General features: G+C 48.1%; 1 protein-coding gene and 3 long non-coding RNA genes across 10 annotated transcripts; 3 read left to right on the top strand and 1 right to left on the bottom strand.

Annotated features, from left to right (window-relative positions):
- Window positions 1–46,002: 46,002 nt before the first annotated feature.
- Window positions 46,003–233,271, bottom strand: ZBTB16 (zinc finger and BTB domain containing 16). 2 transcript variants are annotated; one of them, XM_066245062.1, is made up of 7 exons: window positions 233,155–233,271; window positions 228,161–229,518; window positions 138,311–138,408; window positions 102,946–103,032; window positions 53,645–53,815; window positions 48,730–48,897; window positions 46,003–46,455 (listed from the first exon to the last, which is right to left on the bottom strand). In XM_066245062.1, the coding sequence occupies exons 2-7, from the start codon at window positions 229,426–229,428 to the stop codon at window positions 46,226–46,228; spliced, it is 2,022 nt and encodes a 673-aa protein (XP_066101159.1). In that variant the 5' UTR covers window positions 229,429–229,518; window positions 233,155–233,271; the 3' UTR covers window positions 46,003–46,225. The 2 variants fall into 2 exon arrangements, with proteins under 2 accessions (XP_066101159.1, XP_066101149.1); XM_066245052.1 differs by lacking the exon at window positions 233,155–233,271 and adding an exon at window positions 232,523–232,843.
- LOC136320453 (uncharacterized) lies at window positions 113,302–115,752 on the top strand. The gene is made up of 3 exons (XR_010728342.1): window positions 113,302–113,511; window positions 114,829–115,044; window positions 115,125–115,752. It is a non-coding gene; the product is annotated as an uncharacterized lncRNA (long non-coding RNA).
- On the top strand, window positions 130,716–134,448 carry LOC136314338 (uncharacterized). Of its 2 annotated transcripts, none has more exons than XR_010727304.1 (2): window positions 130,716–131,952; window positions 132,411–134,448. It is a non-coding gene; the product is annotated as an uncharacterized lncRNA (long non-coding RNA). The 2 variants fall into 2 exon arrangements; XR_010727305.1 differs by having other exon boundaries at window positions 130,716–132,107.
- Window positions 232,938–251,047, top strand: LOC136314326 (uncharacterized). Of its 5 annotated transcripts, none has more exons than XR_010727303.1 (6): window positions 232,938–233,105; window positions 233,689–233,821; window positions 235,640–235,709; window positions 239,416–239,902; window positions 243,131–243,273; window positions 250,281–251,047. It is a non-coding gene; the product is annotated as an uncharacterized lncRNA (long non-coding RNA). The 5 variants fall into 5 exon arrangements; XR_010727299.1 differs by lacking the exon at window positions 232,938–233,105 and adding an exon at window positions 242,807–242,951 and having other exon boundaries at window positions 233,704–233,821; XR_010727300.1 differs by lacking the exon at window positions 232,938–233,105 and adding an exon at window positions 242,429–242,536 and having other exon boundaries at window positions 233,704–233,821.
- Window positions 251,048–279,165: the final 28,118 nt, after the last annotated feature.

Raw genomic sequence — 279,165 nt, 5'->3', positions numbered from 1 at the left:
TTGTGTTAACATGGATTCAAGTGTCCCACTCAATATAACACCTTCCTCCTCCACCCCCTTATTCCTCATTACACCCCCTTTGCCCCCCTCCCCCTAACTCCCTTCCTCTCTTACCTTTGGGATTTGCTGTCTTGTTATCTGTATTTATGTGTTATGTGTATATAATTTTACCGCTGTCCCGGTCCCTGTGACCCCGCCATTGCCTCTACTCTCTGTTCCTCAGTTCACTTTGTTCATTAGATTCCACATATAAGTGAGATTATATGATATTTGTCTTTCTCTGCCTGGTTTATTTCACTTAGCATAATAATCTCCAGGTCCATCCATGCCATCACAAAATGTAAGCTTTCCTTCTTTTTCAAGGCCACATAGTATTTCATTGTGTATATGTACTACTGCTTTCTAATCCACTTGTCCACTGATGGACACTCGGGCTGTTTCCAGGTCTTGGCTACTATAAGCAATGCTGCAATAAACATGGGGGTGCATATCTTCTTTTGAATTAGTGATTTGGTGTTCTTAGGATATACTGTATTCCTAAAAGTGGGATAGTTGGGTCAAAAGGCAGTTCCAATTGTGGTGCCGTTTGGTTGCTCCACTACGCCCACCATGAAAGCTGGAACGCCCACTAGTGGGCGGGAGGGACCAGGTTGACCAACACTGCAAAAGTGGGCAGTTTTTATAAAAAGGTTCGCCATTATGGTCCTAGAGGAAGAACCATGAGCACTTGAAAAGAATGTATATTTTGCTGCTTTGGGGTGAAATGTTCTGAAGATATCTATTAAATCCAGTTGATCTAGTGTGTCATTTAAGGCCACTGTTTCTTTGTTAATTTTCTGTCTGGAAGATCTATTCATTGATATTAGTGGGGTATTAAAATCCCTTACTATTAGGGGATTGCTGTTGATCTCACCCTATATGTCCATCAAAATCTGCTTCATATATTTAGGTGCTCCTATATTAGGAGCATAAATATTTATAATAGTTATATCTTCCTGTTGGATTGCTCCCTTTATTATTATGTGGTGACCTTCTTTATCCCTTACTATAGCCTTTGTTTTAAAGGTTATTTTGTCAGACATAAGTATTGCTATCCCACTTTTTTTTCCTTTTCCATTTGCATGAAATACATTTTTCTATCCCTTCATTTTCAGTCTATGTGTATCTTTTGTTCTGAGGTGGGTCTCTTGTAGACAGCATATGTACGAGTCCTGTTTTCTTATTCATGTCACTATCTTTTGATTGGAGCATTTAATTCATTTACATTTAAGGTTATTATTGATATGTACTTATTTATTGCCATTTTATTCTTAAATCTATAATCATCTTTTTCTAGATTTTTTTTTCCTTTGCTCTTTTTTACAGCAGGACCCTTAAAATTTCTTGCAGTACTGGTTTGGTTGTAGTGAATTCCTTAAGTTTTTCTTTTTTGTCTGGGAAGTTTTTATTTCTCCTTCAATTTTAAACAATAGCCTTGCTGGATAAAGTAGTCTTGGTTGTAGGTTCTTGTTTTGCATCACTTTGAATATTTCTTGCTAATCTATTCTAGCCTCAAGTGTTCCTGTTGAGAAGTTGGATGCCATCTTTATGGGGGCTCCTCTGTAAGTAATTAACTGTTTTTCTCTTGCAGCTTTTAGTATTCTTTCTTTGTCTCTTAACTTTGGCATTTTAATTAAGATATGTCTCGGTGTAGGCTTCCTTGGGTTTCTCTTTAACAGGATTCTCTGTGCTTCCTGAACTTGTGTGACTCCTTCATCCATTTAGGGAAGTTTTCAGCTATAATTTCTTCAAACAGGTTCTTTATCCCTTGTCCATTCTCTTCTCCTTCAGGAACGCTTATGATGCAAATGTTGTTTCTTTTAATGTTGTCACAGAGCTCTGTTAGAGCTGCCTAAGTCTTTTTGAGCCTCTTGTTTTTTGCTGCTTTGCTTTTGTGCTTTCATTTATCTTGTCATCTAAATTGCTGATTCCATCCTCTGCTTCATCCAGCCTGCTGTCGATTCCCTCTAGTGCAGTCTTCATTTCTGATATTTGTCATTTCTGACTGATTCTTTTTTATGATTTCAATGTATTTTTTGATGCTTGACATCTCTTTGTTTAAGTTCTCATTGTGACCATTCATTGTTGCTCTAAGATCCTTGAGCATCCTAAACATCATTATTTTAAACTCTGCATCTGGTAATTTGGTTACTTCCATTTCATTTAGTTCTTTTTCTGGAGATTTCTCTTGTTGATTCATTTGGGTTGCATTTCTCTGTCTGCCCATTTTGTCTGTGTATTAGATAGCACTGCCTAACTTTGAAATTTTTGTGGTATCTTTATGAGGAAGATGGACTTGGTGGTACTGACCTCCAGGCCACCTGTTTTCCTTTTTCTAGGAATACTTCTTGATGGTACTATTTTCCCTCTTGTTGTATCTAATTATTAAATGCAGTTGGTCCTTTTGTTGGTAAGGTATTCCTTCAGGCTGGCTGGCTCTAAGGGTCAATGTTGATCATGTATATTATGCACTGTGCAATGTCTGTCTTGTTGGGCATATTTATTCTCCACAGTGTCTGGTGCCTGCGAGATTCCGCCTTAGGTCGTGCTGGTTATGTAGCTAACTGAGTCTAGGGTTGGTGCTGTCTGCCACCCACTGCCAGCTGTGTTGGCTCTAGATCTTCTTGCACTGGCATCAGCTGTTGTTTGTAACCCACTGTGGGCTGTCTTCAGCTACTGCATTTTTCACTGTATGTGCCTGCATTTTCTGTCCTGGGTCCTGTGGGAGGGGCCAACCTGTGTATAAGGATCAGCTTTCTCCTGTTTAGAGATGACAGCAGCTCTGTAAAAGCCTCAAGCTCCATAAGATTTGTCTCCACTTTTCAGCTGCTCCTCCTCTTGTAGCTGCCTGGTCTTCCCATAGAGTCTGCTGTAGAAAGACTATAGTGTGGGCTCAGACTGGCCTCACCCAACCAACCCTTCTACAGGTTACATGCTTGGTGGGTTAGGGCAGCTAAGGTTGTGAATACAACATTAATGGGACACCCTACTTCAGGGTTCTCTTGGTCAGTAACTAAGTACGGGGAATCTGGCCCCTACTCCAGAGCTTAATCTCTCAGCCACTGCTGGATAGTCAAATTTTATTTCTCCCCAACAAGGTGAGAAGCAGGTTCAGACCAAGTATGGCTCATAGTTCCCTCTGCAGAAGTTATTTCATCTGGTGAGACCCTGTTCTCAGGGAGGAAGACTGAGGGAGTCCTCTCCTGGGGCTGACTGTGCCCCCACAATGTGACTTAGCCCCTCAACCAGATCCAACAATAGGCTCATAGGAACTCACATGTTAAATGTCCACACTCCAAGCCTCTCTCCCTTTCCCCCATGTAATCTAGCCCAGTGGGGCAGGATATCCAGCACCTGGGCTGGCTGACTATGGAGCTCCACCCTATCCAATGCATATAAGCCACTGTGCCAGTGCTGATCACAGACAGTGGAACTCACCTCAGCTAGGCCAGGTGTGAGGAACCTTTCCTTAGGAGTCCACTGTAGTAAGGGTTGATAGGTCCTGAACTGATACTTTCCACAGCTGGCTCCTGGATGTGCTAGCCCTGGGCCTCCCTGGCAGGAACCTGGCGCAGACCATTGGGAGACACTGTCCATGACTGACCCTCAGCAACCTTCTTGGAGCTAAAGCAATCCAGAGTTTGTGACTGCTTCTGCTGGGTCCAGGTGCACATGGAAATACCAGCTGCACACATAGGCTGGCTTTTACTCACTCTGGGCCTGGGGGAAGGTCCACTTAAAAGGGCAACGTTCCCTGAGTCCTGCCTCCTACCGTCTCTGTCTGCTGGCTGCTTATTGGGCTCAGCTGCTGAAAAAACCTCTGGTAGAGACTAGAGCCTCTGGCACTTCAAGAATTTAGAATGGTGGTGGGTGTGGCTCCATCCCTGGTCCCAAATGTCAGTCTGTCCAGACTTTTTTCACAGACCTCAATAGGATGTGGCTCCAGGAGTCTGGTGGGTGTGGCCTCTGAGACCCAGAGGTGTGCTTTGCCCATTCTCTGGACAGTTTCTACTGAGTCTCCCGTGATGTGGAAGCACCAATCTTAGAGTGGGGAGTATGTGGTGGAAGCTTGGGCCTCAACACCAGGAAACTGAGTCACTGACATGCCCCCTGTTTCCTGTCCTCTCAGAACAGACCCGTCACCATGACTGGGGTAGGAGAGACTCCCGAGGGTGGAGCAGCTGCTGTTCTCCAGGCTGATGCTGCTCAGAGGGGACACTCCACCCAAGAAAGATGGTGACTGCACTATTGGAGAATGACTCAGCACAGGGGTTCTGGTGGCTGTCCCTCACAGTGTCTCCCCCTGGGCCTCCAACTTTACACTCTCCTCATGCAACTCTAGTCCTCTCAGTTCCCCCTCCACCACAGCCCCAGGTAAATGGCTGTGAGTGAGATTTTTGGCTCAGGCCCTGTAATATGAAGTCTGTGTCTCCAAGAGCTCCGTCTCTTTCTCACAGAGAGAAACCTGGCTCTTTTTTCACCACCAAATGCTGTGCAGGTCCTCTTTTAGGCTCTAGGGCTCTAGGCTGGGGCTCTGGGCCTGGGGCTTATGACCCACATCTCCCAGGGCGACCCTCCTCACAGTGAGAGTCCCTCCGGAGAGCGTCCTCTGCCACTTGCTCTTGGGAGCGGGCAGCCCTTTCCGCATCTCTGCCCTTCCTACTAGTCTTGGTGTGGCTTCTTCTGTGATCCTTGGTTATAGACTCCTCTTTGTTTAGTCCAAGGTTGGTTTTTCAAGATGATTATTCTTAAATTAATTTGTAATCCAATTTGGTCCTGGGTGGTGGCAGTTGGAATGTCCATCAACTCTGTCAACATTTTCACACAAAGAATGATTTAAATTTAAACATGTTAAAGAGAGTAAAGGGGAAAAAGACAAGAATAAAAAATGTGTTTGGGGCTAAAGAACGTTGGCTAAAGAAGGAATCTCATCCCAGGCCAAGTTGCTCAGTAGAGAAAGTGTCGACTTGGAACACCAGAGGTCACAGGTTCCACCCTTTGTCAGGGCACGTAGGAGAAGCAATTAATGCATGCACAACTAAATAGAATACTTAAGTGAAACATCAATGAATGCACAACCAAAAAGAACAGCTAAGTGAAACACTTGATGCTTCTCTCTCTCTCTCTCTCTCTTTTAAATCAATAAAAAAAATAGGAAATAATAAAAGAAGAAGAAGAAGGAAGCAATTTAAAAGGTGATGGAGCAATTTAAAAATCCTGAGCAAGGCTTTCTCTGATGTCTAGGCCCACCACAATCTGTAACCCTCTCCTCAGGTGCCACCTTCTCACCCCTCCCTATGAGCCCGCAGTTTCTCACCCACCACTGCTCTCTCTGTGTCTCTCAAGCTCATCCCCACTTAGCCTCCCCACTCCTTCCAGTCAACCTAAATATTGACAGTTCTTTCTTTCCTTTTGTTTTTCTTAAGTAAGAAGCGGGGAGGCAGAGAGACAGACTCCTGCATGTGCCCTGACAGGGGTCCACCTGACAAGGTTGCTATGGGCTTTGGCCATCTGGGGCCATTGCTCTGTAGCTAGGCAACCAAACTATTTTAGCACCTGTAGAGAGGCCATGGAGCCAACTTCAGCCAACTTGCTTCAACTGAGCCATGGCTGTGGGAGGGGAATAGGGAGGGGGGAGGGGGAGGAAGGGTGGAGAAGCCGATGGGTGCTTCTCCTGTGTGCCCTGACTGGGAATCAAACTTGGGACATCTATATGCTGGGCTGACACTCTACCACTAAGCCAACTGGCCAGGGCCCTGGCAGTTCTTTCAAAGTGAACTTGAAACCTTTTACTTCCTATAAGAACGCCTTAAATTCTTTTTTTTTTTAACTCCTTGCCCTTAGAATTAGTTCCACCCAGCCAAGTACTTGATTTTGTGGTATCTTATATTTGTTTCCACTTTTGTCTGTGTTTATTTCAGTTTCCAAACAAAATTTTACAAGTATGATATACTAAACCAGCAGCTCTTTTAGCTCCTAGACCGTGGCTCAGTTCTCTTTGTATTCCCTACTGAACATTACACGTTGGTCTTGCCTACTAGGTGGTCAAAACACTGGTTGATTAGCCAGCTGTTGTCATATTGCACCAAATGTAGTTGCAGCGAGTGCCTGGTGTTCCGTGGGTGATGGCTTAGTAAGGGCTCATTTGGTTACAAGGCACAGAAATTCACTCAGAAGATCTCAAGTGAAAAAGGAATTACTAATAGGAGAATGTAATGGAAACAAATTGCAGGTGTCTAACTGGGTCTCACGAACCAAAACTTTATTCGACAGCTAATTTCTCTCTCTCTCTCTCTCTCTCTCTCTCTCTCTCTCTCTCTCTCTCTCCTCTTGCCTCTCTTTGACAGGCTAGAGGTCTATATTCTCTGTAAATTGGACTTTTTTTCCACTCTTCTAGTATATGAGGCTCCATTCTGGGCATTCCAAGTGGTGGCCTCTGCACCGGAACTTACAGAGCCTCTGACCCATCTCCTTGCAGCTGGCTGACCAGGTCCAAGTCCAGATTCCCTAGAGAGATAATCTGTCTGGTCCAGACTAGGCCCGTCACTTACCCTTCCCACTAAGTGGTGGAGGGGAGAACAAAGGACATTTGTGTGGCATTCAGGGCATTCATGGTAAGAACATAGATGAGACAGGAAAATGGCCTCAGGTTACCGCCACTGTTGGATCTTTAAAAGCCAATGGTAGACGTGAAGGATGTAAAATCAAAACAAGTGACAGTGTGAACTGAGCCAAAGGGCTGCTGTGGCCATTCCTGCCCCCCTGACTGTTCCTTCAGCAGGAAGTTCCAGAACTCAAGTCTAAAGACACAAATTGCCATCCTGAATGACCGCCGATGATTTGTATGAAAATAGCAGTTAGGAAAATTAACTTTTGAGAGTTCGAAGCCTCAGTTTCAGTGTATAAAATGGAAATAATAGTACAAGAAAAGGGAAATTCTCTACCCTGTTAGGGACTTAATGGACACCTATATAAAATATCGCATCTAACACACATTCATTTCAAGAATGCAAAGGCCACTGAAAATGACCATACTAGCCCATAAAGCAGGCCAAAGGAATTAAATTATATAGAGTATATTCTTTGACCAGTGCATTTAATTTAAAAGTAAATATAAAATGATCACTAGCATACCCTTATTTGTTTGGAAATTTATTGGAATGTACCAATAAATAACCCATGGGTCAAAAAAGAAATCATATTGGAAATTATAAGACTTTTTGAACTGAGTGACAATAAAAAATACTACATATCAAAATTTCTGGGTTGAAGCTAAAATAGTAGAGGGAACTCTATTCTCCAAATATGTGTACCAGTAAAGAAGAAAGACTGAAACTTAATCAGCTTATGAAGTTAAAAAAAGAATAGCAAATAGACATAAGTAGAATGGAAAAATATATAGACAGCAGAAACTAATGAAATAAAAAGCTAAGTTACAATAGGTAGGATCAGTAAGGCCCAAAAGTTGGCTCTCTGGAAAGACTAATAAAATTCACAAATTTTGTTTAGAATGGTATAGGGAAAAAAGAGAGTAAAGGCACATATACCCAGTGTCAGGAATGAAAAAGGGAACCTCGTGGCAGACACTGCAGGCATTTAAAAAACAAGATATTATGAATAACTTTATACCAATACATTGAAATTTTAGATTTACAAGGACCTAAGTAAATATACAACACATAAAACCTGAAGAGACCTATAAGCATCAAAGAATTCAAATTGAAATTTGTTTCTACATAAAACCTTCAGGGCAGATGGATATAACCATATATCTATATACAGTATATAAGCTTGCAGGTAGCCTAGCCTCGAATAACTTTTATTTAGAATTTATAACTTTGTTTAGATGAAACTATAAACCCCTTTAGGTCACCCTAACTTTTATAAGGTTTGTGCAACCACATCCTGCAATTTGCTAAGAGTTTAAACAGAAGGGCTGAGTCTTGGTTAAACTTTCTCCCATCCCTTTGCCCTCACTGACACTGACCAATGCCAGACCTATCTTTCCAGGAAGGTCAGGATGATTTGCAGAATAAGGGGGCTAACCAGGCTCTAACAGCCAGAGGCTGGCCAAAGTGTCCTGAAGGACCTTTTGCTGACCTCTCTGTGAACTTTTCTCGTTACACCTAAAATCCATCCCTAGGGATTTTCTGCCATTTCTGAACATGCAATGTATGCCTAGGCATGTTTTCGAACTGTGCATACGCAGGAATGTCCCCATCTATATGTGCGATGATGAAGCTCACCTTGATGTTTGTACATAATTTACTTGCTTGGCAACTATATAGTTGGACCCAGTTTAGTCTGGTAACAATGGCTTCACAAATGAGTTCCACCATATAGTCAAGGAATCAGTAATTCTAATTTGACACAAATTCTTTCAGAGAACAGAAAAAGAGAAAACACTCCTCAACTAATTTTATAAGTTTAACAAAACCCTAATACCAAGGTCATTTGTGAGAAAAAAAAATTACAAGTTAAAGTCACTCATGAAACACAAGTATAAAATTCCTAAATAAATTACTGTGTAGTCAATAAACTAGCAAACACTTACATGGCGTCTATGATGTTCAAGGCATTGGTTTAAGCATTTTGGACATATTATTAAAGCTTACAGTACTTTGGTGAGTTAGGTACTATTATTATCCTTATTTCAACAGATGAGGAGATCGAGGCACAAAAGTTAAATAACTTACCCAGGTCACACTGCTAGATAGTGGTATAGCCAAGTTTCATAGGTTTGACTCAAATGCTTATTCTTTTAGTAATTACACTATGACCAAAGTGGGTTTATCCCAGAAATATGAGAAGATTTAACATTTAATCATCAATTAATCTAAATCATCATATAGACATATTAAAGGGGAAATACCTTCTGATCTATCGAATAGACATACATAGAAAAAAAAACCCCTCAAATTTAACATCCATTCACAATAAAAAACAACTTTTGGCACACTTAGAATAAAATGGAACTTCCTTAATGTGATAAGGATTATCTACAAAAACTTCAAAAATTACAATGACTCAGTTTACAGCTTTCCCTTAGACTTGACGACAGAGATGAGAATGCTAATGATTACCAATTTTATTCAACATTCTACTATATATCTTGGACTGCATAGTAGATAAAGAGAATAAATAAAGGGCATAAGGATTGGGAAGAAAAAAGATTAAATTATTATGATAAGCAGATAACATAATGATGATATATATAGAAAATAAAAATAATCTATAAATAAATTACTAAAATTAATTCAAGACTCTAGCACAGTTTCTGGGCATAAAATCAGTATAAAAATTAAGTTTATTTTTAACAGGCAAGAGTTAAAAAGTGAAATTTAAAAACAGACTTCACTCAGCCCTGGTCGGGTAGCTCAGTTGGTCAGAGCATCGTCCCAAGATGCCAAGGTTGTTGCGGTTTCGATTCTGGTCAAGGCACATACAAAATCAACCAATGAATGTATAAGTAAGTAGAAAAACAAATCTATGTTTCTCTCTCTCTCTCTCTCTCCAATAAATCAATAAATAAAATTTAAAAATAAAAAAATATATAACAGACTTCACTCAGAATGGCATTAAAAAATGTGAAATACCCAGGAATAAATTCAACAAAATATGTACGAGACATTAACAGAGAAAATTATGAAATTTTATTGAAAGACCTTAAAGAAGAACTAGATAAATGGAGAAATATACCACTTCATGGATTAGAGGACTCAACACTGTAAAGATGTCATATCTCTCCAAATTGATTTATAGACTCAGTAAAATCCCAATTAAAATCCCGATAGGTTTTTGTTGGAACTTGACAACCCAGCTCTAAAATTTATATGACGGTGCTATGGGCCAAGAGGAGCTACTCCTGAAGAAGAAAAATAAGGTAGGAGGATTTGTTCTACCAGAAATAATACTTATTATAAAGCTAAAGTAATTAAGACTGTGTGGTACTGGACCAAGGACTGACAAATATGCAGGAGGCAGCTAGACAGGCCTGAGCAGAGCAAGAATGATGGGGCCAAGTACAGCAGGACACTAAGGTAGAAGGCCCTGGGAACCTAGCAACGGCAAAACCGGGAAAACAAGGACCTTACCCGCAGGGTGACCTTTCCGCCCCTAGCAATCACTGGTAATGGAGTTCAAACCCCCTGACCTTTCATATCGCTGATCCTGCAGTTTGGACACTCCTCTGACCTTTCCTCCCTGGGCATGTGAGTAGCCATGTGGTTTTTAGATCCCATTAGAGGAGGAACAACAGGCAGGAGAATAGCCTCAAATGACCCCCATACAAGCCCTTGCACGACCAGTCCCTTAAGCATTAAGCCCTAGAGAGAACACCTAGGCCTCAGCTGTGCTTTGGCTCCTGGCCCAGAAAAATAGCAAACCAAATGGAGCCATGCAATGGTTGACCTCAGGACCAGCTGGGATGACTAATGACTCCCTGCCCTGGCACTGACCAATCACTGGAGACCACAACCCTGAAAGAGCACACCTGGAAAGCTGATGAATATTCTATTGAGATCCCCCTAGGACCGCCCCTAAAATCCCCACCCTTAAAAGCCCTTGGAGGAGCTAGGGCTCTCTCTCTTTCTAACACGCCAGAGCCTTTCTCCACCCCTCCCCTCAAGTGCATTTTCTTTGCCCCCACCCCTCTCTCCTAAGCTCCAAGGGTCCTTCTTTAGCCTCTTGTTTCCTGAGCCCATTTCTTCTATGGCTCACTTCTCCTACCTCTATGCCTTTCTATTACAGTTTGAGTCTTGGTTCTAAATTATTTCGTAGCCAGAACTACGTACTGAGTTTGCTGAACCAAGGTCCGGTCTAACTCCACCAATCTAAAACCTGGTGCCTTTCACCACCAACAAATAGACTAATGGGACAAAGTAGAGCCCATAAACAGACCCAAACCTTTATGAACATTTGATATAGTGTAAGGGGACAGACAATAGACATATTCCCACTCTATATTGTAAAATTGTTTATTTGTTTGTTTTTTCAGGCATAAGGATGCCAGCTGAACTGCTTTCCTAGCCCAGATATCAAGCCTTGAAAACCAGATCAGGCCCTGGCCAGTAGGCTCAGCAGTAGAGCATCGGCCTGGTGTATGGATGTCTTGGGTTTGATTCCTGGTCAGGGCACACAGAAGAAGACATACCTCTTCTGTGCTCCCCGGTTCCCTGCACATCTCTCTCTTGCTGAACTTGCTATACTGGATTGCAATGGCCATTTGCCCAACTGATTATGAACTTTTGGGAAGAGCTGAAGCCTAACACATGCATTGGACATAATAGCTGCTGAGTGGAATTGATGGGCTCACAATGCCCTAGCCATCACACTTGGCCTTCTCACCCAGCTTCCTGGGCTTTGGGGAGGTGTTCACTGCAGCAGACAGGGCCCAGCCTGGGTACCTCTCACTGGGTCTGTCTGCCGTCGGGGTCACTGGTGCACTAGTTTCTAGCTTGGCCCTGGAGCTGCTCGTGCAGAAGGAGGAACAATGTGTTATGTACGGTTGCATGAAGGTCAGTGAAAATCAGCGTGCTCTGTGCTGGCAGGACCTCCTCTTCTTGACCCCCACCCCACCCCCATTCAGATTTCAGGTTGAACAGCAGAGCAGGCCTCCAGCACGGGAGCAAGGGTGGACAAGCAAGGTTGAGGGAAGAGTCTTGTGGTGGTTGGCCCTGTAGACTGCCAAGCTCAAGGCTCTGCTGCCACCTTGTGTCTAGAGAGTAAAAGGCAAGGGAAATGTAACCCAAACAGGTCTAGGATTAGTCTGGAGGGAGCCATTCTTATCCAGAAGTGTGCATTTGCACAGACACACACATACACCAAGATGTCCTGGCTTGTCCTCTAACAATGTGCCCCCCCTCATCCTATTCACTGCGTGTTATTTTCCCTGGAGGTCTGAGTGCCTAGAGCCTCCTTAGGAAAACAGAAGGGGAGGGCTTCTCCACAGAAGAATACAAAGGCAGGAGCAGCTCCTCTCCCTGGGCCTGTAAACTCCGCTTCCGGGAGTGGTCTCCAGGCCACGTTTGGAGAGTGCCTTTGATAGAGGGAGGGTGGCTGCTGGCCTTGGCACCTGTCCCCAGATAACCCTGCTCTCACACCCCTGCCTAGCTGTGCAGGTTCCAGTCTGGGTCTCTCTGTCTCAGGCACCTGTGCAGAGCCCTTCTCCTGTGCCCTCTGCCCCAATTACTCTCCACAGTATCACTCTGCTTATGTCTTTGTTCTTCTTCTTCCTTTTCTTTTCTTTTCTTTTTTTAGAGAGAGAGACAGGGACAGACAGACAGGAAGGGAGAGAGGTGAAAAACATCAACTCATAGTTTCAGCACTTTAGTTGTTCATTGACTGCTTCTCTTCAGTCGAGCCTATGACCCTTTGCTCAAGCCAGTGACCTTGGGCTTCAAGCCAAGGACCTTTGGCTCAAGCCAGCGATCATGGGGTCATGTCTATGATCCCACGCTCAAGCCAGTGACCCTGCACTCAAGCTGGTGAGCCCTCACTCAAGCCAGATGAGCTTGTGCTCAAGCCAGTGACCCCAGGGGTTTCGAACCTGGGTCCTCAGGGTCTCAGGTCAACCCTCTATACACTGTTCCACTGCCTAGTCAGGCAAAACAAAGTTTAAAAATCTATAGAAAAATAATCCCATAGGTAAGACTCCATAAAACACAAATAAAGCAGAGGATGTTCATAATCTTAAGTACATATATTAGTAAACAGAAAAAAAACGTGTTAAGCATCCAAATCAAGAAGTTAAAATGGAATAACAGATACATTTAAAGATAGCATAAGGGGATAAAAAGAAGCCCACATTGCTCAGTGGCTGAGGTAACGTGTGCCGAAGCAGGACTAGAGTGACACAGCGAGCAGGAGGTTAGAGGGCGGAGAGAAAGGGCAGCCGCAGCATGTGAACAACACTCCCGGAGCCCGGCTGTGCCGGAAAAGAAAGACATTGGGCACAGCTAAAAGTGGACAAGCCTCCGACAGAGAGAGAAACACTAAATATTTTTACAGTAGAGGAAAAGGCTGGGTGCCAATACTAGTCAACTTTATAGGAATGAGTAGGAAACAAAGTCCACACCTGGAAACCGTGTTTCTTTTTTTTCCCCTGAAAAGAATGAGTAGGCAGGTACAGGTGTTCAAGATTGCAGGTGAGAATGACAGCAAATGGAAGGCAAAGACTAGGGAAACACACGATTATTAGGTATTTCCCAGGCCCAGGTATCCCAGTGGGAGTTCTGCCCAAAGTGTGGCTTTCTCCAGCTTGCTGCACAGTCTGGGTGCAGAAGGGAAGAGGTTCAGTCGGGGCAATGTTGGGGTTTCCTGGGTGTGTGGGACAGAAGGTAGAAGAGACAGCCACCTAGTCAATTATTCAAGATGCATTCATTGAACACCTACTGTATAAGATAACAGGTTACTGTTTAAGAGCACAGACTCTTCAGCCAAATGGCCTAAATTCAAAATCTAGCTCCACCATTCATAGACATAGCTTTGGACAAGTTATTTAATTATTTTTTTTGCCTCAGTTTTTTTGTTTTGTTTTGTTTTTAATCTGGAACTCATGAGTATAATAACCAGCCTCACAGAGTCGTTGAGAGGATTAAACGAGTTAATTCAAAGAAAGAATGTAGAACAGATGTAATGCCGGTGGCCAAGGCCAGGCAGGTTCACACTGAATTTGGGCAGATGATAGAGAAACTGTGGAGCCAGAAAGCGTTGGGCCATTCTGTTTAATAAAGTCTCACAATGGCAGACAAGCACACAGCCAGAGGAAAATCTTTTTTCTGGCACCCAGACAGCAAGAACTGCCTTTCACGTTGATGGGCAGGCAACCGCCATCCACAATCTCCCTGAGCGCCAGCACCCACAGCCTGACATAGGCCAGACACATGTGGTGCTGCCATGTGCTCACACGCTGATCAGGCAAAGAGCTTGCAGCTGGTAAACCAGCAAGGAAGCCTAACACAGCTGCCCCACATTCCACCCCTTTAGTGTTGCTCACCTCACAATCTACATGACAGGAAACAGAGACTACAGCAACAACCAGAGTTACACAATAATTACAAAGGTGCCTTTCACAATGTCTCCCTGAGCACTTAGCCCAGGGTATCACCTGAAGGCCCACCTCTAACTCCCTACCCCATGATAGGTAAGAGGGCCTGTGTAGTACACGGCTGTGTCCATGGAAACCGTCAAGTGTCCTTGGTGCACCTCTGCAACTGGATGAGAACCAGTGCAGGAGGGCCTCCACCGGTGCTGCACCCCCCCATCAGGGTCCTTCATACTGTCCACGAGCGAGGTGTCCATCCATCAAGAAAGCCAGTGTCCCCCTCTGGTTGCAGTCCAAGAGTCAGTCCGTGATAGACAGCGCAGCTGTCTGTGCAAATCACCAAGTCAAAGGTCCATTACAGGCATTAGCCCATATAGCTCTTTATTAACGGACCTTAGCACCTTTCCATAGTGTGCTGTCTGTTGCCACAAGCCTCATTCAAACCCCTCAGGGGTTACGCGAACATCAAGCTCACAAGGCCTGGCGGGGTCAAACACATTCAAGGCTTGTGTCACCTTAACAGTTCTCTTAGCTGCTGCTGCTGTAAAAAAAAAAGAAAAGAAAAGAAAAGAAAGAAAGAAAATGACCTATTACCTTCTAATGCCAACACCTGCTACCCATTAAAAGGGGACCAGTGGATTGCCAATTTCACATGGGGCCTCTGGCCCCTGCCCATCCCTGTTGGATGGGTCTCTTGCCCTCCCCCCATTCAAACTGGGACAATGGGTCTTGGGGATCCTGTAACCTGAACGCCAGCCATTTTCCTGGCAGATGCCGGGGCCACCATTTCACCCACCTTTTCAATGGCTGGAACCTCTGTTCTGACTGAAGCTGCCATCAAAGCTCCACAAGACTTTATTAGGCTTGCCATCTAATTTCTATCTGTGCGGGCTGCAATCAAATCTGCCCACATCTGTGTTCGGGTAACTTTCACAGACCAGTTTCTCTTGTTAGTCGGGGGTGGGGGCAGCATGGGCAGCAGCCCTCGTGGCCTTAAGGTCCATCTCTGTTTCGGAGCGCATGATGCTATTCACCCCTATGTCCACAGCTGCACCAAACAGGCTGCCAGGGGCTCAGTGAGTTTCTGCCTGAATTTCACCCCCAACTTCATCAGCTCTGTCCAGGCACAGGGCCAGACCACAGTGCTCCATACCTGGAGAAGAGGCCGTGGCTGCCTATGGGGCGGCTGTGTTAAGCTTGCTCACTGCTTTACTAGCTGTAATTCCTTTGCCTGATTAGTGTGCATGGCCTATGTAAGGCTATAGGTGCTTGCACTCAGGGGGATTGAAGATGTGTGGATGCCTGCCTGCCCGCCACTGTGAGGGGCTATTTTGCTGTTTGTTTGCCTGAGAGGCAGTTTTTCCTGACTGTGTGCTTGTCCGCTGTTGAGACTTCATTAAACGGAATGGTCCAACCCTTTCCAGCTTCACTGTTTTTCTACCATCTGCCCAAATCCAATGTGAACCCCCCTGACCTCGGCCACCAGCATTACACTGCTCCTGAGAAACTTTAGGCTGCTGGGTCTTTACCTTCTTGGCAACCACCACCTGGGCTCCGAGTCTGTAGACGGCAGTTGCAGCCTGAGCCCCCCCCCCTCAGATGAGTTGGAAACACCTGCTCCCATCGACTCAGAGCTGCTCCGCTGGCAGGACTGCAGTTCCGTCTTTCTCACCCACTGTGGCTCGTATGGCTGTCAGCCCTCGGCCTGAAGCTGACTCTCAAGCTCCTGAACCCGCAGTTGTTTCTCCAACAGCTATCATTGACAATGTCAGCTTCTAGGGAAAACTGCAACTCGTGAACCTGTAACTCCTTGTCCAGAGACCATTCCAGTTCCAGGTGCCATTGACACTCAGCCTGCACCTCACACTGCAACTCTCGAACCCGGTCATCCTCCTCTCCAGCACTTGCTCCAGTTCACACTGTCTTTGGCACTCATTATGCAGATCATCCTGGAGCTTTCCACTTCACTCAGCTTCTCACACAGAGCTCTTGGTTTCTTCTCGCAGGATTGTAAAAAACACCCAGCCCAAGGTACCCACCAGGAGAGCCACCAGGAACAGCCACTCTTCTATTTCACCCTTCAAGGGTGTCGGCAGCTCCATACCAACCTGCTCCGAATCTGGCCCACTACACGAGATGTAATGCCAGTGGCCGAGGCCAGGCAGGTCCACAATGGATTCAGGCAGATGATAGAGAAACTGCAGAGCCAGAAAGTGTTAGGGCCATTCCTTTTAGTGAAGGTTCACAAGGACAGGCAAACAAACAAACAATAAAGGAGAAAGACTTAATAAACAAAGGAAAATCTGCTACTTTCAGTAAGGGCAAGGGAGCGAGGAAAAACCACACCTCATGGTGGCAGGGGAGCAATCTGGGAAAATTGCCGCCCAGGGAAAGCACCTATAGCCTTACATAGGTCATAAACACACTGTGCTACTATGTGCTCATGCACTAATCAGGCAAAAGGCTTGTAGCCAGTAAACCAGTGAGCAAGCCTAACACAGCTGCCCCACAACAGATATTTCACATAAAGCCATATAGAATTGCAAACACTGGAACTCTCTTCCACCATAAAAAACTACAAAACTGAACAAAGTATAGGACACCACTGTTTCCAGGTGTGGAATGACAGTCGGGGTGTGCCCTGCAGTCTCTGAGAGAAGGGAAATAGGCATGTGTAAAGGGAGCCCCATGTGCACTGGCTCTAACGACAACCTCCTGACCACAGCATAGGTGGTTGGAAGCCGGGAAAAGTCCAGCAGTTCCACTGAGCAGAGGCAGCAAAATTGGAGTTTGGAGAGGCTAAAGCAAATAAAACTCATGGGGTTGTCTGCCAGGGAGGAGGGAGTAATGTAGAGAGGATCCCAAAAGTCTGTGTGGGTGTGTGTTCATTTGCTAGGACTACTGTAACAAAGTGCCACAAACCAGGTGGCTTACACAACAGAAATGCATTCTGTCACAGTTCTGGAGACTGAAAGTCTGAAATCAGGGTGTTCGCAGGGTTGGTTTCTCCTGAAGAATGGGAGGGAGACTCTGTTCGATGTCTCTCCCCAAGCATCTGGTGGTTTGCTATAATCTTTAACATTCCTTTGCTGGTAGATGTATCACCTTTATCTCTCTCTCCCTTTATCTTCATATGGCTTTCTTTCTGTATGCGTATCATTGTGTACAACTTCCTCTCTTTGTAAGGACACCAGTTATATTGGTTTAGTCCAGCCTAATGACCTCATCTTATTTTAATAACATCCTTTACATTTGTAAAGACACCATTTCCAAATAAAGGTCACATTCTGACATATTAAAGGTTAGGACTTCAATGTATATTTAAAAGGGAACACAATTTAACCCAGAACAGGGGTTCCCTATTGGCTTTTGGTCAGGAACTGGGCAGCATGTGCACAAGTTGAGACTCTAAGAAACTGGCTGCTATGGAGTTGGGAGCAGAATGGATCACTAGAGGCCACCCACAGCCAGGGGTCATCTTTCCAACCAAAGTAGATGGATTTTATTGGCACAACACACATTATCTCAGCATTCATCTGAGGCACCAGGAAAGTTAGGCTTTGGTAAGAAGGATCATGTCCTAGAAAAAAGCTACTATAGACTCATCCTAAAGAAGCCTAACACCAAGCCTTTGCTGGGGCAAGAAAAGCCTCTGATGAATTAATGAATAAATTCATTAAGACACAATGGTCTTTAAAGGAACACAACATAATTCAGACTCCTTCCTATAGATCACTTACAATATCTAGCATACAATAAAATAATTACTAGACATGCTAAGAAGCAGAAAATGTTACTCATAAAATAAAGGTATCAATAGACACAAACCCTGAAATAATCTAGATGATGAAATTAGTAGACTAGAACTTTAAAGCAGTTATAATAACTGTGCTTATGTTAAAGAAAAATATATTCTTAATGAACAGCAAATAGAAAACCTTAGCAAGGAAATGAAAACTATATTTTAAGAAAATTCTAGACTGAAAGTACAATATCTGAAGCAAAGAATTCACTGGATGGTTTTAACAACCAATTGGAGATGGCAGAAGTAAGAGTTCATGAACTTGAAGATAAATCCATAAAAATTATTCAATCTGAAGAAGAAAGAGAAAATTTATTCAGACAAAAACAACAGAGCCTCAGAAATCTGTGAGAAAATATAAAGCTGTCTAACATATTAATTAGAATCCCTGAAGGAATGGACAGAGAGAATGGGGTAGAAGGAGTTAAATGAAAATGAAATGGTCCAATTTTCCCCAAATTTGGTGAAATTCATCAACCTATAGATCTAAGAAGCTTGGCAAATCCCCAAGCAAAGAAAGTCACACCTCATTACATTGTAGGCAAACTTCTGAAAATTGTGAGACCATCCAGAGAAAAGTCACATATTACAGACATGAAGACAGTGACACAAATAATGTCTCATTAGGAAGAGGGGAAGCTAGAAGATAAAGGATGACATCCACAAAGTTCTAAACAAACACACAGAATCTCAACCCAGAATTCCATACCCAGCAAAAATATCCTTTAAAAAATATGAAGATAAAATAAAGATATTTTTAGATAAATGAAAGCTGGGAGAATTTGTTACCAACAAACCTGCAAAATAACAAAGGAAGACCACCACCTACAGGGCAGGGTCCTTGCAACTCAAATGTAGGAGAAGCGGCGGCCAGGCAGCTGGGTTCACATAGGCTCCTGGCACACCTGTTGCCACACCCACCGAGGGGGCAGCGAAGGAGGGACCCAGGAAGAGATGGCAAGGTTGTCAGCTACACCTGCAAAAGTGGACACAATGCCAAAAGAGGCAGCAGGAAAGGACAAATCTGGAGACGAAAGAAGTCAAACCAAAGGGAAAAGGGAAGCAAAGAGAAATCAGGCTGAAGTGGACAACCAAGAACCTCAGGAATATCTACCTGCAGAAAATGGAGAAATTAAAAATGAGGAGAGTCCAGCCTGGGTTGAAGCAATAGAGAAAGAAGGCAATTGTGACTAATACCACATAACCTGCCCAGGCGGTACAGGGGTGCACAAGGCTTTGCCCAGTGACAGCAGCCCCTTCCTCAGTGCAGGTGAGAGAGCCAGGCCTGGAGTCTGCACCCGCACACCTTTGTGGCTTCTCAGTCCTGTGGACAATAACTGAGGGGACAAACCCTGCAAGAAATATCTAGGAGAAAAAAACGAAAAAAAGAGAAAAAAGCAAAATAAAAAATATACAGCCTGATTTCTCAGTGGTCCCTGTCTCCCTTCTTGTACAACCCAGAGGGATTTTATCAACTCTTTTATAAATGCAAGTTTTTTAGTAGTTCTAGAAACATTTTTAAGGAGGGACGTTCACTTCATCCCATTCTTTAAAGTGTAAATGCTTCTTCTTAACAGGTGAAACCATTTTCTGGCTGTTTATCTTTTGGTGCAACCAGAAAAATAGTGCAATATTAAATATAGGAGGCTTTGATTGTCTTGGGTATCAGTTTAACATTGGGGGTAGTTTTTAATGTCCCATAATACAAAGCATACTAAATGGCAACCTGGAGTCCGTCGTGCATTTAATGTGTCTGAACATTTTAAGTTCTATTCCTATGTTTTTGGTAGAATTATTTCCTAAGGAAAACCACTCTCTAAATTGTACTAATAAACATTATGTAGTGCAGTTTTAAGAAAAAAAGAGAGAAAGAAAGAGAGAAAGAGAGAAAAAAAGAAAGAGAAAGAAAGGAGGGAGGGAGGGAGAAATGAAGAAAGGAAGAAAAAGGAAAGAAAGAAAGGAAACTTCTCCTTGATCTTGGCTCCCCCCAGCAAAGTTTTGTGCATTTTGTGACATTGGTGTGGCAGTGCAGTGTTCTTAAGTAACTTTGTTAATGTTCTATGAAAGATTGGAAATTTGATTATGTAGTATATATGATACTAAATTGTGAATTAGTAGGACTTTGATGTAACTTGAAGATACCAGTACCTGCTATTCTGTTAAGAAAAATTAGCCTCCAAATTTTAAGCTGGAAGGTCAATGGAGTAACTGTTTAGAAAAGAATCACAGCTACATGAATTATTAGATTTCCGTACATATGCTAAGCATTGTGTACAAATTGAAATGTCTGTGTACTCATCCTCAAAACAACCAATAAAATCTCAATTATGAAATAATTTTTTGAAGCACACACACACACAAATAAAAGCTAAAGGAAGCATTTCATTCTAAAGAAAAATGATTCCTGTAGAAGTTCAGATCCGCAAGAAGGAACAAACAGCCCAGAAAAGGCAAGATCTGGGCTTCTTTATACCAATCTGCCTTTACTCCCTCCATGTTCCAAATACATCTGTTAAAAAATGTTTGTGTCCTGAGTGTCCCAGCGATCTAAGAGGACCACAGGAAGAAGGGGGACTTGGGCCCAAGCAACCCCGACTGCTGACGTAACTTGTTTGCCTGCTCAGCAACTGACTCGGGACAGTTTTCCTGGTCACGTGACAGAGGAAAACTGAGCCCCGCACTCTGGACAAATCTCTCTCCAAGCTGGACTTGAGGTTTTCATAGAGAATAATATAAGAGGAGAGAGCTTTTCCTGATAACCTGGAAGTTCTTCAAACTGGACACCCCAGAGCAGCGCTGGGCAAAGGAAAGCTGGCTGAGGCTACCCCAGAGCAGTGCGCCATGACGGGAGGCCAAGGAAAACTTCCGGCTGCACAGAGTGAATATTAGAACTTTTATATTATTTCTTGTTAAATCTTGTTGTTTTTTAAATGTTTATTTTAGTGTGTTTTATACTTAACATGGTAGTACAGTAGTATCTGAATATCATATATAAACAAACCTCGGGGTACATGTTCAAAATTTTGATTAAAAATGTACACAAACAGAAATGATGGGAGATGACTGGCCCCAGAAAAATTGCAACTCTGCTGGCAGACAGCGCTTTCCGGGTTTTTTTCTCAGGACTCACACTGTTGGTGTGCTCTACACGGTTTCTGTGTAGTTTGTGAATTAGCAACACCACGGTCGCCTAGAAAGTGGTTTGTAAATACAGATTTCCAGGTACCGTGCCCATAGGTTCTGAAAGTCTTGGGTAGAAAACCAGATACTCGAGTGTATTTTTAAAGAAGCAGAATAAAACTCCATGAGTTTTGGTGCATAGCTGGTGTTGGGAGCCATGGTAAGTGCAGTATGTGGAAACTGGCCCTCTCCTAGCAAGCTTCAGCAGTAGCAAGATAAAGAGAAAACTCTGTGAAGAAGTGGAAGGATTGGGTTCTGGTCAGGTGGCTCGGTGGATAGAGCATTGTTCCAGTGCGCCGAGGTCATGAGTTCTATCCTTGGTCAGGGCGCCTACCAGAAGCAACCAATAAATGCACAACTAAATGGAAAAACTAATTGCAACAGCAAGTTGATGCTTCTCTCTCTCCCTCTCTCAAATCAATGGGGAAACAAAGTGAGAAGATTGTACAGATGTTCTGCCCAGCTGGGGGAGAGTGGGTCAGTGACTGATACTAAAGACTCTATAAGAGGGAGCAAGGTCCCTCTCTATTGCTCTGTTGCTCCTTTGACTCAGAGAAGTCAGTGATGTCATCACCCTACTGACCTATAAAGCAGAGTTGACCAAATCTTCTACTCCACAAGGTGTCTTCAGACTGTTTCCTCCTTTCACCCCCGCTGCCAGTCCCATGTTTGGCTCTCATCATCTCACAACTGAATAGTTCATAGTCATCACCTCTTTTTCCAACAAGTCAATAGTATCCGGGAGGGAGAGTCAAGGGTAATAATGGGCACAGCCTGTGGACTTGGTTTGGCTCCCAACTCAAACAGATCAACTTCTTCAAAAGTTATTTTTGAGGCAATCAAGAAAATCTGAATATGGAGTGAGTGACAATATTAAGAGATCACTGCTTATTTTTGAAGGTGTATGAATGCCATTGACATCATGTAAAGATTTCATTTAAAAAATGATATTGAAGTATGGATGACATGATACCTGGGATGTCTTTAAAATGCATCAACAGAATCAGTGAAAAGGAAAAAGAAAAGAAAGCAAAAGAAAAAAAAAGGATAGATGAGGCGAACGTGGCGTCATCCTTTTAATGTTGGACCTGGGTAACAGGTTTCATGAGTAGTTCTTTATATTATTTTACTTTTGAGAATCTTAGAAATTTTTCATTTCAAAAGGTTTCCATCAAATAACTAAAACTGTGGCACATGGTATTGCACAAGTATCAGCATGTGTCATAACGGCCATGAAGCATGCACAGTTCTGAAGGATTCTGCTCACAGAACTGCGTTCAGGAGGAAGGGGACAAAGTCTGTGACAAGTAAATAACGATAATATTGGATGGTGGTAAATACTTGAAGACAAACTATATATTTTTAATTTATTTAGTGAATTCTTCTTCTTTTTCCAAGTAAGAGGAGAGAGATACAGAGACAGATTCCTGCATGTATCCTGACTGGGATCTACCCGGCAACCTCCATTTGGGGCCGATGCTCTGCCCATCTGGGGCCATACTCACAAACGAGCTATTTTTAGCACCTGAGGCAGAGGCTTCATGGAGCCATCCTCAGCGCCTGGGGCCAATGTGCTCAAACCAATCAAGCCATGGCTGCAGGAGGGGAAGAGAAAGACAGGGAGAGAAGGGAAGGAGGAGGGGTGGAGAAGCAGATGGTCACTTCTCTTGTGTGCCCTGACCGGGAATCAAACCCAGACATCCACACACTGGGCTGATACTCTACCACTAAGCCAACCTGCCAGGACGAAAACAAACTTTAGATGGGATGGCCAGGGAAGGCCCCTAAGGTAACGTTTGAGTGGAGCCCTGAGTTACGTGTGAAGAGGGCATTTGGACGAGTCCTCAGGGTAGCAGCGTGTGCACCGGCACATCTGCTCTAGGAGCAGGTGGCCGACAGTGAGGTGGGGACAGTGGTAGAAGGACAGTGGAGGAAGGAGATGGCTCAGAGAAGGAGATGGTGGCCACATTATTTAAGACATTTGCTGGCAGCAAGGAGAGCTCAGCTAGAAGAATGGAGTCCCATGGGAGACAGGAATGATACATTTAGGGAAACTCTTGCTTGCAATAACTTGAAAGGCAGATCCAGTGTGTCCTGAACCATAACTCTGTGAGAAACTGGTAAATAACCAGAACATTAGTGTATGTTGGTGGTTCCAGCATCTATAGCAAGATATTATTACTAAGAGATGAGTTTGGGGCAGGGAAAAATGACAAGTTTCCAAGAAGAAATGAAAGAAAATAGGGGAATCTAGAAATTTGTATTTTCTAAATTGTAGGTAGTAAACTGCTTCTATGCAATAATGGCTTGCCACTTAAAATTCTCTCACTCATTTTTTAATATAATTTTTTCTTTCTTTATGAATTTTTATTTTTTAAATTAATTTTAATGTATTGTGTTAGCAAGGATTCGTGTCCCACTCAATATAACACCCTCACCCCACCCCTGGTCCCCCATTACCCCACTTTGCCCCCCTCCCCTAACTCCCTCCCCTTTCCCTCTGGGATTTGCTGTCCTGTTATCTGTATCTATGTGTTATATATTATATATATAATTTCACTAACCCCTTCACCTTCTCTGATCCCATTCCCTCATCCCCCTTCCATCTGACTGCTGTCCCTCTGCTCCCTGTGACCCCGCCTCTGCCTCTATTCCATTCCTCACTTCACCTTGGTCATTAGATTCCACATATAAGTGAGATCATATGATATTTGTCTTTCTCTGCCTGGCTTATTTCACTTAACACAATGATCTCCAGGTCTATCCATGCCATTGCAGAAGGTAAAATTTCCTCCTTTTTTATGGCTGCATAGTATTTCATTGTGTATATGTACCCCTGCTTTTTAATCCACTCGTCCACTGATGGACATTTGGGCTGTTTCCAGATCTTGGCTATTGTAAACAATGTTGCAGTAAACATGGAGGTACATTCCTTCTTTTGAATCAGTGATTTGATATTCTTAGGATATATTCCTAAAAGTGGGATAGGTGGGTCAAAAGGCAGTTCCAGTTTTAATTTTTTGAGGAATCTCCATACTGTTTTCCACAGTGGCTGCACAAGTCTGTATTCCCACCAGCAGTGCAGGAGGGTTCCCTTTTTTCTACAGCCTCGCCAGCGCTTGTTGTGTGAGCGCCATTCTGACAGGTGTGAGGTGGTATCTCATTGTGGTTTTAATGTGCATTTCTCTGATAATTTGTGACATTTAGCATTTTTTTCATATGCTTTCTGGCCATCTGCATTCGACATCCTCTTTGGACAAGTGTCTATTCAGTTCCTTTGCCCATTTTTTAATTGAATTGTTTACCTTCCTGGTGTTGAGTTTTAGAAGTTCTTTATGAATTTTGGTTAATAAACTCTTTCAGACATATTGGAAAGTAGGTTCTCCCATTGTATGGGTTGTCTTTTTACTTTGTTAATGGTGTGTTTTAATGTGGAAAAGCTTTTTAGTTTGATATAGTCCCATTTGTTTATTTTGTCCTTTATTTCACTTGCCCGTGGAAATATATTGGCAAAAATACTGCTATGAGAAATATTGGAGAGTTTACTGCCTATGTTTTCTTCAAAGATGTTTATAGTTTTGCAACTTATATTTAAGTCTTTTATCCATTTTAAATTTTATCCATTTTTATGAATGGTGTAAGTTGGTGGTCCAGTTTCATTTTTTTTTTTTTGCATGTACCTGTTCAATTTTCCCAACACCATTTATTAAAGAGACTGTCATTACTCCATTGTATACTTTTTATCTCCTTTGTCAAATATCAATTGAACATAAAGGTGTGGGTTTATTTCTGGGTTCTCTGTTCTGTTCCATTGATCTGTATGCCTGTTCTTATGCCAGTACCAAGCTGTTTTGATTCCAATGGTACTTGATATCAGGAAGCATGATATCTCCCACTTTATTCTTCATTTTCAAGATTGCTGAGACTATTTGGGTTCTTTTTTGGTTCCATATAAACTTTTAGAATATGTTTTCTATATCTTTGAAGTATGCCATTAGTATTTTAATAGGAATTGCATCAAATCTATAGATGGCTTTGGGTAGTATAAACATTTTATTTTATTTTTATTTTATTTATTTATTTATTTATTTATTTTGTATTTTTCTGAAGCTGGAAATGGGGAGAGACAGTCAGACAGACTCCCGCATGCGTCCGACCGGGATCCACCCGGTACGCCCACCAGGGGCGACGCTCTGCCCACCAGGGGGCGATGCTCTGCCCCTCCGGGGTGTCGCTCTGCCGCAACCAGAGCCACTCTAGTGCCTGGGGCAGAGGCCAAGGAGCCATCCCCAGCGCCCGGGCCATCTTTGCTCCAATGGAGCCTTGGCTGCGGGAGGGGAAGAGAGAGACAGAGAGGAAGGGGGGGTGGAGAAGCAAATGGGCACTTCTCCTGTGTGCCCTGGCCGGAAATCGAACCCGGGTCCCCCGCACGCCAGGCCGACGCTCTACCGCTGAGCCAACTGGCCAGGGCCAGTATAAACATTTTAATGATGTTTATTTTTCTTATCTGTAAACACAGTAAATGCTTCCACTTGATTCTTTTTTTTCAATGTCTTATAATTTTCCGAGTACAAATCTTTTACCTCCTTGGTAAAATTTATTCCTAAGTACTTTTTTTTGTTGTTGCAATAGTGAAGGGGATTGATTTTTTAATTTCTCTTTCTGACAGTTTATTGTTGGTGTGTAAAAATGCCACTGATTTCTGAATATTAATTTTATGTTCTGCCACCTTGCCGAATCATTTATCAGTTCTAGTAATTTTTTGGCTGAGACTTTAGGGTTTTCTATATACAGAATCAGGTCATGAGCAAATATTGATAGCTTTACTTCTTCTTTTCCAGTTTGGGTGCTATTTATTTCTTCTTCTTGTCTGATTGCTGTATCTAGGACTTCCAGTATTATGTTGAATAACAGTGGTAAAAGTGGGCACCCCTGCCTTTTTCCTGGTCATAAAGGGATTGCTTTTAATTTTTTCCCATTGAGTATGATATTGGCTGTAATTTCGTCACATATTGCCTTTGTTATGCTGATGTTGTTTCCTGTATTCCCACTTTGCTGAGATTTTTTTATCATAAATGGGTGCTGTATTTTATCAAATGCTCTTTCTGCATCTATTGATATAATCATGTGATTTTTATTCTTAATTTTGTTTATGTGATGAATCACATTTATTGACTTGCAAATATTGTACCAGCCTTGCCTCCCCGGAATAAATCTCACTTGATCACGACGTATGATCTTCTTGATATATTGCTGGATCCAGTTTGCTAATATTTTGTTGAGAATTTTAGCATTTATGTTTATCAGGGATATTGGCCTATAATTTCTTTTCTTTGTAGTGTCTTTAACTGGTTTTGGAATGAGGATAATGCTTGCCTCATAAAAGGAGTTTGGAAGTCTTCCCTCCTCTTGAATTTTTTGAAATAGCTTGATAAGGATAGGTGTTAGTTCTTCTTTGAATGTTTGGTAAAATTCGCCTGTGAAGCCATCTGGTCCAGGACTTTTATTTGCTGGGAGTTTTTTTGATAACTCTTTCAATTTCATTTGTTGTAATTGGTCTGTTTAGGTTTTCTGATTCTTTCAGATTGAGTTTGGAAGGTTCTATGTTTCTAGGAACTTATCCATTTTACCTAGGTTGTCCAATTTTTTTTTGCATATAGATTTTCATAGTATTTTCTTACAATCCTTTGTATTTCTGCAGTGTTAGTGGTTACTTCTACACTTTCATTTCTAATTTTATTTATTTGGGTCCTCTCTCTTTTTTTATTGTTGAATCTGGTTAAAGGTTCATCAATCTTGTTTACCTTTTCAAAGAACCAGGTCTTGGTCTCTTTGATCTTTTGTATTTTTTTAAGGCTCTATGTCATTTATTTGCACTCTGATCATTATTATTTACTTCTACTTCCTCTGGGATTTATTTGTTGTTCTTTTCCTAGTTCTTTTAAGTGCAAGTATAGATTGTTTATTTGAGCTTTTTCTTGCTTATTAACATGTGCCTATAATGCTATGAACCTCCATCTCAGGACTACTTTTGCTATGTCTCATAGATTTTTGGTTCTTGCATGTTAATTTTCATTTATTTCAAGGAAATCTTTTATTTCTTTCTTGATCATATTGTTAACCCATTTGTTATTTAATAAGATGCTATTTAGCTGCTGAGTGTTTGAATGTTTTTCAGCTTTTCTATTGTAGTTGATTTCTAGTTTTGTGTCATTGTGATCAGTTTTGTGCCATTCTAATCCTTCAGCCACTGCTGGATACTCAAATTTTATTTCTCCCCAGCAAGGTTAGCAACAGGTTCAAATTGAGTGGAGCCAACAGCCCCCTCTCCAGAAGTTCTTCCAGCTGACAAGACACTGGTCTAAGGAAACTAAGAGTCCTCTCCTGGGGCTGACTGTACCCCCCCAACAGAAATTAGCTAAGCCCCTTGACCAGACCCAACAATAGGTTTGTGAGGACCCACACTTTAAATGTCCATGCTCCAAGCCTCTCTTTACCTTCCCTCTGTGGAATCCAGCTCAGCAGAGGAGGATACCCAGCACCTGAGACGGCTGACTGAAGTTCCACCCTGTCCAATACATATGAGCTACTTGTGCCAGTGCTGATCACAGAGAGCAGAACTCTGCTCAGTGGGCCAGGTGTGAGGAGCCCTTCCTTTGGATATCACTCTAGCAAGGGTTGTTAGGTTCTGAACCGATGCTCTCCACAGCTGGATCCTGGATGTGCCAGCCCTGGGCCTTCCTGGCAGGAACTCAGCACAGACCAGTGGAAGACACTGCCCATGACTGGCCCTCAGCAACCTTCTTGGAGCTAAAAGCAATCCAGAGTTTGTGGTTGCCTCTGCTGGGCCCAGACAGACATAGAAATACCAAGTGACACACCTAGGCTGACTTTTACCCACACTGGGGCATGGGGGAAGGTCCACTTAAAAGGTCAAGGTTCCCTGATTTCTGCCTCCTGCAGCCTCTGTCTGCTGGCTGCTTGTTGGGCTCAGCCACTGAAAAAACTTCCAATAAATTCTAGAACTTGGGGCAACTCAGAAATTAGGAAGGGTGGTGAGTGTGCCTCAGCCCCAAGTTTCAGTTTGTCCAGACTTTTTTCACAGACTTCAGTAGTGTGTAGCCCCAAGAGTCCGGTGGGTATTGCCTCTGAGACCAAATTGTGATCCTCCACAGTCTGGACAGTTTCTACAGTATCTCCCTTGAGGCAGAAGCACCAGTCTTAGACTTGAGAAAATATGGGGGGGGGGGAGAGAACTCCAGCCTCAATGCAAGAAAACTGAGTCACTGAGGTGCCCCCTGCTTCCCGGGTTCTCAGAATGGCCCAGTCGCCATGGGGTGGGGCAGGAGAGATTCCCGAGGGCAGGGCAGTTACTTTTCCCCAAGCTGATGCCACTCAGAGGTGACTGCTCCACCCAAGAAAGACAACAGCTGCAGTACTGGAGAATGACTCAGAACAAGAGTTCCAGTGTCTGGCCGTCCCTCAGTGTCTTTCCCTGGGCCTCCAACTTCATACCCTCCTTATACAACTCTAGTTCTCTCAACTTTCCTCTGCTGGAACCCTAGTCCTCTCAGCCCTCCTTCCACCAGAGCCCCAGATAAGTGGCTGTGAATGAGACTTTCTGTGCTGGTCCTTTAAGACTGAGCCTGATTCTCTGAGAGCTTCATCTCTTTCTCGTAGACTGTTTTCACTGGCAAATGCTGGTAAGGAAGAGAGGTAGGCACCTCTTCCAGGCTCTGGGGCTTTAGGCTGGGGCGCCCAGCCTGGGGTTGAGGATCCTCCCTTCTCAGAGTGACCCTCCATGTAGGGAGAGTCCCTCCGGACCCTCAGTTGCTGTTAGCTCCTGGGAGTGGGAAACCCTTTGTGTGACTCTGCCCTTCCTACCAGTCTGGGTGTGGCTCCTCTGTGATCCTTGATTGTGACTCCTCCTTGTTTAGTCCAAAGTTGGTTTTTCAAGATGATTGTTCTTAAATTAAGTTGTAATCTAATTTGGTCCTGGGAGGGGGCAGTTGGAATGTCCACCTACTCCATTGCCATCTTGGAGTCCTAAAATTCTCTTACAAAGTGATTCAGTCCTGCGATCAACACCATGTGAAGAGTGTTGCTTTTCACACCCGAGCTCTTTTGATGAACCAAGGTCACCAATGGGAAGTTGACAAGGAGGCTTAGATTTGAGGAAGAAAAAAATGAACAATAATAACAACAATAAGGTAGGCATGACAGTGATATTTAGGAAGAAACTTTAGCTTCGGTTACTGGCATGGGGAATGGATTGGAAGCAAACAGATCCAAAGGCTATTCTAGAAGAAACTGAATTGCCAAAACCCTCTGCACCTGGCCTAGTTAAGCCTTGGACTGCTGGAACTTAAAACCACACTCAGTCCCCCAAACTTGCATGAGTGGGAGCCAGGCTGATGGTGAAAGCCATGCTGTCCCGATGGAGGTCCAACTCCCAGGATCCACTTCAGATGTGGCTAGGACAGATAATGATCAAGAATTATTTCCTAGAGACTGGAACCAGGGACCTGAGAAGACCAAAGACAAGGAAGTTCCTCCGAGACAGAAAAAGGGTCTAATTAAAGAACTTTGTCCACTACCGGAGCGCAGTCTTCATAGACACCTGAGTATCATCACTGTAGACTAGGGACTTATGTGTGCTCAGCTGCTCCTACTGCCAAAAGGGGGTTTTATTATGAAGGGGGCTGTAATGGGTTGGATAGTGTCTCCCCAAAATTCATGTCCACTGTTACCTCAGAATATGACTTGGAAATGGGATTTTTGCAGCTATAGTTAAGGTAAAAATTGAGATGAGACCACTCTGGATTATAGAAAGCCCTTTATCAATGAGTGTCCTTAAAGAGACAGCAACAGTACACACAGGAAAGAAGGGCGTGTACCAACAGACACAGAGATGCCGCCCCAGCCTAGGGATGCCAGGGGCTGCCAGGAAGCAACAAGGAAAAATTCTTACCTAGTGTCTCCAGGTTTCTGATCTCTGGTATCCACAACTGTGAAGGAATAACTTTCTGTCTTAAGCCACCAAGTAAGTAGTCATTTGTTACGGCAGCCTTAAGAAAAAAATGCAGGGTAATACACACAGTCTCCTAAAAGCCTCCGCCCAACAGTGACATAGATGATTACTGCTCACACATTATTGTTAGGCAACAGTCACTGGCCATACTTCACTGCAAGAAAAAGAGACTCTTCCTTAACTTATACCAAGGGAGGAGAGAAAACATTACTGCCGAAAGAGGTTTTACAAAATGTTTTGACATTGCATAACATGAGCTATTGTCTCCATTTTAGCCATATATGGAGGTGAGGTACAGGTAACTTGCTTTTAGCTCAAAGCTGATGGGGAGCACGGCACATCAGCCAGAAATCCTAAATTCTGAAATAGATGCAATGACAGGGTGGAATTTTGGGTTAGTTCTCTTTGGGAGTGAGTGTGTTCTGTGTGTAGGAAGAAGAGTGTAAACAGATATTTGGTGACTAGAAGGACAGACTGTGGCAAAAACTGCTAGCTCTTTACCAAAAATCCATCTCTCCTTTCTCTGCACAGAGCTGGGATACACGTCCAGCCTCCCTTGCAGGTAGATGTGGCCATGTGACTGAGTGCCATCTGATGGAACAAGAGCAGGAAAGACGCATGCCATTGCTGGGCCAAGGTTTTTAAAAAGCAGGCAAGCTGCCTTCAAACTCTTGCTCTCCTTCTTCTGGATCAATGAAGATGATGACAAGGCCTCCAGGGATGGCAGAGCCACAGGATGTGGAGAAGAGCCACCTGCCAACCACAGACATCCACCTTGGACAGTTAAAGGAGTAAGAGAAATACCCGTCTATTCTACTTGAGCCATTGTGTATTTTGGATCTATTGATTATAGCAGCTACCATTATCCCATGTGCCCAGTGAAAGAGTTAGGCATGGATATGTGTGGACAAGTCTCCGGAGAAGGGCATGTTACGTTGGAAATGCCTGTTAGATGTTAAAACAGATATGTTTACTCAGCAGTTTTGTCTGGAACTCAGTGGAAAATTTGTCTTTGTAGAAAAAATAATTGTGAGTCATCAGCACATAGTTAAAGCCACAGAAGTAGGTGAGAGACAGGGTAAGAAGACCACGGAAACATTCAGTCTAAATAACATCCAAAGCTCCAGCAGAGGAAACTGGAGGAGGGAAGGAGCGAGCCCCTGAGGCGGAGCAGCAGCACATGGTGTAGGAAATACCAGGAGACTAAGTATTTCCAAAAGGAGCCAGTTATGTAGGAAGATGCTAAGAGATCAGGTAAGATGAAGGCAGCAAAGTAGCCACTGTGTTTGGAAGATAGACCCACTGGTGACTTGACAAAACAACTTTAGTGGGGTAAAGGGGGAAAGACTCCGGTCAGAAACAGCACTGAGAAAAATGAGGAGGAGTGTCTAGACACAGCTCTTTCTGGAATTTTGCTGTTCAAAGCAGGAGTATCTGTGAGCTCTGGCCGGTTGGCTCAGTGGTAGAGCACTGGCCATGCATGTGGATGTCCCAGGTTCAATTCCTGCTCAGGGTTACACAGAAGAAGTGAACATCTGCTTCTCTACCCCTCTGCCTCCCCCTTCTCTCTCTCTCTCTCTCTCTTTTAAAATAATTTTATTTTTTTAATGGGGCGACATCAATAAATCAGGATACATATATTCAAAGATAACAAGTCCAGGTTATCCTGTCGTTCAATTATGTTGCATACCCATCACCCAAAGTCAGATTGTCCTCTGTCACCTTCTATCTAGTTTTCTTTGTGCCCCTCCCCCTCCCCCTTTCCCTCTCCCTCTCCCCCCTCCCCCTGTAACTACCACACTCTTATCAATGTCTCTTAGTCTCACTTTTATGTCCCACCTACGTATGGAATAATGCAGTTTCTGTTTTTTTCTGATTTACTTATTTCACTTCGTATAATGTTATCAAGATCCCACCATTTTGCTGTAAATGATCCGATGTCATCATTTCTTATGGCTGAGTAGTATTCCATAGTGTATATGTGCCACATCTTCTTTATCCAGTCATCTATTGACGGGCTTTTTGGTTGTTTCCATGTCCTGGCCACTGTGAACAATGCTGCAATGAACATGAGGCTGTATGTGTCTTTACGTATCAATGTTTCTGAGTTTTGGGGGTATATACCCAGTAGAGGGATTGCTGGGTCATAAGGTAGTTCTATTTTCAGTTTTTTGAGGAACCACCATACTTTCTTCCATAATGGTTGTACTACTTTACATTCCCAGCAACAGTGTATGAGGGTTCCTTTTTCTCCACAGCCTCTCCAACATTTGCTATTACCTGTCTTGTTAATAATAGCTAATCTAACAGGTGTGAGGTGGTATCTCATTGCAGTTTTGATTTGCATTTCTGTAATAACTAATCTCTCTCTTTATTCACCTCCCACAGCCATGGGTTGGTTGGTGCAAGCTCATTGGTCCCAGGTGCTGAGGATGGCTTGCTGAAGCCTCTGCCTCAGGCACTAAAAATAGTTCGGTTGCAAGCATAGCCTTAGATGGACAGAGCATTGGCCCCAGATGGGGGTTGCTGGGTGGATCTTAGTCCTGGTTGGGGCACATGCAGGAGTCTATCTATCTTCCCTCCTCCCACCTGGAAAAGAAGAAAAAAGTATAAAAGTAAAAACAAAGGAGGAGGATCTGGGTGGTAACTAAAGAGGACGACGGGCCCAGGAATGGTTTGTGAAAGTAGATGTTTGCATGCTGACAGGATTGATCAGGCTGAGGGGCAGCAGCGGGTGCCGCAGAGAGGAGAGACAGCGCAGGAGCGGAGGGCGTGGAAGATACCAGAGGCTCTGATACCAAGGAAAGTGGTTTTCAATGTCCCAACCTGGTCTCGGGCTATGCTCTAGACTCAGAATTAAGGGAAAAGTCAAGTACTGGTCCTTGGGATAGGATGTTAAGGAGAAATGCTAATTGGCAGGGGATTTCTGAGAATACAGCAAATATCAGTTAATTAAAATTTGTGAGGTCCAGCCCTCCTCCAACCCCACTCTGCTCCTTTCTCAAATGGATTTTTTTTGTTGTTGTTTTGCTTTGTTTTGTTTTTTAATCAGAGAAAAAGCCCTTTTCTGATTATGCCCATCTATCCATCATGCATGTACTTCTCCTTGCTCACCACCTGGTGTCACTAGAAGCTCATCCTAAGCAGAAGACCACACACCTGGGTGGAGGGAAGGATGTGAAATGCTGTGGGGTTTTTTGTTTGTTTTGTTTCTTTCTAATGCTGAAGCTCCCTGAAGAGAAATCCTGCTTTTTAAAGACTTGCTAACCAGTGACAGCGTGACTGAAACATCCATTGCACAGAGGATTTTTACAATTGACAGGAGTCATATAATCCTAGAAGTTCGGTGTTGAGAAGGGTCTTCCAAATTGTTTAGTTGTGTCCATCTGAGGATAGCTGGAGGTGGCCAGAGGCAAGGGGAGAGATAAATGGCTCATCCAGAAATGACTTTCCATCAAACAGTCCTTAGATCCAAATGCCCAAGGAATTGGACTGTTCACTGTCTCCCAGAGAATTCAGGGGTTAACCTGAGCATTTAGGTGTTAGCCAGCCAGAGTAGGGCTGTGGAAGGCTCTGGGGACAAGTACAGGTTTCCTCACTGCATTAGAAGGGCAGTTCTTGGCCCTGACTGATTGTCTCAGTGGCTAGAGTGTCAGCCCGGTGTGTAGAATTCCCAGGTTCAATCCCCACCACCATCTGTTTCTTTCCCCCTCCCTCTCCCCCTTCTCTTTCTCTCCTCTGCTGGCAGCCAGTGGCTCCATTGGTTTGAGCGTCAGACCCTGCTGTTGAGGATAGCTCAGTTGGCCGAGTGTTGGCCTTAGGCACTGAGGATAGCTCAGCTGATTCGAGCATTGGCCTCAGAAGGGGGTTGTTGGGTGGATCCTGGTCAGGGCACATGCAGGAGTCTGTCATCTGTCTCTCTGTCTCCCCTCCTCTCAAAAAAAAAAAAAAAAAAAAAAAAGAGGAAAAAAAAGAAGGGCAGTTCTACTTAGAGGCAGGAGCTGATTTTAACAACCTTCCATTATGGCTTTTCAGGCTCTTGGGAGGTTCTCAGGAGGTAAGAGTCTTTCCATTACCTCAGGCCTTCTGGGGTCCCCTCTCCCCCTCTCAAGGTGCCCCTTCCCTGGCTGGCTAGCTTCTCTCCCAGCAGCCAAGTTTCTGAGGAGCTGGATTCCATCCGAGGCTGACATTCCCTCAGTAAGATGATGCCTCATGGGTCCCTGGGGGTGGACTTGGCTGACGGCAGCTTCTAGCTCAGCCATTTGCGGGTAGGAGAAGCTGGGTTTGACGCAGCCAGTCAGTCAGTGGGGGGAAAATAAAAGAAGAAGGAAAGTCTGGATAGAAATATTAAGTAAGGAAAACTACTGGTATGTCCAACTAAACTTCCTAACGCACAGTTTAAGGGCTCTTCTCTGGCATGAATCTGGACCACGTCTCCCCTTACCCAGCCCGACCTGGTAGCGCAGGGACTGGGAAGGGATGGTGCGCTGTCCCCATCACTTTCCAGACCCTGCTGAACAGCCGAAGCACCTGCAGCTAGTGCCCACTAGGTGGAGACAGATTTCCAGCAATGCCCGCAGAAGACAGGGCCACCCCAGACCGCAGTTCCTATGTCCTGGCTATAGGGACTGTTGTCCTGAACATGAATGTCTAGGCCACTGGCTCTCCTCCCAGGGCATCCCTGACCCTGTTCCCCATTTATGACTTCCATTTTTATAGCACCGTGGCGTTTCAAAAGCTGATTTAGTGTCTAATAGTTCAGTCAATGATCGCCCCGAGAGTGGCAGGGGCAGACTGTTATGCCCATTTTGCAGTTGAGGAAGTGGAACCTTGGAGGGATTTTGGTTCCCTCCACAGGAGCCAGTAAATGGCAGAGCTGATTTCAGACCACGCTCACCTTGACTCTGAGGGCCAGGTTCTTCCTGCCAAACCCCAACCTTCGCTTAGGGGTCACCGTGCTATTTCAAATAGTAGTAGATCCTGGGTGCTTGCTTCCATGAACCCACCTGCCACACTCCTGATGGGGCTGACCTGGCATTCAGAATGCTGCCATGACCCTCAGTCTAGGGCCCAGCCCTGCCATGGGCCACAAGGGCACTCAGAGCAGTAGGTGGTGCCCGGCTGTGCGCAGGAACGCACCTGAGTGAGAGAACAGGCAGGACAGTGCTGCCAGAAAGCCCGCAGCTGGCCTCGCTCCCCAGACTGGCCAGGTATGAGTGGGGCGGGGAGGGACGGTGTAGCTAAGGTTTGACTTAGGTCTGCCCTGGGAAAGCCTACTGAGAATAAAGAAAAGGCTCTAGCCCTCACAATTCCCAGCAAATTCTGGACAAGCATGTGAACAAGGCAGAGAAAGCCGGAGATAGGGGTTTTGATTCAACACACGACTTCTGTCCTCATAGCCAAGAGTGGAAGTTACGAGAGCACATGACTAAAAGGAAGTTGGCAGCCTTGGGTGGGTGGGGCTGGGAAGGTGAGGCTTCCAGACAGGCCTCATGTGGAGAGAGGAAAGAACTGAGCTACTGGAATTCAAAGTCTCGGCTGTAGGTCTCGTAGTCATCGAGACAGCTCCAGCGCCACCGTCTCAGTTTACCTACCTGTAACAAGTGGCCCGTGCTCAGCACCTCACAGGAGCTGTGCACACTGAGGGGAGCTCCTGAGAGTGCATAATTAGACCCTCTGGTGGGTGAGCTGAGGTGTGTGCAGTGTGTTCCCTTCTCCATTCCAGTCAGAGGCAGAGAAGGAGCTCCCTCCCTAGCATCCAGAGTGTTTACGGACAGAGGCGGTGGTTTTCTCATTGTTGTCGGGCCCCCAGGAGCTTGGTGGGGGTGGCGGATTTGGGGGCTCTGTTCCAGGCTGCGTTTCTGCACCCCAACTCTCCAGGGAGATGCTGGGGACAGGGTGCAGCCAGTCAGTGTACAGTTGGGAGCAGCTGAGAGCAGCGGCTTTGCTATTAATGTAGTCAGTAAATAAATAAAGGAGGGCTTAAGCTTAGTGTACAGCAATCAGTTTAGAACTACAGGGTAATTAGCACTGCAGGGGGCCTCAAGGCTGCAGTCAGGTTTAAATGACTGAGTTCACTTTCACTGAGGCACCCCCTGGAGAGCAGAAAACATAGCCCAGAGAGGAGCCCACCTCCCACCAGCCCATGAGGACCAAAGCCTGGGAGTGGGGATGGTGGGCCCAGAACAACAGGGACAGCTGGGAGACCACCACCCATCTTGGCCCGGGACCAGGTGCCTACATGCACACAGGCACAGAGCAGGGCCTAGGCAGTACCCTGCCTGTGATGTGCATGGTCCTGTGCCGGCTGCCCCTCCCTCTGCACATGGCGAACACAGTGCAGGTGTCTCTATGAACTGATGGGACGAACACAGGTGAGGGAGGCAGGAGCACTTCTCTGCAGCTGGTGACGTGCATGCACTTGGAGGTGAGTGCCCGGGCGGGCACGGGACGGGCACGGGTTTCTGCTTTCACCCATCCTTGGCAACTGCAACCTCAGCCCCAGATGCTAACTGCTTTCTCCCTCCCTCCTTCTCCACTTTTCTTCCATTCATCTATTCAACAAAAATTTACTGGGTGCAGTAGGCTCTGGGAATAGAAAGGTATTCAGGACACAATCCCTGCCCGCAAGAAGCTGAAAGTTGGAGGAATAATAACAGTTCAGAAAGCTGGGGATGATGCGCACCCCAGCATATGGTACCAGCAAGCCTCTGTAGGAGGCTCCCGTCCTGCTCACTGCCCACGGGAGGCTTCCTGAGAGAGGCTGGGTTTGAGCTGAGACCCAAACAATGAGAAGCTGAGGCAGAAGTGAGGTGTGTGTGTGTTGGTCCCACAAGAGGACACAGCATGTGCAAAGACCCACGGTGCGGGGGCAGATCTACGTGTCTTCCAGAAACCATCTGTGGTCCAGTTGTCCGATGCGTAGAGCAGGGGGCGGCCAAGAGACCTGCGGGTGATTCTGAGACAAGGCTTGGTGTGAGCATGGGCTTCTATCACCAAGGGTCTTTGTACACCTTGTTAAAGAGTTCAAATTTCATGCTAAAAGTAACAAGGAGCCACCCAGGCCTTTAGTCAAAGGGATGAGACAATGCTATCTGTAATTTTGGAAAATCGCTCCGGCTGCCCAGAGGAAAGAGGCTGGCACAGAGAGGCAGAGCAGCTGGGGTCGACGCTCCTCCAGTAGGGGTAGTGGGGCTCCCTGCCCCTGGGCTGGGGGGAGCCTGGCAGTGTTGGGCTGGATGGAGAAGTCTATGCCCTTGGACTCAGTACCACCCGTCCCTCTTCTCAAATCTCGCTGGAGCCTTTAGCAAGTCTCTAAAGCCTTCAGCAAGTCCCACCTTTGGGCCGAGGGGAACCCGTTAAGAGCGGCAGGAGGGAGAGCTGTCATGGCTGATATGATATAACCCACCTGAACCCAAGCAGCCTGGGCCAGAAGGAACACTGTGCGCGGGGGTGGGGGGGCAGGGAGGCTCCCACTAATATCCTTGGAGACACATTCAGGAGGAATGTAGCCCCTCCCCCGGCTGCCTGACCCCTCTCCTGACCCCAGCAGAGTGCCCTCCTGGCAAGCCCCACCCTGGAGGAGGCTGCCCATGGCTGCAGGGCTGCGGCGGAGGGAGGGAGGATGGAGTCAGACCACGGGGCGTTCTCAGGCTGGCCGGCCAGGGCCCCTTTCTCTCCATGAGATCATATCTGGGTCAAAGAGCATGTAAAGCAGGCAGACCCTGGCGGCCACACAAAGCCCATTCAGCCCGGCCCTATTCACTCACCTCCTCTCCCCCAGAGGCCGCACCACAGCGACCCAAGCGCAGCGCCTAAGCTCCAGCTTTGATGTCCCAGAACAGAAAACGGCGATTAAATGTTGTTTTAAAGAGGGAGTGCTCAGTGCCCTCCCATCTGTCAAGAGAAAGCTGAGGCCTGAAGGGGAGGAGTGTGGGGGAGGGGTGGGAGGCCTGTGGGGGAAGGGAGACCCGCCAAGGAGGGGCGAGGCCTGGGGAGTGACCTACCCAGAGAAGAAAGGGATGGAGGGATGGATGGTTTGGAGGAATGGAGGTGGAGGCTCAAAATCAAACCAAATGCATTTTTGGCAAAGGATTGTTTTCCAAGATGAGAAATATGGAAAGAGAAAGAAGAATGTGGGGCAGAGACACAAAAGCAAAAAAAAAAAAAAAAAAAAAAAAAAAAACAAGAGAAATGATGAGAGAGAAAGAAAAGAGTGAAGAAAGAGAAGATTAGATGAAAGGGGAAACAAGAGATGAAGGGAAGGAAAAAATGAAAGAAGAAAGAAAAGGAGAGAAGGTAAGGACACACAGAGAAGCCACGTGGGTCAGAGGGGCCGGCAGGGTGCCCTGCTCTGTGGTTTGGGAAAGGGTTCCCAGGAGGACCAGTGCAGCTCCATGTGGTTCTGAACCCACGAACCCCAGATTCCCACGGACCTCAGCCCCTTAGGGGAAGGGAGCTGGAGGGACTCCTCCAGTCCACTCCGGAGCAGGCAGGTGAAGCAGAGACCCGGCCTTCCTCCTTTGCACAGGGGCCAGGAGGGCGTGGCTCCCAGGGACTCCCAGTAACGCAGGAGGTCAGGTCGGCCCCTGAGCCGTGCCCCCTGCAGCCATCACTGCTGCATCCCCAAGTTTTAGTGAGGAAATGAATTATTTTGGTCAGAGCAGGACAAGCAGGATGGCTTTGGGGACATCTTGATTGATTGGAACTAGTTCTCTAGCTCCAGACAACCAGGGCGAAGCCCCCATCCCAGGGAGAGGGGAGAAGAGAAGCTCAGGCCTTGGCCTCAAATCTCAGAGAGGAGGCAGGAGGCAGTGGCTCCCACCATGTTTTGTGGGAGTGCTTTATCCTGCTTGTGGTGATGTTGGACTCACACCCCACCCTCCCACTGGTTCCGTCCAACCAGTTCTAATCTCCTTTCTCCACGGGGCTTGGCTACCACAGTCCCAGGAACCTGAAATTGGGTGGCAGCGTCTTACTGAGAAATTTCTGAAGCTTGCTTAAGCTAAGAAGTTAAAAATGTCTGTATTAATGAAAACCAGGTAGAAGAGAACCTTGCCCCTTGAGTCCTGGGAAGACGAACAATTTGTTATCAGGACATCTGGATGCGAGTTCTGACTCCTCTGCTCACCCACTGTATGATCCCAAGCAGGGAGTAACATCGGCACATGGATTCTGACTCCTCTGCTCACCCACTGTATGATCCCAAGCAGGTAGTAGCATCAGCACACGGGTTCTGACTCCTCTGCTCACCCACTGTATGATCCCAAGCAGGTAGTAGCATCGGCACACGAGTGCTGACTCCTCTGCTCACCCACTGTATGACCCTAAGCAGGTAGTAACATCGGCACACGGATTCTGACTCCTCTGCTCACCCACTGTATTACCCCAAGCAGGTAGTAACATCGGCACACGGATTCTGACTCCTCTGCTCACCCACTGTATGACCCCAAGCAGGTAGTAACATCGGCACACGGATTCTGACTCCTCTGCTCACCCACTGTATGATCCCAAGCAGGTAGTAGCATCGGCACACGGATTCTGACTCCTCTGCTCACCCACTGTATGATCCCAAGCAGGTAGTAACGGCACACGGATTCTGACTCCTCTGCTCACCCACTGTATGATCCCAAGCAGGTAGTAACATCGGCACACGGATTCTGACTCCTCTGCTCACCCACTGTATGATCCCAAGCAGGTAGTAGCATCGGCACACGGATTCTGACTCCTCTGCTCACCCACTGTATGATCCCAAGCAGGTAGTAACGGCACACGGATTCTGACTCCTCTGCTCACCCACTGTATGATCCCAAGCAGGTAGTAACATTGGCACACGGATTCTGACTCCTCTGCTCACCCAGTGTATGATCCCAAGCAGGTAGTAACATCGGCACACGGATTCTGCCTCCGAGGCTAACTAGAATGTCGGCCTCCTGTGGGCAGGGGTTCACCTGCTGTGTCCCAGCTGTGTCCCCAGGTCTTCAACAGTCACTCGTCCACGGTCCTGGGTGACGGCCAGTGTGGAAGGGACAAAGAAACACATGCCATCCAGTCACTGTGCCAAAGACCAAATGATGACACTCTAGTTAACATTATTATTATTATTTTAAGTGTGAGAAAATATGTTATGGGGCAAGCACGTGCCTGGTAAATAGGGCGCAAAATTGACACCTAAACAAGGCTGAGTGTGTGTGAGCCCAGGGCTCCCCCTTGCCCCTGGACAGAAACCTCGGTCCCTCAGCAGTGTTCCCCACCCCGGAAGAGGCAAAAAAGACACACCGGACTTTTAAAACAAGGACACTCTGAGCCAGAGACAACTGAGTTAACTTTATTCTCTTCTAACTGCAGATTCAAGGTATACAACTGAACATTGCTATTTTTCTTATGAGACTTATAAATAAAAATACAAAAAATGTTCACTACAAAAAAATCTACTGTTAGTAGGATGTAAAAAATATTCTCTTTGCTATAGAAGGCACAAACTTCACTTAGTGACACATGGAGAGAGAAAAAAACCTGCAGCAGTAAATTCATTTTTTTTGTTGTTTTTTTTCTTTTTCCTTTTTAAATCTCATCAGAACACCGAAATTACAAAGAAACGCATCAATCTACACAAAACAAAGGCAGATTGCGGAAAGCTGCAACCAGGACTGCGCGACATCGAGGGAGCTGCTTCGGGACCGGACGGGACTGGCAAGCACAATGGGGGGTCACCGGGCTGGGGCAGGGGCAGGGGCTGGGCAGGAGGGGCGAGGGAGAGAGAGAGAGAGAGAGGGAGACAGGGAGACAGGGGGAGAGAGGGGGGGGAGAGGGGGAGAGAGAGAGGGAGAGGGAGAGGGAGAGGGAGAGGGAGAGGGAGAGAGGGGGAGAGAGAGAGAGAGAGAGAGGGAGAGGGAGAGAGAGAGAGGGAGAGAGAGGGAAAGAGAGAGAGGGAGAGGGAGAGAGAAAGAGAGGGAGGGAGAGAGAGAGAGGGAGGGAGGGAGAGAGAGAGAGAAGGAGAGAGAAGAGGGAGAGAGGGGGAGAGAGAGAGGGGGGAGAGAGAGAGGGAGAGAGGGAGAGAGGGGGAGAGAGAGAGGGGGGAGAGAGAGAGGGAGAGAGAGGGAGAGAGAGGGAGAGGGAGAGAGGGAAAGAGGGGGGAGAGAGAGAGAGAGGGAGAGAGAGGTGGAGAGGGAGAGGGAGAGAGAGAGAGAGAGAGAGCAAACAGAAATGAGAAAGGAGGGAGGGGAAGAGAGACAGATTGGCAGAAGAGAGAGAGGAGAGAGAGAGCTAGAGAGAAAGAGAGAGAGATTTGTACAAAAAAAGTAACCAGTAAAATTGAAGAAACAAAATTGGCAACCTCCTAAAAGTAGGCTAAGAGGAGGTGCTGAGGTAGACATGAACTAGAACATCAATTAAAAACACTATTTGTAATACAGAGCAATCGACTGGCACTTGTGCTGTCACAACATTAGACGAGCCACAAAAACAAACAACAAAACGGAACATAATACCCAAACCAAAAGGCTTAGTTTTGCTTGGTCCAGCAGGGCAGCAGGGCCCTCAGTGCTATAATTTACATATATATATATATAGTTATATATATAGTTATCTTTATATATATGGGTCGGATGTCATGGTGCACCACCACGGCGTCTTAACCTTACAAAGATCATGCATAACACTATGTGAACAAATTCTAGGACACACTCCAGGAGGCAGGTACCCTGTCTGCAAAGTGGGACGCCAAGTTCTCAGGGAGGCAGAGCGGCCGGCTCACAGGCTTGGGGGGCCTGCTCCCTCTCCCCCCACCCCACCCCCACCCCCAGCTGTCCTGGTCTATTTCCCACCCTTCTCCTGGCCAACCTTGCCTTACCCTCCGCCCATCAGTGTCACCTCCTACTGAAACGCCCAGGTAAGTGCCGTTGTGAAGCTTCAGGAAGGACAAAACATGACCAGAGGGGAGAAAGAAACCTGACTGTGATGTAGGCCTAGGAAACATGAACAGTCTGATCGTTTTCTGCTTTTCTGTCTTACATCTGGTGCCACCACCTCCCCCCCGCATTCATTCTTGAGCTTGGGAAGAATTGGCCACAGATCTGCCCCTGCCATCCCTCATGGATGGAGGCCAAAGGCCACCTGCACAGCCGTTCACTCCCCTAGAAGGAGGCAACCCACCAGCCCTGTCCCTCCAAAGCCCCCACTCCCAGCTGTACCAATAGCATCCTGAAAGGTACCCTATACTTGTGAAAAATTGCAGCAGTTTCTTTTCTCCCCCTAAACATGGACAACTGTTCAGGCACAAAGATTAAACAAGCCCGCATTGCATCCCTGGATTGTACTGAATCACCGGAGCCCCCAGCCCCCTGGCCACCCCTGTGCCCAGATCTGCCTTCCTCATATCCGTGGCCCCCTCCAAAGCGGCTCAAGCAGCAATGATGCTATTTTATATCTCTTTTGCTATATATCTCTCTTTATATATATATTTTCTATCCTATACACACATAGGATTTCAATGCTTTGAATGAGAAAGGAGTGAAAGGAAAAGAGCGCGAGTGAGGGGTCAATGTCACCAAAAGCATCAGGAACGGGAGACACTTTGCAAGGCTGGGTAAGGCAGTAGTGAGTCAGGGTGTCAGCAGTACCACAGCTAAAGGCAGGGGGGCCACGGGGCCGGCGGGCGGGAAGAGGGGGTAAAACCACTCAGATCTTACCTGGAGCGTAGGGCAGCCTCTCCCCTCCTGGGCTCCCAGCCCCCTTGACCCAGACACGTCTCAAGTTTCCAGGTAATTTCTGACTCTCACCTTGGCCGTTAGGCCTGGCCAAGAAGGCCAAGAAGGTCAGAGTTTTCTTGTCTTTGTGAACAGGACGCTGAAAAGGGGCAGGTTGGCCTCCTTCAGGGTGCCTGGGGGTTCGTAGGGGTACAGGGGAGAACAAGCAGGTATAGATAGAGAAGTCTCTTCTTCAGTACTCACAGCAACTGCTTGCTCGTCCTGACCCTCCCCTGCCTCCCTCCTGAGATTCCCTCCGGGACTGGGGGGCAACAGGTGCTGATTCAGTACCATCCAATGCTGCAACAGCAGAGCACAACACTGCATGAATTAACACAGCCGCACACCAACAGCACGCGCGTACACACATACAAAGGGATACTTCGTTGGGGGTGGCAATAGGTAATTTTTTTTTTTTGTCTTTTTTTTTTTCTTTTCTTCCTATTCACATTACAAAAGGAAAGAGCAAGGTCTGGTAGAACTGACGCAGGAACTAACCAACATTATAAAAATATTACAATCTGTAGAGATTAGCTCAACCCTCTCGGCTTCAATGAATGGTGCAAGGGGGAGACCCAGGCCGCAGGGCAAGGATCAGGGGGTGGGGAGCGAGAGGTGTTAGCTAGGTCAATGGAACAGTTTGATTTTTCTTCTTCCCCACCAAAGCTGAAAGACATCTTGCTGTTAAAATACTGTTTTCTGGGATTTTACAGATCCCCAAGAGCCAGCCAGTACCCCCTTCTTCCCAGGTCAGGGAGGGAACAATAGTGCATAATGATTTCTTACAGACTGCTCCTCCCCCAAAAGATTTCACTTTTCACATTATCAACACAACTGCTCTAGTCACATAATTCAAGTTTAACTTTTTTTTTCCCTTTCCAAAGCACTGTCATTATTATAACTGCAAACTAGCATCCTCCCTACTTTACCATCCCCGATCAACAGTCTAGTGACACAGTCCCCCCAACAATATACCCCCCAACACACAATTTTTAAGGCCTTCAGATCTGGTGGGCAAGATTGCAGGGGAGGCAGGAGAGATGGGGCCAAGGGACAGGGGGGTGGTCACAGCAGCACCCGTCCCTCCGACTTCCCTATACTCTTCGCAACCCTTCTCCCCAAAACCGCTTCCCTAAACCACTTTTTAAAAAACCTAAGATTAAAAATGCAGCCACAACTTTCTCAGAGAGAGAAAGGAAAAGGAAAAGGAAAAGGAAAAGGAAAAGGAAAAGGAAAGGAAAGGAAAGGAAAGAAGGAAGGAAGGAAGGAAGGAAGGAAGAAAAAATAACCTTTTACAAACAAAGCATGAGCTGACACGGAGGGCCCACCCCACATGAACACAAATATTGCAAGTGTGCTTTTGGAGCATCAGGGTGGGGGCTGGGAGGGGGCAGAGCAGCAGAGCACAGGACAGGAGGCGGGACGGGACAGAGGAACTGGACGAACAGAAGAGGTAGCTTTCAGAAAACAACGCCCAACCCAGCGCGACTAAACCAGGACTGGGGCATCCCTAGCCAGCCGGGAACACAGACCAATTTTGGCTATGACAACGCAGACAGAGGTGGGGACCACGCAGTTGCAAGAGGATCTGAGTAAGACAGGCCCCAGACCCGAATGACCCAGCAAACTGTAAGAAGGGGAGGGGGGGCTTGTCCAGAGTGTTTTAGGCTGAACCCATGCTGGGCACAGTGAGCCCATGCCCTGGGCAGAGCTAACAGTGACTCCAGAGGCCCCCAGTACCATCCCCTCCACCTGCCTTCAGCCGACCCAGCCCCCACATTCAGATCCTGAAAACTCCATCCTCTGTACAGCTCCTCCCAGCAGGGGGGCTAGTGGCTGGGAGGTGGGGGTAGGGTGGGGGCTTGGCCAGCTCACGGGTATTAAACCAACTATAATTTACACAAGAAACAGAAAAGAACACCCTTCCCATTCCTCCAACCCCCAATCAAAAAAAAGAGATTCAGGGGTTACAAAAGCTCATGAGGTCACAAAAAACTGAGGTAATTCAAGTACAATGTGCTAACAGGAAAACTGGGGACAAAGAAAAAAAGTAACACAAGGCCAAAGCGCTTTCAAGGACCCCTCCTCTTCCCCCTCCCTGTGGACTGGATGTGGCGATGGTTCTGTGAGCCAAGAATTCTGTGCCACTCCTGGGCCTGGATTTTCCACTGAGCTCACCAGGTCTGGGGTCTTCAAAGCGTCCCCAGAATGACTCAACAGCGCCCTCCCTTGGCCAGTAACCTGACTCCTGGGCAGGTGTCCACTTCTCCAGGCCAGGGGCACATCTGGAGGCATTCTCTCCTTGGACGACGAGGCCCTTCACAGATTCCTTCCCCCAGGGACTGAACTAGGGGTGGCGGGGATTCGTGTCCATGTGTTCAGTGGGACTGTCCGTGTTTAATTATGTTTTTCCGTCTGGGAAGCAAAAGCAGTTCAGCAGGGGATCTTGCTCAGGACAGGGCTTTCAGGGGGCAGGGGTTCCATTTGATCTGCGTCTCAGAAGCTAAGAGTGGGAGTGGGAGCTCTGGGGTCAGACAGGCTCCCCACTAGGGAGCTGGAGGAAGAGAGAGACCCTCCTGATCCATGAGGGGCCGGGCACTCCTAGATGTGGAGGACGGGAGTCCAGTGGTGGCAGGGACAAGGAGCTGGGGGAGGGGCAAGAGCTGGAGGCTCCTGAAGACCAGGTGGGGACACCCCGGTGTGGCAGAGCAGAGGACCACAGCAGATGGCCTGAGTGGTGGGCAGGGAAGAGGAGCCCTTCCCCACCCCAATCTGCCCCAGCAAACTCTGTGTCAACTGGTGACCTGGCAGCCAAGCCCGCCCCCTCCAGGCTCCCTCCTGCCCCCCCTTTCCCACCTCCACCTTCTCAGGAGCTGGTGAGGGGATGGCAGGCAGAGATCATTTGGCTTTGACCAGAAAACCCCTCACTTTCCCGCTAGCCTCCATTTCTGGACATAAAATAAGGGTCTGGGTGGAGGGAAGAGAACAAATCCACCTCTGCCTTCACCCAAGAAAATCAGGCCAACCTCCAGCCAGGGGAGGGGGAGGGAGGCCCCAGGAAAGGGCATGGCCAGGCACCCAGGCCGCCTGGAGCCCCAGAGAGAACCAAGGCCAGACAGCCACCAGATTTTGCTTTTCTTCTTTTTTTCATGTATATATGTATATGTATATATATATATATATATATATGTATGTGTATATATACATATATGCGTGTATATGTATATATATAAGTATGTGTCTATACATACATATATATACACACATACATATATATACACACACATATATATATCTTATTTTTTTGCACAATCCTTCCTCGACTTCATCCTGCTCTAACTCTTCTCTCCTTGCTCCCTTCTCTGCCCCCGCCTGGCCGGGCCTCACACGTAGCACAAGTAGAGATACGTCTTCTCTATTCTCCAGTCGGGTGGGATCTCCTCGGGCTTGTGGCCCTTCATGTGCTTCTGCATGGAGGAGAGGCTGGGGCAGTACTCCGTGCAGATGGTGCATTGGTAGGGGGAGGCGCCATTGTGCGTCCTCAGGTGTTTGATCATGGCCGAGTAGTCCCGGGAGCGCTGGTGGCACAGCTTACACTCAAAGGGCTTCTCACCTGTGGAAGGAAGGCAGAAGGAGAAGCTGTTAGGGCTGCTGAAGGGCCACTTGGGGCCCTCAGTCCACCCTTGGGCTTGTTGGGGAGAATGTTCCTCTAGTTCAGCACTTTCTACAATGGTTGATACATAAGCCAATATGGCATAATCCACAAGTCACAGATGGCAGGACAGTGCCTGAAATATGGCTAGTGCGGCTGGAAACTACACTTTCCATTTTATTTCACTGCAACTAATTTTTTTTTTTTTCTTTTCCATTTTTCTGAAGCTGGAAACAGGGAGAGACAGTCAGACAGACTCCCGCATGCGCCCGACCGGGATCCACCCGGCACGCCCACCAGGGGCGATGCTCTGCCCACCAGGGGGGCGTTGCTCTGCCCATCCTGGGCGTCTCCATCTTGCGACCAGAGCCACTGTAGCGCCTGAGGCAGAGGCCACAGAGCCATCCCCAGCGCCCGGGCCATCTTTGCTCCAATGGAGCCTTGGCTGCGGGAGGGGAAGAGAGAGACAGAGAGGAAAGCGCGGCGGAGGGGTGGAGAAGCAAATGGACGCTTCTCCTGTGTGCCCTGGCCGGGAATCGAACCCAGGTCCTCCACACGCTAGGCCAACGCTCTACCGCTGAGCCAACCGGCCAGGGCCTCACTGCAACTAATTTAAATAGCTAGTGGCTACAGTATTGCAACATAGCTCTGCCCCTTGCCTTATACGCTTCCCTCCCTAGGGCAGGAAACGTAGGTCTAGAAAAGGGGCAGGGAGGCCCGAAACTTCCTTGGGGATGGCTCTCCAGTGGTTCCTTTGGGGGGGGGGCAGAGCTACAGATGGTGGGGAGCCAGGATGGGGTGAATCTAAGGAAACGCCATCCTTTAATCCTGCTGCATCTGGAGCTTGCTAGTTATCACAGGCGAGCTTGCACCGGACCCTGCCTTCCTTCTCGTTGGGGTCTCAAGTGGGGGAGGGGCAGAAAGCCTGGGAGCGCACGGCCACATTCTAGCTGCTACCCAGCCTCCCCTTTGCTGATTCCCCTGGAGCTGAGCAGAAGGTGTGAGGAAACCTCGTTTCGATGCAGTAATTAACTGGCCAGCCATCCCGCTATCATCGATACTCCTCCACGCCGAGGCCCCAGCAAATAATGAAGTAATGAACAGCCAAAGTGATCTAACTATCGACCTGCTATTTACAATAGTCACTGCCAATGCATTTAATGATCCACCTGCCAGGTCACATCCCCGACAAGGGGCTAGGGAAGCCCCCGGGCTCTGGGGAAGCCTCTGGGTTACTCTTGTGGTCAGCAACAAGCATCCCGTCCTCTCCTTGTGGCTGATGCCAGAAAGCAGAGCTCTGACAGGTAGCCTCTGCCTACTGCTCCTCTCCCACAGGGTCCCCTCCCCCACTCCCCTGCAAAGGAGAGCTACCTCCCCTCCTAGCTTGCCAGACTCCACTATCTTCCACTACCTCTTATCCTCAGAGCAAGTCCTTCTGAATATCTACCTGTCCCCAAGCACTGTTGTACTGGTGATAAAATGTGTTACTGGCTCCCCCAAAAGTCTGGATTTGTAGCATTTGCCCATGGCCATGTTGTGACTGCTCTCACCATTGTCAATGTTAAGCAACCAAGGCAATGCTATTGAACATGCAGGTGGGAAGAGGGCAGAGCTGGCTCCCACAAGCAGGGCGGTCCTGCTGCGCATCCCGCTGCCCCTAGCTCTGGCAGTCTGGACCCCAGGACCACTTCCAGTTGTTCTGTCCTTGGACCTTAGGGCAAACAGTAGCTCACATCTCTTTTATGTAAAAAATAAATGTGAGATCCCTTTGAAATGGCAAAACATTATACACATGGAGGGTTTATTAAATACATCTGCTTCTCTGATTTCAGAACCCAGCTTTCACTTAGGACTTCTCAGCCCTCTTCATAACCTTACTCAGTACCCTCTAATTCTTACTCTGTCAAGTAAAATACTATCCTAATCTTCACTTTCAGCTAGCTAGGCAAACTTAAGTCAGGATTCACAGATAAGATGTCTTCTTGCATGATCTAGAAACGATTGGTATGGCTGCCTGGAGAGCTTATCTGGGCTCATGGGAAGTGTGCTATGATTGATTAGCAATGTCTGCCTTGGCCTCGCAAGGTCAGCAGTGGCACTCAGGTCAACAGACTAAGCCTTAACAGAACCTGTTCTACTCTTTGGTTCAGAGCTAGGCTTCTCTGGGAGCCATCTTTCCCCCATCCGCAGCCAAGTTCCAGAGCCTGCTCAGGAGCCCTCTCCGGCCCTCGGTACCTGTATGCACCCTATAGTGCGTCTCCAGCTGGTGCTTGAGGCTGAACTTCTTGCCACACCCATTGCACTCGTAGGGTTTCTCGCCCGTGTGGATGCGTTTGTGGCTCTTTAGTGTGCTCTCATCCCGGAAGCAGCTGCCACAGAACTCACACTCGTACGGGTGGTCGCCTGTGGGGACAAGGGGCTGGTTCAGGCCCTCACCCACCCCTGCCCCCACTTCAGGGGGTGGCAAGGCTCAGTCAGTGTACCAGGAGGACAAGGGTGCCTGCCTCTGCCAGCCCCCACAGCCTAGGCAGAGAGCACGTGTCCACACACATCCACACTTCACTGTTGCCCAGTGTACACTATGGGTCAAGGGCCAGTCTCAGGAAGACAGAGTCCCATTTGGTTCAGGGATGAACAGCCATCCCCAGAAGGTGGGCCCCGTGACAGTGAGGAGACCTGGAGGCTTGCAGAGCTTGCCCGTCAGGAGGTGGTGGCTTCGCATGCCACCTCCTCTTCCCTTCCTCCAGGGCAGGGGTAGAAGCCCCTCCGACATAACAGCCTCACTCATTAAAAATCCCTCCAATTTGGGGAGCAATGAGAACATTATTTCCAAAACTCCAACTGCTGTTTCCCTCCTCCACAGTTTTATACAGCTGTTCTCTCCACTTGACCTCTTCATCTGTCCCTAGTGAACTCCTACTCATCCTTCAAGACCCAGCTCACAAATCAGCCGTGTTTTGAAAGTTTCTCTTTAGTCTCTCAGGCAAAATGAGTTACAGTTTCTTCTCTGTCCCCAAAGAGGAAAAAATAGTCCAGCATTTCATTATTTTAGCAACAGGAGTCTATTGTCTAATTAAAATGGCTCCCTTTTTTTGTTGAGTGCTTACTACCATGCTATGAACTTCACAAAGATCATTATCATGTGATTACTGCAACATGACAAGAAAGATGTTACCATTATTGCCATTTTACAGATGAGAAAAATGAGGTGCTTAAAAATGCTTAAGCATGGCCCCCAAGGTCAAACAGTAGGCAGCAGAGTCAGACTCTGGCCTGGACCTCGAGTCTGGACACTGGCAACGTCTCAGGTTGCTAACTGACGTGCTGTGCTACATCTACCGTTACACCCACTGCGCTTTTAAATGGAAGCACATCAAGTGTGCAAAGGGAGCTTCGTTCATCCCGGTACCATCAGTGTGTAATGTAAGGACAGCATTGAGCCTACGCTCCAGAAATGTTAGGCACAGGAAACCTGGGGAGAACCACATGTCCTCAGCCCGGAGTCCCTGCCCATCAGCGTCTGTGTGTGCCAATGTCCCCCAGAAGGTGAGAGGTTGGCTGTGGTGTGGGGGTTAACTTATTTCTCATTTTGTACCCAAAGTGGGGGCTGGTTTTGGGGGATGAAAGGTGAAGACTTCAGCTACTTATTTATTACAGGAGTGAAGGCACAGACAATAAAGATAGATTGATCACCCCAGACTTTGTTCATGAATATTTAAATATCGCTGATTCGTCTTGTCACTGTAATTACAATTTCTCTGGGCTGCATCTCCAACAACCACAGTTTATGGTAAAGAATGGCCCACTGTATTTCACTTGTCCCTCTGCAGATGTGCAGGGCTGCCAACCGTGTAATGTCCTCTGCATTTCATACATTTTCTTCAGCTGCTGAAGGTTTAAGTCATCCACAATGACCTACGTTTTTTCATTATCCCCATGTCAAACCGTGCTCGTGCCTGGGCATAAATTGTCCTTCTCGTTATAGACTCGCGTGCCTGTGCCTTCACTTCTTCTTTAAAATGTTTTGCTCTCTTCTCTCTCTCTCTCTCTCTTTCTCTCTCACTCCCTCCCTCCTCCGGCCACTGCCCCAAGCTCCCTGCTCTTGAATGCAGACCCCTGCATACCATATAAATTCTCATCTGTTCTCAAGATTCTGAAGGGTTTTCAAGGCTCTCTGGGGAGTGGATGCTGGGGTCTGCCCACTGGTGGGCTCTCTCGGGGGTGACAGATTGGCAAGAAGCCCCGAGGGCGCAGAGGGGTGGGTGAGAGCAACTCAATCGAGGAGAAGCTGAGAAAAGAGCCAGCTCTCAAGATCAGTCCTTGTGCATCTCTGGGCACTGCCCTGGCTGAGCCCTGGCAGTGACCCCGGCCAGTGAGTCCCTCACAGGCAGATCGGGAGATGAACCGAGCCCCGCGTTCTCAGCACTGGCCTCTCTTCTCGCTGCCACTGGGGCTGTGCAGACTGTCTGTCCCCAGCCGCTGGCTCCCTCTAACCCAAGGGGAGGAGAGGCTCGTGTGGATCCTGGTCCTAATTAGCTGCGGGAGGTCAGCCTGCATCCACCTGTGCTTGTGTGCCACTCTCTGTGTGGATGGCTGCACACAGCCTGTCTGACATCCAATCACCCTCCTTACGGAATCATCAGCGATTACAACTTTAATCAAGGATTCGGTATCCTCATTAAGATACAAATAAATAAATAAAGCAAGGGCCACGTGAGATTTCAGTCGGAGCAGGTAATTAAAATGTATGTCGGCAGCCACCCGGCTGGGGGAACCAGCACCTGTGCCCCTCTCCTCCAGAGGGGGGCCTAAGAGTTTAAAAAACAACAAAGGGTTAAGATAGAGGAGTTTGTTTAATTAGGATTTTATGAATTTAATTATGAACTGGATCATATGTTAAATGAGTTTAAATAGGAAATCTGAAGAGTCAACTAGGGAAAAGAGTAAGGAAAACTTAGAACTCACACACATGCACACACGCAACTTTTGGAACATGGCGAGCACCTGGTCCAAAATCCTCACCCTGAGAGTGAATTGTGTCAGTGTTCCCATAATGTACACAAAACTGGCCGCAGAACTCAAAATCCAATTTGTGGCGTGTTGATTAACTCTGTAGCCTCTTTAATGAGCTTGATATCAAGTGCAGGACAAACGAGACTAATTAGAGCCCCCTCTGGCATGCCCAGTGCACCTGTGACCCCAGCGGTCTGTCCTTATACTGGTGGTCTTCCTGACACTGGCCAGGCCCAATGTCGCCCTGCCCACCCCAGCCCCATCCTGTCCGTTACTCGGGCCCCTCCGTGTAGCACAGCTGAGAGTTTATTATATGATGAGCCGTGTGGATCAGGGATCCATCAATGCCAAGAGCACGGCTGGACTAACTTACCAAACACAGCTGCTGATGCTAAACACCAAGCCCCAGCAGCAAATGGGCCAAGAACAACGGCATATTAATGAGGCATTGTGTGGGGTGTGCTCAGCCTGTGTATGGCTTGTGTGTATAGGGCCTGGCTGGTGTGGAGATTGATGGGTGGTTGCATGTGTGTGTGCACAGGCAGTGCCCGTGTCCCGTGTATCCCAGATTAAGTCTCCCTCCCCACAGATCTGAGCCACGACCAACATGGAAGCCTGTGACATTTTGATAGCCGAGTTCTTTAAAGGTGGCCTGGGCAGAGCAGGGCCTATTCTGCGTAGACTTAGCAAGGCTGGGATCATGCCAATCACATGAAGGCAAGAGATGTGACCCAGAGTGTCCTCAGAAGTGGCTGAAGGTTACTGGCCATCTCTGATAGGCTAAATTTGGGGACAAGGTGGGGGAGGTATGGACGGGAAGGTGCCTGTACCTGTAAGGATGCTGGTGACAAACTAGTGAGAACATCCTTGTCAGCACCCCTTCCTCCATAGCCCTTCTTGTACAGCTGACTCCAAGGGACCGCCCCCCTGTCCTAGGCCAGCAATTCTAAATAATTTTCAGCAAATGTGGTGATGTTAAGGCAATATGCTCCCCGGAATAGAGCAGCATCTAGAAGGGAGAGCCAGGCAGGCTCCTTGGTGACGGTGCCCACTGCTGGCAGGACAGGACCACTCAGACCAGGAGAAAGAATGCTCCTCCCATGTCCAGCAGAGCCTCCACCCACAAGAAGCTTGGCATGCACACTTGATTCCAGAGCTGTGACCAGACTCAAGAATGAGATGAGGAAGTGCCCAACCATCCCTGTTGGCACACACAAGTTTCTGTGCCCTCTCCAACAGACATGAACATATGCCTTGTCACAGCCCAGGTATAAAGTCTGCCTGCCTGTCTCCCTGGCCCTGCCCCATCACCACTTCTCACCCCAAACCCAGGAGAGAACACACCAGCGGAGAAACACGCAGACTCAGAAATGGACAGTGTAGTATCCATGTACAGTCAGCAAGGACCCGGTTTTGAGAGAAAGGAAACAGTATAAGTCATCCGTTCCCTTACTAGGGGACCGGGGAAGTTGCAAGGAAGCAAATGCCTCTTGGTCCTCGGAGACCAAGGGTCCTGTCCCCAAAACCTAGAGAGTGGTGGTATCTCCCTGAGTCACAACCCCTGTTGTCCCCCCCCATCTGGACCTGGCTAAGCGGGGATAGTTCATGGCTCCTTGTTTATTCCCCTAAACAAGGTTAATGCCTCGGAGTAGAAAACGTGATTCTGTTATTGGGGAGCAATTAGGACCACTTCTGCAAGGTTCTCCTAAGAAAGAGCCCGAGGCTGACTTAGAGAATGTGTTTCCATGGGGCGGGGGCCAGGGAGAGTAAAGGGATGTATGGCAGAGAGAAATAAAAGACCAAGCAGGTAGGTTTTTCTCAAAATGAGTTTTGGGTCCACCTGCCTCCGAAACCCTTGGGGACATTTACCAACAATGCTAAGTCTTTCATCCCACTTCATATGCAATGAACCCAAGTTTCTGAGGGGGGGGGCAGACCGCATTTCTAATGAAGACCCTCACTGCTGATGGGAACTCAGGTTCCACAAGGTGGGACGGGGAGAACTATCACATCTACCAACACAACTGCACTCTTCCCCCACAGCCCAACCCTTCAACAAAGAAGGGCTTTTGGAGGTAAATTCAGCCCTTGCTTCCCAGAGACCCTGATTGACATATCACCCGGCTGGCCGGCCTACCTGTGTGTGAGCGCAGGTGGCGCTTGAGGGCGGTGTGGCTGGGGAAGGTCCGGTTGCACTCGCTGCAGATGTAGCTGCGCACGCCCGCGTGAACCTCCATGTGCTGCTGGAGCGCGCTCTGTGCCTGGAAGCGTTTCCCACACAGCAGACAGAAGACAGCCATATCTGCGCCTGTGGGAGACAGGAGGGCAGGGCCTCAGGGGCTAGGGCACAGGCCTCTCTGTACCCAGTGGGCAGGCTTGAGCAAGAGCCATCACGACTAGTGCCCCAAGCCCTCATGCTCAGGGGCAAACCCAGAGGCGGCCGGGGCACCTAGTGTGTGATCCAGTAGTGAACAAAACCAGCTTGCTTCCTGTCCTCGGGAACCTAAAGTCCAGTGGGAGAAAGATATGCATTAGCCAACCACACCACAGCAGCAAATGTGAGTGGGCAACTGTGGTGTGCTGGGTCGAAGGCACTGTAGCACAATGGCATGTGTCAGAGGGACTTTGCGGTGTCTGGGGCAGGAGCTGAAGAGTAACAACAATGAAGGCAACATCTGCCAGCCATTGTCCAAATGTAACCAAAATCACATCTCCAAAACAAAGGTTCTACATCCTCACCATTCAGATAAGGAAAATGAGGTTCAGAGGTTGAGTGACTTGTCCAGAGTCCTGTGGAGTCTCCTGACGCTGGTTATCAGACCCTGTTCTTTTAACCACTTTCTCCTTCATCAAAGCACGCATCTTAAGGGTGCACTCATTCAACAAATATTATTTTAGCACCTTCTACAAGTAGGACCGTCTTCTCAGTACTGGAGACTTAACCATGGAAATCTATACACAGTCCCTGCTCTCAGCACCCTGGGTGAGCAGGGACGGCACTCCCGGAAGCTGAGTCGCTGTGAGCACTGCGTGCGGGAGAGAGACGCGGTGGGCTGGAGGGTCAGACGGAACGTGCAGCTGGGGAAGCAGGAGGGAACAGAGGGGAAAACTCAAGAAGCTGGCAGGGGTCTTGAAAACCATATTAAGAGCTTTAGGCTTCATCCCAAGACCAAAGGGCAATTGTCAAAGAATTTTAATCCAGTGAGTGATACAAGATTTTTACTTAGTCCAGTCTGGTCATTCTTGGGCTGGTGTGAAGCAGAGGCAGGCAGCCACCCCCCTGGACTTTCCAAAGACAGGCGGCCACTGTTGGCTTGCAGCTATGAACCCCTGTCCAGTGTCCTGGCCTTCCGGGCACTGTACCACAGACAGAAGCATCTAAACCCTCTGTCTGGGTCCTGCCTGGTGGCCTGCTGCCCACCGTTTTGAATTCCGTTTCCCTAGGAAGCCCACTTGTTCACCTCTCCTTGCTGGCATCTGAGCAGCATCACCTGTGCTCAGCCCTGTGTGTGGGACAAGCAGAAAAGGTGGACAGGCCTGGCATCTGTCAACCCACCCCAGAGTGGGGGAATGGGCAGAGTATGGGCTGCCAGGAGCTGTGGCGTGCTTTGTGTGGAATTGAGGGGCTCCTGGTGGCAAGTGGGGTGAAGGAAAGGGCAGCATGGAGAGCCGGGGCTGCCTCCCTGGCCCACCGACAGAGACGGCAAGCGGGAGGCCTGCTGTCTCCACCTCAGTCCCATTCGTGGCTGGTTTGGGGGAGGATTAGTGGGAAGGCAAGAGCTCATTCCCTCCTACTCCTCCACCCCTCACAGCCACTTGTGTAGACACTCAGAAGACTGGGCACCTGCAGCCATGTTCAATTCATGCTTTCCTGGGCATCCAGGCCCAGGGAAGGCTGAGCAGGGAGATGGTGCAAGCAAGGGCGTGGGCTTGCTCTTGGCCTCAAAGAGCAGAAGGGAAGGGACTGGTATGGGCACTGTGCTAGGTGCTTTATCTATGTTGACGTCTCATTGAAAATGTGCACCTGTCAACCAGGCATTCTTATCCTCCTCTTTATACATGGGAAAACAGAGATTAAGTAACTTGCCCAAGGTCGGATAGTGTGAAAAAGACAGAGCTGAAGTTTGAAAATGCCTAGGTCTGGCCGGTGTCAAGAATCACAGGGCTGGACTGGTGTCTACCTCTGGGTCTGCCCCCTGTTTGCCTGGCCTCTGGGAAATGCAGAGCACCAGCACCAGCCAGCCAGCTGGCTCAGGAGCTGCAAAGCGTCCAGGGTTTCCCCCACATTGTGCAGAGAAACTGGGCCAGCAGCAGAGCCACGGTGCGGGTCTCTGAAGACTCCCAACCCCCCTGGAAGTCAGTAAGGTCTCTGGCAGGTAGGCGCACTCAGCTCCACTTGATCAAGGGGTACACCAAAAGGAGTGGTCTGTCCAGGCAGTAGCAGAACAATGGCTGACAGTGAGTCCCCGAAGTCCAGCCATTCTGGCCAATCTGCCCAGGACTGGTGTCCATCTGCCACATGTTCTGTGGCACAGCAGCCCTGGCTGCTTCACCCCCAGGGCCCCCTCTCTGCCCCTAACATCACCCCACAGAGAAACCCGAGTAAACAGACGTCAAACAGCTGCTTTCTGTGGGTAAGATACAGCAGGCTCCCTGGGTAAGCCAGGCCCAGGTTTTTCCTCCTGCATTCCCTGAAGCCTCCAGGGTGGAGGAGCCTAGATCAGATGAATGACATTCCCGGTAGGACACCCCAAGCCTAAAACGCCAGGCCCAGAGGAGCCCTGACGGCCAGCACCCCCGAGCAGGACAGACCGAAACTCCAGCATCGCTCCACACCCTTGGTCATCCCAAGGTCCCAGGAAGCTGCCCCACTAGGCCATCCCTCCTTCTCGGAAGGGCCTGAACCCAGCTCGAGCTCATCCAGCTGGCACAGTGACTACTACCAAGTGCAAACACTGTGCTAGGTGACAAGGGAGGTGCTGAGATCAACCTGAGAAACAGGTTCCCAGACTACTGGGGACACCAAGTCACCAAACAACCAGCGAGGCTGCAAGGCAGGGCATCTTCACGAGGCTTTGGAGAAGATTCCGAGAGATGTTTTCTCAATGGCTTTGCAACATGGAGAGTATTAAGAAGCAGGGGTGAGGCGGTGGGCTCGGAGGCCAGGCTAAGGAAACACCACTAGCAAACCTCAGGGCAGGCAGGGACGGAGGACAGGCCCCGAGGACAGACATAAGCAGGGAGGTTACTGGGAGTCAGATCCCAGAGGGCTGTACTGCCCAGGGGAGCAGATCATACTCCATCCTGCAGGCCATGCTGTGCCAGGGAAGGAGGGGGTGCTGGCACGATCCTACCAGTACTGAGGGCAATCGGCCTGGGGACAGCATGGGGACTGATGGCAGAGGCAAGCAGCTGGAAGCAGGGAGAGAGCTGATGGCGTTGTGCTACCACAGAGGAGGCTGGAACCAGAGGATGGTCAGGGCCGGGAGCACAGGAGGAGGAGAGAATGGAGGGAGGGCGCGGCAGGACCTGGGCCTGGGGACCTGGGTCTGGGCTCAGGCAGGACGCACGGTGCACTCAGAGGCCCAGACAGCCAGCTCTGCGCCTTGGTGACAAGTTTAACATTATAGAGCTGCAACCTAGAAAGAAAACACAACAGAGTCCTTCCCATGGTCTCCCCCCCCCCCCCCCCCCCCCGCTTCCTGGGTCATCGACAAGGCACGGGGCTCTTTCTGGCCGCTGATACGCTGACAGAGACGAGACAGGGGGGCTGAGGGGCCCTTCTCTGCTCTCCCCATCCCCGTGTTTGGGCACCGACAGCTGAGAGAATGGGAAAAACATTTTAAAAGAGAAAAGGAAAGGGCAGAGGAGAAGTGGAGGAACAGATAAAGAAAAGCTATCGGTGTGTGCAAGTCAAAAACCCTGAGACTTCATAAAAGCTATTAAAACAATTTGCTATAGTGTCTGCTTAGCTGATTGTCCGCGTGTATGATGAGTCAGGGCAGAGTCTATTACGCCGGGAGATTAAGCAAATAAATGCTAGCTTTCGGAAACACATTAAAACGTGGGGCTCTAAAAATAAAATCATCTAGAAAATTGTATTAGCAATTCATTAGCTGCGGAGAGACGTGTGGCTCAGCAAGGGGACGCGGCCGGATCAGAAAGAACAGCGCCCCCTCCCACACCTGATCAGCACAACATACAGGAGCCCAGAGCAGCACAGCATCCTGGCTCTGTCACTCACTTGCCTGTGATGCTCAGTGAGTCACTGAACCTCGCTGGGCCAGAGTGTGCCCATCCCTTGCCACACTGCCTCTGGTTGCTGAGAGCATCGAATGAGATACCCACATGAAAAAAGCTTTCAAGCTATAAATTGACAACAGGGCCAGTGCCTGCCCTGACGATGCCTTCTCTGAATTAGAAAATCATGCCTCTTCCTCTGGGCAGACACAGACCCTCGCCTGGATGCACACAGCTCAAGGAAGCAGAGCAAGCTGGGTGCCAGCCTCTAGCCCCTTAGCCAAATGTCCTCATGCCATGAACAACCTGGCTATGGCTCATGGCAGCCTGGCACAATATACAAGCCTATGTTGTTTTTATCGACTCTGGGCTGCTTCTTCCAGGAAGCTGACCCTAGAGAAGGAGGCATCTTGGCTGAATTACACCGTTTAGTACCCAGGGCCAACAACGTCCTCTTCCGAGCCCTCCTGATGGCAGCACGTAAAACCCTGGGCTGCATTTATTTTTTGACATTCAGCTCTGCCTGCTAGACTGTAAACCCTGTAAAGCAGAAGCCGTGTTCTTTATCTTTGTGGAGCACAACAAACGTCTGGCAGGGAGTAGGCTCTTGATGGCTGCCTGGAGCTATTGGGCAGTCACAAAGAGCAGAGGCAGGGCGGGGTGGGAAGTCACTGCACAGAGACAGACAGCTAGAGCCAGGAAAGCTCCCAACTGTGCTCCTTGGCAAAGAGTGACGCGAAGCAACCCACAGGTGGATGGTCTTTTTGGGCCTCTTGGGTCTGTGTGGTGGGCTGGATAGCACTCCCCAGTTCTGGCTCCAAGCGAAAACCCAGAAATGGAGAAGAACCAGTTTTATCAATGTCACACCGTGGACTAGTCACAAAAGACTCCAGGTCCAGCCAGAGGGTGGCCCTTCCTGGCTCTGGAACACTGGGCCACACAGCTGCTGTTTGTGGCCTCCTTCCTTCATCCAGCAAACAGTGTTCACGACTAACCTGCCCTGTACAACGTCAACCACACAGTGCAGCTTTGAGGCAACTGACAAAAGTTTTTGAGTCTGTAAATCCTATGAATGTATTGTTTTCTATCAATCTGTAACTTTCAATGCAAACCAGAAACATAATTTAGCCTTGGCCCAAGAAAATAATTTGCCAGGTCAAAGAAGAGCACTTCCTCTACTCTTCTGAACAATGAATGGACTCAGTCTTGGGCTGGACTCCTAGCAAACTAGGACTAGGAAGAGGGTGTGGAGGTGGCAGGTTGAATGAGGAGTGGTTCCAGGTAATGTGGGCGGGTCCTTGCAGACATCCGGGCCCCCTTTGCATCAGTTCCATCTCTGGAGATGGTGAAAACACCACACCCACCCTCCACCCTCACGGGCAGCACAGCAGCCAGTGTTGGCCGCCAAGGCATGCACAACTCACAGACTCTCCATTTAAAACGAGTTTAATTTTAGCAAAAAGACAAGAAAAAAGAGAAAGCAAGAAAGCCAAGGCCGGAGTGGAACAAAAGGAGGCAGAGGGATGACATTGATCCAGGGTATTTATTTCATCCAGCAGAGGACTGGGTCTGAAATTATGAGACACAAAAACCCTCATGTTTACACCTGTACCATTTCCATACCAATTAGCTCTTTAATAGAAAAGAAAGAACAGCATCAGAGGGGTACACAGCTGGAGAAGATGTTCAGGTGCTACACCTTCTTGGAGCAAGGCTCTTATTATCTCTGGCTATAAGCAGTTTCTTAATCAAAAGAGCAGAGGGATCTAAATATAATCTGGCTTTCCTTGGTAAGCCGGCAGTGACTGCTACGTGTGTGTGCGCCAGAGCACGTGTGGTCCTTGCGTGTGGACCACGGATGAGCTTCTCACGGCCGACAGCCCCCAACCTCACCCAGCAAAGGAGGAGCTGTTTCCCCAGATACCCCAGCAGCTTCTTCCCAGAGGAAGAAAATATCAAATTTAGAGGTGTGTGAAAACCTTGATTTCTAATGGAACCATCCCCACCCCCCGGTATCATTGTTAAAGATGAGGTTGAGCTATATCATCCACTGTGCGGGAAGAAGAGACAGAGAAGCAGCTGGGCTGACTCACCTAAAAGGCAGAAAGGCTCTGTCTGCCCCTAAGGAGGACAGGAAAGGCTAGAGGTGTGCTTGGGGGGGGGTGGGGGTGGTGACGGGGACAGGACAGGGAGCAGACAGAAAGGAACCAAACCAAACCCAGCCCATGGTGGCATTGGCAGAGTGCCTGCCCCTTTTGACTTTTCTTTTTCTAATTTTTTTTTAATTTAGAAATTAAATTTAATGTGGTGACACTGATCAATAAGTCCTTTTGACTTTTCAAGGGACCTCTGGAGAAAGGGCCAAGAGCTCCTCCCTCCAGTTTTCCTCTTGGGCATAAGCTGCAGGACCATTTGGGACAAGCTCGTGAACTTCGTCAGAGAAACAGCTATATGCACCGTGAGGGCCCAGCCTGCCCAGCCAAGAAAGTGCCAGCCCACTGACCTTGAGAGTGGCAGCTGCTAGGGAGAGATGAGTCCCACTGTCTCCTTCGCTGCCCGCTGCCTCTTCCAGGAGGGCGAGAGAAGGAAGAGAACGCATCTTGGGAAGCTTGCCTCAGACCAGGTTAGTACACACAGTCACCTGCTGCTGGGCACTTGAGTCTGGTGCTCAGTTGCCCTTTTCCAAACCAAGCCAGGAGCTAAAAACCTAAACATTTAGCCTTCTTGTCAACTCCAGCCTTGCCAATTCCAGTCTCCTTACCCAACCCTTTCTACCCCCTTTCCCTTTCTTTCTTATCTGCTTAGAATCTTGGAAGGCACCTATCCATGTATATATAACCTTCCATTTTCATGAGGGAGAGGAGGAATGTTATGGTTTCACATGGATAGTCCAGGAAGCAGAGAATTCTTAATGAAATAACCAAAAAGGGGAGGAGTTGGAGTAGCTAGCTAATTCAAAATTGTTTTAAAACTAAGCCATGGATGGGTGTGTGATTACAAGTCTCAAAGCACACATAGACACACACAGACACACACAGACACACACACACACAGACACACACACACACACACATACCAGTCTCTCTGGGATGTGGGTGCATCCTCAGCAGCGCAATGCTGGCTCCCAGAAAACCATGTATTTGTTTAGCAGTGAGCTGCAGACACAAGTGCATTTCATTCCTCCACAACTCCAGCTACAGTAAACAAATTTGTCAGCTCACTAGCTTATTAAGGTGCAGCCTGGACATAGGGGGATTTATTGAGACCTGTACAATAAAGGTAACATGGATGGGTTTGCTAATTTTGTCAATCACTTGAACGAATGAGCCCAGAGGGGAAGGAACTGGGGGAGAGGCTCCAAAAGGGTGGAAATAAAGGAAGGAGGTAAGAAGGAGGGAAAGCTGAGTTTGGTTTGTGAGAGAGAGTGAACAGTTAGGATGGAACCAGGTCTGTGCTTCACAGCCAGTTACAAGACCAGCTCTCTAGTTCCATCTACTTCTGGTGGGACATTCCCTTACATCCAGCCAGGGCACCCTTTCTAGAGTGCCCGAGACCCTAGCGGGAAAGGTGTCAAAGGCAGACTCATCCGCAAGATGACAAGCCAAGGCCTGGACCCCTGGCACAGGGTCACACCGATGGCAACATTCCTCCTGCTCTGCGTGCGGACCGAACTAAGGGCTCACGGATGGAAAGCACACTAGGGAAGCGGCAGGCCCCCCACATCAGGCGAGACCAGGGGCCCTCCTGCTCCCCCTTCCCACCCACAGCCCCTTCCCAGTCCAGCTCCTGGACCCTTCCAGGCGTTCCAGAATGGATCCGAACTTCTACCACAAGAGCAAGGAGGGGAAAAAGGAAAGGGAGCGTGTGTGTGTGTGTGTGTGTGTGTGTGTGTGTGTGTGTGTGTGTTGGAGGGGCTGGGGGGGGGGGATTAAATCCGGAGAGGTATGCAGCCCTCTGGTCTGTAACTTTCAAAATGACAGCAGGACTGGGGCAAAGGTCGTGAGGTCCAAGGCCTTAAGCACCTCAGCCAGCTGTGGCTGCGCAGCAGAACCCGTGCAGACTGCGGGACGCCGGCCTGTATACATCGGTGGTGAGCAGCCCCCGCTGGGGGTGAGGACAATGGGCCCACGCGGGGTTGGGAGGCAGGACAATGGGCCCCAGCCAGTGCGCAGGCCCGGAACAAATGTGCCCTGGCACCACGGGGCCCCCATTTGTGAAACTAATTGGCCCTCGATTGAAAAAAAATGGACCAACTTCAACAGCCCTGAGAAGAGAGGGGCGCTCAGTCACCTGCCCCAGCCCGGTCCCAGGGAATCTGAAACAGAAGCTTCTCTCAGGTGATGCCCATTTGGCAGAGGGGTAGGTGCCTTTGAGATGAGATCGGTCTGGAAGGAGGTGGCTGGGGGATGGGGCAGGTGGGCATCAAGCTGTCTTGGGGGACCCACTTCTTCTCCCAATATGGAGACAATTACCTTCCTCACTTTCTCTACACTGCTTGTTCTAAAGGAATACAGTTCAAAGGAGAGAGACAAGCACCTGTCTATCCTCTGGGTTCCGGAAGCCAAAGGGTTCTCTGCTTCCCTGGGGCAGATGGGCGGGTGGCAAAGCCACAGAGCTGCAGGGGGCTCCGCTGTCAGTCCCTCCTCCCTGGCAGGTCTACAGTGCTGCCTGTGGGGCTGGTGGGAGCACTGCAGCTCTCCGTGAGGCTGCAGGACAGCGGGACTGGAAGAAATGAGGGCCCCTCAGTCTCTACTCATCTGGTCCTGGGGACCTCTGCGCAAAACCCCCTGAAGCACGTGGTGGGAAGTCAGGATGTCCTGTGAAAGGAGAGAGCAGGGTAACCTCCTGCTGCTGTCCTCTTGCCCCATCCTGTCCTGTGACGTTTTCATGACAGGCTCCCAGGTGAAGAGGGGTGCAAGAGTGGAAAGCACCTGTCTCCAAGTCCTGGCTCAGTGATTAACTTGATGTGCACTCTTAGGTAGGTTACTAAACCTCTCTGAGCCTAAGTTTTCTCACTGGAAAAATAAAGAAAGAAGTAAATGATTCTTAAAGGATACCCTGCCCCCGACTCTCGCAGTCAACGGTTCTCAGTCTGTGGACGAGGGGGATGGAAGACTAGAAGGTCTTCCAGGCAGTTCTCCTTCAAGTCTGCCTCAATAGCTTTCCTTTAGTTAAAAAGAATAGCGAGACTTCAGTGGGAACTACTATCTTAGGCTCACAGAGGGAAGTCACAGGCAAGGCAAAGAGAACTGACCTTGACTGAGCGTTTACTGGGAGCTAATCGGGTCTACCCCGCTGAACCCTTCTCAGGCAGCCCTGTGAGACAGGGAGTTTTAGGAAGATGAGGAAAGCAAGGCTTGAGAGAACCTGCTGTGCCCTTTCTCTCAAGGGACCACCAGTTATCTGCTAGGACCTCCAAGAACTGGCCATACACCCAGGAAGGCAATTTTTGAGTCTCTGGGTCTGAGGGTAGCTGTAAACCTTTCTGTGCTGGGGGAGGGCCTGGCTGATGGGGTGGTGATGGGGACCAGGGGTTTTCTCTCCCATGCCCCCAACATTGGGGTGACAGGAAAGACAACCGATGACCCGGCACAGAGGGGGAGCAGAGAAGCCGAGTCCCTGAATCCAGTGGCCTCAGTGCCTTAGCACTGACATTCTGAGAGTGTGGCCAGAGCGTCACAGGAGGGCACGGGGCCCCCCTGAAGAGGAGTCCCATTCCCTTACTTGTATCCTAAGTGGTCAGCGGGTCTCCCTCACCTCTTTCATTGTGCACACGGCCTTTTCTGTAGAGACGCACTGTCCCCAGCTCCAGGCACCCCAAGGTCATCCCAACGCCTCTGGGGAGGAACTGGGGTCCAGAAGAGGGGTCTTTTGGGAAAAAAACAATGAAGTTGGGGTCTTATTTAAAATTTCCTGTAAACCTCAATGTATTACAGAGACCGTGAGGTGAAGCAGGAGGAGGTCACATAGAAGAGAAGGGACAGACAGGAGAGAGACACACAGGGAAGACAAAGAGCCCGAGAGACAGGATGGAGTAGGACTGGGGAGGGGCGGGGTTGAAGGAGACACAAATTCAAAACAAAATGAAATAATGATTGTTTCAGAGCCATCTGAATATCTGAAAAACATTGGCAATGAAAAGAAAAACCTACTTTGTATAAATATAACAAAGCCAAATAGAAAAAAAGAGAGGACGTATACATTTTACTGACATTTTAATGGTCCCCCTCCCCCCAAGAAGATGATTACAAATTAAGCAGCATTTAAACGCTTTTTACTGTCAGCAATTAAAAGCAGGGCCGCGAGCCTGAGAGCGTGGTGGTCATTCATTCCCACGGTAACCAGGCCATCAGAGGCACCACCGGCCTTCCCGTACTGTACCGCACACAATGGCCAAACAGGGAAGAGTGTGCGCACCATTAATTTTGCCAGATATTCAGAAGCAAATTAAAATATAAAAAGCTCCGCACACAGGTCGATACCAAGAGTGAGGGGAGGGCAGGTTGAGCTCATGGATTTCAGCTTTTAGCAACAGCAGGGTTTAAGCACAACCTGACCATACCTGTTTTTGGAAGGGGAGAGAGAGAGAGAGACAGACAGAGAGACAGAGAGAGTATGTAGGGTGCAGGAAGGAGGAGGTGGCTTTCCTAGAGACAGACGAAAGAAAACTAGAGAGCCCAAGAACTCTAGGCCAGACCCCAGACCTCAGAACTGGCCAGGGAGTGGGGAAGAGGACACACACCAGCTACCCCATCCTGGGCTTCAACTGTGGGCACAATTCTACCCACATCCACCCTCATCCATCTTGCAGTGCTGTCCCACAGCCTTCCCTGCTAGACCACAGGTAAGGAACCAGGTGATCTCAATGTCCCTCTGCTCAGAGGAAAGGATTTCACTATAGGACGGAATAAAGGAACAATTTAAATTTTTCAGAAATCAATGCTCTTCATGCCCTGTCCACGCTGTTGCTACCAATCTGGGCCCAACCCCTGCACACCTCGCCCCATGCCACCAAGACTCTTTCTGAAAAGCTAAAACCCAGTCTGTGTCTCATCTGAGTAAATATTACCGCTAGAACTTTCTTTTTGCCAACTCACTCTGGACTCTAAGAACCCAAATCATCACAGGTGACTTTTAGAATAATGGAATAATGAAATCTCAGCCCCAGGATAGAGAGGAGAAAAGAAAAGGATTGAAAGGGGAAAGGAGTGGAGGGCGGGTGTGTACGGGACACAGCTACTGGTTTCATTTGCAGCTACCGGTTTCCTTCAGAGGGGAGGGTGGACGGCAGCAGAAGTGAGCTGGCTACCAGGCGCGGAGAGGGAGAGGCTGGATTTAGAGGTGGCCAGGTACGTTTCTGCACCATGGAAATTTAATATGCAGGAAGGACGACTGAGAAATAAAAGAGACACGTCCCCTTTAAAGGGAAATATAATTTACAGTGTGCAGCCAGGCGGCCCATAGTTTCAATCTCGTTTACTATAGAGAAAACTCTGCTAGCTGTTCTCTATCCCACAAATCCGATTTAATCAGACAAGCCAGCCAGCGTGGCTTGGAGTAAAAACGGATAATTAGTAAACAGAGAGCTACTCCAGTGCTTCATTGGCATTCGAGTTGGGCTACTGTGTCGCATTTAAAATGCAGCCTGATGAAGTTTACAAAATCAAACCATTTGTTACTCCTATTGAAGAGGCTTCAGGCCACTTGCAATTAAATTGGAATTAGTGCTCAGAATGAGACACAGCAAATTCATACTAAAAAGGGATCTGACTTTGAGACATTCGACTTCACTTCAACAGTTTTCCGTGTGAGCTTGTGGGTGGGTGTTACTAAAAGACTCCTCACTCACTATGACTCTGTGCGCCCCCCCCCTCACTTGGTGAGCTTGGTCCCAGCAACCTTGGACTCTCTTGGACATCTATGAGGGATGGGGGGTGGGGGGTGGGGAGGAACAGCTGACTCTGGGGAGCCAGATCCTGCATTCAACTGGGAAGATACTGTACTAGGGAGGCTGTGTCCACAAAGGGCCATATGGCTCCCTTATGCATTGAGTCTTTGGACAAGAGGGTGGGAGGGGGGCAGGGAAGCTGCCAGAAGGCACACTTCTGGAGGACACTGGCTCCGCCCCCCTCACACTGCAGGCTGGCAGCTTGGGGAGAACTGGGGCACCTTCCCCCCACCCAGCAGCTGGGTTCCTGTGATGCCCTTTGCCTTCCCTCCCTCAAAAGTCTGTGCACAGGGAGGTTGTCTGTCACTGCGTCCTACTCATCAGCACAGTCCTGGCCCTGGGCACCTCCCTGCTGGGCAGAAAAGGTTGGCAAGCTGTGCCTCGGCAAGACTTCTTAACCTAGCACCCACAACACCTCCATCCTGTCCAGGGTTAGAATTCGGAATGTTGGTGAACTTGAAGGGGGGAAAAATAACACCTTCATTCTCACCAGCCTCTGAGCTTTAGCAGTTTCTTCAATGGGGGCGGGGGAGAAGGAAGCAACAAACCAGTCACGTCACCTGCCTGTGCTTTCCGACTGGTCATCGGTGTTTTCATACTGTATTGGAAATGTTAAAATGATCTCAAAATATTTACGCAACCCATAGATATTCAAGGCGCTTCTTAACAGGATAATAGAGAGAATCACACTATAATTACAAATGGGTTTGTTTTTTTTTAAGAATAGTATTTTGGTGTCTGCATTTAAACTTTCCATTTATATTCATATATCTCCAGAGAAATTATTCGGAGGAAGGGTCCACAGGTTTCACCAGACTTCGCAAGGGGCCCCATGACACAACACATTAAATTCCTGGTCTAGGGGACTAGGGAGAGAGAAGAGGGGAATTATTGTCTAGTAGGTGCACAGTTAGGGAAGATAAAAGTTCTGTGGGTGGATGGCGGTGTCAATGGTGTGACTGTACTTAATGCCACTGAACTGTACTATTAAAAATGGTTCAATGGTAAATTCTATGTTATATATATTGCACTAAATTTAAAAAAAAATCCTTAGTTTGAACTGGTCAAAGATTTTTTTTTTTAAAGATTTAATTTATTGATTTTAGAGAGAGGAGAGAGAGAGAGAGAGAGAGAGAGAGAGAGGGGGGCAAGGCAAGGAGTAGGAAGCACCAACTAGTAGTAGCTTCTTATAGGTGCCTTGACTGGGCCAAGCCCAGGGTTTCAGACGGGCAACCTCAGCATTCCAAGTAGACGCTTTATCCACTGGGCCACTTCAAGTCAGGCTGGTCACAAGTACCTCGCCAACCCCTCTGCTGCCCAGGACTATGTAAACTAAAATCCAATGTCATTCCTTCTCAACTTCTCCATCCGCAATGAAGAACAGGACTGAAGGCTCACGGTCCCAGGGAGCGGGAGCTCTCCTGCGCGGATCCCTGGGAAGGACTCAACTAGCCTTGAGCAAGTCACTTGAAGTTCAAGGTTCATGTCATCTTTCTCCCTGTCAGAATGAAAGCCGCCTGAGAGCAGGGACCTCGTTTTCCTTATATACCTCTGTATCTCGTGAACTTGACAGGTGTTTGATGGATATTTATTTAATGGAGGGAAACATGAATGGGCAGAAGGAGGACTAAACAAAGAAATTTTCTCTCTCTGGACCTCAGTCTCATCTGTGGTCTAACGAGGAGAGGTTCTCTATCTTTAAAGCTTTTGAAGACCACAGGGGCTCACCATGCCCCCCCACCTACTGCCCACACCTCCCTGTGCAGCCCTCAGAGGTAGACAGTGGGTGGAACGTGCAGATGGATGGGGGACAGGCAGTCTGAAAAATATTGAGGGTCACGGGCCACTGTGCTCAGGCCTCAGGACATTCCTGTGGACCTCAGGGACGGCCCTGTACTGGCTCACTCGGCCTTAGCCCCGCCACCCAGACAGAATAGGGTGGTGGTGATGGTGGCAAAGGGATGACAGCGACTCTGCAGACATGCTGGACAAACAGGCAAGGAGGGGCAACGCGGAGAGCTGAGGAAGAGGCTCTTCTGTATTGTCAGGCAGCACGCGAGGACTTTTAAAGCCTGGAAGGGAGAAACCTGCTATTCAGGGAGGGTAGGAGAGGGAGGAATTTGATGAAGGAAAAAAACAAAACAACCCTTTGTCTACCAACCTTTGCCTGTTCCCTCACATCTGAATGATACCTCTTTCTAGGTAGGTTGCATTCCTGGCTCACTATACCTGTCCCAGGCAGTGGTGGGATCCAACTAATTTAACAACCAGTTCTCTACCCTAATGACCGTTTTAGGTATAAAAAAAGTAATAGATATATTGAAAGTTAGGTTATTATTTCATGCATTTAATACTTAAATAAGAATAAAAGGGGTAAACAAAAGTAGATTACATTATAAGAAAGAGTTTTAAGCTATTAACAAAAAATGTTTCATAATACCTGACAAAAAACAATAAAACTGTTCTTTAAGATATTTCCATATTGCTTCTTGATTGGCATCCTCACTTGTAATTTTTTTCATCTATGAATGGAATGAACATTACTACAGGTGCTTAGAATATGCTGTTGCACAGATGAATATTAAAAAAGAGTAAGGAATGTATATTTGTGATTTCCACATTGGGCGGCTGCCCAGGCACCCATCTTAGAGAGAACCCTGGTTACAAGTGCCATTTTAATAACCAGTTCGCCGAACTCAACAAAAAATTAGGTATTGGTTCCTCTGAACTGGTGCGAACAGGCTGAATCCCACCACGGTCCCAGAGGGAAGGAGATGAGGCGTCTGACAAGCATGAGCCCGGCCTCCAGGGCACGGCCGGGAGCACACGCTCCTCACAAGCTGATGGACGACCTAGTCCTCCCCCACACCTTCACAGGCACATGTGCACACATCCCTTCACAGTCTGAAAGTAATTCCAGAGAGAACCCTCAGCCTCAGGTTCTGAAGAGGAAGTGCAAAGCTCAATGTCATTTGGTGGTTTGGGGCATTGTCCCTCCCTGGTGGGCTTGGTTTCCTCGGTCCCTCCCCTTTCAGTTCCTTCTCTGGAGTTTCTGGACCACTCCCGACAGGACTGAGCCAGGGCTGCCCCAATGCAGACAGGAAACATCACAGCTCGCTCTCTCACGCCCCGTCCAGGTGCCCAGCACCCTGGCCATAAACAGTAGCCAGAAGAGATATCTCTGTTCTCTCTCCCCAAAACCAGCATCGCACGACTGCGAAATCTTCCTACCCTGTTCTTCCCTTCCCATCACCCTCATCCCTCTCTTCGGGTAGCACTGCTTTTACTTGCCTTAGGAGACAGTATCGGGGTTGCTTGCAGAACCACACATGCAGGGCCACCTCACAGTAATGCCATGTACCTCTCCAACCTCAGGTCTTGCCCCCCCCCACTCCCGTTTTCAGTGCCATGACCTTACCTCATCCTCTCCCAACTCCAGACATTTACCCATGTTGGCCTCGGCCCAGCATTCTTCCCTCTATTCTTCCAGACCCCATGTTCTTTACTTAAAAATTTTTCTCGTCCTTCAGATGTTTACTTGGATGACGCCACCTCTGGAAGACCTTCCAATTCTCCATCCAAGCTACAGGTCTTCATGTGTGCTCTCATAACATCTTATACCTCCAACGCAATGAGAGTTAACCTGTGTATCATTTACCTTTTTACCCCTTTTTGTTTTTAAATAAGAGAACAACAGAGACTGAGATAGACTCCCGCATGTGCCTCGACTGGGATCTACCCGGCAACCTGTCTGGAGCTGATGCTCAAATCAATCGAGCTATTTTTAGTGCCCAAGGCTGATGCTCAGACCAACTGAGCCACTGGCTCTGAGAAGGGAAGAGAAAGAGAAAGGGGAGAAGGAAGGGGAAAGATGCAGATGGTTGCTTCTCTTGTGTGCCCTGACCGAGACTCAAACCCAGGACTTCCATATGCAGGGCCAGTGCTCTATCCACTGAGTAAACCAGCCAGGGCTCCATGTGTGACTTACTCTTTTGTCTCCCTAGAATGCACTGTATTCCCAGAGCCTAATTTACTACTAGGTACATGATGGGTATTCAATTAATATTTCCTGAATGCATATATAAATAAATACATTAAATTTTAACCTATTAATACCTCTGTGGCAAGTTTATGATTTGCAGCTACCCACAGGCACACAGGTTGGCCCCAGGAACCAGAGCCTTCTATACCCGGGAAATGGGTTCCCTAAAATCACACTTGTGGTGAGTGATTTCATCCCTTTTCAGATAGTGATTAGGTATAACATACTATTCTGAGATTCAATTTCTACAGCAGATGAAAAACCCCTCAAACAGAGCTGCTAATGGAAATGCCAAAAGCCATGTCACTAACATGCACATGAATTGTATCCTCCAATACCATCCTGCTAGGAAAATAAAGATGGATTTTTCCTAAGGAGTTGAACAGGCTTTTTAAAGATTTGGGTCCAGTGTTGTTCTCGGCCCTGGCCAAAGACCCCAGTTCTTGCGGCTCCAGAGAGCCACTGTCAGAGGTGAATGCAGTGCCAAGTGTCCTTATAAGCAAATGGGAGAAGAAAGATGCCCAGATGTACTAAGATCCCGGAGAAAGGTGCCCTGCCCCTGCCCATATCCATTCAGGTCCCTTCACTGGCCAAACACCATGCTCACTCCTACACTTTCTGATTTCCTACCTTGCAAGTTCAAAGTACCCTTGAAAACAGGAAAGATAAGCAGTGTTTATTCAGTCATCTTTATGTCACTTTCCTCACTTTGGGGGGAGGCGTGAGGTGGGGAGCCGTGGCTTTTTTTAGGGAAGTACTGGGGCCACTGAGAATTAGAAAACATTGACAGTACTTTCTATTCACTCTGGTTAGAGTTACTGTGAATATTTTGTACAGTGATCAGGAGATTTGTGCAAAAGTCAAAAAAGAAGTAAGGAATCTTCAAAATGTTCCTGTCTGAGGCCAGATGGAGGTACTGTGGAGTTTTTGAAGCCTCCAAAATCAAAGTCAGACAGGTAAGCAAAGAAGACCCTACCCTTCAAAAGATGTCGACCTCAGCATGGTGGCCCACCACCCCTTCCCCACACCATGTTGTTTCATGAGCGTTTTCCACATAGGGAACATCAGACACAACCCTGCATGGACGTCTTATGGTTGTGCCACCCTTCCTAACATGAGCCTGCCCTTGGTACCACTTCCTTATTCCTTCCCGGCATCTCCACTCTCCAAACACGTCCCAGGCCACACACTTCACCCCTCTCTCCTTCCCCTTTCCTCCTTCCTCCTTGTCTCACTCACTGCAGTTGTTTTTCTGAAACAATGTCTATCAAGAAGAGATTGCAGTTGTGTAGTAATACCAGCACAGTCAGAGGATGCTCACGGCCACCATCAGACGGACCTGGAGAGTAAAGCACATAGGAACTGGCCATGAGGAACGTGCAAGCCTCATATAGAAGTGGGAAAGGAACAATCCCCAAATTTCCCAATAATGGCATTTTGGCAGCCTCCAAACTTTGGGGTCTTCCAACATGCAGTGAGGGTTGGCAGACTAATCTGTTTAATGTGCATTTAATTTTATAAGAAGCAATTTATTTAATCTCCGGACAGGCAGATTCCCTTAAAGCAGCCTATTTTTCAAAGGTTCAAGACCCAACCATGGGCCGGCAGGCACGTACAGACTGCGCAGAAAGGACGGAGCGTTCATATTCATTAACATCTTCACAGAAAGGAAACTCTCTCCAGGGAGGAGCTGTTCGCTCGTTCCTGTTTACACAGTGAGCCTAAACGGGTTCCGTGAAGGAACCGGAAACAATACATTTGGGCGGAGACTACCCTGTTTCCCTGAAAATAAGACCTAGTGCAATTTATTTCAAGCTTAGAAATATAAGGCGTCCCCTGAAAATAAGATCTAGCACATCTTTAGGAGCAAACATTAATATAAGACACTGTCTTATTTTGGGGGGATACAGGGTAGATTGTTGTACATGGAAACAGTCACAAGAAATTCTTGATAGAACTCAGAGTTTGGCTGGTTCTGCTGATGTTTGCGATGACATGACTACAGTATATTAATAAACGTTGATGTTTTTGTTCAACAATAAATGTGAATTCTAGTTCATGGAAAAAGAAGACATCCCCTGAAAATAAGACCTAACATGTCTTTAGGAGCAAAAATTAATATAAGATACTGTCTTATTTTGGGGGAAAACACAGTAGAAGCAGAGAGGGCCGATTCTTCCGTGGCGTGTGGGCCTCTGTGTAGAAAAGGCGCGATGAAGCACTGTGACTGTGACATGCATCCCGCGTCCTGCGCTCGCCTGCAAGTCTTCAGCCAAGGAAACCGACCTCCACACAGAAAGCCCTGCGCCCCCCTAAATGTCCTAAACAACTGCTGTGGTGAGTGTCCCTCCCTGCCTCACTCAGTGTTTACAACTGTCCCCAGATAGAACCCACGTGAGGAATAGCTGGCTTCTTAATTGACTGATTTTACTTACGTACTAACTAATTACTAGTTGAATTAATGGGTGATATCACAAGGCAATAAAAGAATTAAAATGTTGCTAGAGTTTTTCTCTCCTTTATATTGTCAGGAACCTTTATGAACCAGCGCTGTGCTGCACTGGGTCTGGGGATACACTTACGAGTCAGACGGTTAGAGTCCCTGCCCTGGGAGAGCTTCCCATCCACTGAAGGACACAAACTTAAACAAACGACTCCTGGTAAGAATTGCCAAGATTGGAAACTGAGGTTGAGAAGGGGTCAGGCCTTTGCCTGCCCTTCGTGACATAAATCCTCATACACTCTTCTTGAAGAATCAGAGACTATAAAACAACATAGCCACACACCCACGCACAAGCACATGCACACACACGCATGCACAAGATCCCCTGTTCTTGAATGGCTGCTATTCAGGCCCAGGGCCTGGGCTATGTCTTTATAGAATAACAGGCAAGCCATTGCTCAAACGTGCTTGTACTGGAAGTCTGCTTCTGCCTGAGCTGATTTATTCCAAGGACCATCTGGGCATGGAGAACAATGTGCTCTCCTATCTGAATGACCAGCCGTATTAGTCATACCCTCTTAACTCGACCCCTTCGGTTCCTAATCTTCACACTGTCCTTCATTCCCTTTGACGGAGGCCAAGGCCTGGCTCTCTTTTCTCACCTCTCCCTAGGCTGGACAAGTTTGCCTGGGACAAAGAGCTCTGCCCTCATGCCTGTGGGTCCGACAGTCAAACTGGGACAGGCTGCATGAAAAGGGTCTCGCAACCCCCGCATTTCTCCACCCCCACTCCCCTGGCCCTGCCTGCTCTGGCTGGACATGGGGATAAACACCCCCGACCATGCTTACCCCAAGCTTCCCAGGGCTTCTGGGCCCCAAGCCGATGGATGAGAAAATTAGTGTGGGGCAGTTCATGAGCTCCGTGAATGGGCCCCACTCCCCTGTGATACCCACACCCCCCCAGAGCTCCTGTGCATAGGGCATAAACCCTGACACCGCAGCATCCTGATCCGCACTCGCCTTCAACTGTCCTCTGGCTGTTACCACAGGGAGCCTCGCGCCAATTTCATCTTTAACCTACGGTTCCTCCAGAGCAGTAAAGAAAAGTGAACTTCTCCCTTTATCTCCTTTACAGCCTAGCATCCTCCTAGGCCCGGTGTCACAACTTGGTTTTGCAGGAGGGATGAATGGCCCAACAGAGACCCAGAATCTCTGACTGGAATAAAAAGACTAATAAGAACCTACTTCACCCCATCCCCAGCACTCCCCCCAAAGGCAGGGCTTTCTCAGAGTGGGCCAGAGCAGCACCTGCGGAGACCCCGGCCCAGCATAATGCACCTGGCTCAGGAAATTCCTTTTTAGTGTTTCACTTGTGTACTCTAAGGTGCTGTTTGTGTTCCTAGCCTGTGGTTTTGTTGTTTCCTTACCTTCAGTGCTTAACTACAAAGAGTGAAGAAGAAAGAGAATTCTGATTCACAGGGATGTACCAATCTCCAACCCCTCCTTCTCCACCTGGGCCCCCTCGGGGATGAACCCTCTGTTTTCTCCATCATTCAGATGAGGTCGGTTCTCAGCGCCACTCTGCCCCCTCCCCCGCAGAACACCCGCCTATGCACACTCACACGCGTGTGCCTAGCTTTATGTCTCGCCGTGTGCCCAGACAATCAATGGTGATGAGCGGAGGAGATGGGAGAAAAAACTTCAAGTGGACAATTAGCTGGGTTAGGTTTATGGCAACAGGCAGCAAACTCACTCATTTTGTGTTCTGCAGCATATAAAAGCACTAAAACATTTTAATTTTAAATTCTTATCATTGAATTTAGTGCTTTTTCTCTCACAATGATTTGTGTCGCTTTTTAATTTTTACAGTCTCTACAGAAGCCAGATGCCACCGCCTAAGGACAAAATAATAAAAAACCACAGCAGTCATGAGTTACAGAACAGAAAAGAAACAGGCAGTTGACAGAAGTTAATATCTCAATTTAACAGTGCTGCTTTGCTAATGATCCTTTGATATGTGTTTATTTAGAAAGGTCTGATCTTGACCTTGAAGGCAAATTCAACCACAAAGTCTTTATGAGAAAAGAAAAAGACTTTATTTATAGATTGGCTTTATGTCAATCACTCTGGCAGCTGGTCCCAAAATGCCAAGGCCCCGAAGGAGGATGTGGAGGGAATTGGGGCACACGTCCACACGGAGTGCTCGTTTAGGGGTCGGGGTGGGCGAGGGAAGGTGAAAGAAGGGGTTTTGGGAAGAAGAGAGTCCAAATGGGCAGAGCCCAGAGGCCCTGTTCTCTGCTTCCTTTGGAAGCACTCAGTGAGCTTCTATTTCCTCTAGAAAATATGTAAAACAGAACCAGGCGTGATTAATCTTAGGAAAGACACACATGCAGAGGGACAGTGTGCGAGGTCACAGCGCCAGCAAGAAGTCTCATCTACGTGTGTCTTGCAGAAAGGTCCGTGCAACAGGGCAAGTCCTCCTCTAAGAACTTTCCAGAACTGCATGGATGACTGACCATCTTGTCCCCCCAGAAGCAGGAGGGGGAGACCTGTAGTCCCTGAAGATTACCCCAGTTCTGAGATTGTTCCTTTAGACTGTCAGCTTCTTCTCCCCCGCCCCAGGCCAGGGCACTGGTCCAAGGGGATCCCTAGGGTTTGAGACCACCCAGAGCTGGGCCATCAGCACACTGCCTCGCTCTGCAGAGCCCCCACCTGTCTGTGGGCAAACCGCACCAGGACACACCTCCATGTTCTTTCAGAAAGAAGCCCTCTGCACGCAAGCCCCTGCGCGCCAGTCTGCAGAGCCTGAGGACCTGACGAAGCTGCGGCCGCCTCTGCTGCACAGGGAGGGCCCTTCACCCCACAGCGCTCTGCCCACCCTGCTCCCACCCCCCTGTCCCAGGTGAGCTCTACTCGCCCAGTCTCAGTGCCACTCTCAGGCTAATCCACAGGGAGGGCCCTTCACCCCACAGCGCTCTGCCCACCCCGCTCCCACCCCCCCACCCCCTGTCCCAGGTGAGCTCTACTCGCCCAGTCTCAGTGCCACTCTCAGGCTAATCCACAGGGAGGGCCCTTCACCCCACAGCGCTCTGCCCACCCTGCTCCCACCCCCCTGTCCCAGGTGAGCTCTACTCGCCCAGTCTCAGTGCCACTCTCAGGCTAATCCACAGGGAGGGCCCTTCACCCCACAGCGCTCTGCCCACCCCGCTCCCACCCCCCCCACCCCCTGTCCCAGGTGAGCTCTACTCGCCCAGTCTCAGTGCCACTCTCAGGCTAATCCACAGGGAGGGCCCTTCACCCCACAGCGCTCTGCCCACCCCGCTCCCACCCCCCCTGTCCCAGGTGAGCTCTACTTGCCCAGTCTCAGTGCCACTCTCAGGCTAATCCACAGGGAGGGCCCTTCACCCCACAGCGCTCTGCCCACCCCGCTCCCACCCCCCTGTCCCAGGTGAGCTCTACTCGCCCAGTCTCAGTGCCACTCTCAGGCTAATCCACAGGGAGGGCCCTTCACCCCACAGCGCTCTGCCCACCCTGCTCCCACCCCCCTGTCCCAGGTGAGCTCTACTCGCCCAGTCTCAGTGCCACTCTCAGGCTAATCCACAGGGAGGGCCCTTCACCCCACAGCGCTCTGCCCACCCCGCTCCCACCCCCCCTGTCCCAGGTGAGCTCTACTCGCCCAGTCTCAGTGCCACTCTCAGGCTAATCCACACCTCCCTCCAGTCAGACTCCTCTTCTGTGCCCACATCCGTAATCCAAGTGCCCCGGGATGGTCCGCAGGCACATCAAACTCAACGTGTTCAAATTGGAACCCACGCTTTTTGCTTCCAAACCTGCTCCCCTCCTTGGATCTGTCTCAGTTACTCACAAACATCCCCTCGGTTACCCCAGAGGCCCCTTCTCCTCCCCCCCACACCCCCCTCCAGTTAATTTTTTATTATCTAAGTACTTCCCCTACACGCCCGTTTCTCCTCACTCCAGAAGCGCACTGGCCCATCCTGGCCAGCAGTACCCCTCACTAGGATTCCTGCGAGAGGCTCCTAAACACAGATCGGGCCCCTCAGGTCTGACCCGCACACAGCCACCAGAGTGAGCTATCAGAAACTGATCTGACCCTGTAATTTCTGTTTTCTTTTGAGAGAGAGACAGAGACAGAGAAAGAGACAGAGACAGGAAGGGAGAGAGAGCGTGAGAAGCATCAATTCACAGTTGCGTCGCTTTAGTTGTACTCTGAGCTTCTCATACGTGCCTTGACTGGAGCCAAGCCAGTGTCCCTTTACTCAAGCCAGTGACCTTGGTCGTTTTGTGGGCTTTTCATACCAGTGACCTCTGGGCTCAAGCTGGCAAGCTTTGAGATTGTGTGGATGATCATCCCCTGCTCAAGCCTGTGACCTCGTACTGACAAGGCCACCAACGCTCAGAGCCTGCAACCTCGGGGTTTCAAATCAGCAACCTCAGCATTCTGGATCAATGCTTTATCCACTGCACCACCACCAGTCAGGCAGATCTTGTAATTTCCTTTTAAAGGCTTCTCAAAACTCCCCATCATCTGTAGATGAAATCTAGGGTCCTTCCAATGGCCTAAGAAGTCCTCTGTGGTCTGGGGCTGCCTACCCCCTCCACCCTACCCCAACCTCATCCGTGATCTCAGACATGACACTTAAGCCATCAGCCCTGTTTCAAGCATAAGGATCTGTTTCTGCTGCTTAGCTCTCCCTTCGTTTTGGCTAACCCCCAGTTCTTTAAAACCTTACAGAGTCTTCTTCTCCAGGAGGCCTTAGCTGTTCCCTGGGGATGTGCTGTGCACACCCTTCCTCTGGGTTCCCTCGTATCCTGTATTATACAAACCGCATCACTGCACTGTGTTGCACATTATAGTTACCTGCTTGTGTGTCTTTCTTCCCAACTCTACGTTCACTGACTCAACACACCAACATTTTTCTATTTTTGTATCTGGTGTTCAAGCACATAGTAGGCACGCAGTGAATACTGAATGAATCAATGGCCAGCTGCCTTGGTTCTTCTGAAAAGAATAGGAGTGGGAGTCATCAGCAACATGCCGGCTCAGTGAGAATTCGGATTTGGTGTGTGTGTGTGTGTAGGGGGGGGGTGAGGGTTAGTGGTGTTTCTTTTTTTCCCTCTGTCTCTAGCCCTTCCTAAGCCAAGGAAACATGTATGCCACAGGCTACCTTCAGTGTAAATGTTTTTAGACTGATAGCAGCAACGTTTCTCAGTTTTCTGCAGGCTAGCTGAGTGGGCTTATCCCTGCAAAAGTTTACCCATCTCCAAATGACAGCCTAGACCAGTAGTCATTCTCTCTGTCCCTGTCACCCAACCTCCACTGACCAAAGATAACGTCCAAGTCAGAGCTCCTATTGACTAACACCCAGATTCATTAGCCTGATGAGGGTGGCACAAGGGAGAGAAAGGTCTGTCAGCCAGTCTGGGCACAAGGCCAGCGGAGGCAAGACTCACATCAGGGCAAGCAAGGCCTCAGCCCATCTCCAGCTCTGCTGAGAAGTAATCAGCACCCAGATCAAGGATAGTTTTGTATTCCCCCAATTACCAATACACCAAAGCTGCAGCCTTTACAGGTACACGTGGCTTGAGGGAGAAGGGGCCCAGGGGAGAGAGGGAGGAAGTGTCCATGAATCTTCTCCCACAGCTCAGCAGCCCCATGAAAAGGTTCACTCGGGCTGCAGGGCCTACTCTTAGCCGAGGTGAACAGGGAAAGGTGATAACAGATGGAAACCACAGCCTTATCTCGTCCTTCCTTCGCTGCTGCTCCCCTGCCCCCACCCTGGCTGCCTTGTTGTTCAAGGGCTTCCCTCTACCAAAAGCCCTTCCATTGCTAGGCTGTCACCATGGCTAGGGTACTGGCCAATGAGTCCAGCCCCTCACCTCTGACTTTCCAGATAGAAGGAGCCAACTTCTTTTACATTGTGTTCATGGATGATGCTTACGTTTGATGACTATCTATTATACTTAAGATTTGTAATCATAGCCCTGGCCAGGTGGCTCAATGGATAAAATGCTGAGCCTGGTGAGCCAGACGTCACAGGTTTGATCCCTGGTCAGGGCACATACGAGGAGAAACAACCAATGAGCACACAACTGAATGGAACAGTAAAGTGAAACAACAAATGGATGCTTCTCTCTCCCCTTTCTACTTTCCTCTCTCTCCCTTCCTCCCTCTGTCCCTTCTTCTCTCATTCTCTTTCTCTCAAATTAATGGAAAGATTTAAGAAAGATTTATAATCACAAAATCATTCAAATTCAACTTTTAAAAAATAAACGACAATGCAGTCCATAAAAGCGAAGGGTGCGTGCCTGTTCATACACTCAGTCAAAGTAGCTCTAGAGGTGACGACCCCCAGTCTCTCAGGAAGCTTTCCAACTCAGGAAGCCTCACCAGCCTCTCCCCGGAGCTCCCCAGCTCTCGCTCTTTCTGAAGCTCACTGCCTCTACTTTTAGGACAGAGATGGGAGGAATTCTTTCTCACCCCGTGTGTCTTTCTCCACATTTCTATCCTATTCTAGCACAGCTAGACACACCTAGGAGGAATCAACGCCCTTCACCAGGGAATGGCAAAAATGAGCCACTGTGTCTTCCCCAGGAGGGGAAGGACAGTTCTGAGAGGTGATATCTTGGTCATCCTGGGTGGCAGGGTCCCTCAGGCCCCCTGGAATGAGGAGCCTGAGCCCTGTCCTCTAGCAGAGCAGACAGCAGCAGGGGAAGAACTCAATCCCGGGGCCGCTCAAGAGGAACAAGATGGTAACTTTAAAAACAAGTCTTTTTGCTGCAGGCAGGCAGCTGAGGTCCACATGAGTTATGAGTTCTTTGTGTTGCACAACTACTAGTTATCAGGTAAGTAATAAAGCGTCATTCAGAAACTTAGATTCACCACTTGCTTTTACAGCACTCATTAAGGGATGCAAAAGACAATTCTTTTCAGCATTTTGGTGCTGAATTATAAATTCAATTAACCGGATGCAATTAACTTCATAGAGCCAGAAATCCATGTATCAAAGAGGCAACTCCTGACCATGAGCAGAAGACAAGAGGACACTCCTTCCCGAGCACTCCAGGTCCCCGTGCCACTGAACCGTCCCTCTGCCGCCCGTGCTCACTCCCGCCCCCTCCCCTTCCCTGTGCCTTTCCCTCTGCTTTGGGAAAGAAAACAGATTTTGAAGTTGGGGAAAAATACAAGACTTTGAAAACCTGCACATGATACAGACCTCTCTTTAGCCTCAGTTTACTCAGGGGGCCAGTAATAGCCATAGGACTGTGGCAAAGGTTAAATACAGCTTAATTTGTATGCTAGTGATGAACTGACACCTGGTCAGCACAAAGTAGAAGGGGGATATTTCTCAACATCATTTCCCTAAAAATATTCAGTTCAACCCCATCCATCACCATAAGTGAGGAAGGGAGGGAGGCCAACCTCAGGACTATGGGGAACATGCATCCATGTGTCTCCTATAAATAACTAACACAAAGCAACTAATTTCTTTTTTAAGATTTTTTTTTTTAATTTAGTGAGAGGAGAGGAGGCAGAGACAGACTCCTGCATGCAGCCTGAACAGGATCTACTTGGCAAGCACACTAGGGGGCGATGCTCTGCCCATCTGTGGCCCTTGCATTGTTGCAACCAGAGCCATTCTTTAGTGCCTGAGGACATGAAGCCATTCTCATTGCCTGGGGCCAACTTGCTGTAATCCAGCCTTGGCTGCAGGAGGGGAGGAGAAAAGAGAGGGAGAGAGAAATGAGAGGGGGGTGGGTGCAGAAGCAGATGAGTGCTTCTTCTGTGTGCCCTGACTGGGAATTAAACCGAGGCATCCAAATGCCAGGCTGACACTCTACCACTGAGCCAACCAACCAGGGCAGATTATTTATTTATTTATTTATTTATTCATTATTATTTTTTTTTAGAGAGAAGATTGAGAGAGAGAAGTGGGGGGGGGGGAGCGGAAGCATCAACTTGTAGTAGTATTGCTTCTTGTATGTGCCTTGACCAGGCAAGTCCAGGTTTCGAACCAGCAACCTCAGCATTCCAGGTCAACACTCTATCCACTGCACCACCACAAGCCAGGCTGGGCACATAGTTTCTCTGCCTGGTTTCCACCACTGTTCAATGAGCTGAGGGCAATAGGCAGAGCATCCCATCACGGTATCACTTCTCTATCCTGGGGCATCCATCACCAGGAGGAGGAGGAGCCGGGTGAGATCATAAAGGGTAAACACTTCCCTGTGGCAAGAAGGCCCCCGTGCAGCAGCACCGAAGGATGAAGTGTCCCGGTCTGCTGTAGCTCTGGACAGTCCCCTACAGGTGGACAGAGAGAGGGCCCCCACTCAGGCTACTCCTGAGCTGCAGCAAGAGGAAGAACCTCCAGACCCTCAGAGGGATAGGATTTGGGCATGGGGTGCTGGCGTTTTCTCCCCCACAGAGGACTTTAAAGAGTGTGTGTGGGGGGTGGGGGCACGAGCAACTCCCTGGGGATGCAAGCCCCACCTGCCCACTCAGGGGCAGGGGGCGAAGCGGGGTGGCCCACAGGAGGGCTCCCAAGTCTCAAAAATCTGGAGACCTAAAATCAACAGCAGCCACGTCATTGTATCCTCACTTGGCATCCTAGCCTTGGGGACACAACTAAGTGGGCAGAAAGGAGCACCCCAAGGACGGTGAGGGGACAGGTCCCTGCAGCTGACTCTGAGCTGGGTGACACTAGGGGAGTCTTCTCACCTGCCAAGGCACAGTTTCCTCACCTACAATAGCAGGAAGTTGGACTGAAGGGACCGGGTTGGTCCCTTTTTAAATTTTTATGGCTGTGCCACAGTGGAAGGACACCCTCCTTCCTTCCTGCACTCCCAAGCAGGAGCCACACTTCCAACACCAAGTGGCAGGGGCTCCAGGCGACTTTGAAGATGTCTGGGAAGGGGGAGAGACACAACAAAAACCCTCCCACTCTTTTGAAAGTCACTCCCAGCTTCTAGGGACACAAAAGTATCTGTTAAGGTAAGTTAAACCTTCTCAAGATGAATTTTCCTGCTACTTTTAATTAAAAGTTCTTTAGAATTAAAAGGACACTATTCAGAAAAGGTTGGAAAAAAAATTTTCGTTGACACGCCCCCCCACCCCTCCCCCTTTTCCCAAGGAAAAGAAAAAGCCGTTCTGTGCACAGCTCACCCGGCCCGCACTGTACAAAAGGAGGTGGACTGGCGGCAAGACACACGAGATGACCCTTTGACCCTGGACCGTTGACAAGTCCTCAATGGCATAAATACCAGATAATCAATCACATGCCAGGAGGGCGAGTCCCCCTGCCCTCGCCTCAGAGTTGGGGTTTATGAGAGACACACTGTAAACAGACACTGGCTTCTTAAAAGAGGCCCCGGCGTTCCAGGGGCCAGCCATAATCCTGAACCAGGCCTGACCAGATCCCTGGCCATCTCGTTTTACAGCTTTCATCGCGAGCTTATAAAGCCCTTCTCCCTCCCAACCCCCCAGCTGCAAGTCGGGTTTCTGCTAGGGAATGAAGCCAAGCCAAGGGTTTCTCCCCTGCCCCCACCCAAGAGGAGACTCTGAAAAGGACGGCAGAGAAAGCTGGGGAAGTGAAGGGGCAGGAAATGGGGCAGGTCACCAATAAAGCGCCCACGTGGTGGGGGCCTCGGAGGATGAATGACTATATGTGGCGAGGCCAACTTGGGCCTGGAAAAGGGATGAAGAAATCGATAATGACGATGACACTGATGACCATGACAATAATGGCAACAGTAGCCAGTACTTGCTAGACATTTAGTTAGTGCCATATGCTGTCCTGAGCACTTCACTTGTATTGTATTATCAGCTCTCAAAAATAACTCTTAAGATGTGGGCATCATTATGATTATGCCCATTTTACAGATAAGGAAGCTAGGGGCTCAGATTTCAAAAAATTCACCCAAGGCCACAATGACTAAGTGACAGGGACAACAGGGTTTAAAACCTAGAGAAATGACTCACATCTAGATACACCACCACCCCAACCCCCAAGTCTATAGCGTCCTGACTGGACGGAAATTGACACTTCAGATCAAATAGTAGTTTTTGGGTCATACAGCAGCCGAGGGTAGAAGGAGGCAGTAAAAAAAGTTCTAATGAATGTGAGTCTAGATATCAACACAGCACCTGAATAGAGTTCAATTTCCAAGACAACCAAGAACTAGGCTGGGTCAGAAGAGAAAGCGTTTTAAAAATCCAGCCCCCCCCCCCCCCCCCCCCCCCCCCGCACGGCAGCACAAGATTGTTGTCTCTGCCCTCTTGTCCACCCTGGTCCTGACAGTTCTGACAGTGAGCACCGGCCCCGATGTCTCAAAGGCAAACTGTTCTGCACCTTGCCTCTTGCTCTGAAGACATTAAGCAAGATCCTAAACCAGCCCGGCAAACAGGGAGAGGAAGAGAGAGCTGCTTGGTAACTAATTTTGATAATGCTTTTGCGTCAGGGTCAAAGGTTAAATATGGCCACACTAATCCACCTCTTCAAGAACTATAAAACAAGGGAGATTTTTCTGTAGCTTAGCACGAGGGCTTTCCGCGTTGCTGGAGAAACGGCACCCATCAGGCCGGCTGAGTGGCCGGGCTGCTCGAGTTCGTTTGGACAGGACATCCCTGCTCCTGGTCAGAGCTATTTATTACGAGGACCGGGGTAAAAGGAATGCAAAGTGGGGCACTTAAAAAATATGAGTCCCTCTGTCACCCCTTGCTTCCCGAAAGGCGTTGGGAAAACGAAGGGAAAGGAGACTGTGCTTGGGAAGCCCCCACTAAGAGACTGTAGGGATCCTGCACTAACTGTAGCTCCTGCTGTCAGAGACACCGGTCACCACGCGCCAGCATCTCAGAGCGCAACGTGCTCACGCTCCTGTGATTTCATTTGCGTTTCACTGCAGACCCATTAGGCAAGTAGAGTTTTTGTTTTTGTTGTTTAACCCTGTTCTATCAATGAGGAAACTGAACTTAAAAGGGCAGTGGCTTGCCCAAATTCTTGTTCCTAATAAGTAGCAAGTCTTTGTTGCTATGGCTGCAAGAGACCACAGACAGGCACCCTCCATGAAGACATAGGGGGCTTCCCAGAGAACTTAAGACCCACAGAGAGCTCAGAGGAGTTGCAGGCCAGAGACATGTCTCCTGAACGCCTTTCCCCGAAGTAGAGCTGGCAGGTGAGAGAGGAGTGAGTTGTGGAGGATGCTGGGGAGCTGCCTGGCGGGGGGGGGGGGGGGGGGCTGACATTGAGGAGCCCCCCCACCCTCCCACTCTGACTGAGAGCTAATTTCCTCCTCCTTCACTACCCCCCTTCTGGTTAGGGGAACAGTCACCACCCTAAGGCAGCGAGGGGAACTCCCGAGGGACACAGTGGCTTGCAAGAAATGATTGTCCAAGTGTCAACAACCTGCTGCTTCCCAGAGCCTCGGGGTCAGAGGCCAGGACGGAGCACAATGGCTTCCTCGAGCTGAAGGGTCCAGGGAGAGGGGCCTCTGGGGGGTCTCCGGAATGCAGAGGCTCCGAGTCCCAGGCCAGAGTCTCCTGACTTGCCCTTTTATATCCTTCCTCCCTCCACAATCCCAGGCACCACCAGCTTCAGAAACAGGAGTCCAAGAAAGGAAGGGGATTAGCAACAGCCGACATACACAGGCACACACACAAAGGTTTCTTCTAAGAGGCATGTGGAGCAGATCACTCATCACCCCCACCAAGTAAGTGTACTCTAAAGTGGGGGAGACAAACCTGAGGAGGAAATTTGGTCTGAGCATCCCCTTCGGCCTGCAAGCCTTTCCTGCCCACTAGCCTCATTTGGGCCGGGCACCTGCCCTTCCCACATGCCTTGGGCACAGCCGTCCTCCTGTCTGCAAGTCCCCAGAGGGCTGGCAAAGCAAACTACCCTTGGATGTTGGCACCCGTGCCCCGTTGGTGCTCAAACCCCAGCTGATGAACGAGGAAAGACAGACAGTACAGGAACTTTCTTCCTTCTGGAACTTTCTGGGAGGTTATGGGTGTGGAAGTCTTTGCACACAGAACCTGTCTCAGATCACATTCAGTCAAAAATCCTAGGACGCCTCTCCTCCAAACTTCTGCCTTTCATATGACTGAATCTTTAGTCATTGAATGAGCCAGCCTGCTTCCCTGTTTATTTCCTCTATAATTGAAAGTATATTCTAACACTTTCCTACAGTACCCCTTGTATGCTTCAGGGAGGGCACAGTGGGCACAGCAGAGGAAACCAAGGGAGGGGAGGGCCTGCGAGAGCTAGGATGGGAGGTGGTACATTGGCACAGGCTGGGGACACTGGCATAGCTGGACCTCCGGAAGCCACAGTCCCTAGGGGTATCAAGAATTGTCACGATTACCACAGTACCTTACATGTGAATTGTACTTCAGACCTCACATAGCTGCTACTTCTTTCCTGGATCATTCTGGTCCTCACTTCCTTCCCTGAGGTATATCTATAGCGAGAGGGTGATGCTATAAACTAACTTGTCAGGTAAGGAGTCTGAGACTTGCCAACGTTGAGTGACATGTCCATGGCCACACAGCTGGCAAACAAAAATCTGAATTCAGACGAGAGCAGGTTCCACCTTCCAGCTTCCAGCCAGTAAGTTCCCTTTACTGCTTTCAGTTACACACACAACAGGCACTTACTGAGTGACTTCTCATTCTAACATAGTACAAGGGTTCGGGGACCCAGAGATGGTTTAAGAGCCTACGTTGTGGAGCAGCAAGATGGCCCAGCACTGCAGGTGGTCCATGGTGCAGCAGGCTAAAAGGAGGACATGCTCTCTGGGGCTTAGCTGGGGGAAGGATGGGGCAGAGAAAGAAGGATGCTGTTTTTGTCCGCTCGGGCTGTCATAATGAAATATACCATGACTGGTGGCTTCACCAACTGACTTTTATTTCTTCCAGTTCTGAAGGCTGGCCGCCTGAGAGCACGGTGCCAGCATGGTTTTGTCCTTGGTGAGGGCTGTTTTCCTGGCTTGCAGACAGTCATGTTCCAGCCATGCCCTCACTTGGTGCAGAGAGAGAGAGACAGAGAGAGCTCCAGGCTTCTCCTCTTCTTCTAAGGGCACTAATCCCACCATGGGGGCTCCACCCTCCTGACCCCACCTTAAGCTGCCCAAAGGCCCTCACACTTCCAAATACCATCACACTGCAGGTTAGTGCTTCAATGTTCAGCCCAGCACTGGCACAGCGGCGACAAGAAGCAGGTGGCAGGTAGACAAGACAGGTGAGAGTGTGGGCGCCAGGGGAAGATCCACAGAGAAGAACAACAGGTGAGGGTGGGAAACCGTGCATGGCTCTCTGTGACCACATCATAGGGAACGACCAGAGGCGAGGCCTGAGACGGACTGTGACCCACTTTCTGGGCCATGCAGTGGACTCTGATCTTACCCAGTCAGGAAGTTCTCACCCTGGCCACACACCTGATTATCCTGGCGAGCTGTAAAAAAACATCACGCTAGAGGTTCTGATCCAATGGCTTTGGGGTTGAGTTGTTGCCTTTTTTTATTAAAGCTTTCCCAAATGATTTTGAAGTTTACCTGGGGTAAGACATTGAGGGTATTGAGCATATAAGGTGCTAGCAACATCCTTACCTAGAATCTAGGGTGTGAGGCCAAGCAGTAAAGCTGGGCTGGACTCACCGACTCGGCATCCACCTCCCTGCTGCCACCTTGGTCTGATGGAAATGAGGCAAGGACTTGGGAGACAACAGGACACACTGCTAGCCATCGTCCTGGGATCTTAAATATTATATTATATAAACCTGTCACCTGGGGTCCTTTCCCAGAGTCAGCTGCCTTCAGACCCTCAAGCTGCAGCCCATCGCACTGCAGGTGCCCAGGCGAGCGGGTAGAGGTGCAACGTGGGGCAACGCGGGGCTATGGGTTTCTGGCAGCAGAGGGAAGGACTTCAGGCACATGAAGGGATGTGCCACTTTACAAACACCACACTAAACCCCCTCGGCACAATTCATATTTGACTGTCTTGTGACATTACTTTTTCAGACACATTTGTGTCTTCCTCCCTAGCAATGGTTAGCGGTCTGAAGGCAGGATTTGGGTCTGGCTTTACTGTTTTACAAAAGTTCACAGAGTGCTGAGAACAGCACAGTGGGTGGACAAACGGGGTCTGAGAAACCCCAAGTGTCAGCACTGTACCTGCTCCGGGCTCCCTGACCTCACAGGGCCCTGCAGCTCTTAGCCCAGACCCTCACTGACACATGGCCACGGAGGCACAAGGGACAGGATCTCCTACTCGGGAGATTTCCAGGAAAGAGAGGATTATTGTCTGGAAATGACAGAGTTGTGGGTATCCTCAGGGATAGGCAGGGGGTCCAAGCCCAGGGTTCCTGGGTTCTAGGCTCAATGTGTCTCTCTAACTCGTGGTGTGATCCTGGACACAACCCTGACTGTCACTGAGGCTCAGGATCACCCTCCCCGCGCCCTCTGCTCTCACTGGAAAGTCTAGGCGTCCACCAATGTTAGAAGTCTAGATCTTGAATTAGCCTTTCTCAGTCTGAATACACCCCAACACTGGGCCTAGTCCATGGAGAAGCTAATCCTAGGCTCTTCTTTTGGACGGTGGGATGTGGCAGCGTGGTTCACCGTGGAATGAGGCCGGCCCTCTGAGAGTACCCGGGACCCCGCCTCGCACCCAAGAGCATAAAATGGGGAGCCTGGCAGTATCATAGAAGAGGGAGTCCAAGCTGGGGGCCTGCTGAGGTCAGGCCGAGACCTCGCCTCCTGGGCCACCACTCTGGAAACAGGGATCCCAACTCATTTCAAAACAGAAATCCATTTGCTACTCATTCATTTGTCAGAAACCTCAAGTGTGTTCCCCGAGGGAAGGAGGCAGAGAGCCTCTGGGGCCCAAGGGGCAGCTTTCAGATGCAAAGTCTCCCCCTTTTCAATTCCTGTAACTAAAATGAATATGGAAAAGATAATTGCCTTTAAAACATACTTAATACTTGAACGCATTATCTCTACCTGCTGAAAAAGAATGTTATCTGATGGGATCTTCCCCATAAGCTTAATCAAATTGCTATCTTAAAACTCTCTGGAGTCCTGTGAAACAGTAATAGAAAATCCGAGGCAGAAGCAGGAAGCATTTTATATTTGTTTGGTTGAGGGGAATGTGCATCCCATCTGACAATGGGCACTTAGAGACAAAGTCATTTCCAATCTGTAATAGATCTTCTCCTAGTGGGTAGCAGGAAACATTGCAGCTGACCCACACCTGCAATCCCTCTGTTAGGTAACTTTTCCTAATATGTCCGGAGAAGAAAATTAAAAAAGAGAACTCATTTGGGGTTCTCCTTCTATTGAAAATCTTTCTTAGTTGGGACTGGGACACTTAGCATATAGAGATGCTTAACTTGCTGCTTAATTCTGGGTTTCGACTTGGAAAATAAATCCATGCCTGTATTTTCTTGGGCTGCCCAGCCTCCAGGCAGTGCCATTCATTAAGTTAGTAGAGGTAGTAAATTACCCGCCCAGATCTTGCCCAGGGCGAGTGGCCATTTGCAAGGCTAGAGAAAACCAAAAGGAAAGAGCTTCTAAGAAGATCGAATGTGAGAACTGGGTATGTTCCCAGCACCTCAAGCTCACCTAGAACAGCCAAGTAAACATTTGCTTCTAACACACCTGGCCAGCCCGGCCATCCAGTTGACAGAAGCAATGATAGGTAAGAGGTGACAACATGCTGCATATGTCAGTCACTTCTCCTGCCTGCATGTAGTCCCTGGGTGGTCCTCCTATATGAGGCCTGGTCCCCACCAAAGTATGGAGGACAAAGGGAGCATCCCAGTGCTCAAGTTAGGCACTCCAAGTTTACAGAAAAAAACAGACAGGGTCAGGGAGACTACTGGAAAACCATTAAAAAATCACCAAGATACAGGTTTATTGGCATGTAAGTAACATAAAAAGGTATGTGTTGCATACCATTACCTCGTTTTTGTTTAAAAGAAAACTGAATCCTGGTCGTCTGGCTGGCTCCGTGGATAGAGCGTTGCCCGGTGAGCAGATACCCTGGGTTAGATCCCCAGTCAGGGCACACAGGAAAAGTGATCATCTGTTTTTCTCCCCCCATCCTGCCCCTTCTCTCTCTCTTGCCTTCTCACAGCCAGTGGGCTTGACTGGTTCGAGCCTTGCCCCGGGTGCTAAGGATGGCTCCATTGATTGGAGCATCGGCCCCAGATGGGGGCCACCAAGTGGGTCCTGGTTGGGGTACATGCAGGAGTCTGTCTTACTCTCTCCCCTCCTCTCACTTAAGAAAGCGAAAACTGAAAAAGATGGTGGGATTACAGGAGACATTTCTTTAGTTTACATGTGTTTTCTAATTTCTTCACACTAAACACATACTACTTGTGCAAGTGATTCTTTGCTTAGAGCTGGCCCCTACTGTCCCCATCCTGCCCTTGGCAAGAGCGACCCCTCCCAGGCAAGATGAGGGCTGGCTTTTCTTCCTCAGATCTACACAAAAGGCAGCCCCTCAGTCTCCCCCTGACTCTGCGGATGGCAGGGTCACTTTCTCTCCCATTGATGGTCCTGACCTTGTTCTTCCTTCCTCCCCAGTTCTGAAAACAGAGGAATGGGGTATTTGAGCCATCCTTCTTCTTGTTATCTTCTAGGAATAGAATGGTCCCAAAGGCACCATAGCCTCCCACATTGTCTGACCAGTCACTAGTATACAAACCGCTACCTACCTAGAAAAGTCCTGTGATGTAGCAGGTAGAGGGGTAGTGCTGAGTCTGTAAAAACCAGCAACATACCAGGAATTTGTTTTGTATTATAATTCACAAATCATAAAATCCACCCTTATTTTAAAGTATACAATTCAATGGTTTTGAATGTACTCACAAAGTTGTACAAACATCAGCAACACTATCTAATTCCAGAACATTTTCATCACCCCAGAAAGAAACTCCACAAACATTAGCTGTCACTCTCCACCCCCCTCCCAGCCCCCAGAAACTACTAATGTGCTGGGTTTCTGTAGATTCGCCTATTCTGAACATTTCATATAAATAGAATCATACAGTATGTAGCCTTTTGTTTGGCTTCTTTCATGTTGGTGTCAACATCCATTAGGTTGTGTAATATGTATCAGTACTGACTTCTTTTTTATGGGTAAGTAATGGTCCATTGTGTGGATATACCATATTTCTATTTATCTGCTTATCAGCTGATGGATATTTGAGTAGTATATACTTTTTTGGCCTATTATAATTCTTCTATGAACATTCATAGTTCATATGTTCATGCATGCTTTTCATTTTCTTGCTTGAAAATTGCTCTTTAAAAACAAAGTCTTGTTATTAGGTTGCCATTTGCCTCTCTCACATTAAAAAAAGAGTACAGGATATTTAATGATGGTTTAAAAGTACATATCTGAGACTGCCAACTTCTTGAGTTCCCGGTAACTGATAGCTGTCTGTCTTGTCTCTGTTGCACCCCAATCTCACACACATATTTTTACTGCAAAGAATTATTTTGTCGCAAAGTTTTACACTCCTCTGCCCGTCTACCTGGGCTCCATAGTACCCCCACCCTCACCTAGCCCGCCTCACTAGCCCTGCTCATCCTCTAAGCAAAAATCTGAGCTGCAGCACATGAAATATTTAAGCCGCTTTTCTAAATATATACATTATTTAGCCTACAGTCTATAAAATATTCACACTATTTGTCCATCATGCCCCAAACATCTGCATTATTTACAGTAACAATTGTGGAAACATTCACTCATTTTCTGACCTGCGTGGTTCCCCCCCCCCCATTCCTCTGTGTCACTGGTGTGCACAAGCTGTAGAGGCAACAGCGAGTTCTCCTGTTCAAGTCACAGAGCAGGTTCTGGGGGTGCAGGAGACACCACAGTGTCCAAAGTCAGCCAGAACCATATCACACCAATCAGCCCCCATGAGACCAGGGGGCATATATACCCCAGAATTTCAGGGGGGAGCAGTTTTAAATTGTAAAGCTCAGTGACCCATTATTGGGTCATAGCTCCAGGTGTGACCTCAGTCCTCACTTAGGTATAATGAAAATCTCCTGCTACCTCTTCCTCTGTCAGGCCCTTGGTGATCATCTTAGAGGCTGGAATAACAACCTAGGAGAGCTATTGCAACCTGTGACTGCTGTCATGGGCTCACTCCCAAGGCACTGAGTTCTTGACCTGGCATTTATCTGTCCTAGCAGTGGGGATCTGAGGCGCCTGCTGGTGTAGCTGACTTTAAATGTCCAGGATCTCTCTGAGTACCGATTTAGCTACACTTATAGCTTTTTCTTTTAAGAAGTCTTTCTCCATGGAGAGGGGGGGGGGATCAAAGGTGATATCTTTCTTATTTATAGTTAATTTTAAAAATTATATAAATGATACATGCCCTGTAAATAATAATTATATAACAAATACTAAATGATAGTAATTATTACTCAGAAGTGGATAAAGGAGAAAGTAAAACCCTCTATGCCTTGTTATTCCAGCCTCTAAGATGATCACTGTTAATAGATAGACAGCGTTACAGAATCTTATAGGATGGCACCTGCATTTTATATTGAATGGGATCCCACTACATAACCTGTTTTCTCTAACAGGCTTTTATCACCCAAGCATCGCAACATCTTTCCAACTCAGGTGCCATAATTAATAGGTTCCTCACCTTTGGACAGGTAGGTTGTTCTCAATGCTTTGTAATTACATACAATGTTGCAATCAGCATCCCTAAGGGAAGCTGTAAAAATGATACTTTGGTACCTGAAGGCCAAAGCTGGGGTGAAACCCTCACCACGGAGGGTTTCTAGGCATCTGCTGCGCTGTCACAGGAGCTGGCCAGCCTGGTTCTGCACAGCTCTGCCACACACACCCTGAGGCACCCCGCTGCATGTCAAGAGTGACATGAACCCCCCCATCTCCTGGTGGTGTAACTCAGGAGAGGTTTTCCCTTCCTCCTCCCTCCACCTCCACCCCCATCGGGTACCTCTACTTACCCTGCTTCTGTTTTGAATCTCTAAAATAATGTGACAAGTTAATGATGGTACAATTACCTAAATGTTTAACAGACACGTTATCTAAGTGAGTCGGACTGAGATTCCACCCCGCTGACAATAAACATCAATGGTGGAGCAGAAAGTGATAGGCAAATTATAGCAAACCCTGCAATTTCGATGCTATTAAATTTGGAGGAATAACAGCCTTGAGGCTTGTAAACTCTGAATAAAATAGGCCCTTGTGTTTGTCCAACTATTAAATCAAAATGTGAGCAACATCCTAGAAAAAAACAAGACGATTTATGGCCTTTTCAAGTTTCAGTTACACATTGGTTTTTATTAAGTCCTTTCTGTCATCAGGGAGTGGGTGTGTGTGTGTGGGGGGGGTTCACAAGGAAGGAGGGAGGGCAGTGAGAGAGGAAAGAGTAGGGGCTGGGGAGAAGAGCAGAGGGGAGAAGGGAGAACCGTGGGGGTGCTGGGCACGGGAGTGGGGACAGGTGAGTGGGGCCCAGGAGTCAGGGGCTAAGGCTGATGATCCGGACTCTGGTATGAAAACGACGGTGAAAGGGAAGGGGCAGCCCAGAAGGGTGAGGACAACAGGGGCCCCGAAAGTCCCATCGGACTCACCACTGGGGCCTCTGAACTTGAATCTCAGTTTTTCTGCCAAATGAGATGATTCACTGAAGCCCTTCAGAGCCCGCCCCTTGGAGGTGTTGTGATGGCTGTCTCTGCACATCTCTAACAGGCGGCAGTGCTGGGCGCAGGCCAAGTTCTGAACAGTCCTCAGAGATCAAATGCCATCACTCCCCTCAAATTTCTAGAATAGTTATTAAAAGGAAAAAGATCTTCATCTTTAATCCCTTCTTCAGACTCAGGGTGTACTTAGATTTTTATTGAATAACCTTCTAAATAAAGTGCAACAAATACTCATCTACTGCGGAGGAACAGAAACTGCAGGCATCTAAAAATAATAACTGAGGCAGCCACCATGGAAGGCTAAGTGCTTCGCACGCATTATTTTATTTAGTCCTTCGATAGCCGTATATTGTGAATCACGGCTTACAAATGTGAAAGCCGGGGCTGAGAAAAAATGTAGACAGACCATCAATACAAGATCAGGATCTCAGGCTGTGCTGGGATCCACAGAACCCTCCAAACAGTATTTTTTTCTTGCCTAATTCCTATACCCAACATTTGAGAGGCAGATAAAGTCATTTGTCCCATGTCATACAACAAGCCCATGACAGAGCCAGGATGAGAATTTAGTTTTCTCCTCTCTCCTAATTCATTATCATTTCCAAATGTCATGCTGCCCACCCCCCCAACATCAACAACATTCATTGTCATTTCTGCTACGATGGGCAGCTGGTGAAGGCGGGGACCACGTGGGCCCTACAGGCTGCTGTACCCCAACCCCAGGGCTCAGGATTAATGTCCGGCACAGAGCACGTGCTCACAATGTCCACTGGCTGGGTGAGTTACAACCTTTACTAACCAAACCTGCCTGGGGTCAGTTTTCCTCTTCAAATCCCAAGACAGGCACCAACCACCAACCGACCGTCCCAGCACTGCTCAAAGCGGTGACGCCTCACATAAAAAGTGCCAAGGTGTTGGTGGGTGGGGCGTGCAAGGTTGTGAGGACAGTGTGACCATTCTGTGCGACGCAGCCATGGTGGACACAGGGTAGGCTTTGGTTGGTCACACTGTGTCACTGTGGGCTCACCGCTGTAACAAATGCACCACTCTGGAGGGGGATGTTGACAGTGGGAAGGCCGTGCATGAATGGGGCATGGAGGGCCTATGCACTCTGCTCAGTTTTATGTAACAGGAGTAAACTTAAAATTGCTCTAAAAAAATAAAAGTTTTTCCTTAACACAAGCACTTGGGGGCCCCTCCAGAAGGTGGCCCGATGGGCCAGGGAGTCACTGGGGTGACCAGCAGAGAAGGGTGGCTTGTGTGCGCCAGCGGGTGACAGCTGGGCTGTCCTTCCCTGCTCCACAGCAAGCAGCTCCAGCAGAGCCAAGAGCCCTGTGCTGGGAAAACAAAACTATATTAGGCATTAAACACGCCTGTCTAGTAGCAGCGTGAAATGAGGTCAGACGAAGCCTGCATGGCGCGCAGCAGCCCCGCGATGCACGTGACGCTCCTCCCGAGCGCCCCGACATCCCGCCCTCCCGAGCGCGAGCTTCCGCGTGTTCGATTTCTTGGCACACCGTGTGAAACGCTATACAAGCCACCCTTGATATTTATGAAAGTCAAATGCCATTATGTTTTCAGTGAGGAGGTCATACCATCCGGCATGGAGTCCACGTGTCTAGGTGATGACCTTGTCCTCTCCCAAATCCTCCAATACAGGCAGGGGTTCGAAGCTCTCTTTCTCTTTTTTTTTTTTCATGTAGCGTTTTAGGTGAATTAACTTGTTTCTCATCATCTGGCCCATCTCCTTCCCCCGGCCCCTCTGGGGCTGGCACCAGGAGGCTGACCTTGGGAGGAGGGGCCGGGCTGTTGCTGGTTTTCCCTCTGCTGTAGGACAGGGGCCAGCCCCCTGACGCGCCGCTCAGTGCCCGGTGCTGCCCCCGCGCCAGGCCCTGGGCGGGAGAAGAGCAAAGCTGGCAGCCACCCTGAAGGAAGGAATGTTGCTGCTACCCTTCGACTCCCGTCCCCGCCTGCTGCTTCTGCGGCCCCTCCCACGGCCAACCCCCACAGAAGGTCCTCCAAACAAGGACTTCACTTTCTCCTCTGAGCTTCAGAGCCAGAGACTGTCCCTGAAGCTCTTCCTAAGCATCATTAACACATCCGGGATGAGAGAGGGGTAAGCAGGTAGCAAGCAACACCAAGGTGGGGGAACAGTTCTGCACCTTCCAGGGATGTGGTCACACAGCCACACAGTGTGTGCCTGTGTGTGTGTGTGTCCATGTGTGTGCCCTCCGCAGCTGGAAGGCTCCTGGCAAGGCATCTCCTAGCCTCCTTCACGGTGCAAATGCGAGGGCCTGGGAGCAGGGTTCCCTCCAGACCGGCTCCCACCAGAGGGGCGGGCGGACCCCGCAGCACGGCAGCCTGCCCTGGCCTCCAGGTGTGCTAGCTATTTCCGGATGGCAGAACACTCTTGCAGCCAACACAGAGGAGATGAGAGCCAGTCTCTCAACACTGGCATCTGTTTGAATGGCTTCCTGTGTGACACAGGAATGTGGAAATTAAGCAACTTTTTCTAGGCCAGGAAAAGAAAGTCCTTATTTTGTAGTCAGAATGGAGAGAACCTTGGACTGGAAGTAAGAACTTGTGGGTCCTTGTTCTAGTTTGGTTTGTTTGTTCTTAACTGACCCCTTCTTCAAATATGAGCTTTTGAGCCTGGTTCCTTAGGCTGTTAGAGGAGCAGAGTGGACCCCCTGGTCTGCACATTAGGGTCAATGCCCAGGACCCCCTAGGGAGGGGAAACACCATTAAAGCATGGGTTCTGGGGTACAGGAGCCCGAGGCCTACATTCTAGCCGCCCTGGGCTAATCTTCCTTACCTGTCCGGGTTTTAGTTTTCGCTAACAAAGAATAAGGAGGGAAAAAATGTCTACATTTTAGGATTATAGTGAGGCCTTAATGAAATCATAATTTGAAAGTGTCCATTAGAGTATAGGTATCATATTATCTGTTCCCAAGGCAAGTTCACCCTACCTGTTCATTTCCCTCCCAACACTGCGATCTTCAGGAAGGCAGGGGCCAAGATTTGTTCATCATTCTGTACTGGGTTTACCAAGGCCCTCACACAGGGTAGGTACTTTAAATCTTTGGGAATAGGTGGATGAAGAAACGAAGCAGCTGCACTGACTATCCTGATCTGCGGCAGAAGCAAGTCGCCAGCCTGCTGGGCGGACGGGGCAAACTCGGCGCGGGAGCCGAGAGCAGCACTATCTCGTGGCAAGTCTGAGATCTAGTTCAACTGAGTGTTCTAGGACGCTAAGACTTCCCTTAGGCTCCTAGTCCCAGAACTCTCAACTCAGGAATGACTCTCGCCGTCTTGTATCTGCCTCTTCTCCTGACCTGGGCACTTGGAGGGCCCTGGATATAGGAAGGCAGAAGTTCCAGAAAGTCTAGGTTCCTGACGGCCATGGACATGGGTCAGGACATCGGCGGGAGACTCGAGATTCTTGAGCCTTCAAGGACACCAACCAATGGGGTCTCCTCTGAGAGTGCAGGGCACACTCCTGGTGCCCTGCTCAGTGCTGTGCTGAGCCCAGCTCTGCAGCAGGCCTGGTCTCGGTTTATATGTCATCTGTCTGGATATTGGTAGAAGGTGGTCCCCCCTCCACCTCCGGCATTCCAGGCACCAAAGCCTAAAAAAGGAATCTGCTCTGTGAGACTATTCACTGTGCAGAAAAAATTCATTCTTCCCCTCCCTCCCTCCTGTACTCAGATGGCTCCAGTGGCTGCTATTCCTGTGGGCACACAGGGGAAGTAACCTTCAGGGATTCCAGAAGATCCCACCTCCACCTGGTAAAGCAGCTGCACGCCATTCCTGTTCCTTCACCACCATCTCAACCCACCTAGCTCTTCACCCCTCACCGACCCAAGAGGGGGGCACCAGGTTGCCCTCTGAGGCTGCCAACAAAGATCGTGATGATGCAGTGATAAGAACCCCCCCCCCCATCTACTGAGTGTGTGCTCTACACAAGGCTGGCATGGAGTGCTTTATATAAAATACCAAATTAAATTCTTACAATGCCTCTCAGAGGACAGATGCCACCACTGCTCACGTGACAGAGGAAGAAACCAAGGCTTAGAGAAGTTCAGCAACCTGCCCAAGGTCATAGAACTTGAAAGTGATGGGGCTAGCATTTGAATCTAGACAGTCTGATACCAAGTCGCAAGTTCTGGTTGTCACCATGCACCGAAAATCCTAAACTTCATACTTTGACTTCAAGCTTCATGGGGTTTCTCTTTCCTGAAGCCTGCAAGACAAACCTGCCCAGTGAGCAAGGCCCCCTAAGATCATCTCCTCCACTCCCCTGCCTGTGGGCAGCTCCATCTTCCCAGGGGCCATGTGCACACCTGCCTCTCCTTCTCCTTGGGCTCTGGACGGGACCACAAACATCGGCACTGGCCCATCTCCCCATGGGTGTTCCGATCACAGGGAGGCAGCTGCTCTGCGTTCCCCACATATGTATTAAAGGAGTTGAAGTTTCCCTACAGGCCACTCCGTGGCTTCCTCAGTGAGCCCCTCCCCCGCCCACAGGGCGTGCTGAAGACTGATCCAACCACCTAGCGTTCAGCTCAGCAGCCAAGGATCTGCCCTGCACTCCAACTCACGCTGCCCAGTCCTGCCGGTTTCCCCCAGGTCTACTCAAGTCCCAGATGGGGATGTACAGTGGCTTAGACAACGTTATGATTTGTAAAAACCACCCCTAATTAGTTTGACTTTGAATAAAGAGGGTAGTTATTTTTAAATTTATTAACTGCTGCCTGGCCAGAGAAGTTTCCAGATCAAATGACAAGGAGCAGCTATTTCTGTTCAGTGATGCAGCAATTTATATTACTGATTGGTCATTAAAACCTTTGGCACAAAACCACTTGTGTTTCCTGAGCCAAGATAGTGTCCATGTGTCAAATTTCAAACCCAGAGTATAAATTAAGCCATTAATTGTATTTATCAGTTTATCTGGACTTAACTACTTACTAATTTAAGAACTTCCTGATATAGAACCCAAGTTGGAGCAGTGGAGCTTGTGTGTGTGCATATGTGCATGTGTTTTTTCTCACTTTTTATTTTACTGGAAAGTGTAAAACAAATTCTGATGTGTAAACAAAGCACAAGCTTCCCGGGAGCTGCGTAGCTGTTAACTCCTCATTGTTCTGCAACCCAAATGGGTGGGAAGCAGCAGTGATTCGCAATATGTATTTTGTTGTAATATAAAAGGTGCAAAGTGATCTCTGTTTATCTCTTCAATGTCTCTCGCTGTACCAAAACAGAAAACCAAAGTGTGACAACAAAGCCCAGCCCATCCCAACTGCAAGTATGGCCTCGGAGCACCAGCGTGAGCCCACCCAGATCTTGGAGGGAGGAGACGAGGTGGGGGTCACACACACCACAGCAGGAATCTCAGGTTAAGTGGGGTCAAACAGGTCAGATGTGAAGATGACAAGCTTTTGGCTAAAATGGAACTGGAAGTACTTCTAAGTTCACTCTCCAGTGTTAAGAATACCTGTGTGACACACCACCACCCATGATGTAACTCTACACGTCAGCTCTACGAGATGCCCCATATGGCAGCTTGGGCTCGGAACTCCCAGACCCAGTCTGCTTCAGGGAAATTGTATCCTCTCTCAGGAGGGGGACATGAGCATTAGGGTGTTGAGGATTCTTAATTAAATGGGTCATAGGGACCCACAAAAGCCATGCCCAAGTCAGGACCATGAGCTAAACAGTTTCTGACAAGCTCTCTTTAAAGAGTAAATCAATGTGCAGGCAGCTAGGGAGTCGTGGAAAGAGCAACGAAGTTGGAGCTCGCTGCTTCTTAGTGGGTGGCTTCCAGACCTCCATTTACTTGTCTGTTAAATGGATATAATACAGGCAAAGTGTTTTATGAGCTAAGGTATCAGAAATATAAGGTGGCACTGCCATTCCTCTTCCTTTCCTGAGCTCTCTCCCTCCCTGCTCCCCTATTGGCTCTCCGACAACACCTGGCACCCCGTTGGCATTTTCCAGTCCAATAACTTTAGTATGACTTTCAGCATCTTTATAATCAGGCCACCCTTCTATTATGGAGTCCCATTTTTAGAACAGAGATGACAATCAGATTTCAAGTTGTGTTCTTCCAGTGATTATTAGAGAAGTCTGAGGTTCTATCTGGGTTCTGCCGGAAATAGCACAATAGGTGACAAACGGGCTCTGCTGTGTGTCAGGAAGAGCCACCTCAGTGCCACCCCTGCACTGAGAGAAAGGCTCCTGCTGCAGCTGCCCAGGAGACCCCGACCGGTGCACACTAGAAAGTGCTCCTCACCACTGGGAAGCTTGCACATGTCTCACACCCAGGCGGAGAGGGAGCCTGCTGAAAGCATCCGGTCTGGGTCTCTCATCCTTCACTTGGAATCATTTCTTCCACTCCTCCCCCCTTTCAAGAGCTCCACATACTCAACCTAGACATAAAGCCAAAGTAAGGCCGAATGGTCTGAGTCCACCTGTGCTACAAGACAGGTCAGTACCACATTCTTCTTGCAGGTGAGGAGACTTGAAGGACGGAAAGAACAAATAACAAGTCTGGGTTATCCACCTGCTAGAGCAGTGGTGGTCAACCTGGTCCCTACCGCCCACTAGTGGGTGTTCCAGCTTTCATGGTGGGCGGTAGCGGAGCAACCAAAGTATAAATAAAAAGATAGATTTCACTATAGTAAGTTGTTTTATAAAGACTTATTCTGCCAAACTTAGTGAAAATCCGACATAAAGTACTTGGTAAGTAATTATTATTATATGCCTTAACTTGCTGTAACTCTGCTTTATCAATTTTATAAAGTAAAGTTACTTCCCTACTTTATAAATCACCATTATTGTGGAACTGGTGAGTGGTTAGAAAATTTTACTACTAACGGAGATACAAAAGTGGGCGGTAGGTATAAAAAGGTTGACTGCCCCTGTGCTAGATAGTGGAGTTAGAGCCCTTCTTCTAGGCTTCTGACTCAAACTCCAGGCTCCCTCCAATCACACTCGAAACATATACCCTGGTCCTAAGACACATCATGACTTTCAAAGCTGAATTGATACTTAAACTCTAAACACAGGCCAGGAAATCACTAATATCACCAAACTGTATACATAAAAATGGTTAAAGTGCTGAATTTTAGGTTATATATATTTTTCCCACAGTTTAAAAAATAGAGTAATATACCAAAAACCATTAACTGTATACTTTAAACAGGTAAACTATGTGGTATGTGAATTATATCTGAAGAAAGCTGTTTAGTTGGTGGGGAAGGACAAGAGGTGTGTCTGTTGATCACTCCCATAACCCTAGTGAGTCCCAGGCAGACAGAAGGTACTCAGTAAGTGTGGGGGTCTGCTGTGAGCAATAGCCCCCTCTGTGCGCCCCAGGGGGACTATGCCTCTTCCCCCAGCCTGGCTGGGCAGGCAGCTTGCTCCCCGCTACTGCAGAGTTAATCTGGATGGATTGAGTTAAGCTGCTTGGCAAAGCTGGCTCACAGCTCCGTCTCCTCAGCCCCCAGACTGGAGTTCTCAGAGTGGGATGCTCAGTGACACGTCGTCTAGCAATAAGAAACTGGCTAGGACCTTGGGAGACCTGAGTCCTCCCCTGGCTTTCAAGATAACTGACTCTAGAATCCTGACCAAATCATCCGGCCAGGTCACTTTCTCCACAGTGGAGCCAGGCAGGCGCTCACAGGAGTAAGAGCTCACCCAGCAAGCTCTCTCCTCCCACTGCCACGAGCCAGTCCAGAGCCCATGATTCCGGTTCTAGGAGGCATGTTATCCACTCAGGAGAGGTCGATTTTGTGACGGGGCAGGTCAAGGAGATACTGACGGCAATAATTACAATAGCAGCAGCTGACATTGTATGGAGAAACTCCCTTCTCCCGCTACAGTCCCCTGGGGTTGCTCAGTAGCTTGTCTCCAAAGATGACCACCATCCATTCACTCTCCCTACATGTTTGTCATGCCTTTGAGAAAGGGAGTCTAATCGTCCACCCCCAAACCTGAGTCTGGCCTGTACCCCCTTTAACCGATAAAATATGGCAGAGGTGATACTGCATGCTCCCAGCCCAGCTCTTAAAGGGGCCAGCAGTTCTTGTTCCAGACTCCTGGAGCCCAACACTGCCATGGGAGAAGACCAGGCTCTGGAATGGCAGCTGGACATGAGGAGGAGCACTGAGTCGGACAAGAGAGTGGGGAGCTCCCTTGGATGTCCAGCCCAGCCAAGAGCCTGCAAATGACTCCAGGTCGGACACTACCTGACTGCAACCCCATGAGACCCAAAGTGAAAACTGCCCAGTTGAGCAGTCAACCCAGAGCTGCCCGAGATGATGAGACATCGTTGCTTTAATTGGCTGTTGTGCAGCCATTGATAACTGAAACACTACCGTGGTCAATTATCAGCGCGGGAGCCAGGATGATCTGTTAAACACATAAATCATGCCATTCTCCCATTCAAAACCCTATAATGGGCTACTTCCCCCCTTCTCTATAAATGTCTGTGCACATGTGTGTGGTGTGCATATGTGTACGCAGCTTTACTGAGATTCATTCTTGTACTGTACATACAATGCACAATTCATGCTTTTAAAGTACAGCTAATCCTTGACCAGTACAGGGATTAGGGTGCTGACCTCCTAGGCAGATGAAAATCTATGCACAGCTTTTAACTCCCACCAAAACTTAGTCATTCCTCAGTATCAACAAATGATTGGTTCCTGGCCTCCTGCAGACACCAACATCCAGGGACCCTCAAGTACCCTGTATAAAATGGTGTGGATAAGTGCATAACAGTCAGCCCTCCGCATCACAGACTCCCAAACATAGATCAAAAACAGTACATGTGTTTCCTGAAAAAATGTTCACATAGTAAATGGACCTGCACAGTTTGAACCCACATTGTCAAGAGTGACTATGTACAGTTTGACAGCTTCTAATGTATTCAGAGTCATGCGACCATCACCACAACCAATTTTGGAACACTTCCATCGCATGAAAACCCCACACCTATGAGGCATCCCCCCAATATCCTGCCCAGCTTCCCCCACCTCTGGCACTTACTCTTCATCTCTGTCTCTACCAATTTCCTACTCTGGGTGTTTCGTGTAAATAACATCATACACTGTGTGGCCTTTGTGCTCAGCTTCCTTCATGGAGCATATGTGTTTAAGGTTCATCCATGTTGCAGAATGTACCGGTACTTCATCCCTTTCTATGGCTGAATAATACCCCATTGTAAGGAGAACCTCCTTTCTGTCCTTCTGTTTGTCCATTCATCATCAGCGGGTAGACACCAGGTTACCTCTACCAAACTTCTGGCTATTATGAATAATGTGGCTATGAAAGTTCATGCACAAGTTTCTGTGTGATTGCATCTTTTCAGAGGGGCACGGCTCTGTCACATGGTAACTCTGCTTAACTCTTTGAGAAACTGCCAGGCATCTTCCAAAGTGGCAGCAGCACCTTTCATTTCCACCAGCGGCATGTGGAGGCTCTGACATCCCCACGCCCTCGCCAACACACCTTCCTGTTTGTATTTCTATTGTGGCCACATCCTAACGGGTGTTAGCGGTGTCTCCTCCTGATTCTGATTTGTGTTCCCTGATGGCTCATGGTGTCCGGCTTCACTCTGTGTGCTCACTATTTGTGTATTTTATAAAATGTCTAATTCAGATCCTTTGCCCATTTTTAATTTCGGTTATTTGTATTTTTAGTATTGAGTCATAGGAGTGCTTTATATTTTATAACTACAAGTCTCTCATCAGATGTAAGATTCACTCCCTCACTTTCAGACTCTGCTCAGATGTCACTTTCTCAGAGAGGCCTTTCCGGACCACGTGATCTTAAATACCACTTTTCTCCCTCTCACTCTCTACCCTTATCCTGCTTTATTTGTTCTTACTAGCACTTATAACCTGACATTATATTATATACTTATTTGCTTATACTCTCTCCTTATTAGAATGACAGTTCCACTAGAAATGCTGTCTGTCTCCTATGTCACTCACCTTAAATGGCCCAACAGTGCCGGGAACATTGTAGGAACTCAAATAGTATTTATTAAATTAAAGACATCTACAACTATGTATTGAATGCTTATTGTGAGACCAACACTACGCAAAGCACTTCATATAAATTATCTTATTTAATCCCTACAACGCTATATGCTATGAGGTAGGCGTTATTACTTCACTTTTCTAACAGATGAGAAAGAAACCCAAGTTCAGAGAGTCTGAGTAACTTATCCACGGTCCTGCAAATAGTAAGTGGCAGAGCCTGGATTAAGCCCAGGCAGAATCAGTCGTAACCATCCTGTCTTCATCACTCACTTAGCCAAGTCACTTTCCCTGCGTTAGCATCGGCGTCCTTGTCTATGACATGCGAGTCACCTCCTACCTTATAGAGTTAATTGAAAGTTTAGCCAAATGACATCCGAGATAGCACTGAGAACTGTGCCTGGGACACTGTGAACACTGAGTAAGCGTGAGGTGCCCGTGCTGCTGCTGCTGCTGAAGATGACGATGCTGATGAGGAGGAGGGTGGAGTTGGCGCTGAGGCTGTGACATCAATATTTTGAAATCAAATGAAGCGCTATCGTTGGTTGTTGATATAACTCAAACACATTCTGTGGACAGGTTGCTTCCTCTTAGACAATGACTCCACCCTTGCAGAGGGCGAACCTGCCCACTGCAGCCACATAAGATTTCAGAGTTAGTCATACCAGGTACAAGAGGTTTCCAGCCCCTTCAGACGGAAGGGCTACTGAGACAGCATTATGGACTAAGTCCTCAACAAGAGTACTGGAGGTCTCTGCGAAAATGGGACCTCAGCAACCTGTTAGGGACAGAGGTCTTGGCTTAGCGCAGGGCAGCTGTTCTGATGGGGCAGAGTCATAGCTGCCCAGCCAGCCCCACATGCAGGAGGAACTGAACCTGGTGCAGCCATCCCCACTCACACCTGCCCCAGGAAATGATTCAATATCACTTTGCTGAAAGGGGGTGCCACCAAGATACCTCACATCCAAGGGCCATCACCTTGTGGAGGACCCACAGAATGGGAATCAAAATCAACTCACCAGAATGGGTCTGCCTGTGTGTCTCCAGGGCGTCCTCCTTCGAAAACTGGGCACCGCACTGATCGCAGACAAAGGCTTTGGCACCCGCTGAAAGAGAGGGGAGGCGGTTACTTATTCCCAAGAGTGACAGTCCATTAGAAGGTGGGTCCTTGGCCAAATTCGTGCAGGTGGGCCTTGGGGAAGGGGGACAAACACCTACAAAGAGAGTCAGGGAGGGTCTAGGACCCACCCCAGCAGCCAGCCCAGATCCGATTTCAACATGTGATTACCTACTCAATGACCTCCAAATGCCCCCACCTAGGGCTCTCCCAGAGAGAAGGGGGCACAAACTCAGAATAACCAAGACAAACAGAGATGGGCTCCAGATGAGATGCCCCAGTAAGAAGGGGCCTTTGTGGGGCTGGTTCCAGGTGAGAGATGAAAAGAAGTGAATGATACAATGAGGAGACATGTGCTCTGGTGCCCAGATTATACCTTATGGGATAAAAGGAATTACTGACATACCTATACTTGGATAAACCCCTAACTCAATGTGTCCAAACTAAACCCAAGCCACCTCCTACAGCTGACCATTTAAAACACCTGAACGGGCCCTGGCAGGCTGGCTCAGTGAATAGAGCACTGGGCTGGCATATGGATGTCCCCAGTTTGATTCCTGGTCAGGGCACGCAAATTAAGTGACCATCTGCTCCTCTCCCCCTCCCTTTCCCCTTCTCTCCTTCTTCCCCTCTTGCATCTAGTGGCTCTATTGATTCCAGCGTTGGCCCCAGGCACTGAGGATAGTTTGGTGGGTTCAAGCATGTCAGCCTCAGACACTAAAAATAGCTCAGTTAATTCGAGCATTGGCCCCAGACATGGGTGGATCTCAGTTGGGGTGCATGTGGGAGTCTATCTCTCTAGCTCCCCTCCTCTCACTGAGAGAGAAGGGGGTGGAGGGGAAGGAAGGAAGGAGGGAGGGAGGAAGGAAGGAAAGAAAGAAGGAAAACATCTGAATGACTCCTGACTCCCTAGGACCTTCAAGGTAAAGCCCAAACTCCTGCCGATGACAAACGCTTCTTGACATGCCTATCATTCCTGCTCTGTGTCTCCTTCCTCACTCTTGCTCCCTAGTCTCCAGCCCTACTGAGCTGCTCTGGCCCCCTGGAGGACCCATGGCTTCCCTCTCTGCAAGGTTTCTGTGCCTCCTCTGCCTCTGACATCCTTGGCCCCTCTCCCTGGCCCCACAGGACAGCCAGCCTCTATTCATCATCTACACATCAGCTTCCTTACCCTCACTGCCCTGTCTGGGGGAGGGAGCCCTCCCTTTTGCTTCCAGAGCACCTTTTGCAGTCCAGGCCATAGCCTCACTACACTCTCTTACAAATGCCTGTGGACCTGTCTCCATCTCTGCACACACTGTCAGCTTCTGCAGAGAGAGCATGGGGAGAACATTATCCCATGCACAGCTGCACCTGCCCAGGCTCTACTAGGGATCTTCACTGTACATATTTGTAAAATAAACTAAATCAATTCAATGTAATTCTATTCTTTTTAAAATTTTCTTTTATTTTTATTTATGTAGTTATGTATGTATGTATGTATGTATTTTTCCGAAGTTAGAAGCAGGGAGGCAGTCAGATTCCCACATGCGCCCAACCGGGATCCACCCAGCATGCCCACCAGGGGGCGATGCTCTGCCCATCTGGGACATTGCTCTGTTGAGGTCAGAGCCATTCTAGCTCCTGAGGCAGAGGCCACAGAGCCATCCTCAGCGCCAGGGCCAACTTTGCTCCAATGGAGCCTTGGCTGCAGGAGGGGAAGAGAGAGACAGAGAGGAAGGAGAGGGGGAGGGGTGCAGAAGCAGATGGGCACTTCTCTGTGTGCCCTGACCGGGAATCGAACCTGGGACTTCCACATGCTGGGCTGACACTCTACCGCTAAGCCAACCGGCCAGGGTCTAAAATTTCTTTTACTTTTTTAACTGAATTTATTGGGCTATAGATTTAGGTGTGCAACTCAATAAAACATCATCTGCACACTACATTGTTTGCCCACTGCCCTAAGCAAAGTCTCTTTTGTTCTCATTTCCTTCTCCTCATCCACTGCCCACTTCCATCTCCCTCTTTCCATCTGGCTATCACCACACCGTTGTTTGTGTCTGTGTCTACATGTGAGATATGTGTGTGTGTGTGTGTGTGTGTGTTTACAATATATTTATATATTTATATATATTACACATGGTTTCTTTTTGCTTTGAATGAACTAAATCAATTCAGTGCAATTCAATTTCATAAACTCCTTTAGAATCACTATTTATGAGGCTCAAAGCAACAATGTCACAATGTCAAGGTGAACAGAATTCTCCACTGCTTGCTAATAGTCGCCAAGCCTCCAATATGTTATTTCATCAAGGGAGCACCTGTTGTAAGCCTTGGCAGTTTTCTTCTGAAATGTTTTCTAGATGAATCTCTTCCACTGCATTTTGAACATCACTTCCCCTATCCAGGTCCTTGTGGGGTCGTGCTTGGAACACCCGAGGACTCGAGGACGGGTTGCTACACACCACCTGCCCTCTGACCCAACCAACAGATGCAAGTTCCTTGAAGACTACTGGGTTCTCCTCATACTTCCTTGTTCCAGAAACTACAAGGGTCACAGCTGGCACTGATTCTCAATACCCCTCATTGGCTTCAAGGACCTCCATGGTCTGAGCTAGCGAGGGGCCCAGCTCCGTGGGGAGTTGCCTCCACAGGCCCTCTGTGAGCGCCACTCGACCCTCCTGGCGTCCGAGTCTCTGGGCTCGGGTCATGACAGGTTCTCACTCCTCTGTTTCAGTTCCATTCTACTTTCAAGACACTGAGCTCTCCGCCCCACTGCTCTGCCCTTCCCGACCTGCCACTGCACTTTGTTCCTTCAGTATTACGTCTTCTAGCACATCTTGAAGTATGCCTGTGTTTCAGTTTTGTGTGGGAGTTCATAAGAGACAGAATTACTTCCTACACCTATTGTAACGGAAAACAGTCTAGTGGTGTTTTCAAAGCGTCTCAGGTTTCCTGAGGTTTTATCACACACTGAAGGATACTAAGTATTTAAGAAGTATCATTCCACTTGAGAACCTTTTAAATGCCACTTAGCATATGAAAAAACTCAAGCTCAGGCTGGTTAAGTAGTTTGCCCAGTGTCACAGGGTGGGTGACCGCAGAGGTGGACTCAAAGCCAGGCAGCCAGACACCGGAGACCTTGCCCCTCAGCCCTGAGCCTCTCAGCCTCCTGGGGTTCCACCTGCAAAGATGCTGTGATAAGATGGTGAGCACTGGGCTTCCTGATCTCACATCCAAAAATAAAAAGTAAAAATCCAATCTACCTTTGTGTACATCCATGTTTTGTGTAAAATTCTATTTGGAAAAGTGGTTCCACTACCCTTTAAAATTTTTAAACTCTGCCTTGGAGTATTAGCACAGTCTTAAGGACTAAAATTCAGACTGTAAGTTGTACCATTATAGACTTCGATTAAACACCAATAATCAGTCCTTAACCAGTGAAGGGTGTAAGGACCCTGGAGTGGATCTAGGATGTCAGGTCCTGTAAGGGCCCTGACCTTGTCTATATTCCTCATGACAAGCCGGATATACCTTAAGTAGGTGCTCAATAAATATTAGTGGACTGACTCAATGAATGAGTGATAATGTCCCCTAGGAAAGATATGAAATCACTATTCCTTAAGTGTTTCAAAAGCAGGTATTGTCATTTTTTTTTTTTAGGTGGCTGGAGTTTAATTCTGCCTGTAGGCAGGGAAAGTAGCATGATTCTCCTGGGCTTCCCTTCAAGCTGCAGGGCACCCCTTGGGGCTACAGATCTATCAGGGGACTTACAGAGCTTTGAAGAAAGCCAAGAGACTGGTGTCTAAGCAGTGATACTGTGTCGCAGAGGCGGCAGCCAGGACCACTGTTCATCTATTTAATACTGGAGATACAGCATCAGCCGCAAAGAACAGACAGGGCCAGAGAGGGGAGCCTGGGGCAAGGAGGCCCAGCCCTTCCCAAAGAGAGCACAGCCTCCACCCCCAGTCCCAAATCATTAGCCAGAAATGATTTTCCGCGGGTCTGTAAGGGATCTGATTTCACTGTATTTCTTCTTTGCTTCTACCAGTTCTCAGGCTCCCTAAGGAAGAAGGGGGAGCAGGCCCGAGGGGGGAAGTGGGGACTAGAAAGGGAAGGGCGCCCTGGGACTCACCACGGTGTGCAGCCCTGCTCTGGGGTGAGGAGGACTAGAAAGGGAAGGGCGCCCTGGGACTCACCACGGTGTGCAGCCCTGCTCTGGGGTGAGGAGGACTAGAGAGGGAAGGGCGCCCTGGGACTCACCACGGTGTGCAGCCCTGCTCTGGGGTGAGGAGGACTAGAGAGGGAAGGGCGCCCTGGGACTCACCACGGTGTGCAGCCCTGCTCTGGGGTGAGGAGGACTGAGCACCTCAGCTTCAAAGGGATGTGGCAGGAAGAGTTCTTAGAAAACAGTCATCGATGTGGCTGCCTCAGCATCTGCTTTAATGATGGAGAAGCAAAGAGAAAGGAAGCAGGGCAGGTAGGAAATAAAGGGCCGGATGTGTTCAGATAAGTTCAGATGAAGATGCAACAGATTAGCACACACTATCTCGGCAAGCAAGGGTGCTGGCTTTGGGCCCAAGCCTGACCACATCTGGTTGTCCTCAAAGTCTCCCCACTCTGTGCCCGCCCTGCTGAAGTCACAAAATCGAGCTGAGTGTGAGTAAGTCCCCTGTCCTCAGTTGCTTCGGTCAAAACGTCCATCACACGACAAAACATGGACATCAGCTCCCACACATAAAGGCCAAGTACCCCTCCACCTCAACTCCAACTCCCCCACCCCCACCCCGGGTGAGCCCCACAGCAAAGACAGGCGGTTCCAGGATACAAAAGCCAAAAAGAAAGGCAGAAACCTTCCTCTCCCAAGGAGGCACGCACCTCTAAATTGTCTCTGTAATGGCTGGCTCAGAGGCAGAAATATTTGGCAGCCCTGAAATTAAAAGTGATAAATTTCCTTGCCAAGCTTTGATCGATAATAGAGGCCTCATGAGTTAATCAATAAGACAGTCTCTGCCTGTTTACTGTGCATATGTTGTTCACTACTGCCTTCGGTATGATGTCAGGTTTGCATTCAAAGCAACTCAAGTGTGTATAAGCCCACATGGCTATTCCCAAAATGCATTATGGTGACATCACTCAGCCACTGATACATCTATAAAGCATCACTAAAGGAGGGGTGAGGGAAGCCAGGAGGTCATGCCAGTTAAACACGATGGGTACATACGGACCGATCAGCAACGTTTACCCCATACAGTATTTTCTGGGGCTCATCTTGGGGTGGAGAGAATTGCAGGGCACAGCTCAGGGACGGCCACCCCTCATTACATCCTTCCTGTATACAGGGTTTTTTTGTGGGTGTCCAATAACTATTTTCCAAGGGGGAATTATAGTGAATGCACAAAAGAGACAAATCCCTGCCCTCAGGGAGCTTACATTCTAGAGAGGAAGGCACAACTTAAAAAGTAACAGAAGTATAGAAAAGGTGGTGATAAATGATGAAAAAAAAAGAAATCAAGTGGAGAGGGATCAGAATGCCAGGGGCTGCTACATTACGTGCATGCTCACGGGAGACCGCACCGATGGGCTGACGTGCGAGTGAAGACAGCAGGCGGAGGGCCAGGAAGCAATACCACTGCGCAGGGCAAAGCCCATTCCAGGCAAAGGGAGGGCGAGGGGCCAGCTGGTGGGAGCGCGGCCAGCTGGGAAGCGTGAGAGATGGAGTCAAGGAAGGCGAAGGGTTGCAGGGAGAGAAATTAAGTAGCAAAGAGGGAGAGCCATAGGATGAGGGGGCTAGACCCTTGCACTCCTCCCTGGTGATGACGGGTCTCAGTGAAATAAAGGAGACAACAGCCAGAAGGGAGCTGAGTCCCAGGCCTGGCTGTGGACATCACACACATCATCACACACCCCTTTTCCCAGTCTGTAAAATGGGAAGACACATCTGTCTGCCTTGCTCAAGGTTGTTGTAAGAATAGAAGGAGATAATGAATACGAACAAACATAAAACTCCTTGTCAATCCTCAAGCACTCTGCAGATGAAAGAAATCGCTGATGTTATTTCTATCTCAAGAAGCAGCAGAGTGTGGTTAAGCACTCAGGATTTAGGTCAGACAAATCAGGGTTCAAATCCCAGCCAAGCTAATTTCTAAGGGCCTGTCACTTCATCTGGGAAATGGGAACAGCAAGAGTAAGTTCCTCAGAGGGTTGTATCAAGGTGGGTGAACTGCTTGGGATGATGTCCAGGGAGCAGATACACAGAACCAGGTAGTAGTAGCTCTCATCATCGCCAGTCAGGCTTGGGGTCATGATTCCTTTAACTAACTCCTTTGTGCAAAGTATGATGGATTTTACTGAAATTCAACGTACAGTTATTTCGGGGTCATTTATATTGTGCAAAGTAAGCCTCACATTTGCAATGACATATTTCACTATAATCTCACATACACACCTTGTTCCTCTGATTTAAAGGTGAGTAATTGTCTTGTTAGGGGAAACCAGGAATATCTGTCACAGAACCAACTTATCAGTATTGGCAGCTACTCAGTATCCGGCTCTTAACCCTCCCCAGACGAGCCCAGGAGCCTCAACCTGCAGTCTGTGCAGCGGGCTCTGCCCCGTGGGCCCCAGATTGTAAGCTCCATGAGAAGAGGGCCGGTGTCTCTCTTGTCCTTTACCACATCCCCAGTGCTTTGCTCCGTGCTGCATGTTCAGTGTGTGTTCACTAAATGCCTGATAAGCAAAGAAACCCTCAGCCCAGTTCCCATGTATGGAACTGACCAGGGAAGAGGGCAGTGGCCATGCAGGGCACCGCCAGGTTGTCCCCTAGGGGGTGGCAGAGTCCTTATTCTACATACTCTGGCAGTTGTGGAGAGAAGAAAGGGAAGGCTAGGAAGTGGGGCTGTGTGCCCCTCTGAGCAAGAGCTCCCTTCCATCAGCCCTCTGCTCCCCCCCAGACGCCCAGGACTCACCCTGCAGCAAAGAGGCCGCCCCTCCCTCCCATACACTCAGGAGCCGCCTATCCAAGGAGCCCTCCGGCAGCCAGAGTGGACCCCCAGCTCGCGGCGGAGGTCTGCTGATCGACCCCCACTCCCAGCCCAGCCCAGACACTAAATTTATCTGAGAGTCAGTGTTAAGGAGACAGACAGACATCTTTGCTCCTGCCAGTCTCCAAGGGATTCTGCAGGTGAGGGCTCAACGATGTCTTAAGCACTACAACTAGGGGGAACAGGAGCTGCTTAACAACTCCGAATTTCCAGACCTCTGCTTCTCCCCTTTCTCCCTGACTTACTGATGCTTCCAGAAAGCCAGCAGGAGCTAGAAGAAGGAGGTGGGTTCATCGCAGGATAAAGCTGGTGAATAGAAGGGAGGCACACGGAGGCTGGAGCAGTCTAAGGCCTCCTTGTGTGGAAGCCACTCTCCCTCTGGGCTGAGAATCACCCCTACTTGCAGGAACCAAAGGAGGGACAGGCCAGGAAAGCACTCTCAGAGCCATAAAGCTTTTTCTAAGCGGCCAGCATTCCAAGGACAACAGAGCCGAGAGGCAGCGAGCCTCGGGCTCCAGCAGGCCCTCCCTCGCCACCTCTGGCCGCTCCTTCTTGGCAAAGGAGCCACTTGCCTTCCTCCCCACTTGCCTTCCCCTCCAGAAACGAGCCAGGGCTGGAGGGGGTCCCCAGCACCTGGGGAGGGAGTCGATGCCAAACATCATCAGATGTAGGCTGGTGTCTCTCTAAAGTCAATATGGCAGAGACCAATGAGACAAGAAAAACAATTCAAAATCCCTCCCTTTCTCCAAAATCTCTCCCGCCCCTTCCCCCCCTCCATTCTAATAAGAAGGGGGAGGGAGAGAAAGTAACCACTGAAAAAACACCTAACATTTGCCAGCCTCTAATGTTGAGTAATGTGTCCTTTTCTTTTAATTCCTTGAGATTTTAAAATAAACATCTTGAATGTTCTGATGAGATATGCATGCCTGCTTACATAAGGAAGTACAGAGAGTACCAAAACAGCAGACCCAAAAAAAGCATAAGCTGTCAGAACAATGAGTACAGACACGGGCATTTTACAACGGGCCGCGGTGTACAGTTTTATTTACAGTACCTCTTATCAGACAGAGAACAGCGCGCTGGCTGCCAGTTCCAAAGGCCAGCACTGCGTGTTCTCTTCACTCAAGGAGAAGCGTGCTCCCCGAGAGGACGGGCGGGCGTGCTCTCGCCTCGCTCGCTCTCCCTGCATCACAAACTTAAACTGAGTGGAACCAGGAGCTCTGGGAGGCTGACACGCATCCAGGGGACGGAAATGTAAGAGGGAAAGCAGGCGGACAGGTGTGGGTTGCATAGGAAACAACCCGCCTGGTCAACCGGCCAGGGAGATGGTTTGAGGGTAGTTACACCTGAGACAGAAGTGAGAGAAAGGTCCTGGGGCCTGGCCTCACTGTGGCAGGAGGGTGGGTGGACTAATTATGCAGGGCCTTGATCAAAGGGAGGACTGAGAAAGCCTCTAGGACAGCACCCCCACCCCCCGCCCGAGGCAACAGAGATAGGGGAATAACCCGGGACTGCCAGCAGCAGGGGTTCAGATCTTTATAATCAATTTCCCACCAATTATCTGGTAAGTGGCCGGACACCCCACATTTGGTGAAATGTCCATTCCATGGAAGATAAGACCTTGGAGTGGATCAAAAGGCAGTGCTAAGGCATCTCTAGTGAGGGAGATTTTTTATACCACCAAATAATCTCATTCACCCAGAAGGTTCCATGCTGCTCTGGGGCCCTTGGCTTTCACGGGATCCTGGGGTCCTGCTCTCATGTCCCCCAGAGAAAACAAATATGGCAGCTCAACTCTCAGCCCAGAGAGTCCTGGAAGGCTCCTCTGTTGCCCCTTTTAGCACCAGCAGTGACTCAGGAGGCTTAGAAACACAGTTCCTGGTCTGTACAAACATGTACCCTGACTACACAACTGTGCACAAGAAGTTAAGAATCCTTCAGTCAAACAGACCTGGATTCAAGTTCTGGTTCTACCATTTTTACCACCCTGAGCAAGCTAATTATCTTCTCTGGGCCTATTTTCTCCCCTGTAAAGTCAGGCACACAGTAGCTACTTCACAGAGCTGAGTAGTGATTAATTTCAAAAGCATGTGGAAAGTCCTTGACACCATGCCGGGCATGCAATGACTGCTCAGGAAGTGCTAGTTATCATTAAGATCATCATTACCACTACTTTCTCCCCTAATGCCAATGTCCGAGAGCCATGCAGACATCAAATGAATGCAATAAACATAGCACTTAAATATTCTTGCCACCCCAGCCAACACATAAAGAGAAGAAGAAGGGAGGAAAGCCGTCCGCTTTGGACAAGTCTCCGGCAGACTTTCTCTAGGGAGAAGACAAGAAGGGCAGGCGACCCTGATGGCTGTGCACCTCTAGGAAACCTACACACGTAAAGACATGGCCAATCACCCTGCCATGATGGGAGAACAAGACAGAAATGACACTTCTTGGTTAGAGCATGGTCCCGAAGCGTAAAGGTTGCTGGTTCGATTCCTGGTCAGGGCACATACAGGAACGAATAGATGTTCCTCTCTCTCTCTCTCTCTCTCTCAACAAAATAAACATTAAAAAAAGAAAGAAATGACACCTCTCCAGTCACCTCCCAACACTCATGGCCAAGTTCTGATGGCATTATCATCTTCCTACTGAGATGAATACACAAGCTTATTTCAAATAATACACAAGTAGGGTGGTAAATTTGTTGCCGTGAAAATGGCAACACACAAATATTCCTGAGGTCTAAGAGTACTGTTCTGGAGGTTCCCTTACCACTGCCTTCTATCCGTTCCATCCCCCATCCACTGCCACGACTGGCTAATTGAGGTGTGGTGGTAATCAATGCAATGGCACAACAGAGTCTCTTACAATGGGCATGTCAGCCCCCACAGAGATGGACAGACAACCTCCAGACATGCTGGTCCAACTCGGAGCCTCCTTTGGTGAAGTCCTACAGTGGCTTTGGGGTCCTTCCCTCACATGAGGTAAGACCCTGGCCTCACTTCTGTCCTAAAAATGGAATTGTTAATCCTCACAAGACAGTTTAAGCAAGAACCTATATGAAGTTTCCAGCACATACTAGGTGCTCAAAGAGTTATTATGATTATGAAATAGTTTTACTTTATCAAGGTCATAAGGTCCAGGAGGAGGCTAGCTTCTGATCAGAGCCTTCAAGAACTCCAGCCCGTGACATTCCTGCGCCACAGTTCCTGGAGAAGGCCCATCTGCAGGGGGTAGCTGGCCTGGAGAGGTGGGCTGCACTCCCCAAGACCTCGTACACACGGTACTCAGCTGTTCCGGCAGACGAATGGCTCACTACTAGAGGGGGCAAGTGGACAACCGGCTCCGGAGAGTTCTGCTGCCCGGGGTACCCAGGTGTTCCTGAAGCCCACAAGAGACATGGACTCAGCGCCCTGCCTGTCTGTGCCTGAGCTGTGTGGCCTTGGGTGAGTCACTTCACCTCTCCTGTACAAATGACACATTTTAAATCAGACAGTTCTAAAAGTGAGAAAAAAGATGGATGGTGTGGTGTGAGAAGCAGCTGGGAGCAGGTGACAGAGACAGAGACAGAGGCGGATTAAGGTCGGCTGAGGCGCCGGGCACAGAAGAAAATATTGGGCCCTTAAAAAGGAGACAGACAGCCTGACCAGGCAGTGGTGCAGTGGCTAGAGCGTCGGACTGGGATGTGGAGGACCCAGGTTGGAGACTCCGAGGTCGCCAGCTTGAGCGCGGGCTCATTTAGTTTGAGCAAAGCTCACCAGCTTGGACCCAAGGTCGCTGGCTTGAGTAAGGGGTTACTCAGTCTGCTGAAGGCCCGCGGTCAAGGCACATATGAGAAAGCAATCAATGAACAACTAAGGTATTGCAACAAAAAACTAATGATTGATGCTTCTCATCTCTCCCTGTTCCTGTCTGTCTGTCCCTACCTATCCCTCTCTCTGACTCTGTCTCTGTAAAAAGAGAGAGAGAGAGAGAGAGAGAAAGGGAAAATAAAAATACATGTTAACCATATTTTTAAATAAATAAAAAATATGTACTATTCATGTTAAAATGAATAGCATACATGAAACCAAACTTGGTGTCATTAGAAAAAGTGTAAAGTTGGGGTTTTGTAGGGCCCTTCCGAAGTTGGGGCCCAGGGCGCGTGCCCGGTGCACCCACTGTTAAATCCGCCTCTAGAGACAGCAGAACGTGGCTGTAAGGGAGCTCAAAGACTCACCACTCCCGGTGATGGGAAGGTGCTCGCCAGACCACATGGCAAGGGGCTCTGGCTCCAACCAGGGGATTACTTCCTGGGTGAGGGGGGTGGCAAGGAACGCCTTACTCTATCGGGTAGGCAAAGTGGAACAGTGCATCCAGACACTGAGAATGGTTAGCCAGTCAGGCTGAGCCAATGAGCCCGAGTCTGGGGCTGACCCCAGAGTTCCAGGGGATACTGAAGCACTCAGGTTTCCACAGCTTGTTTTGTTTAAAAGGGGTAAGCACAGCAGTCTTGGCACTTGTAAGGAGATGAGGTTCAAAGGCCAGAAAAACCCCAGTGGGGATTCCTGCCATGATTTAATGGGATATCTCCTCAACCCTTGGACACCAACAGACATCTTCCTCCCTGGTCCCCACTTGGGGACTCTCAAGTGAGAAGGACAGAATAGAAAGAGGGGCTTCTGTCAGCATGCAGCAGCCTCCATGCTCGGTCTGTGACCCGAGCCTTCGGCCTCCTCCACTCAACCTCAATTACCTGCTCCTTCAGAGTTCTTTTGTTGCAGACCTGCACCTGGAATCCGGTGTGGGGGACCCTCCCGCCACACCTTCCCAGGACAGGATTCACAAATGCTGCCTGACCCACGGAGGAAAGAAAAGCCAGGCTGCTCCAGGGGAGATGGCCAGAATCGAAGCCCTGCCCACCCATAAATATCAAGCTGATGTCTGCTACTACCTGGTCCCCTTGCGTCCCTCAATGCCCTCGCTGATTAAATTTTCAGGTGAGGTATTTTCAGGGGGAAGAGGCCAGCCTTCCTCAGCCCTCTTTGAATTCTGGTCCTCTCTCCCTTTCTCCTTGCAGGAACCCCCGCCTCCATTGCCCACTGACTAAGGAGTATGCCCCGTCTTCTCACAATGCTGGGATCTCTCTGGGATCCCTGTACTGACAAGTCCCTCAACCCCTCTCTGCTCAGAATCTCCTGTTCTCTCCCTATCCTAGCCTCTCTCTCAATTCCACTTCCAACTGTGTGTGAGCACGTGTGTGTACTTTGTTTTTAAGTTAAATTACCATGGGTAGTCAAATTTCTTCTTCTTATTCTTTTTTTGGTTTTTTAAAAATTTTATAATTTGGACCTGGCTGGTTGGCTCAGTGGTAGAGTGTTGGCTCAGAGTGTGGATGTCCCAGGTTTGATTCCCAGTCAGGGCACACAGGAGAAGCTACCATCTGCTTCTCCACCCCTCTTCCTCTCATCTCTCTCTCTCTCTCTCTCTCTCTCTCTCTCTCTCTCTCTCTCTCCATCTTCTGCAGCCATGGCTCAGTTGGAGTGAGTTGGCCCCGGGTACTGAGGACAGCTCCATAGCCTCCACCTCAGGTGCTAAGAAGAGCTCGGTTGCTTAGTAATGGAGCAATGACCCAGATGGGTGTCAGAGCATCACCCTCTAGTGGGCTTGCCGGGTAGAACCTGGTCAGGGTGCATGTGGAAGTCTGTCTTGGCCTCTCCTCTCATGAAGTAAAAAAATAAATTTTAAAAAATTTAAAAATTATTTTTCAATTAAGTCAATGTAATACAATACAATTTTATGTTCATTTGGGGATAGAGCATATTGGTTAGACATTTATATAATTTACACAAGAACTTCCAAATCTAGTACCCGTGTCATATTTCAACAAGTGACAAGAAACAAAATGTTCCAGAGGACTTCAAATGCTGTCACACATGGGCTCACCACCGCACTCCCCAGGAAACCACAAACAGGGTTCTGCACACAGCTGGCTATTCCTCTGGCTGTGAGCTATATGGACCCTGTGGACAGGAGCTTCTCTTATTCTGATAGCTCTGCCAGAAAACCACCCAAGAGCCCTCCCAGACATCCAGGCCGACTGCTGGGAAGAAGCAGCATTCCGTCAGCAGGGAAACCTCACAGTCAAGCCGATCCCTGGCTTTGATGTCAACAGAGCTGAGATTTCAGCTCAGGCACCCACCAGCTACATCAAGAGCATTAGCAACCTCACCTCTCTGAACCTGGGGTTCCTGGCCTGCTAAAGAGGTACTGACACATTTCTCCTATCCTCGACAAGGAAGACTTAGAAGTTGCACAACTCCAGAGACCACCTACTCACTCAGAAATGAGGCCACAAGGTTGCTAGGAGGTATACAGGAAGCTGCCTAACAATGGTAACTAGCACTTGGCAACTGCATCCTAACTCCTCTCTTCCCAGGGTCCTAGGGGTCCTGCAGTGGCTGCCCTACAACAAAGAACAATAACATTGCTGCTGCTGCAGTTATGGTAATAAGAATAATAACATATATGGAACATTTACTATGAAATGAGAACAGCACTACATTCCATGCTACATGCCATTTAGTTCTCCCATTAATTCTTAGTAGCCTGGTGTTACAGAAGTGAAAATTAATGTTTGAAAAGCTTAATTCACTTGTCTAAGTTCTCTTAGCTAGTATGTGTCAACAGTAAAGAAACTAACTGAAACAGGGTAGCAGCATGGGAAGTCCACCGAACTAGAAGGGCCTTTAATGATGTGAACGGTTGAAGACCATTCATATGAAGGGAAGTAGAAAAAGTTCCCAGATGCAGGTGCCCGGGCCCTCTGTTATTCTCCATACTCTGGCTAACTCTGTGGAGGTAGGGGATGCATTCCTACATGCTCTGAGGCTACCCTCCTTAGTTCATACAGTCTTTTCTGAGCATTCCACTATTAAAAACAACTCTTGGTCCAGGAATGTACTGCCACTGCCTATCAGAGAGAGTCTGAACTGCGAGCCAGAAGCACAAGGGTCTACATGTGGCTCTGCTGTGGATGTTGGCATATTCTAGAATCTTGATTTACTTGGCCTCCATTTATCCATCTGTAAACTAGCCATAATTTTTCTGGCCCCTTCCTATCACCTAAAGCTGTTATGGACAGGAATAAGCTCCAGTACATGAAAATGTGTAGAGCTTTACAGAAGAAAAGGTACAACCGATCTTTACAACTGACTTTTATCACTCTCAACAATGGCTAAATCATCCAGAGGATCAATAAGGAAACAGCAGATTTGAACAACACTACAGATCAAATGAACCTAACAGACATATACAGAACATTCTATCCAACAACAGCATAATACAGAACATTTTCTTGGATAGACCATATGTTAGGCCACAAAATAAGTCTTAGCAGATTCAGGAAGACTGAAATCATACCAAGTATCCTCTCTACCATGATGGCACGAAACTAGAAATTAATAACAAGAGAAAAACCGGAAAATTCAAGAACACATGGAAATTAAACAACACTCTGTGAACAGCTAATGAATCAAAGAATAAAGTTAAAGGGGAAATAAAAAAGTTTGTTGAAACAAACAAAAATGGGAATGCAACATTCCAGAAGTTATGGGGTACAGCAAAAGCACTTCTAAGAGAAAAACTCATAGCAATAAATGCCTACATTAATAAGCAAGAGCCCTGGCCAGTTGGCTCAGTGGTAGAGCATAGGCCCAGAGTGTGGATGTCCCGGGTTCAATTCCCAGCCAGGGCACAAACGGGAAGTGCCCATCTGCTTCTCCGCCCTTACCCCTCCTTCTTCCTCTCTCTCTCTCTCTTCCCCTCCCACAGCCAAGGCTCCATTGGAGCAAAGTTGGTCCAGGTGCTGAGGATGGCTCCATGGCCTCTGCCTAGGCAATGGAGCAATGTCCCAGATGGGCAGAGCATCGCCCCCCTAGTAGGCATGCTGAGTGGATCCCAGGAGGGTGCATGCAGGAGTCTGTTTCTCTGCCTCCTCGCTTCTCACTTCAGAAAAATACAAAAAAAAAAAAAAAAAAGTAGCAAGAAAGATTCCAAATTAATAACCAAACTCTGTGCCTTAAGGAACCAGAAAATATGAAAAAATATATTAAATATTAGAGCAGAAATAAATATAGAGTAGAAAAGACTAACCAAACTAAGAGTTAGTTCTTTGAAAACATAAACAAAATTGAAAAACCCTTGGCTATGCTAACCAAGGAAAAAGGAAAGAGGACCCAAACCAACAAAATTATAAATGCAAAAGGAGACATGACAACTGACACCACAGAAATACAAAGGGTCCTAAAAGATTATTATAGACAACTATATGCCAACCAACTGGATGATCTAGAAGAAATGAAAAATTCTTAGAAACATACAACCTACCAAGAAAGAAACAGAAAACCTGAACAGACCAACTATTGGTAAGAAGATTGAATAAAAAATCAAAAACTTCCCATGAAGAAACAGGAGAGACATCATACCCCCAAAACAGAATGGAACTCATCAATGGAATGGAACTGAGAGCCCAGAAATAAACCCAAGCACATATGGTCAACTGGGATTTGACAAGGGAACCAGGAATGGAGAAAAGACAGGCTCCTTAACACATGGTGCTGAGATCACTGGATATCCACATGCAAAAGAATGGAACTAGACCCCTAACTTACGCCACTCACAAAAATTAACTCAAAATGGATTAAAGACAAATATAAGTCCAGAAACCACAAAACTCCTGAAAGAAAACAGCAATAAAAAGCTCCTTAACATGAGCCTTGGAAATAATTTTTTGATTTGATATCTTTTTTTTTTTTTTTTTTTTGTATTTTTCCGAAGCTGGAAACGGGGAGGCAGACAGATTCCTGCATGTGCCCGACTGGGATCCACCCGGCATGCCCACCAGGGGGCAATGCTCTGCCCATCTGGGGGCATCGCTCTGCCACAATCAGAGCCATTCTAGCGCCTGAGGCAGAGGCCACAGAGCCATCCTCAGCACCCGGGCAAACTTTGCTCCAGTGGAGCCTTGGCTGCAGGAGGGGAAGAGAGAGAGTCAGAGAGGAAGGAGAGGGGGAGGGGTGGAGAAGCAGATGGGTGCTTCTCCTGTGTGCCCTGGCCGGGGATCGAACCCGGGACTCCTGCACGCCAGGCCAACGCTCTAACACTGAGCCAACCGGCCAGGGCTTGATTTGATATCTTAAGAAGAGCTCGGTTGCTGAGCAACGGAGCAGTGCCCCAGATGGTCAAAGTATCGCCCCCTAATAGGCTTGCTGGGTGAATCCTGATTAAGGTATATATAGGAGTCTGTCTCTGCCTCCCCTCCTCTCACTGAATAAAAATAAAAAGAGAGAGAGAAAGAAAGAAAAGATAAAGAGAGAGAGAGAAAAAAAGAGAAAAGAAACCTACAGAATGAAAAAAAAATTACAAACAGTGTATCTTATAACGGATTAATATCCAAAATATATAAAGAACTCATACAAATCAATAGCAAAAAAACAAACAAAATAAAAACCTAAAAAACACCCTATTTGAAAATGGCAAAAGACCTCAATAGACATTTTTCCAAAGAAAATATATGAAACGTCAACAGGCACATGAAAAGATGTTCAGCATCACCAGTTATCAGGGAAATGCAAATTAAAACCACAATGAGGTATTACCTCATGCTTGCCAGAATGGCCATCACCAAAGAGGAGGTAAAAATGCTGGCGAGGGTATGGAGAAAAGGGAGCCTCCCTGTGCACCGTTGGTAAATTGGTGCAGCCACCATGGAAAACAGTATGGAGATTCCTCAAAAAATTAAAAAATAAAACTACCACGTGATCCAGCTCTCCTTTGGCAAGATAGCCACAAAGAACGAAACCATGAACTCAAAAAGATCCCTGCATGCTCACATTCACGGCAGCATTATTTACAACAGCCCAGATATGGACACACCCTAAATGATATCAATGAATGAGTGGATAAAGAGGTTGTGATATATATACATAGACAGACATACACACACAATGGAATACTATTCAACCACAAAAGAAGAAAACTCTACCATTCCTGACAACATGAATAGAACCTGAAGGCATAGAGCTAAGTGAAATAAGTCAGACAGAGAAAGATGTGGCATCGTGTCACCGACATGTGGAATCTAAAACACAAACACACTCATTAAAAAAGAGACCAGACCTGTGGTTAACAGGCAGAAGGTGGGAGAATGGGGAACTGGATAAAGGTGGTCCAAAGGTACACATTTGCAGTTATAAGATAAAGAAGTACTCAGGATATCATGTGCAATGTGATGACTCTAGTTAACACTGCTGTGTGATATATGGGAGTACTGTTAAAAGAGTAGACACTAAGAGTTCTCATCTCAAGGAAAAATTTTTTTTCTTCTTCCTTTTCCTCATATTGTAACTATATGAAATGGCGGATGTCACCTGGATCTATTGTGAAAATCATCCCACAACATATATAAATCAAACCACCATCCTGCATGCCTTAAAATTATACAGTGACATAAGTCAATTATTTCTCAATAAAACCAGAAAAATGCATTTCTAAAGCAAAATATAGTGAATTCTTTTTGCACATACATGCATGTACACATGCAAAGACTGACAACAAGACCCCAATTAAGACTACCCTTCCATGGCTGACTCTCTCCCTGAGCATTCTCCTTTTGACTTCTAAACGAGCAAGATATTCTATTATAAAAAAAAAAACAAAACCAGTCAATTGTATTCACCTAAAGTAGAAAAAAAATGGACTCTCACATTGATGAATGACAGCAAACTACAAAGACTGAAACGCACACAGTTCTTGGTTGACCTCCAGTTAACCAGAAAGTCCCTTTATTTTATTCTCCTTGACTATCTTGGTTAATCAAAGATTTACAAAGCAGATGCTCACTCTTGGCTCTGAGAGTCTCTTCCCTGCCCCACCTCTCCCTGCATGTGTCTCTTATAACTTGCCTTCGCTCACTGCCCAAACTGAACTCCTTCCTCCAAGAACAGCGAGTAACTACAATTAGTTTAGGGCTGAGTATGTAAACTGTTAGCTGATGTGTCCATCCTAGGCTCCTGCATTGTCAGTTACTTTACGGTCATTAATACACGCGCACACGCGTGCGTGTGCACACACACACATCCTGGGGTTTCTTCAATCTAAGACAGAAGCAACCGATCCATGGCTCCCACTGACACTACTCTGGATGGCAGCTGTGAACAAGACCCTCACCAGTTCGCCAGCATAACCGCCTACCCACCAGCCCATCTCAGACCTGGACGGTGCCACCCTCCCTCCCCTTCCTCAGTGGCACCTCGAGGCCGGCCTCTCCAGGCCCACTGAAGCTTTCTGAAGACAGAGCATGTCTATTTTTAGCCTTCCTCAGCCCAATAGGACTCCCCACACCCATTCAGCTTAATCACTTTATTGAGGACGAGAAGCAGGTTCTGCAGCCTGGGTGCTTCTGATGTTAGGAAGTAGTAAAATGTTCAAACTGGTTAAAAATGACACTCATTGGCTTGCCTTTGGTGTTTCTGAAACCTTAATTGTGGCTCAGGCTGTGGATCTAAAGAACCTCGCAGGTTCCAGAGACTTTCTTTCTTCCCCCCTGCACCATAATTGAAGTGTTACATTACAACTACACCACTGACATTTTCAGCCTCAACATTCATAAGCCTTAAGACTCCCCACACTTTTCAAAAACAGAAATATGGCCTGTCGTGCTTAATGCCCAAACCTTAGCATGAACCACCCTCTCCTCCCGAACACAAAACAAAAGCAAAACGCTGATCTTTCTTTCTGGCTGACCTCAAGCAAAAGGCCAGGTTGGGGTAACTCAGCCCATGCTAAACATTATTAAAGTGCATCTGACAACTAAAATGACACTGAATCGCTGCTCAGAAACAGGAAGGCTTGTTTGGGATAATTACAGGACCTGAGAATTTGGTGCGTGCGGCAAATAGACCGCTGGCGGGTCCTCTGCACGCACCTTGGAGATCACGGCTTCCGGAGCTCTCAGGTGAGCGCCTGCAAATGCACAGTCTGCGCACGGACTCCGGGCAGAGAGTGGCTGCCTGGAGGAGAAAGGGAAGCCGCTTTGCCTCGAGGTTAAGACCAAGGGCTTTGGAGGCAGGCAGCCCAACTCTGCCTCTGACTTGCTGGGTGATCTCAGGCAAATAAACTCAGTTTCCTCATCTGTCAAATGGATATAATAACACCCACATAATAGAGGTCCTTTTTAAACTTTGTTTTTGATTTTTATTTATTGATTTTTGGAGAGGGGGGAGATAGAGAGAGAAAGAGAAGGAGAGTGAGAAAGAGAGGGGAGAAGCAGGAAGCATCTACTTATAGTAGTTGCTTCCTATATGTGCCCTGACTGGGCAAGCCCAGGGATTTGAACCGTGGACCTCAGCGTTCCAGGTCGACGCTTTATCCACTGTGCCACCACAGGTCAGGCACCTCATGGATGTCTCGTGGGCATCAAATGAGACCATGGAATAAAGCGTCAGGCACCTGTCGGCCCCCAGTAAACATGAGCTGCCACTCTAACTGTTGTCTTTGGTCTTCTTTGCTGCACAGGCCTTCTAAGGCAAAGTGATTGGTCTCCGTCTCTTCAGTCTTGCACAACACAAGAAAGGAATCTGTGGCCAGAAGGGCTAACCACAGCCAGCTGTGTGCAGTGTTGGGGTGCCCTTGGACATGGGGAGGGGGACCTTATGGATTCAGAGTGGTCGATGGCAGCTATCCCAAAACAGAAGCTTTGAGGGTATGGCGTCTCGAGCCCCTTCCAGCTCCGTGGGCTGCAGCCGGGTCCCAGGCCTGCACACTCACCTGAGTGAAGCCCTTCCACACACCCGCCAGCTCCCCTGCTCCCTCTCCTCCTGGCTTGGTGGAGGAGCTCGAAGCACCTCCATAAACTTCTTGCTCCGCGGAAGGCAGGGGTAGGATGCCTCATTAATATTCCTCGCTAATTTTATAATTTAGCCAAACACCACATTCCTGCCTCCATGCAGCCAGAACTCTGTGACGAACGTTTGAAGTTGTGAGATGGAGAGGGACCAGGCCAAAGACTGAAGGCAGAGTTTTGAAAATTAAAACGGGAGGTGAGGAGATAAGAAAATAAAGGGACAGATTTAAAAAGAAAAAAAAAAAAAAACAGCTCTGCGTCGGTGCAGAGCAGAATTCTGGGCTGTGTAGGGCTGAAGCGTGAGGGGAGAAAGCTATGCAGGGCATGTGGTGTCAGAAAGATGGAGTGCTCCCTGACAGTGACTCTTCCTGTCACCCAGGGGGCCAGGGGCTATATCTGGAAGCACAGTTACAAGCTGTCCTCTGAGGGGCATGATTCAATGCTGATGGGCAGTGGACCAGAGGCCAGGCAGGGCCACCCAGAGGACACACTGGCTTGGCAAGGCCAGTGGGTCCTGGCAGAGAAGGCTGAGAAGCCCTGCCCATTTAGCCAGGACATGTGGATGGCAGGGTCAGGCTCCTGCCTCCTTATGATACATTTCTGGCTGGGGCGGGGTGTTGGGGGAGGGTGGCATGTCTAACAGTCTCATGGTGAGAATCGTCTTGCACAGGAAAGAATGCAGGACTTGCTACCCATTTATGTAGGCGTACACCTCACCCACCCAGGACAGACAGAGACCAGTGGAGACAGAGGGGATGATATGGCCTTGTTACCTGCGGTCAGGCCTTGCTCTCGGCACACTGGTCAATAATGATGACACTGGCCTATGAGTCTCCTTGCCCCCTGGCTTCCAAAGTGTGCACCTGTCCCTCTCCATCCTATACTCCAGAGCATCTGACTCTGGACTTGAAACCTCTATCAATACAATAGTGGCCTGGCACGGTTCTCCCAGATGGGCTGGGTTGCTCCCAGCAGGTCCCAGCAGAAGGACCAGGAGATCAGAGCCGTTCAGCAGAAATCCCTGACGGACAGCAGCCTCTGGAAAGATCTGGTCTCTGGGCCTTTGTCTGTCCTGGGCTTATATTAATGAGACAACTGAGGGAGACTCCAGAAAATCAAGATTTGCAAGGAATTCTCTCTGAACCCGGAGTTTACCTTGTTACTACAAACGACGGTGCCCTTGCATAATTACTCCAACAAAATGTTCACTGCAGCCGCCAATGAGCTCCCGGTGCTCAATTAGCTCGTAATAGTCAGTGAGAGCAGAGGAGTCTTCATCCAACTACCCCAGAAGACTTCTACTCCAACTACCTAATGAAAAGGCAAGGGAAAGAATCCTTATAAAAGCAGGGGAAGAAGGAGGCGGGAGCCTCTAGGAGGCGGTTAACTCTAGGGGAAAAGCATAGGAGATGTCACTGTCAGCTTGAATTCTGGGGAGTCCACGAAAGGAGCCCCTAACTACAGGGGCACCCACCCCTCTCTCCCTGGCTCCCACCAATGGGGAAGAGTTCCTTCCCAAAAGTTGGACACGGGCTTCATTCGTGTGGTCCAAGAACACGTGGGCCCTGGGTGTGTCAGCCTGACAGAGTCCTCCCTCGTCTGCCATTTCCCTCCAGGACAGCCACGGCTCGGTGCCCAGCCTCACCAAGGCACTTCCTGCTAGGGCCTAGAGTCTAGGCTGTGTGTGTTCAACCTGGGCTTCAGGGTGGCCCTGGCACTCATGGCATTTCTCAACGTTCATCAAGTCATAGATGAGAAAGGCATGGTACTCTGAAGCCACATCCAATTTAAACCCCACTTTAAACTGTGTGTGTTTGTGGATAGATACCCCACAATGAAGGGACCAGCTGAAGTGCCCACTGTTAATTTTTAATGTAGTGTTTCTCAACCTGCAGGCCAAGGAGGGTCATAACATCCTTAGAGCTTTGAGGGTTCTCAAGTATGAGAAACTGGGCTCTAACTGGAAGGCAGAGGAGGAGGAGGGGAGAGATGCCTGCCCGGCTGACTAGCTCACAGAAGTTCTTGCTTCCCCTCATCTGGAAAAGCAGGTTCCTTTCCCACCTAAGCTCCATCTGGACATTCCAGCAGGAAAGAACCCATCAGAATCCCACATAGCTCCTCCTAATCCTCATCGCACCACCCTTGGGAGTTTCTCCCTCCTGTGAACCCTGCTGCCCTCACTCTTTCCCTCTGTGAGCGTGGTGAGCACACCCAGCCTTGCCCGACACTTCCCCATTCTGAGGGTTCGCACCTTCCCCTCAGCCGACCACAGCTCCTGGCAGGTAGGGACCCTGGCTGGCTGCAGTCCCTCTGTCTGTCCTGCTTGGCTCTGCTTGACCTGGCTCTCAGTTCATAATGGCTCCCTGATTAATTCATTTGTGGACAATTTTCCCCCAAGAGAGCCACATGGAGCAATCCAGAATAGTCATCGAGGTTTCTCTGCTGCCCAGCCTCCACCAGCTGGTTCCCATTTAGTTGACATCTCGGTCCTCGGAGAAGGCTCCAGCATCCCCATCACGTGCCTGGGGGAGATGTGGTTGTTGGAGAACAGACGCTATGAGCCTTGTGCCAAGTGGTCCAGCTTCACTAGACAGCATCCATAAGGCCAAAAAGGCAGCAGTCTTCCTGACACGACACACTCCCAGACACTGGTAGACGTAGGAGCTGGTGACCATCCAGGTGGCCCCAGCTCCCACCGTTCTGGGATGCAGCAGCATTGGTCTGGTGCCCCTTTCACTCCTGACTCAGCGTCACAGACACCCTCACCCCCAGGAGCAGAGGGCCCACCAGCTGAGTCATCACGCAGGAGGGGCCACAGGCTGCAATTTGTCCTTGCCCCTCCTCTTAGCTCGGGACCACAGTGGGAGCAGGAGTGGGAAATGACAATGACAGAGTCAAGCTCTTGCCAGGCTGGGAGGAACCAATACCCACAGAGCCTCGAGCAATGCTCCCAGAATCATCCTACCCCCACCCCAGCCTACAAGGCAACGAGGGGAAGCAATACCACAACGTAAGCTACAAGTGAACACATGTGACTCTGGCAGAGCGGGAAGAGGCTAATAAGCTATACATCTGCTCCTGGTGGCCCAGGTGCAAGGCTCTGAGCAGTATCCAATTACCGTGCTGCCCCACCCCACCCCCAGTCCTGAGACATCAGTTACTCTCCACACAGTTACTCTGCACACATTCAGGCCAGGTGCAGCAGTATGGTGTACTGGAAAAGTGTGTGTGTGGAGAGGGGTGGGCAGAGAGCGCTGGCTACAGCCTGGAAGAGTTATTTCCACTCGTTAAGCCTAGTGACCTCACCTACAAAACGGTGTTAACACATCTTCTTCTAAGGTCAACACTAAGATTAAGCTAGTTCAGACATGCAGCATGCCCAGCGCCATGCCTGGAACACAGTAGGCAGCCAAAACATTCAAGTGTACGTCCCTCCTCCATTTTCCCTGTTGTCCATCCTGAGCTGTTCGCTTATTCCACAAGTATTTACTGAGAGCCTGCTAGGCACTGGGCTGTGGGGACACGACGGAGCCCGCTACCGGTAAGGCCCTGCCTCTGATCCCTGTCTTCTTACCCAGACTGCTGATGCCCAGGCTGGAAGGGGAGCGCTTCGGGGCTACTCCTTACAGTCGAGCTATAACCACCTTTCAGGTTACTCTGCTAAGGTAGGATGATAGATGTGGAAAATAAATCACACATTCTGAAGAAGCTTAGACCTCGTAGATGAAAGAGGACAAGCCGATACATAGCTATGACACAAAGAAGGTGACAGGTGCCACAAGAGTGGGTCGATTAATGGCCGTGAGCGATCGGGTGGGGGTGGGCTCGTCTTCTGCCCAGACAGACGCATCCTGTGGCCGAGCCAGCTGACTGTACAAGGAGGAGAGAGAGGGGAGCGCTCCCGGCTGGCACCCGTCCTGGCACAGGAAACAGGCAGGATCTATTTAGAATGATGAGAGGGAGATGTAAGAACCTTTCCTGGCAACTCCCCAAACTCGTGCTTCTTCGGGCCGACAGGGTAGCTGGACAGAACAATCCCTTCAGAGTCCTACAGCTCTGATGATAAAGGAAGGGTCCACACTGGGGGGGCAGGTGGGTGGGGGCGGGGGAACAGGAAAAAATGGGAAACACCCCCCAAATATGAATCAGGGTAACAAGCAAGGGTAAATGTATGCATAGTAGTTGCTTTCTTACTACCTAATTAATTCAGTAATTTCAAAAACAATTTTATTTCATTTATGTCCCATTTACCACATCAAAAGTAAAAAAAAAAAAAAAGAGAAGAAGAAGAAAAAGTCCTATGGATGCTAAAATAATACCTCAAGGTATCTATTTATGTATAATCAGTTTAAAAAGAAGAAGGTGGGGGTGGAAAGGAAACAGCCCTGGTTTCTATATAGTCTCTCCTGGGCAGACCACCAACCCTCGGAGAGAGAGGGAGAGAGAGAGCGCAGCCAAGCCCTCTCTGAGAGCCTTCCTGGCTGCTGGAAACCGAGCTTGTCAAAAAAAAAAAAAAAAACACAACAAAAAAAAACAAATCCATAATGGCCTGAGGCTCCTCTCCAATCTATTTTCTGCTCAGCTGGTTTTAAATGAAGTTATTATGAGTCATTAAAACACCCGCAAGCCAGTGGAAGTCAGCCAATTACAATTTTAAATTTAGCCTGTTCTCTGCCCCATTCTCTTGCTTTCTTCCTTTGCCCACAGAATGCTGCTGCTGCTATTTCTTCCCTCCCTCCCTTTATACCCAAAGTGGAAGAGACAGTTATGAAAACGCAAAGTATTGCACTGAGCATGGAATCATTCATATGAAACTCAAATCATTAAATTAAAGAACCCACAAAATTTCAGCCCCCCTTCTGACGCCAACCCATGGCCCACCTCAGCACACCAGGTCCTCCGGACTCGGACCGAGAGGTCACAGGGCTATTTTTAAAATGAAAAAGGTTCTTCAGGATGGGGTCCTGTTGCAAACACTCCCATCTATCACACAGAATCAACATGATCATGGTTGAATTTTAGAAGGGGAACTGCACCACCACCAACGTCCAAGAATTAATAACAAACAATGAACTTGAAAAGCAAAGGTAACATAGGGCTTTGCAATCAAGCATGAATGTCGGTGGAAATCACTAGATATGATGAGCTAGCTCATTTAGTTTAAGTCTGCAAGGTAATGGTCTGTGCGGGGGCCATTACAGCAAATAACAATTTTGAGTATTTCCTGTATACGCTTCTCCACAATCTCCTTTTTTCTCGTGCGTGCATGTACCAACACACGCATGCACACACATACACAGCGGCCCTCATTTCTAGGAATCTAAACTGCAGCTTCTCCACACCTTCCAGGGAATAAGTAGTGTCCTTCCCTAAGCAGTGTCCAATCCTGCTTCCTCCTCTGACCCTAATTAATGGATAAGTCCGAGTTTGGAAGCTCTGCAGAACAGAACCTTAGACATCAACCACACTTCCCATCACCTCCAGGTACCCTCGCTGTCATGGCTCCTCTCCATGTCTCTCTCTCTCACACACTGATACTTCCCTGTCCCCTTCCCAAGAGGAGACCAGTGCTCTGCCCCCAGGAGACACAACTTTACTGCCCCGGGGAAACAGGAGAAAAAAGCCACAGACCAGGCACATGGAGCACTAGGAGAGGGGTGATGGCAAGTCATTTCATTTAGTACTCTAAATGAAAGGTCAGGACTCTGAAGGTCAGTGTGGAGGCCCAGGTGCTACCTTGTGTATCCATCCAACTACCGGCTCTGGGTGAGATGCGACTTTGGGCCTATCCATACAGACCGGCTTTGTTGAGGACAGTGTATGAGACACAGGAGGCTTCCGGGTCCACTGTGACCAGCAGCCGTCTACCACAGGGGGGATCTTGTCTGGTGGCATGCAGACCTGAGGCCTGTGAACACGGCTGCCCCACACCTGAGGGCCCCTGAAACTGAGCAGGTATCACCATCCCATCCTTACTCTTGATTCTCCCCACTCAGTTACCCCAACTGTGGGGCCCTTTGCTCCTCGTGGTGGTTCACAAAGGCCTGTTCTCCCTGAAGGTGACACAGGTGAAGCTCCAGGTCCATTCCCTACACTAGTGCATTCCCTGGGAGGGGCTCTAACACTTTATATTCGCAATCCTTTCCTGAGAGGGGGCACCCGAAGTTTTGTAGGTCTCAGACACTACCAAATTCTGCTGAGCCCCAGAAGCACAAACACTTTAATAAAAGGGTATTCATTTACTCAACAGAAACTTATCAGAGAGCCTTCTGTGTGCCAGGTCATGGAATGTGGAAGCGAATAGACCCCATGGTGCCCAGCAGGCTCGGCGCTCAGGGGCCTGGGTGCACCTCGCAACCACAGGGCCAGCAAGATGTGCTCTTTAATAGCAGAGTCCAGTAAGGACCTTGTAAACCTTAATCCTGCTCATCTACCTGCCCATACTCAGCTCAACTTAAGGCAATGGAGGACCTGGAAAAAACAGGGGCCAAGCCAAAGAAGCTCCACTCTGGTCCCCAAGAGGCAAGGGGCTGGAGCACGCAGGCTGCAGGTGCTGGGAGTGCTCTCGGGGCATTTGCTCAAAGGTCCTTCCCAGGCCACGGTGACATTTTGTTTCCCATCCAAGTCCTCACTGCACTCCGAGGGGTGAGAGAGGGTGAGAAGACCAACCGTGACAAATGGGGACAAAGATAGATGAAGACCTAAGAAGAAACCACATAGGGGCATAAGAAGAGGCTGAGGCCAAAACAGACACAAGGACAGGGACAAAGCGGTGGTGTGAGACCAAAGGAGAGAAGAGCACAGCTGAAGCATGAGCACCTGCCACCACAGAGAGCCCAGAGGGGAGCGCTGAGAAGAGCGGCCCACAGACAGTGCAGCGCAGGCTGCGGCCAGAGCTGGTCTCTGGGGCACCGCCCTGGATGCTGGGACCCGGCACAGCCTGCTGGAGGGCTGAGGGGAGAGGAGGACAATGGAGGACCAGCTCAAAGTCCTGGTGGGGTGCATGTCTGGGAAGCAGAAGGAAGCTAGAAAGACCCTGGAAATAAGAAATGGCATTGCCTTTGGGTGGGTCCTATACAAACACTCCTACCTACTGTCTCAGGTAAAACAAGGACCAGCAAAGCAGCCCAGAATGTAGGAGTGGAAAGGAAAGACACACATACACACACACACACACACACACACACGCACTGTCCTGACAGCCATTTCTTTAGAGCCGATCATTTCCTGATGAGACCGTCATCATCCAGCTTCACAGAGTCATACGGCGGAGTGAAAGGGGGTGGGCAGGACAAACCACCCTGTTTGGGAATAAAAACCAGAGGGGGAGAGAATGAGAGAGATAGACAGACACAGAGGGAGACACACACAGAGAGAGAGAAAAACGGAGAGGAAAAAAAAGAAGGTTATTACATAATTTCTACTTTCTCCCTCCACCCCCTCCAAGTAATGTTCTATCTGACGGGCTCCTCTCTGAGGGGGGGAAAATGACAAATCCAATCCAAAACCCAACAGTCTGTGTTCTGTTCGGAGAGCACACAGTGTACTGTACAGCCCATAAAACTCCAAACAGCCTCCAGACACTGCCGCAATCGTCCTCCATCAAAACACTTTGTCTTGCATACAAAAATAAGATACAGCACTGAACAGAATACAAAATCAGCCCATTACAGTACAGGGAGACTGCTACTTAGCAACGAGGGGGCTCTAAAACCTCGATGCTCTACAGGAAGCAAAATCTGTCGAGCCTGTTGGGCAAATGATAAACATTAGCAGTATTAAAAAAAAACACCAAAAACACAAAAGCCATGTAAATGGAAACGAATTTATATAATAAATTGGGATGGGGACTTGAGTGAACAGAGAAAGGCTGGGATCCAGAGCAGTAGACACAACGAGCTTCCCAAACCCCCACTAAGGCACCATATGGAGCCAGAGACATGTGCATTTGGGGGGCTATGGGAGACCCCTCTTTACACAGGGGCTGTAGGTGAAAGGGTAGAAGGGAAGAGGTAAAAACACCATTTAATACAATGACCTGTAATAAACTTGTCCAACTTTGTCTGTTCAGCTGGCCGGAGTGAGTGACATCCTCAGGGCTGGTGGCCCCTAGGCATACACACCCAGAAGCTCATCCAGGAGCACTGAGGCCAACAGACAGACAGACAGACAGACAGATGCGGGGACTATCATCTGCCCTGGGGCCAGCATGGCACTCTGCAGCATCACAGAGCCTGTCACTTGCTGTAAACAAAATCTGTGGCCAAAAGAAGTTAAAAAAAAAAAAACCCAGACAACAAAACCCCAAACACCCCATCTGGGCTGGAAAGATCAGTATATTTCATCAGGTAAAGGGGAAAAATACTCGGGCCGTGAATCAGCAGCAGCAGGGCTTGGATCCCGGCCAGAACAGGAGCTCACACAGCAAGACCACATTCTCCTGCCCTCAGCCTAGGTTCTCGAGGCAGAGAGTGAGAAAGGGTGGGCTGGGGGGGGGGGCAGTGAGAAAGGGGGGAAGGTGAAGGGGGAGAAATGTATTTTTCATCAGCCAGTGTATAATTTATAAACAGCATTAAACAGTTTTTTTTTTCCTTTTCCTCTCTCCCGTGATGGGCTTGGACAGCAGTCAAGCCTGCATTAATTTCTGCTTTGGGTACAGTGTGTTCTTGGAGGCACATCTGCAAGCGATCATAAACTCTCTGGAATGCTGGCAGAACATCCAGACCTGCCGGCAGGCCAGTGACGACACCGCTCTGGGAAAAAGTTCGGGAAGCCGGCCAGATTCAGAGTAGGGAGGGGGAGAGAGAGAGCAGTTAGGGAGGGAGAGAGAGAGAGAGAGCAGTGTGTTCAGGAGAGCCGGGGGAAGAGGCTTCTCTTCGCTCTGGGTCCTCTTCCCCAATCCCCCGGCACCCACGAAGACCGAAGGGAAGGCAAGGGGCCTCTGAACCACTCACATCTGATCTTCCCCATCATGCCTAAACCTTCTGTTGTGCCCCCTCTGAAAGTACGTGGAGGAGGTTTCTTCCTGGTTATCTCTGGGCTGTGCCTGGTGGCAGAAAGCTAACCAGAAGGGAGCGCTGATATTCACTGAAGAAGGGGAATGACTCGGCCATGGGTTTGGACCTGCCTGGATAGGCCCCAATCTCTTGCTTTTAAGAGGCACTTAATCTGGGAAAAGAGAGGTCAGTGAGACAAGGAAGCTGCAAGGTTAGGAGAAGAGGCAGGCCCTGAGAACCATCTACAAATCCCAAGATGCTTCTCCCATCATTGGCATGGGGACCAGTTCATTTCCTTGCATCCAAGTCCCAGGGAATTGGCCAACTATTTTGCAACCCCCAACCTTCTTTGACTTTGGGAAGAAAAACCCTGAACTCCAAAGTTAAGGGTTCTAAAAACAAGGGAACAAATTACAAGCCACAGGTCTTTGACATCCCACAATTTTCTTTCCTTTTAACCACTCAGGGCAGGGAAAAGAAGTCTGGTTTTTTGGCTCCAATCCCTCCAACCACTTCCTGCCAGATGGATGACCCAGGCCCCAGATGATATGCCCTGGCCACTCCACTCTGCTGCCTAAATCAGAAAATCATCAGCCAGGCCCTGGCCAAGCAGCTTGCCTGTTGGTTGGAGTATCATCCCAACATGCCAAGGCTGCAGGTTTGATCTCCACACACAGAAGGAGCGACCAATGAATGCATAAAAAAGTGGACAACAGATCGATGTTTCTCTCTCTGTCTCTCAAATCAATAAAAAGATATGTTATTAAAAAAAAAATTAGCAGCCAAAGACCATATTCTTCCTCAGTGGCTCTGACTATGAGAGAGAGGGTATCAAGGGATATTTCTCATTAACCATGGCTACGGTGCCCAGAGAGGGCAAGGAGGAGGGAGTGCAGGGGACAGGCCCCGAGCAATACTGGGCTCTCAAAGGTAAGTCGTGTGCCCCTAACCAGTGCAAGAGGCACCGGCCTCTCTATCCTCCAGCCATGCCCCAAAACTGATGGCCAGTCATGCCATTTCTCCAAGGAGTCTTAGAAATCTTACATTCCTGCCTAGTCAATGTCAAAAAGCTCACAGTCCTTTCTATTCCAGAGGGATGGAAAAAAAAATGTGTTAATCCCTTATGCAGTCTTTCAGTGGCTCTCCAGTGACGCAGTTAAAATGCCAATCATTTTGTTACTCGAGGCCCTCCACAGTCTTGCCCGATCCCTTCATCCTCTCAACCCCCAACACACAGCCTCCACTCCCAATATCGCCATCGGTAGCTGGTCTTGCTTCCTCCTACCAGTTCCTTTCAGAACTTGCTTGTCGCCACCTAATCAAGTTCTACCATCCTCTAGAACACCCTCCTCCTCTGAGTTCCTCCTAAAACTCTTCTGTGGTGCTCTGCACACTCTTTCTACCCCCAGTTCTTTATTGTCAAACATCTCTCCTACTTTACTTAAGCTTCTTGAGGGCAGGGACACTGTGGCATTCCCCAGGGTGAGGTACACAGAGCCTGGAGAATACATCATGCTTGGTAAATGTCCACTGGCTCCCCCAAAATGAACGACACTCCCAGAATACGGGCAGGCCACAAAAATATGCAGCCCTCTATAAAGGGGACATGGCCGAGTCAAAAATAGGGGCAGGCAGTTTGGGGTGTGTTCATATTTATAAGCCACCAGTATGTTAAGCCTCACTGTGGGAAACACTACCTCATGGGAAATCATACACCAGCTAATCGCAGACCCAACTCGAGTCCCCGCCAGAGGTTTTGGTCTCTGCACAGACACCCCAAAGCTGGGAAGCACCTCTTCAGTGAGAACAAGAAGTGCCAAAGGTACAGCAGATCGTCCCCAATGCTTCCCTGAGGGACGGGGCTGGGAGTTCTCCCCTGCTCCACAAGCACCAGAGGTGGCCACCCTTCTGGCCCCAGCCTCTTCCCCAATTCCCAAACCCTCCTGGACCCCCCAAAACTGCCTCTGAGAACAGGGGGGCCTGGCCTGTTCACTATCACTAGTTACTGAGTTAGGTTATTGCTTGTTAATTTAAACTGATTGTTATCATTGGGTATGTATCTGATAAACACTTGATTAGTTAAAACTCTCAAATCAAAACCGAAACTTCAATTAAACTCAACATCCACTGGTACCATGTAGGGTCCTAAAAAAAAGAAAAAAAAAACAGAAAAAGAAAGAAAAAGAGAAAGAGAAAGAACAATCTCTGGGAAGGGCCTCCTACGGAGCAAACTTCTAATTAAACCCATTGTCAACTTCAGCACAATGAAAACTGATTTAGGAATGTAAATTTAGTATTCCAGTCACTGGAAAGAAGACCTCTCACACTGTTGATCTCATATGCGTGCTAATTTCCTTGGATAAGTGAGAGGAGGGAAGGGGAGGGGAGGGGCGAGCAGAGGAGGGGAGAGGAGGGAGGGGACATGCTAAGAGGTAAACAAGGGAGAGAGAGGCTTCTCTTTTCACAAATACATCTCCGTAGAATTCAACGTGAGCCATCCTCAAGCATGGGAGAAACTCCTTCCTTGCCTCCTCCTTCACCCCACCCTACCAGATGAGAAAAAAAAAAAATTAATTGCGTATGATGACAAGCTTGGCTCGACACTGACTGTACACACTGTACCCACAAGGCTGGCTCCCTGCCAGGCCTGGCCCTGCGCCAGAGCTACAATAACAAACACGGGCCATGCTGGCCAAGAGGGGGTGGGGGCGGCCAGCGCAGAGCAGGAGAGGAAGCAAGGAAGTGAGCTCTGCTGGGCTCCCCTGAGCAGAAGACAGCAGGAATGTGCTGGTGCTGCTGCGGCAGCAGCATCAGGGGAAGCTGGGAGCACCCTGACCCCAACCCAGGTCCCCCAGATTCACTCCTCCATGGCCTGCCCCCTTTTAAAAACTGGTCCCGGGTTTCTGGGGCAACAACTGTTCTTCTAGGTTCTCCACTGCTGTTCCGACCCTTGGTGATCTTCTGAGAAATGGGTCTGCACTGCAATCCCTTAGGGGACTTCCTTGCTGTCAGCTTTCTGCATGCGGCTTTTCAACGCAGAGCAGCAAGAAAATCCCGTGCATCTCCTCCAGAACACCGCATGGTCCCGCCATCCAGCACTGGAGGAATGAGAAGATGTCAAACCCAGCCAGTGCTACTAGAATCTGAGCAAAGGCCCGGCCCCACCAGTCCAGCTCTCCAGCTCTACACCCCACACCAGGCCTCTACAGAGTCCCCAGGCCTTCCCCGTTTAACAGGGGCAAACAATTTAGGAAGTGGTCTAGCCTCACTGAGTCCTTCTGCCATTTTATTTTCAAGACATCCCAGCACAGGAGGTGAGAGGTCTGTGGGACAACAACCAGAAAACAGAGAATAGACACATCAGTCTAAGCAGGCTATCTAAGCTATCGGCAAGCAGGGATTAAAGCTCTCTTATGAGCCATCACACTGTCTCCATCACCAAATCCTCCTTTGCAAGGGCACTGGCTAGTGAATTTCAGAGGCAGAGACCCTGTGCAGAATCAGACTTCAGGCACGGAAAGGAAAACCTAGGAAACAGACCCCACTCCCACAGCTGCCAGGGCCTCCCTCTGAGACCACGAGACCTCAGTCAGAGGACGTTGCAGAGTCACTCATCTTGTCTGAAATGGGGGCTCTAGGCCTACCTACAAGTGCAAGCCGTTCCTCCCCTCTCTGCCACTCCCACAAGCCCCACCAACACCGCTGAAGTGGGCTTCTCCGTGGGGACAGCAGCTAACTCACACTCAGACAGCAATAGCCAGTGGGCTCCTGGATGCCCCCCAGGGAACCCCTGGGTCACAGTCTGAACAGTTCCCACCACGGAACAGAGCTGGAGGGAGACTAGTTTCCCTGAGTTTGCCCCCAGGTATCCCAGGCTGCACGCATCCATTCCGCCCGGTATCCGCCCGGTATCGACACTCTCTCCAGTCCCAGGCACTGTCTGCACCTGTATGAGCAGACCCTGTCTCCAGGCAGCTCACAGTCTATCAGAGGAGCAGGGGCAGGAGAGTTACACATGCTGAGAGCCCACATGTGCCAGGCACAGTGCCGAGTGTCTGATGGGAGCCTCACAACTTCTCTGAGGTAGAGTGGAGTACTCTCCTTACAGGGGAGGACATGGGGCTCACAGAGCTTGCACTTCTTACCCGAGGTGGCGTGATCCGGAAGTAGATGCCCAAATTCCTAACCCTGACTCTCAAGTTAGTAGAGATAAGGCAAGTCCACAAATAACCATGACACAAAGAAGAAAGAACTGTGTCTAAAGATGCTTCGGGATAAAGAAATAGGAAAACCTGGAAGAAGGCATGACTGCTTCCCGCTAGAGGTGGGCAGGTGTCGTGGATGGCACTGCAGAGAGACCTGGGAAGACTGCAGAGAGGTTGCTGTACGCAGACAGAACAGGGCTTGCACGCAGAGGAGCAGTTGGAATGAGAAGAAAGGATGCTTGCTGAGCTGAGGGACGAAGGAGGCAGGGGACAACTCTGCAAGCTCAGGCTGAAACCTGCATACAGATGCCCAAGACCGCGCAGAGTCCACACCAGAGCCTGGAGCGGAAAGCAAACGAAACAGAAGACCCCCTCACTGTACTCGGGTAGGGGGGATGGTCAGCCTTGTTGGCAGACAGCTCATAAAACCCCACACTGAACCCTGAGTGGCATAAAAAACTGACAGGAAGCAAGGAGATAGACAGTACAAGTAATGAAAACAGGACAAAAGTGGTACCCGAGTACCCAGCGGATGCCAGACACGGGAACACCGGGACCCGGGATGCCAGCCAACACGGGACAGGTGGACAGGACGAGGACGGTCAGTGGAGCCAGGTGTGGATGAAAAGGCCTGATGAGAAGGAGGAATGCAACACACCAAGACATGCGGACGGAGCAGACATGCCAAGGCAGAGAGCCACCTGGTGTGGCCCAAACCCTGGCCGAGGGAAGAAAGAAGGGGTCAGCACTTGAGGAAGGGCTGGGAAAGCCAAGAAGGGAGACAGCATCCAAGGCAGTGCAGAGCCTCATGGGCTCTGTGGCAAGCCAGAGCGTTGAAAAGCACTGAGCAGCATGTATACAACCGTACAGGCAGTAGACGGAGCGAGGACCGCCTGCGGCCAGCCGGCCGGCCAGAGCGCTGAAAACCACTGAGCAGCATGTATACAACCGTACAGGCAGTAGACGGAGCGAGGACTGCCTGCGGCCAGCCGGCCGGCCAGAGCGCTGAAAACCACTGAGCAGCATGTATATGACCGTACAGGCAGCAGACGGAGCGAGGACAGCCTGCGGCCAGCCGGCTGGCCGGACTAGAAGCTCTGGAGTGAAAGGAACACAACCCAGGGCGACAACATCAAAACGGGGACCAAGAGAGGAAGGTGGAAGCAGAAACAATTAACATGCATTAAACATCAATGGTGTGCCAGGGAGTGAGCTACAGATGACTTTTAGCAGATATTCTGTCACCTAACACTAAAAAAAAAAAAAAAATGGTATGAGTTAGCAACACCTGCACATTAGGGATGCAGAAACCGGGGTTCCGAAGGCAAACCTGCCCAAGATCACACAGAGAGACATACCACAAGATGTGAACCTTCATTCGCCCAGCCCCTGACGCCCCGCCTCATTGCATAGACACTTCCTGCCTGGGGGCCAGATGCTGGAAGCAACCTGGGGGAGGAGTAAGCAGGCGCTGACAGCTGATATGAGGGAGAGCAAGGCCACATAAGAAGGTATCCACCGCTTCTCCCCCAGAATGTGATGCTGGAGCTGAAAGACCAGGGAACAAGAAAGACTGCACAGGCCGTGGCAGGGAAAGGGGGTGTCGTGGGGGCTCTACAACAGAAGCCAGGTGACCTGGGTCTCACAGCAGCACCACGGGACCTGCTGTCCGTTCTTCCCACCAAGAGCACCCAGGCACACTAGACCTCAGGGGCTTCTCCCCTTTTCACATCTAACGGGGCAGAGCCGCTCTGCCCAAACATGAGCAAAATCACTAAGAGCCGCTGAGTCGGCCCCCGCTAGAACGGCATAAAATTAACTTGCAAAAGATAGCACAGTGTAACTAGCTTTGTGTTCCAACCTTTCTATATCTATTTAATTAAAGGCTCCTGTATAATGAGAAGCCAATAGTCAGATTCATTAGAGAGCGAGAACCTAATTCCACAACTGTTTTGCTAATGAAACTGCAGTCTGCTTTGGAAGGTAGATCACACCGTCAAGAATGGACTTCTCACTTCATGAACCTGAAGGCAGCACCCAAGGGACAAGGTGGAGCGAGGCCCCAGCTGGCAGTGGCGACATCCATGCTCTGAGTGGAGGCAGAGAGGGCAGGAGGTGGCTGGGTGTGCTCAGAGGGGCTAGTCACAGCCTCCTTGCCTACCTGAGTGAGCCAGTAAGTGCATTCTCAGTCGCAAACTATCCAGGAACCGCTTTCCGCAGAGCTCACACCCGTAGGTCTTCATTCCACTGTGCAGCTTCCTGTAGGGAAAGGAAAAGACAGGTTGCAGCTGCTGCGGCTGGACAGAAGGCAGGCCCACCCCACCTGGGGCTCTGCCGTCTTCCCTTGGACAGGTAGGTGAACAGGAGACAGGGAGATGGGGAGGGGCTTGGGAACTGTAGATGAGCACCGGTGGAGGCCCATCCTGGATCCTCAGACTGACTAGAGCACCCTTTTTATCCTCCAGAACCCTGCTGGGGAGGTGTCTATTCCTGGTCTTGTCCAGGGGCGTGAAGAACTGGGCACCTCCTGCTGTTTCACTCACTGGCACATTCACCAAAACCCAAAAACAAGCAGATCTAATTTCAGAGGGAGGAAGGAAGAAGCACCAGGACGGTCAAACAGGAGCAATGCTCATGGTCAAACCAGCACAGGCTGCACAGGAAGGCCACTGGCCTGTGCTCACCTCGGTCACAGCACAGCCCTCACCATACTGTGGCCGTGTGATGTCCGGCCCCGCCAGGCCCCCTGGACTCAGAAGGGCTGCACCTGCGCCTTTACTCTCGTGCCTCCGCTCCCACTGCAGTGGCACACAGTGGGCATTGAGTAGGCTTACTAATGAATTGGTGCCATTATGGACACAAGGTGCTTCTCTCTCTGGGCTTCCAGATGTTGTCAGAACCACAGTGACTACCCAAATGCACCTCCTTCCCCTCAGGCCCAGCGTTACATCTTCCCTCCCTTCCTCGCGGCTGGGTGAGCCCCGACAGAAAGGCAAGGCTTCAGGAAGCCAGGTAATAGTCTACAAACAAAAGGTGCTAGGGTACTTTTGGTTTTCCAAAGTACTTTCACACACATCAACTCATTTCACCATCACTGCAGTTCTGAAAGGGGTGTTTGGCACATAGGATCATCCCAGAAAGACAGAGGGCCTGCTAACAACGGACTAGAGGCCCACCCTACAACAGCACTCCTAAACTCAGGGCCTTCCCCTCCAGATCCCACTGCCCAGTCAGAGGGAAGCAGGCGGGCTGTGGGGCGCAGGGCACTGGGAAGAGGGTCTGTGCTCGTGCGGCTTAGGCTCTGAGCACTGGCTGGCACGTGGGCCATCTTGCTTGAAACACTGACTTTCTTGTCGCCCACACTCCTGTTCTCAGGCCCTTGCATGCCTCTGCCAGATCCAGCATCCACCTCTACCCACTTCTGCACCTCCCCCACCACCTCCCAGGGGCCTGGCCCTAAGGACCAGGGTGGGCAAGGGCAGGAGCCAAGAGTGGTGGGGCAGGCACGAGGCAACCCTTGGAGACAACACTCTATTGCAATCAGAATGCCGATGTGTTGAGACTGCAGGTAGGTTGGAGAGCTACTGGTACTGATATTAGGTAAATGTGGGAGGCAGGAGAGAGTACTTAGTATATACACTTAAGCCAGCAGCACCCAGATCTGGGCCTCGATGCCTGGATCATGACAACTGAACTAAGCCACCCACTGCCGCCACCTTCCAAATCCCATAAGGAGAACACAGCCGAGTGTGGAAACCATGCGGGCCCCCAGGAGAGCCTCCTCCTCAGCGCCACAGTCTCTGGGCCTGAAGACAGCATATGGTGTCCAGTGTGCATGGCTGCCGATAGCAGTCAACGCCCAGTCCCCAAAGTAGAGCTCTTTCTCAATCAGTTTTGTTTGCTGGCTTTCCCTTTACATCCTTGCCAAAGACAACAAATGATTTCTCAATCATATACACACACCCTCATCTGTGACACTACAGTGCACCCCACCCCCCCTGTTATCTTACTCCTGGCCACCAATGAGCCACTCAATTGAGAAATAGTAAAAGTACAGAACATTTTAACCGAACATTCTTCACTCTAAATATATTTCACAATGCTGGGCACTGGGACATGTCTTAACAGCATTCTAGGCAAAGCATGTTTTTAAACACAGTGCCCTCCCCCCTTATCCACAAGGGATATGTTCCCATGGATGCCTGAAACCACAGAGTGCCAAACCCTATATGTACTATGGTTTTTTCTACATACATAACTATGATAAAGTTTAATTTATAAATTAAGTGACTAACAAATAATGATCAAATATGATAATTATAACAATATGCTATAATAAAAGTTACGCAAATGCAGTCTCTTCCAGTATAGCTCCTATACTGTACATACCCTTTTTGCGATGGTGTGAGATAATGCAAGTCCAAAATGGTCAATTGAAATGAGACCAACATTGTGACCGAGTATCAGGCCATTACTGGTGGTCTTCTGAAGGTATGTCAGAAGGAGGATCACCTGTTTCAGATGATCCTGGATCATTTAGCCATGACGATATGGATAGCCAGACATGAGCAGCAGATGATGGTGGTGGTTGGGACAACTTAGTATTTTAGGACCATGGTTGACTGCGGGTAACCAAAACCATGGAAGGTGAAACCATGGCTAAAGAGGTAACTGTATGTGTCCAAGCCGGTGAGTGTCTGTGCAAGCATGCAAGTGTGCACACGCATAGAAGCTGAGTGCTCCCGTCACTTGCCAGGCATGACAGACACCTGCTTTTCTAAAGGATGGATGGTTCAGGGAACAACAACAGCTCTATGCACAAATGGTTCAGCAAACAAACCCCTTGCCCACATTCATGGTCAGGGCTGGTGGCTGGCAGTGTGTGAGTGTCAATCTTATTTATTTTCATTCTATTCTTCACTAGTGACTTCTTAGCTTCCAGGGACGCCCAGTTCTCAGGAGGCAGCCATCAGGGGGACAAACACCCATTCAGGTTTGCTTTCCAAAAGGACTGGAGTGGTCAGTCTTCAGATTCAGGCAGCCAAAACCAGGATAAACATCCCCACGCTGCCCTTGGACTCCCATCTCTTCTTCCTGCAAGTTCCACATCAAGGATTTCACCCTGATGGACATTTTCTGGATAATCTCCCTGCCTTTTTTCTAAGTGAGAATGACCTGCCAGGCACGTGGAAGTGGCTGTTCCTTGCCAGCTGCGCTGGTGTGGCGTGGAAGGTGCCGCATGCTGGCCCTCTACTGCAGAGGTGGCCGGGGAAGGGCAGAATGCCAGGCGAGCGGCCAGAAGACCTGGATCCTCACCCTGACTCAGCCATGAACTTGCTTTATGACCTTGGACAAATCATGCTACCATTATCTCTCTGCATTTTTTTTTTTTTTACCTGTAAAGTGATGTGGGTGAGATCTAAGGTTTCAGTCCCTTCTGTAGACATTTTATTATTCAAAACTCTTACCCATATCCTTGTACCTAGAACAAAGATTCCCTAGGGGCACTGTTTATTCTCCCTGAGCCACATGTCCACTTGCATGATGTCTCACGACACCCACACAGTCAGGCTAGGAGAGCCTAGGCAAGAATCAGCACCTCGTCTCAGAAATCTGTTCAGGCCCTGGCCAGCTGGCTCAGCAGTACAGTGTCAGCCCTGAGTGTGGAAGTCCTGAGTTCAATTCCTAGTCAGGGCACATGGGAGAAGCAACCATCTGCTTCTCCAAAACTCCTCCTCCCCTTCTTTCTCTCGTTCTCTCTCTCTCTCTCTTTCTCTCTCTCTTTTGCAGCCATGGCTCAAATGGTTCGAGCAAGTTGGACATGGGCACTGAGGATAGTTCCATGGCCTCAACTCAGGTGCTATAATAGCTCAGGCAATGCCCAGATGGGCAGAGCATCGCCCCCTAGTGGGCTTGCCAGGTGGATCCTGGTTGGGGTGCATGTGGGAGTCTGTCTCTCTGCCTCTCCACCTCTCACTTAATAATAACAATAAAAAAAAGAAATCTATTCACTTAAAAACATTCTAATACAGACAATCTACGTCTCTTCCTTTCCTAACTTAGTGGTCAGTCTACCTTTCAGTGAAAGAATCCTCCAGAACTCATCCTCAGCCCTTCCTTTGGTACCAGGCATGCCCCACCCTTCAGGGACACAGATGTCCTATCTTATTCAATCCTCGGGGTAAGGACACTGGCCCACACCTGACCCACTAACTCAGTGCCCCACACAGGTTACCAGAGGTGTCCACGTGACCCCACAGGCGCACCAGAACAAAGGCCTGCCCGCAGCGCAGAGGCCAGAGCAAAGCACAAAGGTCAGAAGAAAGGGAGAGCCTCACAGGGCCAGTGGCTCAACAGAGCCCAGCAACGGTCTGCTCGTGTGTTTCATTACTGTTCTAACATCGAGGGAAGAATCTGAGAAGTGGGGCCTTCTCCTGATTCAAAGGGAAAGAATTTGAGCACATTCAAGGGACATGGTGACCAATAGAATCTCTCTATGGCCCAGTCTGCAGAATGGCCAGTGTGGAAATAGGACTCCAAGCTGGTTTTTGGAGTAAAGTACACGTTCGTATGGGCTCATGGTCTGTCACTCCTTAGACCACGACTTCACTGCCAACATCACATTAGGCAACTACAAAGCATTTTGATTAAAATGGAAATTCTGTCCACCTCCTTTCTCCTCACCATACACAGAGTCCTATTTTCCCAGTTTGGGCCTGGCTTTTCACAAGGTCTAACTGCTCCTGGCCATCTGAGGTCATCAGGGAAAAAGGACAGTGGGGGGACATTTTCGCACCTTTCTGAATATCACCTTGGTTTTCACACTCTCTCCTCTAAGAGCAATGTCGCTAAACGCCGCTTTAGAGTAACCCAGTTCCAGTGCGTCCCACACACCTCCATTCTGCACTCCGTGGAGGCCCAGCCTCCCCTTGAGGCTTCTGGTCCTCACCATCCACTCTTGGTGGGCTCAAGTTCTCCCCCACCCCTAGCTCTGCCCCACCACAGACCACATCTAGCCCATTGGGTGAACTCACCTTGAACTTAACAGATTTCTACTTCTGTCCAAAAAGACAAAGAAAAAAATGGAACCTCTAACAGGGTTCTAGGTATTTGCTCAGGAGAATTGAATCATTATGAGAAATTAAGGCCAAGCAGACCTGAACCGTTTAGCAAGTAACCCAAGAAAAAACTCATTCCTCCTGGCAGATTCTCAGCCACACAGTTCTCACCCAGCCAGCAAGTGCACACTCGTCCAAACCATTTTTGTACTACTGAGTCTGAAAATGTCAAGATCTCATCTGCTTTAGCCTGTAAATGATACAGTGGCAGAATATAAAGCTAATATATAAATGGTATCGTGTGTTTGTTTGTTTTTTCTTTCCTTCATAGGGCCTCGTTTAGAAAGGATTGCTCAACACTGCGAAAGAGATTCCTCTGAAGTGTAGTGTAGGCATCCCTGCTCACCAACCATGTTCCAAGTACAAGAGTTTCAAGGGCAGCACAGAACCCAGTACTGGGTGCTGTCCTGTGGCTTCTGAAGTCCACACAAGGAAAGCCAATGGCTGTGTCATCGCCGCATCTCATTAGGCCAATTTCTCATCCCTCAAATCAGCCTTCATTTCCCCGAGCCCACCTGCGACACACCAGCAGAGCTGTGGCAACAAAGAAGGACCCATCTTCTCCACCCTCAGCCTCAGGCACAGCTGGCCACAGCAGCTGCCTCCTTGGGGGTGCAGGTCACCCCTCTATCCCACACAGCCAAGGACCAAAGGATGAGAGAGAGAGAGAGAGAGAGAGAGGTTCAGGCCTAGTACTGCCAGTGCTCCATTTCTTCCCAAGGTCCTCTGCCCAGGGACAAACACAGAACAGACCGAGAGGCAGGGAATGTTTAGGGAGGAAATTCTGCTCCTAGAACGCAAGGGCTGCATTCCCTCCCTCTCTTCCTGGAGCTGCCGCTGTCTGACCTGTGAGCTATGCTGGCAGACCAGCACTGAGAACTAGGGCCGGCCGCTGGGGAAAGCTGGGGGGAGGGGACCCCACAGCTGGAAAACCTACCTTTGAATGAGGAAAAATGAAATGGGGAATCCCCTCTACATGGGCTTTGACAAGGTAATGTTTTCCTTGCTCTGTTTAACTGACCCCACCCCCTGACCCAACACTCAGCTCTGGCCACCGTGGCCCTGTGGGTCCTTCCAACTCGCCCCTGTCCTTGGTCTGAGGGGCTCCACATGCAGAAGTCACCCTGAAGCCCAAGGCTTCTGCTTTCTGATCCTGCGACCATCAACTTGACCTATGCAGTGCTTCTGGGGTTACTCAGAATAGACAAGACAAGCCAGGAGATTCTGTGAATCAGATCCAAAGCAAGGTATACATGACTCTTTTTTCTCAAAGGCTGCTGCCACATGGGGTCCAATGCTCTGTACAATCTTCTACTTACCATGGGAACCCGACCACCACACAAGCCTCCTGTTCCTCTCCTGAGCACCACTTGGGCAAGTAGCACTGGCCCTGTCCCCCCATGTAGGTGTGGTGTGAGGCGGGTCCCTTCACACACTCTGCCTCTCAAAATGCTCTTGGTCTTGAAAGAAACTAAAGACTCGTGAACCCAGTGGGGAGAGAGCCTGCCCCAGACCCCACTCACGTCTTCATGTAGAAACAGAACTAAGAGGGACGAACAGATGTACTTCAGCCATAGGCTTACTCTTTTCCCCAGACCCTTAAGTTCAACAGGTACCTTCAATATCTCTTTATCGTTCATTCAAATGACAAGGGGGCCAAATGGTCAACGACATTAGTTAACGCCCAGTGTTACTCTCCTTATGTAGTTTCTTGGAATATCAAGTCCATGATTGAGAACCAAGATAATTTTAAATTCTTCCAAACTATAAACTCCTGGAGGACAGGAACCACAAATCTATTTCTTCCTCCCAACCTCTCAGCACAGAGGCAGGCAGGCAGACAGAGCAGACGTGTGAGAAGCTATTGCTCGTAAAACCATTGCTAACCTCCTCAGAACAAAGAGACACCTGAGCACTGAGATCCTGCTCTGGCACCACCGGGGAATCGGGGAGGACACCTGCTACCTCCAAGAAGAAAAGTTCTCATCTTGGCTACAGAACGGGTCACTTTCATTTTCTCAAGGCATAAGGGAAATTATTCTTTCATCTACTTTTTTTCTTAAATGTTGAGATTAGATATTTCATTTGACAAATTGTGAATGTTCATCTTGTATTACCATAAATTATCCTTCTAGCAATAGAGTTCGCAGCTCCCTGACTAGTCAATATTAATAAACATTACCAAATGTTTTTGCAACACCATTTATTATTTTTTTTCAATACAGCTGTTTATGTATGCCATAAAGTAAATATACCAAAAAAGGCAAGGGTTTTGAAAAACAGATTAGGAAAGCAACCAAGAAATAAGAGAGTGCTAGATAATACCCTCCACGCTGCAGGACGTGTGTGTGTGTGTGTGTGTGTGTGTGTGTGTGTGTGTGTGTGTGTGTGGAGGGGGACAGCAAGCGGCCCTCTGCTAGGCCTCCAGGCCAGTGGAGTCATGGGAGATGGTGGCTGTTTGGTAGTTTTGGAGCCTTTTAAAGAAGGTGAGAGAATACCAAAAGGGGACGTTTCTTAAGAATCAACCTAGACTAAAGGTGCTGACACGCTGACTGAATGAAATACTGGACCCAGAGCAGGAGACTTGGTTGCCCTCCAGCTCTGCCAGTGACCACGCCATGATCTTGGTCAAACCAGTCACCCTATTCAGGTCTAATTTCACACCTTCTCGCCACAGCTCAAGGGTCGAGCCACATGATTTGTTAGGGTGCCCGGCACATAGTCGGACTATGACCTTCTCTACGAAGGAGCCAGATCAGAGTCATCCCCTCGGCCTCCGTCGTGAGCCCAGAACAGAGGAAGGACTCAGCGCGTTTTTATTGACTGAATGAACAAACACGATAGGGTTTTCAAAAGAAAAAAATGTAGTGGTAAAAACTATAATCCACCCCTTCTATATACACACACCTCTTTGTCTAAAAGCAAAGGATACCATGGGGCTCTTAGAAGGAAAGCCACACATCCTTCCCTGACCTGGGACCAAGGCCCACCCGGAGCTGACTGTGGGGTGGAAGGAGCCATCCTGAGCTCTGAAAATATGAGGAAGGACAAAGGCACCCCCCGCGGCCAGGACCGCACCGAGTACAGTGCTTTCAGATAAGGTTGCCCCAAAGTGTTCAAATGCGGTGTCAGAACTGACAAAGGGCAGCTAGCTAATCTCCCCGCAGCCAGTGCTGGAGAAGGACCTTCAGGGCTGCTTGGGCACCAGGAGGCCTGCCTGGGCTTCTGGCTGGTACGTCAAGGGCCCTTTGTTTTAAAACACCCGAGTTCTCCTAAGTCATTTATTTGAAATATCTCTATCAACAAATTCCACCAAGAACAAAAGTTTTTCATTTGGGCACGGGGCTTTCGGATGATCTTATCGTACACAATCTCATACAGTCTCTTTCAACAAGGTTTTAGCCTGCTTATCTGCGAGGTTCCTGGTAGCCAAATATGATTGAAACGTTCTATTTATGCTCACTGGATTAAGGAGATGTTACAAAACTGCACAAAAACCTGGCAGATGTAAGCAAGGTATTACAGCCCGGGCAGTTAAATAGGAGGGAAAGGGATCAATACACACTTTTGCAGTTTTCTTTCTTCTTCTTCTTGCTTTTTTTTGTGTTTTTTTTAAAGAAACCAGAAAAGTTGTGCTTTTAGAAAAAGGGAAGAGGTAAAAAATAGTAAAATGCCTTAAGATTTATAGCTTCTCAGAGCATTTTCCAAACCTAAAACAGGGCTCTATGGTGCGTGCCTGGTGATGTCAGTGCAAGGAAACAAAAATAAATCCAAAATATCCTCCCCAGATCCTAAAAGGCCCTATAAGGGAAATGAACCACGGTTGTGGATGAGCAGGGTTTGGGTTTCTCTCTCTCACACCCATGTGAGGCCTTTCACCAGCACAAATAGCCAATTTCTGAGAAAACAGTTTTCGAAAAGCAGCAGATCCCTCCTTTACCTTCCTGTTTTGCCTGGGTGTGAGGGGAGAAACGTCATCTCCTGGGTACTGGGGCTCACGTTTGCATGTTCTCACTTGAGCCAGGAAGCCAGAACGCTACCTCCTCATCCCGCAGACCCACCATGAATCCTCAGAGAGGAATGAGAACAACTGAGGCCTGTTGAGGACCCAGGAAGACCAGCTCCTGTCGAATTAAGCCCTTCTGAAAACTACCGCAATGCATATATTGGCTCAATCTTTCTGCGTCAGCACACTGCAATGAAGTTGCTTTTCTATGAGGATTCTGAGCTGTAAGGATCATCATTCTAAACATCCGTTGTGAACACAAAATAAAAGGTTGGGCCGATTAACCTGTTCAGACACCCAATCACATTGTGACAGCTGCCACTTTCACAAAGGAAAGAGGCAGACACAACAGAGATACATTTCTTGATGCTTCCTTTTTTTTTTCCTTCTTCATTCTAGCAAAAATGAAAATAATAATAACAAAAAAAAATAAAGACTATATCTAGTTAATTGAAGTTTTATAATAATAATGCTAAAACATTTATACATCACATGTGACTTTGAAAAGGCTTCCTGAGGATCATCTCAATCATTTTATGATTGGGGAAGAGAGGGCTGTTCCCATTCTGTGGATGAGGAAAACAAACCGGCTGACTTACTGTTCCATAGAAGCAGGAAGCAGTCTCCAGATCTCTCACCTTGGGATCCACATTCACGTTTACTCACCTGAGGAGAGGCTACCCATCCTGCCCGTAATGTCCTACCAGAGCCGCCCCCTAAAAGTCACAGAGGAACCACCAGCAAGAGAGGATATACTGAGAGAGAGAGAACACATGCCCAGGAATCCCCTGATTCTAATCAGAGAGAAGCAAAAACAGAGGCACTAAGAGGACAGGTGAGCCACGATGGCCAGAGTCTGTGGCCACGCTGGGTCATTTAAACCTCTGATAGCGAAGGCACACTGCCTCATCCCCTACTGTGGTTTGCTCTCTATCTGTTAAAGCCCTACTGTGTGCCAGGCTCTGGGAAACTAAGACTGTAGTCTCTCTAAGTAGGTGCTACATCACCACTATTCTCCACTGTTGGTCTCCCTTCTAGCACTTAACATAACTTATGGGTATATAGTGGGGTTGTCTTTTCACTAGTATTCTTTATATTGGGGTTGTCTTTATCGCTAGTGTTCTTTATCTCTCCCGGATGGCAACCCACCTGAAGGCAGAAACCGTCTGCTGTTTGCTCGGAGTCCGTAACAGTGCCTGGCACAGAGTAAACACTCAATACATATTTTTAAGGAACAGGTTTATTGATATACTATCCATATACCATAAAAGTTACCCTTTTAGTAAACTGTGTACCATTCTGTAGTTTTAGTACATTTACAAAGCTGTGTGACCATCACCCCTCTCTAATGTCAGAATATTTTCTGGCCCTGGATGGTGGCTCAGTGGATAGAGCATCAGCTCTGCATGTGGATGTCCTGGGTTTGATTCCTGGTCAGGGCACACAGAAGAAGCAACCCTCTGTTTCTCTCCCCCTCCCTCTTTCCCTTCTCTCCTTCTTCCCCTTCTGCAGACAGTGACTCAACTGATTTGAGTGTAGCCCCGGGCACTGACAATAGCTCCCTTGGAGCACATCAGCCTCAGGCACTAAGAATAGCTCGGTACTTGAATATTGGACCATGATGGGGTTGCTGGGTAAATCCCGATGGGGGTACATGCAGAAATCTACCTTACTATCTCCCCTCCTCTCACCTAAAAAAACATTTTCACCACCTCCCATACCTGTTAGCAGTCATGCCCTATGTCCCTCATCCCCCAGTCTCTGGCAACCATTCATCTACTTCCCTCTTTGGATCTACCTATTCTGTACATTTCCTATAAATGCAATCATCCAATACATGGTTTTTTCTGTCTTCTTTCACTCAGCATCATGATTTCAAGGTTCACCCATGTTGTATGTTGTAGCTTCTACCCGTCCTTCATTCCTTTTTATTCTGAAATCATATTCCACTAAATGGGTGTAGCACATGTAATTTACCCATTCATCAGTCATCGGCTATGTGGTTGTTTGCACCTTTTGGCAATTATGGATAATGTGGCGACGAGCATTTGTGTACAAGTTCTATCTGTGGACATGTGTTTTCACAACCCCTGGGTGTACACTTAGGAGTGGTCTGGGTCAGTGGTAAGTCTGTATTTAACCTTTTCAGGAGCTGCCAGGCTGGTTTCCAAGGCAGCTGCACCATTTTACACTCCCACCAGCAGTGCACGGGGGTTCTGATTGCTCAGTACCTTGTTGGACAAAATGAGTGAGTGAATGAAGGTTCTGCCGCTACAAAAGCACACAGAGAAGGGGGTACATTTCCAAGGCTCCCCGGTAAACTAGCGTCTTCACCTGTAGATGGGACATGCCATCCTTGTGTTTAGCAGAAATCCCAAAGAAAGACATTTGAATTTAGCTCATTCTAGAGAGAATCAAATAAAAAACAAAGGTAGGACAGTGAAGCCCCAGACGGCTCAGAGCGGGTACCACCCTTCACATGCGATTTCACAGCCTCACTCTCCACCACGTCCAGAGCCAATAATTTAATAACACACACTCCTTAAAATAGATTGAGTTGAAAAAAAAAATAGGAGCAGGATCCCAGCTTCGGTGCGACTGACTTTGATTTGGCCAGCAACAAGGGAGCTTTATTTGACAGGCCTGCTGTCTGTGATGGGAAGTTTGAAAATATATTTAATAATACTTAAAATAAAAATGTACACACAAACAACAATATCGCAGGAGAACCCTGGGAGATGGACCTGTGGAACTAAAACACGGGCCGGCCCAGAGCGAGGCTGGCTCTCCCCCTGAGCCCGGTCAAGCGGGCTTCGCGTCCGAAGCAGGCTGCTGGGAGAAGCTCGCATGGGTTCCCCAAACTTCCTTTGTCCTCCCTTTTCTTTGTATGAGAAGGCTGCCGTATTCCTTTTTTTGCACTGACTCCTTGCAAAGAACAAACAAACAAAGGCTGGGACGGAGCAAGGCCCCTTGCAAGCTGCAGGTAATTAAAACAGCCTGTAAATGTCCCAGCAGAAAGCACTTCAAAGAGACAGTAATTCCAGCAATGGCCGGTCAAGACTGTGTGGTGTAAAAATTATGAGTTTTCCCGACAGGGAGCTTGGAAAAGGACAGGGGTTGGTGGCAAAGGGAGGGTGAGCCACACAGAGGAGACCTACAACTGGCGTCCACACCCAGTGTCCTCGGGACTGCGTGTGTGTGAGTGTGAGTGTGTGTGCGGCACACAGGAGAACAGGCGAAGGGGACGGTGTGCATGTGTTGCTAAGAGCTTACATCTATCAATGCTGAGAGGCTCCAAGCGCGTGAGCATAGAGATAAAAGGGAAAATAAAGTAAAAACAACAAATATGCATCTTTTGCCCCTGCTGGGCCTGGTTTTCACAGCAAGAAGGACCAGGCAGCTTGCTGGCTCCCCTGGCTCCTAAAACTTGTAAGCCTGCCAAGCGGGCATGTGTGAAATGCATTAATACCAGCTACTCCGGGCCCAGCAACGGCCAGGGTACAGGCGGCTCCCTGGATGCACCTGGACTCTCCACCTCACAGCGACACATACTTACCGACAGCACACCGCTAGCTATGTTATCTCCAAACAGAGGATGGAGAAATAAAGGAGATTCTTAACCCTGACTTTGACTGCATTTGTTAGATCCTCCCATGCTACCTGTCTGGTGCCCCTGTCCCCAGGGGACACGATGATCGGTCCACAGCACAAAGCTGATGCACAGGAAAACAGAGGTGGGCAGACTCAATGCACAGGGACCCTAGCCTCATCTTATAATACACGGCAAAGAGAACCCAACTGACATACACATCAGTGATCACCTGACCATAACATCACGCCATCTTTTTTAAAAGCCTCTATCAATAGTGTATTTTTCTGTATTCTCTCTGAAGGGACCTAATGCTCACAAAGGGCCATTTCGCCAGAGGCCTCTGCTGCCCCTCCACTCCCAGAGTTGGTCGGCCCAGCCCTGTGTGTATGTGTGTCTGCTGCTGCACCCACGGCACTGGGGCTGCACCTGCTGGCTTGTCTGTCTCCACAACTCGATGGGAAACTGCCTGAAGACAGGGTTTTGCCTCATTCATTGCTCTGTATCCTCAAGACTAGAAAAGGCCACGCCCTTAGTGGGTGCCTGAGATGCGTTTTAGATGAGTGAGTAGATGCGTGCTTCTTGACCATACAATAAGGACATTTTGCAGGTAACAAAATGAGTCAGGATCTGGATGGGGGCCACACAACATCTTGCAGAGAGCCTGGTACTGGTACCCAGCCGGTCCTCACCCTCATCAGGCAGCTGGAAGTTCAGGAGAGCAGCCCACGGGAGCCTCCGAACCCTCACGTGAGCCTAAGCCCGGTAAGGCGGTGTGGAAGCTGACGCAGGGCTGCCGGGCTGGCTGGTGGCTTTATTTCCCCATAAACAAAATCCTGTTCCACCTCCCTCACGGCCACACTCACTAACTCCTCCCTGATGTTGCTGGCTTTAAGCCCACACATAAAAACGTCCTTTACTATTTTTATTTAATGAGCTTTCATTTTCCTCCCCTTCTTTGTAAATGAGAAAGGAAAGCCCACCTCCCTAATGGGGATGGGGAGAGGAAGCAAAGTGGAATCTTTTTTAAAATGGGCCATAACTTCATGAAAAGCTTTCTCCTCTTGACAACACTCCCCAACCCACCCCCACCCCTCCACAAGCCTTCCTTACTCCCTGCCCCTCTCCCTTCTCACCATTCAAAACAAGATGCATAGATTTTAGACATTGGATTACTTTCAAGTATATATTTTCTCCTCAAATAGACTAAATACAATGGTTAGGAAATGTGACAGAAAACTATTCGGAGCCATTTATTGCCTTAATACCCACCTTTGTCCAACAGGCAGTTTTGACAACAGCGATAAATTCCAAATTTATGTCAACAGAGCATATGTTGAACACCTCATTTCTGAGCTAAAGCGGCATGCTGCCCTATAAATCACCGTTCTGTTTGAAATGAAAGTAGATTACAGGCCTGTGTTATTGAGCAGTTAGAGCTATAGTCATATAAATCAGAACTTTTAACTCTAGGCAATCCGTAGTGCAATTAACTAAAGGGTACTTTGTCATCTCAGGGCCTCTGCACAGACTTGGCAGGGCTGGGAGCTCCTGGGAAAGGGGGGCGGGACGGAAGGAGAAAAAGTTTTTAGGCGACAGGAAGGTTCTCGATGACAGCGTCCATCACAACCCACAATGCCTTGCCACCCCAGCACACGGTGCGACAACCCAGCCAGACTGTGTACCCAGCCAGGCAAACTCCTCATCAGCACTGGTCAGAGACAGCATCACACCAGGATCTGTCACTGAATCACCTTTGCAAGCTCAAGTGCCTTCTCCATCATTAATCAGGCATTTCCTGAGCACAAGATATGTGTATCACGTCGCCTTAGGTACTGAGATGATGCCAGAGACACAGGGGTCACAACAGTAATCCAAACAACAGTATTAAGATGATGCTGAGCATGAAGTATTTGAACAAACACGTACAAGACACACCTGAACACTGACTATGTACCAGGCATCATTCTGTGCTTTTTTTTTCCCCCTTAAGCAAGACAGAGAGAGAGAGAGATAAACAGGAAGGGAGAGATATGGGAAGTACCAACTCATAGTAGCAGCACCTTAGTTGTCCATTGATTGCTTTCTCATATATGCTTTGATCTGGGGCTTCAGCCAAGCCAGTGACCCCTTGCTCAAGCCAGCAACATTGGGCTCAAGCCAGCAATCTTGGGCTTCAGGCCGGCAACCTTGGGGCTCAAGCCAAAGACCATGGGGTCATGTATATGATCCCACGCTCAAGCTGGTGACCCTATGGTCATGGCGAGGGCAGCCACCCCATGGTTTCGAATCTGGGTCCTCAGCATCCTAGGTCAAAGCTTTATCCACTGCACCACCACCTGTTCAGGCTATTCTGTGCATTTTCATGCATTATCTCACCCAACCCCTTGGAACAAGCCTATGAGGCAGTTATTATTTTTATTTGTTTTCTTGTTTTGTCTTGTTTTGTTTTGTTTCCAGGAAGAAACCGCGGCACAAAGAAGTAAACCAGCTGCTCCAGGTCATAAAGACTCTCGGTGGCAGAGCCTGATACGAACTGAGTTAGTAGCGGGAAAAGTTTTGGAACACAGACTCTGATGCCTGCCCACTCTGACTGCAGATTCCAGGTTACAATCTTCTGACCTTAAAAAGCAGGGGTTTTCTCAACCTCAGTTTTCTCATCTGTCAAGTGGGATAATAACATCGTTATCTCAGGGGGTAGGAAAATGACCTAGTGTTGAGACCATCATGTGTTCCATAAACATCAGCTAAAATGAGGCTGCAGGAAAAGAGAGCTAGACCCCTGTCCCCTGGCCAATTTGTAACCTAGCTGGTGAGAAACAGAGAAAAAATCCTGAAAGGCGGATGTGGTAATGTGACAAATGTCAACAAATAACAGATACGCGGTTCTCAGAAGAGGAGCGGACAAACAGTGGGTGGGGTGGCTAGAGATGGTGTGAGGACATGGGGACACTGAGCTGGTCCTGTACGGGGCTTCGCAAGTTCTGAACGGCCTGTGTCTACCTGCCCAAACTAGGGAATAGCTAACTGGAAAGGCCTCGGGTGGGGACAGAGCTGCCTGTGATGGGGGCATCATATGAGCCAAGACTTGCTGTTAGGAATGAGAACGAGCAAGACATCCTGGACAAGCCTGTGGGGGGTTGGCCTGGTTTACCCAGAGTGGCAGGTGGAGGCGTGCGAGGGGATAAGCTCGTGGAGGTCTTAGCACAGGCTGCGTAGTGTGAGTTCCTAGCCCAGAGGCTGGCTTTGATCTCAGCACTGCTCTCATGAGTAGTCCCAACCCCCGCCACCCTGCCCACAGCCCCTGAATCCTCCTTGGAGCAATGGAGCTATCTACAAGTGGAAGGCTCCAAGTGGGCAGAGACCGTGGAAGGGCCAGACAGAGAAAGTGCCCAAATTCTGTATTGAGGATAAGGACATTTCCAAAACTAGTAGTTAGGTCAGTCCTTCCAGAAAAATACTGCCAACACAACATCCTCACCATGCACCTATAAGATGCTTGTGTTCCCCAAGACACAAGAAGACACAAACCTCCTGTTATATCTGTTGCCTAGCACAGGTGCCCAGCTCCACGGAGCACAAACCACTGTGGCAGCAGGCTCAGAGGGACTATGGCTTCTGTTTGCTCCCTGGCATTGCATCCACCCAATGAGACAGGCTGTCATCTTCCGACAGGAATGCCAGTGGCGACAAGAACATGCAGTGGAGGACTACATGGGGTCCCTGCCTTCCCTCCGTCATCTGGGGCTAGGATGGCGGAGAGTCGGATATCCATGTCCCCATCCTCTCTCACAAGCTCAGCTAAATTGAAAGTCCATTCAGTATTTACCTGGCAGAGGGAAATGTATAGCAAAAGCAGGGGACAACAACCTGTCCCACTGAATCTCACCACCTCGCTGAAGAGAGAAGACAACACACAAAATCGAATAAACCAGTTCTTATGCATCAGCTCCAGAGTCCGCTCAGCAGTAATCACCACTCCCAGCGTCAGCGGGAGCCCAAAGGTCAGAGGCCTCCCTGAGGAGGTGAACTCAAGGTTGGGCTCAGAGGACACCACAGAAATGGCAGCGAGAGGAGAGAAGACACCACAGGTGACGCAAACTGGGCACAAGAGCAGCATCATTCCCGAGCAAGGGCAGCCAGCCAGGGACAGAGCTGGAGCTGCCGTAGGCACCGTGGAGTCACGTGGAGTGACTTTACAGCAGAACGCTGGTGGGGGAGGGGAGCCGGCACAGGGGGCCAGCACAGGTTTGGGACAAAGGGAAAAGGTCGGAAGGATTGTGATGGTTCAAAAGCAGAGGTCTGACATGCCATGGAGCCCTTAATAACCACCTTCCTATATGACATACGGCCCTAAAGAGCAGCAGGCCTTGCAGAAGGACCATTAATTTTATGAAGATTAATGAAATGAAAATTGTGGGATGCAATGAGGACACCTGGGAACGAGGGGGTCCCTGGAACGGGGAGACCACACTTGTGCAGACTGAGGGAGGACTTCTCCAGGCTGTCCCTGTGCTCTCTAAACTCCACAGCCTCCATTCATGGACAAGTGGATTCCTCATGGCAGTGTCAGTGTGATGAGGTCTTCCTGCCGTCCGCTCTGAGTGTGGTCACTTGCCAGGGTGCTCTGTCTTGCCTCATCATTGGATGCCAACAGGGCCAGAAAATGCTGGACAGAAGCCAGCACCATCCCTGAGAACCCCCTTCTTACACACACACATGGACGGATGAGCGGGCACGCACTCACAACATACCCAGTCCACCACCATCCGGCTGAGCAAACTAAACTGCTGGTCTCTGAGAAAAAAGGAAATGTCCTCCCCTCCTGCCTTGTTTCTCATAGATATTTGTTTCATATCCATAAAGTGGGGAAGCAGATGAATTATACAAGTTAAATTCAGAAAACCATCGAGGAGTTATTATAGTAAAATGAGGCTTCCAGTCTCCAAATAAAGAGGGAACAAAACCACTGGGGAGCCTGGCAGGGTGGTGAGGAGGGCGCTGTGCAAAGGAGCAGGAAAGCAGGAGGTGCGGTGAAAATAGTAACTGGAGGCAAAGAGGGTGCCGCTGCCAGGAGTCACAGGCAGCCTCCTCCCCTTCAGGACAGAGGGTTGGCTTCAGCGCAGAGCAATGGGAAAGCCACAAATCAAAGGGACAGCCTGGAGAAGTCCTCCCTCAGTCTGCACAAGTGTGGCCTCCCCGTTCCAGGGACCCCCTCGTTCCTAGGTGTCCTCATTGCATCCCACAATTTTCATTTCATTAATCTTCATAAAATCATCTCTGGAGGAAGAAGAGGCTGAAACCAACCTTTTTTTTGAGATAGGAAGCTGGGCAGGGGCACAGGTGAGGAGGATCTCCCCCTAAGAGGAAGGAACAGGGAGCTGCTGTCCCATTCACTCAAAGCTGACAAATAGTTATTACCTAGTAAAGGCAAGGCATGGTGTTAGCCACTGTGAAAAGGTTCAAAGAGTTGTAATACACAAGCTATCCCCTCAAGGACCTTAAAACTTAGTGGGAAACATAAGACATATGCGTGTAAAAGATTATAAACCTGTGCAAGCTAACAACACGTGACAAGAACAAGGGACATGCTAGCTAAATGCTAGATGAACAGTGCTGAAAATTTTTTTTAATTTAGAGTCCCAGAAACAAAGCGTAATCTAGCCCCTTGTCAGTTCAAGGTTTATTGCTGTCTGGGGACACCATGCCCAACTCCAATCCCCACCCCTGCCCCAGCCCCACCTCCCGGCACCCCTTCTGTGGCTCTTTCATCCTCTCCTGACTCCATCGCAAAATTCTAAGTCCACCAGGCTGGAAACACCCATCCTACCCACACTTCAGTCACACTGCCTATTTTCCTCTAAAATAGCCCCCAGAGTTAAGCCCCATGCAGCCCTAAGAGTTTTCTTCCCTTCTGTGCCACCTGCTTCTCTTCTCAGCTAAGGAACAAAGGTCCGACTGGTGGGCTTGTCGGAGATCCCAGGGACTCTCTCATCCTGGTCTTGGACAGGCTCCTCCCCAAGGGTCCGACAGGCCACTCCTCACTCTCTCTGGCTTCTTCATGAGCCGGCAAGGAGAGCAGTGCTCACCTGAGCATCCCCGCTGCACCTCTAACCAGTGTAGTATGTGGGGCTCACTGCATTCATCCCAGAATGGGATGATGTGTTGACAGCAACCAGGCAAGTTCTTGCCCTAATCTACAGCACTCACGAGGGGAGAAGGAGGTTCCATCAGTGGAGTAGTACTTCATTGCCACCGACGTGTTGGGACCCATCCATGGGACCCATCCTGACTCCCTCTGCCCAAAGACAGGGACATGGTCAACCTTAATGAAACACATTGTAATAGAGTGGGCAGGGAATGTCATCTCCCTTCCAGAAGACACAATCTAATTCATGCACCAACTGTCTTGCTGGAACCCTCCAGGCCTCTCTCTACACATGGGCTTAGAGGATTAGGAAGTGTCATGGTCCAGAAATCCTCAGGTCTAGTCAGTCATATAAACACTTAACTGCCATCTGAACATCTTGTCACTTTGGTATACCCAACGGTATGTGGTCAAGTTCTTTCTCCAGTGAGGCTAAGAGACACAAAGTCCCACAGACAGCTTTTCCATCTTTCTCATTTTCTTCTCACTCCCTTTCCTTCCTGAGGCACTTGCATGTTGGAGAGGCCAGCAGAGCGGGAGAGAGGGGAGCAGTCAGTGTGAGAGAAGGTGCGATGGCTTCTGTCAGCTGTGGCTTTAATCATGACCATGAGCTTTAGTCTCTCTTTGGGGGGAGAAATGAGAGCAGTAGACTTCAACATTACATAATGGTTGGTCTCCTGAACAGTGCCTCCCCCAAAGGTCACCAGGCACGCAAGAAATAGGAGAAGACATAGATGCAGTGTCTGTTTCCGTAACAGTTTACCCTTCTAAGAATCAGAGGGCCTGGGAGGTCCTTGGCCTTCTATGCCTCCAGAAGTAAGTGTACTCAAGCGCTATGGACAGAGCACCTAGAATAAACATTCTAGAGGAGCCCCAGGGAAGATATGCTGCATAGAAGAGAAGTTGTGGGGGTTACGGGGTAGGAGAGCAAGACCATAAGACAGCGTATAAGACATGTTACCTGACAAAAAGAGCAAAGTCATAAACCCCAGTGACAGCATGACAGGCCCTTCAAGGGGGGCTAGTGACCTTCAGTTCAATTTAAATCCACCTTGAACCTTAAAAATAAAACCGAAATGCCCTAGACAACGTCATCCTTGGTAGACATTATTCTCAGGTTCCAAGATGGAGTAAAACTTCCCAAACCAAAGCCTTCGGGAGGCAATACTCTGCCTGATTAGTTTAACTTGTCTCTTCTGGGGACTCTGGGAAGCTGACCTCTGTAACTGCCACCACAATTCACTCCAGCCCCTAAGCTGACCATACTAGAGAGCAAGATCCTTAGAACAGTCCAAAGCCAGCTCTAAAGGGGCAAAGCTCTCAGGTGGTCTGAAAATGTCAGGTCTTCCACAGGCCGTCTGAGCTCTCTGGGCTTCCTTGATTCTCCCACCTGCAACGTGAGGATGCTCTTCCCGACTTTGACAGCCGGGAGACACATCTGTAACCTATGAGCTCACAAGCCCCTCCCCCTTGTGGGGGTCAAGATCCTATTTCCACAGTTGCTCTTGGGTGGCCCTAAGAGCACCCTTACCCTCCCAACAGTGGTGAATAACCTTCGCAAAATGTCAGAACAAGTACTTGAAGGCTAACTGCTATTTTTAGCTATTCCTGGGAGAATCTACTCATTTTTATAACTTCATCCAAGTTGCTCATACAAAAAAAAAAAAAAAAAAAAAACTAAGTTAAAACAAAAGACTTGAGGCCCTGGCTGGTTAGCTCATTCGGGTAAGAGCATCACCCCGAGGCAACAAGGTTGTGGGTTCGATCCCCGGTCAGGGCACACACAGGAGACAGCCAGCCAGGGAATGAATGTCTGAATGAAATAACAAATGCTTCCCTCCCCCCTCCCCTCTCTCTCCCTTCTGTCTCTCTAAAATTCATTAAAAAATTAAGCCCTGGCCAGACAGTTCAGCTGATTAGAGCATCATCCCAGAGTGTGGAGGTTGCCAGTTCGATTCTCCGGTCAGGTCATATGCAGGGGCAGCTCGATGTTCCTGTCTCTCTCTCTCCCTGACTCTCCCCACCAAAAAAAAAAAAAAAAAAGAAAGAAAGAACAAAAGAACAAAAAGGACCTGAGTAAGTGATGGTAGCTAGTGACTTTAGAACCCCAGACATCCTGGGTCAAGCCTATGGAATTCCATGCAACCCTCTTCCCTGATTTCGCCAGAGCCCTACCGTGAGAGTCCGCACCCACAATGTGAACACACAGCACCTCGGAGAGGAGAGGAGCCATCCCACAAGAAGGAGCTGAGGTAGTAGTATAGGAAGGAGCAGAGTGGGCCCCCTTTGAGCTATACAAGACATTGGCGGGAGGGGGTTAAGGGTCAGTCCTGCTTCCCAAGAAGGGATATCAAGGCCATTTCCTGTTGCAGGAGCTCCCGAGGACAGTAACAGAGCCCTGGCTCCCATGGCCCTGAGAACCGGCCATTCAGGTCTCTTCCCCCTTGCTGTACTAGTTTCCTCTTGATGCTGAAACAAATTAACACAAGCTGAGAGACTTAACACAAATGTATTCTCACGGTTCTATAGGCAAGAAGTTCAAAGCAGGTCTCAGTGGGCTAAAATAAAGGTGTAGGCAGCCCTGCATTCCTTCTGGAGGGTCTAGGGGAAACCTTGCTCCCTGACCTTCGCAGCTGTGAGAGGCTGCTCTCCTTCCTTGGCCCGTTCCTCCAACTCCAAAGCCAGCGAAGACCAGACTGGGTTCCTCCCAGGGTGCCACCTCTCTGCTCCCCTGTTTCCTTCTCCACATCTCCTTCTCTGACACTGACTCTTCTGCCTCCCTCTTCCACATTAAACACCTCTGTGATGACATCGATTGTATCAGACCACTTGGATAATCCAGGTAATCTCTCTAAAGTTAGCTCATTAGCAAACTTAATTCCCCTTTACTAGTAACCTAAAAGACCACAGATTCCAGGGATCAGGATGTGGTTGTCTTGGGGTGGGGTGGGGTGTGCACAATTCTGCCTACCACACTCACCGAGCATACACCTTTAGAAGCAGGTGTTCTAACCTTCTCCCTGACACCCTAAGACTGCCTCCGTCTTCTCTCATGGCAGCCCACAAGACTTTGCTGAGGAGGCAGAATGTCTCAGGTACCTCTCCTGACATAGGAGGTCGGTGCCCTGTAGCCGACGGGAATGTACAGCTTCCACTGGCATGATCCAGGAGCTACGACAACCTCTGTATATGCACATGTGTGTGTATGTGCACATGTGTATAGCCTTCATAGGTATGTGGTATCAACTCTGCAGAAAAGGAATTACAGCATATATGTCCTTGAATCTTCCATGGGATCTGGCACAACTCTAGACACCAAAGGAGACAATCAATACTGGCGGTTTATCTGATCCTAGGACTGATAATCCCACCTGGGAATTATGCAGATTCCAGAACCGGGGAATTATAGCTTCCAAATCTTGGCTTTGCTATTGAACTACAAGGTATTGATTTAGAAAGCACAGAGCGCTATCTACTGTACAGCAGACACTTCATAAAGAGTTTTGTCTCTCCTCTCTCTGGTTCCATTTCTTTGATCCATTTTTACCATTTGCCTCACAGATGGGGAGGGCACACTCAAATACGAGTAAGGACCAACAACGAAGGTCTGACAACACTGGAGGATTTTCTATTCCTCAAGCATTGCCTACATCTCACCAATCAACTTGGTGGTCAGAAGAACCCTAAATGTCAGCCGTGTTAAATACCCTAACTGTGTAGTTGAACCTAAATATCAAATGTGGTGCCATCAGCTAATCCCATTCCCATTTATTAAAAATATGTACTTGTATTGATCAATATCACTTCAATAAATTTAACTTTCTAAATAAAATTACATAAAAAAATAAAGTTGCAAAGGCTTAAAAAATATATGTGACTAAAATAATCAAAAATCCCCCCAAAATAATAACAAATAACCTTTTCCTCGCCCTAACAACTGCAGACACAGCTGTTGCCTGTAAGCCTACAAAACCAAAGCTTTGCCTTGTGCTACCTGCCACTGAACTTAAAGACCAAAAAGTAAGAAGGGAGTGAGCCAGGAAGCGGCAGGTTAGAGTAAGACCCAGTACAAAGCCATAGTGAGGAAATATAGCTTTGTTTGGCAGTAACACAACCAAAGTTGGGAGATTAAAAAAAAAAAAGTTGCAGTCCTGAACAGCGTTCAGGTGCAGCCAATTCTGCTCCCATCGGTCTCAGAAGCCACACTTCACCCCCGCCCTCCTCTCCACACAGGGTGCCCTGTGCACGCACTAGTGCAAAGACCCAGGCCACTGGGCTCACACCCATGGGATGGCTCAGCACTCTGCCAGCTTCTGTGGGGAGCCACCTGAGCAAGGTGCCTGAGGGAGGGTGTTCCCGAACACCATGATCTGGCCACACAGCTGGTCCGTGGTACTGCTTTAGTCATACAGATTTCTGCGTGCCATCAGGCCTACCCAGCAGAACACCTGTGCCAAGATTACTTCAGGCTGCCAGAGAGGTCATTTCCACAGCTGCTGACGTGCCAGGAGACCCGTTTCCTCTACTTAAAAGTCCTGGGCCTAGCAGGGCAGAGGCAATGCTGCTGACACTGCCATGCCTGCCATACACACAGGGTCACTGCAAGGAGCTCAGGCTTTGGGAGGGAAGAGTCCAAGGTGCTCTGCTGAACCTCAGACTCACCTACTGCTTTTTTAATTTCAAGATGGACATTGGGTGGACGTTGGGAAGCTTGGGCCATGTCCTCCAGTGGTTACTAGGCACTCAGCAAAGAAGGCCTGGCGGAAAACACAGACAGAAACCTTCCAATGGAGAACCCAGGGGCATTCTGCCAGGACACCTCTCCCGGGGCTGAGCAGCACCACAAGGTGCCAGAAGAGGTGGAGTGGACCTGGTGAGAAGCCAACTCCTCTTGTTCAGGGCATTAATTAGCGTTGGAAACTGTACCCCATGCACTTTGTAAATGGACCCATTCACCATGAGAACACGGACACTTTAGCAAGGCCGGGCACCAGTGGCTTTCTGTGAAGAGAGGAGAAATGGACAGGCAATGATTTTGATTTTGGAGATATCTGGAAGGTTACCAGTCTATGAGTAGCTGCACTATAAAAAGAGGCAGACACTAAGTATTTCCTTTCCCATAAAATATTCATTGCCGCATGGAAGAGCCAAGAAGCCAAAACCTCAAGCATTTCTAACTTTGCACTGCAGTAATAACAGAGTTTTATAGGAACCTTCTGATTGTATTTATAACAGGCTGTAAATACACTTCCACCTCAGAGAAAGGAAAGGAGACATATCTAGTCCCCCCAGCCCCCGCCCCCACACCCAGAGTCTTCTCTGTAAGGAGAAAGACCTCAGGTACACACACATAACTCATTTAACATTTCAGCTAGAAAACAGCAGATGGATTGATCGTGATACCAAGTTCTTAAAGGAATGCATGCAGAGAAGCCCCAGCTCCCCTCACCAAAGGCTTGGGGTGCCATCAAAACTTGGTTGATGAAATGGTACTGCTCTTGCTTAACAATGGAACAGCCTGGAATGCATGGTATTTACTCCGATCTTTGCAATTTACAAAAGTACCTTCCCATCCCTTGTTCCTGAAAGCAAGCTTGCAGGGGTGAGGGGTGGAAGATCCTGCTGTCCCTGGGAGGCTCAGACAAGGTTAGCAATGTGCCCAACGTCACACAGCTAGAAGGCAGCTAGGCCTTGCATGGCCAACATACAGCCCACGGGTTGGATTCGGCCCACGAATTCAGTTTATGTGGCCCGAGATTAAATTTTTAATATTCTCCGCTACTTTAAAATCTCAGCTACTCAGAAGAGGAAGCGTCTTTGATTATTGGAAATCGAGATATTTAAGAAGATAGTGATACGCAGAAAAGAATTTCGCATGTGACTAATCTAGGGTTAACTTCTAATAATTGGTCAAATGGATTCGCAATACTTATTTTTTTTAAAAAATTCCATTATAAAGATTTATAACTTTTGTACTCGTCTATACTCGATATGAACTGTTTGACGTTTAGCGGCAATGTGAAACCCACATTCTTTTAGGCGGAGTTTGCCAGTGCGCACCCAAGGTCAAACAATTTGTTATTTTGGTGGTCAAGTGTGCTGAATCAAGTGGCAGTGTAGCATAGACAATAGCTGCAGTTGATAACTGAAAACGTGTCCAGGTTGTTTGTAAAACAAAATAATTGTTTCATTTGCGATATAACGCCTTCAAGCTCGTTCTATTAATTAAATATTGTTCCCATTGATTGAGATAGTTTGGATATTTATACGGTATGTAATTATGTTTTTATTAAAATATATTTTTATTAAAATAATATTTTATATTAAAATTGTTTCACTCACATTTATTCATAAACAAATTACATAATAAAATTTTGTTTACTTAAATGAATTGTTTTTGTATTTAACATTTTTTAATTTTAATATTTCGTCCAGCCCGTGAGAAAAGTTTTCTTTCTAATCTGGCCCAGGGGCAAAAACTGTTGGCCACGCCTGACCTAGGCCATCTGACTCCACCCCCAGTCCTCTTTCCCAGCAGTCACCGCCACTGATATCCACTGTCAGGCAAAACTAGGAAATAAAACCTGAGAGCTGAACCATGCTTTGGCTGCACAGCTTTGCCCTCTGTGACTGATGTATAAAATCAGTCTCGCAGGGGCAGGTTTTTTCCTTTTTGGTTGAAATAATGAACTGTGCCAGAGGCTACCGGGAATTGGTAATCTGAACATTAAACCAAGCATTGGCGGATCCCACACATTCACTTGCTACACCAACTCACAGATTCACTTAAACTAGACTCTTCCAGAGTTCTGCACAGAAATGGTCTAGGGTAGTGGTCCCCAGCCTTTTTGGGGCCACGGATCACTTTAAAAGGCGAAAGATTTATGCGATCTGAAGAGAAACGAGAGCATCACGGATCACTTTAACGTCAGAAAATATTTTCACAGACCAGCCTTTAGGGTGGGACGGATAAATGTATCATGTGACCGAGAAAAGCATCAAGAGTGAGTCTTAGACGGATGTAACAGAGGGAATCTGGTCATTTTTTAAAAATAAAACATCGTTCAGACTTAAATATAAACAAAACAGAAGCAATGTAAGTTATTTATTCTTTATCTGCGGACCGGTACCAAATGGCCCACGGACCTATAGCGGTCCACGGCCCGGGGGTTGAGGACCACTGGTATAGAGTAATAACATGACGCCTAGTAGTCCCAGGACTACGTGCACTGATGTTCCATTTGAGATTAAGTTTAGTCATCCTAATTCCCCCACACCAGCTAGGTTCTGCTTCAAGGAGTGCTTTAGTATGTGACTTCTGACTTGCTGCGATGACTTCAAAGAAAGTCAAAGATGCAAAGTGTGCAAAACCTCTCCAACTGCCCTCAGATATACTCATCACACCAAAACCAGGAGGATTCTGTCAAAGGCTTGCTTAGGGCCATTCAAAACCAATGAACTCGCCTAGATTCTGGAAGCACTTTTAAGCGTGTCTATGCAGGGTGTCTCTGGCCGGCCCTCAGTAGAACCTTGTCTCATCACAAAATTCTGCTGTAAAACTCTGAGAATATAGTCTGATTCACAAAGACAAAGAGAAAAGAGTAAACTACAGTCCCTTCTGGGATTATTCTGCTGAGCTCAATTTAAAGCTATGGTGGCCCTAATGGTTTTTAATGGCCCTAAATGATTCAGTGAATCTGGGCATTCACTGGTGGGCCATCTGGGGAAAGGCCTGCCTATCTGCAAACTGGCAGCCTTCCCTATTTGTTCTGTACAACAATAAACCCAATGAATTAGAGGCTTCACTTTATTCAGAACATTTCCAGCACCTAACTCTTAGGAAAAACCAGAACCAGTGAAAACAAAATATTTTGTGTGCAAGAACTTAGGAAAAAAATTTTGGACAGAAAATTTGAAAGCTATGTCCTAAAGTGTTGTTTTTGTTTTTCAATCTCAGCACTGCTGACATTTTTTAGGCCAATAATTATCTGTAATGGGGTGGGGCCAGTAGGGAAACTGTCCTGACCATTTTCAGGAGTTTAGAAGCATCTGTGGCCTCTATCTGCTACATACCAGTAACAACCTCTCTGAGTTGGGAAAAGCAAAAATGTCTCAAGATATGTGCCCTGGGGGCCTGACCTGTGGTGGCGCAGTGGATAAAGCATCGACCTGGAAATGCTGAGGTCGCCGGTTCGAGACCCTGGGCTTGCCTGGTCAAGGCACATATGGGAGTTGATGCTTCCAGCTCCTCCCCCCTTCTCTCTCTCTGACTCTCTTTCCTCTCTCTCCCTCTGTCTCTCTCTCTCCCTCTCTCTCTCCTCTCTAAAAATGAAAAAAAAAAAGATATGTGCCCTGGGGACAAAACTGTCCCTGCTTGAGAACCATCTTCTTAGGGTAAACATTAATTTAACATCTTCCATGTGGTACGTGCAATTTATAAGTGATAACCAAAATACTAGTGCTCGTGTGCTGCAAGCTCATGAAATGTCAAAAGGTTCAATTATTCCACTACCTGGTGCTCACAAAAGCAGGAAAATATATTATTTTGTTTTGCAAAGCACTTCAACAGAGTTTATAACCCAAAGGATTTTGCAGTTTAAGTCTCAGCTGGCCAGAAAAATGTAATGAATTAGCATAGCTTCATCCTCAACCAATCCAGTGAACCGTGTTTTATTACATGAGATACATACACACTCCACCATCACCTTAAGCTATGCTTATTTAGCCTCATAAAATGATTCAGCTATCAGCTCACTTCTCAGATTGAATAGAGGGCTGAAAGCATCTATTTTATTTAAGAGCGGTCGGGAGAGGGAATTGGGAAAGCAATCGCAGAGAAGAGAAAATGAAGTTTTTGATCACCTCACTGGGTACTGTCCTTTTTGTCATCCAGAGTTCCCTATAATAACAGCCACTGCAAGCCTGGAGACTACTGTCCACCTGCATCCATGACCCAAGCACATGCATGGTTCATACAGATCTTCACGTGTGTACTGTAATGCACACACATCGATCGATACACGCCCATCCAATGATGTTGACACATGAATTTGACCTAGTCAAGCACCTCTCCCTGGCTCCCTTGGGCCCCAACTTCAGTCAGTCCTGGATTCACAAATGCCACATCTTAACTAACTTGACAAATGAAAAGTGGCCCAGGGGGAAGGTATGAAGACCAGATGCAAATTCATCTCCCCATCCCAGACCGTCTTCCGGGTGCACACATGCCCTCCAATATAGCTTGACGGTTTCTCAGCTTTCTCTTCAATGACAAAGTACCTGGGGGCATCTAAATGCACATTGTTCCCTAAGATCCAGGCCGCTGCTGGAATAGCACAGCCTTCTCTGAGGCTGGGTCACACCCTGGTGACACCTGATCTTCCCTCCCAGAAAGAGGGGGAAGCCTACCAAGCAGAGGACTCTCTCCCCCAAGCTAACGAGCAGAAACTTGTCCAAAGTGAAAGAGAAACAAAGCCCACTCCTCCCCAGCTATACCGACTCTCCAGGACTCTTTCATTAAGAGACACTTGATTTCCACACACACCGTGCTTTTCCAATGAAATCAATATGAAAATCAATTCATCCACTGATACATTTTTATCAAGATATATGCGGCCGTGCCACATTTCATTTACAGTGCAGCACTCAGGGACACCAAGGTCACTGGATGAAGAGCGGGCAGCAGGTGGGAGGGAGGAGGAGAGAGCCACGATCTGCGTGGCCGCAAATAGAAAAGTGAATGAAATAGGACCAGGGACAGAACAGGGAGCCTGGGGATGCGACAATCACTGCACAGAGAATCGCTGCACCGAGGCGCTGCCAGGTCCGTCCGATGTGCCAGCTTGTTTTAAATGTGAAATTGTTGTAGATTTAGAATTCTCAATATCTTTCTTCTGATCACGGGGAAAGAAAATGGTTTCGCTAGCATGCTGCTTAGTAGGATATAAAATATTTTGAGCAGGACATGAAGAGGGAGAAAGAACATAAAGGGGTCAGGCAGAGAGGCCAGACAGAGCCTGGCCAAGAAGGCCCAGACAAAGAATGAAAGGGGACAGGCCGAAGGGCCAAGGGGCGTGTGCTGGGAGCAGGCGTGTGGCGGGAGGCAACCGGAAACTTCAACCAGCCTCAGTGAAGGAAAATTAGGATATCTGCATGGCTGCAAAGGGGTGTATTTTTAGTACATTCACAAGTGATTCGCCACACAAGGCCCCATCCCGCTCGGAGGGCTCTCTGCTGGCTCTCCGTAGCTGCGCCCTGGATCAAATGTACTCAGTAATTGCAGAGTCATTGCTACCCTCTTACCTCTAAACAGTGTAGATTAAAATAGCCCGAACAGCTATAATAACAGGTTTGGGATTCAGTCTTGTACAGCCAGGAAAAATGCTTATGGAAATAAGGATTTTGCTGACTCTTTTCAAAGGGAAGGAAGGAGATCCAGAGGAGCCCCTTTAGCTGCAGAGGGAGCCGTGTGAGCCCAGCCAGTCCGAGTGGGCCCCGAGTGGCAGCACACCACCTCCCGTCCAGACCCAAGGCTAAAAATAAAGGTTGCAAAACAGACTCCTGGCGCCTAGATGCACACAAGGGAGCTGGCGTCCTGCTCACCCACCCACCCCTACACTGGGGCCGGTCCCTGCCCCTTCTCCCCCTGCTCCAGAGCTCCTGATGCCTGCAGACTCTGTTTACCCCCCGGTGTTGTGTGTCAGCTGCCCCTCAGCCATTCCAGTGCCCCCAAGGAACAAAGCATGGGTTGGACAAACGGCACCTCAGCAGACAGATGACAGGCACGTGCCCACTTCTAGGGAAGACAAACTCTGACTATTCTAGCTTCGACCCCTCCTACAGCCCAGAGTTCCACTGGCCAGAACCTGAACCAGACAGACAATGGGTGTCTTTGGGGGCCCTAGTTTCACCTATTAAGACCAAGAGTGTCTTCAAGCCACACCCAGGATCACAACCACCACTGCTGCTCATTCTGGGCTTACTGTGGGGCAGGTGTGAATCAAGTTTCTCTTGGCTTCCCCTCACACATCGTAAGAGCTCGCTGCTATTGTGTTTTTGTTTTTTCTCAATGACAGTTGAAATACTATATTAGTTTGAGGCGTACAGCATACAAAACACAAACAGATTGTAGCTGCTGTTTTGATCACCCATTTGGCACGTGAGAAAACTAAGGCTCAGAAAGTGAAGTCACCTGCCCAAGACTATGGCTAGAAAGCAGTCGTCAGGGTTCAAACCCAGTCCTGCCTGATGCCAGGCTGAGTTTTCCAGCCCACCCGTGTGCCCACATGGATGGCGTCTCCCTTCTTCAGCAGCATGGCTCAGCCACCTCCCACATGGCCCCTGCAAAGTGGCAGGGGGCTACCCACTGAGAAAGCAAGAGCAGGCTGAGTGACTGACTGTCCTTCTTCAGCCTGGGAGGGGCCCCTGAGGGAGGTGCCACCGGTGTTCATGCTGGCACAGCAGGAGCATGCAGGCGAGTTAACAGTGCATCACTCAGGGGCATCGCCCCTCTAAATCACCAATATCCTGGGATCCCCCAGGCCTTCCTAAGGGAGCCACGCAGTTCCAGTGGTTTCTCATTGCTCCTTATAGCTGTGGGCTCTGCACTAAAGCCAGGGCCAGGTGAGATGGGGATAGGAAACCGAGCTCTATCTGAAAGAAATTTCCCAAAGTCCCATCAAAACTAAGCAAGAAAGGCTTAGGTAGAGGCAGGCCCAATCCTCAGCTTCCCACCTGCTCATCATCAACTAGCCTCGCGTCACTAGGGCTGCAGGTAGTTGGGGTGCTAGGGGCGGAGGGAGAATGTCCCTACTCCAAGCCTCCATCTCCAGCCTTCCAAGGAGACAGCTCCTTCTAAGACAGGCACTGAGCTGTGTTCTCTAGGGCACATTATTCAGATAGCCTCTTCCACAGACAGACTTCAGGGCTGCCCAGGGAGCACATGGATACATATCTGAAAGAGTCAGAGATCTGCGTGGCCACGGGCTGGCCACGTGGATGGCAGCTTCAGGCCCCTCCCTAGACCCTTCTGTCTTTCCAGCAGCCCCACAAAATCCCCACCCAAGCCTTTCCTCCTCTAACCCTTGACACAAGTCCTAGTTCGGAGCCCATCTGACTCCACACTCAGGCACCCCTGTCACGCCCCCCCCCCACACACACACACAGGCACCTAGGAAGCGGAGCCCTCTCAGCGTCAGAAGCAGCACTGAACAAGGTGTGTGGCATGTGAGTTTATGGCAGAGCGGAAGAAGGGCTTCAGACCATTTCAGTGACTTGCTAACTTTAGTGCACAAGTTGGAGTGATCTGAGGAGCTTATTTCACACAGATTCCTGCTCCCACTCCTAGGATTCCAAGTCTAGCCCATGGCTGTGGGCCAAGGTGTTTTACCATGAGCCCCATGGATCAGCAGGCACCTTGGGAACTCCTTGAGCTACAGTTACTGGAAATGCAGAGCCATCTAGGATAGGGATTCTCAAGTGAGAAACTATCCCAGGAGGGCACATCACACATGAAGGGCTTTTAAAATACACACACACCATACACACATCCTAACCCGCCCCCAACCCTGCCGTTATACTGTGACAGGACACAACCCTGGAGAGACACTGCTGTCACCAGGCTGCATGAACTCAGGAAGTGGGCTGAATTCCCAGGGGAGCAGAGAAGAACATGCGGTCTATCCCTGATTCAGGAGCATGTGTCCCCTGCCTCTGTTTGGCTGGACAGGGGAAGCACAGGTCCTGGCCTTCAGGACACCTCTGCCCCACTTGGGAAGATGAGGCTATTATACTGAAACATCCCAGGACCACCACAGCTGGTCTCAAAGTAAGTGTAAATTTGTAGAGCAAAGATTCTGCTGTGGATTGGGAGGTGGAGAGATCAGGGTGGCACCTCATGGGTACAGGAGGAATTCACTGGGTCCTCAGGCCAGGAATGGACCCCTGCCAAAGTCATATCACCTGGGCCCCTGGTTTCAGTGGAGGACACACACAGGACCTCCATCCAGTCTGTAAAAGTCTCTGGGGAAGAGCTTTCACAATGGCTCTGAAGAACTCACCTTGCTGCTGCCACTGCAGATGGACCCCTTGACCAAGATGAGGCCAGGGCCACTATCGACAATACTGAGCTTCCTTCAATCAGATGCGAATGGGCCTCACTACCTCACCTGCCCTGGGACCACACCCCCACAGGACCCAGCTGAGTAGGCTGGCCCAGGCCTACATGGCACCCAGAGCCACTGCCTCCCCAGTAAGCTGACACATGCCCTCAGAGAGAAGCAAGGCCAGAAGGCGCCGCCACCAGGAAAACTCTGCCTGTCTGATGGAATGTGGAGAAGGAGGGTGTCAGGCTCCTGTTTGGTGGCCCCATGCTAGGCATGTTAATACAGGGCAGCAGTTTCTCCTCGCTGTAAGACCAGCTGGGGCAGAGCTGGCACTAGATAAAAGCACTACCCATGCCCAGGCAGAAGGGACAGATTCCGACGAGAGATCTCAGAAGCAGAAAGTTCAGATTCAGAAAGAGCCTTAAAATGGCAGGACCTCCGGGCATAGCTTGTTCCAGCCTCTCCATCCAGGGTGACCAAGCACTCGGGCCCTCCCCTTCTGAGGACACATCAGTCCCAGGAGTCTGCAAGCACAAGCCGGGTCGCCAAAAGGCAACGGCCATCTCCACCCTCCAAGGATGGCCACTTCCCTTGCTTTGTTCTCTCTTGCCTCTCATGGGGAACAGATGCAGTTGTGGAGTGAATTACCTTGGTGGAGTTTAGGTTTGATCCTGAAAGACCTAGTCTAGCTGTCCCAAGCAAAAAGGGATTGAAGCCAGGCACCTCTCCTACAACAAGCACTCTGAAGCCCCTTCCACCAGCCAGTCTGTCCCCCGACAGAAAAGCAAAACAGTGGACATGGGAGATCACCGATCTGGGAGGCCAACAGGAGGAGGACTTCCACCTCCTCTTTTACTGTGACATCATTCCTCATGAAGGGAACGGATGTGCCTTCTGTTGTCTTTTTTTTAATCAACCAATATTTATCATATAAAATGTCAATTATGGATTCACAGTACTCCCGTATTCCACAGGTCCCAGTGTCCAACTATGCAGGTGGCTTAGTTCTTCTCGTTCTATTTTTTCTCTTTTATTTTACTCTTTTCAGCTTTATAAAACTGATGAATAGAAAATAATTAACATGTACACTGTGAACATTTGATATACGCTATATATCATGAAAGAATTCTTCTCATTTAACCAACACATCCATTACCTCCCATATTTATCTTTTATTTTTCTTTCAGTGAGAATATTTAAGTTCCATTCTTTTAGCAAATGTCTCAATACTCAACACAGCATCACCAGCTGTCAGTACAGGAAGTCCTTCTTATTCACCTGACAACCTAAAGCCTATACCCTCTGCCAACCTCAAGTTCCCTCCCCAGCCCTTGGCAACCATTCTTCTACTCCTTCTATGAGTTCTACTAGAAGTCCTAAAAGGAAAGACAAAAAACTAGAAACACAAGTGACATCACGGGGACGTGTGCTGGAACCCTGCCCTTGCTGCTTGGTAGTCCCGTGACCTTCATCACGCTGCTCAACACTCCCTCCTGTCCAAGCGGAAAAGGGGGCCACCCCTCCCCACAGGAGGTTGCCGTGTGGCCATTTAGATAAAGAAGAAACTCCCAAGGGGCAAATGTTAAAGACTGGTAAACCCCAAATTAGTAAAGGTGAAATCAGAAGTCTGTATTTTTCTTGAAACTTTTCTGTAAGTATGAAACTCTTTCATAAAAACAAAACACATACTACTAAGTGTCCTTAAAGGAGGGTTGAAATGCAGGAAGGATGAGAGACACTGTTAGCTTTTGACGTATCTTAGTGTTGCTTCATTTTTTTAAATGTGTGTTATAGTGGTCTTTTTCTTTTCTTTTCTTTTTTTAACTTTAACAAAAATGGTGAAATGGTGAAATGGTGGAAGATCTGGGCCCTGCCCAAGGAATTGGTAACCGTTAGTGCCCTCCGCCCCCGATGGCTTGGCCTGCTCCATCATCAGTGCCGGCTGGCCATAGAGGAATTCACCCCCCATCCCAGTCACATGCAAGCTCCCTGAGGATAAGAGACGGCCTGTCTCTTGCTCATGACCCTTCCTCCTCCACAGCTCCTCACTCTGCACTCAGTGGCCATTCAGTTCCTGTGCCCCACTGGCAACGTGGACGAGTGAGAGGCTGGGACAGGTGTGCCCAGTGGAGTCACCAAGGACAGAGAAGTTTTCATCAGCTTGGCTTGGCTTAACTGTCTCCTGGTGCCTGGTGCTCAGGTTTCAGGGACGTGGCCAAGAAATGCTGGTTGGACAGTGGCCGGAATGGTGAAGCCTCTCAGCACTATGAGCCCAAGGGGTTAATGTCAGGGTGTTTTTCCTCTCCCACCATCCCATTTCCAAATGACTGGCCCTGATTCCAGAGCTCAGCGAGGGTGGAGTTCCAGAAGACCTCAGTTCTGGACCTTGTTTGGTAGGAGGCCTGGGGGAGAGACAAGCAGAGATGCTAAGAGACAGGAGTAGGCGGAAGAGACATCGGGAAACCTGTGATCTTTACCACACACCTGCCTTTCCAGTCACCCCAGCCATGATCATGTCCTTCCTCTCAGAGACCTGGAGACATGGGTATATTACAGAATAAAGGCTGTATTTGCTTTCATGAGTTACCCAGACCCCAAGGCATTGTGCTCACATAGTACTTAGTGTGTCTGGTAAGTTGAGCAAATGACCTGGATATCCTAAGAGTCGCAGAGAGAATCCAGCTGAACTTTCTCCCAGCACCCCAACCATCTCCCCAAAGAAGAGTGACCTTAAACACAGAGTACATTTGCTGAAAACCTCCTGTTCAGATTATTCATGTTTTGATTCCTAATTCAGAAATAATACATGGTTCATAGGATCAAAGATTAAAATACATTCATCATCTGAAAAAAATAATTATCATGTGATTATATATATATATATATATATATATATCACACATATATTATACATAACAGAGCCATACACCCCAAATATAGTGTGCCGACAACGAGGTTCAGATTCTGATCTGGTAGGTGGCATTATCCTGGCACTGTATTCAACATTTCCACCTTCTGGGGTCCCCTTCCAATCCACAAGACTCAAGGGTGAATCCCAGCAGCCATTACTACAGGACTGTTGCTAGGCACTGACCTGTGTCCCCCCAAAATCATATGTTGAAGTTGTAACCCCCAGTGTGACTATATTTATGAGGCAATTAAGAGCCCTGGCCCAATAGCTCAGTTGGATAGAGTGTCGTCCTGATATGCCAAGGTTGTGAATTCAACACTCAGTCTGGGCACACACCAGATATAACCAATGAATGCATAAATAAGTGGAACAAGTGCCCTGGCCGGTTGGCTCAGCAGTAGAGCGTCGGCCTAGCGTGTGGAGGACCCGGGTTCGATTCCCGGCCAGGGCACATAGGAGAAGCGCCCATTTGCTTCTCCACCCCTCCGCCGCGCTTTCCTCTCTGTCTCTCTCTTCCCCTCCCGCAGCCAAGGCTCCATTGGAGCAAAGATGGCCCGGGCGCTGGGCATGGCTCTGTGGCCTCTGCCTCAGGCGCTAGAGTGGCTCTGGTCGCAATATGGCGACGCCCAGGATGGGCAGAGCATCGCCCCCTGGGGGGCAGAGCACCGCCCCTGGTGGGCGTGCCGGGTGGATCCCGGTCGGGCGCATGCGGGAGTCTGTCTGACTGTCTCTCCCTGTTTCCAGCTTCAGAAAAATGAAAAAAAAAAATATATATATATAAGTGGAACAAGTGAATGTCTCTCTCTCCTCCCCTTCTCTCTAAAATCAATCAATGAATAATATTTTTAAAAATATGTTTTAAAAGGAAGCAATTAAGGTTAAATGAGGTCAAAAGGGTAATGTCAAAAGGACCCAACAGGGTTAGTGTCCTTATGAGAAGAGACACCAGACCAGAGAGCTTGTGTACACACACACACACACACACACACACACACACCATGTGATGACACAGCAAGAAGGCAACATCTGCAGGCCAGCAAGAGCCCTCACCAGACCCAGACCATGCTGGATACCGATCTTGGGCTTGCCAATCTCCAGAATCGTGAGAAGTAGATTTTGTTGTCAGAGCCATCCAGCCTATGGTACTAGTTACGGCAGCCCAAGCTGACTGAAACAAGGCCCCTCACCCGGAAGGCTTCTGTGAGCGACTGGCTAGGGGCAACTGCTGGCAACTCGTGTCAGCAGACAGAGTCCTTCTCTTCTAGAACTCGGAACGTACAACACAGGGCAAGTTCAGTCAGTTCCTGTCACATGTCAACTTGGGAGTCCTGGGGTCATTTTCAGAGTCCGGTCTGCTGAGAGAGAAAAAGGAAACCAGAAGCACAAACCAAAGCAAAGACGAGAAAAGGAAAGAGCACGCTGTGACTTCCGACAGCTCGTTCTTAGCCCCTTCATGCACCTCTCAGAGGTGGGCTGCACACCTGTGCTTGGGCTCCGTGACACACTCCCATATTATAACAACAAACCCTCTTGTTTAGCTAAAACAGGCACAAATTGTTGTTGTTTTTTAATTTATAACCAAAAGAACTAAGTAATATACATGAATACAGCCTTTGAGATCTTTTAAGAGCCAGGACATGTCTTCTGCATGTTCCTTTATCAGCCCTACCCCCCACGGTAAAAGTCTATATCCAGCAAACTGAAACCAACAGGTAGGTACATCTGCCAGAAACATCCCTCAAAGAACCAGAAGCTACACTCAAGCTCCAGGCAAAAATCAGACTTGAACAATGACCCCTCTGCTGGGCCACAGATCTCACGCCATGCTTTCCTTCCCGGGTGCCTCATATGCAGGGTGTGCATTCAGCACGTGAAGAATGAAAGGCCGTTTCCATTTTTGATCCCATTCTCTGCCAACCATACCAGGCACACATCTGCTAGAATAAATGGTTGCTATAGAAATCACCATTTTTGGAACAGGAAAATCCAGTGTCTATGAAGAATACAGCCATCTCAGTCCTCAGTGAAATCTGTAGGCTCGGGGTTCAGGAAGTGTCTTATAGGACACCTAGGTCCTTGCAGCCAAACTGACCGAAGATGAGGTTGCAACTGTCCAACACGAGGAGTTACTGTCAGGAGCTAAGTAAGGTTTTGCTAGAGGACTTTCTCTTGGGAGTCAAGTCCAATTTGGAGACATCTGTGAAATTCTATAAAACTGGCAGTATGTCACAGTGGGTAAAGGCATGGGATCTGGGATCGGACAATCGTAGTTTCAAATTTCGGCTCGATACTTAAGAGACTATGTAACCCTGACCAAGGAAGTTACTTACCTGTTCTGTGTCTAGCTTCCTCTTCTGTAAAATGGAGCTAATGGTCACTATTTCGTGGGATTACTGCAAAGATCTGATGAGATAATGTACGTAAGTTCTCAACTTTTACTTACCATCCATGGTGCTGGCAAGAATCAAGAAACACACAGGGAGTAGTAGACAAAGAGTCATGGGTTTCATGTTCCAATTCAGTGGGAAAATAACCTCCTCATCTCACCGGCTGCTCCACCGAGGATCGGACCTCCGTGCTGCAGCCCCATGAGGGCTGCTCGTGTCTCACATCCACATTCAGGGTCGGGATGTTCCAGAGCCAATCATGATGGGCATTCTCTCCAAGCCTGCCTTCCATGATTTCACATCAGCGGCTTGAAATGAGCCATGGTGGGAAGTTTTACACCATGGACATGGGTCAATGCTACACATTGTGTATTTCTTATCCTGGACAATTAGTGTTAAATATTTATTAGGATGTCAATGGAAGAACGATCTTACCAGGAAAGCAGGAGCTGAACAGCATTTTGCACCTAAGACTCCTTACAACCCTAAGGGTTCTCTGAACATGGGTCAGTAAGGTTTGACAGGACCCAGGAGCTGCAACAGCATACTCCTGACTGGCCCTCTACGTTTGCCAACCATGAAACTATGGAGATTGGCCCCCTGACAGAGGTCTGTCACAGGGGGTGCCATCTTGAAAAGGCTAAAGCCACATGAGTTCCCAGAAGAGGCAAAGAAGAGTCCTGAGAGACCAGCAGATTCACAGACAAAGGCTGATGAGGACACGGGCACCCTTGAGTCCATGCTGGCTCTTCCCCTCTTCACCTTTTTGTCCAACTCCCAGCACTTCACCCACTCTGTGAGCTTTCTTCGGAGAAACCTCTCCTCTAGCAAGAGGACGTTTCACACCAGAGTGGGCAGCCGCCAGTGGTAAGAGCTCTTCCACTAGCACTGCTCCAGGGCAATGGGAACGCTCCGGTGTTAGAGTCAAGAGTCCAGCTCCACCACTTCTTAGCTGTGTGACACCGGGCAAGGCACTCAACCACTCTGAGTTTTAACTTACTATCTATACTTTGATTGAATTACACCACAAGCCTGTTGTGAAGATTAAATAAAATCGGGCTTTTAAAGCACGTAACACACAAGGACGACATAACAGAAGTGCTCACAAGAGAAGAGTCATTGCTCTGGTTGTTGTTAAAACCCACCCTCCCCATCACTCTACCATTGCAGAGACCCAAACAGAAATTTTCTATCTACCCAGGTGAAGACAGAGAAAAGTCCTCCGCCATGCTGTCCAACTCTAAACCGCAGGGTCCCACCCCTGACACAAACACAACACCTGCACCAGTGTAGCCTCACAGGGAGAGGAGCGTATGCATCATTCAGAAGAGCGATGGATGTCGAACTAAAGGGCCCCTGATAGGAATCCTGCACAGGAAAGCTTATAAGCAAGTGCAGCATTCCCAAAGGGAAGGGCAATGGAGAGTGAACCTACACACACACACACACACACATACACACACACACACTCTTACACCTACTCACACTTATTCACACACTCTAAACACTCACACACTTTCTTTCATAACACACTTACACATTCATGCACACACGCTCACTCCTATACACCACCCCTGAATTCTTCATCATAAGGTTCAACCTGAAATGTCAACTGACCCCAAGTTGCTGAGTGATTGGTACACCCCTGACTCTTTGCTGCTGCTCCAACCCAGAGCTCGTAACTTTGGGATAAGCAAAGCTACGAAAGCTAGAACCCTGCCTCTCACAGACACACACCCTGCCTTGTTTTATCAGAAGCACTATTCTCTTCCTAACCCCTCACTAGAGACTGACTCTCTTTAACCTGTTCTCCTGGGGGTGATGAAAAAGAAATGTACCATGATGCATGAGGCCGAAGCTCCTGTCCCTTCAGTGCTCAGGACCAAGGTCTCCTCATGTGAGCTACCTGTGTGGTGGCCCTCCATGTCCTCAGAGCCCGTGACTAAAAATATCCTCCCTGGAACTCTCGGCCCGTTTCCTCCAGATCCTGTGCATTTTATAAAGTAATCAAATACACAATAAATTCAACGCGCTAATTTCAAGGCACACACCTGTGTTGCTGTAGTAAATTCAGTTTTGTCTATACATCAAGGATTGAAATTTAATAGAGTCATGATTCCACCAGTTACCAACTACAAAGGATGGATCAGGAGTGCGGACGAGCTCATGGCTTGGGGATCCAAACCCGAGGAAAATGTCCATCTCTGTTCTCTTGATGTTAGCACGCACATACATCAAGGTCTTTGATGAAAATGCTTTCTATTATTTGGGACTCCAAAAATACTTCTCTCTGCTATGGATCTAAGAGGCTTCTGATTCTTGTACACTCTAAAATGTCATCAAAAGTCAGTAAGCACAGCAAGATTAGTATACAGACAACTTCTGTTTGTCAAAATAGCTCTGACCCATTGCAAATACACAGATTACTTCTACATAGCTTTTTCAAGATCTCCTCAAACAACATGACCAAAACATAGTTAATGATCTTTCCATCCAGAACTTCTTTTATATTCTATACACCAGTTATCCCAAGCCAAAACTACAGAGTCTTTCTCAACTCCTTCCTCTCAAGCCTCCCACCCATTCAACAAGACCCGACCACTTCACCCCTGTGCTCTAGCCCTCATCTCCACCTCCTTTGCTACTGTCATCACTGCCTTCTCTGTCCCCCAAACCACTCACTGGGCTAAGTGCTGCCCTTGACTCCAGGCTGGCTCCCACCTGTCTATCCTCCATGTCACACTTGGAGTGCTCTTTTTAAAGCAGACTTATTATTTCACTGCCTGATGAAAATTCTTTCAACATCTCACCCCAAGATGTACAAAATAAAATTTATGTCTCTTTGCTGAGCAAGCAAAACCCATCAGAACAAGCTCAACACTGCCTCCAACCACCACCTCTATCTACCTCTTTACCCGTCTCAAGCTCCAGTGAAACCAAATGGCCTGCCATTCTCTCTGCTCCTTCTACCCCTGGGCCTTTGCACATGCTCTTTCTGCTACCTGGGATGGTCTTCCCTCTTGTCTCACCACTGATCTTCTCTCGTCTTTCAAAACCCTGACCAGATGCCACCTTCTCAGCTCAGTCTTGTCTGCAGCCCTCCCAAAACATGGCCAATCACTGCTTTGCTTCTATTCCCTCTGTACCATGCTCTTCACTTTATCACCACCTTCATTATACTATAATGTATTGTTCTGTCTATATAGTTGCCTCCCCTGTTAGCTTTTAAGATTCTTGGGGGGAAGCGCCATGTCTTTGGGTTCCTGTATCCCCATTGTCTGGTATATAGTAGGACTCAATCAATACCTGTTGAATGAATACATCAGATATGATCATGCCCCTCTTGGAGCTGCTGGTGCATTTCTGAACAGTCTTAGGGAACATATTTGAGTCCATCTTTTATTACAGCCATTTCTGTACTCATACTAACCCCAAATTAAGAGCTATGCCTTCCCATTACTTCTCCACCTGAGCCAAACACATCTAGTAGGTATTCGGTAAATATTTGATGAGTTGAATAAAGTGAGTTCAAAGCTACTCCCCAGTGGAGACCTAGCTTTCAAACACGCACATGCACACAAACACACACACTCACACACCCTATTCAATCACCTACTTGGGAAGCACTGAGAGGTTTCCATATGCACAAATATATTCTGCGCTGAGGGTTACAAAAGGTCAGATTCTGACCTACGAGTGAGGAGAACTTCAGCAAGGCTGAAAAGGAAGACTGTACCATTTCAGGTCACTGGCTCTCAGGTATCAATGTCCCCATCAGCGTTCATTTCACCTAGAACATACATTAAACACACTTAAACACATGCATCCATATGCATTTCTTTCTCCTAGAACTTTCTGTCCCCATTTCAGCAAACCCTGGGGCTGGGAGTTGGAAGCAAAATTTTTCTAGGCCAAAAAAAAAAAAAATGACCAGGAGGGGATGAGGCTGGGAGCCCACTGTTCTGAACAAAAACATAAAAGGCGGCATGTGAACACACATGTGATGCCAGAAGCCAGTGTGGCGATCCCTTCTGCAGAGACGGCCTGCCTCTCTTTTTCCTCCCCTCCCTTCCTCCCACAAAGACAAATTAGCAGGCTGTCAGAAGAGGACACCACAACAGTTGTGTTTCTGTAAAGGGGCAGTGCAAGTGTCTTTGATTAATGAAACCTTAACACGCGGCTGTTAGACAACTTCTCTTCAGCCACTCTGAAGGAAGACAGATCCCTTTGGACAGGGTACTGGAGAGAGAGTCCCGGTGCACACCCACCGACACCAGGAGATGCCCTCTGCGGGAAGAGGCGGACAGCCGGGATCCCTGCGCCCACTGCAGGAGCGGCAGCCTGAGCTGCCCCGGGGGAAGAGGCCAGGAAGGAATGTGTGGGACCTTCGTCTCCCTCCTGGAAGAATGTGGGACTCTTGCCTGCTCACTAAAACCAACACCTGCCCATGTGCTAAGAGTCCTCTTGAAGTCCCAACAAAAGACATCAAAGCTGATGTTTGGAAGTTAAGATAACAAGAAAAAGGAGTTTAAAAAAAAGTGGAGAGGAAAACAACACCAACAAAAAGTCTGTCTCACCTTTGACCTCTGGAGAAGCAACAGACCCCAAACCCTTTATTTTATATTGTGCTGGAGGACGCACTCTCCGCCTGCTCTGGTCACACCACACATAAAAGCAGTGATTCCTGCCTCCAAAAGGTCCTTCCCAAAGATGGGAAACATTCAGCTCCTCAGGTGAAGATGGAGAAATCAAATGGGTGTGTAGGTGTTCATCAATATCCTGTCCTTACACAAGCCTCTCCTGCATCCCGTGAACAAGTGAAGGAGAGGGCGACAGGGAGGGACCTGAGTTTCCTGAGATCTCTATCTCTGCGCCCCTGGAGCTCAGGACGAGAACATTCCAGGGAACACTTTAATGTCCACCCTGACTTCTGTCCCATGCACTGAAAAGTAATATATGTTCTGTTCCTAGAAAGAACTCTGTTAAGAATTGAGGAGAACTTTTATTTTTTATCAACACTACAGCTTACACACGCTCCCTCTACAGTGCTAAGGCTAGACGCCAGTGGTGAAGACACTGACTAATCAGGTGGGAACATAAGAAATGTAAAAAATATTTCAACTAGTCAAAATAAAAAATACTACAACAAACCACCCATAAACACAGAAGCCCCCTGTGTGTCCCTCCCCAAGCAGACTTGCTTGTCATCCCTTCACCTCTCTCATCAACTTCCTACCTCTGGTCTTCACCCATTACCCTGTTTCAGCAAACATTTATTCCCCTGCTACTCTATGGCAGATATTGTGCTGAGAAATCTCCAATTAGAATATCAGGTTATGGCCCTGGCCACTTGGCTCAGTATATAAAGCATCAGCCTGGCATATAAACATCCCAAATTTGATCCCTGATCAGGGCATACAAGAAGCAACCATCTGCTTCTCTTCCCCTATCTTTCCCCCTTCTCTTTTTCTTCCCCTCCTACAGCCAGTGGCTCAGTAGGTCTGAGCTTTGGCCTCAGATGCTAAAAATAACTCAGTTAATTCAAGCATCAGCCCCAGACAGGGTTTGCTGGGTGGATCCTGGTCAGGGTGGATGCGAGAGTCTATTTCACTATCAACCCTCTTCTTATTTAAAAAAAAAATCAGGTTATTCCAGACCCCTAAGAGAAAAACCCAAGTTATTTCTGCTTGCTTCCTAAAAATACGCCATGAAGACGCCTATTTCTATTGAATTATCTAGACATTATAAGACAGCCCATACGATGAGATTTTCAGTAATAACTTTACCCCTGTCATCCATTATTTCCACTAATAAATCTACATTATAACAGGAAAAGAGTGGGAGCTTCTGTACTTCAAATTTGACCGAGCTAGCCAAAATTGATTCAACAACTTTTTGTTGAATGACTAACTAGATGAATAAATGAATACACAAACAAAAGAAGAAATGCCAGGTTTTAGCTGAAGACTAACTGGGTAGCTACATAGCTAACTTAAGGCTGCCCCAATAACCTCAATAGAATTGTTCTTGAGAAAGACAGCTCCAACCAGGTTCATCTGAGAGGAGGAAACGAGAGGATGGGTAATCAAAATAGAGCAAGGAATAACACGGAAGGATCATTCACAGAATGTCTGCATTTTTCAACCCCTTTTCCTGAACAAATCCCACAAGACAGACTATTTCACAACAGCAACATCATGACTTATTTGTACGTGTGCTAGATCATCTCACTCAAAGCAAAACACTTGTTGGAGATTCACTAAGTATGTGTTTGATAAGTGGCCACTAAGTTATCTCTGAGAAATGGTCATGGTCAAATGTGTGTTAGACTGTGGATAGCTTGAGATCCATGCCAGCAGCTCCCGAATTCCTTCTTCCCTAGTTCTCTCCTTTCTGTTCTTCCCTAAACTCCAACAATTTCTAAGTCTATACCTCTATGTCAACCTTATTTGTGCAAAAATACATGTAATGTTGGACTTCAAGGCCCCAAATACCTCTTTTGAATGAATGATGCAATGGTCTCAAGAGATTGTAGGAAAAAGGAACGGATGAGAATGGGTTTGTTTGGTAAACGACCTATTCATAAATGATTCTTGTACATCAACTGCTGAAGACAGGGCAGGATTTAAAGAGGAGTAAGAAGGAATGGCAAGGTCTTTGCTCTCAAGAGAAACTCAAATATGGAAGGTTAGATATGCAGAAGTATTTCAGCCATGAGCCAAAAAGCTTTGAGAGGTAAAATAAAGTATGTGAAAATAGAGAAAACTTTTATAGAATTTTCATGTCAACTAGGTCTTAAAGACTGGATGGACTAAAGGACAAGATGAAGCTGCCTTCTGAGGACTGATAATTCTTAGGATTGTCTCTTCAGAATGGGGGAATCTTGGTGCTGCAAGCACCTGTGAAAAGCCCAGAACAAGAATCTCCTTAGAGAAAAGACATGGGGTCCTCAGAAGACAGTGGACTTCTTTACAGGGGAAAAAAATAAATTTTTAAAAAATATTATTTATTGGCCCTGGCCGTTTGGCTCAGTGGTAGAGCGTCGGCCTGGCGTGCAGGGGTCCCGGGTTTGATTCCCGGCCAGGGTACACAGGAGAAGCCCGCATCTGCTTCTCTACCCCTCCCCCTCTCCTTCCTCTCTGTCTCTCTCTTCCCCTCCTGCAGCTGAGGCTCCACTGGAGCAAGGATGGCCCGGGCACTGGGGATGACTCCTTGGCCTCTGCCCCAGGCGCTACAGTGGCTCTGGTCTCAACAGAGCGACGCCCCGGAGGGGCAGAGCATCGCCCCCTGGTGGCAGAGCGTCACCCCCTGGTGGGAGTGCCGGGTGGATCCCGGTCGGGCACATGCAGGATTCAGTCTGACTGTCTCTCCCCGTTTCCAGCTTCAGAAAAATACAAATAAAAAAATATATAAATAAATAAATAATATTATTTATTAAACATCATTCATTCTTCCCTCCCCTCTCTCTTTCTCAATTTTCTGAGTTCTCTTCCCAAATTCAAACTGTAATATACAACCATTAAAGGCTTTGTGCTATCCGTTCTACAGACATCATTGTGACATTTCAAAATTAAATAAATTGCAAAATATTATATGATACAAAGAACCATAATCAAAATTAGAGGACAAATGATAGCTCAGGAGAAATGTTTTCTATGCATTCAACAGGTAAAGGATTAATATTTCAGATTTATATAGAAAGAGAACTAAAATGTGTAAGGAGAAAAAAAAACCCAATAAAGCAATAAAAATGTTTTAAATTTTTTATGCAGTCCAGTCAATCCATCTTTTCCTTTATATACGTTGGGTTTTTTAGATGACTTTCAAAAGTATATACATATTACATTAGTTAAAATATAATATTCCTCTAAATATAATATTTAGAGACATTATTAATTTATTATATATTATATTAATTAATATTATATTATATTACTATTTATCTAAATATAATATTTCTTGGGGGGTATCAGATGCACCCCCAAGAAAACCCACCTTAACAAATGCTCCCAAGACAGAGATTCTTTCTTTATTACACTGGGTCTGGAAGTTTCAAAAAACAGAGAGAGTGAAAAGGAAAGAAGGAAAACAGGTCTCAACAGTAGCCAACAAAAACACGAGAGATAAATAAATTCAGCATCTGGCATCTATGGCCCTGGAAAACTAGACCACAGATTATACTAATTAGGAAAACCACCCACAACAAACTAATAGCACTAGGAGAAGGAGAGGACGGAGAAGGAAGGCTGAGTGCTGTCCACACAGAGGTGTCAGTACAGCCTGTGTCCTTTGTGGGACACGGGGGTCCCTGCATCTCACTCACCGTATTTGCCTTGGCAGAGGTTCTAAACCACAAAAAGCATCTGCACAGAAGGAAGGAACTTATTTTGGTGAAGTCATTCTGGGAACTTTTCACATGTTTAGAGTCACTTTGTGAAAGGACAATGCAGTTAATGTTACACACGGAAGAACAAGCTTACAGTTGAGCGGTACCAGTTTCTCTCTTTCCACTCCCCGTTGGTGTGGAAATGAAAAAGAGACAGAGGTAAGGCGGCGGGGGTGAGTCAGAGACGGAGAGGGAGGAGATAATTTCAGGAGCACAGCCAATTACATATGTTGGTTTTAATTTTGAAACTCTTGCTTAAGTACCAACGGTATTGCCTTGAGCTCTCTGGAAACTACAGTGTAATTAGGTTCATGCAACTTAACTTAAAACATGTCCAGTCATTAAAATTTTTCTTGATCTAGCCAAGTTATCTCTCTCTCTCTCTCTCTCTCTCTCTCTCTCTCACACACACACACACACACACACACACACACACACACCGATCTCTAAGCCAAAGTACATCAAGTCCCCAAGAAACAGCTTAAACATGTCGTTTTTCAGAAACCCCGGTAGTGTTTCATGACCTTCCTTAAATATGTTCTCACGATTAATTAATTTATGAACAGTTCTTTTCCCCTCAACACACACAACAGGTTCCATGCAAATTCTTGAGCTTTTAAATTATACTGTTAATGAAAGCAAATAAAGGCAGTTAAAAGGCAATTTGCTCAATCAGTGTTAATATTTAAGCACAGCATGTGTAAAAACAAGATCACAGAATTCGGTTTTTACCAAGAAAACTTTAATGCAACTTCATTTTCAAAAGATCAGACACATTACCAAGAATTCCCCCCCTTTACCCTTCAGCATCAGGTAATGAGGCTTTTTATTAAGTAAGTATTTCACATTAACCTAATCCGTGTCTATCACTCTAGAATTTCCAATCTATAAAATCAGATCAGATTAATCATGTTTAGATTGGATCCTGCATCCTGAAGGCAAACGAAATGGAGTGCATCTTCCCTCTCTTCTCAGCATGCTCCCTAGCACCCAGAGTCTAAGAGATCAGAACAGAAAGGCTCGTGCTGCTTCCCTGGTCCTGTGGTCCTCCCTGATGCTGGACCCCCGTTCCCAGAATCTGCACCCACGAAACCAACACACCAGTCTTGGCATTTCAGCCAACCCTTTTTGTTTTTTTGGCTGAGAGAGCCATGAACACCACATATTTTTTTATCTTTTTTTTTTAATTTATTTATTCATTTTTAGAGAGGAGAGAGAGAGGGAGAGAAAGAGACAGAGAGAGAGAAGGGGGGAGGAGCTGGAAGCATCAACTCCCATATGTGCCTTGACCAGGCAAGCCCAGGGTTTCGAACCGGCAACCTCAGCATTTCCAGGTCAACGTTTTATCCACTGCGCCACCACAGGTCAAGCTCAGCCAACCCTTTTAAACCAGCTTCAACACAAAAGCCCTGAAGTTTACCAGCTAGGCACGAGTGGTTGCTGTGGCTTTGCCTTGAGTGCACCTACACTGCCCGTTGGATTAGCAGCATGTAACTTTCCCTTTGGTGACCCAGATTATTGCTCGGTGTGGGTACATGCAAACAGGTTGCTGCAGAGAACTGCGTTATGCAAAATCTTCCACCTTAGCATCTGGGTGAAATACCTCGAATCTTCCACAAAGCCTGAGCCCCTCAAAGGAAAAGAGGGAGGGAGGTAGACACAGTGAAGAGGGCCACCTCTCTGTATCATCCAGGTCCTCACCAAGACTCCTACGCACCCCCATCACATACATACACATATGATTCTCCCACGTTCCTCCTACCCCTTTTCTGGAAGACTAGTTCCCTCCAAATGTAGTGTTTCAAAGTAGTGCACTTTTAAATATGATGTTGAAGGTCCCTAAATTAGTCGGCACCCCCAGAGGTCCTCATGTGGCCCTCACCAGCTGCTTCCCCAAGTCCTGGTCTTCCTGACACCTCAGTGTCCCTCAGAGCTCTGCCCAACTGTCCAACTGAACCAGGACTTCCATGCTTCCCTCAGTATGTCACACTAAGAGAACCGAACCCTTTTGGACAACAAGCTGGGTTTTGCACTACACCCACTCCAGAAGCCAGTTTCTGCCCTGCATCAGCCTGAGAACCCTCTAGGAGAACAATCCCCCCAGACCCAGTTTCCGAATTCAATCGCTAAATCTCTCCCCTCCCTTCTATCCCTCTCTTCTCTCCCCCAACCTCCAAGCCCACTTACCCCCAAACCATTTCTATTCGATGAAAGGGCCTGACCTCAGTAAGGATGTTTACGTCAGGCTCATTTCCAGGCCATCACCCATCCTAAGGGGACACATTCCTGATCAGGGCAATGGGAAAACCTATGTAAAACATCTGGGCCTCTCTGTGCTTCCAACTCCGGCCTCAGGAAACTCCATCCACCTCTAGATCTCTCCAACAGGAAGTGGCACCAGGGCACAGGGGACGGGGCCTGGCTTCATGGGTCTGGGATGCCAGGAAAAGCTACAAACATTTTCTGTCCAGCTAAAGATCTGGTTCAGCCAAAGAGGTAATCTTAAGGCACAAAGAACTAATCTCACTTGCCACAGACCACCTATTACCTGTGGGGCAGCCAGCATTTCCAGGCTAGTGAGCACTTGGAAACAAAGAGCCTCCCCTCTAACAACTGCCACATTCAGATGGAGAGCCAGTGAGAAGCCAGCAGCAGTTCCACTGGAAGAAACAGACATCGCAAAGATGGGGAGGTGCCCACGTGCTTCCCTTCCTCCACCTGGCTGCTCCTAAAGCCTCCCCTCTCACAGTGCCTACTCTCAGCTTAATTAAGTCTATCTTGAGTTAGGACCCCATGCAACCCATCTCCAGCCCCCAAATGGGACTGACCCACTGAAGAAGCAAATATAGGAGGTAGGCATAATCGTGGTCTGGTGAAGCTGGTTCTGTCTGGGTACCCTCGTCCACACATCAGTGCTGAAGTCAGCCTATCCCAATATCCAGAAGAAGCCCAAGAAGGCATTAAGAGCACAGGCTAAACCAGGGGTTCCCAAACTTTTTACACAGGGGGTCAGTTCACTATAAAAAAAAAACTATGAACAAATCCCTATGCACACTGCATATATCTTATTTTAAAGTAAAAAAACAAAATGGGAACAAATACAATATTTAAAATAAAGAACAAGTAAATTTAAATCAACAAACTGACCAGTATTTCAATGGGAACTATGGGCCTGCTTTTGGCTAATGAGATGGTCAATGTCCGGTTCCATATTTGTCACTGCTAGCCATAACAAGTGATATGACATGCTTCTGGAGCCGTGACGCGTGCGTCCGGCGTCACACGTCACGGGAAGTAGTACTGTACGTGAGCGACGCTGCGCTTTGCGGCGACTCACTGACCACCAATGAAAGAGGTGCCCCTTCCGGAAGTGCGGCAGGGCGGGATAAATGGCCTCAGGGGGCCACATGCAGCCCGCGGGCAGTAGTTTGGGGACCCCTGGGCTAAACGATTAGACAGTCCTAGGTTTGATTTCCAGTGGCCCAGCATAAAAGCATGGACTTAATATCTAACCTCTTTGAACTTCTCATGCATTCACATGAGGTTTCTCATCTCTAACACCAGGATGCCAAAGGCCTGTCCTGGAGATTGAATGAGGTAGTGCATACCAAAACTGAGATCAGGGCCTGCCACACCATAGGTGGTCCACCCATGGGGCCACCTCCCCTATGCCTGAGAAAATCAACCACTACCGACTGCCCTCATCAACTCCTACTGGCAATTTTCTAATAGCTTAAGTGTCTTTTAAAGAATTCAGTGGGGATGGGGAAGGGAGGGGGGACAGGAGGAGGCAGAGCTCAAAAATTTCATCATGACATTAAAGAGGATCCCTTCATCCCTTCCAGGATAGAAGACAGAGAGCCTGTGGCTAAAGGAACCATGAAGAAGCCCACAGATACCAATACTACTCTAGAAGTCAAGTATGTGATCACATGTGCAGGAACAGAAGCTGATACCGAGTCACACTGGGCTTTTTTTAAAAAGGAAAAAGACAAGGAAGAAGATTCCTAAGATGCTGGAGATGACAGATGTTCCCGCTCCTTTGTGCAGTACTGAGGGTAGCCTGCTAGTGACTACAAATATTAAGTAGACTCAGCCGCTCTCTGTGCCTTCTTCATCAGGGCCTGGGGCCTCGGCACTAAAGCTGGCACCAGAAGACCATTGGGGCTGCCGCCTTACACATAGAAGTTTGAACAGCTCCATGAAGGAGCCCAGGAATTAATGAATGACAAAGCCATATGGTCCTCGTCAGCTTCTCTTCTCACAAACAGCCTTTAAAACCTGGCAGGGCCTTCTGCCATGAAGGCTTCCTAAGGATAGAACAATGACGATAATAATAATAATAATAATAATAATAATAATAATAATAATGGTGAGACTGAGACGTGGCAAAGGGGCCCCATGACAAGGAAGGCAGATTTTTAAAAATCTAGTCCCACATCTCCCACTATTTTCTCTATTCATTCCAGATTAATCTGAAACTCTCTCCCCCAAATAGAATAGGAAAAAAAAGTGTTGTACTGCATGTTGTCTCCAAACTCCAGCCCTCTCCCCGGCTGTTTCTCTTCGGAAAACATCTACCTCCCAGTCACTCTCACTGGCAGAGGATGTACGGCACCAAGACTACATGGTCTCCCAAGATGCCTGTCTACATCCACACCACATGGCTGAGAAAAGTCAGTGTTGCACACCCAACCACAGAAAAAGAAACTTTTAATCACTTCTAAAACTGTTTAATCACTTCTATACAACTGTCTTTCCGGGGTGGAAATTTTTAGCACTGCAATCACTTTGGTAGGCTCAGAAATTATGTTGCTTGAAGAAGAACCAACTGTGGGAGAGGGGGCCCATTTGAAAAGTGACCTGCACTGTGATACAGACAGATGTTCAGCAGACTCACTGGGCCTATTCACGCTACACACCGAGTCTTCCATCACCAGAGAGGCCAGAGCCCGAGAAAGCATGGTTAATCGAGAGAATTAAATCAGATCTCAACACAGTGTTTTACAGTGTGAACTGCGACGTCTATAAAACTCTTCCCCAGACATCATCAGAAACGAAATAGGAGGGACACACAAGCAGTTTTCTAGGCAGGTGAGTGAGTTACATGATTTCCCAAGATCACCCCCAGGACTTGGGTCATAATATGCCAGAGAAAACCCAGAAAGGCATTCGTCGCAGAGGTTAATAATTAGCTTGGCGAGTGGAGCTCATCCAGGCTACAACTCTTGGCGATGAGAAATCCAGCAAGTCACCAACTCCTCTGGGGCTCCATTCCCTAGCTCACATACAAAGTCAAAGTGATCACCAGACTCCCTTCCACACCAGTGCCTGTGTATGTACCTTGACATGTGCCCCTGCCCCTCCCTAAGCCCAACCCGTGAAGATAAAACCCAGCAACACAACTGTGCTCTCAAAAGCCTGTCTACTGGGGACTTGGCGATGAGGGCTGGTACTAAGGGCAAAATTCTAGGCTCTCAGGAACTTCCAACAGAAAAGCAGACAGACCAAAAAACATGAAGATGTCACAACATTTTCGTTGCTGGCAAGGGAATGAGAAGGAATGGGAAAGAGCTAGATCTCTTTTTCAGTGGGAAAAGAGGTGGTGGTGAAACCATCAACCCTCAGGCCAACTTAACACCAGTTCCTTCTAAGCCATGGCCACAGGAACTCAGAGCTAAGTCTTAGGGCTTTATTATCTTTTTCATTGGCCTATGTAATCCATCATAATGATTTCTTAAAGGCAACAACAGGAGTAGGGGCCCCTTGATCTCAAAAGAGGGTAAATCTAGCCACGGAAACAAGCCAAGGCAGAGGGATGAGCGGCTGCATCCCTGTTGGTTACTCACTCAGGAGAAAGTGGAGGCAGACGGCCCCGCAGACCAGCATGCTCTCCCAACACCCCTCTGCTGTTAAAGGTTAATACCAAGTGTGTGAGTGTGGGGAGGGGGCGTGGGAGTGGAGGAGGGGGACACTGAAGGGGAAAGGAAAACACTACTCAATATCAGAATGCTACTTTTATTTTAAAAGCCATCATGTGTAAACCATTAGTGTTTTTGAAATTGCATTCTTGAGTTAATTAAATGGACAATCTTTTATACATAAAAGTGAAGGAAAGCAATTAAAAGCTAAATGAAGAAAAACTGCCTTCCCCTGGTGATCTGGGCCAGCACATTCCTCTGCATTAACACGGAGCAAAGACAGGCATCTCCCAGCACCGCTGGCCGGATGTCTCTTTTACAGCACCCTGGGTGACAGTTTGAGAAGGATTCGTCTTCTAAGTTTACCTAGGAGACTGTCAGGATAAGAGGAGAAGGAGAGGGCATCAAGCGGAGGGAAAAAAAATCTCATTTAAGCACAGTTTATAAACAAACACGGGAACCCAGATAGAGGCCAGACCTCTGCCTGAATGAAACCTAAATAAGATACCACACCTCTCTTTTGTCACCTGCACCAAAACAGCCACACCCAGGGTTTCGCCCTGCAGAATTAATTCAGAGCTGTGGGCAGTCCAACCAGCCTCAGCTCACAGGACTGTCATAAGAATCAGAGAAGTACATTCGGATTGCAACAAGAGAAACTAAAATTAGTTATCAAGAGGAAGTCCCTAAATATTGTGCTATGTCCACCTAGCAGGTGCCAAAACACCAGTTGGTCTAGTTTGTTTTGTTTGTTTTTTTTTTTTACAAATGTGTCTTCCCCAGATGGGCAGATGGTTGTGGGTAAAACTGCTAGCTCACTTGGCGAAATATGTCAACAAGAGTCAAGCTACGGCCACCAGCGTGATAACCAACCTGACAAATTCCCCTTTCCGGTGCCCAAATTGACTTAAACCTGTTGCTTAAAGGGGTTGAGATTACTCTGATGGTTCTAACAAGAATGTCCCAATGGTAAGAGGAACCACCTTTCTCTTTGCAGTCAGCAAGAAAGGAAGCATGAATTAGTCCATGTCCATTCAACAGACCGGCTGTTCAGTGGTAACACAGTGCAGAAGCTAGAATGGTGTTCTTTGTCTCAGAGGCCAAATGGGCTGAATTCCACAGTGATTTGCTCCCAGGGTCGGGTCTCCTTCTTCCCAGGCCACAAAACCCCCTGACTCTTAGCTTCCAGGAGGTCCATCTTTTCGGTGAATCTGAGTCAGGCTCAGAGAGACCTTGGAGAATGCCCAGCTAAACCACACCAATCCACTGTCCCATTCACGCTCACCCTCCAACCCGGCAATGGTGCCGACTGTCCCAAGATACTTTTCTTTCTCTTCCTACTTTGGAGAAAGGGATGGGCAGGAAGAAGAAGCAAAGTAATCGAGATGGTAAGTGCCAGAAAGAGTGAGAAATGCTTGTGTTTCGGGTACTAGAAGTGATGCTGACATCTCTCACCAGCAGCTGTGTCCTTCCCGGCTGGTGGGCCATGTCCACAGGGCAGCCATGCCTGCTATTTGCTTACAAAGCCACGCTAACCCCCTCCCCCCCACCGTTTTTGTCCCATCATTTCTGCCTTCAAAGTAGGAACTCTTGTGGGGCTGGAAAATAGAATGTGGTTAGCTGTCATTTATCTACACATGTTCAACCTGGGACAAGACAGAAAAGCTAAACCTCCATCTAACCAAAATGCATCGGCGTAGAAAAGAGCTCACGTCACCACAGATGTGCCCAGTTTGGTCTCAGCTACCGTCCACACTCGCCCTTGGCAAATGAGCTCAAACTGAGCACCTCGACCAGAACGCTGGCTTGAACAAAAAGGAGGATGAGAAAAGCAGAAACCACGTAGTTGCCCCGTTGCCCCGCAGATTCAGCCCCCACACAAGGAAGAACCGTTTATTAAACTTCTCCCCAATTCCCCGGGCTTCAAACCCACACACACTGGTGTCAGGGAGGGGTGTTAAGTTAGCCACCAACATGGGGCCCCTTTGTGCCACCACACTGCGGGCACCCACGCCGCCCTTCGAGCCAGCACCGCCGGCTCCGGCCAGACCCTCCCTCTGTTCTGTGGAGGAGTTCATCTTGGGCCCCTCCTCTTGAAAGGAATCCAGGATGGGTTAAACGTTACCTCTATCTCCACCCAGCATCTCCTGAGCCATCTGATAAGCACTAGAGAAAACATCCTGTGTACAGAGGATGAGACTCAGGGGGAGCTCCAACGACAGAGGGGACAGAGGGGCCGTGAGTTAATCCCCCGAGAGATAGGGGCCCACTCTTTGGAAAGTTCAGAGAAAGCAAAAAGAAAGATTCCACTGGCTGTTACATGTGGTCACCAAAACTCAAAGCAAGCAGAGACTTCTATGTCTCCTCTCTGAAAAAACGCCTCAAACCTCTTCATTTCCAGCAGACTGGTACAAACTAAAAAAGAAGTGAGAAAAAGAAAGCGTTTAAGCAAAAAGCTCAACCACTCCGCCATGCTGGCGCAACCCTGCCCTCCGTGCGCATCAGCAAGCTCAGCTGTGCTCTGGTCTCTCAGGCCTGCGGGTGAGCGGATGGGGGGTCCACCTTCTGAACTCCAGTCCTTACCTAGTGTTCCTCCCTGCACAGCCAGCTCACCTCCCTCCCTCCTTCCCTCCGTCACACAGGGCCTGGACTAAAGGAAGGATGACGCTCTTGGTGACCTCAAGGCTCTTCCTGCGCCTGCATCTTGGCCTCAATGATGCAGCGTTATGGCTCCAAGCAGGAACAACAACCAACGCAAGGAAGTGCCACTTTACAGGTCTCCGGCTTTGGGGTCACTGCCCGTGGTGGGATTCAAATAATTTAACAACCAGTTCCCGGGCCTAATGACCCGGGAAAAATATACCAAATATATATATAAAAAAATATACCAAAAGGTAATTTATTATTTCATGCACTTAATACTTAAATAAGAACAACAAAAAAAAAAAGAGGTATAAAAAACTAGATGATGTTATAAGGAAGTTTTCAAATATTAATGAAAAAATATTAAATAATACCTGACAAAAACAATAAAACTGTTAAGATATTTCCGTATTGCTTCTTGACTGGCATCCTCACTTGCAGTTTTTTTCACCCAGGGACAGAATGCACATGACTACGGGCACTTAGAACACGCTGTGCGCAGATGAACGTCCAAAAAGGGTAAGGAATGTAAATGTGTGATTCCCACATTGGGTGGCTGCCTAGGTGCCCACCTTAGAGAGAACCCTGATTACAAGTGCCATTTGAACACCAGTTCACTGAACTAAAAAAAAAAAAAAAAATAGGTATTGGTTCTGCCGAGCTGAATCAAACCGGCTGAATCCCACCACTAGTCACCGGTACAGTAAGGTTTGACTGAATTAGGTCTTTTAATGTCTCCAGCAGCCAAGAGGGGCAAGACACAAGACATTAGAAGGGCGCCCACCATTGATGGGACGCGCTAATAGGAGCACATGAAGTGAGCAGGCCCTGGCTGGCTACTGTCCCCGCTTGCCCAGTGGCTGGCAGTGGGGCTATGATAAATGTCAGGGAGCATCCAAGGCTTCAGCCCAAGGAGGGGGTCACACACAAAGCTCCAGACTTGGTTTTTCTTTTCTTTCTAGAATTGCCTTAGGTCCTTCTGCCTGTAAAATTCTCCAGATTCCCAATAAATAATTAAATGACTGTTTACCTCTTAACCAGCCACACCTCAAAGATAATGAGACCAACCCCAGGGGCCACTGGGGGCCATCTCAGGAGGCATCCCTCTTCCTACTATGTCAAGGTCATCTTGGAAACAGTGGCCCAAGCATTTCCTAATTGGTTCACTTCCAGAAAGTACCCACCTTTCCCCTCTAACTCCTCTTACTGCAGCTGTGATTGAGGAGGAGAGTGGTGATGAATGACAAACCTGTCTTTTGAAAGCCCCAGAAGGAAAAACTCACCAAGGATCCTGAAGACAGTCTACGCACAAAGGCAAGTAGCAGTGGCCTCAAACCCAGGGAGTAGCAGTGGCCTCAAACCCAGGGAGACCCACATCCAAACCTGGCCACCAACTGCGCATCAGCGCCTCACAGCCACTATCAGAAAGCCTTCCAATTCATCTTGAAAGATTTTTTTCCTGGAAAGGGAAATCGCTACTGAAAGCAAGTAAAGGGTGAAGTGGCTGTGCCCACGTCTCAATAGCCCGTGGGTGACAGCATCCAGCCACTGTCGTGATGCTCAGTGCCACCCCAACATGCTCCGGAGACCCATGATGGAGCTGCACACACAAAGGAAGAGGTCTCTGGGGCTGAGGCCAAAGGCAAGGGAGGATGTGACAGTCCCAGGAACTTCAAGTTCAGGGACCAGCAGCCTCCCAATTTCATAAGGAAGAGAAAGGAAGAGCCACTGGTGAAACCTGCCTGCCCCCCTCCTCATCAGGATGCCACCAATTTCCTTCTCCCCACCACGATGCAGTAACATTGAGCCACAGACACGTGCACACATCTACACTGTGTGCAGGGACACGAAAACACAGAGAAACAAAAGCAGGTAAAGGAGGAGGAGAAAACTCATGTTTAGTGGGCATTGTGACAACAGCAGAAAGACCTGTATGTCTTTCATAGATCTTCATGATCACCGTCCACGTTACTAGCTGTGAGCCTCATTTTATAGGAGCTCAGAATGCATAAGCGATGTGTTGAAGGGTACACAACTTATAAAAAAGTGGCCAACCTCTCCATCTAGGTCTATCTCAATCCCAAAATTCAGGCTCTTCCGACCACATCACATCACGTTCCTCTCTTCAAGTCACTCAAGTTTCCAATGAATCTCTTGAATAAATCTGGCTAAATAGAGAAATTAATCAGCCAAAGAACGTCGCTGGGAGTTGGAGCAGGTAGCAGATAGCAAGAGCCCGATCATAACTGAGTGAATATTGTAAATCCCTTTACAAGAGGCAACTGTCCAAAATAAACAAAAACAAATAAACAAATAAACAAAAAGAAACAGTTTGCAATGTTCCAGCAGAAAGGATCCCTGAGGGATGCTTTGAGATGCTGCTGACACGAACATCTCATTAAAAACTAGACTACCATCTCATCTCTCACTATTCCAGCGGTCTTTCCGGATTCCCAGGTCAGCTCTGAGTTTAGTGAAAGCAGTTAATACCCAATCTTCCAATGTGAGGAATTCACCAGCCATCATCTGGCTTCACTTTATGTTTATAATGATCTCAGTCTTATAAAAGGTTAATAATTTCATAAAGCCAGATGTGTCATTTCTCACAAAAGTGTCTATCGGAAAGGTCAGCGTCACTTCCTTCTCGGCACCACTCTACAAGAAAATCCTCCCGGAAAACTAAAATAACTTAGAGGGGGTCCTCTTCAAGTTTCATCTTTTTCTGTCTGCGACTGAGTAAACTCAAGAAGAAAGAGGCCAGTTTGCCAACATCCCATCAATTAGCAACACTGCTCTAGGACCATGCTACCCTGACAAGCAGGATGAAATAAAATACTTGCTTGAATCAGTCTTGAGTTAAACACTTTTTTTTTATCACTCAGCCAGGCCAGAACCACAAACATTAAATAAATATCAAATATGCCCTAGCCTTCTCAAAATAACTATCACACCTACTATATTATTGGGGATTAAGGGTGGAGGGTGGTGAAACGTTTTCCCTTGAATTCCTGGATTAGGAGCCTTTCAATCAATTGGAGAGACAGCTGCAGTCCCCGTGGGTTTGGACTGGTGCAGCCCCCTTCACCAAGTGTTCCTCCATCCCACCTCCTCCAATTTTAAGTGTCACCTTGGGCTGAAGTAGAGCAGAGAATGATGATTGGATAAGCCTCTTCCCATGATGTGGGAAACGGAAAGGAAAGCAACAAGTTTGCCACTAGTAGGAGAAGGTGGCAATCTTGGTTAAAAAACAGGCAAGTAAAAATCAGATCTCAGAAGATGTAACAGTGTCAATAGATCAGCTCCCCAGTTCATGGGAACCCCAGAGCTCAATACCAAGCTCATATTTCTTTTGAAACCTTTAACTCACTTTTTGGCAAAGCAAAGCGAAACTGGCTGTTGATGTGTAAGTCCACCCGAAGCCACGGAGCACTGACGGGGACAGGGAGACAGGTGAATACCTCTTAGAAAGGTGCAGAACTAGAGAGGGGGCGTGTGCCGTTGCATGCCCAAGTATACCAACGCAATACAGGCTTTACACCAGACACCCTAACGTGCTTGGAATTTTATCGTATGCTGCTAAACCTCTAAGGAAGCGATTTTCAAACTTTTTCCCTCTCATGGCACACATGCACTAATCAGTCAAATTCTGCGGGACACCAAAAATTATACTTTTTGCCAAGCTGACAGAAAAAAAAATTAGTGTCATTTTGATTTATTCATTCACACCAAACAGCTATTGTTGGTGTGAATTGTTGGCACTCTGAGGGGAAAGAGGTCAGTGCCCCTGACTAAATAGTCAGATAGTGCTTGTTTTAAAAATCCCTGCAGCACACTGCGTGCCTGCCGTGAGGCACACTGGTTGAAAACTGCTGCTCTCGGCAAGCAAAGAAATGGTATCATTGCTGCTCTTTTCCAAAGTGAACAGCCAGGTGAAGAGGGTCCAGGCTGCCTCCCTAGTCTCTCCAAAGCTGACAACCTCACACCCCTCACCCTGCAACACACACACACACACACACACACACACACACACTCACTCACTTGAGTTGACACTGCACAGCTCTGAGAACCATGGACTCACAAGAAGATGGCATCACCTGTTAGTTAAAATAAAACTCTGCTGGAGACTGAAGTTAAAAATGCTTCTTTACCACCAGTGATAACTATGTTTCTTGTTGCTCTTTGCTGTTGTTGGGAAAGCACTTATCGGGGAAGATGGGGGAGTTTGAAGAGAATGGAACTAACTGGTGGGGGCCAGGTACCCAGAGAAGAGCTGAATCTAAACAACACCTAAACTTCCTTATTATAAGCTCATACACACCTTCTTCTGACTAACCACGTCATGAACATTACAAAACAGAGATTTATGACATAGATATTCAGAGTCTCACAATACCAACAGCACCCCCCTTCCCCAAGGGGGAAAAAGATACCAGTGGCTAAGACCACTGTTTAGAAGTAAATGCCATACTTGGGAAAACTAAAATCGATACCTGTTGTAAGCACTTCTCTCCCCTACCCACCCCCAAGAGCACGGCTGATTCAGGAGGATACAAGCCTCTGAAAGCAGCCTTCACAAACAGAACATTGCTCAACCGCTCCAGAGGCAGGTGTCATAAACAAGCAGCCACATGGCAAACATATTGATTTCCTGGCCCTTATCTCCCAGCGACCAGTGCTCAGTTACCAGGCTACTTTAATATGTAATTTACTGCAGGGAACGGGTAGCAGAGCCCCGAATGCCTGGAATATTTACTGGAGAGAATTCTGGAGGCTTCCCACAAGGGGTGGCGATGTGCAAGCAAATCGGAAGAATTCTGGGTCGGAAGCCACAAATGACCATGAGTGTTTCCAAACTGTCCAACCGAGGAGGCTGGACCCACCTCTCTCTCTCCCCAGCCAAGAATCCATCACTCTCGACAGTATTGATCTTCAACTGTGTTTATGCTATGAAAAGTCCAGCTCACCTCCGCCCCAGTGATTTAAATACAAGTGTTTAATTTCTGCCCAAAACAGTACAAGGAAATTACCTCCTTCTATTTTGTGGGGGTAAACTGGATTTCTTTGCTTCCTTCTCAGCCCACCTGACTCAAGATTAAAAAAATGAAAGTAAGGAAGTTAGAATTTCAAAGCACCCATGCAGGTTTCTACAGGACTCGTGAGAATGTTGAGAGTTTGCTTCTTTTTTTTTTCCTATTTTTAAAAATCTAAGTCAGACTTTTTATATATCCCAAGCTGCAAAACACCAAAAGAGAGCCAACACTAATTAAAAAGCAATCAATGTGTAGTTACATTAAGTGGGGAAGAAGCTCTGTGTCTGGCGTTAAAGGTTGTAGGTTTTAAATAAACCTAGAAATGCCAAAGTTAAGCTTTTCCAGATCAGCGCCAAGGCGCCCACACGCCTGGTACTATATATATGGCAAGTCCTGTACCTTCGGATGCTGCCCATTAAACACCGAGCAGCCCAGAACAAGGCTGCTGGCTGCAATGCCACCACCAGGCAAAGGAAACTTCCAGCGCCAGAATTTAATATGTTCATCTTGAGATTCTGACTTACTTGGGCATAGTTTTTCACTTTAAATTTCCTTAGGAGTTTTTTGTGTGTGTTTTTTTTTTTAAATTTTTCATTTAAATAGAAACCCAACTAAGAGGAAGGGGGGAATTGCTGAAAAAGTTTCTGTTCAGAAGCTCAGAGAGTTCCTAGTAGCCAGTGGCAGGGGACAAGGCGCACCACCAACAGGAAACGTAACGCCTCTGGACACCTGAGCAGATGGGTATCAAGTCTAAAATCAGAAACACCTTGTCAGTAATTTTCAGAGATTTTGCAAACCAATGATGAATTTCCTTCCTCACGGAAGCCTCTTTGTGCTATAAAGCCACCATCATTAAAAAAATTATGTAAGTAGAAAAAAATAAGAAATCAGAGTGGAAGATTTTCCTCAGAAGATTTTCCTCAGACTTCCCTCTGGGAAGAGATCAACGAAATCTCAAGACCTCAAAAAGGTGAGACTGTTCTAGAATCATGTGAGTAGTGAAAACACGAAGCATCAACAAATAATCATACGACATGAGAGGCAGCATCTAATGACAATAACTTTACCTAGGTGATAACAAGAATAATGGTTAAAGGCTAATGCTAGGTTGGTCACTGATACTCAAGTCTATTTAGAGGTAAATTTCTTTTTTTAATTTAGCAAAGGATTTTTTTTTCAACAGTATGATGTTTTAAGTATTTTCTAAGAAATCTGTCTCAGGCAGTATCACAATGAACATAAAACGCTCTTTGTGATAAAACAGACCTAACATAAAACATACTTGCTATTTTAATAATTTTCAAGTGTGCATTCAGTGGCATTAAGTACATCACATCGTTGTGCCACTGTCACCACCATCCATCCCTAGAACATTTTCAGCATCCTAAACTGAAACTCTGTCCTCATGAAACAGGGACTCCCCATTCCTCCTCTCTGGCCCCCGGTGACCTCTCTTCTGCCTTCTATCTCTGTGACTATGCTCCACATAAGCATAGGTACCGCATATAACAGGGACCCTACAATATTTATCCGTTCATATCTGGCTTATGTCACTCAGCATAATGCCTTCAAGGCACATGTCTGTGTCCGAATTCCATTCCTTAAGACTGAATAACTATAGTCTAGTCTGTGTATTGACCACATTTTTATCTATCCATTCATCTGTCAATGGACATTTGGGTTGTTTCTTCCTTTTTTTGTTTTTGTGAATAATGCTGTTATGGATGTGGGTGTAATAAATCTGTTCAAGTCCCTGCTTTCAATCCTTTGGGGTATGTACCAAGAAGTGGCATAGCTCACAAAATAAGTTTTTTGTTGTTGTTATTGTTTCTTTAGATGAAATCTGTTGTTTGTGCCTTGGTATCCAACACCTTCATTAGACTACAAAAAAAAAAAAAGGACAGGTTGGGAAACTAATGTCTACAATGTTGCTGAAGCAGAACACCACATAGAGAGTGCATACGTGGTCATAACAGTGCGTGGGAAGGGCACCAGGAGCTGCAGCTGGAGCCTCTCACTTCCTCGCCAGAGTGGGGGGGCGGGGGGGGGGGGTAGGAATCTTGAGTTCAGTATCACAAGTGCAATTTGACAAAGGAAGGACTTGTAGGGTCAGAGGCGGATTAAGGTCAGATGAGGCCTTAGGTGAGTAGAAAATATTAGGCCCCTTAAAAAAAGAGAGACAGGGAAAATAAAAATACATGTAAATCATATTTTTAAATAAATAAATTATTATGTATTATTAATGTTAAAATTGCATATATGAAACCAAACTTGGTGTCATTAGAAAAAAGTGTCAAGTTGGGGTTTTGCGGGGCCCTTCAGAAGTCGGGGCCCAGCGCACACACTCAGTGCGCCTGCTGTTAAATTCACCTCTGTGTAGGGTACAGGGAAAACAGCTGAACAGCTTAATGACAATCTGAAGAGGCCATTACTGCCTGGTGCCTTTATAAGCCCACTGTGTTAAAGACATACGCGTGTTTTTTTTGACACAGCCTTCCTTATAAACCTGTCCGGTCTCACTACACTAGGCAGTGGGTGAATACTAACTAGCACGCTGATGTTTCGGGGTCTGCAAGCAAACACGAGATCACACAGATCTCTTCTCCCAACAGTTTAGTAACTTAAAATGGTAAGATAAAAACTACACGTATATCTTTAAGATAGGCAAGAAGTTTACGTCTTACCACAAATCAGAAATAACAAATAACCCACACCCTCCAAATTTTAATGAAAACCTAGACTACATCAGCTCTCCACCATCCAAAGCCTGGCAACAGAAGTTCATTTGGAGATGAAAACTGAGACAAGAGAAAAAGACAATTTTAGGTTCCTCCAAGGGAAGTGTGCAGCTTTAATATTAAAATGTCCTTGAGATGCTTAGATCAGGAGGAATTCACTTTTCCATAGGAAAAAAACTTTACTTTTAAACTCCTTTAAAATATGTGTGTGTGTATGAGTGTGAGTGTGCGTGTGTGTGTGTGTGTGTGTATAGTGACTTAAGTAGATCTTTTGGAATTTACAAGATAAATACTAGTAATTTGATTCTTATCTTCTCTAAATCCAATTCTAAGCCAATTTTGTGTAAAGGACACTAATTATAGCCTACAGGGAGAGAAAAGGTAACCTATCAGAGAGAATACACTTGAAACATTTAAAAGGCTTCGGGACCCTTGAAAAGTTAAATAGATTTCAAATCTATTGGAGTAAGAATAATAATTAGTTAAATGGAAATTATTCTTGGACCCTGGCCTACTTACAGAGTCTTGTCAACACCATGTCCAACTGTGCTCAGGCTAAAGGGACCTAGAGTTTACCCTCATCCCTCAGGCCTAGGCATAGCAGCCGCTTTAAAAAGACCCGCCTTTGGTGAGCGAAACTATGGGAAAAGGGCTGACAGAGTCAAATCTTCTTACAAAGGGCTGGATTCTGCTTTGGTCACTATCTCTTTCCCCTGCTCCATCTCTATGTAGAATAGAAGAAACAGGTTGCATAAGAAGCTGTGCTTTTTCCAAGCTAAGCCTTGAAGACCGCAACGACAGTGAGTGGCCGCGGGGTGTGTGCACGTACGCTGTGCCTACCCCTTTCTGGTTTTTCTTGGCCGTGGTCACAAGAGACAGTTATGCTACAAGGACGCCATAAACTCCATCTGATGTTTCTGGCAGCTTTAGCAAGGGTGGGACGCACGGAAAGGCCCCCACTTCTGGAAGTGAAGCCACAGTGGCCTGCAGCCTGGTCAAGGGCTCTGGGGGCTTTGGAGTCATGTGAGGACACAGGCTAATTCAGGGATCAGTTTTAACAGGTGCTGGGTGGCCTCGACCTTTGGAAACTATTGTTCCCATCCCTAGACACTCAATGAGCTGATGGCCCAATACATCTTAACAGAACAGCTTTCGTTGAAGGACCTTGCTAAGCCAAGCAGGTCTGAAACCCAGCCCCATCCAGCCCACCAAGTCACAGGCCCTGGTAGGAGCCGCATCCTCGCACAAGGGGTACCTTTTCTGAATGACACAAAGTCACCATGGGAGTCATGAGCAGCCATGCTCAAGCCCACACAGAAACTTCCTGAGCAGCAGTGGCTGTCTGGAGTCCACCACTTCCTTCCCACTGTCTGCACGTCCAGGCTTCCCAATGACCCCAGAAGCCGGGTGCCCAAAATGCCATAGCATTGCAATACATGGGGTGGCCCAAGCCCTCACCAATGAGGAGAATAAACCTTTCCATGTGGCCGGTTCCAAAATTCCAATGTGTAAATGAACCAACTTCTCAGACTATCAGCAGACTCAGTTGGTTTTGTTTTACCAAAGAGTCCTGGGCCAAAAAAGTTTTAAGGGCATTTATTGAAGACATTAACCAGAGAAAGCCTCAAAATTTAAACCAGTGATGTCATCACTATTCCAAATACACAGACACAGAAAGAAAACGTGTCTCTTGACAATGCAAGAATCATCCAGAACCAATCCTCACATATGACATACGGTCCCAAAGAGCTTGTGTGATGCCCTTTCTGTAAACCATCTAGAAAACGGACATGGGTTAAGTGGTTCAACTCAAGTTCTCCTAACCCCTCAGAGAAACCTTGCAGCAGAGAAATCAGTGTGACTTCCCAATCTTTTTATAGGCGACTGCTTCCAGCTACTGGGATAGGACCCAGAAACAGCCCCAGGTGAGTACACGGTAAAGAGATTTTCTGAGACTCTTTCTCATTCTGCACTTCAAGCCAATGCTCCACCACCCTTATTCCAGCCATTCACTCATGTCCTCCCAGGGGCCTTCTCCTCTACTTGTCCTTTCTGGAAGACAGGGCAAGGACAAGGGAGGGGCTGCCCTGTAGGTACACCTGGGGGAGGAAAAGAGGAGAACTTAGCAACAGAAGGCTGAAAGGAAGCCCGGGCCTCTGCAGCTGGGGACTGCAACTCCCACCCAGGGTTGTTCACTTCCCCGTAGCAACGCAGGACTTCAGGATGGCCCACAGCTCTCAAGCAGGACAGGCGGAGTTTAACCATTCTGTGCCACTGCTCACCTGTAGCCCTGATCTTTGGTTTGTGAAATATGGTCTCAGAGATATAATTAAGGAGCAAATACAAAAACACGTGAAACTTGAACACCCGCCAGGACTCAGCCAAGGGGAGGCAGAGTGAGCCAGTGAAGAACGCACCACCAAGCTCGTCAGAATGCACCGGCGTTGGACAGGCAAGGTGGTTTTCTGTTTTCTTCTAAAGGACATTGGGGTGTGGTGTGGTATGGGACTGTTTTCATATATCCTACACCCCAAACTTCAATCCTCTGAATGTTCCTCTGGAAACTGCTCTTCCTTTTACCACATAATGCAGATCAGAGGGTGACAAGTGTGAAGAACCCCAAGAAACGGGGACGGCTGGAGGGGAAGGCTAGGGGCACTACAAAGTGGAGCCCCCAATTTGGCTCCTCAGACTTACAGAGGAGTTGTGGCCTGGTCAGCTGGAAAGGAGAGAACTCCGTGCACGCCAATCCCATGCGCTGTCTGACTGAATCCTCACAGCAACCCTGTACTGTTAGAGGTGGGTGCTCTCACTCCCCCCATTTTAGATATGGGAAAACTAAGGCTCAGGAGATAATGTGGGGAGAGGGGAACCAGGAAATGGGCAGCTACAAGGATCAAAGAACTCAGAGGTTCATTGCTGCCCAGGAAGCTGCTCTTTGGAGGGAGGAGAATGAGTGAGGAGACCCCTCTACTCTTAACCCCCAACCACAGTGCACATAAAGACAGCTGGACCATCAGGGGGAAAGACTGGGCTGTAAGGAATCATCTGCTTCAACAAAGTAAGAGGATCACGACAAGAGGATCCCCGCTCTAAACCCCAAACCTCAAAACCAGTTTGAAGGAGAAGCTCGGTGCAGTCTGCACACGCACGTGCCCAAACCCTAGCGCGGCCCCTGCACTCTTGGTCTGTCTTCCACCCAAGCCAAAATGCAGATGACAAAAAGCCCCTCAGTGCTCCGGTGCCCCCACCTTCTGTAGAGAGCCCTGGAAGGCCTGAACGCACACACACAGTGCCCTTTCACAGCGGCCTCTGGGGGCTCCTGTTTCACCAGGGCCGTGAAAGGGAGTACTGTAAATAAAAGAGGCCTGTTTGACCTGCCCCCACCCCCCTCCCACCTCCTTCTGCTCTACTGTAACAGGGCCGCTGGTCAACACAGCCCCAGAGCTCTACTCAGGCCCACAGCCCTGCGCCCGCCGGGCACCACAGGGCAGCAGGACAAAGGGGACGGCCCTGGCTGGCTGGCTTAGGGGTGACAGTGAGGGGTGTAGCGGCCTGGCCAGTCCCACTGACTTTTGAGCATTTCAGAAATGGTTCCAGGAAGATCATCTCAGAACACCACTGTTCAACTGGTTCCGGAGAGAAGGAGGGCAGGTCATCTGGTTTGGTTCTCTTTGTCCAGCCAACTGGACCAAAACAAGGAGAAGGGGAGTGGGCTCAGAGACCGGAGGCCATACTCGACCACAGGACACTGCCTCAGCAAGCCGGAGAAGCAGATAGGAACAATGTCACACTCATTGTAGCCACATACTTGGGGGGGGGGATGGAAAGAAAGAAGAAAACATAAGATTGGAAGCAAGAAAAAAGGCAAAAGTAAATGCAGAAGTAGCAACGCAACTCACACACATACAGAAAACATAGGCCAATCCCAGGTCCACTCGGCCGCCTACCGCCCACTTAGCACTGACATTTATAGAAGTTGGCGTGTGCTGGCATTCATGTTGACCAGCTACTCTGTTGAGCCGCGGGGAAGGGGGGAGGATGCAGGGAAATTTATGAGAATATGGTGAGAAGGTCTTTATTAAATGTCCATTGTCTGTCTTCTCTGTAGCAGGCAGAAGGCTATGTGGACCTTTGACCACCCCTTTACATCCCCTGTGATTGTCACTGAAGGGGGAGGGGAGATCTGAAACTTGGAGGAGTAAACAAATAACCAGATACAACAAGGCAAGATACATTTTTCTTAAATTTCCTATGAAGATAAAATGCTATAGGAAAAATGCAGAAGCAATTCTGAGAGTTTGGTGGTGGTATTAGTATCTCATGAGAAAGGGCAGGGTAGCCATAGGGCACATCCTTCTCCTGGCAAGAAAAGCAAAAGTGGTCTCAGACCTCTCTTGATGATAGCCTGGGGAGGGGGGGGGGCGAGGCACACAGCATCCAAGAAAATAAAGTCCTTTCATAAGTTTTTGTTTGTTTTTAGGTGTTTTTTCAGGTGAGAGGAGGGGAGATAGTGAGGTAGAATCTCACATGTGCCCTGACCAGGATTTACCCAGCAACCCCACCTGGGACCAATGCTTGAGTAGCGAGCTATTTTTAGTGCCTGAGGCTGATGCTCTCCAAGGGAACTATCCTCAGTGCCCAGGGCCACACTCAAACCAATCGAGCTACTGGCTGCGGGATGGGAAGAGGAAGAGAAGGGGGAAGTGGAGGGGGAGAAGCAGATGGTCACTTCTCCTTTGTGCTCTGACCAGGAATTGAACCTGGGACATCCATACACAGACCCAACACTCTACCCACTCAGCCACCAGCCAGGGCCCTTTCCTAATATTTAAAATGAATTTTCTAGGATTGAGGGACAAAACAGCTGGGTCTCTAAACCACAGATTGGGACATTCTCACCCAGACAAGGCTTCAGTGGCACAGACCTCTAAAACTAACTTCATGCCCAGAAATTTCAGGCATTTCTGTGGTGTGGGATTGGCAAGAGGAGCCCAGGAGCTCTCTGGCTAAGCTAAGCATCCTCACTTTGCTCCCCAAGCCACCAATAGCCTCCAGGGTTAGCCAAAGCCTCAACCCAGGGAAAGCCACAAGTTCAAGAGGCCACTCTGGGCCCTGGCCGGTTGGCTCAGTGGTAGAGTGTCGGCCTGGCATGCAAAAGTCCCGGATTCGATTCCCAGCCAGGGCACACAGGAGAAGCGCCATCTGCTTCTCCACCCCTCCCCCTCTCCTTCCTCTCTCTCTCTTCCCCTCCCGCAGCAGAGGCTCCATTGGAGCAAAGATGGCCCGGGCGCTGGGAATGGCTCCTTGGCCTCTGCCCCAGGCGCTAGAGTGGCTCTGGTCGCAACAGAGTGACACCCCCCCCCCCGGAAGGGCAGAGCATCGCCCCCTGGTGGGCAGAGCGTCGCCCCCTGGTGGGCGTGCCAGGTGGATCCCAGTCGGGCATATGCGGGAGTCTGTCTGACTGTCTCTCCCCGTTTCCAGCTTCAGAGAAATAAAAAAAATAAAAAAAAGAGGCCGCTCTGCCTCCCCACCACCATCTTTGCATCAGGCCCCTAGGAATAAAGTCTGACCCTCTAAAGGCCTCAGATCCCTGAGTGACAAGAATGGCCTCATTCTGCAGAAACACACTTTACTAGCAAGGTGACACCACTCCCCCAACCATGCTCAGCACATGCTGGCGGAAAGCAGAAGAGAAGGTCACAGGGAGCCACATCTGATGACCTGAAGAGCCGCTGTCATTCTGGGCCTCTGTCACTTGTCCACAAAACGGGCATGAGAACAACAATGCCACGTTTCTTGTCTGAGAGATGTGAGCTGAGCTAGGTGCCCTCTTCATGCGCCTTCTGAATCTAAGATCTTGATTATAGGAACAATCTCAGCAGCAAACAAGAGCAGCCAAGTGACCCAGAATCAGCTACTTCCTGCCCTGAGCCTAGCTGGCTGCCCCAGGGAGGCCCCAAGCAGAGTTACAGACCTGCATCTGCCATCTGGATGCCTATAAAACCCCTGGACCTATAACCTATACACCGCAAACACACTAGGACTTACCTGCAAAGTCTAAAGCAGGGAAGGGGGAGCAGCAGGCCTTCCTGCTCCCCACCTGGACCCAGAGCCAGCTCCTACCTGTACCAGGTTCACAAAGCCTAGATCATCTACAGCACTTTGGGAAGCACAGATGCAAAAGCATGGCTTCCCAATGGATACTTTAGGACGATAGAGACCACATCATCCCTCTGTCTCCCACCAGCTTATTCAGCAGCCTCTGTCTCCCTCTGTCCAAGCCCAAGTTGGGAAGGGGAGACTTTACAGGGCCTAGCAAGGCAAATCCCCTCCCTGGGTCTTGATGGTCAGAGGCACTTGTCCAATTCCACCCACTAAACGCATCGTGGACCATCATTACCCTCTGCTACCTTCTAGGTCGGGCACTGGAGCAAAGAAAGAAAAGGCCACGTCCCTGGCCTCAGAGAGCTCCCAGTCTCACTGAGGAACGGCATGGACGTAAAGGCAGTGGTGTAGTTCCGACACGAACCAAGCACAGTCCTGGTCCAAATCCTCGCCCTGCGGATCTGCTCCTCGTGGGTCCCTTGAATCCACAGGAAAACCCGACAGTGGAACCGGCGGATGTTTGCCCCTGGAGCCAGCCTCCCTTCCCAGCAGAGCGCTCCCTGATGGCTTTTCCTCAAAGACTGCTTCTCACTGGGACATGGGCCCAGTAGGGTGGGTCCTGGGGTGGGGCAGGGGGTGCAGAAAGGGGAAAGAGGGTCCCGTCACAGGGCTCTCGGTCCTTGGCCCAGGGTAGCCTGGTGGGCAAACACAGGCTGCGTTGCATGTCAAGGCTGTGTGTGAACAACCGCACCCCCTCTCCTTCCCTCCCCTACCCCTTTCCCTCCTACCATAATAAAGTTGTCAATTAAAACAAAGTTCCCACCGATCGAAAAAGAAACGACAGAAAAAAGAAAGATGAAAGAAAAAACTCCAAAGCGAAGATAGGACTACGCCCAAGTCTGGGCCTGCTTCTAGCTCCCGCTGACCCGACACCAGCTCTGCGCTGTGGTCACCACACTGCAGACTCAGGAGGCCCGGCCGACCCTGCTGCTCTCCGCAGCCGTCCCTCACCCGCCTCCAGGTCACCAAGCCCACAAACTGACGGAGCACCTACAGCGTCCAGGGCACTGAGCTGGACTCTGGGAAGGGAGGAGGGGAGGAAGGATGTAACTGAGTAGAGCCCACATCCTATCCACAAAATCACAATGTGTCATAGGAAAGAAATGAACAGAAGTAACGACAATTAAAGATCGTGTTTTCTCGACACCTCTCTTGGCAGGAGGGTTGAAAGGGTGGACACATTATTTCTGACAGGAAGCCAAAGGGAGGAACGCACCCAGAAAGGTTTTTGAGGAGAGCATCTATGCTGGAGCCTGAAGGCTCTGGCCCTGTGTCAACGAGTGGGAAAGGGTACACGAGTGAAGGGAAGGATGAGAGTTCGAGTCAGCAGTCACACACACCGAGCTGCCACGTGCCAGACAATGGACTAAAAGATTTCAACAACAGGCGTGGAAAAGATGGTCCCTGTCCTTGAGAGAAGTTCCTCTTGAGGCATATGCTGAGAAAGGGAGCAAGGGTAGAAACACAGCTGGAATCTGGGCTCCTCGATGGCTTTGAACACCATGCTAGAATTTTCTACTTGACTCTCCAGAACAGGTAACAGTGAGTCACTGCAAGCTTTTGATCAGAGCTTGGCTTCAAGAGGATATCTGGAGAACCACAGTGAGGGCCACTGCAGGAAGGCTGGTCAGAAGACTGGGCTAACCATCTGGTTAGGGGAGAGTGAGCGCCGAGGTCTGGAGAGGCCCATCGTGATGAGGAAGGCAAAGGAAGGAACGACCACTGATGACATCAAGGCCTGGAGAGGAGTGCAGAGCTGCCAGCAGAACACGAGGACACAGAAGGAGGTTCAAGAGGGGCAGTGTTGAACTTGGTCAGCACCACACCACATTCTAGTTTCTGGCAGGACTGGTGCACCCCGCAGGCAGCTAGAAAGGACTGTGTGCAACACCAGAAAGCAAGCAATGAAAAAACTAGACAGACCTGTATGTCATCCCCAGAGAGATCAGTGCGGGAACCGTGAGCTTGCCCAGAAAGAGACTGGAGAGCGAGGAGAACGGAAAGGATTCTTCCTAGGAAACACCCTCATGTGTGCCCAGGGTCCCATTCGGGATCAACCGACACACTGATGACCTATCACCTTCCCTGTGAAGAAGAGAAACTACCAGCCTTTTGTAGATGAGGGAGCAAGACGGGGGCTAACGTGCCTGCTACTCAGAAAGAGGCAATACGAGGATTTGCACCCAGATCCTGGAGAGCTCCATGTGCCAGATCACACCGCCTCTAGAGAAGGAGTTTCAGGAAATACCAGGGCTGGGGTAGGGGAGTAAATGCTAGAGTCCATGGGGCACACTGCTTTCTAGAACTAGGGGGTCACAACCAACCTTGAGAGAACAATGTCAATCAACACAGTCACTCTGATGAAAACCAGACAGCACTGGACTGAGGAGCTTCTTGGAGCAAATGAACCTAAAATTCAAGGCTGGGAAGAGTGAATTTGTGAGCACTTACATAGATGCCTTTTTTAAAAATTGATTTTAATTTATTGTGTTTACATAGATTTTAGTGTTGCCCTGAATGCATCCCCCCTCCACAGATGCCTTTTGAGGGCACCTACCTCATGGGTGGCTGGGAGATGAGATGTGTTCCTGCAGAAGTGCTCGGTACGTTGTGAGCATTCCCCCGCTATCGTCCACGGCGCGCCGGGCAGGACAGGAGGACAGGAAGGATGAAGCACACCGCTGTGCTCCCCCAGAACCCGTGTTTCAGTTAGGAGACAAAACATATACTCCAACAGTTTAATAACCAAGCGACAGAGCTTGTAATCAAATGATACACACCATAAGGTTGCCGGGGACAAACAAGGAGGCCAGAGTGCCACAGCGATGGGACCACACTTCCCAGAGAAACCTGACTTGACTGGGAGGCCACAGAGAAGGACAAGGACAATATAAGTGAGGGTGAGGCGGTGAACGCCAACAACAAAGCGCTATCCTTTCAAACCCTGCTTTCCTGAGACTGGCCTGACCTCTCAGAGGCCCAGGGTTGAGTATGCACCGCTGTGTCCTGTGTGCAAAGGTAGGATGTGAATGTGAGAAAGGACAGGTGTGTGCCAAGTCTACTGTGTCCCCATTCCATGTTACTGGCCTCCCTCAAAGGGAAGTGTGGCATGTGAGTGGGCATTAGGATGGGGAAGAACTTTCAGAAGAAGAGTGAGTACCCAATCAGTCCAGGCAGCCTGCAAAGCTCCTTGGCACCCCCCACCGCCAAGTACTCAGAGAAGAAGGCAGGATGACAACAGAGAGGAGTAGCATTCTAAGTAACAGTATGGCATTACCGCCCCCTTTGTCTTCCTCTAGTATCTCAGTTATCCAACCTCCAACCAATTAAGCCTTTCAAATGCCCAGAATTGTTAGCGTAGCATTCAAGGGCTCCGTGACCTGGGCCCAATTCACATTTCCTGGCTGTGCCTCCATTCTATCCCAAGCCCCCCCCCCCCACTCCACCATACTATAATACAGGGGTCCCCAAACTTTTTACACAGGGGGCCAGTTCACTGTCCCTCAGACCATTGGAGGGCCGGACTAAAAAAAAAAACTATGAACAAATCACTATGTACACTGCACATATCTTATTTTAAAGTAAAAAAACAAAATGGGAACGAATACAATATTTAAAATAAAGAACAAGTAAATTTAAATCAACAAACTGACCAGTATTTCAATGGAAACTATGCTCCTCTCACTGACCACCAATGAAAGAGGTGCCCTTTCCGGAAGTGTGGCGGGGGCCGGATAAATGGCCTCAGGGGGCCGCATGTGGCCTGCGGGCTATAGTTTGGGGACCCCTGCTATAATATATATGGGCCCTGCCAGTGCCTCACTTACATAACTGAGCACACAGTCTGAGGCACGCACTCAGCCACACGTAGGGGATTTATTAATATCTCTGCACTCCCGTAGCACCTAGAGACCACCCAGCACCTATCAGGTGCCAGTTAATGCTTTCTGGCTGGAATGCCCATGGCGAAGTCCTCACTGTAGTTGGGTGTTCTTCAAACCACAGGTGGCAATCCATTAGTGGGTCTTGAAACTAGTATAACAGTGTCCACAGTGCATGTCAAAGATGAAGAGAGTTCCACTGAACTTTTGCTTTGAGGGATATTGGTGTGTGCCCTGGCTTAGGATGAAAATGCACTGTTCACTGAGGGCCACAGCCTCTGTGCTAGGATAAACCAGCAAATAAAGAGGAAAGTTATCACTGGTTTCATCCCAACATAACTTGTGGAGAACTCCTGGATGTGGGGGGCGGCACACACTCTGTTCATCCGTCGACACCTCACAGCCGCAGAGAGAAGCATCACAGTAGGTTCTCCACTCACTGACCATTCCAGTAACTCCTCTAGACTCGGTTGAGCAAGGCAGGAAGGCACGGAGGGGGCTCTGTGGAGGGGCTCCGTGGAAGGCCATATGTAACTGGCTCTATGACTGAGGGGGATGTAGGCATTAACCCTTGGTTAACCAGGTCACATGCCTGAGTTAACCTACACACTGTGTTCTAAACCCAGAAGCAACATTGCTGGGAGATTCAGAGCAAGGAAACCTGCTCCCAGGATTGCTAAAGTCCCTGTGCCCTCCAAGAAGGGCAACTATTCTGGACCTGGCTGCACAGGGTTCTGGGGTGATGCTCCCTGGCCTCAGCTTCCCAACCTTGGAGCCATTCCTTTCTACACTCACTTCTCCTCAGCATCTTCCCCCAGCCTGCTACCCGGGAATCACACAGTCTGGCCTCAGACCTCTCCACTGGTTCAAAAGCCACCCTCCTCAAGAGTTCTTATCCTTTGCAACAATAAATTCCCCAGCCCTAAGTAATGCAGAGAGGAAGGATATCCATTTCTCTGCTGTTTTAAGTTACAGATAGTTAGACACCTTGAGGGAGGAGCAGCCTCCAGCTACAGGGGCAGATAAACTAAAATCAATATAAGCCACCACCTCAGAATCTTTTCAATCACCACCTTTCCTCCCCTGACCATCCCTGAGCCAGACCCTGCAGTGGCCACGGAGCACCTCCAAGTTTGCAAATGACCATCCATTTAGGTAAACCCGAAGACTGACATCTCCTGACTCTTATCATCTCCACTTTCTCTCCCAAGCAATAATAACAATAATGATAATAACAACATGGCTGGCAATCTCTGGCAGCAGTCAGAGAACCAAGAACAAGGAAAATAACCTCAGAGCACAGGAAGGAAACAACAGAAGGCAGATACTCAGAAGATGTTATTAAAATAAGTATAACTTCCTAAACAATGGAGGTAAGAGTCTGCTTCTTCAGATTGGTCAAACCTACCTGGTGATATCACTGCCTATAATCACCCTGATGTGATCAGATCAAACAGTGATATGAAATTTATGTATCTGGAAAGATCTAACGGAGGGCTTTGAGAATGGTGAGGGACTGAGATCACGGGTTAGGAGGAACCACGGCCCAAATAGGGAATACACGTAGCTTCCTTAAACCATCTCAAGGGCCATGGCCCAGAGTCTCTGAGACTCTAGAGAGAATTCACGGGGAGGAGGGGGGGCATTAAGAACTCTCAAGAAATAGAATTAGCTGCTCAGCAAACACTGACATCCATGACCTTGGCTGTTAACCAAGCAGAAGCTAGGTGGCACAGAGCCCATGAGAGCCTCAGATTGAGGCTGGCCACAAAAGTCCCTTCTCATCCACCATCCATCACAATAGGGCAACACCGAAAGCCAGAGTGCTGGCCCACCACCCCTAAAAGGCAGGGGTCACAGCACTGCGGCTCACCTGTTCATTCTACAAGGGCCGAGAGCAAGAAGGATGGAAGGAAAAAGCACAATAGATTTTCTACAGCCACTCCCTGGACCCCAGTGCTGGGATATCAGAAAAGTTGGCGCGGTGCTGACGTTCTGGGACAGGGGCTTCTCGTCAAGACCCAAAGTACCCAAAACCAATTTCTGAAAGCTGTCCTCCAGGGACCAGTGGGTGTCAAGCAGAGAAGGAGGACGTCTCCACTGCCTTTGAATCTCAACTGACGTTTAGGAATTGTTTGTTTTAGGTTGTTTGGGGTTAAGGGTGGTAGTGGGTGCCAAGCAAAACTGTCCCCCTTTCAGCTTCTCTTTTTTTAAAGAAAGACAAAGAAAAGAGAAAAACAAAACAACCAAACACCACAGCCCAAGCTGAGTCTGCGCTGTGGGCGGCCAACGCGAGTTTCCTTTATCCAACCACAAAAAGGCATCAGTGGAACCAGCGAGGGGCCCCAGAACGGCCTTTCCAAGCCAGGGCCTGCCACTCCGTTGAGGTTAGCAGTTAAGCAGGGGCCAGGAGCCACTCGGGCAAACAGACCGAGCTCCCCGTTACACAACGCCGGCCTTATCTCCCTGTGCCACTGTCAGTTTGCAGTCATTGCACAGTGCTACAACCACAGCCGAGACTGGCCCGAGGGAGATAGCTGGCTCACTGCTTGCTATCAGAGAGGCAAGAGGGTGTCTGGGACGGTTAGCCTGCATTCAGACATTCGCCTTTCTATTAAAAGACAGTCAGAGAGACAGGTAACAGTCCGACTGGCCAGCTTCACAATGTCACTTCCTTTGAACCTGATGGCTAGAGCCCCTCTCCCCAGTCCATCTCCCTCTCCCAGGCCCTACTACCAACGAGAAGAGATGACAAGGTCCACTTCATGTCATTTCATTAATCTTGGTAGAAGCCCTGGCTGGGTTGCCCAGTAGATAGAGCATCATCCCAGTGCACCGAGATCACAGGTTCAATCCCTGGTCAGGGCACATATGAGAAGCAACCAATGAGGGCATAACTAAATAGAACAACTAAGTGAAACAACGAGTTGATGGTTCTCTCTCTCCTCCTCTTTCTCTTCCTCTCTCCCTCCACCCCTTCTTCCTCTCTCCTACTTCCTTTCTCATTCTCAAATCAATGGGGAAAAAATGTCTTAGTGGAGTGGCAGGTACAAGACATGGGAAGAGGAACTCCTCTTCAGACAGACTCTGGAAGGCAGGCAAGGAGCAGGGCAGCAGGATAGGCTGAATGGACAATGTCAATGTGGAGAGCTCTGATGTCCCTTCTCAAACTCCTTCAAAGTCTCCCAACTGCCCCAGAATAAAGTCCAAAAACTAAAAACAGTTATAATTCTTGAGCAACAACCTTGTTCCAGGCACGGAGCAGGATGTACTGAACGCACGATATGAAATCCTCAAGCTATCCCAATCGCCCCACTTCAGGGATGAGGAAACCACGGGTCACGGCACTTGAGGCACGCAGCCAAGGTCACGCAGTCTGCCGGTGGCCATAGGAGAACCTGCCCATGGCTTTCCCACTTCTCCCTGCTGCCCTCTCTCCTTCCCAGCCTGGCATCTGTGGCCCCTCCATCTGACCCCATCCTGCCATGCCGGCACTAATAACCCTCATTCCAGTCAAAGGAAGTCCCTGCCTGATCACCACTGCATAATTTTCATAGCGTTGCTCACTAAATCCCCCCCCCCCCAGAAAAGCCCACGGGCAGAGGCTCTGGTTGTCTTGCTCATCGCAGGATTTCCGGGTCCCAGCACACAGTAAGTGCTAAACAAAAAGTTTTAATTGAAGAGGAATCCTCCAGATGGAAGGAACTTCATGTCTGAGTTTCCTTGTGCTTTTTCTGCATATCTACCAGGAACGTCCCGTTTCCTACTTTCTATCAGAGTAGCAACATACACGTGTACATTTTTAAGTATTTTAACTTCTCTGTTCAAATGAGGAGGGCTCATCATTGGGGGTTTGTATCTTAAACCCCTTAATATAGTGTATTGCCAATAAATCTAAGGACTCAGGGGACACTTGCCTACTAAGCAGTAGGCAGGTTAGTGAGTCTCCCCAAGAGGTAAGTCACCTTGTCAAAATCCAACCAGCACCCCTCATCCAGAGACTTGAAAACTGCTCTCAGGTCAAATTCTATTCTTACCTCCATCTTCGTGGAAGTGGGAGCAGACCTGGGCAGTCATAGGCAAGTTTGTGAAGGAGGAATAAAAGTAGGCAGGGACTGAGAGACATGGGTTCTAGTCCTGGTTTTGCCACTAGCTTGCTGTGTGACCTTGGGCAAATCATAGAGCCTCTCAGGACCTTCACTTATTCCCTCCTACATGAGCATGTTGAAATAAACCACTTTATGGGCCCTTCCAGATTTAACATTCTAAGGTCTCAGTCACCTTGAGACCCCGCACCTGCCCTGGAGATGGCAAACAGTAAGTGCCTTCCTCAACAAGCAGCCAGAAGAGGGATGAAGGGCCTTCAGATCCCCCCTCATGCTATTCCTCAGCCCCCCAGACCTTTGCTAGTGGATAAGCCAGCTGGACCCTCTCATTAGGAAGGATGGCAGCCATGATTTGACTATGGATCTGACGTAAATAAAAGGGAGAAAGCAGATACTGAAATGGATTTTCAATAAACAAGCTCCTTCCCGTGAAACCTGAATTTTTCCAACATACATAGATATACTTTCACAGATCCAGTTTAGGAGCATTCAAATTAGCACAACCTGGTCTCATATACTGTGCAAAACACATAGTAAGCATTTTGCTTTTATTTATGTCATCAATGGTTTCAATGAGGATGACTCATCCTTCCTCTTTAACACTCTGTTCTAATATGGTTTACTATAAATAATGTAGAGAGAGTGAGAGAGAGGGGGAGAGAGAAGGAAAGAGAGGGAGAGGGGGAGACTCCTGAGTGACCAAGCTCGAGGCGCTACACAGCCAGGTCACAAACACCCAGGTCTGGCAGACACCCCAAGGCGGAGCAGCGCGGCTGGCAACCTGGGGGTGGTTACCATCAAGAGGAAAGGCAAACATTGTTTACTCTGCTCTCTAGGGGTTCAGGGTCTAATCCACTCTGAGGATGTGCCAGGTGCCAGGCTTGATTTTAACACAGGAACTCCTTTAACCTTCCAGAACTTTCCCAAGAGATAGAGGCCACTGTACCCCCCCCCCATGCCTACCCCTTTAGAGTCTGTGTGTCAGACTTCAATCTATGCTTTCTGATCCCAAGCTACATCTACTGGTGGTCTAGATTTCTTTAATAACAGAAATGCCCCCTCGGCACTCCAAACTCACAGGAAGCCAAACCATAAATACAAAAACATATCAGCCATAAGAAGAGTCTGCTCTGGGACCAGACCATCGGTAGCAGCAGCTCCTTCCAATCTGAGCCGCTGGAAATCACCAGTTCCTTGGCTTTGCCCACCTCCCACCTAAGAAGCGAGGCCAATATTCACCGTGGGGCTGAGCTGACAAGTCCTCCACACATTCTTTCCAGAATCTACCCTCAGAGTTAGACGCAGTCACCCAATGTCATCACTCTCTATATTCACCAGATTTGGCATCGAATCATTTTGACCATTTTGAACAGCCAAATCTACCCTCCCCAAGGACAGAGTAAGAAGAATGTGGCACAGACTTTGGAAAGGATTCTGAAAGATTTCCTAAATGTTTGGGGCTGTGGCCACATCACAGGATTAAGGGATCACTTATTAGCCACGGAGGCTTCTTTAGAACAGCCGTAGCACTTCACAAATGAAGACCTTTATATCCATGATGCACTTACATTATTAGTCTATTGTTTCATCTGCTGGCTGCTAGTACGGGGTTAGTTCTGCTATCAATGTAGCAATGCCCCAAACAGAAGATTTTACTGGTTTCTGTCACAGTTTCTCCCCTGAGTTAAAATAATGGGCTTCTACGGTCCTTGTTTCATAGCTTAACAGTGCCCGCTTACAAAGAACCTTCACTGTGCTATGCACTTTATACACGTTTGATTCACATAACCACCTTAAAAGGTGTTGCCCTATTTCTTTTACAGAACAAGGAAATAGGCTCAGAAAGGCTAAGTGACTTGTTCAAAGGCACAGAGCAAATTCTAGAGCCTGGGTTTTCATCCAGGAAGCCTCACTTTAAAGCCCTCTTCTTATCACTCCACACACACTGTCCCTAGAAAACACCACCTCCCAGGAAGCCTGTTCCTTAAGGGCACTCCCCCTCCCAAACAATTCCTGGGCTGTAATTCACTATCTGCAGCATCTCATGGACTTTGGGCTCGCTGTTTCAACTTCCCGGTAAGTCCGCTTCAGTAGATACCCCTGCTCTCAATAGCACCCTCCGTGATCTGCAAACATTAGCAGGACATCAAAACAAAGCTATCAGTTGTGTTCCCAGCCTGAGCAGCCTGTCCCAACTCTTTTGTTTGATTCTCAGACAGCTTATTGACTAGGTGATGGGGTCAGAAGTTTTCTTTTTCACCTCGCCCCTTCCAGAACCAGGCACTCTACTTAAAGAAGCAAATTCAGGGCAGATGGGAACTGTCTACCCATGTAAGATTTCAGGGTTTACATGTTTTCAGGAAGCACCAATTATTTTCTTACCAGCCAACAACTTGTGGGAGTGAGAGAGAATGGAGGGAGAAAGAGATCGGAACTAAAGGAGCAAAGATTACCTACACCCTTTCCCCCTGTCCTATTAACACGGGCCTCCGCAACCCGCTCCATGAGCCATTCTCAGACTCCGCATGTCCGCATGAGGGAGGGGAGAAGGAGGTGAGAGCAGGAAGCTGAAAGACTGTGTGATAAACACAGCTGCTGTGTTTTATGAGATACCTGTTTTCTTCTACCAGGTGCTTTCACACATCTCCACCCCAATCTGGGAGGGGGTGTCCTGTGTCTCCACCTGGTCCCTCCTTCCTAACGCACCACCCCTCGCCCTGACCCCAACAGTTTATCTTTGCATATTGGAAAACGGGCGTTTATCAAGTCATCTATTCCTCATAGATTGTTAAACAGACCACAGGGGTTATCAGTGGAGTTGATACAGAAAGATAAACAGCAACCTCTTATACAAATAGCACTGAGAATGTGGGACTGGACACAGAACAAAATCAGAATTTAGAATATGAATCTTCATGTTTTTTCTTGATCTCAAGCCTGGAAAACCTGCAGGACCCTGGAGAAGATCCTCCGGGTAGGTTTTCCTCTTCCTTTCTTACAGCGAGGGGCAGGTGTGCACCTACGTCTGACCTGCTTTGCAAAGAAGAGTGTGGCTTTCATGTCTGCGTTTAATATGCCTCTTTTCTGTTATGACGAGATTTTCCTCTTCGCAACAGCCATTTCATTTTTTTCTGGTGTCTCAAGCCCACTGGAATGTGCTTTGTTCCAAAAAGGATAAAAAGGTATTCTCCAAATTGGGAGTAGGGGTCAGAGGGCAGTAGCAGAAAAAAAAGGAAAAAGGAAAAAAAACTCCATGGAAGGCCAGGAGCTCTGGGTTCCGAGACACAGTCCACGTGCCCAGGAGATGATGCCGTCCTGGGCTCTGCAGGTCTGCCTCTGCCCAGAGAGGAGCAGGACCAGGTGGCGTCGGTTCAAACTCTCCTCATTCTTCTAAGGGTAAACTCACATCAAGAAGCAAGAGGTGAGTGGCTTCTAAGTGACAAAAGAAGCACCCAAAGGGACAGAGCAAGCTGCTTCTCACCCCAGGCTGCAGGCTGGGGAGGAGGGAAATGGGAGAATGACAGAACCCAGGGCTGATGAGAATGAAGGACTGAATGGAATAGGCTAATTTACACAGGAAGTGAGCACTTACCAGACCCTTCATCTCAACACACAAAACCCTCCGCCGTATCTGGAAGCAATTACACCCAGTTAACATGATATGCTCGCCACTAAAATTAACTGCAAACAGAAATATTTTTCACTTTTGCAACAGGGGATGCCAAGGCTTGGCCTCTCCCCGCCAGCCACCCTCCCGTGCCCCACTGAACCGAAGGCTGAGGAATACTTAGCAGCTACTCGGCTGAAAAAAAAACAAAAACCACTCTTGAGGCTGTCAGGACACACAAAGTAAAGGGTGGATAATTATGAAGAGGGGAGAGAGGGAGACGCGGCAATGCAAACCACCGTGCTGAACCTTGCGGGAAGGAGCCCGGCACATGGGCCCTCAGCGGGTCTGCGGCGCTCCGAAGTCCAGCCCTGGTTTTCCACACTTGACGTCAAAGGGAGGAAAAATGTTTTTAGAGTCACCTGATTTAGCAGCCACCCCACACTGTGTTTAAGGACCATTTTTATCCCTCCTGCCAAGGGGACGGGGTGGGGGTATATACAGGGAGACAGACTCACAAATGGTAGCAGATCCTTAATTTAGCAGAGCATTTACAGGGGACAACTGTCATGATTTAGCTTTGGCATCAGACGCTTCCAACCCCTACGCCCTAATGCCTTCCAACAGCTTTCACCTGCTGTTTAACTGAGATGGGCACAGTTTTCCACGCAGAGGGTGAAGATGGGGCTGGAGGAGGTGGGAACCCGCCTCCCTGCGTGTACCCTGAAACGGGCCGGTGTCCCGGTCTCCAAAACTCCGGGTCCAGCTGCCTCGACTCACTGTCCTCTCCCTCTGTGCCCAACCCCACAATCAGATAAGAATTTTTATCCCCCTGAACTACTGTCAAGGACACCATAAATACTGGGCACAAACGAATAGCTTTGTTTTAACGTTCCCAAAGGAGGCCGTCATCTCCAAATCCCGTCCCCCACAGGCCCACCTTTCAGGGCCGCACTCGGCAACGCTTCGCCTGGAAGTGCAGTTCAGTCCTTTGTCACCAGGGGCCTTTAAAACGACAGTGGTGGCGGCGGCAGCAGCAAAAGTAACGCATTCGTTTGCCAGACAGTGCACAAGCATCTCTCCTCAAAAAGAGGGAGGCAAAAGCCCCTCCACCCCCTGGAATAAGGTCAAAAGCACTGCTGTTCTCTGCAAAATTCACATTTAGAACATTATTCACAGGCTAAAAAGAGAAAAAGAAAAAAGAAACAATTTAAGTAGCCTTTCTTCAACAAGTCCAAGGCCGTGGTGAGGAAAACAATGGTCTCAATAAGTTAAACGGAAAGAAAGTGTTGTGTCACACTTTCCAATTGTTTTTAAAAACAAGTTTATGATGAGAAAGAAAGAAACGCACACATCCCTTCAGACACTATAGCCTGACACCGCACAGCATGCCTGACCCTGGGCTGTACATCGCCACCCCACAGAGAGTAACACAGCGACGTGACGAAGTCGAGGCCATTAACCTCCTCTCTCAGATGAGAAAGCGGCTGCTTGGGAATCTCGCCACAGGCACGGAGCTTCCGAGACGCAGAGGATGAAGTCACACACAGGTTCAACTGTGGACGCAGCCTTCCCCGGCTTCCCACCATTCTGCAACCAACAACCCCCCTCCAAAAAATTTTGAAGATGCAGGAATGCAAAAGCAAGTAAATAATTACCCCCAATCACCCCTCCCCGAGACAAACCCTGTTAGTATGTGGACGTCTCTCGTGCCCTGAGACTCCGCGCACACATCTAAGCCACGACCCTCAGCTCGGTCACCGCACAGCTGTCCGGGCATGGAAACAGTTAAGTCGCCCTCAGTGAATAAATCAAAAGTTCAAGGCTGCAACATACCACAGTGATTCCCTCTTTACATATGACAAGAACCAGAGAGAGGCTGAAATCCCAAGCATCCTGAGCAGGGTCTCCCCGGCCTGCACAGGTTACACTGCCAGGGTCAGGGCCGTGGACCTTTAGCGGCAACATTCATTTCCTGAACAGGACAAGTTCTCCTGGCCATAAAGCTAATAGGAACTTCCTCGCACGGCGAGCTCCGGCTGACAGGGCTACTTGTCACTGGCCACGCAGGAGGAGAGCACTGGTTCCCATTAGTGGATTATGATGCCAGGTGCTACTAATAAGGTACCTCGGCAAGAAACAAGAGACTGCTAAGTTGTCTCTCCAACTCTGGAAGTAATCAGGCCTGGGCTTCGGGGTTGGGGAGGGACCTCACTTAAAGAAGGGTGGGAGGAGTGGGTAGTTGAGCCTCGATAGACCCCAGCAGCATCTAACCTGCAAAAGGGCTCAAATCAATGTATCTCAAACACTCCCTCTGCATTTCCCCCAACTACCAGAAGAGACTCCCCCAAATTAACACTAATAATATTTCCCCCAGCCCTCCAGGCCTGATGGGTCACCACGGGCCCTTATAGTCAGTCACATCTGCTTCTCACTATGGTGAAGAGAGTTGTGCCAACAGGCCTAACGACTTTAAGATCACAACGCTCTGCTAATCCACTTAGAGACCAACGCCAGGCAAGGGTGACCGGGCTCAGAGAGCAACTCCCTTGTCAGGCCGGGGTCACAAGAGAAGCGGGAAGCAGGGAGGCCACTTCCCATATGGGTCCCTGTGGTGTGCTTCATGTTACACGGCACCGCATTTACACGTATAAATAACCACAGAGAGGGCCGAGGGGCCAGCCTCACCTCACAGGAGAGGAGGCTGACATTCAGACAGGTGGCAGCGTGCGCCCTAGTTCACAACATAGCTCTCTTATTCAAAGTGGATCTAACGCAGCCTACGTTAGATAGGCTGCACTACCTACCTTCAGCCCCACAAAGACAATGGTCCGGTGGTACACCTGTCTTGTTCTTGGCATGCCTCATGGTGTTGCTTTGTTTGTGTGTATAAGTCCTTTTTCATTGTTTCGGTGTGCTGGGGGAGAGGGGATCTAAATGGCCCCAAAGCGGGGAAAACTCTAGAAACCACTTCCAACAGGCCCACAATTCTCCTCTTCATCAAAATGTCTGTGATCAAGTCCAACAATTTCACCAGGAATGCCCCACTGTCTTGGGAAGGTCTTTCTCTTATCTAACTTGGACTCTCCCTACTGCAAATTGAACAGTCTGTCCCTGCTGAAGAGCATCACACCTTGAGGCCTGAATCAAACCTGGGCTAGGAATTTAGATTTAAGAAGGTTTTTGCAAGTCTTTAGCCAAAGTTTCCATGTGACAATAACATACACCAGACTCCCCCTCACCCCTGGCGGATGCAGAGCTAGGCCTCACGTAGGCAAAACCCAGCCATGGTTTTCCCAGGAAGAGCACACTGTTGCTTCTAAGGCGAAATGGCAGAAAGGGGAATTTCTGTTTAGGCTGGGATAAAATTAACAGTGTAGAATTTTTTTGTAATTTTTTATCCCCCCCCCCCAACTTATTTTAGTCATCATAGAAGGCCTCTATGGCTAGGAGCTGGTCTCTCCATGCAGGTAAGAGATAATGGGGCAGATGCAGTCCTCCTCAGACCCACTGAACCCCGACCGCGAAGGCCTGAGCCCTTCTCAGTAAGCGGCACCTTCGCCGCTTTCCACCTCTCCAGCCACCAGGGAAAACTGGGCCAGAGCAGGCCAAGCAATGATCCTCCTGGTCCCCAGCTACAGGGAACACGAGGGGGCCCTTCCTGCGTCCCACCCTCTGATCCCACTAGGGGACACAAGTCCAAGCAGGACGATACAGTAAGAAGAGTGAACATGGGGCCAGAAGACCAGGGCACAAACCTCGGTGTCGCCCGTGACTGTCTGCCATGGACAAGACCATTGACCTCTAGTGCTTCCCTCTGCCCACCTGGAATGCAAAACTAATATCCACCTTACAGGGCGGCTAGAGTATTTGGGAAGATTCTGACGACAGATGCACTTAGCCCAGCACCTACTATGTATCAAACACTCACAACAGCGTTTGCTGAATCCAGCCTCAGAAGCTTATTGCACTGGGGCGGGAGAGGGAAGGGGCTGGAATGTCCAGCACTCACAAACCCGGCATTCCCTCAGTACGTGGGGTCAGTGCTCCTCAGCTCTGCCTCAACCACAGCAACCTGCTCACCTGGCCACGTGCACGAGCAGCAGGACACTGCATCCATGAGCCACCGGCTCACTTGGAAACTGCGATGGTGGAGAGCGGCCCAGCTAAATTTAAATGAGGACTGAATGACTCATCAGGCTTCAGGTCAATGGGACAAAGAGTACCCTGGCCACCCAGGTACAAGCAATCAGCTTCTCAGAGAAAAAATGCCCGTTCTCACCATGTATCACAGCCCCAAACACACAGTGCCCCTGAGACAGCAGTTTTTACAACACTGTGTGAACCAATACGTCTGGGGCAAAGCAAAACCTGGACGAATACAAACACATTCTTCACGCTGCACTACTTACCAGTGTGCCCACTTCACGACAACGACAATAAAGATACAACAGCAAACACAGGTGGAGCACTCACCTCCTGACACCATTCCTTGCACTTAACAAATACTGACAACTTAATCCTTGTAACAAACCAAATAAGTAGTTATTATTCCCATTTTACAAACAGAACAAGCAGGCACAGAGAGGTCCAGTAATGTAACCATAGTCACACAGCTGGCAAGTGGTGAAATTGGGATTCTGAGCCAAATAGCCTCATCTGTACAAAATACACATTTACTGCGTATAAAACGTAGAGTCAGAGGTGGGGCAGTGGGAACGCCATGGTAAACAACTGCCTCTGAGTCAGGGCTCTCCCCTAACACCACTGACATGGGACTGACTGAGACAACCTTTTGTTATTATGGAAAATTCAGCAACCTTCCACTGGACAAATGGAGACATGTCTGTACTCATGCAGCAAGACTCTGACGTCTCACACTCGGGCTTTCAGTTGGACTTGTTTTGAAATCATCAATTGAAAATATTAAAGTAACTGGAAATTTTTTTCTCCTGAATTAACAACAAATTGAAGACTTCTGAATAGAGTTTGATTTTAACAGCGTAGAATAATCATTGTCTTAAAGATCATACACAGTGTTCCTAGAACAAGCAGGAGGGAAGAATGCGGCAGATCTGACACTTCCATACCCACCCCCCTCCCCCACAATGAACCGATGGTGGCAGCGGATCAAAATGGGACTCCTCACAGCAACAGGAGGGCATGCTACCTTCCTCCACGGAAACAAATAAGTCATCATCAAAATCTCCCAGAGTTCAGCTTAAATCCCAGATGGTTCAGTAACCCTAAGCACATCACAGGCAGATTCAAATCTCATGGACCCCCTAGTCTAGCTGGAGTCCAGAATTCAAAAACAGCAAAATTTAATTAACCAAAAGGACGTCATGAAGTTGAAAGTGGGTGCACACGTGGTAGAAGAATTTTCTAAAGACTTCAACAACCCAGAAACAATCTGTCCAAGTGCCTAAGTTTACAAATGAAGAAATGAAAGCTCGGCTCAAGATAAAAGGGACTGACAAGGGTGACCAAAGCTAAAAACAAACAAACAACAACAATAACAACAAAAAAACAAACACACAGAGCTGGGTCTTTACATGCAGGTCTGGCCTCTGCCAAAGCTGGCACACCTTCCCAAAGCCTCTGCCATCTTCCTAGCTCTACAACCAATGCCCTCTCAAAAAGACTAGATTTCTAGGAGCCCGAGAGGTTATAAACTGAAGTCATTCATCACCCCCCAAAAGGATACTTCCTGGAAACAGAAATGGATTCAGAAAGGATTTGGGCAAATCTGTGAATGACAGAACAGCCATAAATAGCTACCAAGAGAAGCTGGGCGCCACCTGACCTTTAGGATTGACGTCAAGGAAGATAGCTGTAGCCTCCTATGGTGGCATCTCAGGGAGCGGGGTTGGCAACCAAAGACTAGGTCAGATGGATCTGACCCAAAGTGGCAATGCACTTGTTCTTATATGGCCTGGCGCAGAGCACTCAGGGCTGTGAGTTAGAAGGCAAGCTGAACTTTTGGTCCTATCCATTTATAGTTATGTGACCTTGGGCGAGTCACTTATTGGCTCCGAAGCTCATTTTCCTCATCTGTAAATTGGGGCTGAGAATGGCCCACAATCCCTTATCCAGAACCCCAGGGTGCTTCAGAAATCCAGACTGTTCAGATTTTTAGAAAGGAGCTATGAGGCTGATAGTGTTTGCCCAGTCCCAGAGGAGTCTAAGGAAGCACTCTGTAATCAAACACATTAATATTTTTTTGCAGCAAAACATATGAATATTCAAAATAGGATAAATATAGCCTCACAGCAGCTCAGATCAGGTTTTGCCACTAAATGGAGTTTGCTGCAAATGTACACAGAACCCATCAGCTTTCAGAGCTTTTCAGACTTTGTAATCACAGATCTGGAATGATGGACCTACATCCCCTTTGGGGAGGATGTGAGGTTAAGAAAGATAAAGCCATTAAAGATGCTTGGCAAAGGAGAAAGTACTACAGTGGGGGTGCATTATTAATATTACTGCTGTTGCTTATCATTATTTCACAGAATTCTCTCTTCCAAAAAGATAATGATTTGACTTCAGAGGTGCCTAAAGCTGGTAGAATCATGAAAAGGGACCAAGCATTCAGGACTTCTGAGCTCCCCAAAACGGCCAAAGCCAAGGTCAATAGCTATTGACCCTCTTCACGGTCAACCACTGAAAAGAGAGCAGCTGGCCACCAGAGAGAGACCAAGGCAAAGGTCCAGGCAGAACTCTGACATCTCAACTACACAGCTCAGGCACCCTAGAGCTGGATCTGGGGAGCTGGCTGAGACCACTCCTCGTGGTTCCTGAACATGCCTGCATGAACCAGGCAAGAAGTCCTACTTTGTGTGTGCAGGACTCACACTGTAGGTGCTCCAACAGCTTGTCTGTAGAATATCAGAGCTCTGAGGAAACCAGACCCCACTTTGACCATGCAGGACTGGATTCAGAAACAATATTGTGACCAAGCTGCATGAGCCGGGGGAGACTGACGGCTGTAAAAGAGGACTCTGTTCTCACTGAAGCCAACGGTTCCTTGTGATCTTACCACACATGTGTGTGACTGTGAGAATGAGAAGGTATGCCTGGCCCACTTGAGAAGGTTCCTAGAGCAGATCCAGACAAGCCTACATGCAGAACTGCTTCAGCCTTTCAGACAGAGAAGAAGAAAGAAGAGAAACTGAGCCTAGAGAAAGAGAGTCCAGTCTTCCTGAAGTTCCCTCTCTCTGTCATTATCTTCTGTAAGGTGCCTCCTAGGGGGTCCAGAGCCTGCCCCTCCTGCTGCCTGGAGAACCCTGTTAGCCAGGTCTTCTGACTGTTCTGACCTTCTGGATCCCTTAGGTGAGGAAGACCCATTTGATTTACTCAAGTAGTGTCTTTGTCCGGTCTTTCCATCAACCCATGGACATTGCTTTCACATCTCGCCATGTGCAAGGACCACAACTTCTCTAATTTTTATCCTAATTTTCTGTCAGGCCACGATGCCACTCTCTCACCAGCCTGGGGCCAAGTCATGAGGAAACCTACTGATGGGATTCCATGGCAAACTCTCCTTCCGATACCATCGCCAGAACTCTCTTCGTCTTTCTTCTCCGTGCCCTTCTCCTCCCCAGGAAGAAAGTGTAACTGCAGGTACTTAACCCTTTACCAACATTCTAGCCCATGTGCTTAAAAAAGAATAAAACCTATAGCCTATTATTTCATCACCATCACCATGGTTATGGTACGTAACAGCCAAGTCCACACACTCCTGATGTCAAAATCTCCCACTCTGTTGTTTTGTCTTGCCTTTTGTGTTTACTTGTAGTTGGAATGGGGGAGTGGGGTGGCAGAGAGCTGTGGGAAAGAGGGAAGTAGCACCTTAATCCGGGAGCTTTGAGGGAGAGGGAGAGGAAAAAGGCCTCCTACAAAGCGTGTCTGATCAGGAGCCAAGGGGCCGTCCGTCTGTGCAAGGGCCGAGCACGCGCAGGAACATTCTGTCCCTCCCGGTTTCCTTAGACCCTCACAGCTTCCCACCCAAGGCCCTGCCCCAGCTCTGGTTTCCTGGGCTGCAGCACTTACTTTCCACTCTCCATCAAAAGCACATTCTCTGTGTCAGCAGCCCCCAGCGTGACACCAAGGACTCAAGGACCAGCTCCTCACCATCAACAGTCCACAAGGACAGGGACACTTTCTGCAATGCCCCACGGCCATCACAACCCCAGGGGAAGGCAGCGCTGTGGACACTACACACGAGGACGCGGAGACAAGGAGGGTTATGCAGAAGCGAGGCCCAAACTGGATGGGGGACAGAAGGGCACACTGTTCACTTTCACAGTTCCTTAGTGCCATCACAGCTCTAGAGACTTCCTAATGAGACTGCATTAACCCATCACCACACCATGCCGCTACCTCCATTTTAAAAAGTGTAAAACAAAGCTCAGAAAGGTGATATGACAATCCTAAGTCCAGTTCCACCCCCCTCTGCTCTGTGTGGTAGCACACAACCAACCCTCAGTCCCTCCCCAGAGGCCCGAGGTCCCACAGAATGGGAACTCAGAACTGCTGGGAGGGTGCCATCTTTTGTAGCCTTCTCAGCTAAAGAGAAACAAACAGGACCTAAGGAGAGCCAGAAAACATGTTTACTTTCCACTGTAGCCCATTTCTGATAGTACGTTACTGAAATCATTCACAACCGGAAGAGATGGTAACCCTACCTGGTCAGAGTTTGGGGAGGGGGTTTTCTCTTTAGGAAAGTTTGAGCAAAAACACAATTTTCAGTTTATTGCCAAGAAAGAGGTTACAAGCATCAAGACACACCTTAGCAGCCGTTATTTTTCGCACCCACCGGAAATTTAAAAAATCGGCTACATTTAGCTCAGCAGCACTTTCCACAAGGTAAGTAAGTAACTTTCAGAGCCACAACATAGGCACTGTCGAGAGCCGGTTCCAGCTCAGCTTGGGGCAGTCAGACAAATCTCCAGCTGCTCCCCTCTCTGGCCCACAGCCCCTAGGTCACATCCCCTCCTACGCTATGAGAAATGGAGGAATGGGATAGACAGAGAGGTGTGCAAATGTGAAGAATCCTCCAAGGTCAGCCAAAGAGCAGGCAAGGGAGTTTACAGGGAAATGTCATCAGGATGACAGCAGAGACTGCATTTCTGAACACATTCCTCAGACCTAGGAACTAGAGGGCAAAATGATGGGCATGTCGTTATGACAGATGCAAGGGAACACCAAACCTGCTACTGGTTCCCTTCATATTCCCTCCACTTCTAATGAGTAATTTTGAAAATCCCTCTGCTCTATAGGCACACAGTCCTCCTCAGGACTGAACGAATCCAGGAGGCAGCAAAATGCAAGGGGGTTAGGATCTGAATTCGATTCCAGCCAGCTCTACTTCCTATGTTCTCTGTGATCTTGGTAAAAGATCTCAGTATCTTCCCATGTAAAAGAAGAACATCGCCTATCTCAAAGGTTGTCATAACAACAATGTGGCTCCACATAAAGCACTTAGCACTGAACCAGACACATCTTAAGAGCTCAGTGGATAGTTATTCCACAGAGAAGGAAACGGAAGCCAGAGGGAAGCCCACACTGGCCTAAAGTCACATTTAATTCAAGGCGAGCAGAGAGAGAATAAAGAGTTAGCCGGGAGGCTCCACTGCAAGATGCTCATACCCATCCTTCCCCCTTGCATTTAAATCAACTCCTTCTAAATGTGTTTTCAGGAACAGAAAATGAGAAGGGAGAGAGGAAGCCACGTTCCCAGTGATGAGTGTTCACCAGGAATGACGTGTGGAACCTGCAGCGCTCTCGAGGCCTAAGCAGCGCTGGCCCTTCCCATCCTCCTGAGCTGCAGACAGCCGGCCTTGGCAGACACCACTGATGGGGACCTGGACACCCGAAACCCACAGCATGGCTACATCCAGGCCGCGGGAGACCTTTGTCCTCAACCCCAATTCCTTTCGTCCCTCCCTTTATCAGTCACTCCAGGCAAAGGAGAAGAGACCCAATAGCAGAACGAGCAAATGGGAGCCCAACAGGAGAAAGAAGACAGAGCCCTGTGTACAGCTGGGCCCACAACTTCCCCAAAGCTTAGGAAAGTCCCTAGGACCCTCACCACATTTGAAAAGCATACCCCCAGTCCCAGGATTTCGAAAGAAATGTTTTGTTTACAAATAGCAGGGAGCACAGGCAAGCCGGGTCCCAAGACTCAGGAACAGTCAGGTATAAAGGCCGGGTGTCAGGGCCAGAAGTTTAGGCCAGGGTGTCAGGTGAGACTGGCAAGGGACCTACCTGTGCTGCTCGACAGCCTCGTTGTCAGGAAGCTCCACCCCACACACACTGCACTGCTCCCCGATGGTCCGGCTCTCCGACTTCATGCCCACGGCCAGCTCGCCCAGCTTGCTGAACAGCTCCCTCTGGATGAAGCCCTGTGGCAGCAGGCCCCCATAGGTGCTAAAGTCCATGGAGACGGCCAGAGTGGGCTGTACGTGGAGGCCGGAGGACACCGACGACGGCATGCTCAACACGGCATCAGCCTTGTGGTTGGGCAACACGGAGTAGATACCCAGATGTTTCTCAGCTGTGGGTGCCAGGTGCTCCAGTCGGCCTGGGGGGCCTTGGCCAGCCTCAGCAGGGGGTGGCATCTGCTCAGCGCTCTCCTCACGTCCATAGTGCAGCTCCCTAGCACTGGTGATGACACTGCTCCGAGTCGGGGTCCCAGGCCCCTCTTTGCCCCTTTCTTCAACCTTGTCCCCAATCCCACCTGAAACGCTGGACTCAGGTGCCACAGGGCTGTCCTGGCTGGGCACCTCATCCACCTGCATCATCTCTGTCTTTACCTCGGCCATGCCGAGGTGCCGCCCACCTCCAGCCATAGTCAGCTCCTCGGGCTCTGCCGGCGGCTGAAGGGTTCCCTGCAGGAGAGACTGTCCTATGGTCATCAAACTGTCCACAGCAGCCTTGGTAGGACTCATGGCTGAAAGACCGAATGAGGTGGACACAGATGGGTTCTGATCTGCCATGGGCCCAGGGAGGCTCTGGGCAGCCACGCTGGCATACCCACCCTCCTCGCTGGAATGCTTCGAGATGAAGATGTTCTTGAGGTACCGAGCCTTGCGGTCCTCTTCTTCCTCTGCCCCGCCATCTGCCATGGTGGCTTCCGTGTCATTGTCATCGGTGGCCTGGATGGTCTCTAGGATCTTCAGGCACTGCTCTTCCAGGTACTCAATCTCCAAGATCTCGGCTGCATACAGCAGGTCATCCAGGTCCTCCGCCTTGGCCTGCAAGGTGGCCGTGTACGCATACTCCAGAATTTGCTGGAAGGTCTTTGGCGAGAGGAAGTCCAGAGTGTAGTGCTGGCTGTTGCGGTGGAAGAGGATCTCAAACATCTTGCTTGTGCAGGCCAGGACGGTCCGGTGGGCGTGGAACTCCTGGCTGTCCACCATGATGACCACATCGCACAGAGTCCCGGCCAGCCGCATCTGGTTAGCCTTGCACAGTAGCCCCGTGGGGTGGCTGGGGTTCTGCAGCTGGATCATGCCCATCTTCGTCAGATCCATGGTGCTCCCCACGGCTCAGGCATGAGGCTCTCTTTCCTTCCTGACTCGGCGTGGTGGGGCAGGGTGAACTTCCTGGGCCAGTAGAGAGGGCTGGGGGGGGGGGGAGGCAAAAGAGACGACAGGACGAAAGGTAGATTAGACCGTGTTCCTAAAAGTAAGAATTAAAACAACACAACACAGCACCCACCCTCAGCCACCAAGAGAATCTTGGAAATTTCAATGGAGTAGAATGGGGCTTCCTAGAAATCTAGGAGTCTGCCTTTACAAACCCATGAATGAGAACAAAGAGAGATTTCTGCCATAACATATGCTTAATTCACTGTTAGATGAAGTAAAGTGAAAATTACAGTGCAGTCTTCTGAGTCTGGCTGAATGAGGGTAGGGTCCCGTGTGCAAGGCCAACATGCTATGAGGAGGCGTCCAGCACTTACTGAAAATTGTAACAACTGAACCCCTTCCTTTAGTCCATTTAAGCCCTCAATTTCATTCTCAACCCCTGTATAGCAAACTTAAAATTCAAAACAAAGGTTTTCTAAACCCCAGCTTCACTGTGGTAGCCCTAGATTAAGTCAAGCCCAGCTGGGGCTAGCAGCCAACAGTTAGGGCCCACAGAAATCTGTGGGCAAGGGCTCTCCTCCTCCAGACTTCTCACTGTCAGGCAATGTCTCCCTGGGCCTCTGCCTCTCCACTCTTCCCAGGCCTAAAAAGGACTGACAGACAGACCCCGGCCCCCTTTTTAGGCACTAACAGGAACACACACACACATAACCCACACACTGGTTTGGGTCACTTCCATCTGTAGGTGCCTCAAAATTATTGTATGTGTGATCCAAGATCTGAACTATCCATGTGCATACACACCAACCAGCAAGGGAGAGTGTGTTAACACATGGGTGCATACTTACACAAGACGCTGCACTTACCCCCTACCTACAAGTGCCCAGTGGACAGAAGGATCTATAAAACATAGGAATGCAGGTCACTGAGGACCTAAGAAGAGGGGTCGTAAGACATAAGCATCTTTACAGCCAAGAGTATACATGCTAGGTACATGAACTCCAAGTGCATCTCACGGGCTCCCAGAAATGGGCAATTCCTGTGTCCAAAAGTCACAACTGATGTTGGGCATGGCTCCTCCCGGGTGCTAGAAGTGATTTTGTCACCAGCATCTATGGTGTGAGTTACAAGCAGTATGAAGGGGAGATAGAGTTTGGGAGACAAAGGGCTTTCCCAGAGCTCTGTTTGGGAACAACAGTACTCTGGGACACCGGAACCATTTAAAGAGGGTTCGAAAGCCCTCACGGGCCCAAGTTCCTCTCAGCCTCTGCCTTACTGTGGCCAACACTGCAGTGAAATGAACAGGGAGTAAAGAAGAGCAAGGGTTCTCCCTCTTTCTCCCAATGCTAATCGTTTCTGCCCCCAGAAACAGCCCTGTGGCTCCAGAGCCACAAATCTCCTGCAAAAAGGGTTGGCAGTAGGTGAATCAAGACACTTCTGCTGCCCACTCTGGGGTGGGGACTGAGGCCATCAAGAGTGGAAAAGCCATTCACCCCTCATCTCCTCACTACGCGTTTTCCCCGCCAACTTTGGGGTTTCGGAGAACTAGAAGGCAGCAATCAAAAGAATGGAAGCTGGGCTACCTGAATTCCTTCCCAAAAGCAAGCTCCTAAGATCTTAAGAAAAATCAGGGTGCCCTCGATCTGCCCTCCGCGGGAACCCAACTCAGCTCCGGCAGTTCGGGCTGCAGCGCCCAGCCCGGCGGTGAGGGGGAACGCCTGCACTAACCCGCCCGAGCTCCGGGGATCAATCTCGCTCTTACACACACCCGGTTCCCAGCCACCCCCACGGAGACTTGGAGACGACTTCAGCCAACTTGGAGAAGCAACTTTTCCTGGGGAGCCAGGAGGCAAGAAGGAAAGAGAACTAGACTAGGAAAGAGGAAAAGCGAAAAAGAGATCCGGTGGAAAAGCTGGTGTCCGGCGGCTGGGCGCCTGGGCGGGAGCAGCGAGGAGGCAGACCCGCCACGCCGCGAAGGGGAAGCACAAAAGCCCCACCGAGAGTTGTGGGAGGAAAAGCGAGAAGGGATCTGCCAGGCCTCCCTCTCCGACCCTGGGCTGTGACCCCCGGGACGATAAGCCTGAGTCTCGGATGCGGGCGGGCGCCGCCAGCAGCCGGCGTGCCCAGCCCAGGCACCGGGCGTGCGTCCCGGGGAGCGGGCGAGGGAGTTGGTGTAGAGGGCGTCTGTGCGTTCCACTGGGTCCGCGGGCGGACGAGACCGTGCGCATTTGAGCGCCTGCGGCAGAGCTCCAGGGACCGTGCGAGCTAGCTGCCCGCGCGCCAGGGTGGGAACGGCAGCCCGAACGCATCAGGTGCAGAGCTGGGCACCCACCTAGTGCGGCCGGGAGCGCACAGCGAGCTCCGGCGTCACGGCCAGTCCTGCCGAGAGCCGAAGAGGGCTCGGAGCCCTGGAGACCCTCCGGAGCTCCGCCACGGCCGCCCCTCCCTCCTAAAGAGCGGGGATCAAGTCCAAGCAAGAAAAAAAGGGCCCCACCACGTTTTTCAAAGAAAAATAAAACCCAAACGAGTCCCAGTCCTGCTCTCCTCCGCCCCCCAGATCCACTTCTCAGATCCTCAGGTTCTAGCTTCCCAGCCTGCCCGCGAATAAACATACAAATAAACCACAATCCTGTCTCGCGGCCGCGCACCGGTCCGCATACACATGAGCACCCACCGGCTCCCGACTCCTCCGCCGGCCCCCGGAATACAAAGCCTGCCGATTCCCAACCCTCCACTCGCACTCTCAATCCCCGCAGACCACTCTGCCCCCACCTTTCACCCCAACCGTGCCCTGGAGTGGAAGCGTTGGGGTGGCAGCTGAGCCCAAGCTGACAGCCGGGGCTCCCTCTTTTAGCCGACCCCCAAACGGCAGTGGCGACTGCTGCAGCCGCAGGAAGGGAACAACCCGAATAAAATCAGACACAAGCCCAGCGGCCGAGTGGCCGAAGCGAACGCGCCCCGCAGACCTCTCCAACCCCGGGGCGCCTCGGCTTGCGGCTCTCGCTGTGCGGTGCGCTCCTCCCCGGCCCCCACTCACCGATGCCAAGCCGGGCGCTGTGGGGTGGGTGTGCGTGCCTCTTAGAAGGGGTGTGTGTGCCAGTGTCGGGGAGAGGTGTTGCTGGAGAACTGTTGCTCTCGGTATCACGGCTGCAGCGGCGGCATCGCCCAGCAGTTCGCAGTACCCGCTCTCATCGCCCTCAACTCCTCTCTGCTGCGAGGTTAGCAAATCACCACCGGCTTCGGCGCCTCCGCCGCGTCCCACGTCAACGCCAAGCCCCCTCCCCTGCGAGGCCCCGGCGCCTCTCCATCTTTAGTCCTGGCGGCGGAACCGGGCTCCCTGCCCACAGCTGCCCCCCTTCCCTCCCTCCTAACGCGCTGTCCCCAGGCTCAGCCCGTCCTCTCCCCACCCCCCCGCGCTGGCGGAGCCGGCACTCGCTCTCTGTCCCACCCCTTCCCTCCCCTCCTGTCTCCTCCCTTCCCGCGCGCCGCGCTCCGGGCTTCGCCTGACATCTAGCTGCTGCTGGTGCGCCGGCGGCCGCCGCTCTCCGGCCAGGCGGAGAGGAAAGAAGGAGCTCTTGAAGAAGAGAGCCAGGGATTCGACACCCTTAGTAACAGTAGAGGTGAGGTGCGGGGCGCAGCCTCCACCCAACCCCTAGGTTTTTTAATTACCTCTGGGACACGGGTTTTGTTTCCCCTGCCGCTCCAGGAGAGGAGTTTTGTCCTGGGCTTCCATGTTTGCCCCAGTTCAGTGCGTGTCATCTCGCCTCTTACTTTTGCTCCGGGCTCAGGGCTGCACCCCTTGTCTCCCGAAGATCGGTTTTAGAAGGTCGCTTTCACGGCCCCAGCTCAGGCCTCCGGTGCCGCCCGCTTCTGGGCGGTGAGCAGCGGAATTGTGAGAAGTCTTAAGGCGCAGAATTCGCGGGCCCTAGTGAACCAAGGGTCAGAGGATCCGCAGGAATCAATCGCCGGAGGTGGACGCCCGAGTTTAGCGGTCGCGATACCTAGGAGTTGAGGTCGAAGCCTGAGAGAAAATTTTATCCCTCTCAGTCTTAATCATGTCCTCGGCTTTGTGCCTCCCCCCCCCCCCCAATTAAGGAACCTGGTTGGAAAGAGTTCCCAAGAACTGCGCCCTGCTTAGCGCAGTATTCAGGGAGCAGTGAAAGCTTGCAGCTCTAATCCCCCTAAAGTGCCTCCCCCTCCCAGTTGGCTGTCCTCCCTCGAAGTGGAGATCCCTAACCTCCGGGTAGAGCAACCAGAAGAAATCTGCCCTTCCTCAGCGGCGGAGAGTTCCCTTGGAGGTTCTCCTTCTCCCCCCTTTCCCTGGATCTTGGCGAAGGTAGGGGCAAGAGGTGGGGAACGCTCGTTTGGGTGCAGGCCCTGGAGGCCCACTGACAATCAGGAGTGTGGGGGTGGGATGACGGTGGGAGTGGAGAGCGCGATCCCGGGGTCTCTAGGACAGTCAGCCTCCCCAGGTCAGGCAGTCTTAGCAACACCGGGTTTCGATCGCAAGTCCTAAGTCTCCACATTTTGTCCTCGACACGCGGGTGGGTCAAAGGTTTTCCGCAAGACTCCGGTATAATCACATCCTGATGTGTGCTTCTAGCACTGCCCCAGATGGAGAGTCAGGCTCCAGGAACTGTAGGGTCATGGAAGGTGGCAGAAGCCAACTAGAGACAAAAATCCGCTTCCGATTGCAAAAGGCCAGACAGCAGAGTTCCACAAATCAGAAATTATCTGCGTTCCCAAGAGCTGCTAATGGAGTAGTCCTAAGGACAGGCAATTCCATCCCAGCAAACATCACTCCTGTCCCCTGCTCCTGGGGAAAGTGCTGGGACCTGCAGGAGAGGACAGCAGAGGGAAGAGAAGCCACTTGGAACTTCGTATCTACCTGACGCGAGAGAAAGCCCAGGCCCTAAGTATTCCTTTTGATAAACAATCAAGAACAGTCCTGTTAAAGCTGGGTTTTCTCACTAAGGTCTGCAGTCTGTAAGAGGAAAGGTGTTTCAAGAAAGTTAAGAAATCAGGTCTGCAAGCAAGGTACTTGGGGAAGGGATGTCAGAAGAGTAGAAAAGACCTTCCTACTGCCTCACCAGGGAAATAGAGAATCATTAAACTTGTTCGTTTCTGCTTAGATCAGGGCTAGTCAACCTTTTTATGCCTACCGCCCACTTTTGTATCTCTGTTAGTAGTAAAATTTTCTAACCGCCCACCGGTTCCACAGTAATGGTGATTTATAAAGTAGGGAAGTAACTTTACTTTATAAAATTTATAAAGCAGAGTTACAGCAAGTTAAGCATATAATAATAATTACTTACCAAGTACTTTATGTCAGATTTTCGCTAAGTTTGGCAGAATAAATCTTTATAAAACAACTTACTATAGTTAAATCTTTTTATTTATACTTTGGTTGCTCCACTACCGCCCACCATGAAAGCTGGAACGCCCCCTAGTGGGCGGTAGGGACCAGGTTGACTACCACTAGCCTAGATGGTGCCTGCTGAAGGTTGCTGCCTGGCTGTCCACATCTACTACCAGCCCCTCCCAAGTGCAGTAGCTGGAGAAGCACACAATTAGCCCTTGATCCTAATCTCCTATTAATCCTCAAATCAGAGAAAGAGAGAAACTCTGGGCACAGTGGAAGAGAAGGAACAATTCCTCCATGGTCCTGGATTCCCCCACCTCCATGCCATATTCACTCTATGTGAAAATCTCCTTTGCTTCATAAAGTCTGCTCATTAAAAAGCCCAGCCCTTGTTAGTAAGTGTTAAAGAGAGATTAATGTCTGAATTTAAGAGGTGGAGAAGGTAACAGGAGGAAGGCAGGCAAGGCTGTGGGCTGAGTGCCAGCGCTGGGATCCGAGCGTTTCCACTTAGCGCTGAAGGCTGGCTGCACAGCAGTTTGATCAGGTTTATTGGGCCCAGATAAAGGAGCAGTGGCTCCATCACCAAAACTGGCACCGTTTATAACCAGAGCTATGTCCGTGGAGCTCTAGAAGGCTGATGAGAATCCCCAGTTCAGAGATTTCAAATGGCAGCACCTAAAAACAAGCTAGATGGAAAATTATAAGAGAAAACTTTCTTTCTCCCTCTCTCCTTCCCTCCTCTCTAATGTTCATATATTTGTAGTGATTTCTTTTTCCTTTTATTCCTTAAAGGGTATGATAAGGGAAGCTGGAACACCAGTTCTGAAAGGTCCTAAAAATAGAAGAGCCCTCCGTCTGTTGGGTAGGTCATGCTGGAGACAGGGGAATGGATGAGTTGACCTTCAGGTGGAATTCCATTGCTAAACCTTCCTGGTCCCTCATGTCCTCTTTTGTTCATATCCTCCTACTCCTCCACCACCGCCACCCCCACCCTACACCCCGACTGACAGCAGGCCTCAGAGCTCAGTTTGTGGAAGAGGAGGGTACAGCAAGTCTAAGGGATCTCACAGGAAGAAGACTGGGAATCAGAACTCATTCTAAGCACTGACTATGAGTCTTAATACATTACCTGTGCTGCTTGATTTAATCCTTACAACAACCCTATTAATGTAGGTACTATTATTTTTTCCATCTCTGCAAATGAAAAACAGACTCAGAGAGGTAACGTGCATCAACTAAGACTACAGAGCTAGGAAGTATCAGAGCTGTGACTTCAAATCAGACCATTCTGCCACTAGTGGGATAGGAAAGGGAAGCAAGGGCTTTTAATTTCCCTTCTCTTACCCACTGAGGCCAAGTTCTGTGCAGCAGGCAGCCGCACCTAGGGCCCAACAGTTGTCCACTGAATCAGGCTAGCAAGTAAATAGACTTACATCTCCCTCAGGGTCTCTGCACTTCTGCACTTTTCCTCTTTCCTCAAAATCTCAGGCAGAAGTTGAGGAGGGTGTTTTGTACTACTGTAAAACTTGGAACTCAGCAGATGCACAAGAAGATGATGGTGGTGTTTTAAATATTCTGATTGAGTGTAAATGGCATGTTGCAACTCATTTTGTTTCCAACTCCTCATTTGGAAATAGTTTTAAATTTTAAAAGGTACACTTTCTTATCACAATAAATACATCCAGGACCTTGGGGAGAATAAGCTACTTTGCATCTCCACCAAATCTTGTGATGATTGGGGAATGAAACATTTGCAGAGAAAGATGCAACAGACTGTAAGGCCTGAATGGAAAAAGTGGCTCCCCACTACAACTGAGAACCCCAGAGTGCCACTGAAGGATGCCTCAGGCTGTCACATGTGCTTTCCGGTATTCACCTCACTAGGGACCCTTGGCGGAAGACACAGCAGACCCGTTGTGCCCTTACCTGCTGGCAAAAGATTTTACAATGCTTCAAGGGCATCATTGCAGAGATCTTCTAGCTAGAGGCAGATAATGTCAAGAACTTGCCCTCAGTGCATTCAGGGTGGGGCAAGAGTAGGCTCACAGTTGCTCATATGGATTAATTAATTATTGCTCAATATTGTGCAATAATTAATTAGTAATACAAGAATAAACTCACAACTGTGAGCCTACTCTTGCCCCACTCTGTATGTTGACAGTTTTCCTTGCTTTACCTTCTTTTTAAGGTTTCATTCTTTTATGCCACTTTCCTTAGATGCCCCCTTCCAAAAATCAGAGGGAGAAATAACCAAGTGACTATGGAACCTGGTAGGTTGAGCCCAGAAAAGCAAATAAGAAGATGATTTCTTTGATTAGTATTTGCCTTTTATTTTATTTTACTTTATTTTATTTTATTTTATTTATTATTATTTATTTTTTGCCCATGGAGTTCTGGTTCGTGATATCCACAAACTTGGGCTTCTTCTCCAGGTTCTAAATGTGCCTTCCTCTCATCTTCAAGGCAAAGAATGACTTTTCAAAGGGAGAAGAAGAGGAGTTATTGCTTTTAGTCCCTGAGCCTTGGGTTACTGTGACCCCAAGATCTTTGTGATTAAGGGAGGGAAAACTTTTTTTTTGCTCTTCTTTATCCAGCATATTATAAATTGTGTTGGGACCTAATGTCGTCAACTCAAATAGCAAATCTGAGTTGTTATTAGTGCAAAGATGCCCTGAAGGGGTAGGCAGCAGTGGATGAAATCTGCAACGGATGTCATGGGGAAGTGTGTTTATTATTATAATGGGATTTAATGTACACTGGGACCAGATGATGACAGCCATTTAACAATGAGATGCTTAATAAGAGAGGTCCCTTAATGATAGCAGCTTGGGCTCAGGTTATTATGGAAGAAGCACAGTGTTTCACTGGCTGTCACAAGCCATGTGCCAGGTTTTATGGGGTTTCCTAACAAAGCTTTGGGGTGAGACATAGCAACCATTGTTGTCAGCTTTTTGGCATAAGGTCTTAATGTTGTCTTTGAAAGGGCATCTGCACTTAGAGAAAGGCATTTTCTCCCTGTGGGTACTTGTCACCACAAACACACGGGCCTTGGGCCAACATTGGGGAATTTATGGTGATTTTGGAAATTGGCTTGGTTCTGAGAGAGTGGGTCTCCATTTCAAAACTAAAAATTTTTAGCTGTCAAGGGGTGCAGTTTCCATGTTGTGTGGCATGAATTGAAGGAGCATGACCCCCAGAGGCCCACAGCTAAATCCCCAGATGCGAATGAAAATTAACCCATCAGAAACAGGCCTTTCTAGCCCTTTGGTGTTTCCTTGTGGAGGGGCCAGGAAGAGGGGAAGTATGTAATATTTTCTTAGGCTGTTTAACTTTAAATAGCCTACTGTTTAACTTATGAGGTGTTCAAAGTTACAAGTTTCAATCCCCATATATTTCAATGCAAGGCAGTTGTTTCATGACAGGAGTGCTACAGTTATATACAAGACAGGGAGAGCAGGTACAGGGGCTGTCACACTCATTGGAGGTGCCACCAGAAGCACCGTGGTCCAGAAATATGACTCTTATCTAAGCGGTGCAGTTCTCTAGATTTCTCTCCCGATGGGAGACGGGTGGATGCAGACTGCTGTGTCCATCCCATATAGGACTCATCCACAGTTATTGTGCCGTCTGTCCGCAAAGCTGACGACAGGCAGCTGCCAAGTCTTCAGAGCAGAACATTTCATTTCTCCTGACAAGGAGAAAGGACAAGAAGTGAGTGAACTTCCAGTCATCCCCCTCTGAAGCTGAATTTCTGCAGGAGTGGCTCTTCAAACAGAAGGGGTGCACAAGATGAAATGATTGGACTCAATGACAGGCAATTTAAGCCAATTACATTAAAATGAGTATAGTAAAACAGACCATCATATTCTGTGAAGTGGAACTCAAACTTTGAACAGATTTGTAAGATGAAGTGAAAGACTTGGAGCTATCCATCGAGGAAAGCTCACTGCCTTTTCCCAGGGCTAAGGTCGGTGGGAGGTGGAGTGAAGGTTGTTGTGGGCTCTGAGCCAGGCCTGTGACTGACTGCATCTTCTTTGCTAGGGTGAGTTCAGCTGTCTCTTTAGAAAGTCATTCTTGGATCTTTGATGGAGTCTTCGCCCCACTCTCTAGTCAGAATCAACGTCTCCCTCCTCCATAAGTCCCTTAGCACTGTGTGAGTGTTTCCTGTAGTATTTGCCACCATCTGTCTTGTATCTGGCTCAGTTACATGCGTTCTAACCACCACCCTCTTCTCTGGTTTCTGGAAGACAGTCTCAATCTTGTTCAGTTTAGTATTCCCATTCCCCAACCCTCAGAGTAGAGTCTACCTCTGCTTCTTAAATGTTAGTGAACGAACTAATTGAATGAGTGCCTCCGTGAACAAATGAATGGACAGACGGACGAATGAATGGACATATACACCAATTCTGTGTATCCCAGCATTTAGGGCAGTACTTTTGTAGCTACGGGTTTCTCACTGACCCTTGGAAAATCAACAAGATATAAACCAGGGAATAGCTATTGAATTTAATGGTATACAGCTCCTTGAGGCTAAAACTGATTTTTACTTCAATTTATGTCTCCTTCAGGGACCTGGAACCAAGCTTTACTCATTATTCTTGGAACATTAATAAATGTTTATTAAATTGCATTTAGATTAAAATGAATTTATTTGAATCGTGCTGCTTGTTACTGCACCAATGGCTTCGTACCCCCAATCCCAAATAGCTTTGTTAGCCAGATCAAGGCTAAGAAGAGCATTTGATCTCCTGCTCAGGACCCCGGTGAGTGTAGGACTGCTGACCAGACCCAGCACTAGCATATGAGACAGGCGTGCGGCACAAGTCCTGAGAAGTTAACTCTGCTGTTATCAGGTGTCAGAGGCTAGCTAGGTGTTCTGCAAAAGCCCTCTTGCGCACACAGGAGGTCACAGTCTTCAGTGGACCTCACTGTTAGTTAGGTACAGGCCCTGAGACCGTGGATGGTGAACAGACGTCCATCGTGCTGCTTCCAGAACTGGCCCACAAAAACTCCCACGTGGAATCCTGAGTGATAGAGACGGCAGAGCCAAGACAGGTAAAGCCTGGGTCCCTGAATTGCAACTGGAAGGGTAGCTGCCTGCCTGCTGAGAACACCCATTGTGGACTTTAATATAAACGAGGGTCACCAAATTAAACACAGAGCACCCAGTTTAATTTGAATTTCAGAAAAGTGATGCATAATATGTTAGTATAAAAGTGTATCCCAAATATTGCACAGAGCAGTTCCAGGTGTCCCCAAACCACAGCCCGCAGGCCACATGCAGCCCCCTGAGGCCATTTATCCACCCCCCCCCACTGCACTTCCGGAAGGGGCACCTCTTTCATTGGTGGTCAGTGAGAGGAGCACTGTATGTGGTGGCCCTCCAACGGTCTGAGGGACAGTGAACTGGCCCCCTGTGTAAAAAGTTTGGGGACCCCTGATACCTTTAAAAAATGGTATCTGAAATTAGAATTTAAGTTGGGGCCCTGGCCCGTTGGCTCAGTGGTAGAGTGTCGGCCTGGTGTGCAGGAGTCCAGGGTTTGATTCCCAGCCAGGGCACACAGGAGAGGTGCCCATTTGCTTCTCCACCCTTCCCCCTCTCCTTCCTCTCTGTCTCTCTCTTCCCCTCCCACAGCCAGGGCTCCATTGGAGCAAAGTTGGCCGGGGGTGCTGAGGATAGTTCTGTGGCCTCTGTCTCAGGCACTGGAATGGCTCTGGTTGCAGCAGAGCAATGCCCCGGATGGGCAGAGCATCGCCCCCTGGTGGGTGTGCCTGGTGGATCCCTGTTGGGCGCATGGGAGAGTCTGTCTGACTGCCTCCCCGTTTCCAACTTCAGAAAAATACAAAAAAAAATTTATTTGGTATTTTTTTTCCTTTTTTACAGAGAGAGAGTCAGAGAGAGGGATAGATAGGGACAGACAGACAGGAACGGAGAGAGATGAGAAGCATCAATCATCAGTTTTTTGTTGCGACACCTTCGTTGTTCACTGATTGCTTTCTCATATGTGTCTTGACTGTGGGCCTTCAGCAAACCCAGTAACCCCTTGCCCAAGCCAGCAACCTTGGGTCCAAGCTGATAAGCTCTGCTCAAACCTGATGAGCCCACGCTCAAGCCGGCGCCCTCGGGGTCTCAAACCTGGATCCTCCACATCCCAGTCCGACATTCTATCCACTGTGCCACCACCTGGTCAAGCTAAATTGGTATTTTTTAAAACTTTAGATACCTTTAGTCTTTAGCTAATTCTATACTTTGGGAGTTGTTTATGATAGGAGCTAGCATTACCTTAATTATTACTACACTTTGTTTCATTTTAGAAAGGCAGCAGGTCTACAGTGTCTGAGCTGGGGTTCTGGCCTAGGACAAGAGGCTCTCCCGAGTCCTCTTGGCAGTGTGGTTACATATAGGGCAGGTCCATCTGGAGACTGGAGCATTCTGTGCAAACAGGGCCAAGGGGAAATCTAGGAAGCACCTTAACAGTTTCTATGAACCTGGTTTTCTCTAGCTTGCTCTTCCACCACACTGTGCTCCATGAGGACAAGCATGATTGTGGGTTTACTGCTGTGTCTGCTGTACTTGACCCATGGTAAAATATGAGAGTTACTTTTTGTGGGGAGAAAGCAGATAGGAAGGTATCATAATATCCAAGACCTTAAGGCAGGGGTCCCCACAATTTTTACACAGGCTGCCAGTTCACTGTCTCTCAGACCGCTGGAGGGCCGGACTATAAAAAAAACTATGAACAAATCCCTAGGCACACTGCACATATCTTATTTTAAAGTAAAAAAACAAAATGGAAACAAATACAATATTTAAAATATTAAGAACAAGTAAATTTAAATCAACAAACTGACCAGTATTTCAATGGGAACTATGGGCCTGCTTTTGGCTAATGAGATGGTCAATGTCCGGTTCCATATTTGTCACTGCTAGCCGTAACAAGTGATATGACACGCTTCCGGAGCTGTGACGTGTACGTCCCGCGTCACCAGAAGTAGTACTGTACGTGAGCGATACCAACCGCACTTTGCATCCGCATCCTGTGCTCCTCTCACTGACCACCAATGAAAGAGGTGCCCCTTCCGGAAGTGCAGAGGGGGCTGGATAAATGCCCTCAGGGGGCTGCATGCAGCCTGCTGGCTGTAGTTTGAGGACCTCTGCATTAAGGAATACAATTAGAACTATTGAGAACGCTATCAAGTCAATGATCACCTCATCCTCTATTCCTTCCTTTGTTCCTAAAACCCTGAGAACTTGGGCTGCGACTCACTCACATGGGTCTGTGTTCAAATACACCACCTCTTAGGTCCTGGGTCATCTTGGGTCAATTACTTGAATTCCCTGAGTTGCAGTGTCTTCATCTGTATTCTGGGGACAGTTATGGTACCCACCTCACTAGACTTTCTAAGAAGATGCACAAGGGTGGGGGGAGGGGCACTTGGTCTCCTCAATACAAGATCTGAAGATGTTAGATATTCCTAGGGATGATGTTGGGTAATCTTTCTTTCAACTGTCCTCCTACAAAATGCCTTATGAATATCAGGAAGTAAGGTCGTGTGATAAATTTTAAATCTTTTTTAAAGGACTGAAAGGTGACCTGCGAGTATTGACATAGTTGTAGCCATGAGCAATTATTTGTGGCCTCATTCTCCTCCTCTTGTTCCCTTCATTGGGATGGATGAGGCAAGCAGGTAAATGCAGCACGAGGTGGGAGTGCGGGGGGGTGGTGGTGGTAATTTTCACCTCATAGCATGACGTGTTTATTAGGGTGCATGTACGTTCAGTGTGGCAGCCTGGTTTCCTTGCGTTAAATAGCGGTCATGCCCAACTGGCTTTCCATGTACCATTACTCTAAGTGATTGAGCCAATTTCTCCCTCTGCCATGAGTTTAAGTTGTAAACCTCTCAGCCAGACTGGGAGGCACTGATGGGCTGCCTGTTGTGATTATTATTAATCTTTAGGGTTATACTTACAAGACCAAGAGGTCTGTGGAGAAGCCCAGGATGAGGACGAGGCAGGCATGGGCTGCAGACAACCCCCTCTGTCTGGGCTACACATGTGTGCTCATTTTGGCCTTGCAAAGAGGCTCCAGCCCACCCGCCCTGGGTGAGTGATCCCTTGTGCTGGGGAAATGGTGGAAGGTTGAGTGTCCTCTGTCCCATCTGGCTGGAGATAGGAAAAGGAGTCATAGGAAAAGTTGAAACAGTTGTAAAAAGCCGGGTGCCTCCATACTCAGAAGTCATTTGCCAGCCATATTTTTTCTCTCTTTTTCATATCTTGATTAGCCAGACCTTGAATTATCCAGCAGAAACTTGCAGGGGCAGCAGCCACCTCCTAGCTGCTAGCTAGTTCACCAGGACCGTGTATGTTTCGCACAAGGACGCTGGGGAAACAGGAGTCACAGAGGACTGCATGGCTGTTGGAAGTGGTAAGCACCTTAGAATCAGACTAATGCTGGTCTCAAATCCAAATCTGTCACTTAGTAGCAGTGTAAAAATTTGGCAGGTTTCTTAACTTAAGCCTTGATTTCCTTGCCTACATAATGAGGATACCTAAGGTCTCTGTAACCACAAAGTTAAGAAACTTCACTTCTTGCTGTTTCACTAAGATCAAATGTAGAAACTTGGCCATGACCCCATAGTTCCTAAGGGACAAACAAAGCTGAGATGTAAACCTAAATCTAGCAGATTCCCAAACCTACCTGGATACCGCTCTACCTGCACCCCATGTTTAGGGAAGCAGAGGCAATCCCCTACGACAAAGGTGGCTATTAGGATGGGAGGGGAGGTCTGTACCTCCCCATCTCTGCTTTTCAAATCCATCTCAACACCCCGTGTGAAAGAAGCAAATAGGCTAAGGTCCCATATGATTCTAGTGATGTATGTTAAATTTCAGTTTCTAAAAGTCTTCCTCCTCTACCTTCACCCATGTCTAAAATTAAGATGCCAAAAGATATTATGAGAAAGAGAAATTTGGTGAAAAGCAGGAAGGACAATAGATCGACTGCAGAGTCTATGGCAAGACATGGACATTTCTGGTTTACCGAAGCCCCATTCTGCAGGAACTCCCAGTCACTGGAGGGGTTTGTCTTTCAAGGGGAAGCACTAAGATAAACTGCAGATGTCTGACTGTTTGGGAGCTTTTTCCAGACTTGATAGCCTGTCTCCCCAGAAAGAGAATGTTTCTTCCGCCGAGTTCGCTGCCTATTGAGTACCTTCAGTAACAAGGGGGAAAAAAAAGTGATCATGGAGGATGGTCAATTTTTTTCTCTCCCTCATCATCTCTTTGGAAAGTTCTGGAATATTCTGTTAGGCAGATTGGAGACAACATGGTGAAATTATAAAAACTCTGGCTTTCCATAAGAAATGATGACATTGGATCGCTTCCAACAAAATGTTGGGATCTTGATAACATTATACGGAGTGAAATAAGTAAATCAGAAAAAAAACAAGAACTGCAGGATTCCATACATTGGTGGGACATAAAAATGAGACTAAGAGACATGGACAAGAGTGTGGTGGTTGGGGGGGGGGCACGGAGGGAGGGAAGGAGGGAGAGGGGGAGGGGGAGGGGCACAAAGAAAGCTAGATAGAAGGTGACGGAGGACAATCTGACTTTGGGTGATGGGTGTGCAACAGAATTGAATGACAGGATAACCTGGGCATGTTTTCTTTGAATATATGTACACTGATTTGTTGATGTCACCCCATTAAAATAAAAATTTATTTGTAAAAAAAAAAAAACAAAAAAGAAACTCTGGCTTTCTAGTCAGAAGACCTGGATTCAAGGCCCGCTCTGCAAAAACGACCTGTGACACCCTGGACGAGTCACCTAAGTGTCTCTGCTTCTGCAGTCCCCTCTGTATAAATGGGGGTGTTACATGAAAAGAGTTTCCAACCATTGGCAAGTGCTTGCCCCGTTCTTTGAGAAGAGCCCTAAGACCCGTCTCCAGTGTAGCATCTGGCCCTGAGCAAGTTGTTGCCCCTCCTTGGGACCTCAGATACCTCGTGGAAAACATGACAATACTGGACTAGTTCTACGGCCAAGGCCACTCTAGTTTATGAAACCTATAATACTCTGTGAGCTCTGTCAGATACATCAGAATTAGGTGTTTGCACCTTCTGGCTGAGAGAAGGTATGATGTGAGTGTGTCGAAAATAAGTGGTCTCTCATTATTGAGCTTTGATTCCCATCGTGAAGGACCCCCTTACCTCCACACAGGAGCAGGCAAAATGGAGGAGGAGAGAGCATGGTCTGGGCTTCAGCTCGGGCAGGAAATGGGTAAGGTGCTTCTGTCAGTGATGGCTCTCTGTGGTTCTAGAAAGAAAAGGAAATATCAGCGGTGAAGCCATGGCTAGGTCATAGAGGAAGGGTTGGGGGATGGGCATGGCAGCTGTAGTTAGGGGAATGTTTAGCTGTGACCCAAATAAGATGTCCTTGGTATGAAGGGGGGCAGAATTAGATATAGATATAGATATAGACATAGACATAGATATGCTACTTTGAATCAGGTCTAGAAACACATCTGTTCCTCTCTTGTTCAGAAACCATGTCCAAACATTGTGCACCTGACTCAAAGCAAGTGATATAAAAATTGCTAACTACAGGCCACCTCAGGGGCTCTGCACTTGGTGTCCCCCCCATACATACACCTCCCATGCAAATCTCTTTCCATTCCACAGTACACTTGTTTCCATATTAAGATCTCAACTCAAACAGCATTTTCTTGGAGAAATATTGCAACTGCCTTATCTAGGGTTGCGTCCTGCCCCCTTAGACCCTGGGGAGAGGGACTATTTCCTCTGTTTAAGTTACTGTTTATTTCCTGGCTCCTGCCCCTGGGGCCTCCCGAAGCTCCTTTGTAGTTAGTGTAAGCTCCATGAGGACGGAGGCTGTACTTTCTTTCCCTTTGCATCCAAACCACCAGGAAGGACCATGCTGGCGTATAGTAAGCTCCTGATAGATATTTGTTCAAAGAATGAAAGAACAAAATGAGATGTGTGCTGCCTTTTCTCCTTCCCTCTTTCTCTTTCTCTCTCCCTCCCTTCCTCCCTCTCTCCCTCCCTCCCTCCCTCCCTCTCTCTTTCTCTCCCCCTCCCTCCCCCTCTCCTTCCCTTCCTCCCTTTCTCTCTCTCCCTCCCTCCCCCTCCCCCTCTCTCTCCCTCCCTCCCCCTCTTTCTCCCTCCCTCCCCCCTCCCCCTCTCTCTCCCTCCCTCTCCCCTTCTCCTCTCTCTCCCTCCTTCTCTCCCTCCCTCCCTTCCTCCCTCTCTCTTTCTCTCACCCTCCCTCCCCCCTCTCCCTCCCTCCCTCCCTTTCTCTCTTTCTTTCCCTCCCTCCCTCCCTCCTCCCCCTCTCTCTCCCTCCCTCCTCTCTCTCCCTCCCTCCCTCTAGGAGGATGTTTAAACAAACAGGCAGCACAGTTCTAGCAATGAGGGATTTGGGCCCAAATAACTATTATACCAGGCTGGAAGTGAGAGGTGTGGTCCTGCCAGAGCTCTCAGGTAGGTGCTGATTACACTGCAGCTATTTTTACTGCTGCTGCTTCCGAAAGAAACACCTTCCTGAGGAACAACATCCGGCACCTAAAGGTGTGCCAGCCAAGGCAGAGGCAGACTGAGTGACCACACCTGCAACGCTGTATCCAGTACTCTCCCATCCTCTGTACTGTTTTATAGATAAGGACACCTCAGCTCAGAAAGAGTTAGGACTTAGATCAAGGTCTGCCCACAGCTAGTGTTCTTGACTTTGCCTTGAAGCATTCCATAAATGAACACAGGCTTGTTGGCTCCCCGTGCCTGCCCGTCTTGGGGCTGGTTAGTAGGCCAGACTAGTGAGGCAAGTGAGGAACCCAGGTTGCAATGTTTAAGGAGGCATCACCTTCTGGGCCTGGGCCTGATTCTGAGAGTGGTGCTTTGTTAAACTGTACACTCTCACCTGACTGGGCAGTGGCACAGTGGATAGAGTGGACCCAGGTTCAAAACCCCAAGGTTGCTGGCTTGAGCTCAGGTTCATCTGTCTTGAGTGCTGGGTCACAGGCTTGAGCATGGGATCATAGACAGGACCCCATAATTGCTGGCTTGAACCCCAAGGCCATTGGCTTGAGCCCAAGGTCATTGACTTGAGCAAGGGGTCACTTGCTCAGCTGGACCCCCCTGGTCAAGGCACGTATGGAAAAGCAACCAAGGAACAACTAAAGTGCTGCAACTACAAGTTGATGCTTCTCATCTCTCTTCTTTCCTGTCTGTTTCTCTTGCTAAAAAACAAACAAACAAACAAACAAAAAAACAACAACACTCTCAGCCCCATGCTTGCCTCTTCTAGTCCTGGCTCTCAGTATATCTTTCTGCAATGTTCTCTCCTGTCATATGATACTTCTTTGCCTAGAAATACCAGCAAAATAACTGGAGGCTAGACTGATCTTGGGAAGGGTTTGGCTTACTTTGCCTACTTGCTTCTAGTCACTTTTTGGCAACCTCTCTTCCAAATGGCCACTGGATTCACTCTTCTAAAGGGAAGATCTGTGCCACTCCCCAAATGAAAACCCTTCAATGGCTCTTCTCATGGCCTACATTTTAAAAAAGCTTAAACTACTTGGCTTGGCCTTGAGTACCTTTACATTCTGGTGCCATTTTGCCTCCTGAAGTTGTCATGCTTCCCCAGTTCAGCCAGGCTGTGTGTTCTGCCCTTATCTGTCTGGGACAAAGCCATTTACCCTTCAAAGTCTGATTCCAAGGATGTCCGTACTCAAGATGGCTCAAGAATTGGAGCAAAGCTGATGTAAACTTAGCTTACCACTGATGGCCAGATGGGTTGTCTAGCTTTGGAGTGCAGTGCTAGGTGGAGGGCTGAGACCTGCAAGCCAGCCAGGGCCTCCCAGGGCTCCTTCTCACTCTGTGCTGAAGGGGTGGAAAATCACCCTCAGAACACAGCCTGGGCAGTGCTAACTTTATAGCCGGGCTGAGTGTGACTCCTGCCTTTGAACTAACTGGGTTTATATTTTCCTGCAACAATGTGGGTCCGTGTTGTTGTTAATGAAATGTAACCAGCTTCCCAAGTACCCTAGGACCTCCCCATCCACCCAGGGCCTGTGTGTACACTTTGCCTGTCAGCACGAAGGCCCCCCAAAGCCGCCAGGGTCGGGGATGCGTAACTAGTTTACAGCTTTACTAAGTGGGCTCTGCCCACCCAGCCTTCCTCCTGGCTCCCCTCCTTCTTACTTTTTGTCTAAGTCCTCATTTGTGTGTCTTCCTTCCTCTTCTGTGTCTTAATGTATTTGTCTCCTTTGCATGATCTTGAGAATCAAGCTAAAGTCAGGCTGACATTTTAGCCTAGTCTCCCCAAGGAGCTCAGATCTGAGATCTTTATTCCTGGAAAGAAAGTATATGTATGTGTTGGTTTGGGAGAGACATTGGCAAAGAAAGAATAGGCATGTGTGCCATGATCAAAACTATAGCAATAAATAGTAATGATGCCCGAGTTATATACTGAGTGATTTTTTACGCTTTTTCTTACCGAGCCTCACAAAAATCCTAAAAGCTAGGCAGTGACTGCTGTACACTCATTTTAAAAATGGTTCTTGTTACACTCAGTTCCAAATAAGAATGCTTAGGCCTGGGGAGTTACAACATGAGCCTAAGGAGGGCTGTCATCCTGTTCAGCCTTACAGGCTATAGCTCTAACTATTTGGGCATCCCTGAACTAGTCCCTTCACCTTTCTGTACCTGTTGCAGAAATAAGGAGTCTTGCTTGCTTTACAAGATAGGGGGGCTACATGGGATACTGAATGTGAGTGCTATCATGTCAAGACTTATCCTTATTAAATCAGAAATCCCATGAGATCTGGGATAGGAGAGAATTACATGAGACACTGGGAATTATTATTTTTTTAATATTCTTATTTTTATTGAGAGGAGGGGAGGCAGAGACAGACTCCCACATGTGCCCCAACCAGGATCCACTCGGCAAGCCCTCTATGAGGCAATGCCTGGCCCATCTGGGGCCATTGCTCCATTGCTCAGCAACCGAGCTCTTCTTAGCACTTGAGGCAGAGGTTATAAAGCCATCCTCAGCATCCAGGGCCAACTGGCTCCAATCAAGCCATGGCTATGGGAGAGGAAGAGAGAGAGAGAGAAGCAGGAGGGGGAGGGGTGAAGCAGATGGTCGCTTCTGCTGTGTGCCCTGACCTGGAATTGAACCCGGGACATCCACTGGGCCAATGCTCTACCACTGAGTCAACTGGCCAGGGCCTAGGAATTTTTTTTTTCATATATGAAAACCATTGATATGTTTTCTTGTTTTGATTTAAGCCTGCATTCTCCATCTTGACAGACTGTCACCCTTTACAATCTAGGATCTTTGGTTTGTCTATGGGACTTTATGCTCCTCAGAGATGGTTTTAATTTGAGCCAATGACTATTTAGGAGTTAGGTAGAACAAATGTATCATCCCCATTCCTCACGCAGGAAAACTGAAATAAGAAATGGGTCTCCGGAGACAGCACAGAGCAAGATCTCCTGACTTCTTCTCTGGTCATTTTGCATTCACTCATGTTTCTACAGTGGGGGCCTGGGTGAACGGCAGTGCTTATAGAGGGCAGGATCCAGTGGAGTGGGGGAATAAGGGGCCACCATCATCGTATCAGAATGTGCATGTGCCCCTCATTAAATATCAGTGTGTAACGCTCTGTAAGATATGAGCTGCAGTTAACGACTCGTAACGTGTTTTGTTGTAATTTAAGTACAGTAAGTGGTTTTAAACGTTTTAATTTTGTTATTTTTCTCTTTGTATTTTGGAGTCGATGCAGTTTTTCAAGTGCCAAGTAGTTTCTTAGACCTTTGTGGCCTTTGACTCATTGCCTAGGAGGCTGCTAAACATCCCTGGGCAGAGTAATAAGAGGCTTTACCTTTTCTTTGGGTTTGAGGTAGAGCTTTGGAGCTTTGGCTGGATAGATCTGAGTTCAAGTCCTATATCTGCTCTGTGTCCTGGGGAAACTGTTTAAATTCTCTGTCTGATCTGTAAAATGGAGAGAGTAATATATATATGTGTGTGTGGCTATTTTTCAATGTTGGTATACGTTTTTATATGTATATTGGCATATATATTTCAACGTTGGTATAAGTTTTATAATATATATTAAGGTGCCTAGTCCAAAGTCCTCAATGTAGTAAGTGATCAGCAGTTGAAGCTATTTTATTGTGGTTTTTCCTTCCCCTCCTAACCTAGTTGGATTCATGGAGATGGTTCCCTGAGGGGCGGCCTTTTTGACAGTGTCTTTGTGAGAAGGGAGAATAGGCTGTGTACCTCATCATTATCATGTCTCTTTGGAGTGGGCATGAAGAAGACAGCGGCCAGGTGAGCACCAGGCTGCTGGTTCACCTTTAGGCCCTCAGATCCCTCCCTCCTCTGACTGCCCTAAATCCCTTCATTCCACTACAGGCCAGGAAAGACCTGGAACCACATCCACAAAAGCCCCAAGTTTTGCCCATGAGTCAAGATTGAGGATCTCCCACAACAGTTTTGTATGGGGATAGAGGCCTGGCATGCCTATCCTGCCCACTGCTGGACTCGTAAGGAAACCAAGGAAAGGAGGAACATAAACAAGGAGGAGCAACTAAAGCTGTATGTACTGTGGGAAGAACCAGGCCAGAAGGAGCAGGAGAAGAGAGAATCCTGACTCCTCTCTGCCAGAGGCGATGACAGATCACCAGCGTGCATGGCTGGGGGGACAGAAGGACCAGTGGGTACATCGAAAGCCACTCTGGCCTATCTCCCTGGACTTCACACCCTGAAGTCAGGGTTGGAGAGGTGGAGGCTCAGCCCTCTGACAAGTCAGAATCACTTGAGGTACTTGTCAAAAATGCATGTTCCTTGGCCCTGGCCAGTTGCTCAGTGGATAGAGCATCGGCTCAGCATATGGATGTCCAGGGTTCACTTCCCGGTCAGGGTACACAGGAGAAGCGACCATCTGCTTCTCCGCCCCCTCTCCTTTCCCTCTTCTCTCCCTCTTCCTCTCCTGCAGCCAGTGGCTCAATTGGTTTGAGCATATCCCTGGGCACTGAGGATAACTCCATTGAAGCACATCAGCATCAGATGCTAAAAATAGCTCCACACTCCAGCATCAGCCCCAGAGGAGGTTGCCAGGTAGATTCCAGTCAAGGCACATGCAGGAGTCTGCCTCACTATCTCCCCTGCTCTCACTTAAAAAAATAAAATAAAATAAATAAATTTTAAAAGTTTAAAAACGTATGTTCCTGAACTCCACCCTAAAACTTACCAACCCCTGCCTCTAGGGACATGAGGTTCAGTAACCTGAATTTTTAACAAATATCTCAAATGTTTTCTGGTTAAGAATTTGGGGTTTGTCTTTGGGGCAGAACAGAGAAGGACCTAGGAAATTTTCTCTGTGGTTGATCTTAAATGCTATACAAATTAGATTGAAGATAATATTGGCAATAGACATTTTGGTTTGACAAATGTTTACTGCACACCTCCTATGTGCCAGGAACTTACTCTTCCATCAGGCAGCCTGGCAGTGTAGAGGAAAGGTGGTTAGGGTGGTCACCACAGTGTTATATGCAGCGCCCCAGCACACGAGTGCAATGTCCCAAGGAGGTTTCCGTGGCCAGAACTGGGAACTGGGAGTCGAGCAAGGAGGCCTCTGCAGTTTTCATTTTTGAGGTCAAGTGTTGTCCATAGAAGGTGGACAGCCTTTCATTTCTCTTAAGCTGAAATACAGGGAAACCTCCTTTTCCCCTACCTCTGATGTTCACTCTTCTTGGAGATGATGAAAGAAGATTGAACCACTGGTCCACTTCTATTTGCACATCTGAAATTTGGGCTCTGCTAGGTTATGTGTGCCCCATCTTAGCCAAAGTAAAGGAACTCTCTCTGCTTTACTCTTCTCCAGCCAAAATAGCCGTGAGTCAAAACAAACAACCCTTGGCACCCAAAGCTGGCTCCTCCTACGGAAAAGGCAAAATATTTCTTTTCTGTTGATGCTGGCCCCCCCTACCGCGAGGCATGGTGCGCGCGCACCCACCTGTGCGCGGATCGCTGGTAACCACGTGGGAAACCCTGGTGCAGAGAGGCGCTTGCTGCCCACAGGCCTGGGTTGTGCGGTTTTAATGGAGGATACTTTTTAAAAATTCATGTTAAGTGAAGTCGACTTTCTGTGGTCACAGGCCTGATCCTGCCAGCAGGCCCCTCCGCCCCCTCGTGGTGTCCACTCATCACCCAGGCCCAGTAGGCGCCTGACCTCCCCGGGCGAGGGTGGAGAGGGAATGTAGAGGGGCACAGCAGGGAGAGGGCTGGCGGTCACTGGAGAGCTGGGCGGGGCTCTGCCCCGGCCACCCGCCGCCACTTTTTCCATGCCGTGCTGACCTCTAGTGGACACCATGCAGAACTGTATGGGACGCTGGGCCTGAAGTGAGGCTTGTCTCAAACCCCTGCGGTATCCACTCGTGCTTTGCATGTTAGGATCCCCTGGGAGCTGTGCAATATCCCTGTCCAAGACCCACCACAGTCTAGTTAAGTAAAAATCTCCGACAGTGGGACTTCGGTGCAGGGTTTTTTTTAAAACTCTACAGGTGCTGCTAAAAGTGCTGCCAAGAGGATCAAGAGCCCTAGGTCAAAATCGGGCATTTCCTGGCTTCTAACATGTGTGTGCCAGAGTAGGTGGCAGTAGTGTCTGAATATGGCTGAGTGTGTCTATCCTTGAGTGTATCTATCCTCAAGCGTGCCCGAGTTTGAGCTTTTGTGTCCCCCCTCCCCAGCCTCCCCGATATCGGTGTCTGACTATGGGGGGTCCTGTGTGGGGGTATATGGTTGGTGGGGTGAGGGCTGCCTGGACTCCCATCCTTGCACTGAGCATAAAGGGACCTGTCAGTATCTCACTGTCCTTCAGAGCTAGTGGAGATGGCTACAGCCTTTTTCCCCAGCTCACCTAGCTCACACTTTGCTCCTGAGTTCTTCCAGTAATCTAGCCTCAGTACCCTCTCAAGAAGAGAAAAGTCTAGACTGAAATACATACCAGTTTACCCATCAGCTGGGGCTGAGTCTGCAGGGGACTGGGTAGTCTCTTCAGGCCCACACCCTGTCAGGCCCAAAGTGAGGTGGTGGGGAGGGAGAAGACCCAGCACCAGCCCAAGGAAATGAATTTCCAGCAGCTGCATGGGATTGAAATCAACCTCTTCTACCCAGTCTCTGTCTAACATTCCTGAAAACAATCTCCTGACCCTCTCCTCATTTCTCTTCCTCATGGTCACAGCTTGTGGTGAATTTACTTCTGATTGTTCTGCCCTTTCTTCCCCTAGGCTTGGCTGGAGGGCACCGTCCTGGAGAGATCTACCCAACCCTAGGTAGGATGGCTTGACCCTCTCCTGCCCAGACTCGCTGAGGGAGTTAGGGGCACAATGAGGGGCAGCATGACCCTTGGGAGTGGGGCAGGCTGGAATGGTGCCTCAGCCCTTAGGGAGTTCTCAGGGGAAGGGCAATCTTTCACACCCGTGCCCATCCTTTCGGGGTGGAGAGGAAGGGCAGTGCCCTACGTTAGAAGGGGCAAGGATACAGGATCGAATGCCTGTGTTTGCATTACCTGTCTCCTCTGTGAGCCCGAGTCTCACCTTCTGCAAAATGGAGAAGGGACTCTCCTCCTTAAGCATTGTTGTGATGACTAAGTGAGATAATACATTGGGGGAATATATATATATATATATATATATATATATTTAAGATGTAGATAGATAAATGGAACCTGGCCCACAGTAGATGACCATACATAATATTAATGACTATGGTGACAGCTAGCACTTATTGAATGCACATGACAGGGCGATGGCTGAGGCTTTTTATATGTATTGTTTAATCCTCACAGCAATACTTCTGAAGGGAATTCTTTCATTTCCCCCCATTTTCCAGTGGGCAAAATGAGGTAGGGAAGTATTGGGAAATGAGTTCAAAGACACTGGCCCGAAGTAGGGGACCTGGAAAGGGAAAAAGTAAGCCCCGGAAAGTCCTGTGATAATTTATCATTTGTGCACATATTGAGGCATAGTGTTTGCTGGTGTCTGTGCACGAGGGAATGTGTGTGCATGCACATTGGCGTATTGTCACTGCACAACCCCAGCCCCACACTCGTCCTCCTAAAAGATTTTCCCCAGGAGGGCCACCTCTTGCAGAAGCAAAATAGGGGGGCTAGTTCCTGCAACCAGTGAGGAGCAAACCGGCAGGGTGGGAGTCAGGTGCCTTTGGACAGAGGGAGAGACTTCATTCAACAGAAGAGACCCTCAGGGCGGGTACAACCATGATCCCCATTTTACATGTGAAGATACTGGGGAGCCTGCTGCACAACAGGGTGGATCAGGAAGTCATCCACACCTTGAACTGTGAAGCAGGCTTGTGAGATGGAAGGATCTTCCTTTGACACTGTCCACTCCCCAGGGGTTAGCTGGTTTCTTTCCAGGGCCCCTGGGGCCAGCAGTGTGAGCGTGAGGAGCCTGGGCCACCCCGCTGTCATCAGTGCATCCCAGCAACCCACCCGCTGCCTCCAGCAAAGGGCCCGATGCTTTCTGCACCTCGCATGGAATTGACACTTGATGGAATTGGTTTGATTTTGAAGCCTCCTCTGCTGCACTCTGTCCCCTTCCTCGCTGATCTGCTGAGTGGGGCTGGGGGATGGGAACATAGACCCAGGGCTTGCTTCCATCCTCCTTGGCTGTGTGACTGTGACCACTCTCCTGCTTCTCTGGTCATGTCTGAAGTCTCATCCAGTTTGACAGTCTTCGTCTGTGCTTCCAATCAGATCCCCGTCAGCCTGACCTGCTGTGGGTGGGTGGGGTGTGTGGGGGCTGTCATTGCACCTGTAATCCCAGATGACCGTGTTTCATCACAGCAGAAAAAATAGTGTGTGGCTGGGGGCAGGTGTCATCCTGGCACTGCCCAACCCATGTGGCTCGACCTCAGGGCTAGACAGGACTGAAGCTGAGGCTGCATGGTTGTAGACTTGGGACTGGTTCACCCTCCCAAATGCCTCAGCACGTCACGGGAAGTAGCAGAGCAAAGAAGAGGGATAGCCTACCAAACCATTCCTAATCTCAGCTGCTGTGCATACTTCTTGCTTCATGCTAGATACTGTTCTAGGCCCTTCGAGGGGCCAACTTATTTAGTCCCTGGAACACCACTGCAGGGTTGGTACTATTATGATCCCCATCTCACAGATGAACACACGGAGCCTTTAAAAATGTTACACGGCTAATATGGCAACTTCCCGGCTCCAAACTAGGAAGTGTAGTTCTGCTGTTTATCATGTCACATTAACTGTCACATTATACTGCTTCCCAAGGAGTGTTTCCATCATGTCTCAGAAGTCACTCAGGAGAGGGTAAATCCCAAAGTCTCCCTGGAGCCTGCACTGGACATGGCCCAGGCGGATTCTCCATCTGAAAGAAGGCCATGGTGTGCATGGGAGTGAGAGGAACCGCTCAGAGCCGGAGGACCTGCGCACTGCACACAAAGAACTGACGGCGCCTCTTCTCCTCCGTGTAGTTCTGGCTTGTACCCTAGATTCGCCCTGCACCTCCACATCCAGGGCATAAAGCACCGAGGGAGGGCTGCCTTGTCCTTTCAGGACGGCTCTCTCAGGCTGGCCCTTTGAGGTGCATCTCTCTCCTGCTTCTGAGGTCTTCACTTGCTGCTCCGGTCACCCCCCATGCCTGCCGCCCATGGTGGGAGACTGGCAGGGCCCGGGCTACAAGGCAACCAACACTGGCACATGCATGACTTCCTCATTTCTGTCAAAAACACTAGCTGAAGCGAAAGCTGGGAGATGAAGCCTGGAAGCAGGATGTGAGCAGAACAGGCAGCGCACCTGGGTGGGCGCAGGGAGGGACCTGAGTGCAGGTGAACCGTGGGAGGACCTGAGGGCAGCCCTCGCCGCCCCCCCCAGCCCGTGCTGCAGCATGCCCCCAGCCATGGGGTGGTTCTGGCTGTGGTCGGCCTTGTGCCAGAGCAGAAGAGCAAGATGAAAGTGAAAAGAACCCCGAAGGAGAGTGGGGAGGAAGATGAGTGAAGTCCTCGCTGATGCAAATATTGACATAACCATTATGAGAGTAAATAAAACTCCCATTTGTGTTACGCAAGTGCTATATTCTTTGAATACTCTGTCTTGAGGAATTTTTTTTTTTATTTCGCATAGAAGAAAAATGTTTTCATATTCTCTCCCACCGCTCAGATCCAGAACCCAGTGTGGAGGCCTCTGTGCCCTCGAGAGCCATAATATTATTTGTTAACATTTTTATGATGCCAAATGGTCTGTAGGAGAATGGGCATCATCCTTTAGCTGGGAAACCATATGGCACGACGAGTAATAAATAAGGTATTGTGATAGTTAATGAACCTAATTGCCAGCGGAGGCTTTGATACGGAGACTGTGCTGCTGAGAATTTAGCACCGCATTAGGGATGCCGCCGAGCTCCCTGACTTCTCAGGCTTAATTTAAGTTCTATATTGCAAACTCCAGAAAATAATTCCAAACCTCCTGCTGGAAAAGCAGCCTGCTGGTAGACTGTGATTATACCGAATTACTAAAATCGCAATCAATTTTATACACACAGTTAACCCTTGCTAGGAAGGACTCCCGGAGAGGGGAGGGGAGGGGAAGAGAGGGGAGGGGGGGAGGAGGGGAAGAGGTTATGGTTTCAGCTGCTCTACCTGTGGCTCTGGACTGAGGACAATGAAGGGCAGGTGGAGGAGTGTACCCAAAGAAAGGGACCAGACAGAGGTAGGGGTGTTGTTCCACAAAGAGAGGAAGCAGGGAGATGCTAATGGAAGCCTGTGGGCCTTCCCTGGTCCTTCAGAGTCCCCTTCCTGGTGGGACAGGAAAACCGGAAGTCTTGGAGAGAAGGGTCTACGCTCACCTGCCACTCCCAGCAGCGGGAATTTCTGGCAGGAAAAGGAACTGAGCCATGGCTGCTATTGTTCCATAAGTCAAGGTTATTAACTAGAGAAGATCACATCACGGCAGTCAAATAACCTTGCACCGTGTAACATGTAAATGTCAAACAGCTGCCGCTGAACTTTCCGTGTGGTGTCTGGAAGGTTCCCTGGGTGAGAAGCCTGCACTGCAACAAGGAGGAGAGAAGCCGGGGGAAGGACATGTCTTCTTCCTTTCACCTCTTTCTGGAGCTTGCAACAGGCCTCGCTCCCCTCTGGCCCTGCACAAGGTGGAAGAGAACGGTCAGCATAGAAGGGAGTCTTCTGCAGCAGGTCAGGCCAGGCATGGGAGGGGAGGACACTCGAGGACATGCCCCTGTAATGCTGGTGGCCGAGGCCAGGCAGGAGCTCACTGAATTGGGGTAGACAGTGGAGGAACTGTGGAGCCGGAAAGCGTCAGGCCGTACCTGTTTGTTTCTTGGAGGCTCTCAAAGACAGGCCAGTGAATACACAACAAAAGGGAAAGAGCCAATAAACAAAGGAAAATCTGCTTTTTGCAGTGAAGGAAAAGGGAGCAGGAAAACCACCCCTCACGGTGGCGGGAGAACAATCTGGGAGAATCACCACCGAGGGAAAGCCCCCACACCCTTACCCAGACCACACACGTGGTGCTGCCAGGCGCCCACGCACCAAGCAGGCAAAGTGCTTGCAGCCGGTAAACCGGCAAACAAGCCTAACACAGCCATTTTCCCCACAGCCCACCACCGTGAGGAGGGGCAGCTGAGGCTTTGACACAGAGACTGTGCCAGAGCCAGGCTTATCCACCAGCCACGCCACACAGCAGTGCCCAGGTGGTGGTTAGGGGAGCTCAGAAATACCCTTTTCAGAAGGAGCTGGGAGCAGGTCAAGAGGCAGGAGTAGGCACTGGAAATAAGGACCCTTCCAGCCAGGAAGACAATGGAAGAAGGTCAGGCCTAAGAACTGGCAAAGCCAAAAATGGATAGAAGAATCTGGAAGGTTCCTGAGACTAGGTAGGAAGCCGAGGGAGGTCTAGGAGAGGGGCCTGGCCCAAGATGAGAGATCCTATCTGGCAGGGGTAACTGTGCATGGTCGTAGGGCTCCTTCCAAAAGAGCTCAGACCCAGCACATTTCCTGCTCTGGACTCTGGCCGGTTCAGCCTCATCTGAGCTCTCGGGCAGACTCTGGGGTCCCCGCAGGAGGGTCGCTTAGGAGACCCTGGCAGGTCACTTAGGAGACCCTGGCACTGGCGAGTTCTGTGCACATAGCAGAGTCCAAAGCGTGGATGATGAGACCTTGCCATGGGTGTGAAGCTTTGTGAAGTCAGGAAAAGTGTCTGGTCTTAGCAGCCAGCCTGCCTACACTCAGGGGCTTGAAGGAAGTGGCTATCAGAAGGGCAAATGCCAGAGTGGCCAGGAGAGGAAGCCCATCAGCCCTCATGTCAATCCAACCAGCCTGGTGGTGAGTGTGGATGACAGTTCCTCCAGGTGGGGCTGGCAGGGTGTAAAATCACTGTGCTCTGCTAGACAGGCAAGGGGCCAGCCTCACTGTCAGCCCTGCTCTTGGTACGGGACTGTCCCTGCTGCCTTGGGCTTGTCTCAAGGATGTGGGGCCCAGCCATGGCCGTAGTTGTGGTCCTGGAGTGGACGCTGTCGGCTGCCTGCTCCACAGCCCAGTGATAGAAGAAGCTAGACGCCAGAGGTTTTCCCTGCCCCTGCCTACGGGGCTGCAGGGGAGGAGGGAGAGCCACAGAACCCCTGCAGGCACCCCTTAACCCTGACGGTGCTTCAGAATCAAATGGGGAGCTGTTTAAAACCCACAGACTCAGATACCCAAGCCCTAGAGACTCTGACCCAGCAGATCCAAGGTGATTCTGATACGGAATTGGAGGGAGAAGTTCCCTGGGGAGTTCCACACCTCACCCTGCCCTCACCCTCACTCTGCCCCCACTCCCTCTGCTCCAAACGGTGGAGGAAGAAATACCTGTGCTCTCCCGGGCAAGTGATTGAGACTCTGCTTAAACGGCATGTGAGCTGCAGAGGCCACAGGAAGGCTCTCTGAACGCCAGGGGGGGTTAAGCCCAGGGTCAAGGGCACAGGTAATGCTGTTGAATTTTCACCTCTGGCAACCTTTCCAGAGTAGGTGGATACACACTGGTAGGCAGAGGGATGAACCAAACGCCATTAGATCTCTGGCTTTTATAACATTATATAATATTCTCATATTTTATAGGTGAGGAAAATTAAGGCCAGAAAGGTCTGTGTATCTCGGAAGGGCAGCGTTAGAACTGACTAGAACCCAGGTGATATGACTCTAAGCGTGTGCTCTTTCCAAAACACTCGGGGCTTTCCCTTCAAGTTGTGCAGTCCGGGGCTGGGAAGATAGAACAAGAGCAAAAGGAAATCCAGGCCCCATGTCCACACGTCTGGTATGAGGTATGAGGGGAAGGAGAGACCCCTGAGGAGGTTTCTGGTCTGAGGGTATAAGATGCTGCAGGCGCTTGTCCTGTAGTTGGAGAGATTCTGACAAAACTGCAAAACCCTTTGTTCAACATGCACGTCCGTGTCCGTGTGAGCATGGAGCCACGGAAGGCAGGCCTTCTCAGAGCACACTTCCTGGGGAGGGGCTCAAAGCCATAGGACTTCCTATGAATTGTGAATTGGTCCCCCAACCCTGTGCCAAGGGCTTTGGGGACACCGAGGAAGGTCAGTGGTATTGTGTCCGCCCACAGGCACTCTCAGTCAAGTTAGAGAAGCAGTGCATGCCAGAGATGTCTGGAGGCTCCAAAGCCAGCAGCTGCATCCCAGCTATGGGACCAACACTCAGGTGCAGTTGCCGTGGCCTCCTAGTGAGATCTGGAGTCATGGGGAAAGTTTGACCAAGCAGGACAAGCATCCCCATGGCAAAGGCGGGCTTACTGAGATCCTGGGTAAAGAGGTTCAGGTCAGGGCATACTGAAGGGCAATAGGGCCACCAAGTAGTCCTCTCCATGCCATCAGGGCCCGGGGGATGTGACCACGGCTTCAACGACTCCAGCTCTCCCTCTCCTGACAAGAGGCAGTAAGAACTCACGGCAAGCCCAGAGCCCTGGCAAGGCCAGGCGTGCAAAACGAAGAGTTGCAGGGTATGGGCTTCGGTCCGTCCGCAAATACACTTTACAGTCATAGGGAAAGCTTCTGCTCAGAGGATACCATCTAATATAGTGATGCAGATCAAGTAAAAAGGAGAATAAATAAAAGGGAAGATAATTATTTGATAGAGTTTTCTTAGGATGTGCTACAACGGGAAATACAAAGAATATCTATTCCTAGAGAAACACAGCTGTTCAGGCCTCTTAACTAACCTGCAAATTGTCAACAGCGGGAACGGGAGGAAAGGATGAGAGGATGCGGATGCCCATCTCGCCGTCAGATCAGGGGTCCGTGCTCACCTTGCTGACAGTGACTCCGCGCCAACCACAGCACAGTCCCACAGAAGGGCGATACTGCCTAATAAATGTCTCTGCAGAATTACAACTGTACCGCTACAGTAAAAGATGGCGTCGTTTATCTCTGCACCATCTGCCCGGGCTCATTTGTTGCTCCCGAGGCAGCCCACACGCACCAGGCGAGTTTGCAACTCTCCAGCACTTGGAGTGTTTATTTCACGAGGATGCTGTGGGACTTAGACTACTAATTCTTTTTCTGGCTCTGGGTGGCCAACAGGAGAGGAGCTGCAAGAGGCCTACACCTGGACTTGCGGTTGCACAAGCCACTCACTACAATGTCAGACCTGCACCTCAGTGAGGACCAGGAATCTGGGATCCACCCCCCCCTCCCGTCCCATGCAGGTGAAAAGGAACACAGGGTATCATTTGTTGTTCGTTCATTCATTCATCTATTCCTCAAACAACATGGAGCACCTGCTATGTGCCAGGCACCATGATGAACATTAGGGATACTCCCACTTCCTGCGGGTTGTTCTTCAAATGGCATCTTCTCAACCAGACCTTCCCTGCCCCACCCCCCATCTAATATTGCAACAACCTCCTTTTGTAGCAGATGCTGTCCTGCTCTGCCAGTATCCTCTCAGATCTCTTTGCCATTTTTTTTTTGTGTGTGTGTATGCAGAGGCCCCTGGTGTGTGCTCATTTCTCGTGGTCAGCACCTGTCTCTGTTTAGACCTGTCCTCAAGCTGCTGGAACCTGCTTTACTGGAAGAGCCTGGAAACACATAGCCTGGTTCCTTACCCCGCTGCCAGTACCCTTTACCAGTGGTGATGGATGCAAACCGGTAAACACTCCAGCACCCCTGTCCTCAGTGGCTGCAACATTGTGATGTGTTTAGTATAGTTGAAACAAACAATATCGAGGAGGAGTCAGTAGTTACAAAACTGGGACTGTGCAGCTGTTGTGTTGCACTAGCAGGGTAGCTTCTAAAGGGGGCAGTCCCAACTGCAACTGAGAGGTAGCACTGCTGGAGGCTGGGGGCTGAAACAGACAAGGTGCGAGGTCACAGCCTGGATGGACGCCAGTCCCTTTCCCCACTCACCGGGAAGACACGGCTGCCCGGGCACTTCTTGTAGTCTCAGCACACAGTGACCCCTCCCTGGTCTGCCTCTGGAGGCCCTGTGCCCACACTGAAATGGAAACCTCTCTCTTCTCCCTCTGCTTCCTCTCCTCTCCTCCACACTCAGCCCGAGGGCCTCGGCTTTACGTAGAAAAAGCCACTGTTACTGCCTTCAGGAGAAAGAAGCACCGTTCTTTCTGTTATGTGCAGAGCTGCTCTGGGTCTGTGCAGGGACTCAAGTAAAATAGTCATACAACTGGTGGGGAGTTGACACTGGAAACGGACCACAGTGATGGAACGGAGTTGGACTTTTTCAGGAGGCGATGCAGACAGAGATGCTTTGAGCAGGTGCTGGACCTGCTGGGAGCAGCGTGTGGGGAATGGGCCAGCGGGAGCCAGAGCGGGAGGTGGGAAGTCCGACAAGAGGCTCTGGAGTCCCCTGGGTGACTGTGGTGTGGTGATGATAGTGTCACCCAAGAGCCTCGAAAGTAGCACTGCAGGGGTGGGGGAAGGTGATGAATATTCAGAATTTGGTGACTGGGCATAATCACTAAGCACTGTGGGGAGGAGAATGAAGGACAGAGACAGAGACTGAGGAAGGAAAATGGACAGAGAGGAGGGACAAGGAGATATTAGCAGAATTAGAGAAAGACATACAGAGTAACAGGACCAGAAGATGGAGAAGAAGCAGCCGGGAGTCAATAAAATTCCTAGAGAGACTTTCATCTTTTTTAATTTTTAAAATTTTTTATTTTAAACTAATTTTAGACTTACAGAGAAATTAAAAAAAATAGTGCGGAGAATTCCCACATAATACTTACCCAGCTTCCCCTAATGGTCACATGTTATATAACCACAGCCTAGTTATTAAAACCAGGCACATTAACAGTGGTGCAATACTACTAACTACACCACAGACTTTAAAAAAAAAACAAACTTTTATTTATTGATTTTAGCCAGAGAAGGGAGCAAGAGAGAGACAAGAACATCAATCCATTCCTGTATGTGCCCTAACTGGGGTCAAACCAGCAGCCTCTGTGCTTCAGACCAATGTTCTAACCAATGGAGCTATCCATGCAGCATTGTTTACAATAGCCAAGATCTAGAAATAGCCCAAGTGTCCATCAGTGGACGAGTGATTTAAAAAGCTGGAGTACAGATGCTGGCCAGCTGACTCAGTGGTAGAGCATCAGCCCAGTGTGTGGAAGTCCCAGGTTCAATTCTTGGCCAGGGCACACAGGAGAAGCTCCCATCTGCTTCTCCACCCTTCCTTCTCTCCTTTCTCTCTATCTTTCTCTTCCCCTTTCACAGCAAGGCTCCATTGGAGCAAAGTTGTCCCGAGCACTGAGAATGACTCTATGGCCTCCACCTCAGGTGCTAGAATGGCTCTGATTGCAACTGGAGCAACGCCCCAGATAGATGGGCAAAGCATCACCCCTTGGTTGCCATGCTGGGAGGATGCTGGTTGGGCACATGTGGGAGTCTGTCTCTCTGTCTCCCACTTCTCACTTCAGAAAAGTACAAGAAAAAAAAAAAGCTGGTACATATGCACAATAGAATACTATGTGGCCAAGAAAAAGAGGGAAATCTCTCCTTTTGTGACAGCATGGATGGACCTGGAGATTATTATGCTAAGTGAAATAAGCCAGGCAGAGAAAGACAAATATCATATGATCTCACTTATATGTGAAATCTAATGAACAAAGTGAACTGAGGAATGGAATAGAGGCAGAGGCGGGATCACAGGGACCAGAGGGAAAGCGGTCAGAGGGAAAAGGGATGAGATAGGATGGGATCAGAGAAGATGAAGAGATTAGTGAAATTTTATATATATATATATACACACACACACACACACACACACACATACATATACACATAACACAGAGATACAGATAACAGGACAGTAAATCCCAGAGGGAAGGGGGGAGGTTAGGGGGAGGGGGCCATCAGGGATATAATGGGGGACATGGGGATGGGGGTGAGGGAGTTATATTGAGTGGGACACTTGAATCCATGATAACACAATAAATTAAAATTAATAAAAGTTTTTTTTTAAATGGAGCTATCCAACCATAGACTTTTAAATCTCACCAGTTTCTAGCAAGATCTGGAGAGGGAGAAGCATAAACACAGACAACCCAAGAGAAAGAATGAGGTTAGACCAAAGTGCCTGGTCCTTCTTCCCAGAGGGAAATTAGGCAGGTGTCCCACCAGAGCCCGAGGGCATGGACTGGTTTAGGGACTTATATCAGGTACCCTATTATAGGTGCCTCATAAATGGCTATTTAGATCTAAGTGCTGCAGGCAGAGAACCAAAATCATGGCAATGAGTGTCACAAACAAGCAACCATGTCTGTTCCAAGGTTCTGTCATGTCCAGGGTCTATAGCTTATACAAGCTGACACTTTCAAGGCTCACGGCAAATGCTTCTTCTAAAATCAGATTCTCAGCTTCCCCCTCCAGAAAAAGGTTCCTCTATTAATGCCCTTTACCAAGCCTTTCTCCTTAAATGCCTCCCTTGGGCACAGTCATGGCAGCCAGCGTCCCAATCCAGCTTTTTTTTGAATTTATAATTTATGGGCTTAGGGGAAGTTTATTGCTGTCATGCAGGAAGAAAGGAGGCTTTTTACCCATCACTGGGGGCCTGAGCAACTTGTCCCCTTAATTTGGGAGCCAGGCAGCCTAGGGATAGATGGACTGTCTGTCAATCACTGGGAAGTTCATTAGCTCACCCACGGCCCCAGCAGAGAGCAGGTGTGTGAAATAACGACCCACCGGGGGCTCACAAAGCCCCCTTCTCAGGCCAACCCCAAAAACCTATAAAACAGCCCCATGACCAAGCCAGCCTGCTTCCATAACAATGACACTTTCAAGTCTTTCTTAACAAGACCCATTTCTTTAGCTCTTTGTTGCACTACAGGAAACAAATCTGCCATTTTGTCCTCTCTTGACTTCCTTGTGTGTACCCCTGGTGACTGGAAGACCTTAGAGTCTCCTGAAAGCTGATGGCAGCCCTGGCGGTGGGGTACCAGAGGACAGGGAATATAACACTCGGGTCAGTAGCAGGCAGCAAGCTGTCACATATCCCCAGCACGAAAGGAACAATGATTCTAGGCGAGTATAGATTGTCATTGTTGGACCTCCCAGTCTATTTCAGAATAGACTTTTTTCCCTTCTCTCTTTTTCTTTCTTTCTTCCTTCCTTCCTTCCTTCCTTCCTTCCTTCCTTCCTTCCTTCCTTCCTTCCTTCCTTCCCTCCCTCCCTCCCTCCCTCCCTCCCTCCCTCCCTCCCTCCCTCTTTCTTTCTTTCTTTCTTTCTTTCTTTCTTTCTTTCTTTCTTTCTTTCTTTCTTTCTGCAGGATTAGGGAAGGAAAGGGACTAGGAACACTCATTAGTTGAGGAATATTTAGATAACCTTAAATAAAATTACAACTCACACAACTCCAGACAGTAGGAGTGTGTCCTCTCCTCCTAGCACTTCCATATTTCTGTATTTGACTTGAAGCCCCAAATAATTATACTTTGATCAACATGCATCTTTTCCCCTAAAATACAGATAAAAGAGAGCTGGCTTATATAGAAATAAACAAAATTCAGTTTAGCTTAGCCATAATGCCCAACATAGTGCTTGGTCTATGATAGGTGCTCAAAAAAGATGTTAACTCTAGAGTAGCTGAATGGAAGAAGAAACAAGATCCATATACATGGTGTCTATAAGAGAACCACCTCAGAACTAAAGTTATACATAGATAAAGTAAAAGGAGAGAAAAAGATATTTCATACACATAGAAACAAACAAACAAATAAGCTGGGGTAGCAATATTTATACCAGACAAAACAGACTTCAAAACAAAGGCTATAATAGGAAACAAAGAAGGATACTACATAATGCTAAAGGGATCAATTCAGCAAAACGATTTAACCTGTGTAAACATTTATGCACCCAACATAGGAGCACCCAAATACATAAAGCAAATCCTGATGGACATGAAGGAAGAGGTTAACAGTAATACAGTCATAGTAGGGATTATAACACCCATTTGACATCAATGGGTAGATCTTCCACACAGGAAATCAACAAGTAAACAGCATCTTTACATGACACACTAGATCAGAAGAACTTAACTGATATTTTCAGAGCATTTAACCCCAAAGCAGCAGAATAGACATTCTTATCAAGTGCACATGGAACATTTCTAAGGTAGACCCCATACTAGGACACAAAACAAGTCTTAATTATATAAGAAGATTAAATCATGTCAAACATCTTTTCTGACCACAAAGGCATGGAAATGAATTACAAGAAAAAACTAAAAATCACAAAGGCACATGGAGGCTAAATAACACGTTACTACACAATGAATGGGTTAACAATAAAAACACTGGGAAAAAAATCAAAAGATACTGTGAGACAAATGAAAATGAAAACACAATAACCCCAAATCTATGGGATACACACAGCAAAAGCAGTCCTAAGAGGAAATTTTATTTATTTAAAGATTATTTATTTGTTTGTTTGTTTGTTTTAGAGAGAGAGGGAGAGAAGGAGGAAGGAAGAGCAGGAAGCATCAACTCCCATATGTACCTTGATCAGGCAAACCCAGGGTTTTGAACCGGTGACCTCAGCTTTCCAAGTTGATGCTTTATCCACTGCACCTCCACAGGCAAGGTGCTAAGAAGAAACTTAATAGCAATATAGGCTTGCCCCAAGACGCAAGAAAAATCTCAAACAATCTGAATTTATACCTAAACAAACTAGAAAAAAGAACAACAAACAAAGCCCAAAATAAATAAAAGGAAGGAAATAATAAAGATCAAAGCAGAAATAAATGAAATAGAGTCTAAAAAACAATACAAAATATTAACAAAATCAAAAGCTGGTCTTTTAATAAACAAGATTGATAAACCCTTAACTAGACTCATCAAGAATTAAAGAGAGAGGACCCAAATATATAAAATCAGAAATGAAAGAGGAGAAGTAACAACTGACACCACAGAAATAAAAACAATTGTAAGAAAATACTACAAACAACTATATGCCAACAAATTGGACAATCTAGACAAAATGAGTAAATTCCTAGAAACATACAATATCCCAAAACTGAATCAAGAGGAAACAAAAAATCTGAACAGACCGATTGCAACTAATGAAATCTAAGCATTAATCACTTCTGATTACTGCTCCCAGCAAACAAGAGTCCTGGACCAGACAACTTCAGGGTTGAATTTTACCAAACATTCAAAGAGGAATTATCACCTATCCTTCTCAAACTATTACAAAAAAATTCAAGAAGAGTAAAGACTCCCAAGCTCATTTTACAAAGTCAGCATTATCCTAATTCCTAAACCAGATAAAGACACTACAGGAAAAGAAAATTATAGACCAATATTCCTGATGAATATAGAGCAAAAATTCTTAACAAAATATTAGCAATACATTAAGAGAATCAAATACCATGACCAAGTAGGATTTATTCCTGGTATATAAGTTTGGTACAATATCTGCAAATCAATTAAAGTGATAAACTACATAAACAAAATAAGGGATAAATATCATATAATGCTATCAATAGATATAGAAAAGACATTGGACAAAATTTAGAGCCCATTTATAATAAAAACTCTGAGTTAAGTGGGAATAAAGGGATTATGCCAAAACATAATAAGGGCCATACATGACAAACCCACAGCCAACATTATACTTAACAGACAAAGACTAAATGTTTTCCTTAAGATCAGGAAAATGCTGGGGATGTCTGCTTTCACCACTCTTATTCAGCAATCAGAAAAAGAAGAAAAAATAAAAGGCATCCAAATCAGAAAGGAAGAAGTAAAACTGTCACTATAATCAGATGACATGATACTGTATATAGAGAACCCAAAAAATTTCACCAAAAAACTATTAGAACTGATACACGAATCCAGGAAAGTAGCAGGATACAAAATTAATATTCAGAAATCAGTGACACTTTAAAACAGCAATAATGAACTATCAGAAAGGGAAACTAAGAAAACAATTCCATTTATAATTGCATATATATATATATGGTACCTAAGAATAAATTTAACCAAGGAGGTAAAAAATCTGTACTTGGAAAATTATAAAATACTGAAGAAAGAAATTGAAGAAGATAAAAATAAGTGGAAGCATGTATGTTTGTGGATAAGAAGAATTAATATCATTAAAATGTCCATATTACCCAAAGCGATGTATAGATTCAACTCAATTCCTATCAAAATACCAATGATGTATTTCACAGAACTAGAATATATAATCCAAAAATTTATATAAAACCATAAAAGGGCCCAGATATCTTTAGCAATCTTGAGAAAGAAGAACAAAGTTGGAGGTATTACACTACCTCATATCAAACTATACTACAAGGCCATAGTAATCAAAACAGCATGGTACTGGTATAAAAACAGACATAAAGATCAATGGAACAGAATAAAGAGCCAAGAAATAAACCCATGCTTATACGGTCAATTAATATTTGATGAAATGAGGTAAAGACAGTCTATACAATGAATAGTATTAAGAAAATTGGACAGAAACATGCAAAAAAATAAACTAGACCACCTTCTCACACCATAAAAATAAACTCGAATGGATTAAAGACTTAAATGTTAGATTTGAAACCATAAAAATCCTAGAAGAAAACATAGGCAGTAAAATCTCAGACAGTTCTTATAGCATATATCTTCAGGCAAGAGAAACAAAAGAAAAAATAAATTGAACTACATCAAACTAAAAAGTTTTTGGACATCAAAGGAAATCATCAGCAAAATAAAAAGACAACCTACAGAATGGAAGAAGATGTTCACTAATAATGCATCTGATAAGGGGTTATATAATATCTAAAATTTATAAAGAACTCTGACAACACCAGAAAAACAAACAACCCAACTAAACAGTGGGCAGAAGACCTGAATAGATACTTCTCCAAGGAAGAGATACCAATCAACATGGCAATAGACATCTGAAAAGGGGTTTAATGTCACTAATTACCAGAGAAATGCAAATTAAAACCAAAAGATACTATCTCACACCTGTCAGAATGGCTATCATCAATAAATCAACAAACAAATGTTGATGAGGATGTGGAGAAAATGAAACCCTCGTTCACTATTGATGGGAATACAGATTGGTGCAACCACTATGGAAAACGGTGTTGAGTCTTCAAAAACTTTAAAATCGAATTGCCTATGACCCAGTGATTTCACTTCTGAGAATCTATCTGAAGAAACCCAAAACATTAATTTGAAAGAACATATGTCCCCTATGTTCATTGCAACATTATTTAAAATAGCCAAGATCTGGAAACAGCCCAAGCCTCCAACAGTAGATGAGTGGATTAAAAAAAAAAAAAGGCAACCTTATCTTTTGTGACAACATGAATGGACCCAGAAGGTATTCTGCTAAGTGAAATAAGTCAGTCAGAGAAAGATAAATACCATATGATTTCACTTATATGTGGAATCTAATGAACAAAATAAGCAAGCAAAACAGAAGCCAACCAATACATAGAGAACAAACTGACAGCTGTCAGAGGGGATTGGGGTTCGGGGATAGGTGAAAATGATGATGGGAGTAAGCAGTACAAATTGGGAGTTGCAGAATAGCCCCAGATATGATTACAATTACATCATGGAGAATATAGTCAATAATGTTGAGATAATGAGCTATGTGGCTACTTGGAGCAGCAGGGGAACCACTCTAGTTTTCCGGCACATCTGAAAGTGGTGTGGGATGATACTGAATGTAAACTGTGGTTGGAAAAACATGTAGTTAACTCAGTCAATGAACAAGTGGCAGATACAGGGGGGTACCTTAACAGCTGGTAATGCTTTGGAAACAGCATTGCAATTAGAACTAGGTTCACATCCTGACCTGCTTCTTCCCATACACCTTTGAGCAAGTTACTTGACCTTTCTCAGCCTCATTTTTTGTCATTAATAAAAACAAAGATGAATACTTGTACTCTTTAGCTAATGGTGAGAAGTCAATGGATGATGTGCAAGCTACATGCAGTGCTTGTGTGTGGTAGATAATACATAGTAGCTACTTTAGTGATTGTTCTTTCTAGTTGGGAGCACTTCAGATCACAAAGTTATGGAGGATGTTCAAAAAGAGAATGGACAGTTAACTCCTAGGACTATTTGCAAACAAGTCCACCCAGGGACAGAAGGAGAATAGTTGAAGACTGAAGGACCAAGCCTGCCTTAGGGTTCCAGGATCTGCATTTCCAGTGCTTATGGAAGTGCTTGCTTCCTAACGCTTGTCTGATGCTTGTGAGATGCAGTCTGGCTTCAGGATTCCTCCCAGCCGGAGCCAGATGAGAGGCAGCCTCCTCCAGAGGCAGCGAGTGTGGGCTCAGGAGCCAGTTTTACCCAGACCCTTAGCCCTCCAGCACAGCAGCACTTGTGGGGCACCTTCTGCGTGACCAGGTGTAGTGCCATTTCATGCAACGACCTTGCAAAATATTTAGATGTTCTCTCCCCATTTTTTCAGAGGAGGACAGCAAGTCTCAGATAAGGGAAGTGACTTCAGATGTGGTTTGAAGCTTTGAGCATTCACCAGTGTCTCCGAAGAGGCTTGTAAAACACAGATTGCTGAGCTTCTGTTTGAGTTTCTGATCCCGCAGGTCTGGCATTTCTGCACGTCCTTAAGTGATGATACACTCGCTGCTGCTCACGGCCCGGACTTTGAGGAACACTGACTTCTTGGGTCATGCTGAGGAATTGGCAGAGCAGGGATCACAACCCTAGCCCTCTGATCCCAAATCTAGAATGCTTTCCTGTCCACCTCGGCCGGCTCCCCCGTGCAAAGTGCCTGGGTGGGAAGGACCCTTGTCAATGCTCTGAAACCTGTCCACCTGGCAGTCATGCAGACAGACGAACCTCACCTTAACTCTACAGCCCCCTGGGAAATGTACTACAGTAAGAGCAAGCACTAAATGCTCTGGACTCTGGTACAAAGGGAGAAAGTCCAAAACGGAGGCCTCAGTCACCACCTTGGCTCACTGGCCCCTAGAGCTTCATTTACAGGGTGTTTTATGGGCAGGTTGTCAGTGCCAGCACCGGGGTGGGGGTGGGGTGAGGCGCTCAGCTTTGCCAGAGGCAATGCAGCCTGAGCAGGTGGGGAGGTTTGCCCAGCAAGGCCCCCCACTGCAGGGCAGTTGTAAACTGCTACTGTATTTAATTTTTAACCCAACCACCTCATTGGTTGAGGGTGTGGGAGAAGTGGGAGGCAGGCAAGCTGCAGACTGAGCTGTGAGAAGTTGTATTTCTCTCCGTTTTGGACTCATTTGGGACTCTGTATGTAGCAGCCCCTTGGGGTTCAATGACAGGGTTGATGTCAGCCTCCATATTTGATGGGTTGGAGATCTGTGCCTTCTGGTTAGTGGCACACAGGAGGCTGGGGAACCCAGCTGCTCCCGGCATGCACCTCACTATTCCTGCAGGCAGGGACTGACTTTGACCTTTCTGGGGCCTGAAATAGAAGCCAGAGAGGGTGTGAAGCACCATAAAGCTTCTTGGAAGCCACATGCTTTCACCCAGGTCTTAAACCTCATACTAGCAGAGAACATACAAAAGGGCTCCCTGGGGGGAGGGCGAGGAGGGTGGCCACAGAGGTCTCTCCAGGGCAATGCCAGCCTGGAATCCCAAGGTTGTTATTCTTAGACTTAATGTCCCAAAGGGAAAGGAAGGCATTACTGCCCCTGAGATCGGGATGGGGGTGGGTGGGAGGGGTGTTCTAAACACCTATACTTCTTTCCCTCCTCTGAGCTCCTAACAGGAACCTGGCGCTGCTCCTGCCTTAGAGCCATTGAACCCAACTGAGCACTATGAACATGGTACTGAGGAAGCCCCACCCCTGGAACATGGTAGCAATAATCATTATTGCTTGAACTCACTCAGGGCATGCTAAGGTGCATATTGATTCACTTTCTCATCCCAATAGCAATGACTTGGGTACTACTACTATCTCCCTTATACAGACGAGAAAACTGGGGCACTGAGGGGCTAAATGACTTGGCCAAGACTACACAGCTAGAAAATGAGTAAACCTGTATTTGAACTTTGGTGGTTTGGCTCCGAAGTATGTACTCTTGATCTCTTCTTTAAATTGCAGCTTAGCCCTCCACCCCCACCTACCACTGCACCTACCTAGGCTGGCTCAGGAGCTCCCTTTCGATCCCATGCCCTCCGGTTATGTGGTCATGGTCACCAGTGTTCACATGACATGTAAGGATATGTCATTTTGCAGAAAATGAAATGGCAGGGAGAGGACAGTGGGGACAGAGAGCTTTTAGATAAGATCAGGGGTTAGGGGCTGTGACCTTGGAGACTACGAAATGCAGCAGAAAGCACCAGGGCGTAGACTCAGATGACCTAGCTCCTCAATCTGCTGCCTGAATGACCATGAATCCGTGTTCTAGGCTGAATGTCTGTGTCCTTCTCAAATTTGTATGTTGAAGCCAAATCCCTAATATGATGGAACTTGGAAGTGGAGCCTTTGGGAGGTGATTAGGTCATGAGGGTGAATCCTTCCGGAATGGGATTAGTGCCCTCATACGAAGAAATTCAAGAAACCTGACCTCTCTCTTGCTCATGTGCAGACATGGGGAGAAGGCAGCTGTCTACAAATCAGGAGAGGAGCCTTCACCAGACGTTGGATCTGCTGGCACCTTGACTTCAGACTTGCCAGCCTCCAGAACAGTAAGAAATCAAGGTTCGTTGTTTAGCCATCTAGTCTATGGTGGTTTTGTTGTAGCTGTCTTAGACCCACATGGACTAAGACAGCAAGTTATTTAACTCCTTTGGGTATCAATTTCCTGATATATAAAATGAGGATAATTCTCATTTTGGGCTGAATTGTGTCCCCCAAAACTCATATGTTAAAGGGCTAATTAATCCCCAGGGCTTCAGAATGTGACTGTGTTTGAATATAGGGTCTTTAAAGAGGTAAAGTAAAACAAGGTCACATGGGTGGACCCCAATCCAAGGTGTCCGGTGTCCTTATAAAAGGAGATTAAGACACAGACGTGCACAAAGGGAAGAGCACAAGGAGAGAGGCTTTGGTAGAAGCCAGCCCTGCTGACATCTGGATCTTGGATGTCAGCCTCCAGAAGGGTGAGAAAATCAATTTCTGTTGTTGAGTCCACCCAGTCGGTGCTGCTTTGTTATGATGACCCGAGAAGACTAGCACTGCTCCCAATGGGAAATGGATGAGAGATGACAGAGAGTGATGAAGGCTTTTGCACCAGTGGGTAACATATGAAGGTCAGGAACTAGAACGGATTAGGGCAAACAAGAGACTAGAAAATAGAACTGCCTTCAGTGAAAGGAATCAAGAGTGAGTGGTATCTGTGAGTGGAACAACCTAGGAATCAGAGGAGTAGATGGAACTCAGGATTCCACTGGAACCAACCAAAAGGGACATATTTTCCTAGAAGTAGAGGGGACTAATTTGATGACATGGGTTTATTCATTCATTCAAGCAACAGTTATTGACTGCCTGCTCTGTGTGCGCACCCCGCCTGGACTGGGGGCATCCAGGAAGGCTTCCAGAAGGCAGTGACCCCTGAGGTAAATCCTAAAGGATGAGTAGGACTCAGCCAGGTGAAGAAGTAGATGACAACAGTATGCCCACATTAGGTTTGGGCTGATCCCACTTGAGTAAATCAATCAGAGTTTCCTTATTTAGAGGGTAAGAAGGAACCCAAGACACAGGCAGAGACGCCAGTAACCTTCCCTAGGACAGTGGCCCACAGCTGCAGGAGAGGATTTCTGAGTAAATAAGGATCCCATTAGATATTTTTGGAAGCCAGTCTACCTGTAGGCAAAAACATATTTCTAGGTTTTATGGGCATGATGCTTATGCAGTTTGGAAATGCCCTCTTTAAGGAAAATAATAAAATTATGAATATACAATTAGGTAAAAATAAATATTTGTTTAGAATAAAAAATCAGAGAAAATTACACATTTTACAAACTTAGTACATAGATCCCACATCCATCTTTCCAGGGCACTAGAAGGGGCTTGTACAGATAAGAGGTGTCCTGAAGCTTAGTTTCCAGAACATCTGCTTCCATTTGCACAAACACATGCCTATGTCTAGACATGAGGTAGAGAGCATGTGGCACTCAACCTACGTAGTATTCTTGCCAGAGACCCTGTCCCTTAGGCCAAGTGCACGGCCATCTCAGAGTACATTGGCTACATGGCCCACCTAGTACAGTAAGGCATAATCAAAACCAAATTCACACTCTCTAGTACAACCATTCATGTGCATGCCTGGACTTCATGCATGGAGCTGGAACAGGGTTAGTTACCCAGCAGGTTCGGAGTCAGAAGGCAAAGCCCTCAGTCGAGTGCTGCAGCCTGCCCTGCATGGGTACTTGAGGCAGGGGGCACAGCCTTGCAAAGGCCTAGAGAGAAGGGGTGACAAGGCCCTTCTGAAGATACCTGGTAGTGAGCTGAGTGAGGCTAGAGCTTCTGTGTGTGGGCTGAGAGGCAGACGTGCTTGGAGAGAGAGACACTTTGGGAAGAGATGGTCTTAAAGAACTTTGTGTAGATGCTCAAGAGTTTTAGTCTTATTGAAAGCCATGGGAACTCATTGAGGAAAGCTAAATATGTGAGAAACATATGCAAATTATGTTCTGGGAAAACCACTCTGAAAGCAGTATGGACGATCAAGGTGGCTTAGTAAGGTGGGAGACCTCTCAGGAGGCTAAAAAAATCGTCTGCATGTGTGGCCTCCTGCTGGGAGGTTAGAAGGGGTGCCCCCACCACTCTGGTTGAGGCTGCCATAGACCACACAGCTGTTTTCAGTAAAAGTCGCCTGCACCCTTGTTCTAGAGTGCACACCTGCCGCCCCTTGGGTTCTCAAGGCTCCTCCAAACCTTCTGCTCTGTCGTCTGTGCCTGGATCAGTAGCTAGATCACTGGCCACCTTTGGTCAGGAGCCTCAAGAACTGCTGTCAGAATTGCTTTGGGATTTCAGGAGCAGAACTGCCAGATTGTTATTTAAGTAAGTAGTGCTAAGTTACTCTTCAAAATCTGCCTCTTGTGAGTGCTCCAGCTCACCTGACACACCTGGGGAAGTGGAGGCTGAGAACAGAAACCAAGCAAGCGCCATGATTTAGGGAATGAGGAAAGAGAGTGGTAAGTGTTAGGTTTATTTTCTAACAGCTTTTCATTCAAGCACTTCTCAGAGTTTGTGGCTGTGTCATCATTTGTATGATTATTTGATTAATATCTGTATCTTCCACTAAATTGCAGGCTACCTCAGGATAGAGACCTTATCTATTTGATTATGGTTTTATGCCTAGAACCCTAACACAGTGGCCGGCACAGAGAAGACACAACAAATAGTCATTGAATTAATTAACAAGTAAAAGTAAAATACAGAGGATAATTATGGGTTGTGACAAGTACTACAAAGGAAAAGACAGCACAGTGTGTTACAGGGTAACTGAGATGAAGGAAGAATGTGGATAGGTCTGTAGGGAAGGCTTCTTTGAGGATATGACATTACCTAAGAAAGAAAAGTAGAGAATGTGCCATCCTTATGGAAAGTTGAGAGAAGAGCACTTCAGGTAGATGGACAGTATATTCAAAGGTCCTGAGGCAGGTAAGGTTTTGGCACATCATAGGAAGTCAATGAGGGATATTAATCAAGACAGTAATGTAATAAGTGAAAACAAAAGAATAGTTAGGAGACTGTTCACAGATGGAAGATGATGGTAAGGAAAAAAGTACATAAATCAAAATTGACTTGGGCAGTTGTGTGAGTGGTGGTGCCACTTATTGGAAGAGGAAAAGTAGGAAAGAAATTACTGACTACCATAAGATCATGAAGATAGTCTATGTTTTATTTTTAAAGCTTTATTGATTTATCTTTCATATTTAGATCTACCATCCATATAGAATGCATGTTTGTGATCATTGCAAAGTAACAGTCAAGATTCAGTCTTTTCCCAGGTGGACACCCAATGTGTTCAAAAGACCGTCCTTCACCATGGTTGTGCAGGGCCATCCTTTGTCATAAACCAACTATCCATACATGTTTGAGCTTATTTCTGGACTTTCTGTTTTGTTGCATTGGTATATATATCTATGCTTGCCCCTATTCTAATCTGTCTTGATTCCTGTAATTATGTAAAAAGTCTTCAGTAATGTAAATATTCCAATTTTTTGTTATTTTTCTCACAAGATCTCCTTGGCTTTTAGCATTTTTACATAAATGCATTGAAATAAAACAAGATAATAAAATTGCTCTAATTCATTCGGCTGACCTTGGAGAGAATGAAGGCAGAGTAGAGAGGAGAGGGGGCCAGTTTCAGAACCCACTCTACTGCCCATCACCCATTTCACACAGTACCTGGGTTAAGGATTGGTTGAAGCTCAGGTAAACTAGAGATTAAGCAAGCATCCCTAAAATTTCAAAGCTCCATGATTTCAAAGACAAACCCAGCAGATAAAGCAACCTTTACTTAGGGGAAGAGGTTAGCAATAGTTTCAATGATAAAGTAACCCCCCCCACCACCAGCTAACCCAAGGAATGAGCTTTGGACAGGCAAAGCCAGAGTCCCACCAGTACAGAAAAACAGTAAGCCTAGGGTCCTGGAGGGGAAGAGAGACTAATAAAAAAATAATAAGATTGCTATGGATTTAATTGTGTCCCCCCCAAATATATATATATATTGAAAATCTATCTCCCAGCATCTCATAATGTGACCTATTTGGAAACAGGGTCTTTGCAGATGTGATCAAGTTAAGATAAAGTCATACTGGAGTAGGGTTGAGTTCTAGTCCAACATGGCTGCTGTCCTTATAGGAAGAGGAGACAAAGACACAGAGAGAAAGCCATGTGACAAAAGAAGCAGAGATTGGAGTGGTGCAGCTACAAGCCAAGGACAGCAAACACTGATGACCAGAAGCAAGAAAGAGGCAAGAAAAGATCCTTCCCTATAGATTCCAGAAGGAACATGACCCTGTTGACTCTCTGATTTCCCACTTCTGTCCCCGAAAACTGTGAGACAATAAATTTCTATTGTTTTAAGCCATCCATTTTGTGCAGTTTTATAACAGTAGCCTGAGGAAACTAACATAAAGATATAACAAAAGACTTTATTCCGATAAATTTGAAAAAGAAGAACAAAGACAACCCAAAACCAGCCGAAGAAAGGAGATAATAAAAATCAGAGCAGAAATAAATGAAATAGAGAACAGAAAAACTATAGAAAAAATCAATAAAACAAGGAGCTGGTTCTTTGAAAAGATCAACAAAATTGACAAACCCTTGGCAAGACTCACCAAGGAAAAAAGACACAGGACTCAAATAAATAAAATCCAAAATGAAAGAGGAGAGATCACCACAGACATCATAGAAATACAAAGAATTATTGTAGAATACTATGAAAAATTATATGCCACCAAATACAACAACCTAGAAGAAATGGATAAATTCCTAGAACAATACAACCTTCCTAGACTGAGTCATGAAGAAGCAGAAAGCCTAAACAGACCAATCAGCAGGGAGGAAATAGAAAAAACTATTAAAAATCTCCCCAAAAATAAAAGTCCAGGCCCAGACGGTTATACTAGTGAATTCTATCAAACATTCAAAGAAGACTTGGTTCCTATTCTACTCAAAGTCTTCCAAAAAATTGAAGAAGAAGCAATACTTCCAAACACATTTTATGAGGCCAACATAACCCTCATACCAAAACCTGGCAAGGATGGCACAAAGAAAGAAAACTACAGACCAATATCTCTAATGAATACAGATGCTAAAATACTAAACAAAATACTGGCAAACCGAATACAACAACATATTAAAAAAATAATACATCATGATCAAGTGGGATTCATCCCAGAATCTCAAGGATGGTTCAACATACGCAAAACGGTTAACGTAATACACCATATCAACAAAACAAAGAACAAAAACCACATGATCTTATCAATAGATGCAGAAAAGGCTTTTGATAAAATACAACACAATTTTATGTTTAAGACTCTCAACAAAATGGGTATAGAAGGAAAATATCTCAACATGATAAAGGCCATATATGATAAACCATCAGCCAACATCCTATTAAACGGCATAAAACTGAGGACTTTCTACCTTAAATCAGGAACAAGACAGGGTTGTCCACTCTCTCCACTCTTATTCAACGTGGTGCTAGAAGTTCTGGCCAGAGCAATCAGACAAGACAAAGAAATAAAAGGCATCCATATCGGAAAAGAAGAAGTAAAGGTATCACTTTTTGCTGATGATATGATCCTATACATCGAAAACCCGAAGGACTCCACAAAAAGATTATTAGAAACAATAAACCAATACAGTAAGGTCGCAGGATACAAAATTAACATACAAAAGTCCATAGCCTTTCTATATGCCAACAATGAAATATTAGAAAACGAACTCAAAAAAATAATCCCCTTCACGATTGCAACAAAAAAAATAAAATACCTAGGAATAAACATAACAAAGAACGTAAAGGACCTATATAATGAAAATTACAAAGCATTGTTAAGGGAAATCGAAAAAGATACAATGAGATGGAAAAATATTCCTTGTTCTTGGATAGGAAGAATAAATATAATCAAAATGGCCATATTACCCAAAGCAATATACAAATTTAATGCAATTCCCATCAAAATCCCTATGAGATTTTTTAAAGAAATGGAACAAAAAATCATCAGATTTATATGGAACTATAAAAAACCCCGAATAGCCAAAACAATCCTAAGGAAAAAGAATGAAGCTGGGGGCATTACAATACCTGACTTTAAAATATATTATAGGGCCACGATAATCAAAACAGCATGGTATTGGCAGAAAAATAGACACTCAGACCAATGGAACAGAATAGAAAGCCCAGAAATAAAACCACATCTATATGGTCAAATAATCTTTGATAAAGGGGCCAACAACACACAATGGAGAAAAGAAAGCCTCTTCAACAAATGGTGTTGGGAAAACTGGAAAGCCACATGCAAAAGAATGAAACTCGACTACAGCCTGTCCCCGTGTACTAAAATTAATTCAAAACGGATCAAAGACCTAAATATAAGACCTGAAACAATAAAGTACATAGAAGAAGACATAGGTACTAAAATCATGGACCTGGGTTTTAAAGAACATTTTATGAACTTGACTCCAATGGCAAGAGAAGTGACTGCAAAGATAAATGAATGGGACTACATCAGAATTAAAAGTTTTTGCTCAGCAAGAGAAACTGATATCAAAATAAACAGACAGCCAACTATATGGGAACTGATATTTTCAAACGACAGCTCAGATAAGGGCCTAATATCCAAAATTTACAAAGAACTCATAAAACTCAACAACAAACAAACAAGCAATCCAATAAAAAAATGGGAAGAGGACATGAACAGACACTTCTCCCAGGAAGAGATACAAATGGCCAACAGATATATGAAAAGATGCTCAGCTTCATTAGTTATTAGAGAAATGCAAATCAAAACTACAATGAGATACCACCTCACCCCTGTTAGATTAGCTATTATTAACAAGACGGGTAATAGCAAATGTTGGAGAGGCTGTGGAGAAAAAGGAACCCTCATTCACTGTTGGTGGGACTGTAAAGTAGTACAACCATTATGGAAGAAAGTATGGTGGTTCCTCAAAAAACTGCAAATAGAACTACCTTATGACCCAGCAATCCCTCTACTGGGTATATACCCCAAAACCTCAGAAACATTGATACGTGAAGACACATGTAGCCCATGTTCATTGCAGCACTGTTCACAGTGGCCAAGACATGGAAACAACCAAAAAGCCCTTCA

Source organism: Saccopteryx bilineata, chromosome 1 (genome assembly GCF_036850765.1).
Source record: "Saccopteryx bilineata isolate mSacBil1 chromosome 1, mSacBil1_pri_phased_curated, whole genome shotgun sequence".
Taxonomy (NCBI): domain Eukaryota; kingdom Metazoa; phylum Chordata; class Mammalia; order Chiroptera; family Emballonuridae; genus Saccopteryx; species Saccopteryx bilineata.
This window is presented reverse-complemented; position numbering and strand designations above follow the sequence as displayed.

Coding starts and splice junctions, on each gene's coding strand:
- ZBTB16 (XM_066245062.1), bottom strand. CDS start 229,428: ATGGATCTGACGAAGATGGGCATGATCCAGCTGCAGAACCCCAGCCAC. Junction 138,409..228,160: donor GAGGCTGTCGAGCAGCACAG/GTAGGTCCCTTG, acceptor CTTTCCCTACAG/GAAGCTGCACAGTGGAATGA. Junction 46,456..48,729: donor GCACTATAGGGTGCATACAG/GTACCGAGGGCC, acceptor TTCCTTCCACAG/GTGAGAAGCCCTTTGAGTGT.